Genomic DNA, 254,325 nt, shown 5'->3' with positions numbered 1-254,325 from the left:
AAAAGCTGGCTTCCTGCCGAGCAGGGAGCCCAGGGAGCCCAATGCGGGGCTCGATCCCAACACCCTGGGATCATGACCCGAGTGGAAGGCAGACACTTAACGACTGAGCCATCCAGACACCTCTCAAGAGAGGGATTTATCACTGTGGCTAAAGAGGTTAGGAATGTCTTTAGAGAGGATGGGATTTGAGCTTGAAGTTCATTCATTCATTCGTTCATTCAACAAATACTTATTGAGTTTCTACTAATTGCGTCTCTGACAATAAAATGATATGAAATCCAGAAACAGTCCCTCACGGAATCTGGGACACAGGCATTCCAAATAACCACGCAAATATAATTATGAACTGTGAGAAATAAAAGGGGAAAAAAAGTACTATGAGCCTAATCATGTATGAAAGGGGAATCTGATCTAAACTGGAAGTGAGAAAAATCATCTTTGAGGAAGTAAAGTTGAACTATTAGAGCAGGATTAAGATGGAGAATCTGAAGTGGCAACATCAGGAACAAGTTCTTAGCCATGGTACTTGGGGTGGTGGGAAAGACATGACCAGGAGAAGACTCATGTCTTTGATTGAATAAAAGTCATACATGAATCCTGTTTCAGGGAAAAGTAAGTGTCAGGTGTTGGAGACCAAGAGAAATCAGGATTTAAGCCCTACGCATTTGGAAGTACCTACATTGAGTCAGAAGTAGTTAAATGCCAAAAGTATTCCAGAATCAAACCCTATATGATTGGATTACAATTGGTTTAATCAATATATTTTTCTTCTATGAAAATTTATTTTTCTAAATGTCAATAAGAAATTGATCCCCCCTCCATAGAATCCACTTCCTGGAAGAATCCCTGTTCTAATTATTCAAATCATTCCTGAAGGTAAGCATGCGACATCATCAACAGATAAACTAGTGAACAAGCAGACACATGATGCAGAAAGTCAAAGAAACATGCCATTTCTACGAGCTTTGGGAATAAAATATTCAGGAATCTAGAATTTAATATTTTCTTATAGTTATTTTTTAAAACTTTTTAATATATATTTTTAAGTTTAAATTCTTATTCATTAATTTTTAAAAAATAGAATGCAATCTCGTAGCTTAGATGACACAAACATTAATAGTTTATCTGAAGGCTCCTGGCTGCCTCAGTGGGGAGAGCATATGATTCCTGATCTCAGTGAATTTGAGCCCCATGTTGGGCATAGAGATTACTAAAAAAAATAAATAAACTTAAAAAAATAGTTTATCTAGATATATTGTTAATTTAGCAGTGCTGTAGTGTTCCAGAAATGGAAATACAAAGCAGATGAGACAGAGGTAATTAATGTACCATACTGCACTCATGGCAGTGATTAGAGAAGATGGAACTATCAGAGAGTAAAACATACTGCATACTATCTTCTTAGCAGGCAAAATTTAGTATATGAACATAATTTAAATTTCTTTACAGGAATAGAATTAGGAAACATCCTCGGATGTATTGAAAATAGGGGAAGGTATTGGTACTCAGTTTGTCGACAACTAAATTGCTAATGTAATGCTAATAATATAATTTACACTTAAACTAATAATTTACAAAGTAAGATTTTGTGGAAGAGAATAGAGAATGCCAAGATCTTTAAAGCCATTGGGGCGCCTGGGTGGCTCAGTCGGTTAAGCGTCTGCCTTTGGCTCAGGTCATGATCCCAGAGTCCTGGGGTTGAGTCCCGTGCGTGCGTTGGGCTTCTTGCTCAGGCGGAAGCCTGCTTCCCTCTCTGCCTGTCGCTCCCCCTGCTTGTGCTTTCTCTCTCTCTGACAAATAAATAAATAAAATATTTTTTAAAAATAAAAATAATTTTTTTTAAAAAAGTCATTGCTGGGGACATCTGGGTGGCTCAGTTGGTTAAGTGTGCGACTCTTGATCTCAGCCCAGGTCCTGATTTCAGGGTTGTGAGTTCAAGCACACGTTGGGCTCCACATGGAGCCCACTTAAAAAAAAAAAAAAATCATTTCTGAAAAAATGCATTCTTTAAAATTTTACCTTCTCTCATTTCTTCAAATCAGAAGAGTTGCCAGTCATCCTGGAATGAATTTCAGATTTAAATAATTATTTTTTATCCAAATTCTTGATTTGGAAAACTGAATATAAACAAAACATATTCCTATGAACTTTTTTCTTTTTTAAGTTTTTATTTAAATTCCAGTTAGTTAACATGTAGTATTATATTAGTTTCAGTAGTAGAATTTTGTGATTCATCACTTACATACTACAATCAGTGCTCATCACAAGTATTCCTGTTAACTTTTATCATAACTGATATAATATAATCAAAAGAGAAAATTTATAAACGTTTTCCTCTTTTTGGCATGTCATAAATATTACTTAAAAAGATGGGACGCCTGGGTGGCTCGGTCATTAAGCGTCTGCCTTCAGCTCAGGTCATGATCCCGGGGTCCTGGGATCGAGTCCCACATCGGACTCCCTGCTCAGTGATGAGCCTGCTTCTCCCTCTCCCTCTACTGCTCCCCCTGCTTGTGCTCTCTCTCTCTCTGACAAATGAATGAATAAAAGTCTTTAAAAATATATATATTACTTAAAAAGAATATTGCAATTAAAGGAAGGAATTAGGATGGAATTAAAAATTTATATCAAAAAAAATGTTTTAAGATTTTATTTATTGTGGCACCTGGGTGGCTCAGTAGGTTAAGTGTCTGCCTTTGGCTCAGGCCATGATCTCAGAGTCCTGAGATCAAGCCCGACAAAAGCATTTGGTTCCCTGCTCAGTGGGGTCCCTGCTTCTCTCTCTCCCCTGCTCATGCTCTCTCTCGCTATCATTTTATTTATTTATTTGAGAGAGAAAAAGAGCAGGGCAGGGAGGAACAGAGGGAGAGGGAGAAGCCCCATATGGGTCTCCCTGCTCAGCTGGGAATCTGCTTCTCCTTCTCCCTCTGCCTCTCCCCCTTCTGGTGCGCGCGTTCTCTCTCTCTCTCTCTCTCACATGCTCTCCCTCTCTCTTGTGCTCACTCTGCCTCTCTCTCTCAGATAAATAAATAAAATCTTTAAAAAATTTTTATAATAAAACTTTATTAATAATTTTTAATGTAAATGGAATCAACCATTTTTTTAAAAGATTTTATTTATTTATTTGACAGAGAGAGACACAGCTAGAGAGGGAACACAAGCAGGGGGAGTGGGAGAGGGAGAAGCAGGCTTCCCGCTGAGCAGGGAGCCCGATGCGGGGCTCAACCCCAGAACCCTGGGATCATGACCTGAGCCGAAGGCAGATGCTTAACGACTGAGCCACCTAGGTGCCCCATGAATCAATTATTTTTTAATCTAGATTTGACTGTAAATAAATTTGTTTGATAATATCCAGTGTTGATGACTGTGTAGGAAAAAAAATTTTTCATACTCTGTTATTGGGAGTATAAAGTATTCATTCCATTAAGACACCAGTTTAAAAAAATTTTTTTTTAATTTTAAAAAGTAAGACACCAGGGTGCCGGGGTGGCTCAGTTGGTTGAGCGGCTGCCTTCGGCTCGGGTCATGATCCTGGAGTCCCGGGATCGAGTCCCGCATCAGGCTCCCTTCTGGGCAGGGAGTCTGCTTCTCCCTCTGACCCAACCCCCTCTCATGCTCTCTCTCTCTCTCTCTCGCTCTCATTCTTTCTCTCAAATAAATAAATAAAATCTTTAAAAAAAAAGTAAGACACCAGTTTAATATTATCTATTGAAATGTAAAACCTTTTGTTTTGTTCCATTTCTGGGAATTTTCCCTGAGATATATTTATACAGGAAACACAGGTATGTGGATAAAAAGAAACTTCTAAAATAGTAGGTAAAGTATAATTTCATTTGAGGAGCAACAAAGAATATAAGGGGAAAGTGTATATACATATATGTATATATCACACGTTTGTACGTGCATAAAAAGCGATTGCAAGGAGACATACCACCAATGTTAATCATAGTTACCTCGGAGGATAGAAATCAGAAAGCAAGTGGGAGTAGTGATTTTTATTTTAAATAATTTTTATATAATATTTTCCTCTTTGAACTTTTATGAGCATCAATTACTCCTATAACAAAAAAATTTAAGGTAGAAAAACACCTATTAAAACACATGTAGCACATTGGGAATACAAAAAAGAAAAGTGTCTGTATCAGTTTGATGAGTTACTGAGGTAACTGTTAGATCCATATCCAGTTTGCCTTTAAAGCTTCCAAAATACTTCGTATGATGTGTGCACATAAATAGCTATAAAACCATACAGCCCATAAACACTCTTCTTTTTTCTACTGGAATTCTCTTTCCCCTTATCTCTGAAAGTTTAAGTCCTACCCATGCTTCAAGGCCTGACTCAAATGCCAGCTCAGGTTCAGACATAATTACCATTTTTTGATTGCCAGCTCTGTATATATAGCATTACTCTATGTGCATGTTTTATTTCTTCTCTTCGTTGTTTAAAATCTTCATGATAATCCTGTGACATAGATATGAATCCTTCTCGTTTATGTATGAAACAATGGACCTTAGCGGTTATGAGGCTTAATCCATGTCATAGTAAGTGGTGGAGGTGCAAGGAAACCAGGTCTCTTGAGTTCGAATCCCAGATTCATTCTCCTGTACTCTTCTACAGACTTCGCACTGACTTCTCAAACAGAAAGTAGTATTTTGCTCCTCTCAAACCCTTCTAACATGTTGTCAGTGCATCTTAAGACACCCATCAATTTCTGCTTTATTTCAGTTTATTTCAGTTATTCATGTGCAGCCTTGTATCTCTATATGACAATGAGAACTAAATCTAATAGTTTCAATCCTTGAAGGGCATGAAAATCATCTGTGAACTTCTTTTTTCCAAATTTTTTTATTGTGGTAAAATACATATGACATAAAAAATGTATCATCTTGATTTTAAGTGTACAACTTAGTGATATTAAATACATTCATAATGTTATGCAAATCATTACCATCTATCTCCATAACTCTTTTCATCTTGTAAAACTGGAACTCTACCCATTAAAAAATAACTTTCCAGGGCGCCTGGGTGGCTCAGTTGGTTAAGCAACTGCCTTCGGCTCAGGTCATGATCCTGGAGTCCCTGGATCTAGTCCCACATTGGGCTCCCTGCTCGGCAGGGAGTCTGCTTATCCCTCTGACCCTAACCGCTCTCATGTGCTCTCTCTCATTCTCTCTCTCTCAAATAAATAAATAAATAAAGTCTTAAAAAAAAATAACTTTCCATTGTCCCCTCCTCCCAGCCCTTGGCAACCACCATTCTATTTTCTGTCTCTATGATTTTGACTACTCTAACTACCTCACATAAGTGGAATCATACCGTATTTGTCTTTTTGTGACTGGTTATTTCACGTGCATAATACTCTCAAGGTTTATTCATGTTGTAGAATATGTGAAATTTTTCTACCTTTTGAAGGCTGAATAATATTCCATTGTATTTATATTCCACATTTAGCTTATCAATAGACATTTGGGTTGCTTCCATGCTTTAGTAACTGTGAATAATGCTGCTGTGAACATGGTATACAAATATCTCTTCAAGAGCCCGTTTTCAATTTTGGGGGGTTATATACTCAAAAGTAGAATTGCTAGATCATGTGGTAATTTTATTTTTAATTTTTTTGAGGAATCACCATACTGTTATCCACAGGAATTATATTATTTTACATTCTCACCAGTAGTGCACAAGGGTTCCAATTTCTCTACATCCTCACCAACATTTGTTATCTTCTGTCTTTTTTTTTTTAATTATCTGGTTTTTAAAATTTTTTTTATTTTTAAAGATTTTATTTATTTATTTGAGAGAGACAGAAATAATGACAGAGAGAATGAGCTGGGAGGAGAGGGATAAGCAGGCTCCTCACTGAGCAGGGAGCCCAACATGGGGCTCAATCCCAGGACCCTGGGATCATGACCTGAGCTGAAGGCAGACACTTAACCAACTGAGCCACCCAGGCACCTTATTTTCTGTCATTTTGATAGTAGTCATTGTAATGGGTGTGAGTTGGTATCTCATTGTAGTTTTGGTTTTCATTTCCCTGAAGATTAGTAAGACTGAGCATCTTTTCATGTGCTTATTAGCCATTTATATACTTCTTTGGAAAAATATCTATTTAAGTCCTTTACCCATTTTTGAATCAGGTTGTTTGGTTTTTGTTACTGAGCTTTAGAAATTCTTTATGTATTATGGATATTACTCCTTTATCAGATACATGATTTGCAAATATTTTCTCCCATTCTTTAGGTTGCCTTTTACTGTTGAAATTGTCTTTCGATACAGAAAATGTTTAAATTTTTATGAAGCCCAATTTGCCGTTCTTCTTTTATTGCCTATGCCTATGTTGTCATATCCAAGAAATCATTTCTAAACCCAATGTCATGAAGATTTGTCCTTGGTTTTATTCTAGGAGTTCTATAAGTTTAGGTCTTACATGTAAGCCCTTGATTCATTTTGAGTTAATTTTTGCATATGGTATTGGCAAAGGGTTCAACTTCATTCTTTGCATGTGGGTATCCAGTTTTCCCAGCACCAGTCATTGCAAAGATTGTCCTTTTCCCATTGAATGGTCTTGGCACTCTTGTCAAAAATCATTTGACCAAATATGTGAGGGTTTATTTCTGGGCTGTTCTATTTCACTGGTTTATATGTCTGTCTTTATGCCAGTGCCACACAGTTTTGATTAGTGGAACTTTGTAGTAAATTTTGGAATCAGGAAATGTGAGTCCTTCAGCTTTGTTTCAGGATTATTTTAGTTATTCAGTGTCCTTTATGATTTCATATGGATTTTAGGATTTTTTTTATTTGAGAGAGAGAATGAGAGAAAGAGAAAGCACATGACGGGGGGAGGATCAGAGGGAGAAGCAGACTCCCCGCCGAGCGGGGAGCCCGATGCGGGACTCGATCCTGGAACTCCAGGATCATGACCTGAGCTGAAGGCAGTCGCCCAACAAACTGAGCCACCCAAGCACCCTCATATGGACTTTAGGATGAGTTTTTCTATATCTGGAAATTGGGATTTTAATAGGGATTGCACTGAATTTGTAGATCACTTTGGGTAGTATTGACATCTTTTTTTTTTTAAAGATTTCATTTATTCATTTGAGACACAGAGATACAGAGAGAGAGAGAGAGAGAGCATGAGTCGGGGGGGGGGAGACAGAGGGAGAGGGAGAAGTAGGTTCCCAGCTGAGCCAGGAGCCCGACATGGGCCTCGATCCCAGGACCCTGGAATCACGACCTGAGCCGAAGGCAGACTCTTAACCATCTGAGCCATGCAGGCACCCCAGTATTGACATCTTTTTTTAAGATTTATTTATTTAGGGGCGCTTGGGTGGTTCGGTCGTTAAGCATCTGCCTTCGGCTCAGGTCGTGATTCCAGAGTCCTGGGATCGAGCCCCACATCGGGCTCCCTGATCAGCGGGGAGCTTGCTTCTCCCTCTCCCACTCCCCCTGCTTGTGTTCCCTCTCTCGCTGTGTCTCTCTCTGTCAAATAAATAAATAAAAACTTTTTTTAAAGATTTTATTTATTTGAGAGAGAGAATGTGCACTTACAGGCACACACGTGTGCGCACACAGGCATGCACAAGTTGGGGGGTGTGGCAGAGGGATAGACTCTTCAAGCAACCTCCCTGCTGAGTGCCAGAGGTGGGGCTTGATCTCTCGGGGCATGAGATCATGACCTGAGCCCAAACCCAAGAGTCCGACACTCAACCTACTGAGCCACCAAGGTGTCCTGGGTAGTCTTGACATCTTAATGGTATTAAGTCTTCTAATCCATGAGCATGGGATGTATTTCCATTTATTTATATCTTCTTTAATTTCTTTCAGTAATGATTTACAGTTTTTATTATACAGGTTTTTCACTTCACTGATTAACTTAGTTCGTAAGTATTTTATTCTTTTTGATGCTATTGTAAACAGAATTATTTTCATAATTTCCTTTTCAGATTGTTTATTGTTAGTGTATAGAAATGCAACTGATTTTTGCAGGTTGACTTTGTATGCTGCTACTTTGCTGAGTTCATTTCTTAAATCTAACTAATAAATAGTTCTTTTTGTGGAATCTTTAGAGTTTTCTATATGTAAGATCATATCATCCAAGATGAGATTTAAGGCACACTACCCCAAATATGGCACTTTGGCATTTTGAATATTTCAAGCTAAAAGAGTTTGACAGAAAGGCAGAAGCAGGAAGGTCATTCTGGCCTTCTTCTCATCCTTCTTCCCGAAACAGGTCATAAAACTCTCATGTGAAAGATGCCCTTCCTTACCTAGAGGAAAGGAGCACCCTTATTTTCAAAGATAAAGAAATGCTAAGAAGAATCTGAACAAGCAGACCTTAACAAGTTTCCCTCAGTTTACTACACTTACCTCATATTCTTTGACCTACCATATATCTTCATGACTGTCCACACTTTATGGCATAAAAATACTCAGGTTTAACTGTTTATTTGACTCTTCTTATGAACACTCTCATGTTACATAACACAAGTAAATTTGTATGCTTTTCTCCCCTTAATCTTTGTCCTTTTAATTTTCAGATGCCACCAGGGACCCTTTTTCTCCCCTGTATCTGCAAATAGATGTAATTGTACTTCTTCCTTTCCAATTTGGATGCTTTTTATTTCTTTTTCTTGCCTACTTGTTCTGGCTAGAACCTCAAGGGCATCCTTGCCTTGTTCCTGATCTTAGAGGAAAAACTTTCAGTCTTTTACCATTGAGTATGATGTTCACTGTGGATTTCTCATATATGGCTTTTATTATGTTGAGGTAATTTCCTTCTATTCCTAGTTTGTTGAGTGTTTTTATCATAAAGAAGTATTGAATTTTATCAGATGCTTTTTGTGCATCAATTGAGATAATCATGTGTTTTGTTTTGTTTTTAAAAATGTTGAACTAGGGGGGTGCCTGGGTGGCTCAGAGGGTTAAGTGTCTGCCTTTGGGTCAGGTCATGACCCCGGGGTCCTGGGATGGAGCCCCTCATAGGGCTCCCTGCTCTGCAGGGAGCCGGCTTCTCCCTCACCCTCTACTGTTCCCCCAGCTTGTGCTCTCTTGCTCTCTCTGTCAAATAAATAAATAAATAAATCTTAAAAAAAAAAGTTGAACTAGGGGCACCTGGGTGGCTCAGCTGTTAAGCTCAGGTCATGATCCCAGGGTCCTGGGATCGAGCCCTGCATCGGGCTCCCTGCTCAGCAGGAAGCCTGCTTCTCCCTCTCCCCCTGCTTGTGCTCTCTCTATCTGGCTATCTCTTTCTGTCAAACAAATACATAAAATCTAAAAAAATAAAAATAAAAAAATTTTTAAAAATAAGAATGTTGAACTATCTTTGAATTCCAGGAATAACTCCTAGGTCATGGTGTGTAATACTTTTTAATATGCTGCTAAACTTGGTTTTCTAGAATTTTGTTGAGGATTTTTACATCAGTGTTCATAAGGGATGTCGGTCTGTAGTTTTCTTTACTTATAGTGTCTTTGTCTGACTTTTGGTATCAACATACTTGTGAACTTTTAAAAAATGTTCATACCACAAACCGATGGAATTAGAATTTCTGCAGTCGATGCCTGATTAACTGTATATTTAGAAAACTGCATAGGTCATTTTGGTTCACACCAAGGGTTGAGGACTGCTTAGCTCATCCACACCAAATTCATCTTTGAATGTTCATAGTGCCTTGTGTGAAAAACAGATGTCCAATAAATATTTGTCAAAGTACAAAAATCAGGGTGGCTCAGTCAGTTAAGCGTCTGCCTTCGGCTCAGGTCATGATCCCAGGGTCCTTGTTTCCAGCCTGCTTCTCCCTCTGCCTGCCACGTGTGCCTGCTGCCTGTGCTCTCTTTCTGACAAATAAATAAATAAAATCTTTAAAACAAAACAAAGTACAAATAATCATTAATGATTTTTGTAAATCCAAATGTAGAATCAGAGCTGCCTTTACAGGAAGAAAAATCCAAGAGGTTGGGTGATGGGGGGACACTGTAAGGATCAGCAGGGCACAAACTCAAGGGAAGTAGTGTGCTGAGCGGATAAGAAGTAAAACAATTCGGGCACAAAGGTGTGCTCAAACACACCTCGGATGTTAACAGAAAAACAGCCAGAAGGAGTGAGGACAAAAGACTTTTTAGGTCATTCCCTCAGGTTATATACTGCCCTTTATGATGGCTCTGCTCTTTCTTTTCCTTTGAAAGTCATCCTTATTTTATCCCATATCACACTTGAATAAAATGATTGTGCTATAGTGGAAAAATAAAAAGAGTTTGTCTTGGCTCCCCCCGAATTCCCTTGAATTTATAAGATAGCGAAAGAGGACTGGCTAGAGCTGGAAGTGCTTTGAAAAAAGATGCATTTATCTGGGATGGGGAAGAGGACTTAAGGGGACTACAGCAGGAATGTGGTTGAACAGGACTGACGACATGTGCCTCATAAAATATGGAGTTCCTTACCTGAGGAATTGCCTATTAAGGGAAACTATTTTTGTTACTATATTTGCCTGTTAGCCAGATACTTTTACAATAAAAACAACAACAAAAAAATCTATGTGTATTATATTAACTACTAGCATAAGAATTTAGAGATCTTGCAATTTGTCGTAATTAGATTTGACCAGAAATGGGCAGCTGTTATATCACAGGAATGATAGAACTGGCCCGTGATTAGTAAAGTATATGCCTGAGTTGTTTTTCATAATGTTCACAATAATAGTCATTCATAAATATCTTTATGTACATAATCTGCTATATGATAAGGATATGTCATAAAATACACTTCCTAGTCTTAATGGGCTTCCAGGCCCATGAGGGAGACATAAAAAGTAAATACCCAAACACTCAAAATAAAATGTAAATAAAACAAGCTCTGTATTAAATGAAATATACTCACCATTATTATTACTATATGAGTTGAGATGGTCTGTGTCCTTAAGTTAAGGAGTTTGTAAGGAAACAAGATAGGTAAATAGATAATTTCAGCATAACTTAATAAAGTATGTGCAAGGTACTAAGTGCACACAAAGCTGGAGTATTTAATCCCGTCTGGTGTTCAGAAAAGGCTTGGAGAAAATGTTGCTTAAGTGGATTTGGAAGGATGGATATGAGGTTGACAGGTGAGCAAACATGGGTAGGGCTTTGCACATTGCAGAAACAGCACAAGCAAGAGCCGATAAGTGGAAAAAAGCATGCCATGTTGAAGGAACATGCAGAATTATTACAGTGTCAAGTGCATGATTGGGATTTATGGGGAATAAGTCTGGTCAGGTTATGGAGGGCCTGTGAGCCATGTTAATAAAGAGTTTGGACTTAGGCTGTAGGCAACGGGAGCCATTAAAAGCATTTAAACAGGGGAGTTACATGATTAGATTTAATGTTTTCAAGTATCCAATTCTAGGTGTAGTGTAGAGGATGGATTAAAAGAAATAAGAGTGGAGGCAGGTTGATCACTTAAGATTATGATGCTATAGTTTAGGCAAAATATCAGTAAGGACCATAATTGAATAGCAATGAACAAAAGAGGACAGATTTGGGAGATTTCAAGGAGGGAAAACAACAAGTACTTGGTTATTGACTGAATGTATATGAAGGAGAGCACAAAGTCTAGAATAAGGCCCCTGTTTCTAATTTGGATGGTGGTCATAAGAACTGAGATTAAGAAAACTGGAAGGCGAACAGGTTTAGAGCAGAAGATAATCACGTCTGATTTGAGAAGGGGAAGGAGAAAGAGTAAAAGCTAGAGGGGGATGAAAGGTCAAGGAAGTTTTTTTGTTTATATGTTTTGTTTTGTTTTGTGTTGGTGTGTGAATAACTTGATCATGCTCCTAGGCTAAGACCCAAGGATGAGTGAATTGAAAGGAGGAAATTGGAGATAAAGAGAGAGCATGTCTGATAAAGTAAGGTCCTGGGGAAAACAACACAGAAGAGAAGCAGGAGCAAAGGTGGATGAATGAGTCTGGAACAGTAGAATGATATCTCATCCTCTAAGATTTGTGGGAAGGTTGTAGCCATGGTGGAAAAAAAGCCACATTTTTAGAAATGGGAGAGATCAGATATCTGTTACTTAATGACCTTGGTTTTTCTCAGTGAAATGGAAGCCAGTTTGTTTGAGTCACAGTCTTGTGCTTGAGTAGATTGAGAGGAATTGTGAGGGAACCATTGCTGAGTGGAGTGGGAGAGAGTGCTTGCAAAGGATTGTTGAGGGGGTTGAGGATACAGCTGAGATTGGACATCATAAATTTGCCATGGTGATGATCTGTAGTTGCCTAATTTTCCCTCCCTAGCAGGACTCAGGAGTTCTAGAGACAGTAAGTTACTGGGCTAGGGGGGGGAGAGAGAAGACATGGATACAAAGAAGTGGGGAGGATGTTGGAGAGAGTGGTTTAAACAATGAACCATGCTGGTTGAAGTTAAGGAAGTAGAAAAGATAGGCAATGTGATAGGCTGAATAATGGCCCTCAAAGGTATCTTAATCCACAGAATCTGTGAATATTCCCTTATAGGGCGAAAGGGACCTTGTAGATGAGATTATATTAAGGACTTTAAGAGAGTTTAGGCACCTGACTGGCTCAGTCAGTAGAGCATGTGGCCCTTGATCTTGGGGTCATGGTTTACTAAAAAAAAAAAAAAAAAAAGACAGATTATTCTGGTTATCTTGGTGGGCCCTCCATATCATTGAAAGTGTCCTTATAAGAGAGGGCAGAGGGAGATTTTACTATAGGAGAGAGAGGGCCATTTGACAACAACAGAAGCAGAGCATAGAGTGATGCACTTTGGAGATGGGAGAAGGGGCCACAAGCCAAGGAATACAGGTGGTCACTGGAAGCTGAAAAGGACAAGTTAATAGATTCCCTCTCAGCCTCCAGAAAGAATAAGCCTTCCTGACAACTTGACCCTAGCCCAGTGAAATGGATTTTTTACTTTTGACCTCCAGAATTGTAGGAGAATAAATTTGTGTTCTTTTAAGCCACTATGTTTGTGGTAATTTGTTACAGCAACAATCGGAAAGTAATATAAGGGGTGAAAGAAGACTTGTCAGAAAATCTGGACCTTGGAAGAATGGTAGGATATGTATAAGCAAAGATGAGGGGATGAGAAAACGGGCGATAAAAAATACAGATAGGGAGAAGATGACAATGTGCACAGCATACTCAGGAACCAGGAAACAAGCTTTTGGGAGCACAGGATAGTGTTGGGAAATGAGGCTGGATTGGTAGGGAGTGCCAAAATGCTGAGGGCCTAGATTGCCTCCTTAATGAGTTGGGCTGTGTCCTGCTGGCTCTGGGAAGTAGCCAAAGGAAGATGAAATTAAAAATGATTTATAAGATTTGGAACAGAGAAACACTTCAAATACGAAGACTAGTTAAGTTTCCAATGATCTTTGACTAAGGATAGTGGCACCGTGCATCTTTCAGGGTTCTTCTCCATAGAAACAGAAGCAATAGGCGATAGATAGATAGATAGATAGATGATAGATGAGGTAGAGATCTATCAATCAATCAATCTACCTATCACCTCTGTACCTACAGAGAAAGACAGAGACAGACAGAGATTTATTTTAGGGACCTGGCTCAGGTGCTTGTGGAGGCTGACAAGTCTGAAGTTGGTAGGGCAGGTTGGAGACTCAGAACTTAGGTAGAAATTGACCCTGCAGTCTTGAGGGAGAATTACTTCCTCTCTGGGAAACTTCCGTTTTTGCTCTAACAGTCTTTTGTGGGGATCCATTTGGAATCCCAGAGCTGGTATAAAGATGATCTTGAGCTGAAGATATTTGAGATTCAACAAATAGACAAAAAGGCTTTCTCAAGAGTTCCCCTTATCTGACTAACAACAACAACTTCTGGGAAATGAAGCTGCCATAAATTCCTCTTCAGGGCAGATCTATTCCCAGAAGGGAGAAAGTGAATAAAAACCTACCCCAAATCCCTTGTACAAGGGAGGTTTTTTACGGCCCTGAAGGAGACAGAGAGACTACTCATACCTGTGGAGACAAACATTATCACAAACTTTCTTATCTCCTGTTTCTTCTCCTGAAAACTCATTTATCTTTCCAAAAGTCTTTGGTTTCCCATAAATGCCTTTCTCCCCACCCCCTTCACTCATTACGATGGTATATAAGCCCCAAATTCTAATCACTCATCACTAAGGTCTCCTGCTATACACACAGTGTGTGGGTAAATAAACTCCATTTTTTCCCTCCTGTTAATCTGTCTTTTGTCAGTTTAATCTGCAGCTCCTGTATACTCAACCGAAGAGGGTAAGGAAAAATTTTTCCTCTCCTATACTTTAAACTGATTGGATGAAATCCACCCACATTATCAAAGATAATCTTCTTTACTTAAAGTCAACTGACTATAGATGTTAACCACATCTATGAAATAGCTTCACAGCAACACACACTTAGATTAGTGTTTGATTAAACAACTGGGTACTATAGCCTAGCCCAGGTCACACACAAAACTAAACATCACACCAGAGAAAGGAAGGCTGGATAATGTAAGAAAAAAAAATTAAGAAAATATTAGCTGGATTTGGTGGTTGGCTGGGGTATGGGGAAAAGAGAAAAGGAGGTCCAAAGTTTTAGGCTTGGAGTCAATGGTTTGCAACCATCCATCTCACATCTGTTCTACCCTTAAAAATGGCACACACATTTCCAACAACTGGTTGGGGTTGGGGATGCAGCGAGTGGTAATGTAACAGAGGTCCGCATAGCAATGATCAATGGCCTTGGCTGTATAGATATGATGATTTGGTAAAAGTAATCCCAATGGAAATATTAACCTGGCTGTTAGAGAAAAAGCAGTCTGTTACCTAAGAATTGAATAATCAGTCAGAAGGAAGAAGAAAAAGAAGAGCAAGAAATGACATGAAAAGATTTTCTGAAACATGAAAAAAATTGTCACTTTCCCCTGGGCATTGACATGCTGACTGGTAAATGCACTTGTTTCAATCCATTGAAATTTAAACAATTGGTGTAACCTTGAGCACAGGTTTAAGAGCTTTCTACATTTGACATAAGATTTATTTATCTGGGTTGGTGTTTTCCTGAGTTTCCTTTCTATTTTTAGGTTTGGGTTTCTTTCCCAGTGACACGTGGGTACTACTTGTAAATTATAAGCTTGGCGTTTTGGCAACCGTAATAACGAAAACCTGAAGTATGAAGATTAAAAATCCTGCCTGGCCAGGTTTTCAAGTGAGCTTGGATGCACTTCACTTACTCTGTTAGACTGGTAACTTGTTGCCAACAGAAACTTAAAGAAGCACTTTCTGCAATTAATATGTTAACTATCGTTAATGGCTTTGTTTTCTCCAGACAAGCTAACAGCACAGGCATTAGTCTTGATAAACTGGTTCTGAGAAATGAAAAGCATAGGAGTTCAGGAAAGAGAATATAACCAAGCAGTGAATCTAGTTGCAAAATGCTTTGCCTTCCAAAGTGAATTAAAACCTTGAACTTAGAAGCCAATATGTCAGACTTGATTTAATGTGTCGGAAATGATTGGTGACACAAGTTTCATAGCCTCCAGTCCAAATCCTTACTACACCAGCAGACGGCTTTCTATAGCCCCAAGGAGCCCCAAGGACAACTAAGCCCCCCCCCCCAAAACTCTTACACCCACTACTCCTCAGTTCTCCAGTTTGGGGCTTCATTCACTCTGGAGAAACCGTTTTCAACACCTCAATCAAGACTCCTCATACTTTCCTCGAGGTGAATAAATTGCACCTGCAGACCAATGGCTAAGCTAGGGGTCGAGGAGGGAGGGAATTAATGTTTGATATGGGCCCCTGCGATGGAAGGCACCATGTACCTTTTATCCCTTTTATCTGCTTTATCTCTTTACTTATCCCTGTGAGTTAAGCATTACTATTGTCATACCCATCTTATCAGCGAGCAAAATAAACTTGAGAGAAATGAAGTCGCACAGCTAATGAGTCATGGAAATGGGATTGTACCCTGGTCCTCTTGAATCCAAATATTGATCCTTTAATCGAGCTGCATTACGGACTGTCATTTTGCCTTAGTTTATCAGGATAATTTCCTGAGAAAGGGATGCCTCTTCTTGCTTTATCTGTCACTAAGTGTATGTGGAGGGAGTACTCCTACAGCTTACCTACCCAGTAGACATTTCCCAAAACATTCGTTTACTTAGTAAAAACAAGGAAGAATCAGCTTGGGCCTCTGAACTGTTTTTACCACTTCCAAAGGACACTGTCCCTCTTCTGTTTGAATCTTCTTAGTGTGATGGAAGAGGAGTGGGCTATTCAGCAAGCGGGGCACCTTCGGTAGGAGGTGCCGTCGCTGGCTCACAAGGTCCTGAGCTCTGAGATAATAGAATGAGCTGCCAGTTCCCTTCCAACACCACCAAGAATACATCACACAGCAAAGTGGCAGTACCATTTTCATTTTCATTTCCATTTTCTTCTTTTTTTTCTAAGATTTTATTTATTTATTTGAGAGAGAGAGAGAGATCACAAGCGGGGGGAAAGACAGAGGGAGAAGCAGACTCCCTGTTAAGTGGGGAGCCCCACGCAGGGCTCAGTCCCAGGACCCTGAGATCATAACCTGAGCTGAAGCCAGATGCTTAACCCGACTGAGCAACCCAGGGGCCATGGTAGTACCATTTTCAAGAGGATTTCATATCCATGATCTCATCCCAACTTCAAACACCATTCTCAGAAAATTAAGTTGCAGGAAACTTTTATTCTACCCTCCACTCTGTGTGCTGGAACAAGAAGAGGAATAATCTAAGCCTGTTCCTGGTTAATTGCAGTTAATAAATGCATGATTTCAGTCTGATTGTCCACAGGAACCAGGTTGTTTCTCAGTGTCATTTTGACTTGTGAGGACATGAACTGAATTGTGTGAAATGACAGTTGATCTATGGAAGATGCCCAAGTGATGAATTCAGGGCACTTGAAAGTGTCTTTCAGAGCTGAACTTTTTTTTTTTTAATATTTACTTAAGTAATCTCTACACCTAACATGGGGCTTGAACTCATGACCCCGAGATCAAAAGTTGCATGTGCTTCTTCCGACTGAGCCAGCCAGGCGCCCCCAGAGCTGAACTTTGTATCTGTGCTTCCTTGCCTCTCTCCCTCCCCATTCCTGTTCCTAGAGCTCAGGGCTGAGGAGTGTGGTCAGAACATCTGTGATTATCTCATCTTCTACATCAATCTCCAGGTCCATGAAACTACATATGTAAAGATCCAACTAGAGCTTTTCTTGAAACTTGGATGTAGACTACCCAAGATCTGCCATTTATTAACTATGAAACCTTGTGAATCACTTAACATATCCTGGTGCCAGTATCTTCATTTCTAAATGAAGATAACAAGGGGCACCTGGGTGGTGCCGTTGCTTGAGCATCTGACTCTTGGTGTCGGCTCAGGTCATGATCTGAGTCATGATCTCAAGGTCCTGAGATCAGCCCCACATCAGGTTCTGTGCTCAGCAGGGAGTCGGCTTGGGATTCTCTCTCCCTCTCTGTCTGCCCCTCCCGCTCATGCTCTCTCTCTCTCAAATAAATAAACAGATCCTTAAAAAAAAAAAATAAATGTAGATAACAAAACCTACCTTACAGAACTCTTAGGAAGATTAAATGAGGTAATATCTGTGAAATTAAGATGCATATTAAAGGTAACTTCTATACTTTATTACTATTTCTTACTAAATGATATTTTGGGGCAAGGATAATTTTACTAGGTTACTCCAGTCATGCCACTGAGGCAATCGCCTATGGAACAGAGTTGGTACATTGGGACAGAACATTTCTCATCAGTACAGTGGCTAAGAAAGATGGACATACTTTCCAAAGAGCTAAACTGTAAAATCAAAATGTGGTGGAATTAACACAAAGATATGCTGCCCCCTTTAAAGATCCTGCCTCACAGTTTAAATGAAGAAAATGAAAAACTTTAATGTAAGTGAAGCATTCTTAAGTCGATCTGAAGGAGTCAGTGAGGAGGGAAGGTTGTGGATCAGCAACAAAAGCAGAGTGAAGCTGGAGGCGATGTGGCCCAGCTTAGCCCCGTCCGGAGGAAAGTGTGTCCCCTGTGTCCTCTTCAGGCTCTCACATCATTATCCCCTTGCTCTGTTGGAATTATTCCCATTTGCAGTCATACACGTGGTAGTATCTCCCATCTTTAAATCGTGCCCTTCTCGACCTCACATTTCCTTTTGAGTTACTGTCCCATTGCTCTGCTCCCCATAGTAAATATAGATTTTTCTTTTAAGATTTTATTTATTTACCTGAGAGAGAGAAAGTGATGAGTGAGAGGGAGGGGAGCAGAGGGAGAAGCAGACTCCCTGCTGAGCAGGGAGCCTGACACAGGACTCGATCCGGGGACCCTGAGATCATGACCTGAGCTGAAGGCAGACACCCAACCGACTGAGCCACTCAGGTGCCCCATAAATATAGCTTCTGAAAGCCTTGTCTACCCATCCTGACTCCATTGCTCACCTCCCATTCACCCTTCAACCCATGCAGTCTAGCTGATGCCCTCAAGGCCCCACTGGGGAAACTCTTGATGAGGTCATCAATAGCCCTTCTGTCCACCAAGTCCAGTAAACATTTCCATCTTCATCCTACTGGACTCCCCAGCCACTGATACATGTGACCGGTGGCTCCTTCTAACACTCTCTCTTTGGAATCTGTGACATTGCACTCTTGTTTTTTCTGCCACTGCCTGGTGGTACCTTTTCAGTTTCCACTGTTAACATGTTGGCTTGTAACCAACAACTAAGTGTAAGGAGTTCCTCTGATCTCAGTCCCCTCGTCCCTTTCTTAGGCAGTCTCATCCATTCCTATTGTTTTTTTCAAGTGGTTCACAGATTTATACCACCAGCCCAGATCTTTCATGTAGCACAGGAGACTCACATATCCAACTGGTGTTTAATATCTCCACTTGGAAGTGCTACAGGCATCTTCCACCTAACATGTTAAAACCAAAATCACTCTTTGATCTTCCTTGCCCTTCTCCTTGCAACATCTTCTTCATTATTTCTCAGTTCAGATAATGGCAGTCCCAACTGCCAGAAGCTCAAGCCAGTAACCTGAAAGTTATTCTTGATGGCTCCCTCTCCATCACCGACCATACCCACACCAGGCCTGGCGCCATCAGCTCTACCTCCCATGTGTAGCTCACATCCAGACTTCTCTGCCACCACCTAGTCCAGGCTACCATCTTCTCTCCTCTGAACTACTGCAAATCACCTCCTAACTGGTCTCTCTTTTCTCTCTTGTCCTTACTCAATTCTTTTTCTTCTTAAGGTAATTTGGAACATGAATTAAAGTTCTTAAAAATAATAATAATAAAGTTCTTCTGTGGCTTTCTGTTGTGGAAAGTTCTATAGGGGCAGTTAGTATAGGATCTGGAATCCTTACATGGGGCTGTTGTCTATCTCTCTGGGCTCTTTTCAAGCCTCTCTCTTCTCTCCCTTACTATACTTCGCCACGCTTTGCCTTCATTTCTAGTCAAGCTCTTTCTAGCCGTAGGACCTTGGCATAACTATTTCCCTTGCATGGAATTCTCTTCCCTTCTATTGCCTTGCCTTGCCTTTCATTTCTCCCCCACACATTTGTTGCCTGGCTAATTTCTACTCACCTGCAAGTCTCAATACTCCCTCCTCAGAGAGAGGCCTTTCTTTTTTTTTTTTTAAGATTTTATTTATTTGACAGAGAGACACAGCGAGAGAGGGAACGCAAGCAGGGGGAGTGGGAGAGGGAGAAGCAGGCCTCCTGTGGAGCAGGGAGCCTGATGTGGGGCTCGATCCCAGGACCCTGGGATCAGGACCTGAGCCGAAGGCAGACGCTCAACGACTGAGCCACCCAGGCGCCCCGAGAGAGGCCTTTCCTTTTTTTTTTTTAAATTTTTTATTGTTATGTTAATCACCATATATTACATAATTTGTTTTGGTGTACTGTTCCATGATTCATTGTTTGTTCATAACACCCAGTGCTCCATGCAGAATGTGCCCTCCTCAATACCCATCACCAGGCTAACCCATCCCCCCACCCACCTCCCCTCCAGAAACCTCAGTTTGTTTTTCAGAGTCCATCATGAGAGAGGCCTTTCTAAATCTTCTGATCTAAAGCACATCTCTGGAGGCAACTGGCTGGCTCAGTCAGTAGAGCATGAGACTCTGGATCTCAGGGTTGTGAGTTTGAGCCCCAAATTGGGAATAGAGATTACTTAAAAATAAAATCTTAAAAAAAATAAAGTAGGGCTCTCATAACTTTCCTTCATAATACTTGCTATAATTCGTAATTACACATTTACTAGTATATTTATTTGTTGACTATCTTTTGCCCCATGGACTGAAAGCTCCATGGGAGCAGAAATCACAGGTCTTTTGTGTACCACTGTATTCTCATCCTTACCGGTGCACCTGAGACATAATAGGCCCTTAATAAATATTTGTTGAATGATGAATATATTAACATCCTCCTGATAGGCATATTACACTGTGAAAACAGACATCAGAGCCCGATACCAGTAAATATTTACATCATACAGCTTGTGTAGATCCCCCTTGCTGGGATTCTAGACTCGCCAACCAGTCTTTTGATAGTCCTTCTCATTTCTAATTCAAATATCTTCAGGTCCCATGGGGGCATAATGAAGTCCAGCTGAGCTTTAACACCAAAATTCCTGATTTGGTGGCTCCCCTGTAGAGACACACACCTCAGCGCCCCAGAGTGCTCTCCTCAAGATTCCCACAGTAAAACCCTCATCGGTCACCTTGATGCTCTTTCTCTTTTGTCTTCGCTCTGCTGCATGTATCTTCTAGGACTCTTTTCCTTCCAAGTCATAGAATGGAACTCAAACTAGTCCGAGCACAAAGGGGGCCTGATTATGAGCCTGGAAGAGCCAGGGCTGAGCAAGGGGGAGAGCTGGAAGCCGGAACCCCTAAGCTATCTGGCTCTGGCTCTCTGCCTCTCATCTCAACTCCGCTCCTGTTGGCTTCATTTTCTCTTCCTGCAGACAAATTCTCTTCATGGATTTAGTAGCTGCCGCGGGTGTAGGGTTCCGTGCCCAGGCCCCCCATCCCAGAGAGGGAAGGCTTTCCCCTATTAGCTCTCCTTAGAAAAATCTGAGGAGAGGGTATTAGTTGACCAGCTACATGCCCTGTTTGAGTGACATCTCAGTCTGGGTGTCCAGGGGTACGGAGTCCTGGATTTGGAGTGTGGGGGAATACTCTCCCATAGAAGGAAAAGAACAAGGAGCACTACCAGAAAAGGGGATAGAATTGTATGAGGTGACCTTAGAATGTCTACTACACTATGTTTTATGTGCAGCAGTGAGGCTGCCTGTTATGGGTTGAATTGAAAAAGATACGTTGACGTCCTCACCCCCCAGTACCTCAGAATGCAATCCTATTTGGGAATAAGGGCATTGTAGATGTAATTAATTAAGATGGTGAAACAGTGGAGTAATAGGAGCCATTAATCTAATATAACTGTTGTCTTTATAAGGAAATATTATTCGTGGGGTGTCTGGGAGGCTCAGTCGGTTAAATGTCTGCCTTTGGCTCAGGTCACGATCCCGGGGTCCTGGGATGAGTCCTGCATCCGGCTCCCTGCTCAGAGAGGAGTCTGCTTCTCCCTCTGACCCTCCCCTCTCTCATGTGCTCTCTCTCTCAAATAAATAAATAAAATCTTTTTTTTTATTTTTTAAAGATTTTATTTATTTATTTGAGAGAGAGAATGAGATAGAGAGAGAGCATGAGAGGGGGTAGGGTCCGAGGGAGAAGCAGACTCACCACTGAGCAGGGAGCCTGATGCAGGACTCGATCCCGGGACTCCGGGATCATGACCTGAGCCAAAGGCAGTTGCTTAACCAACTGAGCCACCCAGGCGCCCAATAAATAAAATCTTTAAAAAAAACCCAACAGTACGGCAGATTTCATTTAGGTTACTATCACAATAGCTGTAGAGACCACTGCAGTGGGATTTTGCGGGGAGAGAGATTAAGCTGGACCTCAAATACACAATAAGGGAAATAGTCAATGTATAGCCAGGGAGCAGGGTGGGAGTCAGTAGATGGAAAACTACTCAGAGGGAACATAAGAGGTAAGGAGGGATTTTTTTTTTTAAGATTTTATTTATTTATTTGAGAGAGAGAGAATGAGAAATAGAGAGCATGAGAGGGAAGAGGGTCAGAGGGAGAAGCAGACTCCCTGCTCAGCAGGGAGCCCGATGTGGGACTCCATCCCGGGACTCCAGGATCATGACCTGAGCCGAAGGCAGTCGCTTAACCAACTGAGCCACACAGGCGTCCTAAGGAGGGATTTTTTTGCCAGGCTAACCTAATGAGATTCTTGCCCAAGGCAGGCCAGAGTGAGCCGATGCCACCTGGGGGGTGGTGGAGGATGACGGACCCAATCAGATATGGAGGGGGGGGGAATTGTGGCTAAAACCGGGTGATGCACCGAAGGACGTGGGACTCGGAAAGTCGTGGCCTCGTTGAGAGGAGAGTTCAGAGCCTGACTGGAGTGTGGTCAGGGGAGGATCTTTACCAGGGAGAACGCCGCATGAAGGAGGCAGAGACTGATTAGAGTGACACATCTGTAAGCCAAGGGACACCAAGGGTTGCCAGTTGACACCAGCAGCGAGGAGAGGGGCACAGAACAGATTGTTCCTCTGTGCCCTGGGAAGGAACCCACCCTGCCAAGGCCTTGAGTTTGAACTTTTAGCCTCTAGAATCATGAAAGAATAAATTTGTTATGTTAAGCCACCCAGTTTGAGGTACTTTGTTACAGTAGCCCCAGGAAACTGACACAGGGCCCCTTCCCAAACTCAAAATGGCCTTTTGTCAGAATCACATAGTTTCTCCTAAAACCTCCCTGTACCTTTTGACCGGCTCCGGACCATACTTGACTCCCTGTGGGGGTTCAAAACCTAGTCCAGGAGTCCGGAAGGAGAAACAGACGCCAGTGCCGTTGCACCTGCCCCACTGTGCCGCCACCTCTCCTCTCTACCCCGCAGCCACGGTCCCCTCAGGCACATACCCCGTGTAGGCTTTGGCTTGCCCACGAATGCACTGCTCTGGGCTGCTTTACTGGCCAGGGGAGAGCTCTTTGATTAGGCTCACTCAGTACCCTTGAAGTGGGGCCTTTCTATTTTTCATGGGAAATGAATAATTTGGCATTCTGTTTTTTTACATTCCTGCCTTTGAGCTTTGTTAGTGAGTTAGTGTTTGGGTCCTGTTTGGGCCTGTTTAAGATTCTGAATCTGTAAAGGTGAGACCCAAACTTCCCGGCCCCCCTCTGACAGAAGGCCAGGTGACACTCCATGGCATCACATTGTTCCTTTCCACTGAAGTGTCCTCATGGGTAAAATGGACTCTGGTTATAGAACTCTTTCCTGCCCATGCGCCACGCCGCTCAGTCCTGAGGATTAGAGCTAAATGCGGTTGTTTTTCTACTTTATCCCTGAAAGCTGCCCTGATTTTATTTTATCTCTAATTTATTTTTATCCTATGGAAAATAAAATAATCCCGATAGATCAACTCTACTGTTACTCAGTGGTGGCTTCAAATCCCCAGGAAGACTTGTCCTCGGGCATACTGTTTTTATCACGAAGTAGTTCTGAGCGTCTGTGTGCGTGCGTGGATGTTTGGCTTCAAATGAGTTGCTTTTACAATGTGATAACCTTGTGCCATATGTTGGGCAAATATCTTGGCTGTAATTCACAGGCAACTGACACATTAATAGATCCTCTGCCGTTCTCATTGTGGACACTTTGTGTTAGTGGCCTTTGTCTACCACGGATCTGACAGAGGGGCAGGATTAGCTCGCTGACGCTGGGAACACAGTTGACAAGGGATTTCGTAAAAACAAAGCCAAACAAACGAGGCAGCTTCCATAGGCACCTGGCTGAATAAATTAAAACCTGATTGAATCCTCTGTTATAGCGATGACAGAAGAGGAGGTAAGATATGCCTTGCCTTGTGAGGTTCTTTCAAATCATTTACTATTTAAAGATTTTATTCATTGGACAGAAAGAGACACAGCGAGAGAGGGAACACAAGCAGGGGGAGTGGGAGAGGGAGAAGCAGGCCCCCCGCAGAGCAGGGAGCCCGATGCGGGGCTCGATCCCAGGACCCTGAGATCATGACCTGAGCCAAAGGCAGACGCTCAACGACTGAGCCACCCAGGTGCCCCTCGTTTACTATTTAAAACTTGCTATTCCTGGAGAGCAGAAACTTAGCAGGACACCTTCCACAGGGTCTCTCAGGCTGTTGGACTGGATCTGGGCCCACAGAGGTATTGTGCATCCTTCCTGAAGGTACAGTTACTGCAAGTCTTTGCTTCAACACCTGTGCTGCAAATGACCCCAAGGCTCTTCTCCCCTTGGCCTGCCCTGGCTTCTGACTGGCCACAGGGGAATGGGATCAACAGAGGAGAAATTACATGTGCCCAGAAGGGAAAAGACGGAATTGAAATAAGAGCCTAAAAAGGACTTCAAAAATAGAGACAAAATAAGTCTAGATGCTAGAAGAAAGAAGAAAAAAAAATAGCACCAAGGTTTACTAATAAGCTGGGTGTAAAATAAACACCGTACCGTTGAATTTCACATTATCTATGGGTCTTTCATTTGCTACAAGTTGGCATTACCGGCTAGCATGAGGCACCCAAATGCAGAAGTACAAAGGAAGAAACATTTTTCATTTTGTAAAAATGAACACATACATGATTACACAAGAATTCTGTGAAAAGGTGAAAGTCTGCATAGTGTGATTTTAATGGAGTCACACCCCATCAACCCGCCATTGTGCTCTTTTCCCACAGAGATGTCCACCAACAGAGACCCTCGACAAAACACAGCAAGGTAGGTTCCAGAAGAACAGTGTTGAAATATACTGAGACTAAAGTGAAACCGAGGAGTGGAAGGAGTCGCTGAGGTGAGCTTTTACCCTGTAGTGAATTGCAGTTGACCAGAGAGTTAGCCGTTCATCTTGGTAGACATGGGACTGATATTTGATTTCTGTGTGGGATTAGGGTGCACATCCCAAACAGGAAGTGACCAAGGGTCTTATAGGGTAGAATAAACAAAGCAAGAGAGGCACAGAGAGACAGCGTCTATGGCGAGACTTACTGAGCCTGCTTCAGAAAAGTGTTATTACTGCCACTTCCTAAGCTATATAATTTTTTAGCAAATTACCTAAATTTTATGGGCCTTGGTTTCCTCATCTGTAAAACGAGGGCCATAATACCGCTGTCATAGGACTGCGGAGGAAATTAAATAAGATATATGTAAAATGGAACACATGAGACACAGTCTGCACTTGAAAATATAAGCCTCACACCTGCTTCGCTACAGGCTAAGCTGCACGTGTGAAGGGGAACAGGTTAGGAAGGGCAACGGGGCACCTAAGGAAGGTTCTGAAGTATGGCCAGAGTTGGAGACTGCTGTGTGAACTGATTAATAAAAGTTTTTCTTGGGGCGCCTGGGTGGCTCCGTTGTTAAGCGTTTGCCTTCGGCTCAGGTCCTGATCCCAGGGTCCTGGGATTGAGCCCCACATCAGGCTCCCTGCTCCGCGGGAAGCCTGCTTCTCCCTCTCCCACTCCCCCTGCTTGTGTTCCCTCTCTCGCTGTGTCTCTCTTTCAAATAAATAAATAAAATCTTTAAAACAAACCAAAAAAAAGCTTTTCTTCATATAACTGTTATAATCACTGCTGGACCTCAACTGGGGCTTTTGGCAAGCTTTTTCTGTAAAGGATCAGATAGTAAAGATTTTAAGCTTTGCAGTTCATATCCTGTCGCAACTACTCATCCCAGAGAAGTGCAAAAGCATCCACGGACAGTGAATAAATGAGCTTGACAGTGTTCCAATAAAACTTTTTCTTTGGACACTTACATTTGAATTTCATACAGTTTTCATGTGTCATGAAATATTCTCCTGTGAAAAAAATTTTTTAAAGATTTTTATTTATTATTTTACAGAGAGAGAGAGACAGCTTGCACAGGAGTGGGGTGTAGGTGGGTGGGAGAAGCAGGGGGGCGGGTGGGAAAGAATCTCAAGCAGACTCTGGGGAGCTGAGCGCAGAGCCTGACTTGGGTGCAGTCTCTCCGCCCTGAGATCAAGACCTGAGCCAAAACCAAGAGTCCACTGCTTAACCGAGTGAGCCACCCAGGCGCCCCTCCTTTCAAATTTTTTTGAACTATTTAAAAATGTGAAAACATTTCTTAGCTGATGGATCACACAAAAATGGGTGGCAGGGGGAGGCCAGTAGGGGCAGGGGTGAAATACAGAGGATTAAGAGTACACGTACTGTGGTGAGCACTGAGTGATGAGCACTGAGTGATGTATAGAAGTACTGAATCGTTACATTGTACACCTGAAACTAATATAACACCGTATGTTAATTATACTTCAATTGAAAAATAATTAAAAAAACAAAAAACAGGTGGCAGGGCTGGATTTGGCCTGGGGCCAAATGAAGTTTGCTGACCCCTGTTCTGGACACCAGATTATTTTCTCTATATTCATCTCCTTTAATTCACATATTAACCTGATGAGATAATGTCAGGAAGGAAACTCATTTTACAGAAAATGAAACTGACCTTGGGCAAATTTCTTAACGTCTTTCCACCTCAGGTTTCTCATCTGCCTTGCAGGCTTGGTACAAGATTAAATTATTTCAGACACAGAAAACACTTAGAATGGTGCCTCACACACAGTAGGCACCTCATAAGTATTAACTATTCCTTCCCCAAGCACTGAAAACATTTCTATAACGTGGTTTTAATGAGTGCATACCATTCCATATGGATTATCATGATTTATTTAACAAAGTCTCTAAGGGTGGATATTTAATTTATCCTTTATTTTCTTTCCTCAAAAGGAACTCTTAATTATTTTGTGGAAAATTTTAAAGTGGAAATAAAAATCGCTCATAATACCATTACCCAGAGATGATAACTACTGGCCTCATTATGATACATATTTTTCCAGGTTTAATTTTATCCTTAAACCCAGCTGGGGTTATAGTGTACATACTGTTTTGTAACCTGAATTTTCACTTTATCACAGTAATGAAGGGCTTCTCAGCCTTTAAGATTCTGGCCTCAGAACTTGTGGTCTCTGTCTGTTATTCTCTTAGTTTAACTGGTGCTTCCTACCACCTCACAGCTATTCCCCTAAGGGAGACTCTACTGACCACCTGGGCTTGGCATTATATTTCTTACTGAAAAACTACAAATTGGCGGCTGGCTGGCACATTAGTCTTTTAGGAGTTTGGTTACTAGTAGCTCCCACTGTGAGCCTGAGTGATCACCCCCAAAATAGCAAAATAGGGATCTTGGGGATCTTCAAAGCTGAGAACCTTGGACATTACAGCCTCAAAATATCACGGTCCTGTCTGAACAACCAAACCCTGTCAGCCTCTTTCCCTAACATCTTTCTTCTTTCCCCTTCCTTCCTTCCTTCCTTCCTTCCTTCCTTCCCTTCCCTTCCTTCCTTCCTTCCTCTTTTTCTTTTTCTTAAAAATTTTTACCTAAGTAGGGGGTTGCCTGGGTGGCTCAGTCGTTAAGCATCTGCCTTCGGTTCAGGTCATGATCCCGGGGTCCTGGGATCGAGCCCCGCATCGGGCTCCCTGCTCGGCAGGAAGCCTGCTTCTCCCTCTCCCACTCCCCCTGCTTGTGTTCCCTCTCTCGCTGTGTCTCTCTCTGTCAAAAAATAAATAAAAAATCTTTAACAAAATTTTTTTTACCTAAGTAATCTCAAATTTATGACCCTGAGATCAAGAGTCACACATTCTTCTGACAGCCAGCCAGGCACCCCTGGATGCCCCTGTTTTTACTTTCTTTCTTTTTTTTTTTTTTTTAAAGATTTTATTTATTTAATTGACAGAGAGAGACAGAGAGAGAGGGAACACAGGCAGGGGGAGTGGGAGAGGGAGAAGCAGGCTTCCCGCCGAGCAGGGAGCCCGATGCGGGGCTCGATGCGGGGCTCGATGCGGGGCTCGATGCGGGGCTCGATGCGGGGCTCGATGCGGGGCTCGATCCCAGGACCCCAGGACCATGACCGGAGCTGAAGGCAGTTGCTTAACCAACTGAGCCACCCAGACGCCCCTCTGTTTTTACTTTCTTTAAGTCCCTTACCCATCATTATACTTGATGACTAGTATTTCTCATTTAAAATAGCAAACGACTCTGAGTGGCTCTGGTGGAGGGCAAGTTCAGATATCGTTGCTGGAAGAAACTGGTTGAATGTAGATGTCTCTTTGGAGTAGGATTTGAAGAGCTGACTTTAGTTATACAAAATGCCAGATTACCCCTCTCACTGTCAAACTACCTTTTTATACTTCTATTTGTCTTATCAAGGAGGATATATGTAGACTTCAGGATTCAAATTTTGATCTGTTCTTGACCTTGATTTACCAAACTTGGTAATTCTTTATCACTAAGAAAAAGTTGAAATGTTACAATAATGCAGTTTCTGTGGGTACAGAAACTTCTATTATTGGGGCGCCTTCTGTTATTACTGGCTCAGTCAGGGAAACATGTGACTCCTAATCTCAGGGCTGTGAGTTCGAGCTCCATTTTGGGTGTAGAGGTTACTTAAAAATAAAATCTTTAAAAGAAAAAAAAACCTATTGTTGACTTAAATATCGAAATATCTCAAAACAATGTGTTTGGCTCTTCTTCTGATAACACATTAAGTCAGGCACTAGGGCACACTACATCATAAACTGGATTGACTTGAAAAGAGCACCGAGGGGCGCCTGGGTGGCTCAAGTGGTTAGGCGTCTGCTTTCAGCTCAGGTGATGATCCCCGCATCATGCTCCCTGCTCAGCGGGGAGCCTGCTTCTCCCTTTGCCCCTCACCCCACTCGTGCCTGTGCTTTCTCTCTCTTTCTCAGATAAATAAATAAAACTTAAAAAGAAAAAGAAAAAGAAAAGAGCACTAAAATGCATGACTTGATACCTGCCCACTGTGTCTACTCTGGGCAATGGAAAGAAAGTTGGATACAACTGATTTTTGAAGACAAGTGTTTGTTGATCTGGAAACGGAGTGGTATTTGTGGGTCCTAAGACTCTGACCTGCGCTGATGGGGCGGCACGTCGGCCACCGCATTTGGTGGGCTCTCAGCGACGCGGGCGCTTTCCTCTCAGCCGTGACAGGGCGGGAACAGAGGCACAGAGACTGGAACACAAGCACGAAAAATACCTTACCACCTGGGAGTTGGCGGCAGGTCCAGGCACATCCCTTCCTCGGGCATTGGAGCAGCTGGTTTCCACAGCATGACTCCAGAACAGCAGAATTGAAAGAGTGAGATTAAAAACCAGTAAATCAGCAGTCCCCTAACATCACCCTCAACCTTCTCCTACTCCATCTCCCCAACAAAAAAACAAACAAAACTAATGCAGCATTTTCTCAACTAGATGTCAGGATTCTTTTGCTTTCCGTATTTCCGAGGAAAACTTACAAAGATGGTTGAGGTCTTTTTAAAACACACAAGAACAAATATTGAACACTGACTCCTACTTCTACTTGTGTGTGGTTTATTTAATTTAATCTCAGAATAGGGGGAAACAGCATATTAGCAGACCTGACTGGAGGATGAGGCCCAGGATGGCCAGGTGACACAACCAGGATCAAATATGGTAAATGGCAGATGTGCCACCCCCAAATCCATGTCCTTCTCATTGTCACACTACTACACGTCTAGAGCACAGCTGATGGGTATAACCTTCTTAGCAACAGTGAGCAGCTGAGCAGAAGGCAATCACAAAAGGAAGGCCGAGAGGAACTCTGCCCCTGAGCGCTGGAGCAGGGCCAACAGGGCAGAAGTATGCACCATAGATGCAATGTTATTAGGGGGCGCCTGGGTGGCTCAGTCGTTGGGCGTCTGCCTTCGGCTCAGGTCATGATCTCGGGGTCCTGGGATCGAGCCCCGCGTCGGGCTCCCTGCTCAGCGGGAAGCCTGCTTCTCCCTCTCCCACTCCCCCTGCTTGTGTTCCCCCTCTCACTGTGTCTCTCTCTCTGTCAAATAAATAAACCAAATCTTTAAAAAAAAAAAAAAAGATGCAGTGTTATTCGAAGCTTCTTTTTTTAAACTAGACAGAGGTGTGTTCCTAGCCCGGCATGCCTCTCAAACATTCATTCAGCCTGCTTGGACACAACAGACATGCTGGCAGACCGGCAGAGGGGATGGGGGGGTGGGGGTGGCAGGGGGACTGGGGGAGTTAGAGCTGGCACGGGGTAACAGAAGGCCATCGGGAGGCCAAGGGCACTGCTCTCTGTCTAACAAAGGGCAGGAGAGTGAACCAGAGCCCCGAGGACAGTGCTCTTATCAGCCCCAAGGGAGGTGCCACCGAGCACTCTGGGAACCCAGAGGTGGCCCCTTTCAGATCTCGGGTTAGGTCAGAGATAGCGAGTGGCCTGTGGGTTGAGACACCAGAAAATGAAAGCAGCAAGAAGTACTTGGGCGCTTTTTCTTTTTTGTTTTTCCCCCCAGGGGACTCACAACCGTGTCCTCCTGGAACAGTTCAGTTGGCTGCAAATAAAGGTGGAGGAGCCGGGCAGTTCAAAGGTAGAAGGCGGCTCTCCCTCCCACCTTTCATTCAGAAAACCCACAAAGGGTAGCCTCAGGGTGTGTGTGGAAGGAGCAAGCAGAGACTCCGCCCAGTCTCCTCCTGAGTAGAGGGCAGCCTGCCCGAAGTGTGAGTGTGCATGCTTCTTTTTGTGGGCGCGGGCACGTGCGTGTGCGTGTGCGTGCGCTTGTGGCGCAGGGAGGTGAGAACAGCTGGCCAAAGCCTCTTCCTTGGGTTGCAGTGGCCCGCTGGGGCCATCACTGTGGACACTGTGGCCGTGCAAAGCTGAGGCCAAAGCCGAGCAGGTATTCAGAGTCTTGAGAAGGAAAATGGTGACTTTCTTCTTCTCTTCCTCCTTTTCTTTATAGAGTCCCTAATCTAGGGGTAGAGATAGGGATAGATAAATAAATTAGTTAGTTAATACTAAGAGCTAAGCACTGGGGATGACAGGTGGAAATACCATTGGCTCTGCAACTCAGAAGGGCACAGCATTTGGTGTGGAGGAGGGGCAGGGGTCCAGAGGTGGTATTTGTTATCTATTTCTGAGTAACAAATTAACAAAAACGTAGCTGCTTAAAACAACAAACATTTATTATCTCACAGTTTCTTTGGGTCAGGAATCCAGGCGTGCCCTAACTGGCTGCCTCAGGGCTGAAGGTCTTGGAGGAGGAGGTCGCAGGTTAACGCTGACCGCTGGGGCTGCCAACTCATCTGAGGACTCAGCTGGGGGAGGACCCGATGCCAAGCTCACTCACGTGGTTGTCGACAGGATTCGGTTCCCCCACAGGCTCTTGGCTGGAGGCCTCCCTCTGTTCCTTGTCACGTGGCCCTCATCACAGGGCAGTTTGCAACACAGCAGCTTCTGCCACATTCTGTTCTTCAGAATCCCAAGGGCATGAACAGGAGGAGGCAGGGATCAGTGGGGCCAGCTTAGAGGCTGCCTGTCATACCGTCTGAGCTGAGACCTGTAAAGTGAACAGCCGACTGCTGTTCTAGGCAGGAGGGAAGGGAGAGAGTTGGGAATGGCAGGTGTGGTGGCAGGTGTGGTGGCCGGCAGCTGAAATTCAGTGCGGCCGAGCAGAGTGGCTCACGTGGGTGGAGGTGTGTGATGGAGAGGCCAACAGGGCCCAGAAGCTGTAAAACCCTTTAACCCAGGGCTGTGAAGGCCGACTCTGTCCTGGAGGGATGGAAAGCTTCAAGCTGGAGGCTGAAATTTAAGATTCAGCATTAGAAAGATTATACTGCTGTGGGGAGAATGGACTGGAGGGAGTAAGAGAAAGAGGGAGGCCATCAGGGTTTGAACTAAGGTGGTGACTGGACAGACGGAGTGGAGTCTAGAGATATTAGAAGTTGAAATCTGTTAGATTTGGGGACTAATAGTTTACTGTCTGTCTTCCCCTTCCAGAATACAAGTTTTCGGAGGACAGGGATTTTTGTAGTCTCTGGTATTCCTGGTGCCTAGGATAGTGGCTTTAAATGAAAGAATGGGGTTACCCCCACGTTTCTGGCTTGACTGACATAGTAGAGCCTTTCTCTGAGATACAAAACATAAAGAACAGGGGCGCCCGGCTGGCTCAGTAGGAAGAGCATGTGACTCGATATCGGGGCCGTGGGTTCGAGCCCCACACTGAGTGTAGAGGTTACCAAAAATAAAGAAAAGACAAACCCACAAAGAACAAACATGGCTAAGAATGTAGTATTTGAGATACACTGAGTCTGAGGTGCTTTGTGGGATACCTAAGGGTAAAATGCTGGGTAGGCAGTTGAAATGTGGGCATCTGGAGACTTCCTGGAGAAACAGTGAGTCCTGAAGATCTGAGACTCACAGCACCCAAGGCTAGTTGTGGGAGTGGACAGTATGGCCCCAGGGCTGATACCTCAAGTTTCCAGGGCCCTAAACAGCAGAAGGCTTTGAAAGACAGCATAGGAAGAAAGCCCAAAACATGCTGCCAAAGGGAGAAAGCAGGAATCTCGGGAAACCAGAGAGGACGCAGGGAGTGTTAGGTAAGGAAGGACTGAAGAGCTCAGGAAGCTCAAGCCCTGGGTGGGGGGCGGGGGGGGGGGGGAGGGAGCCTAAAGGAATGTTTTCCAGAAATGCAAAGCCTTATTTAACATTTTAGAAGTTAAGGGGCACCTGGGTGGCTCAGTCGTTAAGCGTCTGCCTTCAGCTCAGGTCATCATCCCAGGGTCCTGGGCTGGAGCCCCGCATCGAGCCCCGCATAGGGCTCTAGGCTCGGCGGGAAGCCTGCTTCTCCCTCTCCCACTCCTCCTGCTTGTGTTCCCTCTCTCGCTGTGTCTCTCTCTGTCAAATAAATAAAATCTTAAAAAAAAAAAAAAACATTTTAGAAGTTAAAACTGCCATTTCCAAATTTCATAATTTCATTAAAAGACAAAATAGATAGGCATTTGGACATCAGTCCCCTTTATAGCAGCAACTCAAGAATCACTGAGGCTTTTCAAAAATACTAGCTTTTCAGGTACCAGCCCTACAAAATTAGTCTCCCAAGAGGGAGGGAGGGAAAACTGTAATTTTTTAAAAGCCACCAAGTGATTTAAAGTGTGACAAGGGTTTGAAATCATTCATTGAAACCTCTAAGAACTCCTGGTTCATATTTGGCTTGAGCCCTTTTAGAAGAATTAAAGTGGCAGAAAAATGCACAGATTGCTAAGCTGTTAGAAGCTGATTGTTAAATTTAAGACTTTAATAGAAAAATAAAAAGGGGGGTGCCTGGGTGGCTCAGTTGGTTAAGCAACTGACTCTTGATTTCGGCTAAGGTCATGATCTCAGGGTCGTGAGTTCAAGCCCCTCATCGGATTCTGCACTGTGTGTGGAGCCTGCTTAAGATTCTCTCTCCCCTTCTGCCCTTCCCACTTCTCTCCCTCTCTAAAAACAAAACAAAACCAAAAAAACCCAAAAACTTTAATAGGAATTTTAAAGTAATCAAGAAAAACTGCCCCACAAAGTTAAAAAAACCAACAACCATAAAACATATCCCGTATGTTTATTAGCAGGAAAATACTGATGGCTGTCATTAGGACCATACATTTAGTGGAGAGTAAATGCGAGCTAGATTAGTAAATAAAACTGCCTGTAAACATTGGTAAATCAGTTATCCTCTTGGGTGTGGTTTGCAAAAGAACCTAGTGGCTATCTGAAGGGGTGGGGAGCAGCGCGTGGCTCTGACTGGGCGAGAAGTCCCCACGGTTTCATAGCCCCAAAAGCTTCCCGAACTACCATCACCCCACCTTCGGAAAATGCCAGTTACCTCCTCATTCCCAGAGCACAGCGTGAGCTGCACCTCGGCCTCGACTTCCTTACCGCTTTCCTTTATCCCTGGCAGTTTAAGTTTGATCCTCACAAGTCCATTAAAAGCCCCTTCCGGGTCCCCAGGGACCCCAGGCCTTGTAAATGCCGCAAAACACACAGCAGCCTTTCCAGGAGGAAGTCTCCAGAGCCCTGGGAGGCTTCTTGCTCCCTCCCTCCCAGCCAGGCTGGCAGCGGACCTTCAGGGACTTAGCTCCCCCCTCCTCCACACAGCCTCCAAACTTCACCACTCACTCCCCCCTTCCCATGATGTTGAAATCGTTTTTCCCATTTCTACTTTTTCTTGCTGTCCTTAAAGATAAGTATACAGATTTTTCATTTGTTGTATAACATTCACTCCTCCTCAGGAAATGAAAATAACCATAGGGAAGCAAGTAAGTCACGGCTCCCCCTCCCTTGGTCAGGGGAAGCCTCTGGAGCAAGGCTCAGATGTTTACATCTTCAGGTCAAATCATGCCAGACATTTGCCGCCCCTTGGTTTCACCTTGCTGGGCAGAGTGTGTGTGCCTGGTGTCAATGGTCTCCTTTCCCACACGGGATTTTTCCGGGCTCCTTAGAGTATGTCTTTAAAAAATCAGTCCAGGGGCGCCTGGGTGGCTCAGTCGTTGGGCGTCTGCCTTCGGCTCAGGTCATGGTCCCGGGGTGCTGGGATCGAGTCCCACATCGGGCTCCCTGCTCCGCGGGAAGCCTGCTTCTCCCGCTCCCACCCCCTGCTTGTGTTCCTGCTCTCGCCGTCTCTCTCTACGTCAAATAAATAAATAAAATCTTTAAAAAATAAAAAAATCAGCCCAATCTCCACCTAATTAGTCCACAAAGAGAGGCGAACAAAATGGGATATCATTTTCGTTCTATCAAGATGGCAAAAAAATAAGAAAGAAAAATGAAGCCTGATGATAACGAGTTTTGGCCCGCTTGCTGGTAAGGTGACTCACTCTGGCCCTGCTGGAGGGACTCCGAATCAAGAGACTTAACTATGCGCTTACTCTTCAACCCAGTAATCCCACTTCGAGGAAAATATCCTAAGGAAATAATCAAGAGATGCAGTCAAGGATTTATGCACAGAGGATATGCAGAGCCATAATTGAGAAAAACTGGCAAGGGCTTCCGCGCCTCCCAGGTGGGGCTGGGCTCCGCAAACCCTCCTACATCCCTATGATGCAACGGGGCTCATGCAGCTGAGCAGTCCTCCGCTCGGCAAATATTAGGTACCTACTCTGCATTAGGTAAACAAAACAGGTATGCTCGCAGCCCCCCCGCCCCCCCCCCCCGTAAGATGCACCCACGAAAATTCAGGATCTCGGAAAACAATTTGAAACTGTGGACGTTATGTTTTGGGGGGAAGCAGGTTCCACACTGTATCACCCCCACTCTCTCAACGCCGGCCACGAGCAGTTACCGAGTCCGAAGAACATTTCCTTCAGGGGCGCTCCCGGGCCGACCTCTCCTTTCCTTTTCAAAAAGCGGGTCCCGAGGCGCTGAGTAACCTGAGCACAGCGGAAAGAGCAGCGACGCGGAAGTCTTCCGATTGGTTTCCAGTTCCAGGAAGTTGCCGACTTCGGGCAAATCACGTCGCCTCTGGCACTGTTTCTAATCAGAAGAATGAAAGAAAGGGCTGCACCCAGCCTTCAGGCTCTTTGAGTCCACTCACTTTTGGGACAGAGCTCTTCGTCTGTGAGGGAGGCCGACCCCGTGTTAGAGGGCCGGGGGGTGGGGGGAGAGGGGAGGGTGTGTGCGTGTCTATTTGCGGGAGTTCCACAACACAAAAGAAGGCAAGGGACCACCCAGACCGTGAGCAGACAGCCGGGCGTGCGGGGCGTGCGGGGGTCGGGGGGCTCGGCTCCCCGCACCCCGCGCTCTTCCCCCGCCGCCGACTCCAGGCCAGCGCGCTGGCTCCCGCGCGACCTCCTCGCTCTGAGTTGCTCCTCAATACTCATGCATAACAGCTCCCAACGATGGGCGCTTCTAGGTGCAGCACATGGTGTAGGCGACTGAGTCACCTCACTTTCTCGCCCGCGAAGTAGCACGTCTGCGCGGCTCCTCGCGACGGCTTAGGACGGTTACAGCAGTTAGACGGAGTCACGTGGCTCGTCCCTGGGCCTGGGCTCGTCACCTTTTTACAGGACAGTCTTCGTCGCTTCCTGAAAGGGCAGTGGGACGGTCTCCCACCGTGTCCCTCGTTCCGATCGCAGAAGACAGGAACAGGGAGCATTATGGTGCTTAGGGTTTGTTGCTTACCCACTGGGGGACGGTGGCCGCAGTTTATAAATGACCTTAGAATCTACTGGAGCCCCCCTGCTTCCACTTAGAAACTCGCTTTCTCCCGGCCCTGGTCCCCACAGCGCCCCTCCCCCGCCAGGGTGAGGGGTCGGCTCTGAAATGCAGTCGGCGAGGAACAATAGGCGCCCTCGCTCGGAAAGGCGGAGAGCGATTTGCATCTCACTGGAGCTCCCATCGGGACTCCCGGTGTGGACTCTGACCCTCGCACTAAAGATCTGCTTTGGTGTGACCTGTTAAGGTTTGCTGCTCCGAAGCAGTAAAGAGTCTTTGACATTCATGTCCGCTTAATTCAGGGATCTAAAATGGCAGTTTAGTGGCCGGATTCTGTGAGCTCCGTCCTATTGTAAGGAGAAGCCTGTGTGTCTGCGCATAGGTGCATTTTTCTGGGGAGAGTGTTCATAAATTTCCTTGGTTTTTCAAAGGGGCTCCCAGATGCCCACAGGTTAAGAACTTCCAGTGACAAGTGAGCCACCCTGAAAGGGAACAATGGTGCAAATCCTGTGGGAGGAGGAGGGGGCCGAGGAAAGGGAAAGACTTCACTGAGGGGAGGTGGGGGCGGGAGGGAAGACGATCAGGTGAAACTTCTCTAAGAGAGGCAGGATTTGGGGGATGGGAGGGGGAGGGAACATTCCTTCTACTCTTTTATTTTTAAAGATTTTATTTATTCAGTTGACAGAGAGACACAGCGAGAGAGGGAACACAAGCGGGGGAGTGGGAGAGGGAGAAGCAGGCTTCCCGCGGAGCAGGGAGCCCGTTGCGGGGCTCGATCCCAAGACCCTGGGATCATGACCTGAGCCGAAGGCAGACGCTTAACGACTGAGCCACCCAGGCGCTCCCGTTCCTTCTACTCTTAGTGTGTGCCGGGCACTGTTCTAGACTAAAATTCATGAAGATTAATTAATTCTTATAACAATCCCATGAGGTAAATAAGATTGTTCTGACTTCATAGATTCATTCATTTAGTAAATATTTATTGAGCGTTTATTATGTATCAGGCACTGTCCCCAGAGCTGGGGATACAGCAGTTAGCAAAACAGCCGGAAATACCTCCTTTCAGGGAGCTTGCATCCCCCTGGGAGGCAGGATGAGGAACCTGGGTTCACAGAGAGTTACACAAGGATCCTCAGCTAGTAAGCAGTAGACATTTGAACCCAGTCAGTATAGCACCGGAAGCTGTTTTATTTATTTATTTTTATAATGATTCTAAACATATGAAAACTAAAAATTTCTGTGCAACAGCAACAACAACAAACCACCAAAAAGATAAAAGGAAAGTGAGAAAATATTTACATCAGATAGTGCAAAGAATAGCTTTAAGAAGTTTTCAAACTAGGGACGCCTGGGTGGCTCAGTCGTTAAGAGTCTGCCTTCGGCTCAGGTCATGATCCCAGGGTCCTGGGATCGAGCCCCGCATTGGGCTCTCTGCTCAGTGGGAAGTCTGCTTCTCCCTCTCCCACTCCGCCTGCTTGTGTTCCCTCTCTCGTTGTGTCTCTCTCTGTCAAGTAAATAAATAAAATCTTTTAAAAAAAAAGTTTTCAAACTACAAATCGAAACCAAAAGCAAACATTTAAAATGAAGAAATGGGCAAAGATTACTAAAACAATTTAGAAGAGAAAATATGAATGATCAATAATGTTGAATCCTGGCTTCCTGAATTATCATCAAGACAATCTGGTTATTGCTTGCACAGTGAGGAAAAGTACTAACTTGACTAGCCTGAGGAGCCTATCAGAGGGCAGAGGGGAAAGGGCAAAGTCTAGGTATTTATTGAACTTTTGAAGCCTGGTCTAAGGTGGATCTTTCGGGGGGGGGGTGGGGGATCATGATAAAATACATTAGGATTGAGGGACACAACCGGGCAAGAATTTAAGGGGAGGCATTTAAAGAGTCATAACAGCATGCTGTGTGGAAACCTAGAAGCTAAAATGCCAGCTGGCCTTCTTTGAAGGAGTGTGTGACTGCAGTCACATGTGTTTCCTTACACTAGGCACTTGTTGGATTCGTCCAGATTTACCTGACCTGCTTCCAGCCTTTGGCATAGAGTGTACCACATCTTAAGATGTCTGAAGTGCTGTGGATAACAAAGTGATGAACTTAAGAAGCCCATTGAATGAGGTAGAAGAGAATGATGGGTAAATCAAGTTATTGGGTTGCCCCTACTTTTTTTTTTCCATTTTAGTTTCAATGTATTCTCAACTTTTCGGTGTTTTTTTTTTTCTAATTTTTTATTTATTTGTTTGACAAGAGGGAACACAAGCAGAGGGAGTGTGAGAGGGAGAACCAGGCTTCCTACTGAGCAGGGAGCCCGATGCAGGTCTTGATCCCAGGACCCTGGAATCATGACCTGAGCCAAAGGTAGCTGCTTAACATGACCTGAGCCAAAGGTAGCTGCTTAACATGACCTGAGCCATAGATAGCTGCTTAACTGACTGAGCCACCCAGGCACCCCTTTTCTCAACTTTTCGATTAGATTTAAAAAGGCTTTATTGAGCTATCAATGACATTCAACAAATTTCACATACTGAAAGTGTGCAGTTTTGACACATGTATATACCTATGAAACTATCACCACAATCTGGATTATGAATATATCTGTCATCCCAAAGTTTCCTTGTGCCTCTTTATCATCCCATCCATTTAGCAGCCCCCGTGTCCAAGCAAACAACCCATTTGTCTTCTGTCACTGCAGATTATTTGCATTTTTGTTTGATTTTATACAAATGTAATCCTATAGTATGTATTCATTTTTTGCCTTTTTTTACTCAGAATAATTACTTTGAGATTCATCTGTGTTGTTGCATGTATCTGTAGTTTATTCCTTTTTATTGCTAGTAGTATTCCATTGTGTGGATATATCACCAATTGTTTATCCACTCACCTGTTGATACCAATTGGGTTAATACCAGTTTTTGGCTATTACAAATAAGACTATCATGAATATTCATGTATAAGTATTTGTATAGATATATGCTTTTACTTCTCTTTGGTAATTAATTACCTAGGAATAGAATGGCTTAGTCTTATGATAGGTATATGTCCATTTTTTTAAGAAACTGCTAAACTGTTTTCCAAAGTGGTTGTCCCATTTTACATTCCCATCTGCAGTATATGAGAATTCCAGTTGCTCTACATCCTCACCAACTTTTGGTATAATCAGTCCTTTCAATTTTAGCCATTCTCAGAGGTGTATAGTAGTATCTCATTTTAGTTTTAATTTGCATTTCTGAGATAACTAATGGTGATAAGCATCTTTTTGTGTGCTTTTTGATATCCCCATATCTTCCTTAAGTGTGCATTCAAATTATTTGCCCCTTCTTGTTGTTGTTGGGCTGTTTATCTTACTGCCTTTTTTTTTTAAGATTTTATTTATTTATTTTGCCAGAGAGAGAGAGAGAGAGAGCACAAGCAGGGGGAGGGGCAGGCTCCCTGCTGAGCAAGGAGTCCTACGCAGAACTCGATCCCAGGACCCTGGGACCATGACCTGAGCTGAAGGCAGACGCTTAACCAATTGAGCCACCCAGGCGTCCCTATCTTATTGCTTTTTGAGGGTTTTTTATATAAACTGCATACAAGTTCTTTATCAGATATGTGATTTGCTAATATTTTCTCCCAGTCTGTGGCTTATCTTTGCACTCTCCTAATAGTATCTTTCAAAGAGTATATTTTTTGGCAGAGACTACTTAGTCCCAGGCGTGGCCTTAGTCTCCTCTCCTTTTACACCCGAGGCCTTTGCCACAAATATGCTCCCCTAGGTCCTTGGTTAGGCCAAGAAAACATTCAAGCTTGATTTCTCTCTTCATATTTATGGGAGCTGGAGGTACTGGAGAAGCAGTGTATGTCTTGTGTCTGGCATTGTTCCATCCAAATATCTGTTGGGATGAAGAGAGTAACCCAGAACCCAGAGTAAAGTGTGTCCTAATGATCAATGCAAGTTCTACTCAGTGAATGTAGATTACAGCAAAGTGAAGAAAGAGGATTCAGACTTCTAACTGAAATGTTTGACTATAAAACTGCTTAGAATGAAGGTCTTCAGAAGTCATTTGTACAGTTTTCTGCTTAACCAAGAACTATTTCCCCTCTGAATGCTCAAAGTCGTGTTGATGTGCTATGTTGGAGTTTTACACTGATTAATAAATATCTCCAACTTGAAAAAAAGAAGAGCATACAGTCTTAATTTTTATGAAGTCCAGTTTATCACTTTTTTTCTTTTATGGACTATATCTTTTGTTGTCATATCTAAGAAATCTTTGCCTCACTCCAGGCCATTTACCTTTGTTTTCAAGTTTTACAATTTTAGGATTTACATTTATATCTATGATGCATTTCCCCACCCTGGGAAAAGGTTTATTTGATAATCCAATTTGCTTTAAAATTTTTTTAAAGTCACATTCAACATGGGACTAACAGAAACATGAACAGGCACATTATGAACCCTCCACCACCCTGCAAAAAGCATATGAAAAACAAGAACAAGGTTAGAGAAATTCAAAACTAAGTTGCCTAACTTATGACGACACAAAGTTGTCTAAATGAGCCTATCATGAAGACTCAAGGAGGTTTTGTGTATGGTAATCAATCAAGTCTGCCTGTACCACAGTTTGATCTGTTTAGTTGAATTGCTTCAGCAAGCAATGTTCTCAGCTTCTCCACACTGTCCACCAAGCGGTTCACCATCGGATAAGCAGTGAGTCTTTCCAGGGGAACAAAAACCTTTCCCATACTGTAAGGTTTGGGGGACTGCTCTGTGTGGGCTCCTTAAGCTTCTGTGAGGGTTGATCCATGCTGTTGGATGCAACTGCCTTCTGGAACCACTCTACCGCGCTTTTCTTCGGATCCAGGAGAAACCCGACTTTCATGAAGTCGACTGCTTTTAACACCTGGGCACTCAGAACAAGCAGGAGGTATTCTTTTTGCTGTAAACTTGGGTATGAGGTTGTAAAAACAGCTTTATGAACATGTTCCTGTGGCTCTGAAATGCACGATTCAGTTGCCTTTGCTATGTTTTTCTGGAAGAGCCCTATCTGGGTACAGTATCCAACATGTTCAGCTCCTGCTGGTGGAGCCTCCATACCAGTAAACTCGATGTAGTAATTGTAGAGATTTGCCACATCCAAAGCCCATGTCTGAAACTGCATTCTGTTTCACTCAAATTTGTGATCTGGATTTCTAAAGGTTGATGCTGGAAACAGGGGATTGAATTCAGAGTTTGGTGTGCTGATGACAACCATACCCAGAGAAAAGTACCCAAATATGACTTCAGGAAACTGGCCAGATCTTCAGAATCTAAGTATTCTATCAATTCAGTACATGTTATGAAGTCAAATCCAAGCAAACGAGTCTTTTTTTTTTTTTTTTAAGATTTTATTTATTCATGAGAGACAGAGAGAGAGGCAGAGGGAGAAGCAGGCTCCCAAGGAGCAGGGAGCCTGATGCAGGACTTGATCCCAGGACCCTGGGATCATGACCTGAGCCAAAGGCAGACGCTAAACCATCTGAGCCACCCAGGCACCCAAACGAGAGTCTTTCTGTACAGAAGAAGCACGATACAAGGTTATAGTCAAATCTAGGTCCCGAGGAGCTAGATAATCCCCCACTGTTGGAGTCAACTTAGTCCCTTCCCATTGTAAGGAATTCGCAGCAATAATATCTATTCTAACAAGATGTTCAGGGCAACTGTGGAATTTTAGCATCCATCTAAGTGTGGCATCACGGAAGCCCAAGTCTGCAACCTTCCTGGGTTGATGTTGATCTACTAAATTTTTAACAAAGTAGTATCTCTGTTTGTACAGTAGATGGTTGAACTCAGTTACCTCCTTGCTGGGAACTTCTTCAAAATTACCATTAACCATACTGTTGCATTGTTTGTTTTCTTCCATTTTGTTTCCAAATTTCAAGTTTTGTTGAAACAAAAAAGCCAATGTGTCCTTCAAGCTCCATGAATCAGCAATGACTCAGCTCTGAAGGAGCACACCAGCGGGAAAGCACAGTGCTGTGAACACTCTATGATGCATTTTGAGTTAATTTTTGTATATGGTATAAGGTGTGGATCGAACTTCGTTTCTTTTGCATATGAACATTCACTGAAAAGGCTATTCTTTTTGCCATTTAATTGCCCTTGCAACTTCATTGAAGCAATTGACCCTATATGTGTGGGTCTGTTACCAAACTTTCTATTCTGTTCAATTGATCTATTTGTCTACTGCAATTCCCCCCCAACTGAATTACTCTAGTTTTATTGTAAGTATTAAAATCAGTTAATATAGTCCTCCAAATTTGTCTCTTTTCTTCGAAGTAATTTAGGCTCTTCTGGGTTCTTTGCATTTTCATTATAAATTTTAGAATTAGTTTGTTAATTTCTACAAAAAAAGACTTAGGATTTTGGATGGGATTGCTTTGACTCTATAGATCAAATTGGGAAGAACTGACTTCTTAATAATATTGACTGTTCTAACCTACAAACACAAAAAATTATCTTTTTTTTTTTCCACACCATATCTTAACATATATTTAGGGCCTCTTTAATTTCCCTCAGTAGTTTTCAGTGAGTAGGTCTTGCACATTTTTTGGTCAGACTTATTCCCAAGTATTTCAGATTTGTAATGCTATTGCGTATAGAAGTACAACTGGCTTTTGTACATTAACTTTGTGTCCTGCAACCTTGCTGTACTCATTTAGTTTTAGTAACCTTTTAGTAAGTTCCATACAGGGGCAATCATGTCATCTGTAAATAGTTTTACTTCTTACTTTCCAATCTTGATGCTTTTTGTTTTTCTTATTGCACTGACTAGAAACTAGTACCGTGTTGAATAGAAGTGTTAAGACTGGATATCTTTGCCTTGTTTTTGAGCCTACGTGGAAAGTGCTCAGCCTCTCTCCATTAAAGTGTAATGTTTAGCTATAGGTGTTTTGTAGATGCCCATTAGCATTTTCTGACCCATGAAAATAGTAAATCTGAGGTGAAGAAATTTGCTGAGTTAATTTTTTTCCTAAACCATGAATAAATGCTAGAATTTGTCAAAAATTTTTTTTACATCTACTGAGATGAGCATATAACTTGCTTTTATTTTTTGGTCTGTAAATGTGGTGATTTATGTTGCTTGATTTTTAATTTTTGAATAACAAATACCTTGCTTTCCTTGATAAAGCCCAATTAGTCATGACATATTTTTATCACCAGATTTGAATTGATAACATTTTTTTTTAAAGATTTTATTTATTTATTTGAGAGAGAATGAGAGATAGAGAGCACGAGAGGGAAGAGGGTCAGAGGGAGAAGCAGACTCCCTGCTGAGCAGGGAGCCCGATGTGGGACTTGATCCCGGGACTCCAGGATCATGACCTGAGCCGAAGGCAGTCGCTTAACCAACTGAGCCACCCAGGTGCCCGAATTGATAACATTTTGTTAAGAATTTTTACATCTATGTTCATGAGAGTTTTTGGTCTGTATTTTTTTTTCTTGTAATTTCTTTGTTTGGTAATAGTATCAGGATAATGCTGGCTCACGGAATGAGTTGGGAAGTATTACCTTGTTATGGGCTGAATTGTGTCCTCTCAAATTTTATATATTGAAGCCCTGACACTACTAGTACCTAGGAATGTGACTATATTTGGAGATAAGGTCTTTAAAGAGGTAATTAAGTTAAAATGAGGTGATTAAGGTGGGCTGTAATCCAATGTAACTGGTGTCCTTATAAGAGGAAATTAGGACACAGACATGCACAGAGGAAAGACAATGTGAAGATACAGAGAGAAGATCACCTACAAGCCAAGGAGACAGGCCTCAGAAGAAACCCCTGCTAACGCTTTGATCTCAGACTTGTAGCCTCCAGAATTATGAGAAAATAAATGTCTGTTGTTTAAGCCACCTAGTCTGTGGTACTTTGTTGTAGAAGCTTTAGCAAATTAACACACACTTCGTCAATTTTCTGGAAGAGTTTGTGTAGTATTTTCATTACTTTTTTCTTAAATTTTTAATAGAATTCACCACTGCAGTCATCTAGGCCTGGGGTTTTCTTTGTGAGAAGTTAACTATTCAATTCAAATGGAATAAGAATTAAATTTCTTTAACAGACATAGGCTATTCAGGTTATCTATCTATTTCTTCTCAAATGAACTTTGGTAGTTGATGTCTTTTTTTTTTTTAAGATCTTATTTATTTATTTGACAGAGAGAGACACAGCAAGAGAGGGAACACAAGCAGGGGGAGTGAGAGAGGGAGAAGCAGGCTTCCCGCGGAGCAGGGAGCCCGATGTGGGGCTTGATCCCAGGACCTGGGATCATGACCTGAGCTGAAAGCAGACACTTAACGACTGAGCCACCCAGACGCCCCTGGTAGTTGATGTCTTTAAGAAACATCCTTTTCATATAAGTTGTAGAATTTATTGCCAAAATGTTGTTCATGTTATTCCCTTATGATTCTTTTAATATCTGTAGGATCTGTATTTATGTCAACTCTGTCATTCCTGATATTGGCAATTTGTGTCTTGTTTCTTCTTTGTCTAATCAGTCTGGCTACAGGATTATCAATTTTATTGATTTCTCAAAGAATGACCATCTGGTTTCACTGACTTTCTTTTTTCTTTTTCTGTTTTCTAATTCATTGATTTCTGCTCTAATCTTTTTAATTGTCTTTTTTGTTCGTTTTTTTTTTTAGTTTCTAAACAGTTTCTAATTAACATGTTAACATACATTACGTGGAACATAGTAACATCTGTTACATATGTATCATAGAAAAACTTTTTTTTTTTTTTGAGAGAGAGCAAGAGAGAGAAATGGAGAAGGGGTGGAGGGAGAGGAAGAGAATCTTAAGCAGGCTCCACGCCCAGCACAGAGCCCAACACAGGGCTTGATCTCACGACCCCGAGATCATGACCTGAGCTGAAATCAAGAGTTGGATGCTTAAACTACTGAGCCCCTGAAAACTTTTTCTAATGTAGGTGTTCAGTGCTATTAATCTCTCTTTAAGAGCTGCTTTAGATGCTCTTTTTGCTTTCACTTTTGATTCATTTTTTGACCCTCTTGGCCAGAGAACACACTTTACATGTCTTGAATCTTGTTACATTTATTGATACACGTTTTATGACCCCAAATATTGTCAGTTTTGGTAAGTGTTCTTTGTGTACTTGGAAAGAATTTATATCTTGTTGGTGGTGAAAATATTCTATGTCAATCTGGTCAAGTTGGTTGACGGTATTGTCCAAGTTCTCTATGTCTCTACTGATTTCCTGTCTATTTACTCTTTCAATTATTGAGAAAGGAGTACTTTTCCTACTATACTTGAGGCTTTGTCTCTTTCTCATTGATTCCATCAGTTTTTATTTCATGTATTTTGAAGCATAGGATGTTAATGTGAGAAACCCAGGAAAAGTTTTGGGGTAATTTAAGAAGACAAGTTATGGATAGGTAAATGATAAACCTCAGGATTGTTTTACTGGAGTTTAGGAAACATCTGGCCCTACAGGGTAGCTCTAACTAGAGTGATTTAATTTTAGATTTTGCAGCCCAGAGATTAATTGCTCCATCTAGGTTACAGTATCTATTTTAATCAAATTATAACACATCAGGATAAAGAACCAAAAGAAGTATCACAAATACTAGGTTGAATCATGTAAAGTTGTCTACATTTGCCTTTGACCCACAAAAATGGTAATTTCTCACAAAGCAAGGATCTTTGTTCATTATGGTATTATTCAGAATAGTGAAACATTAGGAAATATGTAGATGTTTTTCGTCATAGAATTTTTCAGAATAGTGAAAAAATGGGAGGTAAATCTAAATGTCACACAATAAATCATGCCATATCCCTATCATGGAATTAAAATGAATGTTTTGGGAGATTATTTAATAACTCAATCCCTTTATGTTCTTTATCCAGTTTTAGGAGGCTATGTTCTTTATCGAGTTTTAGGAGGTCATCTATATATGCTGGCAACTCCCAAATTTATATCTGAAGTCCAATTGCTCAAAAAATCCAGACTCAGACATTCAATTTCCTGTTCACCATTTCCACTTGGATATCTAATCAATATTTGAAATTTAATATGTCCAAACTTGAACTTCTGATCTGTCTCCAAAGCCTGTTCTCCCCCCATCCTTATTCATCTTGGTTAACAGAAATTCTGGCTTCATCCTTCTAGTTGTTCACGCCAAGATCCTTAGTCATTCCTGACTTTTCTTTTGTTCATCCCCCACATTCAATCCATCAGGAAGTTCTCTGCTTTAGTTTCAAAATATACCCAGTGCCCAACACTTTTCATCACCTTCATTGCTACCCCTGTGGTCTTCTTTCCCTTAGACTGCAAAAGCCTCCTAACCTTTTTAACTGCAGTTAATCAGTATTTTTTAAAGTTAATATTTTAAAGGGTAGTGATGAAAACTGTATAGATATATCTGGACCAAGTTCAAAGAGACATGGCAGACAATGCCTGCTCCAAAGCATTGCACCATAAAGTTTGGAGATACTTGCTCTATCGTCTCCGCTTTTCCTTCTGCATTTTCCTGCTCCCCTCCTTTGTTTCCTCTGTAACTGAGTATCAGGAACTGGGGCAGTTATCAGTTTATCACCTCTCAGCTCCAAATCTACCCTTTATTGCCTGTTCTGCAACGATGATGCTAGACCCTCTTGTAAACACTTTCCCTCTGCCAGCTGGCACCATGTTCACCTTTGTCAGGAGAATGCTCTGGAGAGGCAATGGAGGGAGCTTCCCTTCCTGGTTCTGCTGCGCTCCCTTCTGCAAGCTCCTACAGGACGCTCCTAGCTCTTGTGCTTGGCAGCTAACCTCGTATGGCATTCCCTTGGGTGGCTCTCCACTGAGTCTTACTGGTATAGCACCTCTCCATGGATGGCCTCCCAGCAAGTTCTGGGACATGGTACCTCCCCATGGATAGTTCCCTGGCACCTAAGGGTAGATTCACAAGTGCTACTGGTGTGGCATTTTAGTACTGATGGGCTATGGTTGTGCCCTAACAAAATTGGGCTCTCAGCCTGAGGGAGAGGGGGCACTTTAGGTTTGCCTGGCCTCGGGCCTAGGGTTAGTGGCTGCTCATATAGATGCTATTCTTGTGTTTTGTTTTGTGTTTTAATTCTTGTATTCTTCAGTTCTTTTTATTGCTTAGCAGCAAATCTCCCTTTGTTCTAATTTCTTGTTATAGTTTGTGATGGTTAAATGTTATGTATCAATCTGGCTCGGCCACGGTGGTCAGATATTTAATGAAACATTATTCTAAATGGTTCTGTGAAAATGTTTTTTGGATGAAATTACATTGGTGGCCTTCAAGTAAAGCAGATTACTCTTCATAATATGGGTGGGCCCCACCAAATCAGTTGAAGGCCTAAATAGAACACAGATTGACCTCCTCTGAACAAGAAAGAATTCTGCCAGCAGACTGCCTTTGGACTTGAACTACAATTCTTCCCTGGGTGTCCAGCCTGACAGCCTACCCTGTAGATTTTGGATTTACCAAGTCTCTACAATTGCATGAGCCAATTCCTTAAAATTTCTCTATGTACACACACACACACACACACACACCCTCTTGGTTCTGTTTCTAGAGAGAACTGTCATACATAGTTTTTTTACATTAAACCACCCCTTCTGGGGCACCTGGCTGCCTCAGCTGGTAGAAGATGCAACTCTTGATCTCAGGGTTCCTAGTTCAAACCCCACAGGGAGCACAGAGCTTACTTAAAAATAAATAAATAAATAAATAAATAAAATAAATCACCCCTCTTCAAATAGCTGTGTGGTTTCTGACTCTTGATTGGACGATGACAAATACACTACTGTTCTGCCCTGAATTCCTATCTGTATGTGCAAGTGTCTACTAAGCTTTTCTACTTGGATGTCTAACAGATATTACAAACTTAGGTCCAAAAGTAAGCTTTTTATTTTTTAACATTTATTTATTTATAGGGGTGCCTAGGTGGCTCATTTGGTTAAGCATCTGCCTTCAGCTCAGGTCATAATCCCAGGGTCCTGGGACTGAGCCTCGCATAGGGCTCCCTACTTGGCCTGAAGCCTGCTTCTCCCTCTCACACTCCCCCTGCTTGTGTTCCCTCTCTCACTGTGTCTCTGTCAAATAAATAAATGAAATCTTTTAATAAAAGATTCTATAGGGGCGTCTGGGTGGCTCAGTTGGTTAAGCAACTGCCTTCGGCTCAGGTCATGATCCTGGAGTCCCAGGATCGAGTCCCACATCGGGCTCCCTGCTCAGCAGGGAGTCTGCTTCTCTCTCTGACCCTCTTCCCTCTTGTGCTCTCTATCTCTCAATCTCTCTCTCTCAAATAAATAAATAAAATCTTTAAAAAAAAAAAAGATTCTATAATAACAAAGCAAAACAAAGTATCAACCCCACAGTTTTATTTGTAAAGAACAAATCATGAAAAGTCATATTTAAATGTACTTCAAAACCTGAAAAACCCATGTCAGTTTCTCTGATATGTATGTTAAAGTGCTTGATATCACAATACTCTTTAAATTTTATATTATGTTCAGATGAGGAAAAAAAATCCAGTTCTGATGCATTGTTAACAATACAAAGAAACACAATATAATTTAAATGCAGAAATGTTCATTGTTTAAAAAGATACACAGGGTACATTTATACATGGTTCAAGTGTAACACAGACGGTTTTTTTCTATGTTTAACACCCTCATTTGATTGACAACAGGAACTCCTTACCATACCTCTCTACTTTCAACAAGATTTGGTTTGGAATAGACTGGAGCCACACACAAATACATTCAGGAAACCAGATGAAGTGTGATTCTCTCCCACATAACCCAAGGATGCCCTGGGTTCCTTCAAATGAAGAGAAACTTTTTGATGTGTATTTTTTTCACTCTGGTGTCAACTGCTCAATGTGATACATTTCTGGAGCTAATCTCTATTCTGTCCTTGAGAGGATGATCAGCTCAAGGAAGATCTAGGAGGATGAGTTTCTTCTTGGACTGGATTCCTCTGATCACGTCATCAGCACCCTCTTCAAAAAAGCTTGGAAATCCAAGAGATTTAGAAATGTATTTTAATAGGAATAAGGGGCCTAGAAGTTTATTATTCATTTCTGTCTCCTTTTAAGCTAAATAAATAACAAATACTTATGTAAGGAACAAGGGCTTCCAAAGAAACTGATGACCTAGAAACAGCATTCACTTCATGAAAGTAGAGAGGAGTTCGAGACTCCATTCTCAATCAATGAAGGTGTGTTAATACTGAAATATAAATAGCTAAGGTTCAGACTGTCCTTTCAACATGGTGAAAAGGATAGTTTCTGTAAACCTCACAGAGAAAATACAAGTGAAAATCCACTGAAAAATCATAATTCTTAGCAGAAAGAAGATATTTCAATTAAGAGCTACACTCTCAATGCTGTCCAATAAATATTTCCCTCGGGATCTGAGGTCCTCGTCTGTTGCCTCATGTTTCAAAATATCTTAGAGGTGGGGCGCCTGGGTGGCTCAGTTGGTTAAGCGACTGCCTTCAGCTCAGGTCATGATCTCAGGGTCCTGGGATTGAGCCCCACATCGGGCTCCCTGCTCGGCGGGAAGCCTGCTTCTCCCTCTGACCCTCCCCCTGCTTGTGTTCCCTCTCTCACTGTCTCTGTCAATTAAATAAATAAATAAAATCTTAAAAAAAAATGCTTTGTTCTAAAAAAAAATCTTAGAGGTGTCAACATATACTACACATAGACCGTTAAGTATCGTCTCTACCTCTCTTTCACTTACATTTGCATACAATGGTGCTTTATTCCAAAAAAGGAAATACAAGCAATTCAGTTATTTCTCCTATATCATTCATGTAGTGGGACAGAAGTTCATGAAAATGATTTTTTAAAAAAAGACGTGTTAAAGTAAATACCACAGGGTTACAAAGGTTCAAAAATGTGGGAAACATTGAAAATAAATTTTAGAGGGAAATTGCAAACTTTTGCAGGTTTCAGGTTTCTTATATCAAATTCTTGCTCCCAGTGGGAAAGAGAAAGAGGAAGAACTTTTGTTCTCTGTAGGCCTATTTCACCCCAACTAGAATCCCACTTTATGCTACTCCACACCCCACATGGAGCCTCAGTCAGTTTTAAGGCACTAACGAGGCCCACCCAGGGCACTGCTTTTTGGGCTCACACATTGTCCCACCACTGTATCAGAAAGGATAAGATTCGGAGTTTCAGGACATCTGAAAAACACTTGGAAATCAGATGTTTCAAGAGGTAATATTTTTGGCAATTTCATTTTAAAACAATTCCCTCTCAAGCTATTATTATATGAAAATACTAATTGTGGTTCCGGGCATTACTTTTAATTTATTCTGAGGAAAAAAAGTCAATTACAAAATTGATTTTTACTTACTTTAACTCTGAGGTGTGATTATGAAGCAATATACTAATTAAAAAATTAATATAGCAAAAAGGATACCTCTAACTGGGTATGGTCCTTCCAAAAGTCAGCTATGGACACTTATTCTAAGGGGTCTGCCTCTGTCCTGCTCAAAATATTCTGGTATTGGCTTAGAGGCAGTTATAAGCCACATAAGAACTAGGTCTTATTTCTTTAGAATTGTTTGTGACCTCAAACTCTGCTTAAGCATCGTTTTTCATCAGCTTGGATCCTAAGGACTTTTTGTTTCCAAATATTAAATTTCTTCTAAAAGGCCAAGATTTACCATAACTGGCAACAGAAGAATGGGCTGTAGGCCATCTAAGCATCTTGCAAGGAGGTCCCCACAGGTTTGGAGCCCTGGCTGTTATCACTGGAATAACTATATGGGCTCCTCAGGTAACCAATTTAAAGGGTCCAGCATTCTAGAGGAGGTGTCAGTTCTGGTGTGATTATTTCTTTTGAAATCGGTCATTTCCACTGTAATGGTCATACTACACAAAGTGGGATAAAACTTTAGGTATAACTCTTTTTTGGGGGTACTTTTTAATGTAATAGCTTTATTCACAGGCCCCAAATCCAATTTTGCTCCTAGTTTTTGTAATGGATGTAATTCTTAACTACTTGAGAATAATTTGTTAAAATGAATGTTAATCCTTATAAATGATTTTTTTTAAAGATTTTATTTATTTATTTGAGAGAGAGAGAATGACAGATAGAGAGCATGAGAGGGAAGGGGTCAGAGGGAGAAGCAGACTCCCTGCTGAGCAGGGAGCCTGATGTGGGACTTGATCCCGGGACTCCAGGATCATGACCTGAGCCAAAGGCAGTCGCTTAACCAACTGAGCCACCCAGGCGCCCTCCTTATAAATGATTCTTATAAACGAATATTAACAGTGATTTCCTACCTGTTTAGGTATGGATAAAGATCCAGGGGTAGAAAGACTATGAACATGAATGCCTCCTCAGGGTGCCTGGGTGGCTCAGCGGTTAAGCGTCTGCCTTCGTTAAGTGTCTGCCTTCCATGTGGGTCATGATCCCAGGGTCCTGGGATTGAGCCCCACATTGGGCTCCCTGCTTGGCAGGAAGCCTGCTTCTCCCTCTCCCACTCCCCCCGCTTGTGTTCCCTCTCTCGCTGTGTCTCTCTGTCAAATAAATAAAATTTTTATAAAAAAAATATGAATGCCTCCTTGGAGCTCAGTCTCATGCAGCCTTGGTGTAATAAAAGACACGAGCTCTATACTCTGGTTACTGACCAGCCGTGGGGTAAGTATTTAGCCTCTCTGATCCTCAAGTGTTCCCATCTATAAAATGAGGACTTGATACTAGCATACTAATAACCTAAGTCATCTCTCAGCTGCCCAGAGTGTGCCAGAGCCATGGCCTTCTAAGAAAGGTACTAAGAATAATAAAACCCTGCACTGATCATTCTGTGCTGTCTGATCACTGCAACACAAGAACCTGTTAAATAGGGTCTGGATGCCTCCCATGATAGACTTTCCAGGTCCTTGGAAGAGCTACACCAATGCAGACAGCCCTTAGCCTCAGGCGAGCAAATCTCCAGGCTACCCAGGTCACCCAGAATCATCTTCTTAAAGCTCTTCCTTGGGCTTCTAAATGCTGCCTTCAACTCCCCCGGTGCTCCTGGATTAAGTCACTGGTTAAAAGGGGATGTGCCTTGGTGACCCCAGCTGAATATAGTGTTTGATAAAGGGAGTGAGGCACTTGTTTCATTAGTTTCTTCCTCCAGGAAATAAGTGGAACAATACTGTTGGCTAAGCCCAGGACCCTCAAGACTGTACAAGGGTCCTGAGAGGCCATGGCTTTGCTTCTCAGCCACAACTGGGAATAAACCCCGGGGCTCTGCTGAGGCAATTTCACCGCTAACAATGTGCAAATGCCTAATGAGTTACAGGACCTACCATAAACGAAGACTGAAGGTAACTGGCTAATCCCACATTTATTTAACTTCCTTATAAAATACCAAGCTGGAAAGCTACTCACAATGTTTGGTCTTTCAACACTGTTGCCTCCTGTACTGCTTCCATTTTTGTCAGTCTGTGCTGCCCTGGCTTTCACCTTCTCAGGGCCAGTTGTTTTATATTACCCTTTCTTAAAAAGGAACATAAAACTTGCCCTGAAACACCCAGAAAGGGTTCATTCTTGCTCTTTCCCTCTGTTATTTGCATTATCATGGTCAACAAATACTTTCACAAAAACATTCCAAGCTACACAGAGCCCTCCTCCTTCTTAGACATTCCTTCCATTTCCTGAGAGGGGGATGGGCACAGGAAGAGGGGAGGGGAGGGGTGAATGGAACCTAACAAAGACAGGGTTTGAGATTACCCTTGAGGTAAGGACTGCGGGGGGTCAGATGGCCAAATTATAAGTACAGAATCAAACTGCCATTTGCAGTTCTTATAACTATGAGACCAACACTCTGAAATTCACATCTCTTCAAAGTAGCTCACATAACAAGAATAAAAATGCCAAGAATGAAGTTAGTCTAGGCTAATCTTTCCAAAGTGTAAAGAAGTTATAATCCTACAATTTAACATACTTTTCAGGGCTTTGTGTGTTCTCTTTCCAGTTCAGCCAAGCTCCTGGGGTCCAGTATTTAAAATATTTGAATCATATCTTTATCTTGTGCCGACGGAAAAATTTTTCCAAAAGACTGGAAAAGTGACTCAATTCAAATGTATGAAACCATTTGTAACCTAAAAAAAAAATGTAAGTGAGGACTATCATGTACAGTAGGTAAAGCTGTTCACATTCACAATACAAAGGATCGGACACACCAGGATGGATGGCTATGATATAACAATGCATTCTGGGTTCCTTTGTGATACCTGGAGGGAAATAAAAGCCCCCAATGGGTTGCACTGTAATTACATGTTTACTGGCTTCTTCCTGGCTAGCACCACTCTTCCCCTCCCCAACTCCCAATGCGGTTAAGCTACTTATTTTAAGTCACAGGAATATTCAATCTAAGAAAAGTATCTTATTAGAGTAATATAATTTCTTAAAGAAGATAGCATATTTACACACATCTAACACATGAAAATACTCTATTTTATACTAAATTCCAGGTTCAAATGAACTACAATACAGCATTTTGCCTTGTCTGTAGTGTGAGGATTGTTCAAATTGGGGAATACGGTGTGTTGCCCCCGCACTGACTCACTCCCTTGTCAGACAAGTCCAAATCAGTCCCCATAGTTGGGGAAGGCTCAGGAACAAGGGGTCTGGACTGAGCGTTTCTAGCCACGTGGGTTACACATCCACTCCTTTGATGAGTGAGCCTTCCAAGACTATGGTGAAGTCCTGAATGGTCTGCAGAATGCGGATGAGAGAGTTGACAGTCATGCGGTCTCGCAGGAGGGCGCTCTCCTCGTACATTCGGGTAATGGCAGGACACTCGGCTAAGAGTGGGATCCACTGTGGGAGCAGGCGATCCCTACAGATTCAAAGAGAAAGAAGTCCTGAGCTCTGCTGACCTTGCTGCAGAACACCACACACGTGAGAGCTTTCAATGGGAAGGTGCGGGGCTGGACAGAGCAAAACCTAGTCAAGTTTGGAGGTCAGCAGAGAGGAGACCAAAGTCAAGAATTTGGCAATTGGCTGGTTAAAAAGATACATTAATGAGACAGTGTAAGCTAATGGGAAAACCCAAGAGATTGTAAAAGTAAGTCTGGACAAATTGGCCATAAGGACTTACCCACATTAAAGAGATTCTGTATTCTGATTTAACACTTTATTTTTTTAAAGATTTTATTTATTTGACAGAGAGAGCGAGAGAGCACAAGCAGGGGGAACAGGAGAGGGAGAGGGAGAAGTGGGGCTCGATCCTCATGACCTGAGCCGAAACCAGATGCTTAACCATCTGAGCCACCCAGGCGCCCCCGATTTGACACTTTAAAAAAAGAGGCAGAATGTCATTTTGTATCTCTTTTTTACAGGGGTATTACTCAGACATCTGTGGCAAGGCATGCCAAAGTATACTGACCCTTTGGGAAGAAAGACTACATTAAATAGTTGGGACTAACATTTTTAAAAGACTAACACAACATAACATCCATATCTTATATAAGGTAAGGAACAAAAAGCAGAAAAACATTAAGTAGATTTTATAAACCTACAGAGGGGGTGCAGTGGTCTAATTAATCAGAACAGTAAAGATATAAAAGAAGATAAGGATCACGTTCAAAAGGAATTTTATTTATTTATTTTTAAAAAGATTTTATTTATTTGACACGGAGAGAGAAAGCACAAGTAGGCCGAGCAGCAGGCAGAGAGAGAGGGAGAAGCAGGCTCTCCACTGAGCAGGGAGCTGGATGTGGGGCTCAATCCCAGGACCCCGGGATCATGACCTGAGCTGAAGGCAGCCGCTTAACCGACTGAGCCACCCAGGTGCCCCCAAAAGGAATTTTAGAAGCATAGCTGAAATTGGCCCCTCTTATTAAGAAATAAAGAACTTAGTTCTGTAAACCAGTTGTTTCAGGAGGACAACATCTCAACCTTCAGTGTGTCTTTTTTTTTTTTGAGAGAGAGAGAGAAAGCACAGGAGGGAGGGAGGGTCAGAGGGAGAAGGAGACTCCCCAGTGAGCAGAGAGCCTGATGGTAGGACTCGATCCTGGGACTCCAGGATCATGACCTGAGCCCAAGGCAGACGTTTAACTGACTGAGCCACCCAGGTGCCCAACCTTCAGTGTGTACTGATTAAACTCTGACATTAGTTATCTGTCATTAAGTACCTAAGATGTCCTTGCTGAGCATCCCTCTATATGCCTTTCTTTTTTTTTTTTTCGAAGTTTATTTTTTGTAGTAATCTCTACATCCAAAATGGGGCTCAAACCCTGAGATTAAGAGTCGCATGCTCTTCTGAGCCAGCCGGGCGCCCCACAATATGCCTTTCATGACAAGAGCAGCCATAACTAGGCCATCCTGAATCTTGTTGGGGAGCCAGGGCTGTAGAAAAAAACAAACACTGCACAGATAACTTAAAAAGAATCTTATTCTTGGGACGCCTGGGTGGCTCAGTCCACTGAGCGTCTGACTCTTGATTTTGGCTCAGGTCATGATCTCAGGGTTGGGAGATTGAGCCCTGCATTGGAATATACACTCAGCGGGGAGTCTGCTTGAGATTCTCTCTCTCCCTCGCCCTCTGCCCCTCCCCTGTACTTTCTCAAATAAATAAAGAAATCTTAAAAAAAAAAAATTATTCTAAAGGTCTACATGTTTCATTTCTTACAATTCTGATATGAGTTTTAAAATTAATGGATTGTACAGCTCCTATGTGTCATTTTCAAAAGATACAGGGGTAGGAAACTGTCTTAAAGAGAAGACTTTATATAGTTAAGAATTATTTATATAGAAAAAATTATATAGTATGAATTCTACAATGTTATTAAAGTACTGTGGTGGTATATTGTAAATATATGTATGTATATGTGCTGGTGTGTCAAATTCCCTAGCAAACTACCTACTACCTATCTGCCCACCTTTGGAGCCAGTGTGGTGTAATGGTTGAGAGCTGCGGCTCTCGAATGAGACTGGGTATGAATCTTGGCTCTGCCTCTTTCTAGATGTGTGGCCTTGGGAAAGCTGGTTAACTTAGCTATGCCTCAGCTCATTGTATAGATGGGAAAACAGCTGCTCCTTCATGTAGTGTAGCAGTGAAGTGACAGGAGCATTAAATGAAACAATGAATGTCATGTACTTAGCATAGTGCCAACACATAGCAAGTACCCAATAAACAGTAGTCTCCTAAGAAAACTAGGAATGAAAGAAGCCCAGGGCAGAGCTTTGGGAGGGGCATGATCTGGCATAACCCCTTCTGGACTCTTGTTCAACACGTAACAAATATAGGGAAAGTCAAGAGCTAGCTTTATACCGTGTTCCGAGGCAAACTAAAATCTGGAATTTGCCGTCCTTCCCAATGTTCCTGGGTGCAGTATTAATAGCATTTACATAGTGGCAGAAGGTTTTGCAGGATGATTTCTGAATAAGGACATCATCTTCATTGTCTAGAATCTGGTCAGTGGTTTCAAAATAAGCAACTGCTTTCTCTGGGGAAAGAAGTCAGAATCATATAACAATACACATTAATACTTCATGTACAGAAAGATTAATCACTTAGTTTATTCTGGAAACACTACTGATGCTTTGCATTATAGCCAGTTCAGAAACCAAAATCATTACTTTATCATTGGTTTCAAGATGAATTCCAGAGGTCCATGTTTCACAGTGGAACAGTATGCTTCCAGGAGTTTATTTTCTAATCTAGACTGCATTCCAGAAGGGTAAAAGTTTACTCTCTTTAGAATACCTTCAAGCAATGGAAATTGGCAAAAAAGAAAAAAATGGACTCCTCTGTCAAGACGAGAATCTTCTAGGAGTAACTAGCAAATATACAGTAGCCATTAGGATGGTGCCCTCTGTTCTGGTTACAGAATGGCTGGCTAACACTTTGTGACAAAATCTTGAAATAGAACTGATTCAGGAAATCTGAGGAAGGGATATGTATACTCATACCAGAAACAGGAGCAGTAAGATTCTAGGCATTCCAAAAGAAAAAAAAAATGCCTAGCTCTGTCAACCTTTTGTCTAAAAATTCTAAGTTGGATAAAATCAACTACTTCATCTAGACTATATTTCAAGACACAAAATGATTCAACACCCCTTTAAAAAAAACTGGGAATTCTAGAAGAACTGCATACCAAAATAAAGATTACAAAGCTTATTTAGCAAGCTGGAGCAGCATACTCCAACAGAACTTTCTGTGATGAATGAAATGTTCTATATCTGCAAGGTTCAATTTAGTAGCTCCTAGGTCAAGGCAGGTGTGACTAAGGAAGTGAATTTTAAATTTAATTTACATTAAATCAGTTTAAATTTAAATAGCCACATGTACCTAGTTGTTACCATACTGGACAGCATAAAGCTAGAGTAGTCCTTCTAAAACAGAAGTTACATTATGTCACTCACTCCTTGGCTCCAAGCCTTCCAAGGACTTCCTATTTCAATCATGATAAAGACCGAAGTTCTTCCAAAGGCCTAGATGGCCCTAAAGCACCTTGCTCTGGCAGTAAATAGCCCCCTTCCCCAATATCCTTAGTCTCTTGTCTCCCTCACTCTGCCCCAGTCACATTAGTCTTGCTATTCTACGAAAAGGCCAAGCACACTCCCAGCTTGGGGCCTCTCCCTGGCAGTTCTCTCAGCCCCCAGTGCTCTTCTCCCAGATTGTCACATGGCTTGACTCACTTCCTTAGAGTCTTTGCTCAAATGTCACCTTGTCCACAAAGTGTGTAACCGCCCCACTTAGAAGAGCACTCTCCACTCCATGTCCTGTCACACTGCTCTATTTTTTTCCACATCAAACATAGCTTTATAACATACTAGATGACATGCATACCTGTTATGTTTTTGTGTATTGTCTGGGTTCCTGTCCCCACCAGAATATAAGTTTGTCAACCACAGAAATTTTCATGTTTTACTTATCTCTTGATGTTTATCTTTCTTTTAGAGTAAGCTCTATGCCCAACGTGGGGCTTGAACTCATGACCCTGAGATCAAGAGTCCCATGCTCTGCCGACTGAGCCAGCCAGGTGTCCCTTGATGTATATCTTGAGTATCTAGAATAGTGTCTGGAATATTATGGACACTATAAATATTTGTTGAATGAATGAAAAGCAAAGATACTGCTAATTTGGTATTTATTTTAAAAAATGTACTCCCTTGTTACTAACCCTTATTTGCTTAAACTGCTGGGTCTTCGAGTTTTCTAAGAAACATTTCAGTGACCTTATAATAATATACACCCGCTTTAATTTACCTATGAAGTCCCAGATGAAGACATTCTTGTGAAAGATGCGGGCAGATTTGAACCCATGATGGAAGACTTGTTCAAGTGCCACAACCAGTCCATTTTCTCCACATAGCAACACTGTGAGGCTTCCTCTCTGTGGGGCAAAACACACAGTGCCAAAGGATGATCAGCCGCATCTATGTTTAACAAGATGCTAGAAGAAGAGGTGCTGAGGACGGCTATGAAGCATGTTTTTGTAGCTACTGAGAAAGCTTACCAATAAAAATTAACATACCCTCTACTGCCTTATATATCATGTATAAAAATGGCTTTAAAATCCTACAAAGTTTTATAGATCATCATACCTCTTTCTCAGGTTTGTGAAAATGTTTCACAATATTATTCACAGCTTCTCCAATTCCTTCTTGGATCTGTCCAGCATTGGGTTCTGAAAAAATAATGAACAGCAGCTGAATTCTCATGCAAGGTAATAAACTAAAGTACTATGGGGTATTACCTGTGTCCACCAGGCAGGGAACACTTCACCACAGCAGGCTGGCTTCTCAGGGGCCCTGTTGAAACTTGCCTCAGGCCAGTTCGGCCCAGTGGGAGGCATCTTGGCACAAAGGAAAAGAATCCAACAGACTCCTACATTCAAATTCCAACCTCACCACTTGCAATTTATAACTTTGGTTAGATGTCAAATTTCTTCTGAGTTTGAATTTCCTCAGCCTAAAATAGGGAAAATATACACCTCATGGGTCACTGGGAAAGGTGAATGAGATATTACAGGTGTAAATCACCTGGTATGGTACCTGTCACAAAGTGCTAGCAAGCCCCTGAATCTGAGGAGTGAGGTGGGAAAGACCCACAGCATCACTTGCAGGTACCCTCTTACCTACCTACCTCTGAGTCCCTTAGTGGGCACAGACCCAGGTTTGTGAAGCTCTAAATGGCTAACCTGAAATCTGTGTTTTTGCTATTGTGTTGAAAGAAAAGGGAAGATTCCTGGTACACTGCGGCACCCAAAGCCCAGAACTGCTTCCTTTTCTGGTACTCAGTCCATGTGGGCACTGCTTCATTTGCCACCCGCCCTCACCACCCCCCGCCCGCACATGCTTAGGCCCCGTTCTTGGGGGAGAGTGTGGTGGGCTGCCTGAATGGGATCTAAACTGCCTTTGCCTCCCAAACCCCAAGAACGGTTAAAAAAAAAAGATGGTAAACAGATTTTAGGGATAGAAGCGGGTAGGTAACGAGAAAAAATTAAATATTTGGTAATTTCTTGTGGTGATTAACTATTAAATTTAACTTACATGTCACACCATAAAGGACAAACTACACATTTTAGTGTTTAAGAATCTTTGAATTCATACTGCTGGACGATATCTTGCATAAAACATTCTTCAGGTAAAACTCAAGTTTTTCTATACCAATGCATAAAGATTGCTAAAATGGGAAACTCTAATGATTGAAGGACTGGTACTGTGGCCTCTTAGCTGCTAGTTACTTTTTCCTTGCTCTGAATATATTTTTTTGATTTTTATTTTTTAAAGTAATCTCTATGTACAACATGGGGCTCAAACTCATGACCCCAAGACCAAGAATCATATGCTCTACCGACTAAGCTGGCCAGGCACCCCTGAATATTTTCTTTTTTAAACACGAAGATCTTGGGGCACCTGGGTGGCTCAGTCAGTTAAGTGTCTGCCTTCAGCTCAGGTCGTAATCTCAGCATCCTGGGATCGAGCCCCATGAAGGGGTCCCGGCTCAGCAGAGCCTGTTTCTCCCTCTGCCTCTGCCTCTCTCCCTGCTCATGCTCTGTCTCAAACGAATAAATGAAATCTTTAAGGGTGCCTGGGTGGCTCAGTTGGTTGGGCGACTGCCTTTGGCTCGGGTCATGATCCTGGAGTCCCGGGATTGAGTCCCACATCGGGCTCCCTGTTCAGCGGGGAGTCTGCTTCTCCCTCTGACCCTCCCCCTCTCGTGCTCTCTCTCTCAAATAAATCTTAAAAAAAAAAAACAAACATGAAGATCTATTTTGAAAACTTTTATTCATTCTAAAATAGCATTGTACTAATGAGTTTGCTTTTTTTTTTTAAGATTTTATTTATTTATTTGACAGAGAGACACACAGTGAGAGAGGGAACACAAGCAGGGGGAGTGGGAGAGGGAGAAACAGGCTTCCTGCTGAGCAGGGAGCCCAATGCGGGGCTTGATCCCAGGCCCCCGGGATCATGACCTGAGCCGAAGGCAGACGCTTAACGACTGAGCCACCCAGGCGCCCCATTACTTTTAAAGATTTTATTTATTTATTTGACAGAGTGAGACACAGCGAGAGAGGGAACACAAGCAGGGGGAGTGGGAGAGGGAGAAGCAGGCTTCCTGCGGAGCAGGGAGCCCAATGTGGGGCTCGATGTGGGGCTCAATCCCAGGACCCTGACCCGAGTGGAAGGCAGATGCTTAACGACTGAGCCACCCAGGCGGCCATAAAGATTTTATTTTTTTAAGTAATCTCTACACCCAATGTGGGGCTTGAACTTACAACGCTGAGATCAAGATCTCATGCTGTACCAAGTGAGCCAGCCAGGAGCCTCTAATCAGAAGTATTTTAAAACTGATTTAAAACTTTTAGTTCTCTAAATATCACCTTGCACACACTGTGAGAAAATGCCAGTTACCCATCTCTGAATCTCAGGTTATTTAAAATTTTCTACTTATTGATTAAGAAAAGAAAATATGACCAAAAGTGGGGGGGTTAGGCCTCTTAAAACAGTAATATCCCACTAAACTGGGACTGTTTTAGAAGTTGTAATAATTTGGATGGATTGGACTGAAATCTTTTAAGTCAGTTTTTTTTTTTTAAGATTTTTACTTTTTTATTTGACAGACACAGAGAGAGTGAGAGGGAACACAAGCAGGGGGAGTGGCAGAGGGAGAAGCAGGCTTCCCGCGGAGCAGGGAGCCTGATGCAGGGCTTGATCCCAGGACCCTGGGATTATGACCTGAGCCGAAGGCAGATGCTTAACGACTGAGCCACCCAGGCGCCCCCTTAAGTCAGTCTTTTAAATCAATTTAGGATTACATACAATAAATTCACCAATTTTAAGTGTGCAATTTAAGGAGCTTTGACACATGTATCATGCAACCACCACAGTCATGATGTAGAAAATTTCTATCAACCCAAAAAGTTCCCCTGTGCTCCTTTTTCAGTCAATCCCCTTCCCTAGCTCTCAACTCCTGGCAACTGATGCTCTGATTTCTATCATTATTATACTGCCTTTTCTAGAATTCAGTATAAATGGAATCATACAGCACCTAGTCTTTTGTGTCTGTTCTCTTTTACTTAGCATTATGCTTCTGAGATTCACCCACATTGTTAGATACATCAATAGTTTGTTCATTTTTATATATTGCTGAGTAGTATGCCACTGAATAGATATAGCACGTTCTGCTTCTCCAATCACCAGCTGGTGGATATTGGATTATTTCCATTTTGACTATTATGAATAGAGGTCCTATGAACATGGGACTGCAAGTCTTCCTGTAGCTACATGTATTCATTTCTCATGAGTAAATACTGAGGAGTGGGATTCTGTGTCAAGTGTGTGCTAAACATGTGCATGTCTTTATAAGAAAGTTCCAAACTTTTTCCTTTGGCATTCCCACTAGCAATGTCTGAGCATTCCACTGCTCTCCATCCTCACCAATATTTGGTATTATCAGTCTTTATAATTTTCGTTTTTCTAGTGAGTGTGTGAAGTCTACCTCTGAAGGCAATAAAGAATTATGAATCAGGGGACTACTTTGAGAAAGAATAAGGGGAATTTTTAGACTATATCATTCTAATAGTTAATAGATCGCCATGTGCTAATAAATGGATAGGGACTGAAAATATCTAAGGAAACCTCTTTGTTGGTAAACTGAAAACCTCTCAGGTTCTGTTATATTCTACTTACGGCTTTATTGTCTATGGCTGAAATAAAACCACTTCACTGATAAACTTCTGTAATTTTTCACTAATCATACTGCCTCTTAGTTTTTCTGTGGCTCCTGTAATAGATTACCACAAACTTGGTGACTTAAGACAACAGCAATCTATTCAGTCATTGTTCTGGAGTGCCAGAAGTCAGAAATTATCACCGGGCAGAAATCAAGGCAGGGCCACCCTCCCTCTGGAGGCTCTGTGGGAGCACATGTTCCTCACCTCTTCAAGCTTCTGGTGGTTGCTAGCATTCTCTGGCTTGCGGCTCCATCACTCCAATTTCTGCCTCCCTCTTTTAAGAATATGTGTGACTGCATTCAGGACCCACCTAGATAATCCAGGATAATCTCCCCATCCCAAGATTCTCAATTTAATCACATTTACAAAGATCTTTTTTTCCAAATAAAGTAACATTTAATGATTTTGGGATTAGGATCTAATACCCTTGGGAGACATTATTCAGCCTACTAAAGCCCACATTAGCATAAATTGGAAGTTTATGGTAGTATTAAAGATAGTATAGCATCCTATCCACAGAAGTCACTCCTTTATAGTATTTTATTACTTACATAGGAACACAGGGGTAGGGAGAGAAATTTTTAGATTTTCTCTTAGAATAAGGGGCTCTGGATAGCTAGATGTAGCTCTCTGGGAGTATTGTAATATGAATTGTCCTTATTCCTCCTTTAAGGTTGTTGTTGTTTTTTTAAAGATTTTATTTATTTGACAGAGAGTGACACAGTGAGAGAGGGAACACAAGCAGGGGGAGTGGGAGAGGGAGAAGCAGGCCTCCGGCGGAGCAGAGAACTGGATGCGGGGCTCGATCCCAGGACCCTGGGAGTATGACCTGAGCCAAAGGCAGATGCTTAACGACTGAGCCACCCAGACGCCCCAGTTGTTTTTTTAAAGTACAATCCACCCTACAACATGGGGCTTGGACTCACAACCCCAAGATCAAGAGTCACATGCTCTACTGACTGAGCCAGCCAGGTGCCCTTCTTCCTTTAAGTTTCAGTCAAAATATTATTTACTCACATTTCCATAGCTTAATTAAAACAGAGCATGCAGTTTTTGTTTGATTTTAATATCTAAATTCTTTAGGCTTTTAATTATTTGTTAATTCTTGCCTTATTTTTTCTCTTTCCTCTCTCCTCCCTCCCTCCCTCTTTCAAATTCCATTGGCCCAAATTAATTTTCCTCAGCTTTCTTCTTTTTAATCTTGCCACAATTCATTAATGCAACAGTTTCCTGTGAAATGGCCACATGATGTCCGCAACATCTGAGGCACACTGCAAATTTAACTATCAATGGTGGTACTTACTGGTGGTTTTTCCTGTCAGTGAAGTGATGCTCAGTCTCCGAGCCGAGGTGGGGGATTTCTGTTGGGGTGGAGTCCGACACTGCTTTACCAGATCCTCATCTGCCACTGAGGTCATCAATTCCCCAATAAGGATTCTCTCCAGGCTTCCATCATCAATGCCTTTCCCCAACCACCGCCCGCATGGGAACCTTGTAGGTCAGAAAAACAACTTCTCCATCACCAGTACTTTACTAGTTTTAATCAGAATGTTTAAAATGGCACCATGGGTGAAGCCCATCATTTTAGTGCCTATGGCTTGTTTTTTAAATTTTAATTTTAAAATTTCAAAACATACAGAAAAGTAGAATCGTCTAACAGACACCCATATTCTTTAATGTTTTGCCATATGCTTTGTTTATTTTGCACTGAAGTATTTATTTTTTTAAAAGACTTTATTTATTTATTTGACAGAGAGACACAGTGAGAGAGGGAACAGAAGCAGGGGGAGTGGGAGAGGGAGAAGCAGGTTTCCTGCTGAGTCTGGAGACTGATGCGGGGCTCGATCCCAGGACCCTGGGATCATGACCTGAACCGAAGGCAGATGCTTAATGACTGAGCCACCCAGGCGCCCCTGTGTTGAAGTATTTTAAAGTACATTCCATGCATTAGGATGTTTTACCCCTAAAAACACTTCAGTATGAATCTCTGAAAAATAAGGACATCCTTTCTTATATAGCCAGAAATTGTTATCACATTCAACCAAATTACAATGATTCAGTATTTTCTCATACCTAGTCTATATTAAAATACTGTGGTTAGTTCTGACAAGAATATTTTCAAACTAGAAGTTAATGTGGGAGATGAATTATAGGAGAAAAGAGGACAATGTTTCCAAAGAGGAGTAGCAGCTATAACTAGTAGAGTCCAAAAGATCCTTTGCTTCTACTAAATTACTTCAAGCTGTTTTTTTTTTTTTTTTAAATCACAGTTATATCAATCTTTTCCAACACTTGTGGACTAAGTATTGAGAGCAAACACAATTTTTTAAAAGTTTTTTTGGTGGCAATTTTGTATTACATAAAAAGTAAAACTAAGGGACGCCTGGGTGGCTCAGGTCATGATCCCAGGTTCCTGGGATCAAGCCTCCCCCAACCCCGAAACTCCCTGCTCAGCAGCAGGCCTGCTTCTCCTTCTCCCTCTGCAGCTCCCCACTCCACTAGTGTTGTCTCTTGCTTACTCTGCTCTCACCCTCAGATAAGTAAAAAATTAAAAGTAAAACTAAACCCAAAACCCTTAATTAAAATTCAGAAGGTAGTGAGAAAGCTTAAGAAAACAGTTCTTTTTTTAAAGTTTATTTTTTTAGTAATCTCTACACCCAACATGGGGCTCAAACTCACCACCCTGAGATCAAGAGTCACACGCTCTTCAGGCTGAGCCAGCCATGTGCCCCAGAAGAAAACAATTCTTAAAACTTTTCTTGTCTAAAGAGCCTCAAAGAATTCTGAGCTCCCAAGGACATTTACTTACCTGTATGTATGTCCTGTGATCTCATTTCTGACCATGACACAATCCACTAGCCATTTGGCTAACAGTCCTGAGTTATCATGGCCAATCTGAACAGTGGTCAGCTTCCCCAAGTTCTGGCACTGGAGGGACAGGAGCACAGGTTATTCAGAGCCTGATCCCACGCCCACTACCACTTAGCTTTAGTGGTGGCACTTTGGTTCCATCTAATTTAACAACTGCTGAGGACCCATCCTGCATAATGTGCTTTGCTTTGTACTAGAAAAATATATTCACATCTACTATAGTACATCTATGAGATAGGACACATATGGACATTAACTATCAAGTGAGGGGTGCCTTTAGGATGAGAAGAATTTCAAGAAGTGGCAAAAGGATCCTATTTAGATTCGGTCACAGTGAGGTCAGGAAATAACCATAGATATAAAAAAAAAAATCACTGACACAGCTGTTTTTCTGTTTCTAATAAAATGCTAAGGCAGAACTGACCTCAACACTAGAAGTCTTTGAAACTATCATTAAAAAAGTACAGTTATCAATGTCCTTCCTGGCCTTTGTTGGACAAGTACAAAAGAAAGCAATGATAAAAGGAAGAGTAAAAATAAATCTCAATTAAATTCTGACTTTTAAATTCTGATAAAATATCACAGAACCCCCAACTGACTATGTATGGTTGGGAACATCAGAGCTGAGTTCTTAAAGCCCTTGACTTCTTCGTATCAAGTGAGAAGGCATCATAGCCATCCAGGTGAGGGAGGAAGGCATCCTGAATTAGCCGTGGCAGGAAAGATGGAAAGAACTAGGCAGAAATGAGAGAGAGTCTGGAAACAGTAATGACTGGATTTATAGTAGAGTTTATGTTCCATACTTGCTAGTCAAAGAAAAGCGAAGGGTTTTAATCTTTTATACATAATGAATCCATTAGAGAAAGAGGGCTAAAACGGGCTCTTGGGTGTGTTATGACTAAGTGGAAACTGCTATTCCCAGACCCCAAGGAACACAATAGGACATTCAGTTAGAACTACTTCCCTCCTGAAACAAGAGCATGAGTTTGTCTTCTTCCTGCATGCCAGGATCAGCCTGCAGGGGGCTCAAAGACAGGGGGAACATTTCACCAGCTGAGACCTGAAAACTGACTACAATATCGAAAGGTATTTTTATAGAATCACTCTACAAATGTCACCATGTGGTTTACAAGCCATAAGCATGGATGTCAGCTCTCCTGTCCGTTTGTCCAGATTCAGGAAGAGAACCACTGTGGGAAAAGCATTTACTAGAATGTTCCCTACTTGCCAAGTTCTGTGCTAGGTATCAGCAATCATGGAATAGGACCTAGCAAAGCCCCAAAGTATTCCATTGTAAGTAGAAAAATAGAGCTTAATAATTAAAATTATAGCAATAAAAAAACAAAACAAGTAACTGTGTTTAAGACAATTTTAGGTGTATACTCACAAAAATGATCCTGCATGCTTGAGTACTCCTTTTATTATTTGAGGAAAAATGAAAAAGTAAAACTGGAATCCTTGTGAAGAACTATGTATGACATTTTCTGCTAAGAAAGGTATTGGCTGAACCTACCTCAAAAGTCATTTCGAGGAGGTTTTTGGGAATCTGCATTACTCCCGTGTCTCCTAGCTCTCCCGATACACAGATCCAAGGGTTCGATGTGATGATCGCATTGCTCAGCTTTTTGATGGGGATGATCACTGACCTATATGGAATCACTGAAAGAACAATGCTAAAATTAAGTAAAAATTACAATAAAATTCTCCTGATAATAAAGCAAATATATATTAATGACTCTGCTGGCTTTCATAGGTAGTTTGCTCATTATGATCTATCAAGATATACTTAAACAAAGAGATGAGATTGCCTCTTCCAGTCTAGAAAGATGAGGTCCAGTTTATAAATCACAAGTCTCAACACTTTTGATGGTTTCCATGGCATGTGTATCACCAGGTATGCATGGCATGCAGAGTATCACCATGGTGATATATATAACTTCTACATTTATAAAAAACAATCCCAGGCATTAACACCAGAACTGACTGCTATACAGAATTTTCATTGCTTTAACATTTTAAATTTTGTTCTAAAATCAAGTATATAAATGAACATGGTTACTGATATGGTTTCGTATGTAAAAGGGTGTGAATGACTTGTTGGACACTATCCCCTTGTTGCTAATTTTCTCGGGCAATGTTTCAGAACGTTCCCATCCCAATTTTTTTTTCAATATTTTATTTATTTGATATAGAGAGAAAGATAGCGAGAGCAGGAACACAAGCAGGGGGAGTGGGAGAGGGAGAAGCAGGTCTCCCGCCGAGCAGGGAGCCCGACGTGGGGCTCAATCCCAGGACCCTGGGACCATAACCCGAGCTGAAGGCAGACACCCAACAACTGGACCACCCAGATGCCCCATCCCAATTTTACACCATGATAAGCAAAGCCAAGAGTAATAAACAATACCATTCTGGACATAAACCACATATAAACCACAATTGGAAAGTTACTGAGGCCACTCAGGAGGTACAAGAGGAGCCCTGGGGAAAGAATCAAAATGTAGAAAGAAATTTGTGCGCAGTCTTTTCCTTCTGAAGGCTCTTCAAAAGGCACACCACTAGATGTCACTGTCCTATCACCATCTTTTGCTCAAACAGAATGGCTCTCTATACATTGCACACTCCCTCCACTCTCTTTTAAAAATGGGGATGGCTCAAACACATTGGTGCATTTTCATCCCTCAGAGTCATGCTTGTTTTTGTTTTTTTTTTAAAAGCAGGGTAGAATCAATTTTTGTTGGTATCATTGGGATTTCTGCTCCTTTAGTCCTAAGAAGGTGTATTAGAAACCCTCCTTGAAAGATCTACACATAGGATGATACACATTTATTGGACAAGGTGCCCAGATACAGCCTCAGAAAATGAGATCGTGGTTCAATGTACTCTTAGATGAGGAAAGTGAATGGGATAAATGGTTCATTTCCTTAATTTTACATAAATGACTTTATGTTGGGTGAATAACCTCCCTTTCTGTCTTTTCATTTTGGCTGAAGGAAAGGAAAATGTCAGAGGAAAGGCCATACTTTCATGGTTTAGTAATCATCAGAATCAAATGGGTTTAGAAACTGAAAGCAGAAGAGGTTAGTGCAAGACTTTATTTTAGGTGCCAGAGGCTTCTTTCATTCCCTTTCATGGAGAGGATTAAAAAAGCTGCAAAAAAAAAAAAAAGGGTTTAGGGTCAGCAGTTCTGAGCCTGCAAAGGGACCACAGATGCACAACAGTGATTACATAGAATAAGGAGTAATATTATTAAACTATTTCTTTCATGAAGATCTCAATTCTTAGAAAAGTTACTTAAATGAAATCTATAGATATAGGTAGGATCTTAGAAATCCTAACTACCTCTGCTATTTCTTTTCTTTTAAAACTGCACATAACATCTTAGCTTTTTTTTAAAAAAAGGTGTATTTATTCAGAGGGAGAGAGGGAGAGAATCTCAAGCAGACTCCCCACTGAGTGGGGAGCCCCGACACAGGGCTTGATGTCACAACCCCGAGTTCAGGACCTGAGCTGAAATCAAGAGTTGGGCACTTAACTAAGCTGCCCAGGCCGCCCCTAACATCTTAGCTTCTTATACCAGCAGTAATGTACTAAACTGACTGATAGTTTAGATACTAATGGATAGTTGATAGGTATTACTGGTTGGCCCAATACCCAGTTCAGCTCCATTTTTCCTTGTCTGCTTCTATCAGAGACTAGAAAGCCAAAACCTACAAATTTTTGGCCAGTGAAATGTTATATTTATTGGGATTCCTTAGAAAATCCCGTTTTTCTAGCACAGGTTCTGCCCTTTCCTTCTTGGCACTCCTTCCTGCTAGAAGGTGGATTGAGAATAGCCATCTTGTGACCACGAGGTGATCAGCACACACTAAGGACTGTCTAGGAAGAGAGGGACAAAGACCCTGGGTCCATGAACGTACTATGGACTATCTTGAAACTTCTCATTATATAAGAAATATGAAACCACCTATTTTTTTTTAAAGATTTTTATTTATTTATGTGGCAGAGAGAGACACAGTGAGAGAGGGAACACAAGCAGGGGGAGTGGGAGAGGGAGAAGCAGGCTTCCCGTGCAGGGAGCTCGATGTGGGGCTCAATCCCAGGACCCCGGGAGCATGACCTGAGCCAAAGGCAGACGCTTAACGACTGAGCCACCCAGGCGCCTCGAAACCACCTATTTGTTTAAAGCACTGTTTTCCAAGTTTCTGATTCTTGCAGCAAAACATAATTCCTAACTGACAAAAGTAAAAATCCTCCAAAGTGGGGAGTGAAGAGGAGCCGCTGCACATAAGCATTAGTACTGGTGAATAGAATAAATGCTATAATTTGATTTTCTATCAAAAACACATATCCAGTCAGCATTTACTCCCTCTACAGACCTACATTATTCAGTAAGGTCTTGAAGTCTTTCTGAATCAACAAAGTTTAATGATGTTTTATACGTTTATTATGGTATGCTGGTTTTTAAAATTTTGTTTTTTTTTTTTTTTTAAAGATTTTACGTGACAGAGAGACACAGCGAGAGAGGAACACAAGCAGGGGGAGTGGCAGAGGGAGAAGCAGGCTTCCCGCTGAGCAGGGAGCCCAATGCGGGGCTTGATTGCAGGATTCTGGGATCATAATCTGAGCTGAAGGCAGATGCTTAATGACTGAGCCACCCAGGCGCCCCAAAACTTTTTGTGTTTTATGTAAGATACTGGACCATTTGTTTAATAAAACATTTTTTTTTTTTTTTAAGTAGGCTTTAGGCCCAACATGGGACTCAAACTCATGACCCTGAGATCAAGAGTTGCATGCTCCATGGACTGAGCCAGTTAGGCATCCCTAATCAAACATTCCTTTTTAACATCCAGCCCATTTCCTTCTGCAGACTGGGCTTCCTGGGAAGCAGATGAAGTCAGAAATCAGCATGGACGATGTTGCTCCTGGGATCACCACGTGGCTGAGAGAGAAGCTGAGCTGTGACGTAGTCACAGTGAAGTCCTCAGCTGATACCATAGTAAGTTCTGGAACAGCCCTATGATAGTCCTAGGATGCTGGCTGGCCCTGCTAGGAGGGATCATCTTGGAGGGTTGGGGGTGGGGGGAAGGCAGTTTGTTCTGGTGAGGCCCTCCCCACAGGGGCTGACAGCTGAGGGCTGCCTTCCCGCAGTCCTCCCAGCTGCCGGGGCACAACCTTCATTCCTAAATAGAGGTCTGGGGCCAGCCTCACTCACAATGTCTATCTCACTGTACTATCATGCATCTCACTTTTAAAAATATAAACTCTTATTCCATTAGTTGCCTGAGCAACTCTTCACTTAATAGCCAGTTCTCCAGACTTACTGATAGTGGTGAACACACTGGTGAAGCAGAAGTAGTCAACCGCATTGAGGGAAAGAAGATGGTAAAGAAACTGCTCTCTTTCTTCTTCACAGCGTAGAAAAGCATAACGCTTATAAAGCTTCCTAGGAATGGGTAAGACAAGCACAAAATAATAGTATATTTTTCATGCTTTTCATTATGTCTGGTACTAAAAATAAACACCTTCACTTAGTCAAAGCCAAATACATTAATTTTACTTTTAGGACTCAGTCCTAAGAATATAATATGAAGTACGGGCAAGGTTTATTCACAGATGTCCACTAAAATGTTATTTGTAGAAGGAAAAATATATCACGGTATATGCATACATTGGAATACTGTGTGAGCATTGAAAATAAAGTTTATGAAGTGTTTTAACAACAACAAAACTACTACTAAAAATAATAATTTTTATTAAGCACTTATATTTAAGCACTTTTCCAAATGTTTTATAGTTGTTGATACATTTAATCCTCATGATTACCCTGGATGAAGTAAGTCTACTAGCATTCTCATTTTATAAATTAGGGAAAACAGAGATACAAAAAAGTTAAGTATCTTGTCCAAAGTCATTCAAATAGTAGTAAAAGGCAGTATTTGAACATAGCGTTCAAAAGGCAGTATTTGAACATAGCCATTCAGTCTTCACAGCTTAAACTCTTACGATATAGTGAAATGTTTATAATACACTAAGCTAAAAAACAGATGATACTGGGGGACCTGGCTGGCTCAGTTGGAAAAGCATGCAACTCTTGATCTTGGGGTTGTGAGTTTGAGCCCCAAGTTGGGTGTAGAGATTACTTAAGAATAAAATCTTAAAAAAAAAAAGGATGATACTGAATTGTAAATACAGTATAATCTTAACTAAGAGAGCATGCATAGAAGAAAGTACAGAAGAAAACATGTGAAATACTTGGTATTTACCTTTATGTAGTGGGATTTTCTTCTTCAAGTAAGCTGTATACCCAACATGGGGCTTGAACTCATGACCCAAGATCAAGAGTTGCATGCTCTACCAACTGAGCCAGCCAGGTGTGCAACTGTATGTATGTATTTATAAGTAAACTCTGCACCACATGTGGGGCTTGACCTCATGACCCTGAGATCAAGAGTCAAATGTCTCTACTTACTAAGCCAGCCAGGTACCCCCAGGCACCCAACCTTTATGTAGCACTTTATGTAGTTTGGCCACAGTGGCCATGACTGATTTATAATGGGCAGGGATGGGTGAGGGGAGTAACCAGTTTCAGAGAACAAGATCAGGTTCACAGGTTATACCTCACTTTGCATTCTTTATCAACCCTACTCTTTGGACATTAAGACTCATCTTAAAATGCTCCAGGGGGTAAGTAGCCCAATTGATGATGTGTACAAATGCAAAACTACAAAAAGAATATTACCATGATGAGATTCCAACAGTCTTGAGATCTTTGAGATCTCTGTTGAATTTTTTGCATAGCTTTGCTCTAGAGACCTAAGTCCTCAGCCTTCAAATTAGGTCTAACATATATATTATATAGATGATGCATTTTATCTAAGAGGGTTTCTTGATGGAATAAAGGGAAACCTATTAAAACAGTTAACAATTAAGTAACATGCATTTGATTGCTTTCCTGGCTCTAAACAATTGAATGTAAGCATTGGCAAGACTCTCAAAAGAAACCTGTTAATGCGGACTTTTTTTTTGCTACTTCAGGTTTTGCTGTGATCTTAAATTCAACCTGTATTTTGGATGTTACGGTCAGCCTATGTGGACTAGTTAGCTTTTTTTCTGGTTGAGAACAGAGCAATCTGGCCTTTGGCTGTCAAGTTTGGTGTGTCCTCCCAGGTAAAATCAAATACTATGTCAAACCATGGAGTTTCCAATGCACATGCCTGTTAGAAAGGAAGAACACATGTGCACAGGAGTCAGCAATTCATGCTGAAGTCACCAGTCTGCCAGTTTATACAATTTGCTTTGCAGACACACAGGTCACAGAAGCAGAAATGTCTAAGAGGCTGTCTCTTACTTGGTGAGTGGCTGATTGGAGAGCAACTGCTTGAGATGCTGGGACAGGAGCTTCTTTTCTAGAGATAGTCTTATCCACGCCCGAGCTCGTCCAACGTCAGTCTTGATCTCACTCATGTTCTGAATATGCCTACAGAACAGTAGCAACAGCAAAGATGTAGATCCTAAGAATAACCTTGAGCTGGAAAAGAACTAAAGCATTACAGCACTTTGCTCAGAACATTTCTTTCATACTTAGCAGAAGTGTGAACGGGTAATAAACACTTTATGTTGATTAAACTGTTCAAAGGTTCCATCTGAATCATGAATTCAGTCCCACATCAGAATTACCATTACAACACATGCGCACAGGCAACACCCTCAGATAAAGCAGTTAACACTCGTTTATTCTTTCAGATTTTATGTTCTTGTTTCAGCCTCATGGTTACCTGTAACCTGGCAGTTGATGATTCCTGACCCTTAGGAAAATAAAAGTAATAAAACACGCTGAGTATTTAAGTTTTATTAAAAATACTTTGTCTAGTTTGACTATCTGTCATAACTTTAATCCACTGAATTATTTTTCAAGTAGTTTCTGGACAACATATGGAAAATATGAAATCTTACTTTCCATGGCACTTGAAGACTGCCCTTTTTTTTTTACTTATAAATTCAAAATTCCCATTTTTTTTTTTAAAGATTTTATTTATTTGAGAGACAGAGAGAGGTAACGAGAGCAGGAACACAAGAAGGGGGAGTGGGAAAGGGAGAAGCAGACTCCCCACTGAGCAGAGAGCCCGAGAGAGAGCCCAACATGGGGCTCAATCCCAGGACCTGGGAATCATGACCTGAGCTGACGGCAGACATTCACCAGCTGAGCCACCCAGGCACCCCTGAGCTTATCTTCCTAAATGATTTTCCTCCTAAAGGGGAAGAAGGATTGGGCAGAAAGGGCAAGCCTAAGGAGCAGGGTAATTGTAGAGCCACTACAGTGAGTCACTAAAAAGTCTTTGTGATTGTGACCCACCATCCCTTCCTCTGATTTTTTTTTTATGTCCAGAATGACTCATCCTAGCTGTAATAAGTATTACAACAAACCCTTTTCTCTACTGATTCTAAGAATTCAGAATAAGGAATATCCTCCCTGTAAAATATACACATATTCTCTCTCTCCCTTTTTAAAAAATATTTTATTTGTAAGCAATCTCTACACCCAACATAGGACTCAAACTCATAACCCTGAGATCAAGAGTCACATGCCTCACCAACCGAGCCAGCCAGACGCCCGTCTTTCTTTTATCCTTTTCTTTCTCCCTTTCTCCTTCCCTTCCTCTCTCTTAATCCCTGGATCTAAAGATTTAGGCCCTCATGCCTCAGTACTGATATGTGATCAAAGACTCTTCATAAACGAGATGCAAAGCATTATATCACATTACACAGACACACTGACGAGGTGGCTTAAAAACAAGTCAGAATGAGGAATTAAAAGAAAATTCTGTTGCCATTTTTGTAGGGCTTAGCCAACCTCACCTCATTTCTAAGAATTTTTTCAGAATTTATGACACACTGATTTTATCTTTAAAGGGCTCATTCCAGTATACATGGTCATGAACAGAGAAAGCTGTTGCGAGGCAAGCGGCCTCACAGACCCTGGTTCTTACTGATGGTGCTGGCAGTGGGGGGACACTTGACAACCCAATCTGGCACCTCCAGCATGAGCCTATGAAGCAGCACTGGCTCTTCCTCTACCCCGCTGACATGTCCCAAATGACACAGCTGACTCAAAGCAACAGAGGGAAAATGCTCAGGCATTTGCCACTTAGAGTTCAACAGTATTTATAAGGTACCCTGTGAGTGTAGTGCCAAGTAGGAGCTCACATAACAGGAATACCAAGCTGATTCAAAGTGTATTCACTGAAAATGAATCTACACTAGGTTTGATAAGCACTTACGCTGTATAATCTTGTCCTCAGTATTCTTTCTATTCTAAAACAGTAAAATCGGGGTATGTGGGCAGCTCAGCTGGTTGAGCATCTGAATCTTGATTTCGGCTCAGGTCGGCTCCGTGCTGGGTGTGGAGCCTGTTTAGGATTCTCTCTCTCCCGGGGCGCCTGGGTGGCTCAGTCGTTGAGCGTCTGCCTTCGGCTCAGGTCATGATCCCGGGGTCCTGGGATCGAGCCCCGCATTGGGCTCCCTGCTCAGCAGGAAGCCTGCCTCTCCCTCTCCCACTCCCCCTGCTTGTGTTCTTTCTCTCACTGTGTCTCTCTCTGTCAAATAAATAAATAAAATCTTAAAAAAAAAAGGATTCTCTCTCTCTCCCTCTGTCCCTCCCCCCCCCACCCCCTCCTCAAAAAGAAGATAAAAATAAAAAAAAAAATTAAAACCTACTGAAATAAATTTTATGTTGGCCTTAAGCAAGTTATCTGGAGACATGGTAGGTAAGAATGACAAAGTGAAAAATAATTATAATTTGAAAAAACAATCTATGTTTAAGGAAAATGAGAAGGACTGGGATACATAATGTGCAGTCTATTTTAGGTAGCAATCAGCATTCCCATCATAAAATTATTTACGCTGTTTTTTTTTTTTTTTTTTTTGGAAAGAGGCATGGAAGTTGGGAGATGAGGCCTCCAGACTCTTCTCCTCAAGCCCATCTTATTCACTGGCACCAGGGAAGTAACTGTTTAAAATACTGGCTCCTTAATATAATTCCGTTGTTCCAGAACCTTCAAAACTCATAGGATACAGTCTGAACTGTACCAGCTCACATTTAAGACTTACTACCCCTCAGCTCAACATATCTTCCTATTCAAAAAAATTCCATTCCATACAGCTGACTCATAAGACTCTGCATTCCATTACCTGAAGTACTTTCTTCTTGTTTCCCTATTTGATTCTATTCGTGTCTGAGACCTCAGCTTCTTCTAGATACCTTTCCATGACCTCTTCAATGCATGAAATCCTATAGTCTAATTTGAATTTGCCATGTACAGCTTATTACTTTTATCATTCTCTCTTGGTATACATTTTTCTCAGCTTGTAAAAGCTCCCTGGGGAAAGGAGCCCACTATTCCTTAGCAGCCCTGCAGACTTCTTTGTATCCTATAGGGCCTAGCACATAACAGGAGCTCAAAAACTCTTTTGCTTTGTAAATATCTATCTAACTTTATGCTTTAACTATTTTTATGCATTGTGTTATTAAACTATAATCCAAATCTTTTCTTTTTTAAAAGATTTTATTTATTTATTTGACAGAGAGAGACAGCGAGAGAGGGAACACAAGCAGGGGGAGTGGGAGAGGGAGGAGCAGGCTTCCCATTGGGCAGGGAGCCCGATACCAGGCTTGATCCCAGGACCCTGAGATCATGACTTGAGCCGAAGGCAGACGCTTAATGACTGAGCCACCCAGGTGCCCGTGTAATCCAAATCTATTAAAAAATTTGCTGTGCAGTTATACCATTTGAATTTTATTTTAACTGGAATAATTTATTATAGATAACTATAATGGAATTCAACATATTATACAAGTATTGCTTCCAAAATAGATCCTGTTAATTCACAGAAAAGCATATATGGCATGGATTAAATAATTTATTTACTTGATTTATTTCTAACACTGTAACTTTGTAATTTAGAAAAAAATTTTTTAAAGATTTTATTTATTTATTTGACAGAGACAGAGACAGCGAGAGAGGGAACACAAGCAGGGGGAGTGAGAGAGGGAGAAGCAGGCTTCCCGCTGAGCAGGGAGCCCAAAGTGGGGCTTGGTCCCAGAACCCTGAGATCATGACCTGAGCCAAACGCAAACGATTAACTGACTGGGCTACCCAGGCGCCCTTAGAAAAGTTTCTATGTACTTTGTCTCATTTGTTTATCACAAAAACGAGTGAGAAGGAGATCATCATTATTTTGCTTTAAGGATGAGAAAACAGAATAATTGAGTCTAAGTGATCCATTCAAGGTCACAGAGATAATAAATATTATTCTAGAGATGTCATCCATTTTCTACCAATTACTTTTTCCTCACACATTCTTGGAGAAGCTCCCCTTCCCCAGACCCAGAACACACAACTCTACTTACCGCCATGACCTATGGCCCCATGATCCTAATCCTTCAGCTAGAATAGACTGAATAAGAGGAACGTGCCTGATCTAAACTGAGCTCACTAGATTTTCTCTCAGAAACTAGGAAAAAAAAAAAAAGAAACTAGGAATTAGTATACTGGAAGAAAACCAAGTTCGTTTTTGTTGAATGCTAAAAATAAGAAACAATGTTAAAGCCAGGGCTTGGGCAAGCATGTGCACAATAAAACAGAAAGAAAGGGGAAGGGGGATAAGGGGAGGGGAAGAAGAGCAGATGTGAAGGGAGAAACAGCTATGATTTGCTTCCAGTGAGACAGTAAGAATAATCTGTGACAAGACTGTTAGCAGCCACAGTTTCTCTTCTTGCATTCTGGAAGACACCCTCATATATCTCCAATAAATCCATCCCTTTTTACTGAAGCAGGTCTGAATGGGCTTCTGTTCCCTAAAACCAAATGATTTCTAAGAGTGGCAGTACCTCTAAATTTGAATCCACATTTCCTGAATCCAAAATCAGTGCTTACTTCACAATATGTATCATTAACAAAACCCAGTATTGTTTGTTCGTTTGTTCATTCATTCACTCACTCACTTAAACCTGGTATTATTTGAGAAATTAAGGATTAGCTGATTTTAGTTTAAGTTCATATTCTGTACAGACATAAAAATTCCTCAAAATATTCCTTCCCAGGGTAACAAAATCAATCATAACTACTTAATTTTAGTGTAGAATAAAGCCAGATACTCATAAGCACATATGTACACATTATTAGTAAAAAGATAAATAGGAACTAGCTAATTTACCCTTAGGTAATTTATTCCCATCTTTACAAATAAAATTTTTCTAGGATTTACTTAGACATCCTGTTCATTTGTTTACATAGTCAGAATACCCAGACTTGGATTATAGTATTCACAGTCTCCTTGGTCATGTAATATTCTCTTGTACTCAACATCAATTACAATATTAAGAAAAAAAGTCTGTTTGAACAGTTAGATGACATGTACATGGCTACTCTGGAAAGAAACTGGTAATATTGGTAACACCATGATAATCTCTTTTAAATGTAGAATCTGTACAATTATTTACTGTCCCCAGCCTTTCTCTATGGAACAAAAAATCATTCTACAACGGACAGTCTGGTGATACCTGGCATCTACGAAGGTTTTGGGGAGTTGTCTAAGATACTAAGACAAAGGGGAAAGCCTTTAAATATATCTGTCCTGGACTCAAAGCTAAGCAATCTGGTGCCAAGACTCTTGACAACTATGAGGACTCAAAGTGCCAATGTCTTTTTGCCTCAAGAGATTAACCTGGAAAGACAGGAGGTACCAACAGAGACATATGCCCAAGAGAGAACAGGGACTCAAGAGAGGTATACTAATCTTGGAAAATTAGTTTTTTCTTTAATTGTCTAGACTGAAAGAAATCAAGGTTTATTTTTATTTTTTTTTTAAAGATTTTATTTGAGAGAGAGACAGACAGAAATAGCGACAGGGATAGTGAAAGGGATAGCGAAGAGAGAAGAGGGAGAAGCAGGCTCGCCACTGAGCAGGGAGCCTGACGTAGGGCTCGATCCCAGAACCCCAGGATCATGACTTGAGCTGAAGGAAGGGCCTTAGCCAACCGAACCACCAAGGCGCCCCTAGAAATCAAGGTTTAGAATATTACTTGGGTGTTTTTCTTTAAGGAAAAACATCTGTATCAGCTATCCAGGTAATGATGAGGGACTAAAATGAAGCACTTGTCAAGAACCTGAAAACAGGGAAATAATCCTGTCCACTAAGAGTAAAACTCTAAAGTAAATACATTTTGAATAAGAACAACAATGTATAAAATGCCATCTTAAAGGGGCAGAATGGAAGCAGAGAAAAGGGAGAGACAACCACCGGCAATGTTTTCTTCAGAACTTCCTGAGATGCTATCAGTCCCAAGAGCATGAGGATCACTAGTGTAGAGCTGGATGATAAGGCTTCCACATCTCTGCTTCTGAAGATAGCAAGCAGTCTTCTAATTTTTATCTAGCTTCCAGGCAGAGAATATCCGTATTGGTGAATGAGTATCAAGTCATCTGGTTAGGGAAATAATGTTTTGGTTTCACTGGCTTCCTGTGACTCTCTCCTTACGTGGTCTAGATGTGACCAGAGTTGACAGATGACTGAACTCCAGCCCATTATTTTTACATCTCTCTTAGGTATTTGAAGTAAATGTCTTGGTTAGTAGGATTCAGTATCTTAGAATTTGACTACATTTTGGTTTACTAATTATTTGGTTTCTGAGCTCATAAAGCTGAAGAGACTCTAGCATATGGACTATGAAGACCTCAAAAGAGTGCTGCTATGTATGCCAAAAGAAACTGGGAAGTCATACCCATCAGAATGGCTACCGTTAAAAAAAAAAAACCCAGAAGATACAAGTGCGGGTGAGGAGGTGGAGAAATTGGAATCCTTGTGCATCGCTGGTAGGAATATAAAATGGTATAGCCGCTGTGGAAAAGAGTATGGTTGTTCTACAAAATATTAAACATGGAATTACCATATGATCAAGTAATTCCACTTCTGGGTATTTGCCTAAAAGAACTAAAAGCAGGGACTTGAAAAGATACGTGTATACCCACATTCACAGTATTCACAATAGCCAAAAGGTGGAAACAACCCAAATGTCTACCAATTGATAAATGAATAAACAAAATGTATATATGTAAGATGGAATCTTTACCTAAAAGAGGAAGGAAATTGACACATGCTACAACACGGATAAACATTATAAACATCTGATAATGAAGATTTCAAAAAGTGTAAGACGAAGTGAAACAAACCAGATGCAAAAAGCATGGTTCCCCTTAAATGAGGATAGGCAAATTCACAGAGGCAGAAAATTAAAAAGTGGGTGCCAGGGGCTGGGGGAGAAGGGAGAATGGGGAATTATTTATTTATTGTTCAATGGGCAAAGAGTTTCAGTTTGGGATGACAAGAGTTCTGGAGATGGACAGCAGTGATGGTTCCACAACACTGTGAATACACTTAATGGTAGGTTTTATGTTTTATGTGTATATATATGTATGTATACACAGAAAACATATATAAAATTATTATATATGTATTTGTCACCCATTCTCTCACCGACCTCCCCTCTGGTAAGCATCTGTTTGTTCTCTATAGTTGTTTCTCTATAGTTGTTCTCTATAGTTTGTTCTCTATAGTTGAGTCTTTTTGGCTTGTCTTTTTCCTCTGTTCATTTGTTTTGTTTCTTAAATTCAACATGAATAAGTGAAATCCTATGGTATTTGTCTTCCTCTATTTCGCTTAGCAGTATACTCTAGCTCCATCCTTGTTGTTGCAAACGTCAAGGTTTAATTCTTTTTTATCATTACCACAATTTTTAAAAAAGGGGTGTGTGGGTGGCTGAGTCAGTTGAGCATCTGACTTTTGATTTCGGCTCGGATCATGATCTCGGGGTTCAGCCGGGAGTCTGCTTACCTTTGTCTCCCTCTGCTGCTTCCCCCCCCCGCTCACATGTGTGCTTGCTCTCTCTCAAATAAATAAATAAATCTTAAAAAAAAAAATAGAAAGATAGCAGAATCTATGTGGTGGGTTTAAGAATGTGTTCATTGTAAAATCTTTTGACTTTCTTGTACAGTTAAAATTTTTTATGATAAAATGTTAGGGGAAAAACCCTAAGAAGTCTTTTTTTGGCAATGCCTTTCTACCTTATGAAACACTTTTTGAAAGCAATCAACCAATCACATTTTTTCTTTTTAAAGTAAACTCTATGCCCAATGTGGGGCTTGAACTCGGGACCCAAGATCAAGAGTTGAATGCTCTACCGACTGAGCCAGCCAGGCACCCTGCCAACCAGTCAAATTTTATTAAAAGCATCTATCATTTGGTCAAAACGTTATTTTAGGATACTTGGCGGTCTTTCTTCATATTTTTTATAAGACAAAGACTGAAAATTGAAAGCCAAAGTAACCCTTATGTGTTAAGTCACAGGATATCGATTTTTCAGTTGAGTATCCTGAACAAATGGAGATTTAGTCAAGGTTATACAAAATTATATTTAAACTGATGTGCACCCTACACCACTGCCAACTTGTCTGTGTCTACTCATGATTGGTATTTTCCTGGCAATGTGGCAAAGGCTGAGAGCTTGCATCTAGTTAGAAAGAGACCTGACCTATGGTCAGGAAACCTTAGTTCTAGTTCCATTTCTGCTATTAATTGGCCATATGGTCAGGATGCTGGGGTGGCTCAGTTGGTTAAGCGTCTGCCTTCGGCTCAGGTCATGATCCCAGGGTCCTGGGATCGAGTCCCACATCGGGCTCCCTGCTCGGTGGGGAGCCTGCTTCTCCCTCTCCCTCTGCTCCTCCCCCTGCTTGTGAACATGCTCTCTCGCTCTCAAATAAATAAATCAAATCTTTTTTTTTTTTTTTTTAAATCCAAATCCCTTGCCCTGGTTGGCAGAGCTGACTTGATTTGACAGCATTATCTTCTGCCATTCTCCCCCATACCACTTCTTTGGTTCCTCAGCCTGCCTTCCTTGCTTCTTGCCCTGGAGCCTTTTTCTGCCTATTCCCTTCACCTGATAGCTTTCCTCTGATACCTCCAAAAGAACCTCCACAGGCTAGCCTCCTTCTTGTCATTGCATCTTAGTTCAAATGTTGCTTCCTCCAAGAAGCCAGCCCAGATCATCTGTGATAAAGCAGCTACCCACTCTCGTTCACACCCCTATTTTAACCCTCTCCATAGCAGTTATTTGTTCTTCTAACACTACTTTTAAACTTCATGAGAGAGGCAATCTATCTGACATTGAAAACTATTAAATTGCTAGCAAGTGTTAATGGAGTCCAACACATAATTGGTGCTCAATTAAGTTAAATGAAGGATTTGCCTATTTTAAACTCTATGAGTGTGCATGAGGGTGTGTGTGTGTGTGCTTATCTAACATTTTTGCTTTTATCTTTATATCTTTACCTGATTCAACTGGCCAAACTATTCAATTATTTTGGTTACAGTTTCGGAGTTTTATTTATTTATTTTTTAAAAGATTTTATTTATTTATTTGACAGAGAGAGACACAGTGAGAGAGGGAACACAAGCAGGGGGAGTGGGAGAGGGAGAAGCAGGGTTCCCGCTGAGCAGGGAGCCCGATGTGGGGCTTGATCCTAGGACCCTGGGACCATGACCTGAACTGAAGGCAGACGCTTAACGACTTAGCCACCCAGGCGCCCCCAGTTCCAGAGTTTTAAAAATGTGGTGATTGCTAAGATAACTTTTTACTAATCAATTTAATTTTAGAATATAGAATAGAAACTTAAGAAGTCATATTGCTTAGGTTTTTTTTTTTTTTAAAGATTTTATTTATTTGACAGAGAGAGACACAGCAAGAGAGGGAACAGAAGCAGCAGGAGTAGGAGAGGGAGAAGCAGGCTTCCCGCTGAGCAGGGAGCCCGATGTGGGGCTTGATCCTAGGACCCTGGGATCATGACCTGAGCCGAAGGCAGACACTTAACGACTGAGCCACCCAGGCGCCCCTGCTTAGCTTCTTTTTACAGATGTGGAAGCTCAGGCCCAGGCAGGTTATGTCTAGGACCATATCACCAATTTTATTTTTGAGATTTTTATTTATTTGACAGAGAGAGAGAGAGCACAAGCAGGGGGAGCAGCAGGCAAAGGGAGAAGCAGGCTCCCCACTGAGCAGGGAGCCCGATGTGGGGCTCAATCCCAGGACACTGGGATCATGACTTGAGCTAAAGGCAGACGCTTAACTGATTAAGCCACCCAGGCATCTCTCAAAGTTGTTTTCTAAAAAGACTTCTGGGACGCCTGGGTGGCTCAGTCAGTTAAGCATCTGCCTTTGGCTCAGGTCATAACCCCAGGGTCCTGGGATTGAGCCCCACGTTGGGCTCCCTGCTCAGTGGGGAGCCTGCTTCTCCCTCTCCCCTCTGCTCATGCTCTTTCTTGCTCTCCCAAATAAATAAATCAAATCTTAAAAAAATAAAAAAAGAATTGTCTGTGTGGTATATCTATACACACACACACACACGTAAATAAAGTTGGAAACAGAAATAAATATGTATGTATATACATTCATGAGTAAGTATACACACATTTGTTTCCAGGCCTATTTTGGGTTCTTTAGATTTATTACCTCCCTGAATCTTCTTATTTTATTTTACCTTTTTTAAGATTTATTTATTTTAGAGGGAGAGAGAGTGCGAGCGAGCGTGCGTGTGTGTGTGTGTGTGCGCGCGCACGCAAGTCAGGGGAGGAGCAGAGGGGGAAGATGGGGAGGGAGAGGGACAAGCAGACTCTGCACTGGGCCCTGACATGGGGCTCAATCTCATGACCCTGAGATCTTATTTTATAACATGATTTTTTTAAAGATTTTATTTATTTTTTGACAGAGACAGACACAGTGAGAGAGAGAACACAAACAGGGGCAGAGGGAGAAGCAGGCTTCCCGCCGAGCAGGGAGCCCGATGCGGGGCCCGATCCCAGGACCCTGGGACGATGACCTGAGCCGAAGACAGACACTTAACGACTGAGCCACCCAGGCACCTCTCATGACCCTGAGATCTTGACCTGAGCTGAAACCAAGAGTCAGACACTTAACCAACTGAGCCACCCAGGCACCCCTCACTGAATCTTTACAACAACATTTTGAGAGAAAGACTGTTACTATCCCATTTCAGAGGTGAGAAGACTGGGAGCATAAGTAATTGTCTGGGGCTATAGAGCTAGTGCATGGCAGAGCTGAAACAGCAACCTCTGTAGGCTGGTTCCAGTGCCTGAGGTCTTAACCAGGAAGCTATACTCTTACAAAGCAAAGGGAGTATATCTAAGCAGGACACCCCTCTCCCCAAAGAACAACATGAAGGAGATAAAAGTAAATAAGCAGGAAACTGGCAGGAGTAGGGTAGCCTTATGTGTTGTGACCATCTCCTAATTAGGTTTTAGAAGTTAGGTTCTACTATGAAATCACTATAGAACACATGTGGTTTTATTTTTCCATTAAGAGAGCTGAAGATCATTTTTTCTTCATAGTTACAACTATTCTTCTCATGCTGGCCATCAAAAGGAATCATAACTGGAGTGGTGGGGGGTGGGAGGGATGGGGTGCCTGGGTGATAGACATTGGGGAGGGTATGTGCTATGGTGAGTGCTGTGAATTGTGCAAGACTGTTGAATCACAGACCTGTACCTCTGAAACAAATAATACATCATATGTTAAAAAAAAAAAAAAAGATAGCAGGAAGGGAAAAATGAAGGGGGGGAATCGGAGGGGGAGATGAACCATGAGAGACTATGGACTCTGAGAAACAAACTGAGGGTTCTAGAGGGGAGGGGGTGGGGGGATGGGTCAGCCTGGTGATGGGTATTAAAGAGGGCACGTTCTGCATGGAGCACTGGGTGTTACACGCAAACAATGAATCATGGAACAGTACATCAAAAACTTATGATGTAATGTATGGTGATTAACATAATAAAACAAAAAAAAGGAATCATAATATTCTTTGAGAGAAACTATATTTTGTCTAGCAAGGAATAAAAGCATTGGAGATATAAATATATAAATTGATTCAGATAACAAAAACTAACATTTACTGAAACTTACTATGAGCCAAGTACTTCTTGAAACTTTTTATAGTAATGGACTAACTCATTTAATTCTCATAACAATCCTATAAGATAGAGAACGATTTTTATCTCTGTTTCAGAGGTGGAGAAATTGAGGCACAGAGAAGTTACAAAAATTGCCTAAAGTCACACAGTTCAAGCAGTAAAGCCAGGATGTGTAACCACTATAGTAAGCTGCCACTCTTAAGAGCTATGATTTTCGGGGCGCCTGGGTGGCTCAGTCAGTTAAGCGTCTGCCTTCGGCTCAGGTCATGATCCCAGGATCCTGGGATCGAGCCCTGCATTGGGCTCCTTGCTCCGCGGGAAGCCTGCTTCTCCCTCTCCTGCTCCCCCTGCTTGTGTTCCCTCTCTCGCTGCGTCTCTGTCAAATAAATAAATAAGATCTTAAAAAAAAAAAGCAATGCTTTTCAGTTGCAAGTATCTGACAAATCAAATAAACATCAATAATTAATATTAAGAAAGCAATAAACCATAAAAGGGAAGTGTTCTAATGTTATAACATCGACTATAAGACTACATATTTTAAGAGCTAAGTGTTGTGCCTAAAATGTTTAAAAGAAAAAAGCCTTTGTCTTCCTCATTCAATAAATCTATTTTAGATATCTCGATGCTTTCTAACAATTTCTAAGACCAGTAATTGCAACTGGTAATTCTCAGATTTGCATTTACTTCAAATTAAACCTACCTGACAGCAGTTTTTCTGCCAAGTAACTTGTCATTATTTGCAGATTTTTTTGGTCTGTGTCTGTGGGCAGCAGGTATATAAGGAGACTTTAAAAACTGAACAAAGAACTTATAAAATAATTAAGCTACTTTAAAACTCTTCCCAGTTGTATTTTCCCTTTGAATTTAATGCTAGGAAAAAAATAATAGTTTAAAAGTAAAATAAGCAAGATTATAAAAAATGTTTTCCTCAGAATACATAAGCAAAAAATACACATAGCCATAATTATTTGAGCAATATAAGTGAAAGCCATAAATATTTGACAGTTATCATCAAATGCTAGCATATATACCTCATGTCTTGGATAAGAGAGACCCTGAGTGTTGGCAACATAACTCCTGAGTCAGATTTTCTTCTTTCTGGTCCAAGGGCAACTATGTAAAAAAATATCAGCAAAGTATTAGAAAAATAATAGCAAGGACAAAAAAAAAAATCTACACGGTTCACATTCTATAAATAAATATTTTCAAAATTACTTTGATAAGAACTAAAGAAAACAGAAAAGCTCAATTTTCCCCCCTGAATGATGTCACTTTATTAATACAGTAAAACAGCTATTTTCTTTCTAATTAATGTGGGGCTGCATTTGGAAATTTAAAATGAATCATAAAAGCCCAGTTAGCAAATAATGCAATGTGTGCAAATTTTGGCCATGAGGACGAGTCATTTTCTAAACTTATTCATTCTAATAGCTCTGGATAACTACAAGAAAGCAATGTCTATAAATTAAGCTACTAAGTATGTGAATTATCTCTGGGTTCATAAATTACAATCACATAATTTCTTTATACTGTGAAAGAGTGTTTAAAATGGAAAATCTAAGAGTCTGGGTTCTCTAGTCTGGTAAGTTTCTACTTCAAAGTTCAGAATCCAAAGTACTGTATATCATGCAAAGTGAGTAATCTAAATGGACATTTAGAAGTATAATGTCTGTGAGTCATTCTCTTTGGAGCTTGAATGGTTAACATTTATAGAAGAAGGAAAGATTGTTCCCTTATATAGCAAGAGCTAAGCAATCAATTGTTGGCTAATGTATTGCAGTTGGGACTGCTCTATTTCACTTTAAATGGGATGCTGTGGAGTTCTGTGCCCTTTATCTCCATTTTTCTATCTGTAAATGAAAACTAAATTGTAACATTACACTTTGCAAATACTTGATAACATGAGAATTTATGTTTTTTTTGGGTTTTACTGTATATTAAACCTACATTTTCTCAGTTTTTAGATCCATTCTACTTTGGAGAGGTGCAGTGCAGAAACACACAGATACATGTGAAGCTGGCCCGAAACATTCTGTTGTCTTAGAGTCTGCATGTTTCGGCACCTGGTGAAAGCGGCTGGGCTGATACTTGTCAGGTATAAATGAGCACTGCCAGGACAAAGAGACTATGGCCAGGCCAACCAAAAGGTAGTTCTTTTGAGGGCCTTCCACACCAGGTGGGTGATAAATAGGCCATTTGTCATGGCTGTTTCAGATGGAGTTTTCAATGGGTCACTAAAAACACTGCTTTATCTTGATACCCAAGAGGTAACAGACACCAAGGAAACTGTTCCAGTGACTTGCAGGGAATGTGCTGTTAGTCTTCTTGTCTGAGACTCTCACCATTTAAGTATGTTGTTAATGAAAGCACACCTCTCTTTTTGGGGAGAAAGTAAAAAGTTCAGAGAACGCGTCTACACTCCAGATGATTAGATATCATGAAAGAGGGCCACACTAGTGGTAAGAAATAGGTTGAAAAGAGAAAAAGAAAAAGATCATGAGGTAAGAGAAAGCAACTGAAACCATAATCAGCAACTTGGCTAGAGGGAGACATGACAACAAAAAGGAATCATGCCTCTGGAAGCAGAGTGCAGGCAAGAGGCTTAATAAAGAGAAGCCTGACATTTAAAGAGCAGAGGCATCCACCAATAATAGCATTCACAGGCCTAAGCATTTTTTGGGCATTCTATTTTGGAACCCTACTTTCTCCACTCTTCCCTGATCAGTGTTTCTTAAACATATGATGTACTTTATAAAACATCTGTTTTTAAACATTTTAAAAAAGATTTTATTTATTTGACAGAGAGAGAAAGCACAAGCAGGGGGAGCAGCAGAGGGAGAAGCAGGCTTCCCGCGGAGCAGGGAGCCCAATGTGGGGCTCGATCCCAGGACCGTGGATCATGACCTGAGACGAAGGCAGGCGCTTAATGACTGAGCCACCCAGGTGCCCCCAAATGATGAAAAAAATCTTTGGATCACCCTTTAACACTTCTGTATCTTTCTCCTTGTTTACAGCCTATTTAGCATTTTAGATTGAGAGCACTCTAGCTTAATAGTTAAGAACATGGTTTTCTCAAACCCTACAGAGAACTTAACAGCTCACTGACTTTGGATGAGTAACTTAACCTCTCCATGGTCTGTTTTCTCATCTGCAAATTGGGGTCAGTAGCAATACCTACCTTATTCAAATAGATGTAAAGCACTTAGAATACTGCCTGGCTCAAAGTTAAGTTCTCAATAAATAAAATAAAATGAAACCTAGCTTTAATTTTGCCTCTTTGTGGAATCTTTCCTGAATATTCTCTCTTCCCAAGGTACACTGTTAGATGTCGTTCCCTCTAACAGGACCAGTGAAACTGAACACCTAATATAAACTTAGCATAATTTAACATTTCTATTACTGTTAAACTATATGCCTCTTGAGGCTCAGTCATATCCTTTTCTTAGAAAACCTACAGGGCCTGGTGGAGGTCCCATACCACATACATGCTCAACAAATACTCATGGAAGACGATGAGACTATTTAGGGCCAGATGGAGGAGCCTTAAATGACAAATTAGAAATCTGTACAACTCCTAGGATAGCAGGAAGGATTCTGAAAAGAATGTTATGCTCCTGAGTGCTTTTTAGTTAGTTAACTACAGTGACAGTACTACAGTTTAAGAGAAATAAGGGTGATGTGGTAGAAGTTATTTCACAGGCCAGCTTATGGATGAACTAAGACCATGGCAGCCAGGGAGAACAAAGAGGAGAAATATGCAGTGGAAAAAAACACAGAACTTAATGACTTGATGTAGAAAGTGAGCAAGACCCAAGAGTCAAGAACAATATTAAGTATGAATATAAAATGATTTAATAAAAATTATCTCATTGAATTATTACTTCCCTTTGGATTTGTTAATCTTAATGTTGCAAATGAAGAAACTGAGGCTCAAAGAGGTCAAGAAACTCGCCCAATTGTACATATTCATCAAAAGGGGCAGAGTGTTCTGATGTCATGCCCACTGGGCTTTCTGTTATATTCCAGATGACTTTCTAGCTTCTAAGCTTGATTGAGAAAAGAGTACTGTTGCCATTAAATAATGTGGAGAGAAGGGAGAAAGCCTAACTGGGACAGAGGGAGAGGTGCTGAGATAATCAGTTTGTTTTCAGATGTGCTGAGTTTGAGGTCCCACTGGGCCATCAAGGATGGATGTGTAGGAACCAGGGCTGGAGAAAGAGATTTGTGAATCATCTGTTAACCAGATAGTTGGAGGGCGACATGGGAGGTAGGCAATAGTAGTTATATTATGGTTTGAATTATGTCCCCCAAGAAGATGCAGAAGTTCCATCTCCCAGGACCTGTGAATGTGACCTTATTCAGAAATAGGGTCTTTGTAGATGACCAAGTTAAGATGAGGTCATTAGGGTGTGTCTTAATCCAATGTGACTGGTGGATGACATTATAAAAGGGAAATTTGGATACAAAGACAGACAGGAGTAGAGAAAAGATGAAGACACATGGAATATGCCATTTAAAGGTCAAGAAATTTCTGAGATGACCAGAAGCTAGGAGGGAAGAGTGGGACAGATTCTCCTTCACAAGCCACCCCTGCTGACACCTTGATTGTGGACTTCTAGCTTCCAGAACCGTGAGACAGTTGTTGTGTAAGCCACCCAGTTTGTGGTACTTCATTACAGCAGCCCCAGGAAACCAATATAGTAATTTATTAGTGACTTTTGGAGGGAACAGTTCAGAAGCCTGTGAGCAGAAAGCAGTTAATGAGTGAAGCCATACTTTTCACCTAGAGATCTAAACTCTAAGGTCTCCATGAAGTCTACTCCAGAAGAGAAATTTATACACGATTTAAATGTATACAAATATTCCTATTTCTTATTTTAACACACTCAAATGTTAACAGGCCACTTTCTCCTTCAACATAAACACTTGTGGATTTAATATTTAGCCACAGGAATTCTTTTTGTGTATCTGCTTGAATCAAAGCTGCTACATGGGCAGGAAGTCTGCAGAGCACAGAGACTGTATGCATTGTTTTTATAGAACCATCTACAGTCTGCAGGCAAGTAAGTAAAGAAAAACCTTTTTTAAAGTGAGTTCTATGCCTAATGTGGGGCTTGAACTCAGGACCCCAAGAGCAAGAGCTGCATGCTCTACTGATTGCTAGGCACCCCAATAGCAAAAAATTGTTTTAAGATTTTATTTGAGAGAGAGAAAGAGAGCACACAAGCGAGCACATGGGGGGGAGGAGCAGAGGGAGAAGCAGGCTCCCCGCGGAGCAGGGAGCCCGATGTGGGACTCGATCCCAGGACCCCAGGATCATGACCTGAGCTGAAGGCAGACGCTTAATTGACTGAGCCACCCAGGTGCCCCTCTAACAGAAAAATTTTGATGAAGATAATTGAAGAGTCTCTCAAAATTCTAAGGCTAGACCCAGAATAACCATTTAAAAGCAGTATTTCCACCCCCTCCTGCATCCTACTCCACTCCTTGCCGACCGATTTAAAAATCCATTTAAAGCTTAGTGGAACCTTGTCCAAAGATGCAAGGTTTAAGAACACCACCTATGTTTAAGCTGGCCAACATTTTTAAAGGCAGAAACTTTTGGGTAATATGTCAAGAACAGTCTTCTTTCTAGGGTCAATTGCATTGAGATCCTGTCTCTGCAATAGGACTTCGAACTAGCCTACTAGGTGCGGTGACTTGGTCAAAGTTAAGACAGTCTGAAAGACATGGAGGAAACTTAAATGCATATTACTAAGTGAAAGAAGCCAATCTGGAAAGGCTACATACTACACGACTCTCAGCTATATGACATTCTGGAAACGGCAAACTATGGATATAGTAAAAAGGCCAGGAGTCAGGCGCCTGGGTGGCCCAGTTGGTTAAGCGACTGCCTTCGGCTTAGGTCATGATCCTGGAGTCCCGGGATCGAGTCCCACATCGGGCTCCCTGCTCAGCGGGGAGTCTGCTTCTCCTTCTGACCCTAACCCCTCTCATGTGCTCTCTCTCATTCTCTCTCTAATAAATAAATAAAATCTTAAAAAAAAAAAAAAAAAGGCCAGTAGTTGCCAGCGATTAGGGGAAAGAGACGGATAAGTAAGTGGAGCACAGAGAATATTATTAGGGTGGTTAACACTATCTGATGCTATAATGGTCAATCCATGTCACTATACATTTGTTTAAACCCACAGAAGGTACAACCAAGAGTGAACCCTAATGTAAACTATGGACTCTGGGTAATGATGTGTCAACGTAGGTTCATCAACTATAAAAAATGTACCACTCTGGTAGGGGATGCTGATAATGAGGGAGACTATGCATATGTGGGGGTGGAGAGTATATGGGAAATCTCTGTATTGCTGCTCAATATTGCCATAAACCTAAAACTGCTCTAAAAAATAGAATCTATTTAAAAAAATTAAGATAATCTACCCTATGACCTTCTTGTTAAGACAGACTTTTTCCATTCTTCTACAACCTTTAAAATATCTCTGACTCCTGTTTTGTGTTGCTTTGGAAAGAATAGTAATGATCCATCATAGAGACTCATCCTGGCTCAATGCTAGTAACAGCAGTGTTCAAACATACTGTGAATTTCTAAGTACACAGAGGATCTCTCCTTGATATGAAAATGCAGACTGTTTACTGCCATTAATTAGGATGCTTAACAGTTGGTAAACAGAAGTATTTTTTTGGGAAAAAAAAAAAACCCACCCAGATTTAAAAGCAGAAAAGTCAATAAACTGCTAATTTCTATATAATTAGAACACACTGCTTCTCAATAATGAAATATTTTTAAGCTAATGTTTTTATATATATTTCACACTGTCATATTTTAAAATTGTGGGCTGAAGCATCAGAAGTGTTAGAGCATTATTTATAGTAAAATCCACCCTTCCTAACAGACAGTAAATTTGATTTCAAAAGCTACATGGCTTACATTAATCCTACTTAGGATCAGTAAAATATTTAGCCTATGTTCATACTTTGTGTGTGTGTTCACTGTATGAGGCTTTGACACATTTGATACTTCTTAGCCTTGACTTCTGAGTTTTGCTGGTCCCCCTGACTAATAAAGCAGCTGAGTCTCTGACTGCCACCTCAACTATCCAACACTTGACCAGATAGCTGGACATGCTTGCATGCCACATTTGGCAAAAGGGCCAAATATCCCCAATCTCCCTGCCTTACTTAATCGAGCTCGATTTTCCAACGTTTCATCCTACAAATGGCTATTTCTTCCTAGAAATTTATTTTTTCTAATTAGGGTAAACTATCTGGGTTATGGTCTTATGATCTGAACAGCTAAATTTTCTATGAACACAGCTAAGTGTTAGAGATAGTTTCAGGGCAAACACCAATGCATTTTTACTTTTTTCAACAGAAAAAGGAGCAAAGGAGATGGATACTAGAGAATGCTTTTAAACTTGATCTTAATCTTTACAAATATAGTTACATCTTGGGACATGAGAACCTTGACATTCTATTTAGTGGAGCTTTTGGTTAATGCACTATCAAATTCATATTCCTAGCTGTCTCAGTAAATACCTTTAAAAACTAGGTTTCCAAATCAAAAACTAATGATGTAATGTATGGTGATTAACATAACAATAGAAATTATTAAAAACAAACAAACAAACAAAAAACTAGGTTTCCAAGAATAAACACCACATTTAGGGTAGTACTGCAATGAGGGGAATGGAAGTAGGGTATGCTTCAATCATATTTGCAATGCTTCCTTAGCTGGTGGTTGGCTTATGAGTTTTTAAAAAAATTTCTGAATGTCTAAAATCCGTAATTTTAGAAAAGGTTCCCAAATTGCTGATTCAGTATAAAACATTTTATATCTACTAACTTTCTACCATTACTACTACTTTTTGTGAAATAGATGGTTATTTTACATAAAGAAAAATACATATAAGGCAAAACATCTAGGAACCCTACATAACTCTAATTAGCTAAAGTATAATAACACTTCTAACACGTGGTGTCTTGCTTTAAATTGAAAAATCTGACTCGTGAAGACTTTTGAGACATATATAGATTTTTTTTTCTGGGAGAGATTATTAATGATGGTTATAAAGCTTAAGGAAAAAAAAAACAGTATGCACTACACCCTAACACTGGCCAGAGTAAGGTATACTTGTATGATCCTTTATAATTCATTAGGGGTTTCCACATGTTATCTTACTTAATCAACATTATAGTTTTACATAGCTTAACATTATTTTCCCTGTCTTATGGATGAGGAAGCTGAAGATCAGAAAGGTCAAGTGACCAAGATCTTTTCCCAGATCTCACAGCTAGTAAGTAATTTTGCTTCTTCTACTTTATCCCACTACTGGCAAGGTGGGTAAGTTTCAGCCTGAGAGAGAGGTAAAGACAAAGCCATATGGCATTGATTCTTCACATAGTCTAATGCTGCCAGTTCTGCAGAAACAAACCAATGAACTCTCACCTGGCGATTCTGCAAGGTGCTCTTGCTTCTCTTCTCTGTCCTGAAACTGAATTAAATGTGACCACAAAGCTGACTTCCCCTGAAATTACAAGGTATAAAAAAGTTTTTCATTTTATAAGAAATAATCAAAAAATAATTTCTCATCAAAACCATTCACATCTAAATGGTCATTCTGAAGTTTGGAGATATCCATTCCAGCTGTGTGATATTCTGAGCAACTGACTCCATGTGAAATGACGGTCTTCCGTTGCCTCACCGAAAAGATTAGCAACAGCCCGGGGAAGGGCAGCTAATAAACAAAAGGCCAGAAGTACAGGTGTGGAGACTTCTCACTTCAGTTCAGGTGTTACTTCGTTGTATGTAATTAGGACTGTCTACACTGGCCACACTGGAAACCACAGAATTAAAAGGCTCTAGCAGCAAAGAATGTATTTGTGTACACTTACAGGCAAAATATGTTTGGATGTATGGGATGGCAGCTAGGGAAGACAACTGGAGCCAGAGGAGAAAGAGAAAAGGGGAGGAAGGAAGAATATGTCGACAAGAGGGAAAAAAAAATCAGAACAGGAGATAAGAGGGACAAAAGCAAAGAAACCATTTGATTTTTTCCACCCTGAATAACTACACGACATAAAATGGTAAAGAACTGTTAATTCTGGCTAAAAGATTTTCCTGGACAGTGACGAAAGCAGACACTTAATGGATTCAATGGGATATAACCTCTGCAGTAAATGTGATGTTTTATCCTTTCCTGTTTACCAGGAAAGAGCCCCAAACCACCTCTTAATCATGGGTTTTATTTTCTTTTTCTGGAATTAAAAAGCCGGTGGTGCATTTCTAGTCATCCTGTGACAAAGGAACATATCCTTTAATTTTTCATCTTTTTCTCCTTGTTCATTTTTTTATTCCTTTTTTTTTTTTAAAGATTTATTTATTTATTAGAGAGAGAGAGGAAGAGAGCATGGGAGAGAGGGACAAAAGAAGAGGGAGAGAGAAACTCAAGCTGACTCTGTACTGAGCCACGGAGCCTGACGTGGGGCTTGATCTCATGACACTAAGATCATGACCTGAGCCAAAATCAAGAGTTGGAAGCTCAACCGACTGAGCCACCCAAGTGCCCCTCGTTACATTTCTTGACAGGGTTCCTTACCAGCCACATCACCAGGACCTCCTGAGACTATTACCTGCTTGATCTGCAAGCCGTGGCTCCATATCCTTTCCAGTAGGTCACAGAGGCTGGCGATCAAGGTGTTCTCTTCCAAGCCGGTTATGTTTGCTTCTCCATGGCCCAGTTCCACTGCTTCATGTCCCATCTTCTCCACTAACATGCGCTTTGTCTGAAAGCATCATGTGTGGTCACAGGTGTTATCCCCGCAATGAAGCCAAAGACCAACAAGTCAACTACTAGATCAGAGACCTCGGTTCCCTTCATTATTATTATTATTTTTTAAAGATTTTATTTTTAAGTAATCTCTACACCTAACGCTCGAACCCTGTACAACCCCAAGATCAAATGTCACATACCATGAACTGAGCAAGCCAGGTGTCCCCTCTTCATTATACTTCTAATTGTAGACTTTTATTACTTTGGGAAAAGTGTCTTAATCTCTTTGGTCAACTAACTGCAGTAATATCACATATGCTTTTAAGTATTTTGTCAGATAAATAGGGGGTCACTGGAAGGAGATTATAATACTATTTTATCTCTCTCTCTCTCTCTATATATATTTATTTTGCCTCCACACAATACTATTTTATTTTATTATTATTTTTAAAGATTTTATTTATTTATTTGACAGAGAGAGGGAGAACACAAGCAGGGGGAGTGGCAGGGAGAGGGAGAGGAAGAAGCAGGCTCCCTGCAGCACAGGGGGAGCCCAATGTGGGACTCGATCCCAGTATCCTGGGATCATGACCTGAGCCGAAGGCAGTGGCTTAACCAACTGAGCCACCCAGGCACCCCCCCAAAATACTAAAGTATCCCCATGTAAATAGTTATGATTGACAATTTTCAGATTACTAACTTGAGTAACACTGGGGAATTGCACCAGACCCGGAAAACGTACTGTAAGAATCTGAAACCCACCCTGCCACCACAACTAACCCTCCACTGCCCCTGCATCTTGGCATACTGAAGATATCTGCAGTTAGTTTTGATTGCACTTAAGCAAAAAAACACAACACAAACAGGCAGCTCTAAATTTTTTCAGAACTCCCTAATTTGTGAGTGAACCGGGCCTCTTTTATCTTGTCTCTGCTCATGAGTATGCACCAGAAAATGGAAGGGAAATGGAAATCAGTTTCAAGTAAGTAATTTACAGCAGTCTTAGCTGCATTTATAAAATGTAAAGAGAGAGAGACTATAGTCCCTTTAGGTGGTGACCTTGTCTCTGATTCAACACTGTATGCTGATGCTGAAAATAGTGCATTTATTGAATACACACAGAAGGTACTCAAGAAATGACTGTCAAATAAAAGAATGAAATTACTGGCTAAAATGATGTCCTGAATTTTGTCAATGTGTATTACTACCTTTGATAAACATGGTATCTAAGAAGAGACTAGTGTGTAATATACATAAACCTACAACACAGCTAAGGTCTTCTTCCTTATGGGTATACATACATGTATGGGCATGGACAAGGTTCTATACAAAAAATGTGTTGCTTTTCATATAAAATGACCACATTCCTGCACACTTTTTTATTTTTTCAAGTAGGCTCCACATCCAACATGGGGCTTGAATTCATGACCCTGAGATTAAGAGTCACATGCTCCAGGTGCCTGGGTGGCTCAGTCAGTTAAGTGTCCAACTCTTGATTTCAGCTCAGGTCATGATCTCAGGGTCATGAAATCGAGCCCCGTGTTGGGCTCTGCGTTCAGTGAGAAGTCTGCTTGAAGATTCTTTCCCTCTGCCCCTCCCCTCACTCTCTCTAAAAAAAACCCAAACCAAACAAACAGAAAAAGCCCAAAGAGTCGCATGCTCTACCAACTCAGGCAGCCAGGTGCCCCACAACTTTTGACTGGCTTAATATCTGTTCATGTTTTAGAGGAAGACAGCAATGGCTGAAAAGGTGAGAAAAACTGTGCAGGGCTCCCACGTCACTGATTCTGTGGGCAACAGAGAACCCATGAAGGTTCATGAGCTCAGTAAAGAGCACATGAGGTTCATGCCCCAGTAAAAGTTGTCTTCTAGCAAAGCTACAGGCTCAAATGGGAATTGAGTGCACACTGTCTCACATCAGTGAGTAACACATACCTTCATTCTACATTCTTTCAATAAGCCTTCTACAAATTTGCAGTTGGTCTGTGCAATCACTGCAGGAGAGAGGTCTGACAGTTTGGGTTGCCTCAGGTTTTTTCCTAAACTTCGTGCCTCTTGCATATATTTCTAAAAATTAAAGAGTATTTTTAAATATATAAACATCAGATAGTCTTACGACTTTCTTAACATTACACAAACAAGTGAGGAAAAACAAGATGCAGAAAAGGCTGTAAATGTACTCATGCAGTAGCAATTCAAGTTTTAGCGCCACCAATAGGCAGAGAACACTCGTGTTCCCCCACCCCCCAGTCGTTAATGTCTGTGGAAATGAGGGAAACAGAAATCGTGTCAGGTTAAAACACATTCATAATGAGATGGAGCTCACCTAGTTTAATCTTTTTATTGGGAATACCCAGGGTTGTGATTAGTCAGGATCATGATAGGGATGAAAAAAGTTGGGGTTTCTGGATTATTAATCCAAGGTTCCGCAAGAACCACTGTTTCCTCCTCTCCCCACAGATCAAGAGACTTAACATACTGTTAGCCTCTTAGAGCTCTCCAAACCAACCCTTTGCTCTAATCAAATTATAACAGTAAAATCAGGAGCTCTAGAATCTGGCTGCAACTAATTTTATAAACTCAGGCCTATTTGCTTATTTGTAAAATGGGCAATAGACTGCAAACTCACTCTGAACATGTTTGCTACATTCCCCCCTTGCCTTGTTCCACAATCAAGAGAGAGTGGGGACATTATATTACTTTCAGAGATAGTGATGCCTCAGAGAGAAACCCAGAAACTCAGAAACCCAGTCCACTGCTCTTGAGCTTTAGTTAGTTAATGTCCAGGAAAAAAAAAAAAATCACTCTAGGTGATTACCACAGGACACCTGTTGTCTCTCTTCTTTCTGTGCCACCTGCAAAAGCTCATCCAGACAGTTTATGTTTGCGTCAGGACCACAGGGCAGAATCTCCAAAAAGTCCAAGTGTCTTAGGGCCATATTTAGAGAATAACTACTCTAAGTTATATAGTAAAACTAGCGCAGTTTGTTGAGGGGAGAGAGAGATTGTGAGCCAGCACATCCTCCCACAGGCACATATGTGAAATCTATCTTTACTATCTCAAGGGAAGAATTTGATGTTACAAGGGAAAATGTGTAAAATCCTTTACATTCTTTAAATAAAAGGGAGTTTGTACATTTAAAATATTTCCCCTTTGGAAGAAAAATAATCTGCTAAATCTTATACAAATTTCTAAAAATTCCCACTGATTAGAGATTCAACTGATCAGTTTACCTGCTACTACATAAACAAAATAATCTGTTTCCTTTCCAGTGCAATCATTTTAAGGACAGATTTTTAAAAAATGAACGCTGCAAGAATTTAGTGCCCATAGTATTTGCATATGCATCTTTCACTTCAAATCTCTTTTAGAGGGTCAAAGAAACAGGGAAAATTGAGAATGAAAGATAACTATCACCCCTGGGGAAATTAAGTGTAATAAGGTCTATCAAAACATCCTGAAAGTTAGTTTTCAAGTAAATAAAAAGCAGGGAAAGAAAAGCTTCAGAAAAACCAACCTGAGATATAAGGCAGAGATCCTATCTGGGAATTATAACACCTGCACTTCCTAACATTTCAGGTGGTACAGATATTATCTGGAATATTACAAATCAGGGACAAAAGGCTGGTAAAAACAAATGTTAGCTGTCAAATGTTGAAGGGATTGTTTCTCCCCAGCCTCAAGTTCCTCGACCTTTAGGATCTGTGCAAAGGCAGGACTCAGTTCTCAAGAAGAGGGAAGGATCCAATTTAGCTTAGGAAGAAACACACTGGCTAGAAGAAAGGTGAGAAACATGGGCAAGAGGCTACGAATAGGTCTTGGTATTTCTCTTTTTTTCTGAAATATATGAATAATTAGACTTTTAAGTCCATAACTAGATTAGGAATTTAAGCACTGTTAAAGTTTATGGTTCTATTTTATAAATGAAAACAAGCTAGAATGGAGCTATTCTTCAGTCATATTTACCAAGCACACAGCACATCACATATAGGGCAGTATAATTATTAGCCAAGAGTGAACTCCATAGGGCCAAGTCTCCTCCTGGGCAGCTCTGCTGAAGCCATGGAATGAGCAACATTCCTTGCACATACACATAAAGGATATGGGTGGGGGGGAATGAGGCCCTTCCTTACAGCAAGAAGTGATGTTGCCTCTGAATATTGCAAAAATAGAAGGCTTGCCTTTACAGTAAACAAGTGATGATAAAAATGTAATTTTCTTTGGGGTAGCAGGAGGAAAAGGTGTATTTTAAGGTAAAAAATGGAGAAGAAAGAGAAACCTTTCACAAGGAATGTTTTTGTAAGAAAGTCCATTTCACTACTAGAAGGAAGTGACCCCAGATTTCTTCTGAGATTTCTACCATGCTCTTTTTCATTTCTGTCAAAGCCAAAAACAACAAACCAGGAGTCCTAAGTTACTCTTGCCCTCAGGTGAGTAGCTGTTGTCTGCAACCTGGTATCCAGGGGGTAGTGGAAAGAGTACCAGTTTGGCTGGTACTATAGGCCCAGCTCTGCCTTTGTGTGTCCATTTAACTTTGGGCAAGTCTCTTGGACTTCATGTTATGTTAGACAAGGGGACCTCAAAGGTGCCTCTTAGAACTAAGATCCTATACTGATGACCTGATTTTCTGACCACGTAAAATACAGACCATGAATAAAGGAAATAAATTTCAAACTAAAAACAATAAAAAAACCCAAACCAAAACAACAACAACAAACCCCCAAAAAACAGATCAGGAAGGGCTCATTAAAACACTGTGGAGATAAAACCCAGCAAGAAAAGAAAAGAAAATCTGTTCAAAATGAATTATTTATCTCTGCAAAATGCTTAAATAAAAGGGACTTTGACCATTTAATACATTTCTCCCTTGGAAGAACAACAATGTGCTACGTCTCTGGCCCCGCTATAACTCCCCCTACCCCTCACCTGCCAAAATACCACTAATTAGGAATTCCAGTGATCAGTTTTACCTGCCAACAGTATAGAATTACCTGTGTTAGCACACACCACCAGGAAAAGTTAACAGACACAAGAGGAAGTGGAGAGCCAAGTGGAGAGGCTGACAATTCACGTCACAAGGTGATGTGGGGCATTCTAGAGCTACGTGCACACACGCATGTGGGTAATTCAAGGAACACCAGAGACAAGATTCAGGAACATCTGCAAAGCACTTTCAGGCAAAGAACATACCAGGCAGCACTCAGAGAAGGATTTTTTAGGAAGTCGTGCAGGAGGAGGTGGACCCTGATCCCACTCCCAGAATGCCATGGAGTTCTGACAGACCACAAGTTCCCCGGAAGGCTAAGAGGATGGAGAGTGCCAATGACAGAAAAGCAAAAAAGAAAAGGATAGGGAGAAAGAGACAAGCAAAACATGCATGCATATGATAAAGTCACAGGAGAAGGGGAGAGAAGAAAATATGGTAGCACAAAGAAAAGCACTAGACAGATTGTGCTTCGGTTTTTAAGAAAATGTTTAAAATCATAAATGTATGAACATTTTAACAGAAAAGCAATATGTATTTGGAATGATGTTTTCTGCTTTATTTCTACACATCTGAGTTTAGAAAATAGTTAACAGATCTTCTGACTGCATTCTTCTTTGATCACAATAGTCAAAACTTAACAATTATTCAAATGTATAATTATGGTTTATTTTCAAGTAGTACAACTAAAGCATAAGGATCTTAATTCAAAAATAATTTCTAAACACTTTATAAAATGGTGTCAGCAAGCCAAGGATAAAGCACAAGCAAATACATCTTTACTTACTAAGTTTATGCCTGAAACTTAAAAAGTCTGTTTCTTGTATATTTTTTTCTCTACAGGAGACATACTGACTAAAAATTTATACTAAACTTAGCCTTTACTTGTACACAGGGAGATTTGTTTTAGAGCCTGATTTTAGGTGTATTAAAATTACAAAAATGGGGGGAAAAAAGGTGTTTTCTGATGTAAGTCAGTACAAAGGGATTACTATTTTAAAATAAAACTGAGCCATTTTGTAAAAGAATGCTGAAGAACCTGCACAGCGACAACTGCTGGGTTGAGTAAGGCATCCTGGGAAGGCAGGCCACATACCTCCCGCAGGTCATTGTCCAATCCAATGTGCTCCGAGTGTTGGCGAAGGCGGTCTTTCCTGCGCTGCGCCGTGGCACTCCGACTTACCCAGCGACTGGAAAAGGAGCCATACCCAAGAAGGTGCGGGTTAAGACAAAAAACGAAACAAACAAAAAAATGTGATAACTTATTTTTAAAACAGAAAAAATGTATTCTTTAAGACAAAAGATTACTTATTTTTCAATCAATTCTTTAAATACAGAAAGCTTTATTGTAATATAATTAAATACCATACAATTCACCCATTTAAAGCATACAATTTAGTGGTTTTTATATTCAGACATGTAACCATCACTACAATCAATACTTTTTTAAAAACTGAGGTTAAAAAACACACAGTATCTCCTCATAATGATCCTCTCCCTCTCACTTTACTGTCCAGCAGAGCCCCAAACCCTAGATGAATTCCATCCCCTTACTTCTCTATTCTCCTATTTACGTGGGACTAGTTCTTGATTTCTGCCTGACTCCTCATGAATCACTTTACCTGCCCTTCATCAACTCTCTCCCATTCCCCTCAAAAACTGTTTCAAATCAAGTGCCTCCCCTCGACTGATGACCCATCCTTGACTCCTTCTTCCTGTCCTCTACTGAAATGATGTATATACAGATACCTCATCTTTCTTTTAATCCCAAAGTATAAAATATATTGGCCATGGCTCAAAATTAATTCTGCCACCTGGAAGAAACTCCCTGACCAATTCTCTCTTGACTTCTTCAACAGGCTGCACTAGTCATCTCTTTTTCTGTATCTCCAATTTTTCTCTCTCAACTAAGTATTTCCCTTCAGCTTACAAGCACGCTGGTCTCTTTCCTGACCCTCTACAGTTATAGTTAAGTTTCTTTCTTCACTCTCCTCCTGAAAGAATTCTTAAAAAGAAAACATGACATATAAGGCCTCCACTTGTTTACCTTTGGATCTGTAGTTTATCTCAAATCAGCTTCCCCGGCAATGCTCTTAAAAAAAAAAAAAATATATATATATATATATATATATATATATTTTTTTTTTTTTTTTGGAAGATTTTATTTTTGACAGAGAGAGAGAGAGTGTATAAGCAGGGGAAGCAGCAGGCGGAGGGAGAGAGAGAAGCAGACTTCCCGCTGAGCAGGAAGCCCGATGCGGGGCTCGATCCCAGGACCCTGGGATCATGACCTGAGCCTAAGGCAGACACTTAACCGTCTGATTTTAGGTGTATTAAATTAAAGGGCGCCCCCCCCCGCCCCAGTAATGCTCTTGATGCCATTTATATCCCTAACTGCCATATCCAGGGCTATCATTCAATTCTTAGCTTACCCAAACTCTCTGCTACACTTAGTACTACTTTACAACCAGCTAGTTTCAACTATGTCAGTATTTCCAGTGGGGTCAAGTTCTGTCACCTTTGTACCTTTGTCCATGACGTTTCCTCCTGACTTCTATTCTTCTTTCAGATAGCTACACTGAAAGTGTTCTTTGATTCCTCCAAACCTAAACTGTCTACCCCTCTTCCACTCCCCAATTTTATTACTCGTCACAGTCTATTATAAGCGCTTATCTCTATTTTCTACAAAATTCTCTCTACTCTAATAAACTCTTGAAGGGCTGGTATCATGTCTGTCAGCTGTTTGCTTTTTTAAGATTTATTTATTTATTTATTTGAGAGATAGAGAGATAGGGAGATAGGGAAAGAGCATGAGTGGGAGGGGAAGAGAGGGAGAGAGAGAGAATCTCAAGTAGACTCCGCGCTGAGCACAGAGTCCAGTGCGGGGCTTGATCACATGACTCTGAGATCAAGACTTGAGCTGAAAACAAGAGTCGGATGCTTAACTGACTGTACCACCCAGGTGCCCTGTTAGGCCTGCTAATTTTGTTTAGGCACAGGCCCCTGTGCGCCCTAATTTTGTTTAAAAAAAGTGTGGACATGCACACCAGGATCCATGTAATGGAAGAGTCTAACAGCAAATGTTAACATCTCATGGTGATGGCATTATGGGTGTTTAAAATTTACCCTATCACTTTCAAATATTCTAAATTTTCTAATAAGCATATATTATTTTATATCAAACTATTTAAAAAATTTTTTCAGATCTTGAGCGCCTGGGTGGCTCAGTTGTTAGGCGTCTGCCTTCAGCTCAGGTCATGATCCCAGGGTCCTGGGATCGAGCCCTGCATCAGGCTCCCTGCTCAGCGGGAAGCCTGCTTCTCCCTCTACCATCCCCCTGCTTGTGTTCCCTCTCTCGCTATGTCTCTGTCAAATAAATAAATAAAATCTTAAAAAAAATTTTTTCCCCCAGATCTTGACTTATTATCCACATGACTATGTATTCACCACACTTTTCTAAGAATATCTTCTCTTGAATATATCCTTGACAGCACAGAGCTATATACAATTTAAAAAATGATTTATGCTTTTGCCATTCAGGAAAAGTCATACTGTATTACTGCCAGTTAATTATTTTTAATTTTTTATTTAATAAAGCATGCAATTTACAAAAAGCTTAAAATGAGAATGTGGCTTCTTCTGTTGCTTTTTTAAAATAATTTATGCATGACTCTGGTTTCAAATTTCTGAATCATCTCATTTCAGTCTGCCATTTAGAGGAACACTGAATAATTATGATAAAAATGATAGCAAGGTAGTCCCTCTTAAATAGTTAAGAAAAATAGGCTTATATTGGGACAAAAAGTGCAAAATCCTAGTGATAGATCTTTGAAGTAGAATCCTTGGAACTTTCCCAATAGCAAAGGATCAAAGTAAGACTGTAAAAAGGATACAAAGAGAACTAGGGTGACTGAGAAAGAAGATCCAGAAAAAAGCATATTAAGACACTGACAAAGATTCTTTGCTTGATCAAACTTTAGTTAGGCTCCTGAACCTTCTCCTAGGTCCATCTGTGCACTTCCTTATAAAATCTAGTTTTAACAAGAACCTTGTTAAGTCAGTTCAGCTGGAACCTCCCTGCCCCACCATCCTCGGCACATGATCATTCTCCGTATCTGATCAGCTTCTACATCATCCATCACCCTCCAGATGTCTGATCACCCAGCCCTACCTTCAGCAAGATCTTATTAGGTTGGTTTAGTCAAAATCCTCCCCCCTACCTCTGATGTTTCCTCTTAGTAATTTTCTCTCCACTCTGCTACTTGATTATAAATTCCTATTTATCCACATTGTATATGGAATAGAGTTCAATCTTTCTCCCACTGCAATGGTCCCTACATGGCCCCCCTTGAATAAAGTCTGTCTTAACATCTTCAACAGTGTCATGGATATTGTTTTTCTTTAACGACTTTGAAGCAGAATATAAACACCAGCTGATAAATTTATATAATAAACAACAGGGAAATATAAGTAACAAACAAAATGTACAGGCCTTAGAAATAGCTCTGTAGCAAGAAAGGTGAGAGACAGTAAATTAGGGTTACTGGACAGGGTAGTTCAAATAAATAGTAAAGATAGGAAATAGACTAAAATACCAGCTAATGAACTTATTTTTTTTTTAAAGATTTTATTTATTTAACAGAGAAAGAGATAGCAAGAGCAGGAACACAAGCAGGGGGAGTGGGAGAGGGAGAAGCAGGCTCCCCACTGAGCAGGGAGCACAATGTGGGACTTGATCCCAGGACCCTGGGATCATGATCTGAGCTGAAGGCAGACCGATGCTTAACGACTGAGCCACCCAGGTGCCCTAATGAATTTATATAATGAATAAAGAAAAGGAGAATACAAACGGCAGAATAATTCCCTTCGCAGGCAAAGTGGAAAAGGCTTTAGGTAAAGAAAAGGATAAATTTTAACTTACATGATATACCTAGCATCTCACTATACATTGCTGTGAGACAAAATGCCCTATTTTATTTTCAAAACAGGGATATGATCATCTGCTTAAGAAAATTACTATGAAGTCTACACATTCCTGGTCTTGTTAAGGAATTACTTTCTTCTTTTTATTATTAAATCTCATTTACTAAGCATATTTTTTATCAAAGATGATCACATTTGCTAAAATCCTAATGACTGCTTATTTGCTTTTGCTTTGTAAGCAGCATATGAAATTCTAATAGTTGATCAGCCATTTGCAGAGGCATGGTTATGTATCTCCTTATCCTGCAATGAGTTCTTAGATCTTTCTTTCAGACTAAAATCTACCTGAAAATGTAATACTTGGGGCTCAGTCTGGAAATAAGAGACCTTGGGGTTATGTACGAGATTAAAAGCAAGAAAACAAGGCAGGAAAATTTATTTATTTATTTATATTTATTTATTTATTTGCCAGAGAGAGAGAGAGGGAGAGCACAAGCAGGGGGAGTGGCAGGCAGAGGGAGAAGCAGACTTCCTGCTGAGCAGGGAGCCCGATGCGGGACTCGATCCCAGGACCCTGAGATCATGACCTGAGCCGAAGGCAGACGCTTAACGATCTGAGCCACCCAGGCGCCCAAGGCAGGAAAATTTAAAGTTGAAATCTTCCCTCCTTAATGCTCCTTACTTCCCTTTTCTGCTTTATTTTTCTTCACAAATCTCATCACTGATAGGTTACTTATTTTACATATTAAGTTTCTTTGTTTCCTCCTCCTCCTCCTTTTGTTGTTTTGTTCATTGCTAAACTCCCAGTGAACAGGACACTGCCTCACATACAGTCAGGGTTCCATAAATATTTGCCAAATGAATGAATGAGTAAACTAATGCTATTAAAGAGGAAATAAAAACTACTTAGATTTATAGTCTACTAGGATGAAATAATTCAAACAATTAGGATACTTTAACAAACATAGGAAAAATAGGTAAATGATGACTAGTCTACTCTGATGGAAAATTCTCATTCATTTCTGAAAAACCAGAACATCTAGGACAATCATCTGGAAAGTTTGAACCCCCATAATGTTTAACATCTCTTCCAGAGTCTCATGCTCCACTGACATAATTCTTTTACTTTACTGCATAGCACTCCTTTTCCAACTATGTAAATGGTATTGGATGAAAATTTTCCAGACCTCCAGGCTTTATGAATGAGACATCATGAACATGGTACCTGGAGTAAGGGGAACTGAGTTCCACTCCTAACTCTGCCAGTAATTCAAGCTCAAGACTCCTACCAACACATAATAATGCCACTGTCTTCAGGGTTAGGCTATTTGACTTCAACCATTGCTTCATGTAGTTCTTCACTTGGGAAGATGGTGCCTACAAATCTATCTTGCTCCTCAGAGTATTATTCTATCTTCTTTGGGGCCAACCCTTTTAACAGAGTCCAGTTTAAGGTAGAAGTGAGGTATCTGAGGGCTCTTTCATTGTGGATGATCTTGTCACATTGGAGACACAAAACCGAAGTGGCACTGAGCCACCTGATTTTTCAGAAGGCAACTAGAGAATCAATGAAGGGAATAAAAAAAAAAAAAAAAAGAATTATGCCTTTTGACCTAAATGGCCCAAACTAAATAAGTTATATTAAGGTGGCTTAAAAGTATGATGTTTTCTTTCAGATGATTTGTGAAACTATGTATTACAAAATTTTTGGTACTTATCTCTTTCTCATAGTACACATTTATGTTCAATATTTTAGGCTATTCAAAATTTCCTGGGGGCTACCAAAGCACAGTTTCCAAATCCAAAATTTCTGAAGTAACTGAGCCAGATAGTATGTATATGTGGTTTAACAGTTAAGGGCTTGAGCCCCCGAATCAGCAGAGCTAGGTTTGAATCTTAGTTGCACCACTTCCTAGCTATGTGATCTTGGAGCAAGTTGTTGAATCTCTCTGAACCTCATTCATAAAATGGGTAAAACAATATAGGTTTTATATATAAGGATATGCTTGTAAGAAGGAGCTAAAATGTACTCAGTGCAGTCAGCAGAGAAGGCAGTGTAGAATCAGCTTAATATTAGCTATTATTATCAGCAGATCAACTCCATAACCACCCCCCCCTTGGCATGGAGAAGGCTCCACTGGCAGGAAAGGTATATTTGGAAGCAGAAAAAAGGAAAGAATAATTACTTTGATGCACTGATGAACATTCCTAAGTTTTCTGACTGAACTGTTAAGGGGTATATATTTATGATGATAAATACTAGACTCTGAAAGGAAAAGCAGCAGCAATGTAAATGGTACTGTAACTGTTTTCCTTAATCCTAATCCATACACACCACTTTTTCCCTTTTGATGTGTTTGCTACCACTACAGTTTTCTCACATTTGGAACTAAATGAATCAATTATTCTAACACATTTAAGAAACATTTAAAGGAACACCTTCATCTAGGAAAATGGTAAGGGGTTCATTCTTTTCAGGGTATTAAAAATAGGGAATTAGCAGTACAAACACAAGAATACACAGATATTACCACATATACATGCACCCCAAGAAATTCCAAATACCACAGTACCTAGCTGAGAACAGTGTTTACCAAATTAAACCAACATATTATATAATTTACTATGTTTCCCTTTTTCCTGACCAACAGAATCATGACAAACACCTTAGGAAATAAAGAGGCAAGTGCCAAAAATTTACAACATGTAAATTTAGCAGTTCATCTAAAAAATAGAAACATCATTTAAACCATCTTTTGAGAACCTTCCCATTATTTAGTTTGGGCCAGTTAGGTCAAAAGACATCATTCTACCTTTTTTATTCCCCTCACCGATTCTCTACTTACCTTTTGAAAATTCAGGTACCTCAATGCCACTTCCATATTGTGTACCCAGTCTTTACCTCAGTCTTCTATCCCATTTCTTTGCCACAGCCTGGTTTTTTCCTTTCCTCCTCTGGGACACTTTTATGAGGTGATACGTGTTGTAGAATGTTAAAAGAGTATTTTCCGGTGAGAAAGGGGCAAATGATTCCAACCTGTCCAAGGTTCCTGGTTAGCGGTTAAGAATGAACTAAATCCCAGAATTACTGATTTCCAATTCCAACTTTTCTTTGCAACTTACTATATTTCCCTTTAATACTTTCCTTTGTGTCCTTTCTTGTAAAACCCTCCTTTATTCCTCACTTGTTAATAAAACACTTGTATTCACTCAAAATCCCTTAAACCCAAAGAACTCTTTTCAATTCTAATCATAGTCAGATATTTTCTGAATGGAATCATCTGCCATAAAGAATGATAGGGTTTATCTTTATTTTTGATTGTTTTGTAATTTTTGAACTTGATACTTAAAAAGTACAAAGGTGGTGTTATGGGTTGAACTGTGTCCCCCCTCAGATCCCCATGATATGTTGAAGTCTTAAACTCAATTCCTATGAATGTGATCTTATTTGGTAATAGGGTCCTTGCAGATGTAATCAGGTTAAGATGAGGTCATTAGGGTGGGCCCTAATCCAGTAGGACTGGTGTCCTCATAAGAAGAGGGAAATTTGGACTCAGACATAGAGGGAAATGAAGACAGAGACAGAGACTGGAGTTAGCACTGTTAGAAGTCAAGGAATGCCTGAGGCCAGCAGAAGTTGAAGAAGCAAGAAGGCTCCTCCCTTAGAGGTCCTGGAGGGAGAATGGCCCTGCCAATAACTCGGTTTTAGACTTCCAGCTTCCAGAATTGTGAAAGAATGTATTTCTGTTGTTTTAAAAGCCACCAAATTTGTAGTACTTTGTATAGCAGTCCTAGGAAACTAATACAGACAGTGAAAGTATAATTTTTCTAATTCCATTAGACAGTATTAGCATTATATTTAAATAGTCAAAGTGAAAGTATTCCCAAGTGTCCATTACTTTAAAAAGGAAAAAAAAATCTGTTTGGATTTTTTACGTGATGGAATTAAAAGTCAAATACTCATAGAATGCCAATCCATATTCCAAATGGATTGATTTGGCCTTTGAAGGAAGTAATGAGATCGATAAGATATTTAATGATCACCATGCCCCATTAGAGCTGCACAGCACTGCACTCTTCACTTACCCCTTCAACCCACTGCTCAAGTGAAGAACGTGCTCGCTTACTTGTTATTAGCTGGTCCTGTTGCCAACACATCAGACTGTAACTTTGGAAAGAACCCTTGCTCATATTTGCCTTGACCAATTTTCATATCAAGCAGATGTGGGTGGATTGCCGTGTGATCCATTTTCATCAGTCGCTGCTCAATTGATTGGGCTATAAATTAAATTTATAACAAATTAGAGGCATTTCAATGGCTAAACCTTAAAACAATGCTTCCTCCACTCATGCACCAAGGAACTCAATCTGACACTCTAAAATAGATTTTTATAAAAGCTCTTGAGAAATCAGTGTAATGTAAGTATAAAAAGGTTAATTTTAAGTGAATACTAGATGACTAATTTTCATGGTATGTTCTGCCTCTGTCAAAAGCAGGGCAGCAGGGTTGAAAAATCTTTAGTACTGAAACAAGTTTCCCTTAAGTGGGATATTCAGCATTTTAATACTTCAATATTTCAATATTAAATATGTAAGAAAAATATTTTCTTAATGAAAATATGGTTCGAAGTACATTTAAGAAAAAGACGGCAAATAAAATATTGACCTTGAACTGCAAGACAGGGAAGGAAAAGCAAGCACAGTAGCCTTATATTACTTTATTTCTTTGTACAAAGATCCATTAAATATCCATAGTTCTCCAATTGTAAAAACAAGAAATGGTGTAAAGTTTATTACTTCACTTTTAGCAACAGTCACATTCTCATTAGTAGGAGTCATTCAGGAGTGTTTATTAGATCAAGAGGGGTAATGCAGAGAATAAAATAAGCAGGCATTTAGAAAATGTCCAGAGGATAAGAAACTGACCTTTTGACGAATAAAATAGCCAAAGTTAAAAGATAGGAATTGCTAACATTTCTATTTAAAACCACTTAAAGTTAGGAGGGTATCTCCAAGACCCAAGAAAGACTGAACTATTTCTCTGGTAGAAAAATCTGATCTTAAATGTTTTTATGAACTGAATTTTCAAGAGAAAATATATTATTTGTGAAGCAAGACTAGGTCTTTAATTCTTTGCCTACAGAATACTAAAAGGGGAGAACAAGCAGTAATTGTGGTGGTGTCATAAACAGAAAGCACTCTGGGAACTGTTAATCTTTGGATTTAAGAGAAGTAAAAAGGTATTTTTGTAAGTATTTCATGGAACCAGTTTATTTTGCCTACTTTAATATCAGCAGATTGAGTACTGCTGGTTATTCCCCATACATAGTCTTAAAAACTTTCTTTCTGAGTGGAGAGGGGTCTGTCCCGGACATATTCCACACCTGTCAAAAGAACGTGCTTACTACCATCTTGTGTGAGATAATGCTTCACCTAAGCCAGTTCCTTGTGCTTGATGACAGCATTAAGCGATGTTTTTACAGATGTCGCTATTACCCATGACTTAAACTTCACAATATTAGATACCTACTTCAAACTGCCCTAATTTTTCCTTTATAATTCATATGAACTTGCCCAAAACTTTTTTAAAGTTTTTTTTTTTTTAAGATTTTATTTATTTGACAGAGAGAGACACAGCGAGAGAGGGAATACAAGCAGCGGGAGTGGGAGAGGGAGAAGCAGGCTTCCCATTGAGCAAGGAGCCTGATGCGGGGCTTGATTCCAGGACCCTGGGATGATGACCTGAGCTGAAGGCAGACGCTTAATGACTGAGCCACCCAGGTGCCCCCTTACCCAAAACTTCTTGAATTTCACTTTATTTTTAATGTGTAACTTGTAACTTCTCTTAAAACATAGTCCATATGGTCTATGTTGGGTGAAAAGAATGCCATGTTTTAATGTGAAATGGTATTTAATTTTCAATGATACCCTCTGGCTCTCCACAACCCTATCTATATTCTCAATGCTTCCTAATATTTATAAAACACTTAATTAACAGATGGTTCAGGCAAAATAAAGCTTAGATTCATGGCATGGAATTCTCTGAAGTCCCTGCCAATTTTATGTTCCATGAAATACTACAAAATTCCATCTCTGCCAATGAATGCTTCTGTTCTCATGAAAGGAAAAAAAAAAGCAGCTTCAGTTTTTCCGCTGGATTTAAAACGACAGAGAAATCCATCTGATACTGAGTTATTCTCCTTTAGTCAGGAAGCTTATTAAAAACAAAAAGCTTGATTCACAATGAGTTACTCTGGGGTTTATACTGAAGATTGCCATAGGGAGCATAATGCAATGTTACTTTTCAGTAATTATACCACCAGTGAATACTGAACATTCAGAAATTATTAAATGCCTGCTTTGAGAGGTCATGGGCCCGTTAGATTTTCAAGGGTTTGTGCCAATACTCATTTTCTGTGATTGGTAAGAAAAAAAGAAAAACTCTGCATTACTATCAACTTGTCTTTCTGCACAGAAATCATGAGGTTCTGGTGCCACAATATCAACAGCAGATAGCCTCTGCCTAAAGAGTTCACCTGCAAATCAAAATTCTTTTTAGTTAGAGGCAAAACAAAAAAAACAAAACAAAACAAAACAACAAAGGACAAAAACCCAACACAATAAAAATCCATACAAAGCAAGAAAATGCCAATCTCTGTAGTTATTGTTGGGGGGGCTGGGAAGAGGATAATTTTACTTGATGAAAGAAATAACTGCACCATTTATGGGGGATAGACGCAGTCACAGCCAGCTGCCTCCTTTTACTTAAAAAAAAAAAAAGTCTTCGATAAATTAGGTTCCTTGGAGACTACTGCTTTAGCCCAATCTCATTTTCATATGTTAAAACTATAATGGTATATTTTCAAGAGAATTATGTAATTTCTGTGATGACAGTGGAATGTCAAACTTTTTGAGAGGCTGACAGAAAATCTATTTTAATTGAAAAGATTTTCTGGAAGCACACAAATAAAGGAATCACTGCTCCATTAAAAAAATTCTGTCAGGAAGGGAGGAATGAAATTTTCTCAACAAGGCATTATATTTTTCACATGGCTATTAAAGTACTGAAAGTCACACTGTTCTATGAATAGGCACAATTTCATTCATTCCACTCCCTCAATTTCCAGAAACATAGAGGTAACTGCCACTTCCTGAAGGGGCTCCAAGGATCTACTCTCATAAGTGGGAATACAACAGAATGATGTTTCAGTGACTTATCAAAGAGACCTTTTTTTTTTTTAAGATTTTATTTATTTATTTGAGAGAGTGAGAATGAGAGAGAGAGAGCACACATGAGAGGGGGGAGGGTCAGAGGGAGAAGCAGACTCCCCACTGAGCAGGGAGCCCGATGTGGGACTCGATCCTGGGACTCCAGGATCATGACCTGAGCTGAAGGCAGTTGCTTAACCAACTGAGCCACCCAGGTGCCCTCAAAGAGACCTCTTAAGACTATATAAAGACATCATTTACATATTTCTTTCCTTAAATATGCTACAACTATAGCATCACCACTTCTGTGACTTTGATCTATTTAAATAAAGTGAGAAAGGCAAGCATAGAAACAGAGCAAGAAACTCTTTCCTGCCTCTTTTTGCTCCAGAGGAAAACTTGCTCAAATAGCTTCTATATTAGAAGGGGGAAAAAAATGAAAAAAAGGGACACTCAAGTGATGGGTATCAGTTTATTTGGCAAAGAAAGTGTTAGGAACAAGGTATAAACGTATAAAATTGTGTGGATTGGTAACTGTAATAAAGTATTTATTTATTTGTCAGCGAGAGAGAGAGAGCACAAGCAGGGGGAGTGGCAGGCAGAGGGAGAGAAGCAGGCTCCCCGCTGAGCAGGGAGCCCGATGCGGGGCTCTATCCCAGGACCCTGGGATCATAATCTGAGCTGAAGGCAGACACTTAACCTACTGAGCCACCCACGCATCCCACTTCACATGTTTCTTTACTAAACAAACATCTAATGTGGTATTAAGGCTTCGGGTGCTAGAATTAGTCAAATCTGAATTCAAATCATGCTCCATCAATCACTAGCTATGCAATCATAAGCAAGCTACTTAACCGCTCAGCTTTCTCAACTGTAAAATGAGGACACTAATAAAACAAAAGTAAATGTGCTTACACTCCCTCATTGTTAAGATCAAAGGCAAAATGCATGTAAAACATGTGGTATGATGTTTAGCACATAGTAAGTACTCAGTAAATACTGGCTATTAATGATTATTTATTTAATGGACTATATTACTGCCAGACAAGAATGGCCAAGACTCTAAGGGAAAAACTGTGTCCGAGTTGGAAAACTCTAATTTGAATACAGGAATCCAGAGACTTAATTTCAATAAGTGAAACTATTAAAAATTAATGGCCCCACTAAAGAGTAAATATACTGTTACAGTTATATAAATTAAGCAGCATCTCAGATTTATTAAATCAATACTTACCTTTCCTTTAATGAAAAGAAGTGAGAAGTAAAAAGCAACATAAGCAGCAAGAAAAATTTACATTTTTTCAATTAAGGCAATAAAAGAGAATAAGACAAAATTCACAGCAACCTTATGGTTATATTACATTCAATTTGTTACTGTTTTTCTCCCTTCTTTTTTTTTTTTTTTTGGAGGGGGGAAGGGCAGAGGGAGAGGGAGAGAGAAAGAATTTTAAGCAGGCTCCACGCCCAGCACGGAGCTGGATGCGGGGCTCTATCTCAAGAACCTGACCATGACCTGAGCCGAAATCAAGAGTTGGATGCTTAAATAACCAAGCCATCCAGGCGCCCCTGTTTTTTCCTCTTCTAAGGGCAGAGGAATGTCAAATAGGAATGGAATGGACATTAACTCACAGAAACAGAAGGAAACAAAACTACAGAAAACACCTGATATAGTATAAAGGATTAACCATGAAGTCTAAAACTGAAAATTAATTTTCGGTTTATAAGGCCAACATTGTGTAAAAAGAAACGATCATGGATTTTAATTTTAAAAGGCATGACAAATGTACCTGCTTCTTTTAAAGTGCTGCATTTCTGATAAATAGATGTCCTCAAGGTGGGTGCCCTTACATTATACAGTCTCATCTTCTCAATCCGAGAGTCAAAGACCCGAAGCAAAGAATCCTTCTCTTCCCACTGAGACATAATTTTATTATCAATAAAGGTGGCAAACATCTGTGTTTCAATGAAGCGTGAAAGAAATGGCAGGTAAGGCTCAGGCTGGTCAGAGAGAAAGGAAGCCTGTAATGAGATAATTAGAAATTATTAGAGCAAGGAGACTATCTTAGTACTACGTGATAAATCTGAAAATTTGTTGGTGAGGTCATTTTTTAAAAATCGTGTAACATGCAGAACTGATGCTTGATATTTAAAAATCTCAAAAGATCACTTCTCCTTCTAAATTCACGGAATTTAGGTCACTTAGGCCTTTAGCACTGATCCCACCTTTCAAAATTGATTTACATTCTGGTACTCATAATCATTAGGTAGAAAAGACGGCATTACTAATGAAAGAGGGTGGATCAAGTTATCATCAATCATCCTCTTACCAATAATTTCTGACCCTTTCCCAGTGAACTGTGATTTTTTTCCTGCTCTCTATTCCTAGCCTATGCAGTATATCGCTGAGTCATAAGGCACTTACATGATCAATGAGTATGATTGAGATATATACATAAGTAATAACCTTAAAAAAACATGGAATTTGTGCTTATGGGTGAAATCTTGTTTGTCAAGTGGATGTTTTTCTAGGCCCCAACACTGTTTGAGACTGATGGATGAGTGCTAATTCAAGATCAAACTCCTTCCAGACCTGTGCTGATTAACGAGTCTGGGCCTTAACAACTAAAATAAGTATTGCCTGAAAAACCATCCAAAGCAAGCTGGGCCTTTAGAAAACATGTACAACCAGCTGCACGTTCCTGTTACCAGCTTGTCTGGTGCATGGAATGGTTCAGTAAATTGTGATCAGTTCCTAATTCAAAGTGTTTGTTTTTTTTCTGTGGTTCTTCAGGTCCATGTGTTTACAGGAATTCTAGTCACAGTTTGATACTAGCTGAAATTTGGAAGTGAATTATTATTTCAGCTCCTGGGTTGGTTTTGCTTTTCACTCTTTTGAGTAGGTGCAGCGTGGCAGAAGCGAGAAGGCGAAAGATGAAAGGGTAAGCTCTGACATAAGATTAGTCTCCTTAATACTCATTGGCTTCTTCCGAGCGTATTTATTTTTCATTCTAAAATTTAGGAAGCCTTTAAAAAAGTTCCTTATAGAAATGCACTTATTCAATTTAAGTGCTACCAGGGTTCAGATGTGTTTACATAAATCCAAATAGCCAGTGAAAGGTTCACAGTAGTCTCTGAAAACCAATTCACCTCTTCAAAAGATATTTTACAGATAAATACCAATTTTACTTTTTCTAGAGCAAACAGTTTTCCTTCTCCCTCTAAATGGGCCAAATATCTGGCTTTTGATATTCAGACCCTCATGGACTACAACACTTAAGTTAGCAAAGACTTGGCTTGGAGGACTAGGATGTGATAGTCCTGTACATTTTCCTAGTGAAAAATGAAATGATTACAAGCCTTCTGGAATCCAAATGAAATTTTCATTTCTCTAGTGGTTATATAAAAAGAATTCCATTTATAGTCTGAAACTACATAAAGATTAAGAAGGAAGAAAGTACCAGTGCTTGATTTAGATAAAAATTTGAATTGCCCCAAGGATAAATCATGAGTGTACACAGATTAGTTCCGAGTAGGATAGGAAAAAAACAGTTAAGCTTAATAAGAAAGGAACCTAAAAGTAGGAATACATTTGGAGAAGTGAAGGCTTTTTAATTTATTAAGGAAGTTTTCTCAAACATAAAATGCATCAGAACTTACTGCTGAATGTAGTTTATAACTTCAACTGAAAAAATGTCTGATGAAATCAGAAAATAATCTTTGATACTACCAACCTTTACAAAAAATGTTTATTAATATTTACTTGTCAGAGACTCCACAATTGTAGATTAGCCTCTTAGAATACATTAGCCCCTTTTAGAGGTCTTTCATGACACAATGCTACCATTTAGCAAAAAACCATAATGCATTCTAATAGCAAAATGATGCCTTGGCAGTCACAGAGGCAGGGGACTGAACTACACTCTAGTGACCCGAAAGAGTAAATGCACACCTCTAAGTGCTTTTGTCTGGAAAACAAAAACAAGCTAAAAGACTGGTGGATATGTCCAGAAAATCTGCCAGAAGAATACTCTATAGTAAACCTTAGAAAGAAGCTTCAACTTCAGCAGGACAACTGAAAGCCAGTGTCATTTTCTATCTTCCTTTCCCACAAACTTTGGAACAGAACCTTAGACTTACAGTCATAAAACCTAATTCATTCACTTTTTCTCTCTTTTGATCCTAAGATGAGGTAAAACTTTGTCTTCTGAAACTAAAGTGCTATCTTTACATGGACAAGTTGAGATGTCATCATAGGATGAAGACAAAATGTAAGAATAAGTTCTTAATGGGAAGGGAGAGAGGAAAAATCTGTAGTTAAAAAAGTTAGCAAAATCAGTAATGACAGCCCACTAAGAGCCATAAAAAAAGGGAAACGAAGTGTTTTTTTTTTTTACTTTGTCAAAGTTCTGCATCTGTTCTCGGTTGGTCAGCCAGGATTCCATGTCCTGGGCAGTCTGAATCACAAACGCTTCATAATCTGCAAACATCTGTGTAAAGCGGTTAGCAAAGACCTCACGGAGCTGCACGTTGAGCTGGTAGTCCCTTAGTTCTGCCTCTTCACACTGAAGTTTTAAATCCTTTTCTTTTTCATTCAGTGTGGCAGAGAGATCCATTTTTTCCACGGTCACACCGGTCCGCTTGGCCAAAGCTTGGAGGCGGGCTATGGTTTCATTGCCCTTCAGTAACTCGTACATGCTGATGTTGTTAGTGGAGACGTTGCCATTCTTTTTGTCATTAACCAAGTCCTTCAGAACCAGATTCTTCAGTTTTGTGGCACTCTCACTGCAATGGAGGCTGCCCTCAGGAGGGATCCCAAATTGAAGAAGCACTTCAGAGAGTTCCTGGATAAAATCCACCTTATTGGGGAATTGTGGAAATTCTTCAGGCAGTTCAATAAAATGGTTGTCAATATCCACAAAACACAAATTAGCCTGAAATAAAAATACAAAGGTTTTAAAATAACATTTTTATATTCTAAAATATTCTTGCCAACTATTATAAACAAACTCATAGATTACACACTGCCTCTTTCTAAATTGAGATATATCTGACACATAACATTTTGTTTCAGGTGTGTGATTCAATAAAAATTATGAAATGATCACCACAGTAAGTCTAGTTAACATCCATCACCACACATAATTACAATTATTTTCGTGGAACAAGAACTTTTAAGACCTTACAATACCTTTTATGTTAACTTTCTGAAGGTTAAGAATTTTTATTCTTTAAAAATAAATTTCTTGGGTGCCTGGGTGGCTCAGTCGGTTAAGCATCTGCCTTCAGCTCAGGTCATGATCCCCGGGTGCTGGGATCAAGTCCCACATCAGGCTCCCTGCTCGGCAGGACTCTGCTTCTCTTTCTACCCCTCCCCACTGCTTGTGCTCTCTCTCATGATCTCTCTCTCTCTCAAATAAAATCTTAAAAAAAAATAATAAAAATAAAAATAAATTTCTTTTTCCAGCATTTTTTCCCTAGTATTCTATACCATATTTAATAAAAATGGATAATTTTCTCTGGGTCTTAGCCATTTCTTATCATCTGGACACGATTCTGTAATATATGGCATCTCTTCGGCATTCCTAAATGAGTAAAGGTGCACAGAGTTGTAGTACCTTACAAACAGAAGGCACTGGGTAAAATGAGCACGGATGAATCCAGTCGGAACTTTCTATGCCATTCCACTTCTATGACACCATTTGTAATTTCGAATTAACAATAACTGCTATATTTTAGCAGCTATAGTCCCCACAAATGGGATGAAATTGGCAAAGAACAATCCAATTCACAGAATAGCCACAAATTTTCACTTTATCCAAAATTAGTTTCAACCTCTTAGCAAAACCATTTCAGAAGTTATTAGACAAACAGCAGGAGGCAGAGAGTGGTAGAGGCAAGCGCTTAGACAATTACAAATGATTACCCCTTGAATAATTAAGAGTTGATTCAGGAGATTTTTTTCTTTTTAAAGATTTTATTTATTTGACAGAGAGAAGACACACAGAGAGAGGGAACACAGCAGGGGGAGTGGGAGAGGGAGAAGCAGGCTTCCCCGCGGAGCAGGGAGCCCAATGTGGGGCTCAATCCCGGGACCCTGGGATCATGACCTGAGCCGAAGGCAGACGCTTAACGACTGAGCCACCCAGGCGCCCCGATTCAGGAGACATTTTTGAGTTGGAAAAAAAAAAGAGGAAATAGAAATCAGAGGAAAAATTTTTTTGAGTTTGCTTATACTATAGATTTTGAATTTATATTGAATAAAAAGACTTTTAAATATTTTCCAAATAGTTATGAACAATTCAAGGGGCCAAGTACATGCATGAAATTCTCATTATCCCTTAGGTACATGATTATAGTAGACTCCAAAACAACATTTTACTTTTCCTGTTCATACCCTCTTAATCAGAACGAGGTTGTCAGTGTAAAGGAAGATTGTGCTCATGGACTGTGGAAGGGTGGGAGGCCAAAGGTATAGCCGATCCCATAAAACTGAATCTGACTGTATTAGTGGCTGGACACAGGGCAGAGGGTGGAACTCAACCAACAGAAGAAGTTTCACTTCGAGTTTCCCCATCTCTCCCACAGCCCTGCCACCTAGGTCAGCAAGGAGACAATTCACACTACCCTTTGATCCTGTGTGGCAACGTAAGGTGAAAACAGGAGAGCAAAGAGTTGGGTTTTTATTTTTCTCTTTGGATCCCTGCTCTTTATGTCAGGTGCTAAAGCACATAAAGTACAAATTTCTATATTTAGCTCAATCAAAACTCAAGATTTCCCCCATTTGAAAACAGAGAATCAACAATGGTTCCTCTCAAGCCTGAAGTGACCTCTGAATCCAACTCTTTAATTTTGCAGATGAAGAAAATTGAGGCCCAAGAAGTTAGGCGACTTCCTGACACTTGTTCCCGATAAGCATCATCAAACAGCCTGGTGGCTTAAAAGATTTTTTCCCTCCCATTTTCCTCATCTCCAACATCAGTAGTTTCCTTTAAATAAAACAAGAGATGAAGTCAAATCTTGCTGAAGACACGTATTGCTGCCTACAGCTTTCTTTAAATCCACATCGTTATATACGTATCTACAGTCTCTAGGAAAGCAGGATGTGTTGAAAGGCTTAGGGGGAGAAAGTAGGTCACTATAATTCAAATGGATGATTCAGTATCTTTAAAAATGGAAGAAAAAAATTCACTAACTTGCTAATCTAAATGTTAGCCAACCAACCTCCCACCACTTACATTTTGTACTGTCTTCTTCATTAATGCCTTCCTGCTATCCTTTTCTATCCTTCTTCTATAAAAGAGAAAATGCTACATCTGGGAAATTTTAAAGCTTGCTATGCTCATACAATCACTGATGATCTGAAAGGGTACGGCAAGGTGCACGTTCCAGCACCACACTACTGGCCTGTCTTCATGTTCCCATGAGTCTCTCATACCCTCCCTATGACTGCTTAGATGGGCCCAAGTTGGGGCTTTGATTATCACAAAATGAAAACAGGATTAACTTGTGTTATGAAGACTTAAGAAAAACCAAAAAGCCTTTTTTCTAAAACAAAGAAGAACTCCATACAATAGGGCATACGGATAAGTCACTTTTTAAATATTAATACCATTAAACTAAAAAATTATCAGAAGAGCTCAAGAAATTTTATATACACAATAAAAAATACACTCGATTCTCAGTTTTACATTGTTTTAGGACTATATATTTCTATATCTTAATTGCTCAATGCTGCTCACACATTATGGTAAGTTATCACTTCTAGTTAAAAATGAAAAACATGGGGGCGCCTGGGTGGCTCAGTCATTAAGCGCCTGCCTTCAGCTCAGGTCATGATCCCAGGGTCCTGGGATTGAGCCCTGCATCAGGCACCCTGCTCAGCGGGAAACCTGCTTCTCCCTCTCCCACTGCCCCTGCTTGTGTTCCCTCTCTCGCTGTCTCTCTGTCAAATAAATAAATAAAATCTTAAAAAAAAAAAAAGAAAAGAAAAACATTCCCTCAAAAGAAATGCAACAAAGACTTGAAGTTCATTTCTTCTGCCATGAAGCTTTCCTATGTCCCTACCCTAAAGGCATTCTGATTTCCTCTGCATATATACTTAGTTCATTCATTCCTCTTACTTATTTTTTTAATCTGTTATTTATATTTGTAAATGACTTATTTTGGAAATCAGAAATTATATCTTATTTATCTTAATGTCTCCTACACTGGTAGTGTATGAGACAACTGGTGAATGAACGAATAAGGCTCAAGGAGATGGTCATTTTGTGGCACCCAAAACATGTACAGAGGAGAAGGAGGTGTCCAGGAATGTGAGGCCAGGGCAGCTCTCTCCATGCTTAGTAAGGGATACAGTTTCTCAATGGCTGAAGTTAAACTGGCAAAGGGTAAGCCAGAGGAGAACATTTAAAATATTCCCACAGAGGGGCGCCTGGGTGGCTCAGTCGTTAAGTGTCTGCCTTCGGCTCAGGTCATGATCCCGGGGTCCTGGGATCGAGTCCCACATCGGGCTCCCTGCTCAGTAGGCAGCCTGCTTCTCCCTCTCCCACTCCCCCTGCTTGTGTTCCCGCTGTCACTGTCTCTCTCTCTGTCAAATAAAATCTTAAAAAAAAAAAAACCCCTTAGAAAAAATAAAATAAAATATTCCTATAGAATCTCAGGTAAGATACAACAAAAAGAAAGTGGAAAAGCAATTCTAATTTAGTGTTTTGATTTTTTTGCCCACCATTTACTGTAAAGATAAGCAAGAATGGGAGAAAGTGAGGTACCATTCTCTGAAATTCATTCTCAGTACTATATCCTTCTACCATCACTCTCCCCACCCCAACCCCCCAAAAAAGAATATAACAAAATGGCTACCTGTGCCTATCATTTTAGAACTATGGGGAAAGTAAGTGGGTGGTTAATTATAAGTCTATGTACTTACATTAGTTAGGTAACAACTAAAATCATACCTTCTTAAAATAATCATTTGTAAACTTACCATTTTCATAACTATTCTAAGTAACCCTGTCACTATTTTTCTTTCTTTTTTTCACTATTTTTAGCTATTATTTTATTTTATTTTATTTTTTTAAAGATTTTATTTATTTATTTGAGAGAAAGAATGAGAGAGAGAGAGCACATGAGAGGGGGGAGGGTCAGAGGGAGAAGCAGACTCCCTGCCGAGCAGGGAGCCCGATGCAGGACTCGATCCTGGGACTCCAGGATCATGACCTGAGCCGAAGGCAGTGGCTTAACCAACTGAGCCACCCAGGTGCCCGCTATTATTTTATTTTACAGTTTTCAGGGAAAGGAGGGAGGAGGTGAATATTATGAGTCGGTATATTTAAATCACTTTTTAAAATGGCTTTTTTTTTTTTTTTTTAAGATTTTATTTGACAGAGAGAGAGACAGCGAGAGAAGGAACACAAGCAAGGGAAGTGTGAGAGAGGAAGCAGGCTTCCCGCTGAGCAGGGAGATGCAGGGCTTGATCTCAGGACCCTGGGATCATGACCTGAGCCAAAGGCAGACGCTTAACGACTGAGCCACCCAGGTGCCCCCAAAATGGCTATTTTTATACTTACTTTTCCAAAATTATGTGAAGTTGATTATTTCATCTCACTGTAAAATGTTACGAGCACAAAGTGACCTGTGTGCGTTCTAAAGATAAACAAACTTAAAAATTCTGAACGCTCTTGCAGCAATGTCTGTGATTTTCTAATTTCCTACTCATTACATCAACACTCTTTAATAAATGTACATGCTCATCTAGTCAGAGAGTAGAATAACAGGAAATAACCTGGGTCAGCTGTGAAAATAGTGCTTCTGTATAGAAAATATATGTTAGTATATCATTATTTTAGAAGAAAATTCTAACAGCTGACCCAGGTTATTTCCTGTTTATTCTACTCTCTGACTAGATGAGCATGTACATTTATTAAAGAGTGTTGATGTAATGAGTAGGAAATTAGAAAATCACAGACATTGCTGCAAGAGCGTTCAGAATTTTTAAGTTTGTTTATCTTTAGAGCCAGAGAATACATGCTGATATGTAGAGAAAACGATTTCTCCACTACAAAAATATCTAGGTGGCATTTAAAAACTCTCAACAATTATAACTCATGTAAAAATGGAAATATAGTATTTATACACCTAAACATACCGTCTTATAAAATATCATCTGATTAATATATAAACAGACCAGATACTCAACAGGAAACTAAAACATGTCACTATTTAAGTCCTTAAACTTAAATTGCATTTAAAATAGATTTGGTTATTCTATTTCTTTTTCATTGGAAATTTAAAGGATTACTTCTTTGAACCAACAAGATACTTAGATTAATCTAGATTAATCTAATAAAAGAGAAAACAAGAGAGTTCAGGTAATAGAGAAAAGAGATATACTGGGGAGGCAAAAGTAGACACGCATAAGCTCAAAAAGAGCAAGACAGCTTAAGTATGTATTTTATATGATCTGAATCAAGCTATTTTCCCCTGAACAAAAATGTTAATTTTGGTAGGGAAGCATTCATTGGGATAAAGTAAGCAATGGATGATTACAGGAATCATTACTGGGTACACAATGGCTGTGGCTTAGTGTGTTATTTTAAATTCACTTATTAAAATGAGAACCTCTTTGGGAAATAAGAACAAATAAAAGCAAAGCACAGCATTGAAGATTTTATTAAGAAAGGTGCTAATTAAATAGCTAATAATATAAAGTCGTTAACTACTTAATGTTTTGCAATAGGCCATGGCACTCTCATCAATATTTCATTTCAAAGGTTTTACATTCCAATTCTGAGTACCATTAATGACAGCCAAAAACTAGATTCAAAATGCTTCCAAGAATTCCTATTTTCTTCTTAAACTACATCTGAAAATACAACACACAGAAAGCATAATAATCTTAAGTGGTCTAAAAGCTAGGGGTTAGAATTTTTATCTCAAAAAAAAAAATTTTTTTTTTTAAATCTCAATCATCTAGTCAAGCTAACATTTAGAAAAAGTTGGTAACCAGCTGTAAGTCTGAAAGCAAAGAATATTAAAGTATTTGTTACTTCCATTACCCATAGCTTGCTGAGAGATGTTACTTTTCATTTGATGGAAGTCAAGAATCAAATTCATCTCAATTAATACAATGACTTTAAAGAGTTTAATGATGTGAAAACCTGGGTTATACTGTTTAAAAGCAGAATTTATAACATGAATGGAGGAAAAAGAAATTAAATGTTATTAGAATAATAAAGCAACTAGACCATGCTACTGTTGTTCCATCTTCACAAATTTAAAGCTGTGAAAATTTGTCACTGTCCTGTTTGAACCATGCTGAATTAATGACTAGTCATGGTAACCCTCAGAAGTCAGGATCTGTACTCTATGGCTCAGGCTCTACCCTAGCCCTACTTGGGAGATTCAGGACAGTCAGAGACACAGTTTGGACAAAGACAATGCTGTCTAACAATAAAGTGGCCTTGACCTAAATCAACAAACAGCAAATGCTTTATCACTCATTATAAGTTTTACCTCTTGAGGAAGTTCTAGCTTAGAACGGTCAGTTCCTTCTTTTGACTGAAGGCCCATCAGATAAGGGACAGGAGCATCAAGAAAATGTAGCAGAGAAGCAGGGAGGATGGGCACATAAACATGCTGCCATTGAAATGGGAACAAAAGTGTGGTGATGCCTTCCGCCACAGTCATCAAGCGTTGATAATCTGTACAGAACAAGGAAAAAAGGAGGGGAAGATTCCAAATAAAAACATAATCACTGCATTAAGCTTGAAAATACTAATTTCCAGGAAAAAAATCTTTTTGTAATAAATAAAATGTTTCTTTATGATCATGCAGAAAATAGGTCAATTCTATCCCAGCATAATTAAAGAGTTCAATGGTTTCACTTGAATGGCACTAAGGGGTATGAGTAGGTGGGAAACATCTCGTTCTTGCTTCTCAAATAACCAGTATGTAAGTTTACACTCCCTTAAAATGTGGAGGAAACAAGAACTGATAGAATTGCTCTTGGCATGTAGACCATCGAAAAGGTACCAGGATATTGCTACTGATTACATTTTGTATACATGCATATCAATGTAATTCCCAATTCAGAGGCTCTTTTTTTCTTGTATATATGATCATGGTTATCGGGATTGTATTTATTTTAGCCTTCATTTTGTGGGTCTAAGAAATCAAACAGATAAATGCATTCATAATCATACTTCCTATATTTAACCCCCAACTACATAACTATCAAATCTGGAAACAAAGTGAAAGTTACCTGAAAATTAAAGTTTGATTCTTGTTTGTGTTTTCTTCACATGAATTAATCAAAACTACAAACTGCTAACAATATATTAAAGTGCCCTCCCCATTTTATTGCAATATAATTGACATATAACACTGTATTAGTTTTAGGTATATGACATAATTATTTGATATATGTATATATTGCAAAATGATTACCACAGTAAGTTTTGTTAACATCTATTATCTCACATACTTTCAAAGTGCCCTCTTAAACCACTCTGCCATAGAGGTGCTTTATACATTATTGTCTGTAAACCTCATTTAAACCTTTGGAGGCAGATGTGTTTAGAATTCATTTATTTTTTATAAAGATAATATTGTGGGGTGCCTGGGTGGCTCAGTCGGTTAAGCAAGCATCTGCCTTCAACTCAGGTCATGATCCTGGAGTCCTGGGATCAAGCCCTGAGACCCGAGTAGGGTTCCCTGCTCAGCAGGGAGTCTGCTTCTCCCTCTCCTTCTACTCCTCCCCCAGCTCGTGCTCTCTTTCTCACTCATTCTCTTGCTCTCTCAAATAAATAAATAAAAATCTAAAAAAAAAAAAAGGTAATATTGTGCATATACCATATACATGAAATATCTAGGGCAGCACCCTGTAATAAAACACATTAATATTTCTGCAGCAAACTTTATGAGTATCCTAATAAGACAGATAAAGAATTTAAATAGGGTCACTTTGGTTCAGGTCTGCTTTTTCAATAAATGAATTATAAAAAGAATCTTTTATTTTCTGAAATTTTTTGGATTTGAAAATTGAAGAGAAAGGATTATGGCCTTGTAATTTTCCTCTCACAGAATTCACCGGGCACAAAAACAGTAAAATCTGGGGGAGTAAGATTTTGGGGAAGTCTTTTAAAAAAGGTTAAGAAAATGATCAGATGCTATTTGGTTCACAGCAACCCAAAGAACACCTGACCAAACATAAACAGGATGTTTTCTGCTTAAAAATCTTTCTTGTGTTGTTTTATAATTTGTATACAACTACCTTTAATAGTCTACAGTGGGATTCTGGTAATGAATCATCAGCTATCCATAGCCAAGTATACTTAGAGGTTTCCTTATGTGATTCACTATTAAGACTTAAATTTTATGGGGTGCCTGGCCGGCTTAGTTGGTAGAGCATGTGACTCTTGATCTTGGGGTTGTAGACTTGCGTCCCACGTTGGGTGTAGAGATTACTTAAAAAAAATTCTTAAAAGAAAAAAAAAGACTTAAATTTTAGGTGAAAACCTGTTTATAGGAATACTTTAAAAACACAAATACCAGGGGGCCTGTGGGGTATGGGTCAGACATAGGAACATGAATAGCTGACCAAATTACCTCAGGTGGGGACATGGACACACCTGAACATGAACACGCACGCGCACACATACACACACCAGCTAGGACACACATGAACATGAACACACACACACACCAGCTGAGGCCCAGAGAAGCTGGGCTGAGACAGCTGGTACTCTGTGGAGATGGGGTGGTCAAAGGAGATCAAATAATCAGCTACCTACCACTTTGCTGGTCAACAGGCAGATGTCTGAGCTATAGGAGATGGGGTGTTTCATCACACGGGTAGGGGTGGGCAGCTGACCTGAAACCCTGAAATCTGTTGAATGGACATTCAACTGTAGCTCTGAACTACGACAGGACTCCATAATGGCCTTGCCCTGTGGGCTTTTTTCTCCACTGTGGGCTCAGTAAGGACAGGGTGGTACCCATTTGCCCATAAAGCACAGGGCCTAATTTATTAGCAGTGCTGATCAAAATTTACTGACCACCCCCACCAAAATTTTCTTTTTGAGAGAGAGACCATGCACAAGCACATGTGCAGGGGAAGGAGCAGAGGGAGACAGAGTGAATCTCAAGCAGACTCCACGCTCAGCATAGAGCCTGATGTGGGGCTTGATCTCATGACCCTGAGATCATGACCTAAGCTGAAATCAAGAGTTGGATGCTTAACCAACTGAGCCACCCAAGCGCCCCTACTGACCAAATTTAATGATGCTACCCAATGTTATAATTTTCTCCTCTTATTGTAAAAGTCCTAACAAAACACAAAAAAATAAGGGGTAGGAAGGCATGCAGATAAACTAGGAAAAGGCCAAATTCAGGGAAATGTCTAAGATGGCTACCCATTTCAACCAAGGATTGGAGTCTTTTTTATTTTTGTAACTGGCACCTTATCCCAGTATCTGACATACAACAGATGTTCAAATTAAAAAAAAAAATTAAAGATTTTATTCATTTGAGGGGGGGGGAGAGGACGAGCAGGGGGAGGGGCAAAGGGAGAAGGGAAGCAGGCTCCTCGCTGAATGTGAAGCCAGAGCCTGACATGGGGCTGGATCCCAGGACCCCGAGATCATGACCTGAGCTAAAGGCAGATGCTTACTGACTGAGCCACTCAGGAGACCCTCTAAAAATATTTTTTAACAAATAAATGAATTAGTGGGATAAGACTACATAATTTTGCTGGATATCCACAACTTAAATAGACAATTGGTTAGATTTTGTCCACAAGAGACTAAAGAACTAATTTTTCAGTAAGAGAAAATGGTAACTACTCAGATGAGAAACTGCATTCAAAAATCACATTTCTTGGATATTCATACATTGAGTTAATTATCTGCATGCCCACTTATAAAGAAAATTCAAATATCCATTTACTAAGCCATGGATACTGTTCATTACACAAAGAATTTTTTACCGGGATGCCTGAGTGGCTCAGTTGGTTAATCAACTGCCTTCAGCTCAGGTCATGACCCTGGAGTCCTGGGATCGAGTCTCGCATCAGGTCCCTGCTCAGCAGGGAGTCTGCTTCTCCCTCTGACCCTCCCCCCTCTCATGCTCTATCTCATTCTCTCAAATAAATAAAATTTTTTTTACCAAGTAACTCATTCTATGTTTAAGTAAACCATGTAGGGATCAGAACTACTGTTTAGGAATAATTATCAGATCTAAACATCTTTTTCCTCCTTTATATTAAAAATGTAAAGATTTTAATAGTGAAATATGATGCAGGTTTTCCAAGGCCCTTCAGAGTAGAAAAAGGACTCTCAGGAAGCCCCCAAAACTTTTTGGAAGTGACTAGAGAATTAAAGCACATTGTTGCTCTACCAGGAAGATGTATTCCACATGTCACTCCTGAGGTTTGAGGAAAACAGAGCTCATTGAAAAATTAAGAGAAAGGAAAAAAAAAAATTGAGAAAGAAAAAATTAACTTCAGAGCCACCTTATTTATATATTTTACAATTCGACTGTATTCAAAATGTACAGTATGTACTATGTAGATGGGCTGTTAGAAAAATAACTTGATTGTTCTGGTATTTATGTGCTAACTTTTAAAAATTGCTAATAGTCAGGGTCCCTGGCTGGCTTAGTCAGAAGGGCATGCAACTCTTCACTTTGGGATGGTGAATTTGTGACCCACGTTGGGTATAGAGATTACTTAATAAAAATGTAAAAAAATAAAATAAATAAAAATTGCTTTAGTTTTACTGTGGGTTTCTACAGTTTTATTGTCATAAAAAGTTATAAACTATTATTGGGGTTTTTTGGTACTGCTGAAGATTAGTTTTCTAAGACAATCACTTCCTTAAAATTAAAGTCAATGATTCTCATTTAATTAGTTTCTTTAGGGGAAAAAAAAGCAGTAACACTAAAATCTAGGTTTTAAAAAAGAATTAGTTTTTACACAACATTAAATGGGAAAAAAAACTACTTAAAACTACTTAAGTAATTTAATGTAGGGGGATATTCTTCCTTCAATCCCTTACCCATTTCTAATTTATGAATACCTTACTTAAGAATAATGTTTGTTTGAAGATTTTACCTACTTGAGAGAGAGAGAGAGAGCGAGCGTGTACCCGCACACACAAGTGGGGGTAAGGGTGGAGGGGCAGAGGGAGAGGGAGAAGCAGGCTCCCCACTGAGCAGGGAGCCTGGGGTGGGGGGTGGGGGTACTGAGATCATGACCTGAGCCAAAGGCAGCCGCTTAACCAATGGAGCCACCCAGGTGCCCCTAAGAATAATTTTTTTTTTTTTAAGATTTTATTTATTTATTTGAGAGAGAGAGAACGAGTCGGGGGCAGAGGCAGAGGGAGGGGGAGAAGCTGACTCCTTGCTGAACAGGGAGCCCGATGCGGGACTCGATACCAGGATCCAATCCCAGGACCCTGGGATCATGACCTAAGCTGAAGGCAGATGTTTAACTGACTGAGCCACCCAGGAGCCCCAAGAATAATGTTTTTAAGGGGTGCCTGGGTGGCTCCATCTGTTAAGCGTCCAATTCTTGGTTTGATCTCGTGGGTTGTGGACTCCTCGCTCAACAGGGAGTCTGCTTGAAAGAATCTCTCCCTTTGCCTGTCGTCCTGACCTTCCCTTCCTGCTTGCACGTGTGTGTACAAGAATGCATTCTCTCTAAAAATAAACAAATCTTTTTTTTTTTAAAAAAAGAATAACGTTTTTAAGGAAAAGGAGGAATGAGAAGATTCATTTGGTTAAGAAATAGTAATCATTTATTCTATCAATGCTCTTCAGTCAAAAACCCCAGGAACACACCTATATTTGAACAAGTTGGGTTTACTACTCCTTATGGAGAAGGAGCACACACACCTTGGGGATCTGTGGCATGTCTTCCTAAGAGGGTTTAGAGATAAGGATTAGGAATCTGGGCTGGGTTTGGATAAATTTAGGGAGAGTATAAAGAAGTAGAGACTTGCTTTGGATTAGATACTGTCACAAATCAAGGCAATTCTATGACAGGGTATCTCAAAAATCTGATCTATAGGGAAGGCAGATTAAGGTGGGGTTAGAATGTATTTGGTACGGAAGTGAGGCAGCAGTTACTAATTCAGCGAGAGAAGAGGATGTTTGGTATTTTGTGAGGTACACAGTGATCTTGCTTGAAGCAGAAGTTCCTGTTAGACTATTTATATTGTATAGAACAACATGGCTCAGTCATGAGCATCAGATCAGTATGCAGTAACAGTGAGGTCTAGTTTGAGAACTAGATCAGTTCCTGGATGTCAGGAGCTACTTTAACACTTCTTTCTCAATTGTAAGCCAGATATAGGTGAAAGGCTCAAGACTGTAAGCAGTCTGATCCTGTGCCACTTACGTATTTATTGCCTCTCAGCTCCAAACTCACTCAGCACATGGTCTACGATAATGGACTAAACTAAGCATTCTCTTTTACAGTGAGCACAATGTTAAACTTTGCCAGTAGAAGGCAATGCAGAGACACTGCAGGAGGAAGGAGCTTCTCTTCTTGGTTCCAGTGTACAACTGCAACGTTTTGTTTGTTCTTGCTCCTGTTGCATGGTTGAGCAGTGGTGTGGTTATATGAAGACATCTGGTGGGTACTTCCCAAGCCATATGCCAAAAGGAAGCAGCCTCAGTGACTGGGCCAGTGGTCACCTTCCCATGGCCCCTCTAACATGGATATTATACACTCAGATCTCACACCCACAATGGTGTCCTGACAATTTCTGTGTGCCCACTCACCAGCCGCAGCTCACTTGTACCTCAGAGGTTTGTTTCCCTTTGCCCAGCGACTCTGGACCAGGCAACCCACTGACTCTCCCCCATCCAATGGGCCTCAACTGGACTGTCTTCAACGAGGTATGAACCTCAGCCTTGGGAAATGGGCCACCCTTCCAAGTCTGTCCTTCCTTGGGTACCTGTTAAGAGTTTTATTCATGTCTTTATACTTACTTTCTATTATAGCTTAATAATTCTTATTACATTCCTCTGAATTACAGATATGGTTTAATCTGTTTCCTGACTGGACCTAGGCTGAAAGGTCTAGGGTTTGAAGCAGTCAAACCAAATCTCTAGCAGCTTGGCTATTTTTTTTTAAAGATTTTATTTATTTATTTGATAGAGAGAGAGCACAAACACAAGCAGGCAGAGCGGCAGGCAGAGGGAGAGAGAGAAGCAGGCTCCCCACTGAGCAGAGAGCCGGACATGGGGCTTGATCCCACAACCCTGGGATCAGGGCCCGAGCCGTAAAAAGACACTTAACCGACTGAACCACCCAGGCAACCCAGCTTGGCTACTTTTCTTTTAACTGTTGGTGGGAAAAATATTCAGTCTCAGAGAAAACAAATTCTTCAAGTAATGGCAAGTAGCACCTTGGGCTGTTTTCTTGCTTTGATTATGGAAAACTTGCACATGGAGAGTGAAAATAAATTATCCACTTTCCCCTCTTCTACTAGACATTGAAAGACTGATACACATGGTTTGTATTTCCTTCAGCACAACTCTCCCACTTGCTTGGGTATTCTACGTCTATTTTTTTTTTTTTTTTAATCACAGGTTTTTTTTTTTTTTAAAGACTTTATTTATTTGAAAAAGAGAGAATGAGAGAGAGAGCGCACATGAGAGGGGGGAGGGTCAGAAGGAGAAGCAGACTCCCCGCTGAGCAGGGAGCCCGATGCGGGACTCGATCCGGGGACTCCAGGATCATGACCTGAGCCAAAGGCAGCCACTCAACCAACTGAGCCACCCAGGCGCCCCTTAGGTCTATTCCTTCCAGTTCTGTGTTCTCTACAAGACTAGTTGAAACGCCACATCCTTTTTTATAATGCAATTACTTAGCAGAAACAAGACAATTCTTTTTAACTGAATCAAGAAATAAAAGAGCTTTCTTCTTTAAGTATGTTTTGAAAAATTTAGTGTTAGGAAAATTATTTTTGTTTGATACTCAAAGTGATGAATGAGTAAAAGACATTATTTTCATATTTAAGACATGCCTCAGCACAGCATATGAGGCTCTTCCTGACTTGGTCCTTTCTTGCCTCATTTCTTACCACCACCCCATACACAGTCAAATCATTTGCCTCTGATTCACTCACTGAATCTAACAGGTTTTCACAGGTTTCTATGCCTTTGTATACACTTTTTCTCTGTCTAGAAGGTCTCTTCCTCTTTTAGTGCTTGGCTGAGTTCCACTTTTTCCTTACTGTACCATCATCTGCCAGACAGCAATGACTATATTTTTAATCTCAGAATTTCCAGTACCTGGATTAGAGCTCACACATAGTGGGTGGTCAATAAATGTGCGTTAAAAAATGAATATGTTAATATCTAAGGTATGTAAAATAAAACGATTTAGACAATAAACAGATTATGCTTTACCACATTATACAGAATATACTGTCAAAAATTTGCTAGCAGCGGCTTATATGCAGATCCTGTGAGGGCCCTGCCTCTACCATCTCAGCCCCTGTCTAGCCAGCATCATTGTGGAGAACAAGGTCAGCCCCACCAGGACAGCTGAAGGGCCTGCAGCTACACCTGAGGTAGGGGGCACAGGACCAGTAGTGGCACAAGGCAACTCCAGTGTTGGCTGGTGGCTCAGTATCCGAGGAGGAGGCCATGTCTAATGGGATTTGCATACCGCAAAGCGCTGCCAATGGAGGCATGAGGCTGGTAGTGGCCAGCACACCTTTGATGAACAGCATGATATGGCTAGAAGATTACACACCTACAGTCCTGGGGGCCGTGACTGGTTACCACCTGATGCTGGCTTTGAAGCCCCCAGTGCATGCATAATTCGGCTCATCTCACTGGCTCCAGAAATTCATCTTAGATATTGCCAACAATGCCCTACAGTACTTCAAAATGACGGACACAGCTTCTGGAAGCTCCCAAAGCAAGAGCTAGGATTACAAGTTTTCTAACGATAGAGAACTTGACCCTTGACCTCAGCAAGTATGTGAAGAAGCTGCACTACATTTCATTTGAGCCAATTAAATGTACTTGTTTGTCCCCCTGTCCCCACACTGACCTGTTTTCATAATAAACTAGTGTAACAGCAACAAAAATTGCTTAAAGCTCACAAAGATATCACAAAAGACAGAATACAAATCCAAATCAACATAAAAAAATTCAACCTCCAAAATTCAATGGGTGAAAAATGAGCCACGTTTTGCTTATCATGTTCACAAAGATTTAAAAAGAAAATCACAGCAAAGGTGTGGAGGAGAAAGTATTTTCCTAAGTTGCTAGAGCTTTCTATTTGGCAATATTTATCAAAAAGCTTAAAAATACACAGATCATTTGACCCGGCAATTTTAATTCTAGGAATTAATCATCTAAGTATATAAAAACATAAGTACATGATGTTTTACATATAAAGTGTCATTTATAACAGTAAACCATTTGTAATACCCTAAATACCTAACAAGAGGGATGTGATTGTAACAGTTATGGCTAGTTACATAATTGGATATACTGAAGCAATTAAAAGCACATCTATATTATTAACATAGAAAACCAAATCGTCTTTGGCAGCAACTATGTATTAAAAACTTGCTGAAATTCCACTTCTGGGTATATGTCCAAAAGAACTGAAAGAAGAGACTTGAAAAGATATTTGCACATCAATGTTTTTAGTACCATTACTCACAGTAACTAAGAGGTGAAAGCAACTCAAGTGTCCATCAATAAATGAATGGATAAACAAAATGTGGTATACACACACAATGGAATATTATTCAACCTTAAAAAGGAAGAAAATTCTGACACATGCTACAACATGGATGAACTATGTTGGTTCGCTGAGGTGAGTTCACCTATGTTGAGTGAAATAATAAGCCAGTCACAAAAAGACAAACAATGGGTGATTCTACTTAGATAAGGCATTTAAAGTAGTCAATCATAGAAATAGAAATTATAATGGTAGTTGCTAGGGCCTGGAAGGAGGGGGACATGGAGAAGTGTCCAACATGTATAGAGTTTCAGTGTTACAAGATGGAAAATTCTAGAGACTGACTGCATAACAACGTGAATATACTTAATCCTACTGAACTGTTCACTAAGAAGTAATTAAGATGGTGAATGGTATGTATTTCTTTTTTTAAAGATTTATTTATCTGTTTTAAAAAATTTTTTATTTACTTATTTGAAAGAGAGAGACACAGCAAGAGAGGGAACACAAGCAGGGGGAGTGGGAGAAGGAGAAGCAGGCTTCCTGCTGAGCAGGGAGCCTGATACGGGGCTTGATCCCAGGACCCTGGGATCATGACCTGAGCCGAAGGCAGACGTTTAACGCCTGAGCCACCCAGGTGCCCCTTATTTATTTTAGAGAAAGAACTTGGGGGGGGGGGTCGGGGCAGAAGGAGAGGGAGGGAGAGACTCTCAAGCAGACTCCCCGCTGACTGCAGAGCCCAACTTGGGGCTTGATCTCACGACCCTGAGATCATGACCAGAGCCGAAATTAAAAGTTGGATGCTCAACCAACTGAGCCACCCAGGTGCCCTGGTATGTACTTCTTTAAACACAATTTTTAAAAAAACTACTAAATCAGGGGTGCCTGGGTGGCTCAGTCGGTTAAGCATTCTGACTCGATTTCAGCTCAGGTCATGATCTCAGGGTCCTGTGATCAAGCCCCATGTGGGATTCCACACTCAGCGGGGAGTCTGCTTGAGATTCTCTCCCCCTCTGCCCCTCCCCCCATGCATGCTTTCTCTCTCAAATAAACAAACAAATAAATAAATAAATCTTTAACAACTTGTTAAAAGCTATATGAAAATAACCTGTGGGCAAAAGAATCCCAAAAAATGGATAATTTATGAGAATAATTTGAATTTAACTTAAAAAGGATGTTTTATTTGATGTTAGATGACTTTTAAAAAAGCATACACATGTTTCAAAGTCAAACAGGGTTTGCAAAATAGGTAATGAACCAAGTATTCATTGAGAATTGCTTTTTATTAAAAATTCTTTTTTTAAAAGATTTTATTTATTTGAGAGAGAGAGACAGAGAGACAGAGAGTATGAGCAGTGAGGAGGGTAGAGCAGACTCCCCACTGAGCAGGGAGCTCAATGCAGGGCTTGATCCCAGGACCCTGAGATCATGACCTGAGCCTAAGGCAGACGCTTAACTGACTGACCCACTCAGGCACACCTAAAAATTCTTATTTAATTCACAATTTCAAGTGTAAAAAGTACGTTAATCACAAGTTAGCCATGACATTCTGTAGAGCCTCCAAAAATCACTGGCAATGATTGACATCAGGCATTTTTAAAGCAAATTATTTAAAATGAAAATATGCTTCTCTATATCTATTCATTCATAAGAATATAATTTTCTAATACCCATGACTACTTGTGAAAAGTGGTATCTCTTACTGTTTCAACAGATGTTAAGAGAAAAAATAAAGTATCTATGTATATAACTATGTACTTAAATTGTTTAAAGTAGATTAAATATAATGGGTAAGTGTTGGCAAAAGAGAAAACAGACTTGGATTATTTTCCTATTTTATATTATTAATAGTTAAATTATGCCTAGCAGTTGTTATATTCTGTAACAGTTGACACAATCTGTTCATTTTAATTTTTGTTCGGTGATCTTTTTCAAATACTTCTACTAATGGCAGTATGATGGACTAGAGCTCCTAATCTAAACTAAAAATGCTAAATAAAATAATTTTAAAACACCAATTCATGAATATATGGATTTGCAAAAAGTAAGGGATGACGTCATTAGAGGCCAGGAAAAAAATGGGAACAGGAGTCCAGTGTGGTAAAGCTGAAGTGTCTAGCTCTCTTTGAGGCATCTACTAATCCAAGGTGGTTAGAGCTTCAGTTTTATTTCTGTGCATATTGGGGAACAAAGTCCAATAAGGGCTGGGATTCAGACCGTAGATCCTCTTGCATAAAGCAGGACCTAAAACAGGAGAAACCTCAGGGAAAAGGGATCGGGAAAGGAAAAACAAAACAATAATAATAAAAGAAACACTGTACTGCCAGGAAAGTTGTCTGTCCTGGCCCTAGCTCTGGGAGGGAGGGGGAAAAAGCCCTTTGAGAATTTCTATCTACTGGCCAGTTTTTGGGTAAGTTTAGGGCCAAAACTCATGCTATCTGTATGGCCCAAAGAAACACAAAGGTGAGAATTTTGCTGGAGGGGATGGGGGAGGAGGGATGGGGTAACTGGGTGATGTAATTGAGTACTGGGTGTTACATAAGACTGATGAATCACTGAACTCTACCTCTGAAACTAATAATACACTATATGTTAATTAATTGAATTTAAATTAAAAAAAATGAAGTAGATCTGGTGTGGAGCCTACCTAAAAAAATAAATAAAGTAGACCTGTGTTGCCAGTGAACTCAAATGCTTGGTGAAAGAAAATATAAAATCATTCCTGGAGGAAGAAACCCTCAATCTTTAACCCATCAGATACTGAATTTATCTGATAAATAATATAAAATATGTATGTTTAATGTTTAAAACTGTTTTAGGGCCACCTAAGTAAAATGTCAAAGGAAGGATTAACTACAGATTAAACACAGGTAAAAAGAGAATAAGCTGGGGAAACAGATACAGAGAAATCACCCAGAATGCAGCAAAGAGACACAAAGAGAGATTGAGAGATATGGAAGATGGAGTGAAACAGATTAACAGGTTTAATTAAAGTGTCAGGAGGAAAAATAGAAAAAAGATGGATGGAAGTAATAAGAAAGATGGTTGAAAATTTTCCAAAAACTACTGAAACACACTAACCCTATATTTCACAACGAATCGCAAGCAGAACAAATAAAGAAACTCTCATCTAGATAAATTACTGTGAAAATATAGGTCATCAAAGCCAAAAAGAAAATCTCATATACAGCCAGAGTGAAAAGACAGATTTCCGGCCAACGGATGACAATTAGGGTGACTGATAGATTACAAAATCTTTCTCAACAGCTACTGTGGAAACCACAAGATGGTAGAATCTTATTTTCAAAAAGTGCTAACAGAAGGAAAAAAACCACTTTTAACCTAGCGTTTAATATCTAGTAAAATCATCTTTCAAAAACACAGGCAAAAAGAAAACAGTTTCAGATGAACAAAATCTCATTGAAAATGCCACCTCATTTGGGGAATGTCTAAGGATATACTTTAGGAAGGAGACTGATCCCAGAAGAACTATTTAAGATACAAAATGGAATGTGAATTTTTAAGAAACAGCAATTGTGGTATTTAAAAGAAAACCACATGGGCGCCTGGGTGGCTCAGTCAGTTAACTATCTGCCCAAAGTCTTGGGATCGAGTCCCCACACTGGGCTTCCTGCTCAGCAGGGAGTATGCTTCTCTCTCTCCCTCTGTCCCTTCCCCCACCCACCCTGCTGGCACTCTCTTCCTCTCTCTAGCAAAAATAAATAAAATCTTTAAAAAAAGTTAAAAAAAAAAAAAAAGGGAAAGAAAAAGAAAACCACAGATCTAAAATGGCGTTATTTACTTATACTAGGCCATGTCACCAATCCTGGGGCTTAGTACCTAATCTAATGACAGTTTCAACCTCCCCCAGAAATGCAGTCTTAACTGGTCAGTCTGGAATTTCCTGGTCAGTACTGGTGAGGTAATCCACCTAATAAGACCCTTTTGTCCCCATAGGAAAGTGACCTCACCCAAAATGATCCTTTTTTCTGTTTATGACTTCTTTGTCCTGCCTTTAAAAACCTTTCCCTTTCTATTGACCTTTGGAGCACCCCTGTACTTGTTAGGTGGGATACTGCCCAATTCATGAATTAATAAAGCCAATTACATCTTTATAATTTACTTGGTTGAATTTCTGTCATTTAACAGTGGGTAAAGTTAAACAAAACCAAGTGTATAAAGTAAAATGTCTTATATCAACTGTAGCAAGTAAGCTATGATGGGGGTGACTGGAATTAAAGTATCTTACATATTAATATTTTAAACTTTCTGATTGACATATGACTAAGTGTTCATGTTAAAATTCCAAAATTTACCATTAAGAAAGGGAAACAGCTTCCTACATTAATTAAATGGAAAAAACTGCAATGAGAAGAGAGAAGGCACAAATAAACAGTATTCGGAATAAAAAGGGAGACAAAACTACAGATAGAGCAGAGATTACGAAGAAAAGGGAATATTAAGACCTTTGGCAAATAAGTAGAAAGCTTTAGAATTTGTTCCTAGAGAAAATATAAATGAACAAAAATTGATTCAAGAAAAAAAAATTAAATAAATTAATTCAAGAAGAGAGGAGCTTCTGGGTTGGCAGACAGTGACACTGAGGTGTTGTGCCTGAAGAGCAGCATGGAAGCTCTGTGCCCACCCCATTCCCCCAATACATTTCTTACAAATCTTCCATTTGCCTGTTCCTGAGTCGTAGGTTTTATAATAAACTGGTGACTGTAAGGAAAATGCTTTCCAGAGTTCCAATTCGTTCTAAGTGAGTTACTGAGTCTGAGTGGTGGCTTGTGTAAACTCCTGAATTTAGAGTTGGCTAGACAGAAATGAGGGTTGCCTGGACACCCCATTTGTAGCTAGTGTCTGAAGTGAAGACAGTCTTGTGGGACCAAATCCCTAAACCTGTGGAGTCTGGTGTTAACTCCAGGTAGTTAGTATCAGAATTGAATTGAAATGTTGCACACTCAGTTGGTGTGGAAACTTACTGGGACTTACTGGAAAGAAGCTCTTATTCAGTGTCAGGAAACACCTATCATTTGGTATCAGAAAATGTGGGATTCACTAGAAAGGCCCAGATTCACAGAAATATGTGGTTTGGGAAGAGAAAGGATAGAGGTATGGGGCGATGAGGAAATTTTGATTCCTGAGTGGCTACATGGTCACTAAGGGTGTGGAACAGCAGCTGAGGTAAGTTACTGAAGGTGAAAGTTATCAATGGAATTTATAGATGAATCCAACTCTTGGGGAACTGGTTCATGAGATGCCTGAGGAAATGCAAACCAAAAAGAAAAAAAATGAAATACACAATCCCTTCGTTATTGTTATCTATAATAACAAAAATAAAATTAAGAATGAGTGCTGGTCACACTTGATGCTACACAAAGTTGAACTTCTGCCAAGTAGCCTTAAGGCTGTCCCAAAAGGGAAAAATTATGTGAGGACAACAAAGAGCACTTCTCAGACCTCTGGTCACTCAAGTTTGTATGTAGGGCAGGGCAAAACCAAGAAGCTACTGAAACCAGGGGGCATAGTGTGAAGGAGCTATCTCATTTTGTAGATCAGTATCAACTTCTTGAAGAACCCCTTCTAAAATGGATTGAGGGTGCCTGGGTGGCTCAGTTGTTAGGCGACTGCCTTCGGCTCGGGTCATGATCCTGGAGTCCCGGGATCGAGTCCCACATTGGGCTCCCTGCTCAGCAGGGAGTCTGCTTCTCCCTCTGGCCCTCTCCCCTCTCATGCTCTCTATCTCATTCTCTCTAATAAATAAATAAAAAATCTTTAGAAAAAAAAATAAAATGGATTGAGAGAGTAATTCAGGAATGGTATCTGTTTTGAAATGCTGCAGGGTAGAAGAGCATGTTTGGGTTGATGCAAGACCCACAGCTAACTATGAGAGGATCACAAGAGGCTATCCATGATCCACACACATAGCAGGTTATTCCTGAAGGAACAGACAGTCTGGTGGACTGGATAAAAGTCACTGTAAAGTCTGTTTATACTGAGGAATGGGGACTGCCTGATTCCCTCTATAAATACCAAGTGGAACACCCCAGATGAAGCAGTTAATAGGCTTCACATGCAAGCCATGTAGGATTAGCTTTATAATAACTGGGATACTCACCCACTGAATATGCCCATTACCAGGTCATGGTAAATGCTGGGGGCCCCTTCTGCATAGGTACCTCATATAACCTTATTGCCACAAAATCAGTCAGAGAAGCCTTATCAAATTTGCGATCCCAGCTGCTCCTCATGAATCTTAACAGATGCTAATAAAAATATTAAGTTAACAAGAATATGTGGAGAGGCAGATGGGGAGACTCAAGGGACTTTTCCCAGCAAGGTGGAAATCTTTTAAGTTATTAAGAAATAGGGATATTTCTTAAAGCAAATATTGATAGAAGTGAAACAAAGAGGAAAAGGAAAAACGAGTTTCAAGTGACTCATTCCAGCAGGGTGTAAATCTTTAGATGGTTATTGAAAAATGGGACGAATAAAACAGACACTGATGGGGCTGAAACAAGGTCTTAGTAACGGCACTCTCTAAGGCTAGATAGACCAAAGGAACCCCTTGTTGGTACTCCTACATTAAAAGACACCAAACAAGTTGTGTCTATTTACTCCTGTTTGGAAAAATTTAAAATGTGGGAAAGGCAAAGATTATAATGAGAAACCAGACCTGGAATCGTATAGGGCAACAGTTGGGCAGAATAATCAAGACAAAGGCCAACAAGGGCACCTGGGTGGCTCAGTCAGCTGAGCGGCTGACTCTCGGTTGTGGCTCGGGTCATGATCTCGGGGGGTCCTGGGATCAAGCCCCATGGGGCTCCGTGCGCAGCTGGGTAGTCCACCCCTCCCCCTACTCTCACTCAAGTGCTCACTCTCTATTGCTAAAATAAATAAAAATAAACAAATCTTAAAAAAAAAAACGAAAGATTGACAAAAGGGCCAAGGTCTCTTGGCTCACCCCCTTGGGGAGACCCAAAACCTAATGCACAAGAGTGGGGAAAGTGGTTAGTGGGTGAAGAGAAGTTTCTGAGACTCCTTCACACAGGAGCCTCATGTACTGTGGTACCAAGACCCTTTAGTGAAGTCTTAATGTGGGCTACAATTAGACCGATAGAACATAAAGAGTTTTGAGGTTGAAAGCATTAAAGTGGAAGTTTGGGTAAAAATTACAATGTTTAAATAGGCTTTACTTCAAACTACATATTTAATGCAATCCCTATCAAAACACTGCCAGCATTTTTCACAGAGCTAGAACGAACAATCCTAAAATTTTTATGGAACCACAAAAGACTCCAAATAGCCAAAGGAATTCTGAAAAACAAAACTGGAGGCACCATGAGTCCAGATTTCAAGCTATATTACAAAGTTATAGTCATCAAGACAGTATGGCACTGGCATGAAAACAAATGGATCAATGGAACAGAACAGAAAACCCAGAAATGAGCCCACAAACTATATGGCCAACTAATCTTCGATAAAGCAGGAAAGAATATCCAATGGAAAAAAGACAGTCTCTTCAACCAATGGTGTTGGGAAAACCAGACAGTAACATGCAGAAGAATGAAACTGACCACTTTCTTACACCACATACAAAAATAAATTCAAAATGGATTAAACACCTAAATGTGAGATGGGAAATCATCAAAATCCTAGAGGAGAATAAAGGCAGCAACCTCTGTGACCTTGGCCACAGCCACTTCTTGCCAAGCACATCACTGGAGGCAAGAGAAACAAGCAAAAATGAACTATCGGGACTTCATCAAGATAGAAAGCTTCTGCACAGCAAAGGAAACAGGTAGCCCATGGAATGGGAGAAGATATTTGCAAATGACATATCTGATGAAGGGTTAGTATCCAAAATCTATAAAGAACTTATCAAACTCAACAACCAAAAAACAAATAATCCAGTTAAGAAATGGGCAGAAGAAAATAAAATCTTTTAAAAATAAATAAATAAATAAAGGGGCGCCTGGGTGGCTCAGTTAAGTGTCTGCCTTTGGCTCAAGTCATGATCCCACGATCCTGGGATCAAGCCCCATGTCGGGCTCTCAGCTCAGTGAGGAGCCTGCTTCTCCTTCTCCCTCCTACCTGCCACTCTGCCTGCTTGTGATCCCTCCCTCTCTCTCCATCAAGTAAATAAATAAAATCTTTAAATAAATAAATAAAAGAAGTAAGACATGACTAGACACTTTTCCAAGGAAGACATCTAGACAGCTAACAGACACATGAAAAGATGCTCAACACATCACTCATCATCAGAGAAATACAAACTGAAACCACGATGAGACACCACCTCACACCAGTCAGAATGGCTAAAATTAACAACACAAGAAACCAATAGGTGTTGGTGAGGATGCGGAGAAAGGGGAACCCTCTTGCACTGCTGGCGGGAACGCAAATTGGTACAACCACTGTGGAAAACAGTGTGGAGGTTCCTCAAAAAGTTAAAGATAAAACTACCCTACAACCCACCAATTGCACTACTAGGTATTTACCCAAAGGATACAAAAATACAGATTTGAAGGGGTACACACACCATGATATTTACAGTAGCATTATCGACAACAGCTAAACTATGGAGAGAGCCCAAATGTCCATCAACTTATGAATGGATAAAGAAGATGTGGTGATATGGTGTACACACACACACACACACACACACACACAACAGAATATTACTCAGCCATCAAAAAATTGAAATTTGCCATTTGCAACAACGTGGATGGAGCTAAAGTGTATTATGTTAAGTGAAATAAGTCAGAGAAAGACAAATACATGATCTCACTCATATGTGGAATTTAAGAAAGAAAACAGATGAGTATCCGGGAAGGGGGGAAATAAAGGCGAGAGGGTAACAAACCATAAGAAACTCTTAACAGAGAACACACTGAAGGTTGATGGAGGGAGGTGGGTGGGGGATGGGCTAGATAGGTGATGGGTATTAAAGATGGCACTTGTTGTGTGAGCACTGAATGTTGTATGTAAGTGATGAATCACTGAATTCTACTCCAGAATATGTTAACTAAATTGTAAACAAAAAATAAGTAAATAAATAGGCTTCACCTGAATGTTTTATGCGAATGGATATTTCGTATGACTGCAGAATACTTCCCCCAGAAGTAAAACAGAAAGCACATAAATTGCCCTTCAAGCAGTATTAACTGGACATGCTACATGGGGATAAGACTGCCTGAGCCTGCACAGTATAGAAAAGCAGCAGGAGTCCTGGTATGGACAAATTCCACACCACAGCCCTATGTGCCCAGCACAGACAGACTATGGCAAAAATCTGTGAGCACCTCCCAGTAATGAGTACTGGGATGTTGGATTAGAGAACTTCCATGAGAGGCAATTACTAGCTTACTTACTGGACATTAAACTGTTCCTATGAATGAAAGACATAAAATAATCTTGAACTCTGAAATACTCATGATGTCTTAGGTAATGCTGGAAAAACATTCTAATGGAGAAGGCAATGTTTAGATGAATTCCAAAATCAAATGGAAACTTTATACAGGATCTTGTTACAAGGAGAATGAAAGGAGGAGATAAAGAACCAGGAGCCTCTTTTCCCATAGGACTCACTCTGGAATGTGTAAGGAGTGCCAGATTCTGTTGTCACTTGTAGAATCCTGAAATCTATCTGTACTGGAGCTGAACCTAAGCTGGAACCTAAGCTGTGCCCTTCCAAAGGTAGAAGCATCTGGGTTTAAATAAAAAGGAGGAGGAACAGTAGCTGCGGGTAAAGGAAAGAATAAATGAGTTATATAGTAAGGGAAATCCCATATACATTAACACCTCAAAGGGGCTTAAAGCAAGAGATAATATTGTCTCTTAGCTCAATTATACCAGATGCCTTGAAAGATGAAACCATGTATTGCTTAGACCACTACTGCTTTTGGAACCTGACAAGGGCAAATGAAAGTCTGCAAACCTGAGTGACCTCAACCTGGGAGACATTTTCATACAATAAGGATGATGGACTGAACTAACTGTTAATGACTGAATGGGACTAGTAAGGACTAGTAATGTGCCAGCATCTTTTAACTATCAGGATTCTTTTGCTATATGGGATCCATGGTCAAATACCGGGCGGGGGGGGGGGGTAGCCTGTGGTACAATAAGACATATTTGGTCTTTGTTTATAGGTGATGGTAATGGTGAAGAAGAAGGAGGAAGAGGAGGAGGAAAGAAGGTAGAAGGAGGGGGGCAGGAAGGGAAGGAGAACCTAAATAAATTATTAGAGACTAATCTGGTACCTTACATCTTCCCAACAAGACCAAACAGTTTACAGACAAATTCTCTCAAACTTAGTCATGGAACAAATAACTACACCCTTAAATAAAGTTATCTCTAGCTTCCAGAAAAAAAAGAGAACATTTTCCAACTCAGTGTATAAAGCTAGAATAGCCTTAATTCCAAAGCCAGACAAGACAGTACAAGAAGTGAACATTGTAAGTCAAATCATTAAAAAACACAGATGAAAAAATTCTAATAAAAAAAATTAGCCAACTAAATCAAGCCATATTTAAAAATTAATAATACATTGTAACCAAGTAAGGTTTATCTCAGGAATACAGGGATGGATTTTTCACCTTCTTTAGTGATCAAAAGGAGAAAAACATGGTCATATTACTTGATGCAGAAAGAGCATCCAATAAAATACAACATGAATTCATGATTTTTGAAAACTTGAACAAACTACGAATAAAGGGAACTTCCTTAACCTAGTACAAGGTAGTCACCAAGAACACTACAGCAAATGTTATACTTTATAGTGAAACACTAAGTGTTCTTTTTAGGGGCACCTGGGTGGCTCGGCTGGTTAAGTGTCCAACTCTTGGTTTCAGCTCAGGTCATAATCTCAGGGTTGTGAGATCAAGGCCCCCTACCTCGTGCTCCATGCTGGGCGTGGAGCCTGCTTGAGATTCTTTCTCCCTCTTCCTCTGCCCTGTCCCCCGCCCTCACCCACCCAGCAGTCTCTCTCTCTCAATAAATAAAATCTAAATAAATAAAGAGATAGATAAATGTGCTCTTTTTAAAAGCAGGAAAAAGACAAGGATGCTGCTACTATCAATTCTATTCTATACTGTACTGGGGAGTCTAGTGTAGTAAGGCAAGAAAAAGAAATAAAGTGAGAAATATTGGAACAGAAGAGAAAAAACTGTCATTGTTTGTAATTATCTACTATTGTAAAACCTTACTGAGAGACATTAAACAAGACCCTTAGAAATAGAGATACATTTCATGGAAGGGAAAACTCAGTATTTTAAATACGTCATTGTCCTCAAATTAGATTCAATGCAATTCCTTTTTTTTTAAATTTTTTTAAAAGATTTATTTATTTATTTGAGAGAGAGAGAATGAGAGAGATAGAGAGCACGAGAGGGAAGAGGGTCAGAGGGAGAAGCAGACTCCCTGCCGAGCAGGGAGCCCGATGTGGGACTCGATCCCGGGACTCCAGGATCATGACCTGAGCCGAAGGCAGTCGCTTAACCAACTGAGCCACCCAGTCGCCCAGATTCAATGCAATTCCAAACAAAGAAGGTAGATTTATCTGTAACACAGCATTATCTATGTTACAAAGTTCTAATGATGATACTATAGATTCAAAGGATTAATGATTTTGAATGCTCTCTTTCAGCTAAGTGCTAAAATGATGTCATTATTTTGTATTGTAGTGTACATATAGACACATGTGAAAAATGTATATTGAATAAATTAGTCTGTTTCTTGGGTAAAAAATAAGGTAATGAGGGAACCGTCCTACCAGATGCCAAGACTTACTTTAAAGCTATAGTTATTTAGTATAGGAACAAAGACTGGCAGAATAAACTGAAATACACCAGAAATATACTCTCACATACAGGAACTTCTATATGACAGAAGTGGCACTCCTGCTCAGAGGAAGGAAGAATGGGTCTATTCAGTAACTACAATAACTATAGATATTTCTAAAATATTAAATTTGATTTCTTCCTTACAACAAGCAAAAATCAATTTAAAAAAAATCAGTTTCTTATACAGTAAGGCCTTAAATGCTAAATATAACTTAAAACATTTAGAAAAAAATGCAGTCTATTTTTATGGTCTCAGAATAGAGAATTTCTGAAACAGAAAGTTATAAGTTAAAAGACCGATAAGTTCAAATTCATGAATATGAAGAGCATCTTAATTCAAAGACCCCTAAAAGAAAATTAAGAGCCACAAATTAGATGAAGATATGGACTACACATGTAATTGACAAAGGATTAATTTCTTGACTATAAAACAAAACATCAACAAGAGAGTCTTTATATTAAAATTCTACTTATCACAAAATAAAGCTAATATAAAGACAATGGCCAAAGTTAGTCAAACTCTACTGCTTTTAGGATATCGGTCATGGGAACCCACTTTCTGCCATCAAAATACCAAGTTTGCTGTTATGAAACCCTATAACCAATAAGCTATGGTGTTCAGTTGAGCACAACTAGCAATTTGTGATTAGGAGGCCTCCCACTTTTTCAAGAAAACCGTTAAGTGGCTTCTACTTTCTGACAAGGTTAATTCATGCACAACTTAGAAGAGGGAGGGGAAGAATAGAGGGGAGAGGGGCATTGTGAAGGCCTACAGGCTGGCGTGTCAGTCCAGTGTGAGCTATGGGTAACTGCTTATCTCCACTGTGGAGAACCAAAGAAGGTAAGCAACGCCCCAAAACTGTTCCTGAGACTAATTACTGGTATCAAAAATTAGACACTCATGTTTAAGTTCACCCATCTTTTATTTCACCACTGTTCCTTTGAAAAGAGGATCGTATCCAAACTTCCCCTGTCCTGTTGCAGGTATTTCCAGGGTACAAAAGAAAGTGATCTTTTCTGATTTGGGGTCCTGGAAAAGAGCCTCTAACTCCTGGGTGCATTCTCTACTTAAAATTTCTAGCTAGTTACCACCACAAAGTGAGTGTGATATACACACTCTCTAAATAGCAGACTGAATCTGTTTAAATGGGCTATGGACCAGAATTTCAAATCAGTCTAGAAGGACAATTTTCATCACTAAAATCCATCTACTTTGATTCACTTTGGGTTTTCACAGTAATTGTTTAGCACTTACAATGTTTTAAATCTATGGCATGGCTTTCTTAGTAAGAATTGGAGTATTATATGTTATTAAAACCCCCTTAACACGGGAAGAATGAAAGCGGGCACCAGAGTACAAATCAACATAACTCTTATTTCATTCATTTAAATGAAATCTCTTTCTCTAATGGGAGAGACATTGTCAAAATTAAAATCTTCATTTACACAGAGCTTTCATTTCATACTCTACGGTTACTTAGCATGATCCCTTTATAACAGATTGGCAGGGTGAGTTAATAATTTAAAAATAAATATTGAGACAGATAAGGAAAGGTTAAGTGCAGTGCTCAATACAGTTAACATGGTGGTTAAATGCTCTGGAGAAAGAAAGATCCAAGCCCCATTCTTAGCTCTACACCATTACCTAATAGCTGTGTGATCTCAGGAAGGTTACTAAGCTTCCCTGAGCCTCAACTTCCCTTTCATAAAACATGGATAAGAGCAGTAATTCACTATTGAAGAGAGAAGAATCCCCAAAACAACATACACGGCATTTTTATAGTACAATTCCTAACATAGAGTGATTTCAGTGAATGCTTATAAATTTACCATATGAGACTTTCTTTGGTAGGGACACTTAAAATGTGTGTGGGTTGGGGAGAGGGAGAGAAAGACAGACACCTATAATCTCAGGATTCATCTATTGTTCCCTGTATAAAACCAAATTTCAAAAAAAACCCCACAAAACCAATAAAAAACACCTCATTTAGTACAAAAACATGCTCATAAATACTCATGCTTCTTCATTTGAAACTGAATTAAATTGGCGGATATTAATCAACTATAACTTTTCAACAGCTTCCATGAACCAGGGGGGATAAGCTAATCAAACAGCAGAAAGATGAGAGCTCGGGACAGACCACACGCAGTGAGACATACAGTGCTTTTTTTAAAAGAGAAAGTGTGATAATGAAAGGGTTTTTTTGCTAAGAAAAAAAAAAAGCCCTAACATTCAGTATAAGAGAACATTTATTAGGCCCTCAACCCTGAAAACAAATGCCTTGACTATTTAATTTAACAAAGCTATACTTTAAATGCAGTAATATGTTGGACCCATGCAACTTAAAATATACATAATTTATAGAGGATTGTATAGGACTAATAAAACTAATAATAATTACAATAATATCGGCTATCATTTAGTGCCAATTATGGCCCAAGTGTCCTGTACAGGTTTTCTTAGTTAACCTTCACAATACATCAGTGAGAGAGAGGGAAAAAACCCTGTTATCTCCATAAAGATGAATTAACTGACACTGAGGAAGATTATATAACTTGTCTATGCTTACAGTTAGTACGGGACAGAGCAGATATTTGAACCTAGGATTGTTATGACTTCAAAAACCAATATTCTTTCTGGTCCAAACTGCTTCTCTATGCAGAACCAAAACTGAACTAAACGACCTTGAAGATCCCTTGTAAATCTAGGACTGAAATTATTTTTTCTCATAGGTTAATATACCTGAGGGTATCTAGTTCCAAGCCCTGTCCCCTTCCAGCAACTCTAACCCCTACCCTGGCTTCAGGGAGAAAAGCAAGAAAGGAGGAAATAGAAAGGAAGAGAGAATTACTTAAAGCTACATGTTTTAGATACAAACAAGTGATCTGCAGGTAATGCTAAGACCTAAGAAAGTGAGAGCAAGAGGAAAGGAAAGAATTTCAGTTGGTCATTAGAGAACTTCCTGACAATAAAAACAGAGGCATCAGAACACATTATCAAAGAACATTATGTAGGATAAACTGAAGAAAATACAACCTCGTGAAGGGCTGTCAACACACAAATAGTGTCAACATACACACAAGATGGGGAAGTACAAATATAGCCTACTTGGCTCAGCCTCACTTATAATTTAAAATAGAAAAGAAAAAAAGGAAAGTGGTAAAATAAGCTTGACGGCAGCAGTCAGGAGATTGCACTACAATTCTGCTAGCCTAAATACAAGTTAGCAAAAAGCTAACCCAAATATTTGTGCCACATTTTTCAAAGAACCAATCAATATGCAGCAACCATTTTTTTTTAAAGATTTTATTTATTTATTTGAGAGAGAGAGAATGAGAGATAGAGAGCGCGAGAGGGAAGAGGGTCAGAGGGAGAAGCAGACTCCCCGCCGAGCAGGGAGCCCGATGCGGGACTCGATCCCGGGACTACCAGGATCACGACCTGGGCCGAAAGCAGTCGCTTAACCAACTGAGCCACCCAGGCTCCCTGCAGCAACCATTTTATGTTTTCTTTCAACTCGCTATCCATTAAGACAGAGCATCTCTATTTCCTCTACAAAATCATGTTCAGATCGGAACCAGTACCCTAAGTTTAAGCTCAAAATTAGCCATCATAAATGCACTCCTAAAATAAAACTCAAATTTTGTTAAGTTTCTTAAGTATGTGCTGGGAGAACGCCGAATAAAAACATCATAAAGGTAACTTCCTTTTGGGAATAAAAGCAAAATAAAACAAGAACACTCCACATAACTCCAGTAGAGCTGTTAGACCCAAGAGAGTCACATCTAGTGAAATCTCCCACAGGCAAAGATCCAAAGTTGATTGCCTTAGGAAGCTTCAGAGTCAACAGTTTCATTTATGCCTTTCCAATGTCAACTGAGTTTTGATGTGAACCTTCCTCATCTGTAAAGAATGAGACAGCTACATGTTCTTGGTACTAACATCATTCTCTCACTTCCATTATGAAAAGAAATGTGTTTCTTTTTTTTAAAATATTTTATTTATTTAGTTGAGAGAGAAGGAGGAGAGACAGTGAGAGAGCAGAAGCAGGGGGAGTGGGAGAGGGAGAAGCGGGCTCCCCGCAGAGCAAGGAGCCCGATGTGGGGCTCGATCCCAGGACCCTGGGATCATGACCTGAGCCGAAGGCAGACGCTTAACAAATGAGCCACCCAGGCGCCCCGAAATGTGTTTTTTTTTATGATGATCAGGTACTATCTGGAAAAAAGGGCCATTTCCATTAAAAAATAAATACACTCAAGTCAGCCAGATTAAGGCTTTTGTACGCTTTCCTGTTTTTCTCCACAGCCACCGACACCTCAAAGAGAAGTAATATCTTAGCCTCTGGTCCCACCTTAAACAGGTGCTCCTTTTACACAAAACAGAAGACTTCTGACCATTAATTATTTGGTTCTGGTAATATTCCCCATGGAAATGTAGTCGTTGGGATTCCTAAGAACTTTTTTGAGGGAGACTTAAAATCCAGGGAAGACCTACCTTGTGAGTAGAGAAGGATCTGCATCTCTAAAAGAACACAGGTAAACACCTGCACCAGGTTCTCCAATCCCAGAAGCTCGAAGGCCTCTCGAAGAGGGTAATCGGAGAGGGGGAGTTCACTGGGCCCAGGTCTCTGGCAGATGACGGGTTCATAAACACCATAAAATTTCAGTGACCTCCCTGGAGGTGGAAGGGGTACCTCGTAGAGAATGTTATGGATGTAGCTCTCAAGCGGCAAGGGCGGCGGCTGCTGTGAGGTAACTGCCTTGTAAAGCTGGATAAGGAATTTCTTGCAGGCCTGCATGAAAGGCAGCGGTGTGATCAAACATATACTTTTTGAAACATACAGCGTGTCTCTGCTGATGTCATAGGAGTTGTATCGCTGGAGTTTCAAAAGGGAAGTTGTATCTCCCTCGTCAACACTGCTTGCCAGTGAATCCATGCTGCAGGAAGACGAAGCATACACGCCGCTGTAGTGCTCGGCGTTGTGCATCTGGTAGAGCGTCTGCATGGCTGTGCAGATCTGCTTACTTGTAACTTCTTCATAAAAAGTGAGAACAAAACCATAGGTACGAGAACCATCTTCCCGGGTAATTATAAATGAGTGGAACTGAGGGTCTTTATTGTCAGTTTGAGTTCTGAAAGATAGTCCTTTAGGCATGCACAGCTGTGGAGCAAGGGGGAAAAAGTATCAGAATGCAGTACACAAGTAACTTCAAACCAGAGAGAATGTCTGTTGTTGTTAACACAACAGGACTCCAAAGGACACAGGTTTTAAGCATATTTAATATTATTAGCAGCAGCCTTAAGTTAGAAATACACTGTAAGTTCCTCACTGACACACAGATAAAATTATTTTTAAAATATATATAGACAAGGAGAACCATCTTTACTGTGTATCACATGCAGAAGGGTTGACTAAGACTAAGAATGGAAAGATCTTTGACTTGTTCCCAGCAAACCTCTTATCCAAGCCTCTGACCTTCACCGCTGCATGTGACTTCTCTGAGCCTCATTTTCTTTATCTACATTTGCTAATCAATGACTTGAAGGCAAAACAGTCAAAGACACTTTACAAATACTTAAGTACCATTTTTGGAGCAATGATGGTAATGTTTCAGAGGAATAGGGAAGTAGGTGAAGGCCCATTTGATAAATTGAAAAAACAAAACAAAACAATAGTATCATTTTCACTATTCTGAACAATATGATACTTGATCTTAGAAAGAGAAACTTTAAAATGGAATGATTTTTTGATTTACTGAAGCAGAAGAGTAGAAACAAAGACATTTTAGATTCACTCCAGTAGATATTATGCTTTAGGTCTTGGTAACTACCCAGGATTGAGTCAGACTTGGGAACAAAATTACCTGAGGAGTTGAAGATACTATCTTTAAGATTCTCAAGATGCAATTTGAATTCATTCTTTAAAACATTTTAAGAAAACAAATTACAGAAAATTTGAAATATACTAAGGAAAAAAACTTGTAATTTAACTATCCTAACATAATGATCATTATTAATTTTTATGTATTACTATTTTTGTACTGCAATATGCTTTCTGCATAGAAATAATTTTACCACAGTTATTACATTTTTCTTTTTCAGACTTAACAATCAATCTGATGTGAAATTTAGAAGTTCTCCCCACGTTACTAAGAAAATGCAATTCACCTTGAAAGTTACATGGCCTTCATTCAAACTGTCAACATTTTATTAAGTATCTTTATGAGCCAGGCCCTATGATGGTGATACAGGTGAGAAAGACAGACAGACATGTTCCTGTTCCTATGGAGCTTCCAGTCCAGTAAGGACGGCAGATGACTAAAAAATCATAAACTATAAATAAAGTATGGGAAGTGCTATGAAAGGGTAAATACAGACTGCCATGGAAAAAACACAGCAGGAGGACATAAATTAGAAAAGAAGCAGCTACCGGAAAAAAATAAAGTCTAAGTGGAAACCTGAAGATGAGTATAGCTGTTAGTGAGATGAAGAGAAGGCAGAGAGGATACATGTGCAAAAGCCCACAAGACAGAACATGAGGGTCTGAGGAAGTGACACATGTTTTCTGTGGGTGGGGAACAGAATGCAAGATGGGGGGAGGTTATCCTACACTGTTGGTGGGGATGAAAGCTGGTGCAGCCACTCTGGAAAACAGTATGGAGACTCCTCAGAAAGTTGAAAATAGAGCTACCCTACGACCCAGCAATTGTACTACTGGGTATTTACCCCAAAGATACAAATGTAGTGATCCGAAGGGGCGCCTGCACCCCAATGTTTATAGCAGCAATGTCCACAATAGCCACGATCTCATCAACACCATGGATGGCTCACTGAGAGTGCCTACAGCAAGGACCTGAAAACTTGGTTCTGTAAAAAAGCCAGATAATAAATATTTTAGGCTCTGCAGGCCTTAAAATCTTAGTCACAGCTACTCAGCACTACCATTGTAGTGTAAAAGCAGCCACTGACAACACATAAAGGAACAGGCATGACTTTGTTCCAATAGAACTTTATTTATAAATAGGTAGCCAGTTGGATTTGGCCTAAGGGCTGGTTTGCCCACTCCTGGCCTAGTCAAGTAAAATGTAATGAAGGTAACAAGTAACATTTTCGGGCTAAAAATGCAGTACAACTTCCATCTCTCTCTCTGGTCACATACACTGGGAGCTCTGAGCCAACATATAAGAAATGTGACTAACCTGAAGCTACCATGCTAGAGACCATATGGAGAGATCATACAGAGATAGAGGATTCCCTGGCGATGTTCCTAGCCCTGGAGATATATCTGTGACTGAACCTTCAGAAGACTCCAGTCTTTAGCCTCTGAATCACTCTAACTGACACCCAGTAGAGCAGAGCGTGCTTGCTAAACCCTACCCAAATTGCAGATTTGTAAGCAAAGTAACAGTTTTGTTGTTTTAAATCAAGCGTCAACAAACTTTAGTCCTTAGGTCAAATCCAATCAGCCACCTGTTTCGGTAAATAAAATTTTATTGGAACACAATAGTGCTCATCCATTTAAGCATTGTCTGTGTCTACTTTTGCACTACAACAGCAGAGATGAGTAACTGACAGAAACTGTATGGCCTACAATGCCTCAACTATTTACTATCTGGCCTTTTATGAAAAAAAAATTGCTAACCCATAACCCATGTTTTAAGCCACTTAAATAGTACTGGGGTGGTTTGTTATACAGCAATGAATAATGGAAACACTCCCTTACTTTCTTTAAGTTTCCACATAAATACTATCTTAAAGAACCTTCCTTTATCATTCCATAAAAAATACTGTTTTCATCCTATAAACGCCATTAAAATGTCACTTTTTCTCTAGAAAGTCTTTAGTATATGGGGAAGAAATTAAAGTCTTGGACTGCTGTATACAAATGTACATTGTATACTGACACACACTACTAGTTTCTCTATTTTGTTTGGATCTCTAGACTGTAAATGACTCAAGGACTGGTGCTATATTTCTATGACTATAAACGTGTAAGAGTACCACACACAGAACAATATACTATTTGAGGCCATAAAAGGTGACTGATAATAAATATAAAAAGCAAAAAGCAAAAACCATGCAGTTTAGTATTATTAGGTCAGTGAAAATGTCTTTATATTTCATATCACTGAATATGAGACCTAGAAATTACGAAGGTAGCTTTACATAATTATTTTTATATATGTTGAAAAGAATTAAATTACTACGTATATTTGGGTAGAAGAAGATACAGAGTTAGGTAAACACACATAAATACCTGACTTTGTTAGAGGAAAATTTGTTTATTACTCATCTTGGGAATAGTTGTGTAAGGAAAGGCCATGGCAGGACCTTTTCATAGTTATGTCTTCACATTAAAACTGCTTTCTTTAACAACAAGAGGAGATCCTCTGCTGATTTATGAATAAAAACTCATCTGACACATCTACTACAATTAATAAAGATTGTAGGAAGGAAGATTTGAATCCCTCTTACTCCAGGCTATGCTCAAATTTATTTGGGATAGTGCATACCATATATGTATTTGTTGAATGAATAAACAAACAAATGAACAAGAAAACAAAACAACAGCTAGGGGTACAGGACCAGATTAGCTCCTCTCCTGATTAAGTCTACAGTTCTCTTTTTACATGTAGTAGGTAATACAGAAACGTAGTGACCTCCAAAGTCAAAATAAAGATTTAATTTAATTGATAGGCTTTCCTGACATCATAAACCACAAGATTACAGCTCCAACTGTTTTTGCACAGCTGCCAAATATTCCCTTAAGGTTTTGTAGCTTTCTTGAGCATGCATTCAAACATTTACAGGAAAAGCTTGCCAAAAGTTGTGCTCAAAGTAAAGAATGACTTTCTATGCTACAGATAACAGATGTTAAGAATTCTTAAATTCTCTTCTTACGAATCAAAAAAAGTAAGAATTACATTTCTAATCTGGGAACCATGACTTGGAAAATGCTACTGCCTTTTCATTTTTAAAAGTGAGAGTTCTTGTATGATGAATTGTCAGGTTTATTTTTCAGAAAACCTGAGACATAAAACAAGATTTGTTCATTAGGGCATTCAACAATCTCTTGTTATCCCTAATACTGCCTTTTACTGACAACAGCCCCTCTCCAACCCACTCTCCCACAATAAAACAACTAAACATTTAGGGCTGTCACTGTTTACCAGATTGCTACTGGTAATCAGATTACTTTAGCCAAAGTAAGCTCACAGTCCTGTGTACCCCCCTCCTTGAGCAACTACATGTCCTTATTATCCCTCTGGACTATTTCAGGTGGTTTGGCTAGAATTTTAACAATTCCTTTTTCCATCTTCTATAGTTCAGTGACTTCCATGCCTTCTCTTATTATACAAATAAAAGATAAATTATTCAGAGTTGGTCTATTTGCCCCTCCTTTCTCCTACCTTCATTCCCTCTCTCCCTCCTTTTTCCTTTAATCAATATTTACTTTATGTCATATATTACATTAGATCTTGGTAATTCGAAAGACAAATACAAAAATAATCTCTTCAGGGAGTTCACAGTCTGGTAAAAAAGACAAACTAATGGCTATAAAATAATGCGATCAGTGCTGCTGCGGAGTATGTTCAAGACATTATAGAAATAGAGAAGAGAGAGCACCTAACTACTTCTGCTTAAGATGACTTTGCAGGGGAGGTAATACCTGACTAGACAAAGACAGGAAAGGGAAGTATTGTAAGTAAGCAAACATTCCTTTATTTATTCAATGACTTCAGCCTCTACTGTGCGTAAAACTAGGGATACAGCAATGAATAAGCGAGAGTTGTACCTGTCTTCACGGTGCTTACATTACAGCAGGAGACACAGAGCTGATAACTAGCTACATAATCATTTAATTCCAACTGTGATAGGTGCTACAAAAAGGTACAAGGTGCTAAAAGGTCCTAAGAGAACCTGATGGGACCTGACTGAATGTTGGAAGGGTGGTCAGAGATGGCTTCTCTGAAAAAATTGTGTTTAAAATGAAACCTGAAGGGTAAGAATTCACCAGGGGAAGGAGAAGTGGAAGAATCCTCCCAAGAGAAGTGGCCGCAGAAGCAGAAGCTTTAGTGTGAAGAATGGAAAGGAGCAGAAGTCCAGGTAAGAGAGTTTGGGGGTTTGGACTAAGGTTTGGGTGTATAGAAACAGAGAGAAGTAGATAGATAACTGACTGCACATGGAGAGGGTAAGAAAGTGAGAACTTTCAAGGATAATGCCAGATTTTCGGCTTAGGCAACTACATGGATGGCTGTACCATTCACTGACCAAGGCTAGTGGGAAGACTGTGAATTCAGTTTTGGGCATGTTAAGTTTGAGATGCCCATGAAATATTCTAGCTCCAAAGTTAAGAAAACCAGTGGGCTTCCCTGGTAATGGCTGGATTAGAGCCCCATTCCTATGGTTTTACTGTGAGATGAGAACTTAAACTTGGATGAAAATGAGGTCTTACTTTCATTCTAATGTCAAACCTATTAATCTAACTAAGGGTTATCCATCTCAAATTCAAGAACTTGCTGAGTCCGTAAAAAGTATATATAGCTCTTTTTCCTTCAAATCGTACAAGATGGGCATCTGAATAGGTTTTCTTCAGTCAACCCTTTACCTTTGCTCTTTGCTCATCATTCCACCCTACCCTTTTTTGTGACCAAAGTAAATAGTAAATTGTAAACTTAGAGCTTTATAGATTATAAAAAGCTTTATAACAGTTATGACTTTTTTTTTTTAAGATTTTATTTATTTATCAGAGAGAGAGAGACAGAGGCAGGCAGAGGGAGAAGCAGGCTCCTTGCTGAGCAAGGAGCCTGATGTGGAACTCGATCCCAGGACCCTGGGATCATGACCTGAGCCGAAGGCAGACGCTTAATGACTGATCCACCCAGGCGTCCCACAGTTATATGACTTTTAGTTACTTAAAATTTAATCATATATCAGATGTTTCATTTAGAATAGATATACAATACAGAATCTTTATATTTCATATAAGCTGCTTAAAAAGGTATTGATCATATTTTCTTCCTAACAATCCCTAGGTTCACTACATTCTTAAAGATAAGATCTGCTGACCAGAACCTTATATAAATAGTCATGGATGCCAAAATGCAGATTACCTCAAAGAGATCTGAAATGGGGGAGGAGGAGGCAGGGGACCTTTGGCTCCATTTGCAATGCTTTGCTTCATTTAAGAGAAAAAGCACCGACCTGAAGCAAATTCGTCAATGTTGAAATGTGTCAGTTCTGGGTATATGACTGTTGTATTGTTTTCTTTTATGATACTTTCTCCTACCCCTTTTTTTCCATGAAGATCTCTCAATCAGTAACCAAAAGAGACATAAAAAGCAATTAATTCAGAAACAATTTCACCTGTCATTATTTATTTTCTATTACATTTGCATGGCACTCATGGAATTTTTTTTTTTTTTATTTAACAAAGTTCATTGCTTTGGAGTATTTAATTTCTGTATGAGATTAATGACCCTTCTTCAAAGCACCACTGTTGCTTGTTAAAAAATGACTGATATTATAGAAGGTGATGACTCGCTGGGAGTGGGATTTTGCTAAAGGCAAGAAGAAAGCTTTATACCTCTAGGTGGGAATAAATTATAGCTTCATACACATGTACTTACTAATAAATCAGAGGGAAATAAGGGCAGTAAATCTATACCCAAATGCAGACTAGTTTAATGGGATGCTTTTCAGAGATTTTCAAGGAAAGCCAGCAATTCCTTTTAGATTTGCAGCAATAACCAAAATGCTATGTGGTGCTTAACCATCAAACACAAGCCTATGTGTTTATTCTTCATAGGAGACTTTGGTTGCTTACATAACATAATCCCAGAGGCAAGAGGAAAGAAAGTAACAAAGATTAAGGAAGCTGATCCCTGCTTTAAAGATGAATGCTTTACAGACCAAGGCTAAAGCTATCATAGATGTCTCACTATTAATGCATTCAAATGATTAACAGAAAGAAAACACACCAAGTGTGGCATTTTGTTCCAAATGACTATGGATTCATACTGTAGTAAAAACCATTCTAGTTTCTCACAGCTGAATTTATACTTTGAAATACCTTACTAATTTAAGAAGTCAAGTGTTGTAATCTATTTACATTCTTATCTAGGTTTCCATTGCTTCATTTAGACACTCTTTTCTTTAATACTTTTCTATTAATTTGCTGGCACAGCAGCTGATAAATTATTTTTTGTCATTGCTGTTTGTTGACAATTTTAGTCAGAAGCTTGCCTGTGTTCCTCCAAGTGTCATAAATATAACAAACAGTTGTGTTCTACTTAATATCTATGGTGCTGTCTTCACCAAAGACGAGGCCCCACAGTATTAATGTCCAGCAAAATGGAATCTCCAATTAGAGAAATAACTACACTGTGTTCTGTGAGGAATCAAAGTCAGAGAGCCAAGTGCCTTGGGTATCTGTACTTAGAAAAAGTACCACTACTCCCTCTTTGTAGAAAACTCAGACTGGAATGAATTTACTGTGATACAGAAATACCACAAAAGATCCAATGTGACCCACGTCATTTTGGTGCAGGTCAAAACTAAGTTATATCATTTTTCTTTGGGGGAGGGAGGCAGCATGTAGTTGGGGAAAAAGTGAGCTAGAGAGTAAAAATGATCTGGATTTAACCTCTGAGACTCCCTGCATAACTCTGGGTTAGTAATCTCTGTAAAATATAAGAACTCTCACTGGGCACATGTCAGCATATGTGAAAGTAACATACATGAGATATCTGGCAGGTATCTATTGTATATTAATTTCCTTACCTTATTACAGTATCATTTCATAATGGGATCTTTTAAGCTCTACTACCTTTAAAATTCTAAAAAAGAACTACATCTATCAGTGTCTCAGTCCACTGTTAATTATTTCTGTGCCTATTATGCCTGATATCTGATTTGCTCACTTAGGTGTACCCTGATTCTTATAATCACAGAATTCCATTCATGGAATCCCAAAGTATTACCCAGGCTTCTTACTGGGACCCTCCTTAAATAATCTGAAAACTATGACTATTTCTAAGAATCTCTTAAGGGACTTATAACCACCATTGGTAACTCACTGCATTAATTCAAATTCCTTATACACAAATTCCTACTAATGTCTAAATGATGAATTCAAGTTCCTTTTCCTCTTTACTTTGTGAGTATAATAAATTACAGGCCCATCATACAACATTCCTTGAAATATGAAAACTGTAATCGTGTTCCTTCTATCAGGATCCTCTCTAAGCAAAGAAATATTACTCTTTATCAAAGCTTCTATGTATTAATTAATACAAACCCAAACACAGCTTAACAGTAGGAAAAGAAAATGGGCTTTGAGGAACACATGCACCCGGATGTTCAAAGCCGCACTATCTACAATAGCCAGATAATGGAAACAGCCCATGTGTTCATCAAGTGACAAATGGATAAAGAAGAGGAGGTATATACACACAATGGACTATTACTCAGCCATAAAAAAGAATGAGATCTTGCCATCTGCAACAACATGGATGGAGCTAGATAGTATTATGCTAAGTGAAATCAGTCAGTCAGAGAAAGACAAATACCATATGATTTCACTCATATGTGGAATTTAAGAAATAAACGAGCATAGGGGATAAAAAGAGAGAGACAAACCAAGAAACAGACTCTTAACTACAGAGAGCCAACTGATGGTTACCAGAGGGGAGGTGGGTGAAATAGGTGATGGGGATTAAGGAGGGCAGTGCACTTGTGATGAGCACCGGGTGATGTCTGTAAGTACTGAATCACTATACTGTACACTTGAAACTACTATTACACTGTATGTTAACTAACTGGAATTTAAATAAAAACATAAAAAACAAAGAAAATTGGCTTTGAGGGTCTGTTATATACATTTATCTGCCCTGGGGACTGTAGGAAAAGTAACTTAACTTCTCTGAGCTTCATTTCCACGTCTATGAGGACAATATTATCTACCTTAAAGAATTATTTAAAACATCAAATGAAATAACGTAGACACTGTCATCTTAACGAAATAAAAAGAAGGCTAAAGAGTAAAAAAACTACATACCATGTTCACTGCATCTTGATCAAAAGGGTTCCATTCTATATTCTCAGGATAGTGGGCCAACACTTTGGATTTGAATGTTCTTCTCAAAGGACTCTGGTCAAAGTTTTCACCTATAACAAATAATTAATAATTAGTTGATATTTAGAATTGTTTCAAAAGCATGTAGTTTTATTTTTTAGATATACTGACAGATAATGTTGAAATCTGATTCAATTTCTACCTCTAACAGTCTGAGTTGTAAAATTCTCAATGGAACTGTTAATGAAAGGTTACTGAAAAGAAACTGTTAATAAAAAATATGCATTTAAAACTTCAGAATCTGAATTTCAACATCTTGGGCAGACAACTATACTAAAAATCAAGATCTACTCAAATAATCTTTGCTGTAACCTAATTATTGTCCTCATTTCAATATGTGGTGATAAAAAAATCTACCTGGAAACATCTAATTTATTAACAAAACATCCCGAATTTAGCATCCTGAATCATACTTCTGATCCTAAGATTTTGTACATGGACAGACACAACGCTGCTGCACTCAAAGGAGGCAATTTTGCTTGAGCTGCCACAGAAATTTGACAAGTGTGACTGCATCCAGGCTTTTACAAGTAACAGAATTAACAGAATTAGAAACATCATTACTGAGTGTCTAGTAGACACACTAAACCTATGAAAAGAAACAAGCTATTCCAAGCCAAACTCATCACCTGTCAAAATTCAGGAAAAATAAAGGCAGGCTATACTTCGATTATTATATATAAATAAACTTCAGTTATAGCTGTCAGCTCAGTTCTTTATCTTCTTGACCAAATTAATTCCCATGAGACCTGTTTCCCCCAAATGCCTCAGTTCCATAAAATATGTTAATGTGGATGGCTCTTAAATTCTCAATGTCAAAAAGTTGAGACTGAAGAATAGTTTGTATAAAACACAAACTATTATATCAAAAGATAAATGCTACTTACCAGTATTTGTACAAGTAAAAATACCAAGTAATTTATAAATCATAATTGGGCATCTAGTTAAGACTCAATTTCCATTTTTGGTAAAAATATGAAAAGATGGATACTAAAACACCTTTTAGTGCAAAACTTAACAGATCACAAAAGGAGGGAAAAGTTACACTCTAAAATCTTGTTGGAAACCGCAATATAAAATACACAGAAGCTTTTCTGAATAAAGGCACATAGTTTATTAAATAGATTTGCTGCAGAAACTGTATTGTTTCTAACAAGCTCTGGTTAATGATTGTTTTCCTCTGGATTCCTCTTACTTACCTAGGCAAATGTTTCATCTCTAGTTTTCTACTCCATATATTTATCTTCTAAGAGACAGAATAGAGAGCTTTCACTTCTAGAAGAAAAAGTGTCAAAAGCATCCCTGAGGATGGTTTATGAATTTCTGCAACATGCCTATAGAGTATGCTTACAAAGTCAATGGAAAAATGTGGAACTGTCCATGAGTCAGTGTGCCTGAAGAAGAGTCAGGATTCAGAATACCTGACTTCAGGAAGGGCAAATGACATTCTTTAAGCTGACACTAGATTCTCATGCAAACACTAAGAATTTTTAGATTATTCACTTCTTCATTAAAAAAAAAAGACGATGACTAGGGGAATTTGGGTGGCTCAGTTGGTTAAGCATCTGCCTTTAGCTCGGGTCATGATCTCAGGGTCCTGGGATAGAGCCCTGCATTCGGCTCTCTGCTCAGCGGTGGACAAGTCTGCTTTTCCCTCTCCCTCGCCCTCTGTGATCTCTCTTGCTCTCACTCTCTCTCAAATGAATAAAATCTTAAAAAATAAAAAAGACTACTTTTCACTTCACTTTAAGTCACAGAAAACACAAAACAAAAATTCCCTCTTGGTTCTAAAGGTCTATGCTGCTGACTCTGCTACTGACACAGGAACAGGATATCCTCAGATAATATACAGCAACCAAGAATGCCTCTCCTTCACCCACCAACATATACCAGAAATGTTTATTTTTATCATAAGTGTAAATAAAATGTGAAACACTGTGGGGGCAGAAGAAACAGCACATAATGCAAGATATAACTCCTTGCAACACTTACCTTTTAATGAATTCCTGCCTGAGTCTGGTTAAAATAGTAACATTATCTTCATTCATATATCAAGTTATTAATGGGACAGAGGATAAATCAGAAAAGCCATGACAGTGCCATTTTCAATATAATTGTTCTGTTAACTAAGGAACAACACCACACCCTCCTGAAGCACAATGGAATCACCCAGAAGATAGAGAAGGAAAACCACCTTTTTCAGAGAGAAAAAATTTCACAAAAACAAAAAAATGAAAACACTCAATGAAACAGAAACACATATCTAAGAAAAGAAAAACAGAACCACCACCACCACCACAAGCTACTAGACTGCCAAAAGGGGGGGGCAATAGGAAAGGTCATTGCTGTATATATATAGCTGTCTTGGCAAATACCATTTTGAAGTAAATTAAGGGAACAACCAACCATGTAGAAATTCTGATAACTGTTAAGGCTTTAGACATGAGTGGATGCAGTTATCACTACTATTACCAGCCAAAGAAGAGAATCCTGAAGACGACTTTTGGAGATGGGCAGTGGGGGGAACAACCTAGTCTTCTCATTTTGAACCCATGTTATAAATGAACTTCTAACTTAGAATTTACTGCGAGGACTTAGCAGGAGAAATGAATCAGTCTAAGAATTTGGGTTCCCAGGCAAATGAAATGATACATAAGCATTCTTTACTTAAAATCCACCTTTTAAACACTATACTGAAATGAACAAGGATTATAAATTTGTGCAAATATTAATATTCCCCACTACAAATGCATATAAACTTAATTCCAAGTAATACTGCCAAGTAAACTGCTACTAAATTTAAGCTGCAATTCAGCCCTTCCTTCTAAGAAAATAGCATGTATCTGCCAAGAGAGCTTAAGACCAGTGAATAATTTTTTCAAGGCTTGAAGCAAATGAGTTCTTTACAAAAATTAAGATGCAGATGAAAGAACAGAAATACAATATAATACCTATTTTTGCCCAAGCAAAACTGAAAAAAAAAAGTTATGATGGGCTTGGGGTGAATTAAAATAATGATTTCTAACACCTTAATTTTTATTTTTACTTTTATTTTTATTTTTACCTGAAGTCGTATTTGCAGTATCTTGGCTCTTGCCATGACGATCTGCTTCTAGCCATTGGTACAAAACTACATAATGTAACAGAAACAAAAAACTTTATAAACAAAGAAACACAAACACAAAAGCAAAATGACTTTGAAGAATGGAAAATGAGAATAACAAATTAAACAAAAGCAATAAACATGAGACATTAACATCAATGGAATGTAGCTTAACACCTATAGTATACAGCTTATAAGCTATTAGTAATAAGAAAGCACAGAGAATAGGTAATTGTATTTTAATGTAAGAAGTGAAATACTATTTAAACATTTGTAACAGTTATTCATATGGGAAAAAAGCACATATATTCTTCTCAATGCTGATTTGAAGAGAAGTATCAGGAGAAAGCTAATGTTTCCATAGTCAGACAAAATATAAGACAAAATGACCAACTTTAAAAATTACACCCCAACTTCTGCACACCTATCAGAATGGCTGAAGTCCAAAAAACGGACTATACCAAATGCTGACAAGTACAGGAAGTAACAGTAACTCTCATTCACTGTTGGTGGGAATCCAAATTGGTACAGCCACTTTGGAAGACAGCTTGGCAATTTTTTTTTTTAAGATTTTATTTATTTATTTGACAGAGAGAGAGACACACAGCAAGAGAGGGAACACAAGGAGGGGAGTGGAAGAGGGAGAAGCAGGCCCCCCGCAGAGCAGGGAGCCTGATGCGGGGCTCAATCCCAGGAACATCACGACCTGAGCTGAAGGCAGATGCTTAACAACTGAGCCACCCAGGTGCCCCCAGTTTGGCAATTTCTTGCTAAGCACAGTCTTACCATAGGATCCCATAGCTCTGCTCTAAACTGGACAAAAATATCAGACAAATCCCAAGAGAAGCAATCTATAATATACCTGATGAATATTTGCCCAACTACCAAGGACATCAAAAATAAGGGAAGTCTGAGAAGCACTCACAGCCAAGAGGAGCCTAAGGAGACATGATAACTGAATATAATGTGGCATATTGGATGAGATCCACCAAGAGAAAAAAGGACTTTAAGTAAACACTAAGGAAATCTGAATAGGATATATATAGACTTTAGTTAACAATTATGTATCAATTGATTTGTTAACTGTAACAAATATACTACTGTAAGATGTTAATGACAGGAAAAACTGTGTGCATGGGGGGGGATATGAGGTATATGGGAACTCTTATCTTCTCAATTTTTCTAAAATCTAAAACTCCTCTAAAAATCAAGTCTGTTTTAAAAAGCATTCCAATATGTAAGATAAGGACAAAATCATATTATATCCAATCTTGTAAGTAACCTACCTTTTAAGAAATCATTCTATGCAAACAGGAGCTGAAGTATGCTCTGTACTAAGATTCCATTTAATCAACTATCCCTTTATGTGCTATTAACTAGGAAGTGTCAACTCTTGGAGGAAGTTTTACGACCGTTAAGGACACAGGCTGTTAGGAAATTCACACTAAACCTCTCTAACTGCAGCTTTGAAGAGTATAAAAAAGTTCTGAATAGGTTACCCAGATGTCTACAACTTTTAGACATTCAGTCTTCTCTTTAAAGAGTTAAATAATGATAATGTAGGGTCCTAATTGCCAGGGAATCTTCCTGTCTATACCTCGAAGGTCTGAATGATCTCAGGACAAAGGCAAAACTTCTACTCTGAGGGGGCTATTGGCCCACAGATACTGTGAAAGTTCTGTATCCTAGTCAAGGTTTGCAGAAACTTTGGACACTCTCCCTTCACAAAACAACAAGAGAAAAACCAAAGAGCTGGGGAAGGTAGCCTATGGAACTCCTGGACCAAAGGAAAAAAGGAACTAACTGATCCATTATAAATCCTGAAATCACCAAGGAGGTTATCTGGATCTTTCCAGACAGCCAGGTGGTATACTGACATTTATCATCAGGGATAGATGGCCCAAAGCAGACCTTTGAATAGCCCCCACACATACACCCATGCAGTGTGCAAGGTCACTGGCTGAGGGTGCCCCAGTGGGCACACAAGTCAGTATACTCCCCTCCAGGATACTGCACACTTCTGGAAGGCAAATGATTGTTATGATTGGGACTAGCAAGGAAGAATTCGAGAAGCAGACCTCACTCATTTTTTGCCTTTCTAGTTTACAGGAATAACTACTCATTAGAATACAGAAGTAGCAGATTAGAGAAGTATTAGGCCATGACACAAAAATCTCCCCATTTGGAAAAAAGCAAGTATGGACTTTACAACTGACAATGAATATCACTCTCACAAAAATGAGATACAAAGTAGAGGAAACTAATCCATTACCTGGTCTAACAATTCTGCCTAACTTTCATCTAAAGGCTATTTTGCCCTGATTAAGGTAGAAACTCTTGGGTGCATTTAGGGTTTCACTAGGAATATTTACCAATAGTTTAATTACTTAATATAGCTCCTGTTTCTGGTTTTACCAGAGAAAAAGAAAAAAAAGGAAAAAATATGAAAGCTATTCCAAGTCAACTTACACAGAGAATTATACATAAGCAAAAATCTTTTCAGTAAATTTAGATATTCAATTATTTTATCCTTGCCTCCAGATTACCCATGGTCTAAATATTTCAGAAAATTTCCAGTGAAGTAAGTGCATCTGCTTCATGCAAAGCTATAATGTGAATGACCATTAGATCAAATTTGGATTTCAAAGCCCACTTTATAGCACATATATTTAAAAATATAATGTATAACTAAAAAAAGAAATGTGACAGATATTTTTACCTAATATACCAGAGTGCAAAGGGGTACTTCTAGAAAGACTGAGCCCCCAAAATTTAACTCCCATAAAGCACTTGAAATACGTTAAAATACAAAGTCTGCTACTATGTTTGTAGTCCCTGACTATATTGTGCATTATATTCCTTGGTAACTTTCTAGATTGCTTTTTACTGTGCTCCTATACATAATAAATGCAGTTCTTTAAATATGGGACAGAATTTGCCCATTTTTTATGGATGCTCTCTATTCTTCATAGAAGAAGCCATATATCCACTACTAGCTACTAATTAAGGCTATAGGTTTTAACCCATGATGGGCCTGTTAGACTTTCTAAAAACACAACTTCTATATCCAGTCAGCAATCTTGCTGGTCATAAAGGGAATCAAGCAAAAGAAGCTGGGATCTCTGAAAATTCATAGACCCTACTGAGGAATAATCATCAATAAAAAAAAACCATGAACCCTGGTAATCTTAAAAGTTTGTTTCAAGATTTTTTTTTTAAAGATTTTATTTATTTATTTGAGAGAGAGAGAATGAGAGATAGAGAGCACGAGAGGGAAGAGGGTCAGAGGGAGAAGCAGACTCCCCGCCGAGCAGGGAGCCCGACGCGGGACTCGATCCTGGGACTCGATCCGGGACTCCAGGATCATGACCTGAGCCAAAGGCAGTCGCTTAAGCAACTGATCCACTCAGGCGCCCTCAAGATATTAATAAAAGTACATCAATATCAATCTAGTAAACTTTGAATTTCTAAGAAATTCACAGTATATTTCATTCTTGATCACATCAAAATTAAAGAGTCATACTATATTTAGCTAACACTAAAATACACTTTAATTACTGAAGTTTATTCACTGGAAACCAAGAGTATACAGCAGTTATTCTGTTTCAACCCAGTACCTCCATTTAGTTGTCACTAATCACCTGGAGTTGGCACAGACGTCACTTGTTAAAAGGCATGGACCCCAATAGGACTGCCCTGACTTCAGAGGTCCCCACCCCACCAGCCCTTCTGACATACTGGCTATACATTTGGGAGTTTCCATAATTCTCAGGTTTGATAATGCACTAGAAAACTCATGGAACTCAGGAAAGCACTATTACTTGTGATTGCAGTTTTATTACAAGAGCTACAAATAAGGGCGCTTGGGTGGCTCAGTCCTTAAGCGTCTGCCTTCAGCTCAGGTCATAGGGATGGAGCCCCACATCAGGCTCCCTGCTCGGCGGGAAGCCTGCTTCTCCCTCTCCCGCTCCCCCTGCTTGTATTCCCTCTCTCGCTGTGTCTCTGTCAAATAAATAAAATCTTAAAAACAAAAACAAAACAAGAGCTACAAATCTGAAGGACCAGACAAATGAATACACAAATGGGTGAGGTCTGGGAGGGAATGCAGTGCTTTCATGCTCTGTCCTGTGGAATCAGGGTATGTTACTTGCCACCACCACACACACACAATGTGTTTATCAACCAAGAAGCTCCACTAACCTTCAGTATCTGGAGGGTTTTTTTTTGTTTTTTGTTTTAGATTTACAGATTTATTTATTTATTTTGGAGGGGGAGGGGAGAGGGAGAGAAAGAGTCCCAAGCAGTCAGTGCAGAGCCCAACTCAGGGCTCCATCTCCCGACCTGAGATCATGACCTGAGCCAAAACTGAAAGTGGGAGGCTTAACTGACTGCACCACCCAGGCGCCCTTGGTATCTAGAGTTTTTAATGGGCTTCACTGCGTACACAGGACTGATTTGATGATTAGCCATATCACTGAACTCAAATCTCTAACCTCCTCCCTTTCCGAGAGGCCCGGTTGGCTCAAGCCCTCTGGTAACCAGCCCCTATCCTGAAGCTATATAGGGGCTCATCTTTCCTTCATTAGGATAACACTCCTATTACTTAAGAAATTACCAGGGATCTAGAAGTTCTGTGCCAGGACTGGGACAGAGACCAGACAAATTCTTATTAGGCACAGGGCGCCTGGGTGGCTCAGTCGTTAAGCACCTGCCTTCAGTTCAGGTCATGACCCCAAGCTCTGCATCGGGATCCCTGCTCGGTGGGAAGCCTGCTTCTCCCTCTCCCACTCCCCCTGCTTGTGTTCCCTCTCTTGCTGTGTCTCTGTCAAATAAATAAATAAAATCTTAAAAAAAAATTATTAGGCACTGTGCATTCTACCACCAAGCACAGAATACAGTAGCAGATTATTTACTTGCAAAAATAACCTTAGCAATGGATTCAAGATCTACAGTCCTCTGATAATGAGGAATAAACAAAGCACTCTGCTTCTAAGCCATGCTTTACATCCTATCCCTTTTCTGATAAAATATGAAAGAAGAAAAAACTTTAAAAAGTCATTGAAGTATTGTAACTGATATTATAAAACCCTCTAAGAGGAAAAGGTCCATAATATTTAGGTAAATAATAAGTACCATGTGTTAATCAGTGCTTAGTAAATTATTTTTATTATTCTGAAAAATGTAACAGTGATTTTCAAATAATAAGCATAACCAAGAAAACAAGGTTCTAATTCTAGTTGAATATTCTGGGTTCTAGTAGCTTAGGGCTACTAACTACACTTTCTTTCTTTTTTTTTTTTTTTTAAAGATTTTATTTATTTATTTGAGAGAGAGAGAGAATGAGAGATAGAGAGCACGAGAGGGAAGAGGGTCAGAGGGAGAAGCAGACTCCCTGCTGAGCAGGGATCCCGATGTGGGACTCGATCCCGGGACTCCAGGATCATGACCTGAGCCGAAGGCAGTCGCTTAACCAACTGAGCCACCCAGGCGCCCCTAACTACACTTTCTTTGAGCAAAGGTTTCCTCATACATAAAATACATATTATATAATAACACATTAGTATTATTAGAGATCTATCTTGTATGAGGATCATTTATGCAATGTATTTCTGGGAAAGCATATCAATGTCAGTATTTGATGCTGCATGTTATAAAGTATAAAATGAATCTTCCTTATTGCTAAAGGAATATTCTCTGCTAAAATGACATCAAGAGAGCTACCCTTTGCCTTCAGGAACAAAAGAAAGGCACCTGCCATTAAAATATTTATAGCTGACAAGTAACACTATAGGGTTAGATTTCTAAGATGATTCAAACTGAAACAGTTCTGCTGTATGACTCAAAGAAGCAGTTATTTGCTCAGAGTTAACACAGACTTTTCCCTTCATTTCCGTTCATTACTTTTTGCTGCCAATAATCTCACCAAAAAATAAATAAATAAATAAATTTAAAGAGTCAGAAACAAGTAACTCAGTTTAGTTTACACAGGGATACCAACGAACATATACAAGAATACCACTTTCTTCCTCTTACTCTCTTCAACAAAATAAAACAAAAAACCTCTATAAGAAATCAACAAAGTTCTCTAAAGAAAAGATATAAATTACAAGGTAGGAAAAAGGATACATGTGTTTTACTAATGCTCCACTGCCTCTGGTCTATGAAATTATTATAATATGAGCAAAATAGGGCAAAAAATGTTAATAAGATTTACCGAGAAAATCTTCCTATAAGAATCAAACAGAAGCATTATTATTCCAACAATCACCTGAACTTTTTGCAGCTGATGTAACTGCTGCTAAGCAAAAGTGGCCTGAGTCTCTTCATCAGTATGCACTTTTATCCAAAGGCCCTAAAGGCCCTTCCCTAATATGCTGAGTGTTAGCTAGAAATTCAGGCTTTAAAATGAACTGCATGGACTTCAGTTCTTAAAATGGTATTGGGGGAAAGCACACACCTATAAAATCATGGCCCACGTATCCTAGGAGGAAGACGTGACCTGTTAGATGACAAGGAACTTCCCAGTTCTACAAGAGGCTGTGATTCCCAGAGCTACTGTCTAGCATATTTTATAAAGTTAAGAAAAAAGTCAAGTCACCTTGGTAGGGGGGAAAAACATTTTAACCACTTTCCGAAGTTTTCAAAATTAACAAAACAAAAAACCAAGGATAAAAATGGGATGGCAGAGAATTTTTCTCTTCCTTATAGGAAAAACAAAGTCTTCCTTCCTCTTTCCATCAGACATAGAAGAAAACTCTCAACATGATCTCAAGCCCTGGGTTGGTTTGTTTGCTTGTTTTTTTAAAGAAGGGTTAACACTAAAAGTAATCCTATCAAAAGGGATTCATACTTACTGTTTTCACTCTAGCGCTCAGAGTATTATCTGGTACTTAGCCAGGATATTTGACTGACTGATTAGGAGTCATGCTAGATTTCTAGGTTTTAGATTCTAGATTTCTCCCTTTCCCTCACCTGAATCTATCTCCTTTCCTTCCATATTCAAATAGTCACTAAATTTTGCACTTTATACCTCCTTAATATCCCTCCAAATCAGCCTTTCCTTTCTCTTTTCACTGCTACACTGTTAACTGAGCCTCAAGCCAGACTCAGAATATTGCTACAGCTTCCTAACTTGTTTCCCTGCCATACACTGTACATTAAACTCCCCTTCTAGGGGCGCCTGGGTGGCTCAGTCATTGAGCATCTGCCTTCAGCTCAGGTCATGATGCCAGGGTCCTAGGATCGAGCCCCGCATCGGGCTCCCTGCTCTGCTAGAAGCCTGCTTCTCCCTCTCCCACTCCCCCTGCTTGTGTTCCTTCTCTTGCTCTCTGTCAAATAAATAAAATCTTTAAAAAAATTAAAAAATAAATTCCCTTTCTAATTCATATCTCATTGTCCCTTTTCTCTCTGCCCCTTTTTCTTTCACTCAAGTATTTTTGAAGCTCTATGAGCCAAGGCACTATTCTAGGTTCTTGAGATGTAATAGCAGATTGCATTCTTCAAAAATAGCCACAACAATATCTCCTGTCCTACATGAGCTTTTGAAACTCCATCAGAAAGTAGAGTCCCTGTCCCCGATCCTTAAACCTGGAAGGGCCTTGTGACTGCCTCAAATGAAAGAATATAGCAGAAGTGAGGCTACGGCTTCCATGGCTCAGTCATAAAAAGTGCCATGCATTTCCACCTTGCTCTCTTGGAACACAGCCCTTACAGCATAGCTACAGTGCTGTCAAAAAGCCCACACAGCCTGTGGAGAAGCCCATAAGGACAGAAACTGAGGGTTCTAGCCCACAGGCTGGACTGACATCCCAGCCTATAGTAAGCAATATAGCCTGCCAGCCAGGGGGTGAGCCACCTGAAAGCTGGTCCTCTGGACCCCTGTCAAACCACTCATCTGATGTCAACGAAGCAGAGACAAATTAGTCTCACCACACTCTGCCCAAATTGCAGAACTGTGAGCTAAATAAATGACTGTGTTTTAACCTGATAATTTTGAGGTAGTTTGCTATGCAACAATAAATAACTGGAACAGTGGAACAAAAAGGCAAAAAATCCTTGCCTTCATGGAGTTTACCTTGGAGGAGACAAATAATAAATATAAATTATATAATATGTTGGAAGATAAAAAGTGCAATGAAAAGTTAAAAAATAAGGAGAGAGGAAGGCCAGCAGTCCAGGGCATAGGTTGCAGTATTACATAGGGAGGTCAGAGCGGGTGTCTCATTGAGAACGCGATGTCTGAGCAAAAATCTCAAAGAGATAAGGGAATTAATCTCATCTCCTCAGGAAATCAAAGTGAACTAAGGTACCAATCTTATAAATTTAGTCCCCCCTCACCTCGAGTCCAGATTCATTAAACAACACTTGAGGACCACACTATGACCTAGCCCTGCATTTCCAGCTCCAATTTCTGAGGCTCCCCCGCTCCCTACACCTTCTGTACTTGCGCCATGCCAGACGACTTGCAGTTCCCTTTTAAGTACCGTGCTCTATGGGGCTTTGCAAGGCTTCCTCTATCTGGAATGTCTTCCTCCCTAAATAAAAATAATAGTTTTTTCTTTTTTAAAGATTTATTTATTTGAGAGGGACACGGAGAGAGAGCACGTGTGTGAGCACACAAGTGGGAGGGGTAGGAGGGAGAGGGAGAGAGAATCCCAAGCTGAGCGTGAAGCTGACATGAGGTTTGATCTCATGACCCCGAGATCATGACCTGACCCGAAACCAAGAGTCGATGTTCAACCAAATGCACCACACAGATGCTCCCCGCCCCCAACTTTTTTAAAAAAGAAATAAATAGTTTTCTACTATTCCCTTAATAAATTGTGACAAACTTGGCAACTTTAAAACAACACCCACATTTATTATCTCATAGTTTCTGTGGGTCAGAAGTCTGGGCATAGAGTGGCTCTGCTGGTTCCTTTGTTCCAGGTCTCACGGTACTGAAATCATCCTGTTGTTAGGGCTTCTGTCCTTTCTGGAGGCTGTGGGGAAGAATCCCTTCCAAGTTCACGTGGGTTGTTGGCAGAATTCAGTTCCCTGCAGTTACAGGGCTAAGGTCCCTATTCCCTTGCTAGCTGTCAGCAGGGCTGCCCTTTGCACCTAAGGCCTCTCTCTCTGGTCCCTCCATGGGGCCCTTACATCTCAGAATCAGCAATGGTACAATGAACCCTCCTCATCCTTGGAATCCTGAGTGCCTTTCTGCCAAATCTGAGTTTCTTTTTTAGGGGTTCATGTGATTACACTGGGGAAACTGGATAATCCAAGCTACTCTATTTCATGGTCAGCTAATTAGTAACTTTAATTACATCTGTGAATCTCCTTCACAACAGTACCTAGACTGGTTTGACTAAATAAACAGGAGACAGGAATCTTGGGGGGACATTTTTAGAATTCTGCCTACTATACAACTCCCTCCTTGTCTGCCTGCTAGGCTCCTACAGGTCTTTAAGATTCTTCTTAGAAGAAACTTCATTTGGGAAACCTTTCTTGACATGTACAGGAAAAGTGAGGAGGTTTCTTCCATAACACAACTTAAAATCTACAAATTAGAAAAGATAATTTTTATGGCCTGACATCTTAAAATTCCATGAGCTTAATTTTTAAATGAACCACTGTCATAAAAACATTGTATTAAATATTAGCTGTGTTAAAATAAAAATATTCCTTGATGGTAAAGTTTAGGACAAAGCACTTCTTTTCTTGTCAGCACACACATGTGTGTGAATATAATGCTCTCCCCTCTGCATTTTTAAAAAAGGAAATAATATTGTCAAGGTTTTGGAACTGTGTTCTCATAATTACTATACATATTGCTATCACTTACCTTATTATATTAAAACTGTTAAATTTTATCTCCTCCTTTAAATTTTAAGCTCTTCAACATATTCTTCATTCTTACATTCTTACACATGTTCAATAAAATTTGTTAAATAAATGGACAAATGAATGGAAATTGTACTCTTTGGTCTGAATTATTTATTCCAGAGTTTGTAAGACTTACTTAAAGTATTGATACCTGTGAAAATGATTTATTTTAAAATTTTATATTACTACACTTTATAAACTATAAAAACTGAAACGTAATTTAAGAAACAAAATTAGCCTGGGGCACCTGGGTGGCTCAGTCATTAAGCGTCTGCCTTCGGCTGGGGTCATGACCCCAGGGTCTTGGGATCGAACCCAGCATTGGGCTCTCTGCTTGGCGGGAAGTCTGTTTCTCCCTCTCCCACTCCCCCTGCTGGTGTTCCCTCTCTCGCTGTGTCTCTCTCTGTTAAATAAATAAATAAAATCTTAAAAAAAAAAAACAAAACACAAAATTAGCCCAATTTCTTTAGAACATTTTATTTCTTTTCAATTCATGTTACTTGTAAATTAAAATCTGATACCTACCTTATTTCAAAGAAAAGAATTATTATTATATGTCTGTCTACTGTGGTATCACTTGATCAGAATTTTATAATTCTTTGCTTTGACTCTTAGATTTCATGACTAACTTTTTTTAAAGTAAACTTTAGTTTTTAGAATGTTTTTAAGACCTACAAAAAAAATTGGGAAGATAGTACAGAGTGTTTCTATAACCCCACCAAGCAGTTTTTCCTATTAGTAACATATCTCATTAGAACAGTACATTTGTGGAGTGCCTGGGTGGCTCAGTTGGTTAAGTGTCTGACTCTTGACTCAGCTTAGATCTTGATCTCAGAGTCACGAGTTCAAGCCCCAAGCTGAGCCTACTTAAAACAAAACAACAGTACATCTGTTACAATTAATGAAACAGTATTTATACATTATTATTAACTAAAGTATATACTTTAGTCAGATTTCCTTAGTTTTTACCTCAGGTCCTTTTTTCGTTCCAGAATCCCATCCAAAATACATTACATTTAGCCATGATGTCTCCCTAAGCTCTTCTTGGCTGTGACAGTTTCTCTGACTTTCCTTGTTTTAGATGACACTGACAGTTTTTGGTTTTGTTTTCTGATGTCTGACCTTATTTATTTCTTACTCTTAGAAAATCTCATTTTTGACTGGACTCACTTAGAGGTAGACGCTCTCAGAGAGGACAGCCTCCATCTCTTGGCCATCTGTTCCTGGCACTTTTCTTAGGCCTCCTTCATTCTCTTGGCCAAAAGTTTAGCATATTCTGCAGCCTCTTCCTTATTTTTCTTAGTACACTGTTTCTTCAGAGTGATATGCTGACGTTTGTGTTGGAGGACATGTGAAGTAACAAGACACTCAATCTTGGGTGCTTTGGTTCTAGGTTTCTTTCCTTCTTTGTTTAGGTACTTTCTCACAACATACTGGTAGACATCATCTTCTTTAGAAAAGTCTGCAGATTCTGCTAGCTCTTTTGGGTGCCAGGTGACAAGGTACAGTAGTATCAGTGAGTCCAGAAGTATCCTTCTCTCCTCTTTTTTTTTTTTACAATGACCAAGTTGAGAACACTGAGACTGGCATCCACAGTACAACCCTGAACAGATTTGTGCCTTTCTCTATCCTCTTTGGTCTGTAGCAGGAATGACCCTTACTCAGCAGCAGTGGACATGGCCATGGGTCAAGACATCCTGTTTCATGGGGAAGCCTTGTTTGTCATCGCCACCAGTAACGTGGACCACATAACCCTTCCAATTCTTCACCCAGAGCATCAGCAGCAACTTCTGTGGCCATATGCTTCTCATAAAAGGTATGAAGTTGCATTCAATGTCCACTTCAATAAGTTTCTGGCAACCAGTAGCTTCATCCTAAAGCAGCCTACCACCTCTGAGGTGCCACAAAAAAGAGGACATTGACAGTTTTAAAGAGTACTGGTCAGGTATTTTATAGAAAGTCCCTTAAATGAGATTTGTCTGATTTTTTCTAAGGATTAGGCTGGGGTTTTGGGCTTGGGGGAAGATCACAGAGGTAAAGTGCCATTTTATCACATCATATCAAGCTACGTGCTATCAACATGACTTTTCACTGTTGATGTTCACCTTGATCACCTGGCTGAGCTAGTGTCTGTCATGTTTCTCCACTGTACAGTTCCTCTTTTTCTCCCCTTTTCCATATTATAATTTTTAAAAGGAAATCACTACACCCAACCCACATTTAAAAAAGTAGAGCTGGGGTAGAGTATCTACATAAATTATTTGGAATTCTTCTGCAAGGAAGATTTGCTTCTCTTCCCCCATTTACCATGTTATTTAACAATTTATTTACATCATTATGAACTTATGGATATTTTATATTTTGGGTCATAATCCAATAATACTTTTATTTTGTTGCTCAAATCATTCCACTTTTTTTTTTGACTATTATAAAAGTTTATTTAACAAAAAAGTTCAATATGAAAATGCACACGACCTGATTTTTATATTGTAGTAAAACAGGTACTATGGAGGGGACATGTGGAAGCAGTTGATTTCTTCTAATGAACACACCCATTGTTTATACTCGCTCCAAGGCTTCTAACATGATGATACTATTTCCTCGTATTACCACCATTCCAATATTGTTCTGTTGCCCACTAGTTGCCATCTCCACACATTCATCTATCACAAGATTCATAAATGGATCGAACCCCTGCAATATTCCTTGGACATGTCTGCCACCATTTAATTTCAATGACAATTTCTTGTCCATAAATTTTTTCAACTAGGGAGGGTGAGCTTTGCTCATGGTGTCTACTGCGCGAGCTCAAAGATGCCTCCAAATGGAATTCGTGGCGTCCCACACACTCCCCCGGTAAGCCCCCATTCCACTTTTAATACCTGGGAACTCTTTCATTTGGCTCTTGTGCCCCTTTGACATACCCTATCTATGTATTGTTTTTGTATTTAGCACTTCCGTATTTTCCAGCACTATAAGATGCTCTAGGTTCATCTTACATATTTCCTGCCCCATTTCTAGAATCAACCATTTCTCCAAGGATCCTTCAATCCTTTAACTGGAGAATGGTTTTAGAAATGAAGATGAGTGCCAGGTGTGCTCATTTCTACTGGGGTGTCATTGTTTCTAGGGGCCCTCAGAGGTTAGCCTATTTTTACTTTCTATCTAAACATTCAGAAATAAAGTAAGGTTGCTAATATTAGTTTATAAATACATTTTTAAACCTCTTCATAACAATCTTTTGTGAAGTACTTGTTCCTTCTAAAAAAATATTTTCAGTAGTTGCCTCATATTATGACTTTGCCTTTCCCCTCCACTCTACCAGCCTACCTCTACATAATTCCTCAATTCTCAACCTAGAAGGGCAATGGGAGATATAGTTTTCAGGATTTTTGTTGAGATCTTTGGAGAATAGATGCCAAGTATATTTTTAGATATTTAGTATCTGATGATTTTGTAAGGTCTGTGTACAAATGTAGTTGCAAAATAGGTTCAACTGTCAAACACAAAAAACTTTACCCTACACTGCCCACATGTGGAAAGACTGCATGTATCTCATCCATCCCAGAAGGAGGAGACAAGAACTAAGTACATATTTCTGCGAAATTCTTGTATTTCTCACAATTTTTTTATTTTGGATGGTTTGAACTCTTTCAAATACTAAAAATTTGTATGTTTTATTAATAGGAGATTAGTTTAAAGAAAAAAATATTTCCTATCCCTAGGAAGTCTCTTTTCACTGTTTTTCCAGAACACTCAAAGTAAATATTACTTGGGCAGTTATTCACTTTACCTCATTTTCTTGCCTACACTACCTCCATTATGCAATTTCTCACAAACTCTACGACTCAAGTCGTCTTAACTAAAGAGCTTTATAGAAGGCCTTAGAATAGTTTCCACTCCCATAAAGTTTTTTTTTTAAGATTTTATTTATTTATTTGACAGAGAGAGCAAACAGAAGCAGGAAGAGAGGCAGGCAGAGGGAGGGAGAAGCAGGCTCCCCACCGAGCAGAGAGCCAGATGTGGGGCTCAATCCCAGGACTCTTGTTATCATGTCCTGAGCTGAAGGCAGATGCTTAACCAACTAAGCCACACAGGTGCCCCTCGCATATCTTTTTTTAAAAAAAGCTTTCCCGTTACATTCCAAATATCTTTACAAAGAGATTTATCAACTTGACAAATTTCATGTTACCTTACTTTGCTTTTGGCTAAATTCACAATTTTCACAGAGCACTCTATGCAATCCCTCTTTTCACAATTAGTAACTCTATGCATTTTACATTGTCACTTTGAGAATATAAAATGTATTATGTAACTGTTTATAGAGCGAATTGTCATGTTTGTTTATTTAGATGTAAACTATAAATTTCTTAAGTGGGAATTCAAAATTAAATAAAAAGCTAATAAAATTAAAGTATTATTTAAAAATTGGGGGGTTTGAGAATTGTTTCAGGGTAATGTAAGAACAATGAGGCTTTACTTTTTAGAGATATATACTGAAATATTTTGAATAAAATCATATGACATCTGGGATTTGTTTAAAAAATAATATGGGGGTAGGGAGTAGAACAATGAATTGGTAATTTTTGAAGCTGGATAATGGGTATATGAAGATTCACTGTACTACTCTATCTACTTCTGTATGTGTTCAAAATTCTCCATATAAAAAGTTTTAAAGCCACTAGTGCCAAAAGAGGTTATTAATGATAAGTTTAGTAAGGGTAAGCATAGCTTCAGAGGACAGAAAGTGAATGTTTCAATGTGTCTCTCTAAAAGATAATTATAAGACAACCACAATACCATCATGATACCTAAAAAATAATTTCCTAAAATCAAAGATTCAACCATTATTCAACTTTCCAATTTATCTCATGTCATTATTTTAACAGTTTGTATGAGGACCCAACTAAAATCCATATATTGTGATTTGTTGATATATCTTTAATATCTCTTTCAATCTTAGGACTTCCCCTCCATGTCTCTTTTTCCCCACCTTGGGGTTTCTTTGTTGAAGAACTTGATAGAGTTTCCCAAGTTTGGATTTTACTGATTGCAACCCCATACTATGTATGGTTTAACATGCTCTGTCTTTTAACTGGTAATACAGACTTGCACTGTTCAATAAAGTGGTCACTAAAATGTCTATTTAAATTTAAATTTTAATTACTTAAAAAGAAATAAAATTTAAAATTCAGTTCTGAGCTGCATACCACACACTTCTAGTAAATATCATATTGGACAGGGGAGTACAGACATTTTCATGATTATAGAAAGTTCTGTTGGATAGCACTGATCTAGAGACTTGAGCAAATTCAGGTTTAATTTTGTTTGCCAAGACTACTTTATGGGTGTGGCTGTATACTTCCATCAGAAAGCATATAATGTCTAGCATTCTATTTCATTACCCAGGAGTTCATTTGTATAGGAAGACCAGATAAATGTTTCTTTTCCTATATGTCCATGACTTTCAAGTTTAAATCTTTTTAATTTATTTATTTAAAAGATTTTATTTATTTTGACAGAGACAGCGAGAGAGGAAACACAAGCAGGGGGAGTGGGAGAGGGAGAAGCAGGCTTCCCGCCGAGCAGGGAGCCCGATGTGGGGCTCGATCCCAGGACTCTGGGATCATGACCTGAGCCAAAGGCAAACGCTTAACGACTGAGCCACCCAGGTGCCCAAGTTTAAATCTTTTTAAAAAAATTCTTTATATGATTTTATATATTTGAAAGAGAGAGAAAGAGCACAAGCGGAGGGGCAGAGGGAGAGGGAGAAGCAGACTCCCCACTGAGCAGGGAGCCCGACCTGGGGCTTGATCCCAGAACCCTAGGATCATGACCTGAGCCGAAGGCAGATGCTTAGCCAACTGAGGTGCCCCAACTTTCAAATTTAAGAATCTAAACACCATTTTCAGCTCTCACTCTACTTGGGCTTTCTATAGCATGTGACACTTGACTCTCCTTGCTCCTGTGTTCTGTGACACCAATCTTAAGTTCTTTCATTTCAATCAATATTGTAAGAGTCTTTCTGGACAAATATATTCTGAGATGGTTACTGTGTAGGTCCACAAACTAAGGTCATACCCTTGTAAGTAAAGGGTATTGTCTCACTTGAAGGAGGTGGACACTGCCATTATTAATCAGCTTGGGAGAAAACACCTCATGATGTGATAAGAAACCATGAAAGATCAAACTTAGACTGATATGAAGAAGAAACTCTTCTCTCTCATTCCCTTGAGCCTAGACTACAAGCAGTCCAGATGTGCCTAAGGACTCTCCTCACTGTTGGGGAAAAAAGAAATTTCTGTCGTGTGGAAGCAGATCTTTACCTCAGCAAGGAGGCAACCCCCTACCTGGGAAAGGACATAACTCTGTAAAGGGCCCTAAAGGATAAACTGATTCTATGAGCAATGAGAGCAGTCACACAGATATTTTCCTAAACTGGTTATGTCACTTTCCATTTATGATTTTCTTCTATCATCTTTACTAAGTATTTTGTGAAGTCTTACAGTTTTCAGCGGTAAGAAATGAGAGACCAGTGCAGGAAAGAGAAAGCTGTACTCCACAAGACCAGCACAGTAGCAGCAGCAATGACTGCTGAGATCCCAAAAAAGATTTGGGGTTGGAAAGTTCAGTTGCTCATATCCAAGTTGGTATTCTCTCTTCTCTACCAATTCCTATGGACTGGGCAGTTATTAAGGGAACTTACTATCAGTTACCTCCATGGGTTTCTCTCCTGCTGCTCCCCATATTTTATGTTCCACTGGGTTCTATCTTTGCTCATTTTTTCTTCCTCTCCATACTATTCTCCACAGCTCATATTATCACCTATATTAATGACTTCCAAATATGTATCTCTAATCTAATCATCCAGGACAACATTTTCAAGTGTCTTTGGGAAATCTTTACCACAAGCTGTTAAAACTCAATGTATTCCTAACTTGAACTCCTTATATGTCTCCCAGACTCTCTTCTTCCTCTATTCCTCCTGTCAATTAATGATACCAAGACTTGGGGCACCTGAGTGGCTCAGTCAGTTGGGCGTGTGACTTCAGCTTGGGTCATGATCTCGGGGTCCTGGGATCAAGCCCTGCATCGGGCTCCCTGCTCATCGGGGAGTCTACGTCTCCCTCTCCCTCTACCCACCTCCCAATTCATGCACGTGCTCTCTTTCTCAAATAAATAAAATCTTTAAAAAAAATGATACCAAGACTCACCAAAGTCAAAACCTGGGATTGACTCTTCCTTCTCTCTAAAAAAGGCTGCAGAAAATAAAATGGAATGAAAGAAATTCCTTTCAGCATACAAAGTGTCTTCTGTAATAAAGAGGGTTCAATATCCTCATAACATGGAGAATCTTAGCTGTTCTGTTTTTGGAGCATAAATATAGAATCTAAATATTTAGTTTATAAAATATAAACTAAGCAATATGTGACCTTCAGTTAACTAGTTAGTCTGTTTTCTGGAAAGGAAAATGGCAATAATGAGTGAAGTTATATTATAAAAACAGTAACTAACATAAAGGTCCTTTTATTTTTTCTTAAGATTTTATTTATTTATTTGAGAGGGAGAGAGGCAGAGGGAGAGGGAGAAGCAGACTCCCTGCTGAGCAGGGAGCCCGATGCGGGGCTCCAACCCAGGACCCTGGGACCATGACCTGTGCTGAAGGCAGACGCTTAACGACTGAGCCACCCAGGCGCCCCTCCTTTTCTTTTTTAAATAAGAAAATAATTTTGAGCATACTTGACAATGTTATATTGGTTTCAGGTGTACAACATATTGATAGGACAACTCCATATGCTATCTTATGCTCAGCACAAGTGTAACTACCATCTGTCACCATACAACGCTATTATAATATCACTGACTGTATTCCCTATGTGCCTTTTATTCCTGTGATTTATTCATTCCATAATTGGAAGGCTGTATCTCGCACTACCCTTCATCCCCCCACCCCCTCACTCTGGCTACCGTAATTTTGTTCTCTATATTTATAGGTCTGATTCTGCCTTTTGTTTGTTTATTCATTCATTTTTCAGATTCCATATGAGTAAAATAATATGGTATTTGTCTTTCTCTGTCTGACTTATTTCATTTAACATAATACCCTCTGGGTCATTCATATTGTTGCAGATGGCATAATCTCATTCTTTTTTATGGTTGTGTAATATTCCATCATATATACACACCACATCTTCCTTATCCATTTATCTACTGACAGACATCTAGGTTGCTTCCATTATCTTGACTACTTTAAGTAAATGCTGCAATAAACATAGGCATACATATATCTTTTCTGAAGTAGTGTTTTTGTTTTCTTTAGGTAAATACCCAGTAGTGGAATTATTAGATCAAATGGTATTTCTAGGGCACCTGGGTGGCTCAGTCGGTTAAGTGTCTGCCTTCGGCTCAGGTCATGATCCTGGAGTCCTGGGATCGAGTCCCGCATCAGTCTCCCTGCTCAGCGGGGAATCTGCTTCTCCCTCTGCACCCCCATGCCCACACTCTCTCTCTCACAAAAATAAATAAAATCTTAAAAAAAAAATAACCCAAACAAATGGCATTTCTATTTTTGAGGTACCTCCATACTGTTTTTTTCACAGTGGCTGTACCAATCATCAAGGCTATTTTCAAAATCCTCCTTCAAATGTTAGGAAAAGCAAGCATGATGGCAGCATGCCTAACAGCATTCTAGACTTGCAGAGTTAGTTCTCCATTTGCTTGAATCAATTTTTCATTAAAAACAAACCCACCCAAGCCGTTCAGTAAAATGAATCTATTATTAAGTACCGATTTGTAGATGGAAGAAATGCTCTATAGTTACTAATGTAAAATGATATAAGCAGCATTTCCAACAAGTATTGTAAAAGCCAAGAAAACATTTTATGTGTGTGTGTCTGAATAAAAGGTAACTCTGAATAAAAGAAGATCCACACATCATACCCAAAGTCCACAATTTATACTAGGGTTCACTCTTGGTGATATATATTCTCAGGGTTTTAACCAATTTGCAATGTCATGTATCTATCATTTATAGTATGGTACAGAAGAGTTTCTCTGTCCTAAAAATCCTCTGTGCTCTGTCTATTCATCCCTTTCTCCCCCCAGCCCCAGGCAACCACTTACCTTTTGCTGTCTCCATCCTTCTGCCTTTTCCATAAAGTCATATAGTTGGAATCATATAATATATATTATAGCCTTTCCAGATTGATTTCTTTCACTTAGTAATATGCATTTAAGGTTACTCTATGTCCTTTCATGTCTTGGTAGGTCGTTTCTCTTTGCACTGACTAGTATTCCACTGTATGGATGTACCATAGTCATTTATCCATTCATCTACTAAAGCGTATCTTGGAAACAACCCATACAGCTGCTATAAACATGAGGTTTTTATGTAGTATAGGTTTTCAACTCCTTTGGGTAAATACCAAGGAGCAGGATTTCTGTATCATATGGTAAAGTGTGTTTACTTTTGTAAGAAACTGTCAAACTGTCTTCCAAAGTGGCTGTAACTGGCAATAAGTTAGTTGTTTTCTTTTAACATGTATTCATTTAGTTAGATATTATATTTATGTTGTCATCCTTGACAACAATGGCTCTGTCATCATGATAGCTACTTTGTGAGTCATTTAACACAAGACTATATTGACTATAAAGGGTTATAGATAATGAAATTACATATGTAACTAGACAAAATTATACACTGCCTACAGAAAACAGGATTCTTTCTAACAAATAAACCAATGAACTCTAATGATGAATCTTTTTTTTTACGATTTTATTTACTTATTTGACAGGGAGAGACACAGCAAGAGAGAGAACACAAGCAGGGGGAGTGGGAGAGGGAGAAGCAGGCTTCCCGCTGAGCAGGGAGCCCGACGCGGGGCTCGATCCCAGGACCCCGGGACCATGACCCGAGCCGGAGGCAGACGCTTCATGAATGAGCCACCCAGGCACCCCTCTAATGATGAATCTTCACTATTATTTTGATGTCTCTGAGTAGCCAGGGATATGGACATCTTGGGAATGACATGTTTACTTTCTTCCCACTTGGAAGTAAATGGCAGTAAAAATGATCTAATTCTTGGACTCACAAGAGTTCTTACAGACCAAAGTGGGAATCCCTTCCAAAGCCGTACCAGTAACCCCGCCAGCTCAGTGAGTAACCATCAGTGACCGTGTGGCCCCACCCAGACAGCGGACTGGCCATCCTTCACTCCTCTTCTCTCTCATTCCCCGCAGCTAATCAAATACTTCATCCCACTGATTTAACCTATTTTTCTTAAATCTATCTAACTCTCCCCACCCCCTTGCCACTGCTGTAGTCTGGTCCAATTTCACCTCTCATCTGAATTATTACATGTCATCACTGTTCTAACTGCCCCCAAACTTACTTCCCACCAACTCTTACTCCATAATGCTGCCAAGAAATCTTTCTAAATACAGAAGTGATGTTGCTCTCCTTCAAAATTTTTCAACAGTGTTTCAACATCCTAAGGCTGAATCTCAAATTCCTTAACACAGCTTCAAAATTTTTCACAACCTGACTGCTTATGTCTTAACCCTTCCCGCAGCATCTTCTCTATCCTTTGTATTCTGTACTCCAGCCAGGCAGAAAGTACTAGCTGCTCACTGTATGTACAGTATCCTCTCAAATTAGCCAACTTTTACTTATGCTGTTCTGCCACAAATACTTCCTCCAGTATTGCTCCCACCAACCCATCCCTGCATCCTACCAATTCTTGGCCACCCTTCAGTTCTCAGTTTATAGGCATTTCTCCTGGAAAAGCCTTTAGCTCTATAAGGATAAGAGCTGTATCCTGTTCACTACTGAATCCCCAGGGCCTACACAGTGCCTAGTAGGACACCAATTCAAGGACTATTTGCTAAGTAAATGAATAATTAAGAATATGGGCTAGCTGAATGAACATGGGATTGCTTTTGACTTTGTGTGAAGATTTTTATCTTGTTTGCACAAATTCTAGAATAATAGTTTTATGGTTGTATAAAGGTCATTTAGTAAGAATTTAAGATTTGTCATTATAATTGTACTGAAATTACAAATTAAAATTATCATTACTGGAAGATGGTGGAGCAAGACGACCCTAAGCTCACCTCATCCCACAGATACACCTAGACAACACTCATATCAGCGTAAATAACCCAGAAAATGACCTGAAGACTGCGTGACAGACTCCGTAACTAAAGGCAGAGAAGAGGCCCCACTGAAGAAAGTAAGTAGGGTGGAAACACAGTCAGTTGGGAGCTAAAGGGACCCGCAGGGCTATTCGTGGTAGGGAGGGAGCTGAGGGCACGGAGAGGGGAGAAAGACCCTCAAATAGGGGATCCTGTATGGGGAAAATAAATCCCATAGGGATTTGAAAACCAGAGGGGCTGAATTTTGAGTTCTTATAACCAGTGGGACTTAAAATCTGGAATTTTAAAAATTAGCACCTTCAGCTCTGGGAGAGCCTGGAGGGTGAAAGGATACTGAGACCCTGCCTCAAAGACACAGCACAACAAACAGCCCCTGGGGATACAGCATAGAAACAGCAGTTTGAAAAATCTCTGAGGCATACAGGAGGAAGAGTAGTTTACTCATCTCAGAGGTGTCCTGGAGGGGTAGAGTTCCTTGGAAGACTCCTCCAGGAACAGAGGAGCTGGAAGGTGCAAGTTCCTGCCCCGACTGCCTAGTATAAACATATGGCCACCTGCAGGAACCAGCTCAGTGCCACTTACTACCTAACTTGCTTACACCAAGCACCACTACCTTCCCCTACTGCATCCTGTGGATCCTCCCCCTCTCTCCTAATATGCTCTTGGATGGAGCCCATACAGGGCAGTACCACAGGCCTGGCAGTGTGCAAGCAGGCCAGAGAGGAGCCAGCTACACTCCAAAGCAACTCCTGCCCCAGTGAGAGAAAAAGATAACCACAGCAGTCAGACTACAGCTTCAGCAGTGGACTGGGGGCAGATATCTGGTCTGACTGCAGGCCCCACCCACCAACACAAGTTTCTCAGGGGACAAGACAGGGAAAGTGTCCTGCAGTTGGTGTGCTATTGCCACCTCTGGCAAATGCCTGGTCTGACTCCACTCAAGCCCACGGCAGCTGCAGACTTGCCCACTAACAGCACAGGGACCAAACACTGCCTACAACAGGCTGAGAGCCACTGCAGACAACTGGACTGAAAGAAAAAGTGGCTCAGCCACAATACCAGCACTCACACAACACACACAAGAGACACTCCTTAAGCACCAGGTTCTGGTAAACAGGGGATACTGCAATGCAGGGCTACAGGACCTCTTCTTCATAAAGCCATTACTTTCAAGAGCAGAGGACACAGCTGACTTTCCCAACACACAGAAAGAGACACAAAGAGGTAGAAAAAATGAAAACACAGAGGAATATATCCCAAATGAAAGAACACGAAAAAATCACAGCAAGAGACCTAAGCAAACAGAAATACATAATATGACTGATAAGAGAATTTAAAGTAATGATCATAAAGATACTCCCTGGACTTGAGAAAAGAGTAGAGGACATAGTGAGACCCTTAAAAAAGAGATAAAGAAGAACCAAGCAGAAATGAAGAAAATAATAAATGAAATTAAAAATACACTAGATGGAATAAATAGTAGGCTAGAAGAAACAGAAGAATGGATCAGTGACCTGGAGGACAGAGTAATGGAAAGTAATCAAGCTGAGCAGGTGAGAGAGAGAAAAAAATTATGTAAAGTAAGAACAGACTTAGGCAACTAAGTGACTCTATCAAGCATAACTACATTCACATTACAGGGATCTTAGAAGAAGAGACAGAAAAAGGGGCAGAAAATTTATGTAAAGAAATAATAGCTGAAAACTTACTGAATCTGGGGAAGAAGACAGAAATCCTGATCCAGATGGTACAGAGATCCCCCAACAAAATCAACTCTAGCAGGTCCACACCAAGACACATAGAAATTAAAATGGCAAAAAGTAGTGATAGAGAATTTTTAAAGCAACAAGAGAAAAGAAAGCAATTACATACAAGGGAAACCCCATAAGGCTATCAGCTGGTTTTTCAGCAGAAACTTTGCAGGCCAGAAGATTGTGGCATGATATAGTCAGTGCTATAAGGGAAAAATCTGTAGCCAAGAATACTCTATCCAGGAAGGCTATCATTCAAAATAGAAGGAGAGATAAATGAGTTTCCCAGACAAACAAAAGTTAAAGAATTCATGACCAATAAACCAGCCCTTTAAGAAATGTTAAATAAGGGGGGCTCTTTGAGTGGAAAGGGAAGACCAAAAGTAAGAGTAAACAAGTAGAAAGCAAAAAGCAGTAAAAATAAGTACATCTATAAAAATCAGTCAAGGGACTCACAAAATAAAGGATGTAAAATATACCTATATACCTAAAATGTGGGAAAAAAGAGTAAAGAATAGGTTCGAACTTAACCGGCTATCAACTTACGATGGATTGCTATATGCAGAAGATGTCATATGCAAACCTAATGCGAAACATAAATCAAAGACCACCTCTAGATATGCAAAAAATAAAGAGAAAGGAATCCAAGTATATCACTGAAGAAAGCCAACTAATCATGACAGAAGAGAGTAAGGAAAGAAAGGAACAGGGAAGAATTACAAAAACAACCATAAAACAAGTAACAAAATGGCAATAAATATATAACTATCAATAACTACTTTGAACACAATTGACTAAATGCTCCAACCAAAGACACAGAGTGACAGAGTGGATAAAAAAAACAAGAGTGATCTATAGGCTGCCTACAAGAAACTCACTTCAGCCCTAAAGACACATGGAGATTGAAAGTGAATGGATGGAGAAACATTTATCATGCAAATGGAAGTGAAAAGAAAGCTGGGTAGCAATACCTGCTTTGGACAAAATAGACTTTAAAACAAAAACTGCAGCAAAGAAGGACACTATACAATCATAAATAGAACAATCCAACAAGATACAATAATTGTAAATATTTATGCCCTAACATGGGAACACCCAAATACATAAAGCAGTTAATAACAAACATAAAGGAAGTAATAGAGAGTAATATAATAATAGTAGGGGACTTTAACATCCTACTTACATCAATGGACAGATCATCCAAACAGAAAATCAACAAGGAAATCATGGCTTTGAAGGACACACTGGACCAGATGGATTTAATATATATATTCAGAACATTCCATCCTAAAACAGTGGAATACACATTCTTTTCTAGTACACATGGAGCATTCTCCACAAGAGATCACATATTAGGAGACAAAACAAATCTCAATAAATTCAAAAAGACTGAAGTCATACCATGCATCTTTTCTGACTACAATGCTATGAAACCAGAAATCAACCACAAGAACAACTCTGGACAGAGCACAAATACATGGAGGTTAAATAACATGCTACTAAACAATAAACGAGTTAACTAGGAAGTCAAAGGAGAAATCAAAAATTACATAGAGATAAATGAAAATGAAAACACAACAGTCCAAAATATTTGGGATGCAGCAAAAGCTGTTCTAAGAGAGACGTTTACAGCAATATAGGCTTACCTCAAGAAGAAAGAAAAATCTTAAATAAACAATGTAACCTTACATCTAAAGGAGTTAGGTAAAAGAACAACAACAAAACGCAAAACCAGTAGACGGAAGGAAATAAATAGAGTAGAAAAAAAAATGAAATAGAAACTTAAAAAACAATAGAACAGATCAATGAAACCAGGAGCTGGTTGTTTAAAAAGATCAACAAAATTGATAAACCTTTAGCCAGACCCATCAAAAAAGAGGGGGTGGGGTGGGGTGGGGAGGATGGGTTAGCCTGGTGATGGGTATTAAAGAGGGCACGTTCTGCATGGAGCACTGGGTGTTATGCACAAACAATGAATCATGGAACACTACATCAAAAACTAATGATGTAATGTATGGTGATTAACATAACAATAAAAATTTAAAGAAAAAAGAGAGAAAAAGAGAGGGCTAAAAGTCAAGAATGAAAGAGGGGTAGTAACAACAAACACCACAGAAATACAAATAATTATAAAAGAATATTATGAAAAACTACATGCCAACAAATTGGACAACTTAGACGAAATGGGTAAATTCTTAGAAACATATAACCGACCAAAACTGAAGCAGGAAGAAATAGAAAATTTGAACAGACCCATTACGAGCAATGAAATTGAATCAGTAATCAAAAAAGTCCCAACAAAAATGTCCAGGACCAAATGGCTTTACAGGCAAATTCCACCAAACATTTAAAGAATGTTCTTCTCAAACTTTTCAAACTATTCCAAAAAAACAAAAGAGGAAGGAAAACTTCCAAATTCAATCTATGAGGCCAGCATTATCCCAATACCAAAATTAGATAGACACTACAAAAAAAGAGAACTACAGGCCAGTATCTCTGATGAACACAGATGCAAAAATCCTCAATAGAGTATTAGCAAACTGAATCCAACATACATTTAAAAAAATGATTCACCACGATCAAGTGGAATTTATTCTCAAGATGCAAGAGTGGTTCAGTATGCACAAATCAATCAATGTGATACATGGCATCAATAAGAGAAAGATAAAACCGTATGTTCATTTCAATAGATGCAGAAAAAGCATATGACAAAGTACAACATCCACTCATGATAAAAACCCTCAACAAGGTAGGTTTAGGAGGAATATACCTCCACAAAATAAAGCCCATATATGAAAAACCCACAGCTACCATCATATTCAATGGTGAAAACTGAGAGCTTTCCCCCTAAGGTCAGGAACAAGACAAGGATGTCCACTTTCACCACTTTTATTCAAGTCTTAGCTATAGCAATCAGACAAGAAAAAGGAATAAAAGGCATCCAAATTGTTAAGGAAGAAGTAAAACTTTCACTGTTTGCAGATGATATGATACTATATACAGAAAACTCAAAAGACTCCACCAAAAAACCACTAGAACTGATAAATGAATTTAGTAAGGTTGCAGGATACAAAACCAATGTACAGAAATCCACTGCATTTCTATATGCTAATAATGAAGCAGCAGAAAGAGAAATTAAGAAAACAATCCCACTTATAATTGCACCAAAAATAATACCTAGGAATAAACTTAACCGAGGAGGTGAAAGACCTGTAATCTGAAAAGTACAAAACTTTGATGAAAGAAAGAGAAGACACAAACAAATAGAAAGATATGCTCATGGATTGGAAGAACAAATATTGTTAAAATGTCCTTATTAATCAAAGCAATCTACTGATTTAATGTAATCCCTATCAAAATACCAACAGCATTTCTCAGAGAACTAGAACAAATAATCCTGATATTTGTATGGAACCACAAAAGGCCCCAGGCAGCCAAGGCCATCTTGAAAAATAAAGGTGGAGATATCACAATTCCAGATTTAAAGTTATACTACAAAGCTGTAGTAATTAAAACGGTATGGACCCAGCATAAAAATAGACACATAGACTAACAGAACAGGACAGAAAGCCCCCAAACAAAGCCATGATTATATGGTCAACTAATCTTTGACAAAGGAGGCAAAAACATGCAATGGGAAAAGAAGATTGTCTTTTCAACAAATGGTGTAGGGAAAACTGGACAGCTACATGCAAAAGAATGAAACTGGACCACTTTCTTACACCAAACATAAAAATTAACTCAGAATGGATGAAGGACCTAAATGTGAGGCCTGAAAGCATAAAAATCCTAGAACAGAGCACAGGCAGTAATTTCTCTGACATCATCCGTAACAACAGTTTTCTAGAAATGTCTCCTGAGGTAAGGGAAACAAAAGCAAAAATAAACTATTGGGATTAGAGCAAAATAAAAAGTTTCTGCACATCAAAAGAAATAATCAACAAAACTAGAAGACAACCTACTGAATGGGAGAAGATATTTGCAAATGATGTATCTGCTGAGGGGGTAGTATCCAAAATATATAAAGAACTTATAGGGCAACCCTCTTGGGTCCCCTCCCTCTTCGGGAGCTTTGTATTTTCGCTCAATATACTTTGCTTTAATGCCCACCAAAAAAATAAAGAGATAAAAAATAAAGAACTCATACAACTCAGCACCAACAAGTAATCCTATTAAAAAAGGATACAAGACATGAACAGACATTTCTCCAAAGACAACATATAGATGTCCAACAAATGGAAAGATGCTCAGTATCACTCATCATCAGGGAAATGCAAATCAAAACTATGATGAGATATCAACCTACACCTGACAAAATGGCTAAAATCAAAAACAAAAGAAACAACAAGTGTTGGCACGGATGTGGAGAAAAAGGAACCCTTATGCACTATTGGTAGGAATGCAAAATGGTGCAGCCACTGTGGAAAACAATATGGAGGTTCCTCAAAATATTAAAAATAGAACTACCCTATGATGTAGTAAATACCACTACTGGGTATTTACTCAAAGAATACAAAAACACTAATTCAAAAGGATACATGCACTCCTATGTTTACTGCAGCATTCTTTACAACAGCTAAATTATGGAAGCAGCCCAAGTGTCCATCAATAGATGGATAAAGAAAATGTAGAACACATATACAATAGAATATTATTCAACCATAAAAAAGAATGAAATCTTGCCATTTGTTAACAACATCGATGGAGCTACAGACTATAGTGCTAAGTGAAATGCTTCAAAGAAGACAAATACCATATGATTTCACTCATATGTGGAATTTAATAAAGAAAACAAACAATGGGGGAAAAAAAGACAAACCAAAAAAACACACTCTTAAATATACAACAAAGTAGAGAACAAAGTGATGGTTATCAGAGAAGGGGGGGGTGGGTGAAAGAAGTGAAGGGGACTAAGAGTACACTTACCGTGATGAGCACTGAGTAATATAGAAAACTACTGAGTCACTATACCATACACCTAAAACTAATATAACACTATTATGTTAACTATACTTTTACTATTATTGTAAAAACAGGCGTTTTTTAACAATATGATGTAGAAATAGCTGAGAAATGACAGGAAAGCTGCATTATGGATTTTGTGCCTCTGCAAGACCATTCCAGATACTTACAATTTTGCAAATATACTTACATGGTAGATAAGTGTTACTGCCATAAGTTTGTTAAATTATACTTCTGTGAGAGAATATAGTAAGTTAAATTCTTTTAGGATGAGTTTTAAATGCCTTTCCATTTTGTATGAATGAATGAACAAGAACCCAACAAACTCGAACTTCACTTACATATAAATAATTAATAGGCTGTGGTTTAGAAAAACTGTGTTATATAGAAATATTTTGCAGTAAGATTAAGTTTATTCACTAGGAACACAATTTTACTGGTGGTGAATAGACTGTTCAAAATTCTATACTGCCAATCAACAAATATATTCAGTTTTTGCTTAAGGTTAATCAAGCATTCTAGGAATACAAAAAACTATTAATAATGGTTCTTCCCTCAGCGCTTATAAAAAGAAATCCCTGGGTTCTGCGTGGAGCACTGGGTGTTATGCACAAACAATGAATCATGGAACACTACATCAAGAACTAATGATGTAATGTATGGTGATTAACATAACAATAAAAAATTTAAAAAAAACAACAAAAAAGAAATCCCTGGGAAGGCAATAATTCAAGCTGGTGAACACAACTGTATCAAAAGAGAGACTATAACATATATTTTATTAGAACTTAAATACATGCATTAAAGCCACTCTTTCAGAAAAGTGCTTACATTTCTTTTTTCAGGTATATACAGGGATGTGAAAACTAGGTGTACAGATTACCTTATTTCTCGTGCAGTATTCCTGAACTTGCTCCTTTTGGTGATAATGACTAAAATAAGTCATTTATTCACTTTAAATTCTTCTAGTGATGCACAACCTGCTTTCTGTATTAGTATATCTCACAGTGAAAGAGGCTAGGCCCAAGCCATGAGGAAGTTTTGTCCTGTTACTTATTTTTTACACTTCTCCATTAATTTGTTCTTTCACTATGTATGATCTTAGTCACTTTTCAGTTCTTTGGTTGTGTAAAAATATACTATTTTTGGTTCCTTCAAGCCCCTGATAAAATAAGTGACTGTCATTACCATTTGTCAACTTAAGAGCTGGCTATAAATTCTCTCCTTTTTCTCTTGTGCCACTCAGCTTTAAGGTTCTTTTCCGTGTTTGTAATTAAAAAAATATTTCAGGGGCGTCTGGGTGGCTCAGTCAGTTAAGAGTCTGCCTTTGGCTCAGGTCCTGATCCCAGGGCTCTGGGATTGAGCCCCGCATCAGGCTCCCTGCTTGGCGGGGAGCTTGCTTCTCCCTCTGCCCCTCCCATTGCCATGAGCTCTCTCTCTCTCAAATAAATACAATCTTAAAAAAAATATTTCAATCATATAGAAAAGTAGAAGGGAAATAATGAATACCTGCATGTAAGTATCTTCCACCCAAATTCAACTTATGTTAACATACATGCTGTATTTGCTTCACAATTTTTTAAGCGAGAAAACTTTAGAGATATAATAAAAATTCTCTTTGTGCCTTTCAACGAACCCTTTAGGCTTGGAGCTCAGAACACCAGCCTGTCCTCACCCTGTCCGTCCTATATTTCAGACCTCAGCTTAAATTCTACTTGTATAAACTATCCCACCATAGCCACAGTGATTCCTCTTTTCTCTAAACCTCAACCACTTTATATCTAATACAGGCAGGTCTTTATTTTTTCTGTGATAGGCCTGTGAGTAGTTAACACCCTGACTACACTGCTCTGTGTCCTGATTCGGTACTGTTGTTGTTGCCTTGGTGTTGAGACATAAGGTAAAACCATCTCAGCCGAGGTGAAGAGCAGTGAAAAGTACAGCATCATGCTGAATGAGACGTGCACAGTGGGAAAAAAAAGAAGGATCCCTCTCTAACTACACAAACTGCAGTTTAATAGCCTTAGTTTCACTGATGGCTGTATTCAGAGGTTGGTGTGTGAGAGAATTAATTCCCCATAGGAACATCGTTATAAGCTGGCTAAAGTGATTAAGTCTATCTCCCTAGCCCTAAAATAGGGGTGCTTTTAATGACCCAGGACAGGGATCTGGGAGGGAGAGCAGGACAGAGATAAGAGTCTGGAAGTTCTTGATTCCACAGCTGTGGAAGGGCTGGGAGGTGAAGCACAGAGTCCTGGGAGTCTGATGAGACTGCAGAGCATCATCACATGGAGTTCATCCTTCACAGCGCCTGTCTCACTCTTTTCTCCTCTGTATTTGCCTTTTCTTTGCCTTTCCCCTTCCTATACCTCTCCTTCTTTAACCTCCGCTATTTGCTCTGCCTTGGCAGGCTCCAAGGGGGCTCTTCTTTCCTCAACTCAGCCTTGCACTGGAGGGACAAGAAGCCTGGGTTCCCAGTGGGCAGACTCTGCAATGAGAGCAGTGCAGAGAGATGAAAGGTCAGGGAGAGAGAGGCTGGTAAACTGAAGCTTGAAAGTTAGAAACTTCTTGGGTTTGGTCTCTCTCATTACATGGTTCATCTTACCTCCCCATCTAGACTGGAAGTCCCTCTACCAAAGATGGTTCTATAAACACATACATGCGAATTAAAATATTTTAGAAAATAATACTGCATAAATGAATAATTCATAACATGCTAGACTTGAATAATCTGTAAGAGATTATGCAGTCCATCTACCCATTTAGAGCAAGCAAATCTTTCAAGCAGCTTTTAATAAAACTCTTAGTGCTGTATACTACCTTCTCTTCTCAAACATGTTTAAAATCATCTGATTCCATACTCACTCCATCATATTTAACTAACATAGCTAGTTTTTTTTTTTAATCCCTTTGCTTCATGCTGTGCTAATTTAACCTCATCTTGATAAACAAGAAAATGGTCTGCGTTTGACAGGCTCTAGCCGCAACAACTGCAGCTGGCCTGTGCACAAACCAATTTTGTTCATTCTTTATCCTGGCAGGGAGCCTTGCCCTAGAATTGTTTGGGGACTAATCAGCATTAAACCTGTGTTAGAAAGGTTACTGAAAGCAGCCCTAGAGCAAGGCGGCAGTAACAAGACTGTCCAGGAAAGGGATGAGGACAAATGCAGCAGCTGTGTAAAAATCGATGTGAAGAATTTGCTCATGACAGTAAAACTGGGACCCAGTTTCCTTTCCACGCTTTGGCACTTCTGTGGAAATGACTTGGAAGGAGGATACGGGGAGAAGAGAGATCTACCAAATTTGCTTTCTTTCTTTCTTTCTGGGATGATGGGTGCTTGGTGGCTAGCCAGGAAATGTTCCTTACTTCAGATGGTAGCAAAAGGAAAAGAAAGAAATGAATCTTCTGCCACTCTATAGTTGAAAACACTGCACTGCTTTTCTTTGGATATCTAGTGAGTTAAACGGTATGCTTTTCTAAAGGATAAACCTGAGGTACAAGAAACAGGAGACATGCCTAGTAAGATCCAGAGTAGATACAAACAAATCTAAATCTGACTAAAAAATCTGTTAAGGAATAAATATATCAACATCAAATGATCAAATATTGGAATATTTTTTCTACTCACTTGCGGGATTCAATCTACACCTTTCAGAGAACCAGATTCATTTTGTACTAGAACTTAAATGAGATTGAAGTGTACTCAGTCAGCCTTTCAATCCCATTATCTACACATATATTTTTTTAATAGGCCACTGGGCTTTCCTAAAGATTTACCACCAGCTGTGTGGGGCTGGTCAGGGAGAGAGAGGCTGGTAAACTGAAGACCATTTTTATCTGACCACAGTATTTCTTGAACATATGGTTGCTTTTTGTCTGCTCATATAATTCTCATTAAATGGCTGGTAAGTCAGTAACTTCAAGAGATTTTTTTGTAATAGCTTTACTGAGATATATTTCATATACCCTAACATTCACCCTCTTAAAGTACACAATTCAGCTTTTCTGCCCATGGACGCCACCAAGTAAGCATCGTTAAAGTCTCCCCTCCCACCACTGGCATGTCTAAGTCAAAGTCTCCCAAAGAGTTTGAACAGCAACGGAAGCTCTTCATTGAAGGTTTGAGCTTTGAAACCTGATGAGAGTCTGAAGAGCCATTCTGAGCAATGGGGAATGCTCATGGACTGTGTGGTAATGAGAAATCCAAACACCAAGTGCCAGAGGCTTTAGGTTTGTCACATATCCCACTGTGGAGAAGGGGGATGCAGCCATGAATGCCAGGCCACACAGGGTGGATGGAAGAGTTATGGAACCAACTCTCAGTAGAAGACTCTCAAAGACCTGGTGCTCACATAACTGTGAAAAAGTTCTTTTGTTGCTGGCATCAAAGAAGATACTGAAGAACATTATCTAAGAGATTATTTTGAACATTAAGGGAAAATTAAAGTGATTGAAACCATGACTGATCCAGGCAGTGGCAAGAAGAGATGCCTAGCTTTTGTAACATCTGATGACCATGACTACACATATACGACTGTCATTCAAAAATACCATTCTGTGAAGTAAGAGCCCCACTGAAGCAAGGGCTAAGGGCTTCATCCAGCCAAAGAAGTCAAAGTGGTTCTGGAAACTTTGGTGGTGGTCGTGGAGGTGGTTTTGGTGGGAATGATGACTTTGGTCATGGAGGAAACTTCAGTGGGCAAGTGGCTTTTGGTGGCAGTTGAGGTGGTGGTAGCTATGGTAGCAGTGAGGATGGTTATAATGGATTTGGTAATGATGGAAGCAATTTTGGAGGCGGCGGAAGCTATGATGGTTCTGGCAATTACAACAATCAGTCTTCAAATTTTGGATCCATGAAAGGAGGAAATTTTGGAGGCAGAGCTCTGGCCCCTTGGTGGGAGAGGCCAAAATTTGCCAAACCACAAAACCAAGGTGGCTATGGCAGTTCCAGCAACAGCAGTAGCTACAGCAGTGGCAGGAGGTTTTCATGACTGCCAGGAAACAAAGCTCAGCAGGAGAGGAGAGCCAGAGAAGTGACAGGGAAGCTACAGGTTACAACAGATTTGTAAACGCAGCCAAGCACACTGGAGGCTGGGCCTAGCTGCTACAAAGAAGACATGTTTTAGATAATACTCACGTGCATGGGCAAAAAACTCGAGGACTGCATTTGTGACTAATGTTAACAGGTTATTTTAGTCTCTTTTCCGTGGAAAGTGTAAAACATTCCAATAAGGGGTTTTAATGTAGATTTTTTTGCACTTATGCTCTTGATTGCTAAATGTAATAGTATGATCATGACACTGAAAAAATGTGTCTTTTTTTTAAATGTGCTGTTTAAAGTTAGTCTACTCTGAAGCCATCTCAGTGAACTACCCCAACAGTGTGAAGTTAGAATTCCTTCAGGGGGGATGTATGGTTCCAGTCGAAATTTATTTGCAACCTGCTTGGGCAGAGAAGTCTTGATGTAGATGAACTGACAGTTAATGTGCTGTGACCTAAAGTTCACCATTAAAAGGGTCACCCAAGCAAAATTAGGGAGTTTATTTGGTTATTAATATGACTGTTGGCACGTTATGTAATATATTTAAACTGAATTATGGTATCACATAAAATTACAGATGGTATTAAAGCTTGTGTATCATCCATTATCATGTGTAAAATAAACGATTTACTATGCTCTTGAAAAAAAAAGATACACAACTCAGTGGTTTATAGTAGTCAGAGTTGTGTATCATCACTACCACCCCTAATTTTAGACATTTCATCACCCCAAAAAGAAACCCTATGCCCATTAGTAGACAGTTTTTGATAAGGCAGCCATCCCTAATTGCTAGTAGTGTTTGTTACCTGTACAGGCATTTCTTGACCTTTGTCAACTGGAACATGGCAAAACAAAACAAAACAAAACAAAACCTTTAAGAGTATTTAGATAACACATTAAAAGTCTCAAAAAATGGTTTTCACATAAACGTTTTCTCTAGTCCAGTTTATCCATGCACCAACTTAGGAACTGTCTTTGAAAAAACAATTCATTTGTAGGAAGAATGAATAAACATGATCAAACTTACGGATTTCAAAATGCATTGTGACCTCACCTGCAAAAGCCAGTTTCCTAAGATACTCTGTATTGAGGCTCTTAATAATAAAATTAGCTATAAGGTCCTACAGAACTTTCAACCTTGTTTCCCAAATATATGAAAACAATTTTGCATTAATCACTGTTTCCAGACACCTATTATGAATTAAAATGAAGCACTTTCTAATCAAACAACATAAAATTTAAGCAGGTAATTGAACTGAAATGCATTTAGTCAGCAATGAAAAAAAGAAATATAATGTGAGCCATATATATAATTTAAAATTTTTTACTAGCCACATTTTTAGAATAGTAAAAAGAAATAGGAGAAAATAACAGTAATGATAAGAACCCAATGTATCCAAAATACTGCTTCAACTTGTAATCAATATGCAAAAATTTTAGTGGGATACTAAGTCTTTAAAATCTGGTATTTTGCTTTTACAGCACATCTCATTTTGGAGTAGTGAAGTTTCAAGAGCTCAATAACCACATGTGGCTAAGTGGCTCCCATACTGGGCAGCATAGCCTTAGATTATTGAAAATATTTTGTTTTAATTCATTGAAAGGGATTGCCTTAGCTTAAGTACTCATCATCTCTTGCCCAGATTATTCCAGTAGTCTCCTAATAGCTCTCCTTGTCAATCTAGCCTCTATCCTGCTGCCAAAAAATGATCTTCTTAATATGTTAATATAATAGTCTATCATTACAATCCCCTGCATAAAATCCAAAAATCCAAATTACTTAGCTTGTAATATAAAACTTCTATTTGGCCCTGACTACCTCTCCAGTTCTACTTACTACTCTTCCTCTTCTCTTCCTCTTCTTTCCCATGTTGGCTATAGTAAATTTCATGCTGTCACAGTCTCCTTCCTGCCTTTAAATGTTTTCTCTATATTTAAGACATCCTCCCCTCAATCCTTGCACATTTAACAAACATCTGCTCCTAGTTCAGTGTTACCTTCTCAGTGAAACTCTCCCCATTTCCCACCAGGGAAAGTTAGAGATGCACTGCTCTAAACTCCCTCTTATAGCATCTGTCACAATGTGCACTGGAGTCAGATTTTATGAGGGCCTGGCTCTAACAGGATCCTGGAAAGCTAAAATCAGAGTCAAATTACCTTTAGAAATTTCTTAGGAAAGCATGGCCATAGTGGAAATTGAAATTTGCTGTACTGTGCAGTCCTAAATGCACCTTCCTCTGGGAATTAGGGAGCTCTCCACTTCACAGAGGAGGGAAATATCAAAGAGATTATGGCTGGTATGACATTTCAAATAGTAAGGTTGCTAACATTATCCTTAGTGTGCCCATAATCATCAGCACTGCTCTTCCAACAACTTGTTTTTAAAAAAAATCACTGGGATACTACTATCTAAAGAGGTTATTTTTCGGTTTCATCTTCTTGTTTTCATTCTATCCCATTCTAATCATTAAGATGGATGTTGGAATGATCATTTTTCCGGGTAGAGTATTCTTTTTTTCCCACAGATGTCTCCCTCCCTCCTCTTATTCCTCCATTCCTTTTTAGGTCAAGAAAGATGGTATTTAATTCTTGAGACTGCTGTAAGTACGTGAGGAAGACTACAGCAAAATTTTTAAAAACATCTTCCAATCTTTCATAACTTCTTACCTGATCCCAGTAAAGCATCAATGACAAAAATAACTAAATATTTTTCCATTTGTAGGGGGGAGGGAGCAGAGCTTGTAGGCACCCTGCAACTTCCACTTTACTGAGGGTGGCCTTGGCCCTCAGGACAAGTTGTGTGTCAGTCACTCTGCAGGAGAAGTTAAGGAATGCCCAAATTCCCTACTCCCAGGGAAAGAGCTGTTCCCAGGTCTGGAATGTGTCTGTGAAACTCCCAAAGCCTTAGGGTACACAGGTGACTAATTGGGTGGATTCCCTGAGCATGCTTATCATCCCTAGAAGAACGGGGAAGTTAAGATAAAATTGATATATTCTTGCAATTTGGGAGGATTTAGAAGGCTGGCACCAGCGAGAAGATGATTGATTGCTTAGGCCATCCTGGTTCCTGACCAGACACTGGCACTTAAGTGGGATGTGGTGGCCCCAGTGTAAGGTGGCGTATCTCTTACACCATTCCACCAAAGAAAAATTATTTCTGACTTAATGTTTGAACATCTTATTAGTCCGTAGTGGCACAATTCTACTTTTTTTTTATTTACCTAAAAATAAAATCCTTTATTTTTAAAATTTTATTATTATAAATTTGAGAGAGAAAGAAAGAGAATGCACAGATGAGAAGGAAAGGAGGAGAGGGAGAAGAACCGGACTCCCAGCTATGTGGGGCTTGATTCCACGACCCATGAGATCACGACCTGAGCTGAAAACATCCCGTCAGACGCCCAAATGACTGAACCACCCATGCACCCCTTATTTTATTTTTTTTTTAAGTAGGCTCCACACCCAATGTGGAGCTTGAACTCACCAGCCTGAGATCAAGAGTCACATGCTCTACCAACTGAGCCAGTCAGGTGCCCCTAAACTCTTCCTTTAAAAAGTATATGAAGAGTCATACAACATTGTAAATGCACTAAATGCCACTAAATTATGCACTTTAAAATGGTCAATGGTTAACTTTGTTATACAAGTTTTTACATCAATTTTTAAAAATGAAAAAGCGTATGATGAAAAAAATACTGCAGGATTACCAGAGCTATCATAAATTCCTTCAGTATGTATACATGACACACTTGGTTCTATAATGTTGTCCAGGAATAGATCTTGAATCCTGAGACTGCTGTGATGTGCTCTGAGAGAAGAGATTATAATGTCAGAATACTTAGCTCTTAGGATGTGATTAAGCTCATTTTGTTCATCAGTGAAGTGGAATCATAACATTCTTTCTAGCATATTAAAGGAAATGAATCCTAATTAACATCTGTAATAGCTCAATGAGCCTCCTTGCTGTCTTTTAAGTAAAAACTACTGAGCCTTTTTAAAAAATTATTTTATTTTGAAGATTTTATTTATTTGACAGAGAGAGAGAGAGAGAGCACAAGTAAGCAGAGCGGCAGGCAGAGGGAAAGGGAGAAGCAGGCTCTCCGCTGAGCAGGGAGCCCGACGTGGGGCTTGATCCCAGGACCCTGGGATCATGACCTGAGCCGAAGGCAGACGCTTAAGCAACTGATCCACTCAGGCGCCCCAGAGCCTTTTTTTTAAAATTGTGAAAAATTCTGAATCATGTCTTAGAAACATTGGTGGAAGAATGTATATGGTGAGGGATAAACAAATGCATGGAATAAAAAAAAAAGAGTTGGAAGGACATTTAGCAACAAGCATAGGAATAACATAGATTATCATATTTTAAATGAAATTATCTTTCATTAGTAAATTTTAAGCATCTATTCCCTGTGGTAAAATGTCACCAAAAAATGGCAAAGAAAAATGCGAGCCCTTGAGAGATTTCCCACAAGAATTAAAAAAATTTCTTTCATTAAAATTTTTAAATAAAATAAAAATGGTAAAACCACTTTAGAAAATTGTTGGGCAATTTATCTTATAAAATTAAATATATGCCCCATCCATTCACACCTACTGTTCTACTAGGAAAACATATACCCACAAAACGCTGTGTACAAAATAGCAGCTTTACTCATAATGCAAAAAAAAACTGGACACTGAAACTCAAATGCCCACCAACAAGCAAACAGATATACAAACTGTAGTATATTCATTCAATGTAACACAACTCAGTAATAAAAAAGGATAAATTAGTAGTGCATGCAATAATGTGGATGAATCTTAGTGACATTTTGTTGAGTGAAAGAAGCCAAACAGAAGATTCCCTATGAAGTTCAAGAACTAACATATGGTCCTATCAGCTGGAAGCCCCATCCTCTAGTAATTCATCAAAATGATCAACACAAAGGGAAACAGGAAAGGTACCTGCTGTATGTCCTCTAGCCCTTTTAGAAAACACAGAATTGTTCTTTTGGCTACATACACATGAGTCTACAAGAATGGTAATATTGTAGATATGAAGGGAATGGGCACTGTTCAAAAAGGAATGCCCCACAAATGTTAACATGGCCAAACTGGAAAAGCTCATCTCAAGAAAGCAGAGAAAGCACATGAGCAAGTAAGTTTTTTAGCAGTTGGGCAAAGAGGAAAATTATTTTTATAGTTATATATCATAAAAGTTTGGAGTAGGGGGCGCCTGGATGGCTCAGTCAGTTAAGCAACCAACTCTTGATTTCAGCTAAAATCATGATCTCCTAGGGTCCTGAGATCCAGCCCCATGGCACTGGGTGTGGAACCTGCTTAAGATTCTCTCTCTCCCTCTCCCTGTGCCCCTCCCTCCCCACCCTGCATGCATGCAAACTCTCTCTCAAAAAAAAGTTTGGGGTAAATGAGTAAGACATCATTAATTAAGCTTTGTTCATATAACAACAGTAAATTAACAAGGTAACTTAATAACCTTGATATTTGGACCCAAACACTTGGTTTATCAACTTTTTGTATAACAAAAAATAATCCCTCGTAAGCTTGACTGGTTTTTTTAAAAGACTCAAGAGGGCACGCGCCTGGGTGGCTCAGTTGTTAAGCCTCTGCCTTCAGCTCGGGTCATGATCCCAATCAAGCCCCACATCGGGCTCCCTGCTCGGCGGGAAGCCTGTTTCTCCCTCTCCCACTCCCCCTGCTTCTGTTCCCTCTCTCGCTGTCTCTCTCCCTCTGTCAAAAAATAAATAAAATCTCAAAAAAAGACTCAGATTTTTCAGCCTTTGAAGCTATTCAATAGCCTATATGAATAAGACACTCTGCAAAGTGCTATGATATGAGGTAGCAAAGGTATAAAGATCCAGGATTCTAGAGTACTATCTCCTAGTAATACCTCATAGAACTTATTCATTATAATATTCAGAGTCATTATATATCATATACAGGAAAATAATGACTACTACACTCAGCAAATTCAACAAATGTTAGTGTACTATCAGCAATCTGATGTCATTTAATTTACACAACCATCTGTACAACTAATGAATGAAGAAGACTATTGGGATTTTTCAAAATCTGATTTATCAAATGCCAATTCATCAAGATTTCTGGACCATAAGAATGCCATTAAAGGGGTACCTGGGTGGCTCAGTCATTAAGCATCTGCCTTCAGCTCAGGTCATGATCCCAGGGTCCTGGGATCGAGTCCTACACTGGGCTCCCTGCTTGGCGGGGAAGCCTTTTCTCCCTCTCCCACTCCCCGTGCTTGTGGTCTCTCTCTCTCACTGTCTTTCTGTCAAATAAATAAAATCTTAAAAAAAAAAGCCATTAAAAACTATTTTGTTCTGTAATAATATACAACATCTGCTTTCCACCAAAGAAAAATTAAATGGATGGGATGCCTGGGTGGCTCAGTCGGTTGAACATCTGCCTTCGGTTCAGGTCATGAACCCAGGGTCCTGGGATCGAGTCCCACGTCAGGCTCCTTGCTCAGCGGGGAGCCTGCTTCTCCCTCTGCCTGCCACTCCCCCTGCTTGTGCGTGCTCTCCCTCTGACAAATGAGTAAATAAAATCTTTAAAAAAATTTTATATTAAAAGAAAAGTTAAATGGAGCGATAAGGAATCATTTCTCCTTAATGCCATAAGACCTATATAACTTATGTGACAAATATAATATTCTGATAAAGAATATTAACATAACACAAGATTAAAGCAAGAGACTACTGTTCACAGGGCCTAGAGTAAGATGAATTTAGAGTTTATCTAGACCAATCTGACATCTCATATAAAAATTTATTTTTTTACATCCGACATAAGTCATAAACTTCTGTTCAAGTGAACTCATAAAGTAATATATTCTATTTTTAAAAACAGTCTTAATAAATTAGAAAAAAAATTTAAGATACAATCTGCTGTGCTATAACTTTCCTATAATTCCCTAGTCCCAGTTTGGCTCTCCAGACCTACTGAGGTCCACATTTTCTTCTGTATGACCAGGCCTCAAATTTTCAAAACTGAATGATATATTCACTAATTTCCTCTTCTAAGGAAGCACTCCCTATATTCATTACCATTTCTGAACAAATAGTAAAGAACCTCCACCATCCTATTATCTATTCCCTGTGGATTCAGTAATTTTTTTTTTTAATGCACTGAGCACATACTGTCTGCCAGGTATCAATATTCCATACTGTAGGTACCAGAGATATGGCAGTGACTAATACATAGTCCCTATGTCATAAAATTAACATTTTAGGGGATATGCTCAAGTTAATAATGTGTATCTTAAAATGTACCATCCCAGTTTAGCACAACATGAATATAATGGAATTATTCTAAACATTACATATAATAATGCAACTGAGGAATCACATTAAACCTATTTTTTGACAACCTAGCCATTTTGTTGTTATACTGAGCCTGTAGTCAATTCATTTTAAAATGAATATATAGGGGCACCTGGTGGCTCAGTAGGTTAAGCGTCTGCCTTCGGCTCAGATCATGATCCCAGGATCCTGGGACCGAGCTCTGCGTCAGGCTCCCTGGTCAGGAGGGAGTCTGCTTCTCCCTCTGCCCTTCCCCCTGCTTGTGCACACGCGCACTCTCTCTCAAATAAATAAAATCTTTTTTTAAAAATGAGTATGTAATTATATGCCAAGTATATACTAGGAAATATGAATAAAAAACAAGAGTATACTCCTGCCCTCAAAGAATACGATATCCCATAAGGAAGACAGACAGACAGACAGCTACAGAGCAGTAAGGTAAGTATTATAAGGAGTATCTACAGAGTACTAGGAGAACACAGTGGAAGAGTATGTAACGTGGAATATACAGTGGAAGCTTTCCTAACTAATAACATGGAATATATAGTAGAAACTTTCCTAACTAATAACCTGCATTGAACTGGTTGTGTCCTCAGTAGACCAAAAATGCTCATGGCCCATAACACTTGTGCTTCCTCTACTTGAATTTGCTTACCACACCCATTTCCAACCTCTTTATGTAAGTATAACATGATAGTGAATTCAAAATTTGATTATTAAGCAAACCTATGAAATAAGATTCTGAAAAGAATTATAATTTCTATGAAAATAAAGCTGAATATACATTTAGCCAAGTAGCTAAATACAAAACTGCTGTCTAATTAGATTAGGAAGACTAAAGATTAGGGCGGAAAATCGTTAAAACTCTAGAAGGATTTTGCATTCAGATTTCTTTGATATGGCTTTAAATTCTCACTCCACTTTAAAGAAACTAAAAATCATCCATGATTCATTATATGTTTATATAAGAAACATCACCAAAAAATTATAGTCAGCAGATCCTTCTTCAAAGGAAAAGCCTAAACAGACTGATGAAACATACACATGCAGGTTTTAAGAGAAAAGATTTAAAATATGCATGCACTTTTTTTATAGTTTATCAGACTTTTTGATTAATCAGTACCAATTACAGTAAGAAAAAAGGACTTGAGCTGCAACAGTCCCAAAAAAAGAAACAAGGATGCCAAAAGGGACTTCAGGATGCTGCTGTGTAAAGGGTGATTAAAGATTAAGACCTGAGGGCGCCTGGGTGGCTCAGTTGGTTAAGCGACTGCCTTCGGCTCGGGTCATGATCCTGGAGTCCCGGGATCGAGTCCCACATCAGGCTCCCTGCTCAGCAGGGAGTCCGCTTCTCCCTCTGACCCTCTACCCTCTCGTGCTCTCTCTCTCTCCTTCTCTCTCTCAAATAAATAAATAAAATCTTAAAAAAAAAAAAAAGATTAAAACCTGAGTTTGAAAAGGTGAAAGCTGAAAGGAGCTGGGACCCGAGTTAACAAAATCAGCAACAGCATGAACAAAGCAGACCTGGATTTGTTTACCAAACCCTGATATGCTGGGATAAAGGCAGCCCTAAAAAAAGAGTTTTTTATTGGTACAAAATCATTCCCACGAGAAAATAAGCTCCATGAAAACCAAGGATCTTGTCTATTTTCACTCACTGATTTACCCCTTCTCCCTTAGGGGGCTTAGAACACCTGAAATGAAGTAGGCCCTCAATAATTCTTTATTTAGGGTTGAATGAATCAATAGAATGAACTACTACAACACTTTCTGACATTTACAAAATAAAGAATATCCTTGAAATTTGAGCAATGTAAACTTAAGATAAGCAGAGGACAGTGTGACTTGACCCGTCAAAAAATAAACTTAGAGCGATGCCTGGGTGGCTCAGTTGATTAAGTGCTGCCTTCGGCTCAGGTCATGATCTCAGGGTCCTAGGATCAAGCCCCACATCAGGCTCCCTGCTCAGTGGGAAGTCTGCTTCTCCCTCTGCTGCTACCCCTGCTTGTGCTCCGTCTCTCTCTCTCTCTCTCACACAAATAAATAAAATCTTTAAATAAAAATAAATAAAAGCAATTACACTGATGATAAGAATAGAAATTTGTTAAGTTCAGGGGTGCCTGGGTGGCTCAGTCGTTAAGCGTCTGCCTTTCTGCTCAGGTCATGATCCCAGGGGTCCTGGGATCGAGCCCCGCATTGGGCTCCCTGCTCTGCGGGTGGCCTGCTTCTCCCTCTCCCACTCCCCCTGCTTGTGTTCCCTCTCTCACTGTGTCTCTCTCTGTCGAATAAATAAATAAAATCTTAAAAAAAAAAAGAAAGAAATTTGTCAAGTTCAAGCTACACTCAGACATGATGAAAATTCTCTGAGAACATGCTCCAAAGAATTTCCTTAAAAGAACAAGTTTTATACTTCTGAAAGCTTTAAACCTTAGAGGAACACAAACCTAGGCCCTTAAATTCAAGCTGCTGCTGTCAATTACCAATGAGGTTATTAACTGGTTTCTCATGCTTCTAATAATGTCACCATCCATCTCCTATTTTACTCCAGGCATCTGGAAAAAAAGGCTATTAGAGAAATGGACAAAACTGAGAAATGTCCTCAGTTAAATGGGTAAAACGTGAAAGGGAAGGAGAAGGCAGAAACAAGTTTAATAGGGCGCCTGGGTGGCTCAGTTGGTTAAGCGACTGCCTTCGGCTCAGGTCATGATCCTGGAGTCCCTGGATCGAGTCCCGCATCGGGCTCCCTGCTCAGCAGGGAGTCTGCTTCTCCCTCTGACCCTCCCCCCATCTCATGTGCTTTCTCTCTCATTCTCTCTGTCTCTCAAATAAATAAATAAAATCTTTAAAAAAAAAAAAAGAAACAAGTTTAATAGTTACTTTCAACTTGGTTCAGTTTATTCAGTGTTCAAAGAAATTCACTTTCCTGCATCAAAAAGCTCCTGATACATTTAACATTAGACATAAAAGTTGACAAAGTCTCCTCAGTTCTATATACAATACCAGACATGTATATTCTTATTATGTGGTAAGAACTGTTCTTAGCACTTTATTTGTATTAGCTCACTTAATCCACATTTGTGTATATAAAATGTATTTGTTTTGTCCTTAAGGCCAATGGCAAACTGATTTTTGCTGAGTCTTAAATTCCCTGGACTGATAAGAATTACCAGTACAAAAAAATCCCAATTATCCCTGCAGGTTCACTTTGGGGTTTGATTCAGAAGTATGATTTTCTTAACAAAAGTCTCTGAAGTCCTGAATCCTGGCATCAGAGCTGTCACAGGTCTGGACTAACGGCCCTATTGTGGCTGTTCAACCTGGGATTACATTTTTTTCAGGACACATATAAGAATCTTATTCAGTTCAAAAGTCACTCAAATGTCAGATGGACCCTGCAATTGCCTTGATCTCTCCAGCAGAAAAGACTTCTTATAACCATTCTACTCACCATAATAGACAACCTGTACCTAGCCTAAAAATAAATCAAAGTAGAAAGATATTTCTAGACTTCCCACTTGGGGACCACGAAGGTCTTCACCGAGACTTGCCAGATAATTATTCACTTGTGTAATGTTTACAAAGAATGAATTATAAGTGTGTATTTTATAATGTTCAATGAAAAAATATGGTAAAAGGATATATACGGTAGGAGAAAAACCACATAAGATCACATTAGAAAATGAAAGGAAATACAGTAAAACATGAACAATGGTTGTAGCTGGGGTTTACATTTCTAAAACATTTTTTTCCTTATTTTCTAGTTCTCTTTAATAACCTGCATTAATTCATGCTTTTTAAATATTGCTTTCAAATTATAATCTATATATATGACCTATATAATAACTAATCTAGATAAGCTAGCTTTATATTAAATATTTGTTTATCTCATATCAAAATGTTATTTCCTAAACAGGTGTCATTCTATATAACCATTTTGTGATCACTTCCCCAAATTTTTACTAAAAAGCTCAACTTACATTCTTTCTCCATTTTATTTTTCAACTCCTCCCTGAAAAATACCTATTTAGTAGCAATCAAGATTTTATTTATTTTTTAAATTTTATTTATTTGACAGAGAGAAAGACAGCAAGACAGCGAACACAAGCAGGGGTAGTGGGAGAGGGAGAAGCAGGCTTCCCATGGAGCAGGCAGCCCGATGTGGGGCTCGATCCCATGGGATCATGACCCAAGCCGAAGGCAGACGCTTAATGACTGAGCCACCCAGGCGCCCCAGCAATCAAGATTTTATTGCAGTGTAAAGTTACTCTGGATTTAAAAGCAACATTATAACCCTACATCTAAGAGACCCTTGGAATAGTAGAAAATTTTTGCTTAATGTGCACTTCCTATACCCTATTTTAAGTACCTTCGTCCCATAAAAATATGGTAATATTTGATTGATACATTCAACAGCAGCAACCAAAATCTATGTTGAGTTTACAGTTTTCAAAGTGAATTTCCAAAAATATCACCCTAACACATTCAAATTTAGTTGGCATAGACACATTTGCAATGTTTAACAGAAACAAACAGCCTAAGACTCGCACATGGAGAACAGCAGCTCTGAGTTTCTCTGTTTGCAGCAAATGTGCTTCATTAGCCATTATGCTTTTTTCCTTCAAAGAGTTTCTCTTGGGTCACTGCCATGTTGCTTCCTATTAGACAAGTTAGTACTGGATGCCTGAAGCTACACATACACATAAGTGTGTGTGTAATATACATGTATATACGTGTAAATGTATATACATATACATACCTCAGTCTATAATCCTAGTAGATTCACATTTATGTTTGCATTTTACTTTTTCCTTTTTTTAATACATTTTCAAACATACCTAAGGACAGAGAATAAGGAAAAGTATAATAAAACCCCATGTACTCGTCACCCAGCTTCAACAATATTAGTATTTTGTTATTTTTGTTTTATCTATTCCTTTCCCAACTTTTTAAGGGGAGGAAGTGAGTGCTGAAGTATTTTAAAACAAATCTTAGACATGGTCAGAAAAAAATTCTCCCTAGCAAACTTAAAAGTTGTAAAAACGCTTGTCTTCTTTCACTTAAACCTTACCATATTAAAAATATCTAAAAGGTTAAGACACTAAACTTAATGTCTATAATAGCTTAAGTTAGAATCAGACTTCTAGAACTAGAAGGAAACACAGAAGTCATATAATTTCTTACTATTCAAACTGTGATACTCAAGCCAGCAGCACCCAGAAGCTTCTTAGAAATGCAGAACCTCAGGCCCGGCCCAGACCTTCTGAACCAGATTCTGCATTTTAACAAGATCTTTAGGTGACTAGCATGCTCATTAAACTTTTTGAAGGGCAGCTGAATCTACTCCACTCAGTTGAGAAAACAGAGGCCTAGAGAGGTTAAGTGACTCTCCCAACAAGAGTAAAACCCAGAATATCTGATTCTGACACCAGGTGTTATTTTTTTTTTTTTCCTGACATGACATATTGCCTCTGAACAAACCTGATTCCCACCACATCCTTCTGGAAATGAATTCAATTAACAAGTGAATTTCCCATATATTTTTTTAAATTCATGAGAACCTGACATTTCCCCAAATACTGTATTATATACTGGAGCAGATGCTGTAAATTAATCAAACTTCTTCCTTCTTTGGATAAAAGGACAGATCTTTTCAGCAAGAGTGCCTTCAAGAAGACCAACTTAATTAATTAATGGCTATGTATTTTTTCAAAGGTCAGTACTATAGTCTCCTTATGCAGAGAATATAATTATTGAGTGCAGCTGAAAACTTGGGCCTTTTAGCACAGGATCAATAAACACAATACTGAAAGCCAGGCTCATTTTCTAAATGTGGCTTCAGTAGGAAAGTTCAGAAATGTGTTAAAACGTACCACCCACCCCCACAGCAATGATAACCAAGTCTTCTTGTTACACTAAAAAGGCATTTCCTTTTTTCCTTAATTCTAAGAAGTTATGATTTTATTAACGAAAACTGTAATAAAGCCTCAGATTAAAATTATTTTAAAAGCATATATTATGGTATCTATGTATTATTTTAAAAATTATTTTTTGGGGCGCCTGGGTGGCTCAGTCGTTAAGCGGCTGCCTTCGGCTCAGGTCATGATCCCAGAGTCCTGGGATCGAGCCCCACATCGGGCTCCCTGCTCGGCGGGAAGCCTGCCTCTCCCTCTCCCACTCCTCCTGCTTGTGTTCCTGCTCTCGCTGTCTCTGTCAAATAAATAAATAAAATCTTAAAAAAAAAAATTATTTTTTGGCCATACAGGCTTTCATTAAGAGGCTGTTCTTAATTTTCAGAAGAGAATTTTATGACACTTAGGAATTCTAGAGGCTTCCGTAGAATATTAAAAAAAACTATTGTTTACAGAATAAAGAGCTCCTGAATCTTCCAGTGGGATGTGTTTTCTTAACAAAATACAAAGTGGAGGGTAAAAAAATGTCAAAACCAGTACTATTCCTTCAAAAATACTCGTAAAAGAGTCAATTGTTACAGCCTTTACAGAGGGCAGTTTGGTAATTTGCATTAAAAAAATAAATTATGCATGCCGCTTGACCCAGTAGTTTCCCTCAGAAATGTGACCTATAGAAATAATTAAAAATGTGTGCAAAGATCTTCCTACTAGAAGTTCTGTGCAATACCGTTTATAATAAAAAAAAAATGTGAGGGGCGACTGGGGAGCTCAGTTGGTTAAGCATCTCCCTTCAGCTCAGGTCACGATCCTGGGAGTCCTGGGATCTCCCCACATTGGGCTCCCTGTTCAGCAGGGAGTCTGCTGCTCCCTCTGCCCCTCCCCCTGCTTGTGCTTACACTCTCTCTCTCAGATAAATAAAATCTTTAAAAAAAAATGTGAAACAACCTAAGAACCTATAGGAGGGTAATATGTAAATAAAAGCGCATTATAAAGTATATGGTGTTTTACCATTAAAAGGACAATGTAATCTGAAATGGAACCCTCTCCCCACATCTGGGTGGCTCAGTCAGTTAAGTGTCCAACACTTGATTTGGGCTCAGTTCATGATCTCAGGATCCTGAGATCCAGCCCCATGTCAGGCTCCATGCTTGGCAGGGAGTCTGCTGGAGACTCTCCCTTTCCTTCTGCCCACCTCCCCCCCACAGGCCCCCCCAACACACTCTCTTTAAATTAATAAGTCTTTAAAAATAAAAGTAAAATAAAATGGAATCATCTTCGAAACACATTACTGAGTTTTAAAAGGTTAAGATAGTGTTTGTATACTGTGAAATTATATAATTATTAAATATTAAAATATATTAAATAAAAACACTTTATATATACTTTATATTAAATAAATGTAAATAAATGTATATTCATGTATAGAGTAGGTAGAACTATGATGGCCACTAAAATGTATCAGTAGTTATCTCTCCACAGTTGGGTTGCTATTCATTTTTACTTTCCATTTAACATCATGTATAGCTTGAATTTTCTACAAAATCGTGTATGATATATTTACAATCAGTTTTAAAATTAAAAGTATATTCTTAAAAAAAAAGAAAGTAGATGTACAAATTCAAGGCTTGGAGTGAATAAGGAAGTTTAGCAAGGGAAAAAAACAAAAGCCAAAACCTTACCCACCTGACTACTAACACTTCAGGTTTTTTGCAGAGTAGTGAAAAGGCAGAAATAAGAAAAAGATGAAAGGGTGGGAACAATCTGCAACCTGTTAAAACCAAAGATGCTCACCACTTTTGCCACATCAAAAATAGTGCAAGGAAAAGCTGCTCTTAAGTCTATCAACCCCTGAACAAAACCAACCACACACTCTAGTTTTAGGAGCTCACTATCATGATCATTTAGCTCTAACTACACTCAGTGAGCCCTGGGTAAAGTAACATGGAAGTATATCACACACCACAAAGTTTTACTGTTCTTTTCAGTAATTCCTGAGCAATTCTAAATTTCCTTCTTTGTGATGTACCAATATGGATCAGAGCTTTACTGCCCCTCCTTTTTCTCTTTTACTGGGGCTTGGAGCAAAAGGCAATTGCACTGGTGACACTTCACACTGACTTCTCAGTTCCCATTAAAGATTATTCCAGTGAAACCAAAGAATGGCAAAATAAGAAAAGTGAAGCACAGTTCTTTGATCTATGGAAACTTGTAGACCTCCTGGGTCTAACTTAAAGTTTTTCTTATAACTCCTAAAATTTAGATGCAAGATCCAAATAACTCGACTCCTACTCTTTTAGTACCCAGGGGTCACAAACTTATTTACATGGCTTATTCTGACCTTGTAAATAAAACTGGGTATTGTATTAACAATTCTCTGAACCCATGAACCTCATGAACAAAACAAGAAATATACCCAAACTGATGGATAAAAACACATTTTGCACAATGCTCTAAATCAACTCCCATTTACTTTCCTCTTATAAAGGATTGGCTTAAATACAGAGTAAAACCCAGACACAAATCAATCTAATGAATAAGAACTGACATGTGTCCATTTAGCAACTGAAAGTTTATTTTAGTACTTGAAACTCCATGGTTCTTCAAACTAGAAACCTCATGAATACAGTCTGATATTGATTTTTATTAACAAATGCAACTAACACCATTTAATCCCTCATTAGGACTGATTGAAAACACTTTTGACTGCCACTTATTCAGCATCGTTGAAGCATTATCTATATGGAGAAAAAAAAGTATACTTGTCCCTTCAAATATCAATCACCAAACACACTTTAATTCAATGGTAAATACATCATTTGGAACAAACATTTTAAACACAGGCGAAAAACAAAAAGCAAACTTTCTACCAACCTAGTTTTTTTTTTAAGATTTTATTTATTTGACAGAGAGAGACACAGCAGGAGAGGGAACACAAACAGGGGGAGTGGGAGAGGGAGAAGCAGGCTTCCTGCTGAGCAGGGAGCCCGATATGGGGCTCAATCCCAGGACTCTGGGATCATGACCTGAGCCGAAGGCAGACGCTTAACAACTGAGCCACTGAGCCACCCAGGTGCCCCTCTACCAACCTAGTATTAACAGATAATCCTTATTACCAAGGAAAGGGAAAATAATCAGTTTCCGACCTACTTTACTTGAACCCTTCCATTAGTAGAGGAAATGGCAAATCAAGCTACTCTCCGTTAAGATACTTTTCCTCAACAACTCAAATTGAAAGACAAGCTTAAGAACAGGGAACACAGTTGCTGGGTCATACAGTTACCTCAAAGATACAAATGTAGTGATCCGAAGGGGTACGTGTACCCCAATGTTTATAGCAGCAATGTCCACAAGAGCCAAACTATGTAAAGAGCCAAGATGTCCATCAACAGATGAATGGATAAAGAAGATGTGGTATATATATACAATGGAATATTATGCAGCCATCAAAACAAAAACAAAACAAAACATGAAATCTTGCCATTTGCAATGAAGTGGATGGAACTAGAGAGTATTATGCTAAGCGAAATAAGTCAATCAGAGAAAGACATGTATCATATGATCTCACTGATATGAGGAATTCTTAATCTCAGGAAACAAACTGAGAGTTGTTGGAGTGGTGGGGGGTGGGAGGGATGGGGTGGCTGGGTGATAGACATTGGGGAGGGTATGTGCTATGGTGAGCACTGTGAATTGTGTAAGACTGTTGAATCACAGATCTGTACCTCTGAAACAAATAATACATTATATGTTAAAAAAAAAAAAGCTAGTAGGAAGGGAAAAATGAAGGGGGGAAATCGGAGGGGAGACGAACCATGAGAGACTATGGACTCTGAGAAACAAACTGGGGGTTCTAGAGGGGAGGGGGGTTGGGGGGATGGGTTAGCCTGGTGATGGATATTAAAGAGGGCACATATATTGAATGGAGCACTGGGTGTTATACACAAACAATGAATCATGGAACACTACATCAAAACCTAATGATGTAATGTATGATGATTAACATAACAAAATTAAAAAAAAAAGAACAGGAACAGAGAATGGAATAAGAGAGAGGGAGGACACGTTCTCCTAAGCAATATTATAGTTCAGAATCTGCTCCATTAATCTAATTGAAAGTATTGGCAAGAATTTTCCATCAGCTAGATCGGCTACCTTCTATCATTCATTATGATGTACTGCTTTAAGTACATAAAGTTGCCAAAACACAAATATTTTGGAATTATCTCAGGCAAGAAGTAAAAACATAAGACAAGAAATTTTAAACCTACTATGTCCAATAGCTGGTCATTTTCAGAATTTATAGATGAATATATTATTAGCAGTAAGGATACTCTGCCTGTATTTTGTTTCATTGTCCAGCTTAATGAAAGTGTAATGGAACTATAAGAATCTGACAGCATTTATTAATATCTGCTTAGCAATTAAATACTTGAAGTTTAATTTAAAAATTTAAGAATATCAAAAGAAGTGAAAGGAATAAAATCAAACGATGTTAATCTACCAGAAAAAGAGTTGGCTGTGTGTTTACTGTGACCTTGAACTTACTACTAAATAAAAAAAAATTTAAGAATTTTATAAGAGGGGGAAGAAAAATAGAGATACTCCAAAGGCTGTTGCCATCTTCTTTACTATTCTATCCATTAAAAAATACTCTCAATTTTGTACCTAAAATGTTTTAAGTGTGCTTATTGATACAGTCTTAATGTTAGATTGTCCAAGAACTATCTTTGGCCCTTTTCCTCTTATCTACAGCGTCTCCCTCGGTGATCTTATCTAGTCTCAAGGACTTAAATACATGCATAATTTAGAATTCCAGCTCAGTCTTTTCTAAGCCAAACTTATACATCTTACTGCATACTTGACCAAGATATCTAACAGACATCTCAAACTCGGCATGTTTAAACTGAATCCCTAATTTGCACCACCCCTTCCTTCTCTAACCCGTGCAACCCACAGTCTTCCCATTTAAGTTGATGGCAACTCCATTCTTCAAGTTGCTCAAGTCAAAATCTTTGGAGGCGCCCCTGATTGCTCACACCCCACCACTTGGTAATGAAATCCTATTGCTTCTATCTTCCAAATATATCCAGAAACTGATCATATCCCACCATCTGTTCTGAGCTGCCATTATATCTCATCTAGATTACTTCAAGCTTCCTAACACATCTCCCTGTACCCCTAAATTTAGTCTTTATACAACTGTCAGATTTATCTTTTTAAAACTTAAGTCAGGGGTCTCTACTGTGTTCAAATGCTGTAGTGGCTCCAGATTTCCCTTAGAGACTTGGCTAACTCCCTTACTTCCCTCAAGTATTTGTTCAAAGATCACTTCTCAGTGAGGCTTACCCTGTCCGTGCTATTGAAATTGCAACCAGTCCCCTCCCAACCAAAAAAAAGTATGTGTGTTGGGAGGGTACTTAGCCTTGGTGAACTCATCTCACCCAGCAAAGACAACAGAAAAAAATACTGGAATTACAAAAGTATTTGCATGAGAAAATGGAATAAGAGATTAGCTGGAGCCTTTTGTCAAAACTCCACTCAGGTTTAGGGATTTGAAAAGATAACTCCATACACAAAGGATGAAGAAAAAAGGTCAGCTACCAAAAAGAATCTATATATATTAGAGGCTCTGAGTCATAAACATATAGCTGCTACACACTAATATAAGAGCGTCATGGGGAAAAAACAAAACACAATTTAAAGCACAGCAAAGCATCTCCTTACCCACACATGGGATAGAGAAACAGCAAGAAAATATACTCCAATTCCAGGCATATGTAAATAAATAATAATTTCTGCTCCATATAACCATAACAGTTTGTCCCTAAAGAGGCTTACTTGAGACTTGATGCTTAGTTTAAAAAAAAAAAAAAAGAATCTCATCCTTTAAATCTTATTAGCCAACATCTGATTCTTGAATTCATAGTTTCGGTTTCTTTTTTTTTTTTTTAAGATTTTATTTATTTATTTGAGAGAGAGAGAGCATGAGAGGGGGGGAGGGTCAGAGGGAGAAGCAGGCTCCCCGCCGAGCAGGAAGCCCGATGTGGGGCTCGATCCCAGGACCCTGGGATCATGACCTGAGCCAAAGGCAGACGCTTAACCATCTGAGCCACCCAGGCGCCCTATTTTATTTTTAAAGATTTTATTTATTTACTTGAGAAAGATGAGAGCACAAGCAGGGGTAGCGGGAGATCCTCACCAAGCGGAGAGCCTGACATGGGGCTTGATCCCAGGACCCTGAGATCATGACCTGAGCTGAAGTCAGACGCTTAACCGACTGAGCCACCCAGGCGCCCCAGAACAAATTTAATTTTAAATAAATAAATGGCTTGTAGTTGTATATGATCTGGGAAATGACAGTCTTAAAGAAAAATAAAATGAATTAAATAATACGTGATAAGAGCAACTAATTTTCAGTTTCTTTCTACTCTAAAACTGCTGCATAATAGCTTCAATTTCTTTAGTGATAATTCTAATTCTGGGGCGCCTGGATGGCTCAGTTGGTTAAGCGATTGCCTTCGGCTCAGGTCAGTGATCCCAGGGTCCTGGGATGGGGTCCCACATCGGGCTCCCTGCTCAGCTGGGAGCCTGCTTCTCCCTCTCCCTCTGCTGCTCCCCCTGCTTGTGCTCTCACGTCTGTCCGTCAAATAAATAAGTAAAATCTTTAAAAAATAAAAATAAATTAAAAAAAACAATTCTAATTCTGTCCAATTTGCCTCTTTCTAAACATGGGGACAAAATCAGGTAACTTGTTATATAGCACAAAACTAAATACACTTTAAGTATTTACCTAGAAACTGTTTTTTACAAATTCTAAATACTTATGTAGAAAAGGCTTCCTTCTGCCAAGTAAAACTTCTTTTTGCACACTGGCTGCACAAAGCTTCCCAAGACAGATGGGCAGCCTGCAAGGCCTTCGGATCCTTTGTTAAAAAGGTGGCAAATGGGTCCTATTGACCATTAAAGTCAGCCAGGTTTCTGGGAAGCAATGACCCCAATAAAGACATTATGTTTCTTCATCTTGCAAAGCCAGAGCAGACAAAAGAGCCAAAGCTAAAAGAAGAAAAACCAAAGTAAGATTAGACTTAAACATTAGAATCCATATCATACAAATTTGATACAAACAGCCCCTATTTTTCAACACTGCTGTCACAATGTTAACCTATAAAAATGAAAAGACTGACCCCACTGTTTTTAAAATCTTAGTCAACTAGGTAAAATCTCAGCAGTTGGTATAAACACAAACTGCTAACCTCCTTTAAACAAAAACAAAAACAACAAAAAAAAGAGGGCTCTCTTCTCATGTAAAACAGGGAGCTAATGGCAGAAAATCATATTTGAACATCGAAGACATTCCTAAATAGTGGCAAAGTTTCTTCTTAAAAAAAAGAAGTAAAAATAACCAGGTGAATCTCAAGTTACTACTGAGTAAAAAAGTTACTCCCATGAGCTTTGAGAGGAATTTATAAGACCAATTTTCAGAACTTTTTTTTGAATGCTAAATAATAATCTTATTATCAATGATCTGAAGTAAAATAAGTTAATCTTAAAATATAAAAGGATTACTTATGATCTCCTGTGATCCACATACTAAATGATTTCAAGAGATCTCCAGGATGTTAATAAGAAACATGCAAATGTCTTTTATAAATAAAAAATTTTAAGTTTACTAATCACATGCTCTCTAAATCAAAATAAAATTTAATAAAAATGAAGGGTACTGCTTAATCAGAAGAGATTCATAATTCATAGATGTTTAAAGTAAGATACTTTAAAGCATAATTAACTGTAGCGATTATTTTAGCCAGTCTGTTCTCAAATCCTTCATTTCATTTGTCCCACAGCTTATTTTGTAAGAGATCTGAGTATATATAAACTTTTCTTGAGTGTCTATTCTTTATTGATTACATTCACAGCAACAAGGAAACAAAACAAGGGCAACTCACTGCAACTCCAGATTGGCTACCGGAAGATGAGAATATGTGAGGATCTAAAGGAAACAAGGCAGGGACTGTTGGAGACCATGAATATTTCAGAAGAATAATGAAAAAGTGTGCCAGATGGGTTTGCTTGCAGCTGGCTAACAACTAAATTTCTGACCAAAGCCAAATGCTTCCTTACATAATTTATCAAGCACTTTTCAGTTCCCCTCCACTACAACCCTTTTCATTCTTTTTTTTTTTTCATTTTCCTTTTCTGTTTTTAAAAAGCAATACCACCATCACTTCCCTTTCAAATTAGGACTATTATATAAAATTTTAAAAAGAGGAAAGAAAAGAACACCTGTGTGCCCTGTACTGCTGCATCTGAAGCATAAATGCAGGTGTTACCACCCAAGCAAAAACGGACAGAGAAGTGCTACAAAAGCTAACCACTCTTTTAAACAAAGTAGTTTAAAATAAATACTAATTGCCAAGGGTTAGCAACAGCACAAATACAAATCAACTCTGCATAGCCATCAGAGGTGAAGGCTCATCCTTCCCAGAGCACACTGTCCCTGCCCATCTCTCCAGACTCAACTTTCAACATTCTACTGGATATTCCAGATATAGAAGCAGCTGAGTTCACTTGTATTCTCAAGTTCTTTTAACAATAAAAATAATAATATCTGAACACCTCCTATGTGCCTGGCACTGTTCTAAGCATATGACCAGCATATCCCAAGAGGCGTTAAGAGTACTATTATTACTAGGTAAAGAGAATTTAAGTAACTTGTTCAAAGCAGGCCAGCTTCCAAGCCCATCCATGCTCAAACTCTGCAACATTGCTTCTCAAAATAGATTTGTATTATTTCTTTAAAATACAGATTGCTTTAAAATCCTGCACACTACTACACCTTTGGTATACTCTATTTAAAATTGTTCCTGAAGTCTGTAAGTCCTAAATCAAAGGTTTAAAAGCTTCAATATTGCTCAAATCAGTGTGGTAGCTAGCCTCCAAGATGGTTCTCAATGACCCTGCCTCCAGTACTCACAGCCTAATGGAATTCCCTCTCACAGTGTACCAGGCAGGGTTGGTCTGTGTGACCAATAGCATAGGGCAAAAATGATGGTATGTCACTTCTGAGAGTAGGCTGTAAAAATTTTTGACTTCTATCATGGGTCTCTCTCTCTCCCTTTCTCTCTGATCACTTGCTCTGAGGGAAACCAGCAGCCACATCATTAGGACACACAAGCAGCCTACAGAGAGGCCCAACTGGTGAGGAACAGAGAGGCCTGCTAACAACCACACAAATGAGTTTAGAAGTGGATTCTTCAGGCAGAGTTGGGCCAGGCCCTGAGATGACTACAGCTCCTGCCAACAGCTTGAGTGCAACCTTTAAGAGACACTTTAAGCCAGAAGCACCCAGCTAAGCTGCTCCTGGATTCCCGACCTTCACAAAGTATGCAAGATAATAAACATCTGTTTTGAGCACTGTATTTTAGGATAATCTTGACCCTCAACAATAGTTAACTAATATAATGAAACAACCCTATTGAGAAGCTTATTTATAACAAAGGTGCTAAAAGAGCCTTTTTAAGATTCCTAAATTTGAGCTAGAATAACTTTTAATAATTACTTTCTCAACACCTTTGCCAATATTACTTTAAAAATGTTAAAAGCACACATAAAATTTACTTCTTGATTTAATTATTGCATTTGGTTAATGAGACTAAGGCATTTCATAGTATTTATTCAACACATAAATTGTAACTAAGATCTGAAGATTAAATAGAAAATCAAAATTCATTTTATTAAAGTGGACATAGAAGAGTCCTTATTTTTAGAGACACATTCTAAAATATTACAGATGAAAGGACATAAAATCTGGGATTTGTTACAAAATAATACTGTAGCGACTCGTAGGCATAAGGAGGTAGGAGGATGAAGATGAGATAATATTGGCAATCAGGTGATAATTAGTTGACAGGTACTATCTTTTTAGGTATAAGTGCATTGCTCTCCATCAAATTAGGCAGGTGGGCTCTTTGACACAAGAGAAAGGCTAAGTTCCTCTGTAATGAAAGAAGCCTGGATTTGGACTCAGAAGAACCTTCCTTCTGGTTCTAATTCTGCCACTAGTAATGTAAACCTAGGCAATTCATTTAACATCTCTGAACATGAATGCCAACTGCAAACTAGGGACTGTATCTGATGTGATCTAAACAATAAAAAATATAATTTGAGCAATACCTTTATCATTGTTACCAAATAAAGTGAGGTAAAAAGGCAAAAACATGGGTAAAAGAGAAATATATCAAAGTTCAAAGGTAAGAGTATAATCTAAGATTAATTAAAACACATGTCATGGAATGCAGAGAATACCTCTAGAAGCATACACAAGAAAGTGGTAACTATGATTATGTCTGGGGAAAGGAACTGAAAGGCTAGGGGAAAGGATGAGATACATTTTTTTAACACAATTTTCTTCTATCTTCTGAAAATGATACCAAATGAATGTATTATCTATTTTTTTAACGGATAAAATTATCCCTTAGGAAAAAAAGGACACAACCCCAGGGATTGTCTTGGAATTGAAGGAGAGTTTCATCAACAACTTAAATCTCATCAAAGTGTCTGAGGCTATCTCCAATCAATTATGTTAATGAGAATAATAGCTAATGTCAACCGAGCAATTACATCCTGCCAGGCTCTAGAGTAAGCACCACAGATGCATTATCAGCAACTGGTACACATAGTTCTAGAGTAGTACCAGATGACCTGAACATTTTAGGTGGGAATGCCTAGAACCCACTGCAAACACCTGCAGACATTCAAACTGGTTAGACAGTTTTTTGCTGTACAAACTCCAAAATGTCAAAGGGCATATGGTTCACTGCCTCGTAGCTGAAGAATACAGATGAATTCTAAATGCACTACTAAAGCCTGTCACAAAAACAACTGTGCATTTTAGCTACAAACTTAAGCACTGCAGAAAATAGGTAAATTATTTACTAATTAATGCCCAGCAAACTATCCTAATTCAAAACTAAGTCTCAGCTTGTATCTGGCTAGTTCTATATTTTCCTTAATTATAGAATTTTTATACTTTGTGTTTAAAAACACAGATTCAAATTAATATGCACCCATTCTTGGTTCCTCAATCAAAGGAGGGAAGGAAGGGAGGGAGGGAAGGAAGGAAGGAGGGAGGGGGGTGGGAAGGAAAGAATTCATGAGTTATGCCTACAGAGGTAAGTGTGACATTATGGAAAGAAAATAGAACTCTGGGTCTGAAGTCTTGAATTCAAGTACTAGCTCCACCACTTATTTGTATACACACCCCTTAACATAAACACTTCTATCATAATAAGATTTGAAGAAGAGACTTTTAATCCTCCTGCTGTAAAGGAAAATAAAGTTATACCAGCATTATTACTACCACAAATTCAAAATTGACCTAAACATCCCCTATTTCCTTATTTCCTCCGGTGTTCCTTCCTTCTATGAATGACACTACCATATCCCTGTTGCCTGGGCCCAAAATCTCAGTCCTATATGCCTCATCTCCCCTTTAACCTCACATAAAATAGTTTTCAAATCAATTCATCCAATGTCTGTCCTACTCTCATACCCATCCTCTGTTCTCTACTCCCAGTGCCACTCTCCTAATTCAAGCCCTTCCCTCTGGTTTAACAGTTTTCTACATTTGACAAAATTCCACATCTGTTTATGATAGAAAACTAAACAAAGTGCATTCAGAGGGAACATACCTCAACACAATAAAGCCTACCATAAATGGGAGAACTCACAGCCAACATCACACTCAATGGTGAAAAACAAAAGACCTTTTCCTCTAAGATCAGAAACAGGACAAGGATGCCGACTCTCACCACTTTTATTTAGCACAATACTGAAAGTCCTAGCCACAGCAATCAGACAAGAAAAAGAAATAAAAGGCACCCAAATCAGTAAGGAAGAAGTTAAACTGTCAATATTCGCAGATGACATATTATACATAGAAAACACTAGAGTCCAACAAAAAACTATTAGACTACATTCAGTAAAGTTGCAGAATAGCGATTTCCTAATTGGTTTTGCCACTTTTAGTTTCTTCCCAGTTTAATTCCATTCTACACCCCTCATCTAGAGTAATACTCTTAAAGCATAGCTTTGAGCATGACATTCTCTTGTTCAAAACTTTTCAGGGGCTCTTTTCTGTCTCTCAAAGGGCCTTCTTGGGGCGCCTGGGTGGCTCAGTCGTTAAGCGTCTGCCTTCGGCTCAGGTCATGATCCCAGGGTCCTGGGATCAAGCCCCGCATCGGGTTCCCTGCTCGGTGGGAAGCCTGCTTTTCCCTCTCCCACTCCCCCTGCTTGTGTTCCCTCTCTCGCTGTGTCTCTGTCAAATAAATAAAATCTTTAACCAAAAAAAAAAAAAAAAAAAAAAAGGAGCCTTCTTCATAGTCTGGCATTCAGTTAGGTTGCTTCCCAACAGCCACTTCCTTTCCCCTTCCATTGTGAAGCAGCCCTAGTTTTCATCTCATACTGTCTCTAATCAGTTTATTTTTTTTTTTTTTAAGATTTTATTTCGGGGCGCCTGGGTGGCTCAGTTGGTTAAGTGTCTACCTTTGGCTTGGATCATGATCTCAGGGTCCTGGGATCGAGCCCCATGTCGGGCTCCCTGCTCAGTGGGGAGCCTGCTTCTCCCTCTCCCACTCCCCCGGCTCGTGCGCTCACTCTCTGTCAAATAAATAAATAAATCTTTAAAAAATATATTTTATTTATTCATTTATTTTAGAGAGAGAGCACACGAGCAGGGGGGAGGAGCAGAGGGAGAGGGAAAAGCAGACTATGCACTGGACATGGAGCCTCATGCAGGGCTCAATCACACAACCCCGAGATCAAGACCTAAGCCAAAATCAAGAGTCAGACACTCAACCAACGAAGCCACCCAGGTGCTCTGGTCTCTAGTTTATTTATTTTATTTTTTTAAGATTTTATTTATTTGAAAGAGAGAGAATGAGAGATAGAGAGCATGAGAGGGAAGAGGGTCAGAGGGAGAAGCAGACTCCCTGCTGAGCAGGGAGCCCAATGTGGGACTCGATCCCGGGACTCCAGGATCATGACCTGAGCCGAAGGCAGTCGCTTAACCAACTGAGCCACCCAGGCGCACTGGTCCCTAGTTTAATCCCATCTTTCTTGCCAGACTGATAAATTAAGGATGGGCCACTGGGAAGCGTGACGTAAAGTGGTCTGATCACAAAGACCAAGATTTGTGTTTCATGATGTGAGTGGGGAGTGAAAGAGGAAAGTTAAATCTCTTCTAGGGAAGGTGTGATATGCAAATGTGCAGCCTGAACTACTGCCACCATTTTATTACCTTGAAGGAAGGAAGTCAAGTCAACACTGAGGATAGACAGAGCATAAAGAACTGCAATGAAAAGGAGCTAGAGCTCTGCTCAAATTATACCTAAACATCCCACCCCTAAAAAAACTTATGTGAACCAGTCAAATTCCTTTATTTCTTAGGTCCTCTCTGACCTATAACCACAGCATTGTGACAGAAAAATCATCCAAAAGCCAGATTAAATCTCTCTTCCCAATTCATCTCCCACTCCATGAAATACTTAAAGCAAGCTAGCCTACATATCTTTTAAGTGTGTACTATGTACATTTAGTTCTAGAAACAAAATGTGGGAACACAGATGTGGGAAAAAATAAGCCCCCTTTTCCCAAAGTTTGCCCCTTTACTTTCTTTATTGCATTATATGCTCCAAAAATTTTTTTAAGAACCAATGCCAGTCACAGTACTTTAGCAACTAAAATTCACCTGAATTCAGCCTATCCTAAAAAATAACAGAAATAAAAATGCAAATATCCCTCCAGATAAAAACTAACTAGGGTTCTCTCTCTCTCTCTCCCTCTTTTGTGCTTTGTATATTTTTCTTTTTTGGAAGGTTTGTTTCATTTACTCAAAAAATTTTTAGAAAGCACTGTCCTTACTAACAAAAGTCCTATTCATGCCAGTAAATTGATAGATTTAAAGAGAAGGAGATAAGCACATCTGCCCTTGTATAAGTTTTTCTAGTTACTATGATAAATGTCCCTTCTTTGCTTTCTTAAGGTCTTCATTTGGTTTACACATGAAACTCATGATAAGTATGTTTTAGGAGTAAAGTCATTTACAGAAGGTATCTAAAAGCACCAACAGCCAAAACACTGCAAGACAATAAAAGACTGTCCTTGTTCTTATTACTCCACTACATGAGAAGAAAACCTGCAGACCTTCTCTGTGTTCTTTGCAGTTAGTGCCCGCACTGACCATGAAATGTTTACCCAGCCCCTACAATGGGAGACAGGAAAGGAGCTGTGAGGGACAAGTGTCAAATCAGCCTTCCTAAAATATTATTCTCTTCCAGCAACCTGAAGACAGACAATCAGATTCTCCATCAGAGGTATCTTATACCATCTAAATAAATTTCCACTCTGCTATGTGACTAAATCAGATTCCTACTAAGACAGAGATCAAGAGTTTACCTTAATTGTCACTGAACTGCCTCTTTGGCTTACTAGCTTCTTTTCTCCGTCTTCCCATCTCATTTGTCACCAGTGCTTTCCCCTTTCTTTCCCATAATGGGAAAAAACATTTTGTGATAGATTATTTTAGCATTAAACTCCTCAGTTTCAAAGCTATTCTTTCTTCTCCCATTTCACCTTAATTACTGGTAGTATAAAGGATTTTGGTTTAAAAAAAAAGTTGTTGCAAGTACTAAGAATTTAATTTTTATCCCTCGAACACCTGAGATGGACAACTCCATTTCATTTATTTATTCGTCTTTCAATCAATAATTATTTACAGAGATCTTTAAAGATGTCATATACTAAATCAGTGGCAATGACTTCGACATAAAAAAATGCTATTGTGTTTCTCAGATTATTGCTCAGCTCATTTAACCACACAACTTCAGTAAAATGGTCACTCTGTCTTCTAATTAGTGACTAGAAATCAGAACTTCTATTTTTATTTTAAATTCTACCCCTCTAGAATAACAGGTGATCACTGTTTTCTTTAATGCAATCCTGTATTCTCCAGTTTTCAAAATGAGCATACATTACTTTTATAATTTAAAAGCCACAATTTTTTAAAAAACACTTACTACCTTTTATTATTTCAAACCAATTATTTTATTTACCTCACTCCTGGTGGAATATTTCAGTGTGTAAAACAGACATTTCTCAGAAAGTCCTACTAAAATGTCTGGGAGAAAAAACCCCCCACAAACAACCTCTTATATGCACTACCAACAGGTAGCAAAACCAAATGGGCTCATCTCCTTTGTTTGTCCCTGATTCTCTTCCTACTCTATTTTAAGCACCTAATAAAGTGTCTAAAAGGCATTTATTATAAAACAAGCAGGTTAATGCCTTGATTTTCTCTGAAAATATTCAATTTTGCTTGAATTGAATTGCTCCTGCATGATACCCTCTAAATCCAAATTTTAACTTTTCATACCTAATAGACAACAATGGGGAGTAAACAGTTGGGTCTCTCTTGGGTTCCCTTATCCTAGAAAGCTCTAATTCTTAGTCTCTTCCAAAATAATAACATTACAAAGTTTTACTTGAAAAGAAAAAACACATTTAGTCATACAAATAACCACAAAACTTTAAAGTTCCTATTAGAAAATATGCAGATACTCTGGAAAGTGTGAAGAAAAAAACAGACTTTTAAATATTTACAAAATGCATGTCCACATTTAAATCTGAATGTTCTCCTCAATTCTGAGAATATCTTTTAAGGAAGCATAAAGTTTTATGTTGCTGTGTAAGGAAACCTTGGGTACACTGGGGAAAGCTCAAAGGCCCATAATCTCATCACAAAGCAGCAGGGTCAAAAGGCAGAGGTCAGGGAACAGGGGAAGAGGGAATAAAACAGTTCCCACACTTGAGAGGAGACTATATCTCATTTCAGAAGACATTCAAAAACTATTCAGTTGTATTTACTAAAATAATAAAACCATTTACACTCTCCTTTAAGTCCCAAAGCAAATCTGAATTTTACAGGAGAATTTCTTATTTTTAAAAGCAAGAAATTTAAGAAGTTACTTCTCTTACATTAAAAAAAAAAACACACCAATCTCTCTCACACACAGACACCAGTGCTTCAGCTGTCCCTCAAAGACTGACTTTCAGATAGATAAAAGCTGTCACCTGATCTATTCAACAGAGTTCAATGGGGCACAGAAATAAATACTAAATGTGCATACATGTCAACAGACATTTCACATCAAGGCCTCTGCCCCCTAATGATTCAACAAAGTAGGTCTACTTCTTGGCCACATTCAGAAAAAGCTAAATTTTTCTCCTGCTTTCTTCTTCTTTATTCCAGGGAAGAGTGAATGTAAATCTTTGTTAAACTTTAGTAGGTGCAACATTTGTGTAAGCGATTTTATAATGACTCCTCCAGCAGGGAATTAAACCTGTGGGAGCTCCAGGGCCTAGGACACTTGTTTGGATATCTCTGTACAAATTCTCACACTCTAACCATAAAATCTGTGTTCCAAGTAGAAGAGAGGGTGACAGAAAGATTAGTAAGATCAGGAAAAGAGGATTTTTGGAGTAAGAGGTGTGATTTTTCTACTGTCTTCCACCCTCCGTACACCCATATTTTACACTCTCCCCACTGGCTCCTTCCACCAGGGACAAGACAGGTTACAAGTAGTTCATAGTAAATGAGGCCTGTCCATCCTTCACTGAGGAGTACACAAAATTTTACATTTAAGCACAACACAGCTTTCACGTATTTATTTAAAATCAAATGGTAGCTAGGGGTGCCAATGGAAAAATAAGCACTGCCAGACAGGAGTGAGAACAACTAAACAAAATAACCTATTTTGGCATAATCACCTCAGCGGTACCAATGCTTGTGTTTTAATAAACTGTGAAATCACAGTCATTGTTCTTGTGAACAATGGCACAAAGCAAATGAAGTCAAGCTGGAAAGCTCATTTCCCTGGAGCTGAGCCAGAATATTTTGAAATCCAGACAAAAGTTTATTTATTAAGAAAAAGAATACACTTGAGACAAGAGATGGGAAACATTCTTAAACAATCTGTTATCTTGTTACCTCAGCCATTTAAATTTCCTTAAAGGTTAGGGTTAAAGTTGAAGTGAAGAGAAATTAACCTAGAAAATAGAACAAAGCACTGTGGTCCTGGAAGTGAATCATCCATAATCTTTAAACCTATAACCAACCCTAAATTTCTGCCGCTCAAGCTATTCCTATGCAAGTCTGTAGCTGATTCTCATGGAATTCCATTTGATACGCTGATGCCGAGTCTTATAATCAGGGACTCATACAAGAGGCTGAGATGGTCACTCCCCTTCACAATTCCTGTCTCATCTACCTAGAGGAAAACAATCCTTCCTTGCTATTTTAGTCCCAATCTACAGCAAAAAGAAAAGAAAAAAAAGAGTAATATAAATTTATTACATAGAAAGAATATTGTTGATCTAGCAGACTGTCCCTGTTTTCTCAAAGACCATGAGAAAAGAAAAAGAAACTGAAGGCATACTAGAAACATAAAGTATTAAACCTGAAAAGCCATGGACAATAAGAAACTCTACCCAGTTTCTGCTGGGGATGAAGGTAACTGGAGGAGTTAGACATTAAAAACTCTTCACTATTGATGACACTGGAAATTTTTATCAAAAGAGTATTTCTTCTTCTTTACAGAAAAGAGACAACTAAAAACCAATAGGAAGTGGCTTCATGAGGACTAACGTGAAAGTAAGGGTGATCTTTGAAAAAAGGATTAAGGGGGAAAAATGTACAAAAAGCCTGGTCTGAGCAAATTTGTGCCAAACTGTACAGAAGAATTAAGACTGTCAAAAACTGGGCGCCTGGGTGGCTCAGTTGGTTAAGCCCGCATCAGGGCTCCCTGCTCGGCGGGGAGCCTGCTTCTCCCTCTCCCTCTGCCCTTCCCCCCTGCACACATATGCACACGAATGAGCGTGCACTCTCTCTGTCAAATAAATACAATCTTAAAAAAAAAAGACTGTTAAAAACTTAATTTATGTATCACTTCTACACTGTTTCCTCAAACTGTAGAGTAAGTCCCTGTGTTAAATAAATGACCATAAGAACATGCTATACTGGAAAAGAAGAGGCAAGGGCAAGAAAACATGGTCTTCAAAGCAGAAACCCGGATCCTCCAGGCTTCGGCAGGAGAAAATTACGTAAAACAGGTGGATTTACATCCCAAGGCATTTGGGATCTAGAAAACAGACTACTTAAAAATATCTTTAAACTGGGTTTCACAGTTTAGAATCTATATCTAAGCATTCAACATTCTGGTCCTCGCAGCAGGGTTGAACTTAAAAGATTCTCCAACTCTAAAATTATAATTTCACCTATTTTTATTGCACTCTATACTTCAAAGCTCTTTCCAAGACACTGTCACATTTTATAATTGAGAAAAGTATCTAGAAAAGTATCTAGTTGTTTAGACCAGCATAAGTGTTGAAAAACATGTGTGTCCTCAGATTATGAACAATTAAAAAAAAAAACTACAGGGAAGAGAAGCAAATGGACTACTTTTGCAGTGGTATTCCCAAGAGAGTATGAATATGTGAAAACTATTCACAGCTCATCTGTAACAGTCGCTTAGCAGTAGCATTAACTAGGTATTTTTCCCATTTTGTATTGGCTATTCACAATTACCGCAGTGGTGCATATAATGCCGTATCTTTCTCTTCCATCCAATAAAAGCACATGAGAATGGAACTGAGTGAGAACAGCATCGTTTGGAGAGAAGACCTTGATTCCATTCCACTTATTTTAAAACTTGTATCATTTACAACCTCAATATTTCAACTACTGTTAATAATTACTGTGACTCAGCTCAGAAACGGCAGGCCCACTAATGTGTCACCACCCACGAGTTGAGGACAGCTGGTCTACAGGATCTGGAGGGGCAGCAAGGCGCAATGGAGCCAGAAAGCCTGGGAGGTAATCCCAGCTTTTAGTAACTCTGAGTTTGGGGAACACCTCACATAAAATGAGGAAAATAACACCAAGTTATTGTGAAGACTTAAAGTAATGTTTATAAATTACCAACCACAATTCATGGCTCCATAAATGTTAGCTATTTTCACAGCTTCATTGTATAAAGGTGACTTCCTAGAGCTACTTCTGACTTAATAGTGCTAGTACTTACCTTTGAAAGTCATCTAAAAAAGCATTAATTCAAAAATACCTTTGTACCAGTGATGTATACAAGTTTATAAAAGAAAAATGAAAGGTATTAATTCAAAAAGTTCATGTTAATTAAAAGTTATAATATTTAATTTAGAATCAAATTAGTAAAAGTCACAGACTCTTAGACAAGGTGCAGGGATGCCTGAGAAAGCGGCTTATCGTCATGATGTGCCATCTCAGCAACATATAAAATATCTCCACTTTTTTTCCTAGAATTCTCACTGCTTAGCTTCTTACACTTGTTTTGTTTGAAAAGTAATGTGAAAGGGGCGCCTGGGTGGCTCAGTCAGTTAACTGTCTGCCTTCGGCTCAGGTCATGATCCCAGGGTCCTGGGATTGAGTCCCGGCATCGGGCTCCTTGCTCAGCAGGGAGCCTGCTTCTCCCTCTGCCTGCCGCTCCCCCTGCTTGTGCTTGCTTGCTTGCTTTCTCTCTCTCTCTCTGACAAATAAAATAAATAAAATTTTTTTAAAAAGTAATGTGAAAAAGTTTCATATTAAAAATTTTTGGAATCTCTGGCTAAAGGTCATCAGATGGTGTTTTACTTTATTATTTTTTGAGAGAGAGTAGGAGGAAGCGGGTGGGGGGAGAGAGGGAGAGAGACAGAATCTTAAGCAGACTCCATGCCTAGCACAAAGCCTGATGTAGGGCTCAATCTCACAACCCTGATATCATGACCTGAGCAGAAATCAAGAGTCGGATGCTTAACCAACTGAGCCACCCAGGCACCCCTACATGTGCCATTTTAACAAGTCAAGCCTTAGGCAGAACAGAACACTATACAAGGTAAATTAAGAAAAAATATGCATGGGGAAAAAATATTTAGAGGATTAAACTTCATAGAAACAAAGGAACTGTCCTGGCTGACCAAGTCCAAAACTGATGTGGGATGTCCATGAAGAAGGAAACTATGAATGCAATTTCCTAAGACATTCCTCTAAAATCACAACTGAAGCTACAAGTAATCTTTAGCACATTTTCTGAAATTTCATAAACACTACCCATCATTTATGTGCCATCACCTGGCATTACTTTATAAATATGTTACATGCTTAAAAAACAAAAACAAAAAAAAACCTTGCTGTTACCTGCATACTTACTTGCATAAAGTTGTTTTTTAAAAAAAGATTATTAATTTGTCATAGTTGATTTTGAGAGAATAGGCTAGTAACAAATTACTGTAGCTCACCAGAAAGCTGATATGTACCTTTAAAAAAAATTAATCATTCATCTACTCTCTTGCTTTTTCATCAATCTCAAGTTTCTCATTTTTTAAAAAACTCTAGTTTCCATTTTAGAAGTTAAAAAACCCACACATAAATCATATATACTGATTTTTATTGCCAGTAATAAAAGGAAAAGGAAAAATATTTTTGTCCATCTCAAATTGTCTCAAAATTATCTCATTCACTTATTCAAACAATCTATTTGAGTCAATATTTTGGTCACTGTATATACAATAATAAAAAAAAAGGACAAAGGTCTTGCCCTCTAGGAGCCAACAATCTAATAGAGAAGACTGACATTAAAAAGTAAAAGTAAACAAATGCATTTATATAGTATATTGTCAGGTGCCATTAAGTGCTATAAGGAAAATAAAGTAGGGTTCCTGGCAAGAGTGGGGCAGGCAAGGGGAGGAAGAACACCATTTTATACAGGATGGTCTGGGAAGGCCAATCTGAGGAGGTAACACTTGTGTAGAGACCTAAATGATGAGAAGCCAATCTTTGCAAAGATGTGGGGCTGCACTATCCAAGAGGGCAGCCACTAGTCACATGTGGCTATTAAATATCTCATTAATAATTTTCATGTTGATTATATGCTGAAATAATCTTAGATACATACATAAAATATATCATTAAAATTAATATCACCTATTTCTTTTACCTTTTTGAATGTGGCTACTAGAAAATTTAAAACTATGTGTGTCTCGTATTATATTTATAATGGACAATGCTGGTCTAGAAAGAGGATTCCAGGGAGAGAAGGAAGAGAAGATGAACACGCCATGAGACAAGAAACAGCTTACTGTTTTTAAGGACCTTCAAGAAAATCAACATAGCAGGAAATAGTGATCCAACCAGAAAATGTTGGAAAAGTAGACAAAGAACAGATCATGAAAAGCTTTGCAAACCAGGGGGCTATAAACTAAATATGTGTCCCTCCCAAAATTCATATGTTGAAATTTAATCTCCAATGTGATGGTATTTGGAGGTGGGCCCTTGGGAAGTGTAGAGCCCTCATGAATGGGATTCATGCCCTTCCTTATAAAAGAGATCCCACAGAACTCCCTCACCCCATCCACATAAGAGGGCCATCCATGAACCAGGAAGAGGGCCCTCCCTAGACATGGGATTTGCCAGCACCTTGAACTTGACTCCCAGCCTCCAGAACTGTGAGAAATAAATTTCTGTTATTTATAAGCCACCCAGTCTATGGTATTCTATTATAACAGCCTGAACAAACTAAGATACAGGGTAAAGAGTTTGAATCCTAATCCAAATACAAAGGGAGCTACTGAAAAATTTTACATGGAAAAAATTATTCTAAGTTCCCGCTGCCTATCCCATTTGTGGATAGTTGGCAGTATCATTCATACTGCTAGTATAAACTTCAAGAGATTCTCTAATACAGTGATTTCAAATGGGTCCCTGGCTCTCTAAGGGCCAATGTAGATAATAATTGAGAGTCCATGAATTGATACTAATATTTCAAAAAGCTTATTAAAAACTGCACCTTTCCTGTATGAGAACGCAAAGACTAACTGATTTTTTTTTCCTTTCCTTGTGGCTGAAATTGTAATTACTCAATTGGTCCTCATGTGGCCATTAATTTTTTTTTAAACAGATACATTTAGTTTTTCCACTCAAAAACAAGTTCAGGCTCATGGAAGAGAGGAGTAGTATGTTCAGAAATCAGTCACTTCACTTAACCCCTTCGAAATAGATGAAAACACTGAGCCCACAGATGTCCTAAGTCACAGGCCAGGATCGGACTCCTGGCTTCTGACTGTGCATCCAGCTCTAATTATAGTTTCACAAGCAATCATACATTCCTTTTAAAAAACTATAAACTCATCTAAGGACAAATAAGAATTTACGCTAAGAAAAGACAGATGATAAAACCCAGTAAAAAGAGCAAAGAGATTTTTAAAAAGATGGAAGATTTATTTATGTAGTAAATGCCTTATATTTATATGGTAAAATCTTATCTTTATATATATTCATTAATAAATACAAAAGTAACATATATATACTCTTCTAATTTTTTGATGAATGAATAAAGGAATTCATTCATGCAAGAGACATTACCCGTGCTGACCATAAAGAGAGACATAGTCAGGTCTGAAAGTCATAAAGACCAAGTAGTCTCCTTCTTAATATCTTTCCTGTAAGAAGTTAAAAGATAATCTCATTTAGTTATAAGGTTATCCATGTGGTCCCTACACTGGTAGATTTTACAATCTGTATGATATAGTGCATGTTATTAAGGAGGTGGCAAATGTAGTGGTTATGGACATGAATGAATCACGCTAGAGAGACTTTTCAATCCAGGGCTCAGGCTTCTGTTCATTTGTTAATACAGGACACACCAGCACAGGGAGCTCAGAATATAAGAAGACACTTATGTCCATCCCTCCTCCCATATACATACTATATGAACCTGGGTGAAGCACTTAAAACTCCCTAGTCTCCGTTTCCTCACCTGCAAAACAGAGAAGATAATGCCACTTCCTACGGTGGTTGCCAGGATTAAATGAAGCAATAACTATGAAGCATTTACCACAGTGCTTGCCATGCGGAAAGCAGTATTAATTATTGCTATTTCATTGTAGATTCTTTACAGAATGGTGACTGTCACTATATACTCTACAACCTGACACACTGTAAACAATTAACATTAAACAATTAATCCAAAGTGTACTGGCTAGTTATGGCTTTCCTAAAAACAAAATTTAGGTTGTTATCAATCAGAAATGTTAAGGGTTTGGATATAATGGCACTTGTTTCCTAAAGTATCTTATGTAAGAAAACTGTCTCTACCCTCCAATGAATTTCAGAAGAGGAAAATGTTTTCTTCTCTATGAAGCCTCATGAAAATTATGACTGATAATGTACTGTATTCTAGACACTTTTATTACTCCAAGGATATCTGTGACCAGCAGTGGAATTAGTACAAGCAAAAGGATATACTCAGGAATTTCAGAAGTCTGTCTCAATACCTCAGCAGATGTTACTTGTACTCCTCCAGCCTCTTCTGTCTCGCCCCATCCCCTTTTTCTTTCCCTTCTCTTACTATTATCTTCTTCTCCAAAGACACTTATGTCCTTCTCTCGTCCCCTTTCCCTTTCTGTCTCACCGTCTCATATTCTGAGCTCCCTATGCTGGTATGTCCTGCATTAACCAATGGAACAGAAGCCTGAGCCCTGGGGTTATTACTCAGAGTTTAGCTGCACGCACTATTGGGCCAATTTCACTATAAAGAGTTTTATTCCCAGTGGATTTTTAAAATCAAGTTAGCACTGTATCATAGTAACTAGACCTTGAATCTTCTTTGGCCTCATTAGAATGGAGGCTGATCCTTTTATTTCTCTTCCCCAGCCTTTCAGTTAACAGGCCAAACCTTTTAAACTCCCAAACATAATCCATTGTGGGCCAGACGGTGTGAAATGTATAAAAGGAAACCTCACTAAACTGGAGGCCAAAGGCCAGAAGGGGGAGCTCTCATACCGCATCACAAGACTTCATTAGCAGAACCCAGAAAAAGGGACCTTGCAAATCCAAACTACTACCTCAGCCCCAGAAGGGAAGGTTTTCTCCTTGCCTGGCAACGGCCCGGCCAGTAAGAGACTGTCACAACTCAGTGACACTGAATTTTGAACTCCCGGTTTACCCCAATGGACTTTTTGTTTATAAGAGCCTCTCCTGACTCTCTTTCCTCTATAAAAGAGGGGTACTCTACTTTCTTCTCCAGACTTGCCCATGGTTTTGCTGTAGCTTGCTTGCATGTCCTGAATCGCAATTCTCCACTATTCTTGAATAAACCCACTTTTCCTGGTAAAATAACTTGGCAGTTTTATTTTTAAGATTAACAATGACAAGATAACTAACAAGTAAGATACTACCAATGGTGGTCAGATCAGGGCAGCTCTAACCCATAAAGCCTGTACAGCAGGCCAGTTTTTAAAAGGCATAGTTTAGCAATCTTAACTAGGACATGCAGTCTGGAATAAAGACAAGCCTGAGATGCTTGTTAAACTCAAGTCAAGCTCATTTCTTTTCTAACCTTAAATAAAATAACTATGGAGCACAGTATACTGGATCAACTAGGCTCTAGTCTGCTGTCTGCTGCTAGTCAAATGTGTTCTCTGAGAGGGTCCTTAATCTCTCAGCCTTGGTTTCTTCACTGTAAATGATGTCTAAGGTCCCTTTCAGAACTATTGTGGTATGATACGGTCAGTATCAACCAAATTTTGTACAGCTGACCTTTGAACACAGGTTTGAACTACGCAGGTCCACTTACAGGCAGATTTTAAAAACTAAATACAGTACAATACTGTAAATGTATTTTCTCTTCCTTATGATTTTCTTAATAATGTTTTCTTTTCGGGGTGCCTGGGTGGCTCAGTTGGTTAAGCCTCTGAGGCTTCATTTCTGCTCAGGTCATGATTTCACAGTGGTGAGATCATGAGGCTCCCTGCTCAGTGGGGAGTCTGCTTGAGAGTGTCTCCCTCTGCCCCACACACGTGTGCTCACTCGCTCTCTCCAAAATAGATAAATAAATCTTTAAAAAAATTTTTTTTCTCGGGCTTCTGGGTGGCTCAGTCAGTTAAGTGTCAGACTCTTCATTTTGGCTCAGGTCATGATCTCGGGGTCCTGGGACTGAGCCCCACGTCTGGCTCCCTGCTTAGCAGGGAGTCTTGCTTGTCTCCTTTCTGCCCCTCCCCCTGACTTGTCCAAGTGCTCTAATAAATAAATCTTCAAATAAAGTAGTTCTGTAGCTTATTTTTTCTTTAGCTTATTTCATTGTAAGAATACAGTATGTAATTATGTAATATACACAACATGCATTATTTGACTGTTTATGTTATCAGTAAGGCTTCCAGTCAACAGTAGGCTATTAGTAGTTAAGTTTTGGGGGAGTCAGAAGTTATATGCAGATTTTCAACTGTATTGGAGGGGTCAGCGCTCCTAACCCCCACCTTTTGTTCAAGGGTTAACTATATTTGAATTTAGACCATGGTCTTCACTGCCCCAAAGCTCTTCTGGAAACCACACCCAAGAAAATCAAAGCTAAAAATAAATACAGGCACCAAGGAAGAGATTTAAACAAGGGCCTGTGGCAGGGATTGCACCCATCATACTTCAATACTCCTCTGCAGAACTAAACCCAAACCACCACTGGAATGCTTTAAGAATATTCTGGCCACCACACAATTCGTGGACTCATATGTAAACTTTATACTCATTCATTTATTAAACACTACGTATAAGGTACTATGAAAGAGAGAGGCAAAGACCATAAGCTCCCTCTTGGGGGCTTGCATATTTACGTTACTTAAATAAAGGTCCTTAATTTCTCTGTTGCCTAAAAGATTTGCTGCTATAAATCAAGCCATGTAAATTCCTACAGCTAGGTCTTAGAGGAAATGAGAGGCATAAAAGAAAATTTCAAAATGATGTCTGCCTTCCTACATGTCAACTAATTCCAACAACTTCTATTTACACCTCCTTTCTTCTTTATGCAATAATCAATTTGAAACCTTTTTCATATATTTAACACTTAAAGAAAATGTAAATATTTCTACTTTAATATCTAAAGGGACATATTTGTTTATGGATAAAATTAATTTTAAAAATATACAGTGAGTAGGAGAAACACAACAGCTAAGATGAACTAAAGGACAATAGGAAATACCAGTATACAGGGAGTATGTGTGTGTATGTCTATGAAATATATACATACCAAAGACGTCTTTTCCACTGCTGGTAAAGCTGGCTTCACTAGGATGACTGTCTAAAAAACAATCTACAGGGGCACCTGGGTGGCTCAGTTGTTTGAGTGACTGCCTTCAGCTCAGGTCATGATCCTGGGGTCCTGGGATTGAGCCCCGCATCGGGCTCTCTGCTCAGGGGGAAGCCTGCTTCTCCCTCTCCCACTCGCCCTGCTTGTGTTCCCTCTCTCGCTGTCTCTCTGTCAAATAAATAAATAAAATCCTTAAAAAAAAATAAATAAAAATAAAAAACAATCTACAGCCCTGATAACTTTATCATAAGGTATTGGTCTATTTAACTGTTAACTTCATCATATGGCTTGTGTCCTTAATTTTATTTCAACCACCAATTGAAATAAATTTATTTCAACCAATAAATTTCAAAATTTATTCCACCACCTGCAGAATGTGAATTCTCGGAACATGCATATGTTAAGAAAAAGTCTATAAAGCAATCAGTAGAATTTATATTTAATAGAAGTCAACTTAGACCTTCTACAGGCAGAGTGACAACTTGCTAAGAAACAGTGTGATAAAAATAGATCAGTTCCATAAAAGTAAAATAGAAACTTAACTATATTTAACTTTGAAATTAATGCAGCAAAACAGAAACAACCTCCTGACTAATTTGCCTAACCCACTGGCCTTGTGTCCTCCTCCCCAAATGAAGCTCTGTGGAAACAGTCAAGAAGATGGTTAGCTAGTAACAGCTACATTCTCTTGCTTTCCTCTCACCTTACTGGCCATACTTCCTAATCTCTTCAGTTGTTTCCTCTTCATCCTCCTCACCTCTGAATGTTGGGAGTGTCTCTAGGATTCAACCCTTGAGCTTCTCTTTTCTTACCTACACTCACTGCCTGGGTAATGTCATCCAATTTCATGGCTTTCAATTTATGTCTATATAAAAATTTTGACCCCTGAGAGATGCCTTGCCTACTTGACATCTCCATTTGAATGTCTAATGGATATCTCAAACTTAAGATGTCCAAAATTGAACTAATCTTTTCCCAACTGCTTCTCTATCAGTTTTCTTACTTTTTGTAAATAGAGGTGCTTATAATTGTTTAGGCCAAAAATGTTAGAGTTATCTTTGATCACCTTCTTTGAATATGAATACCATATCCAATTCATCAGCAAGTCCTGCTGGCTCTACCTCCAAAATAATCCAGCTTCTCACCACTTCACTGCTACTGCCTTGGTCTAAGCCAACCAACACCTCCCACCTCACATACCAAAAAAGAGCCTCCCAGCTGGTCTGCTTCTAACCTTACCCCTAACATAGTCTACTCTACAAGGCAGCCCAGCAATCCTTTCAGAGAGTACATCAAGTCTCATCATTGTACTGCTCAAAACTTCCCAGTAGCTTCCCATCTCAGAGTAAAAGCTCAACAATTGTCCATTAGGCCCTGCACAATCTCCCCTCCCCTTTCTTTATGATCACATCTACTACCTTCCTCCTCCCTCAGCTCCAACTACCTTGGCCTCCTTACTGTTACCTGTACAAACTAGGCACTCTCCCACCTCGTCTCTGCATGCACTGCTTCCTCTGCCGGCAGTGCTATTCCCCAAGACAATCCACATGGCTTGCTTCCTCACCTCCACCAAGGCTCTACTCTAAGGTCACCTTTTCTGGGAGGCCTTCCCTAGCCGTCTCATTTAAAATCTGCAATCCCACCGTCCCACCATTCTTCTGGCACTACCCTAGTCTCATTTCCTTGCTTTATTTTCCCTCATAGCACTTACTGACATTTAGCAAACTATATATTTTCGTTATTTGTTTACACTAAAATGTAAGCACTGTTACGGCAGGGAGTTTTGACTGCTTTGTTCACAGCTGTCCACAGGGCCTGGACACAATCTACACCTTAAGCCTTTCAAAACTCTTTGTTGAATGAATCACTGATACTGAAATTATCATCAGACAAAAGGATCACTTCAAAACACCAAATATTATGAGCAGAAATCTCAAACAAGCATCCACACTCATGCATAGTATTCCAAAAGAAGCCAGTTAATGTCTAAAAAATGAATCAGAAATTAATTTTTTACTGCTTAATTTTGTTAAAGCCATCTGCACTGTGCCTGAAGAGTCCCAGGCCACACCTACAGGTGTTGTTTTAGCTTTACTAGGCATATAAACTTCAAATAGAAAAGAAAAAAATACAGGCTTTTTCCTTTCATCAGTCACTACTGACAAAAGGCCTCCAAGTGACCCCTTACTACAAATGATTAGGATGTTTAGGGGAGAAAGGACTCTAGAAAAATAAAATAATCCCTTCAATCCCTAAAGAGGAATCTCTCCAAATCTCTCTGCAGACATGTTTTCTAACTTCATATCCCTTAACAAAGCCATTCTTAATATGTACATGAAATCTTAATTGAAGAAACAACATGATTATATAACTACATATACAGAAAAACCTGGTACTCATCCCTCCTTTCTAAAAATCTTTAACTAAAATTAGCCTTACAGTTTTTGTTGAAAATGTTTTGCTGTGAGCCTGGCTTAAAAAGATATTTGCTTAGCTAAGACACGGGTTGATCAGTACTGTATCTTACAGCTGAACACATTTGTTTACTATTGTTTATTATTTACTACATCCTTCCCAGTCCCCTCTATTACCCCCCCCAAAAAGTAAAAGAGAAAACAAAAATACACATTGGTGCAAGCAATAAGGCATGCTATGTCCAAAGCAAGCTGTTCTGGAAAGCTATGACCTAAGTGTTTAACACTGACACAGATAAAGTTCAGGCGATAGATGTCACTTGTCTCATCCATTAACAACAACAAAAAAAATCAAGACTCAGATCCCAAGAAGGCAAGCAGAAAGAAAGAGGCGTGAAAAAATGAAATGGGTCGTTTCTCTCTGGCCTCTTCCCGGCACTGCGCACTCATTACCCGCCCCCCCCCATCTTCCTTTAACGGCCCCTTTTCCCAGCATCGGTTCCCAGCTCAGCCCTGCACTGCGCCATCAAATGGGTAAAGAGCAGGGACCGGTGTCCCTCCAGGAAAAGCCCGGCAGTAACACACGGTGCACCCAAGTGAGGGACGAAGGTCCAACTACTAAACTCAGGGACAGTGTAGGTGGTGTCAACAAAGCGTCGTGCCGAGTCCCAAGCGATCAAAGGTCCTCCCCAGCTCCCGTGACACTGCCAAATAGACAGCATTCCAAAAGGTGACTCCACCGTCATCGCCGAACGCGAGGCGGGAAGGGGCGCAGACAGGGAACAGTCAAGGATGAAGTCCAACCAGCCTCCCGCCTGCACTCGCCCTGCAGGCCATCACCGCCTCGGTGGACGCGACCCCCGCCGCCCAGCGGTCTGTGTCGCCGCCTCCCCCGGGAGGGGGGGGCCTGAGCGCCGCGTCACGTGCCAGGGCTGAAACTTCGCAGTCTGGCGGAGAGGGTGGGGGGTGGGATGCACGGGATCGCGGCAAGGCCGGGGAGTTAGCGCGCCCGGTGACTCACCGGACGCCTCCGCGTGCAGCTGCGGGCGAGGGGGGGAGCGTGCCGGGCGGGGGCCGTGCTCTCGAGGCCGCCGCCGCCCCCGCCCCCGTTATTAATAACCCCGCGCCTTGGAGGCAAAGCCTGAGGCGGGCGCCCTCAGCGGCGCGACGCCCGCAGGCTCAGCAGCGCACCCTGCACGCGGAATAAATAACAATGTCATTAAATCGCCGCCCGGGCGCCGGTTCGGATGGAAAGCGGGCGCCGCCGGGAGCCGACTTTGTCTATGACCCGCCTCCCGCGCGTCCCCGCAGCGTCCCTCGCGTCCCTGAGGGGACCGCCGCGCCGCCGTAGCCCGGCCTTACCCGCCAGCTCGTCGGGCTCCAGCCCGCTGTCTGCGTCGATCCCGCACAGCACGAAGTAGTGCGCGAAGCGGCAGGCGGTCGGGGAGGAGCCCGAGCTCGGGCCAGGCGCCGCGCCGCTCCCGCTCATCCCGGCCGCGCTGCTCCTGCCGCCGCCGCCGCCGCCTCTCGGGAAGGCTCGCCGCTCCGGATGCCGTCTCCGCGCGCCTGTCCTAGGGCGACACCGGCGCGCCCATGGCCGCGCAGCCGCCGCTCGTCACCGCAGCCTCGCTCCTCGCCCGGCGCCGGAGAAGCCGCCTCGAGCTCGCGCCCAGTCGGTCCCGATCCCGGTCCCGGGTGGGGGAGGGGCGCGCAGGGGGAGTGTCGGCGTGAGAGGCTCGCGCCGCCGCAGCTGTGCTCGCGAACTGGAAGCCGCGGCGTCTGGCGCCCGCCGGTCAGCTGAGCGGCGCTCGGGCTGTGGGAGCGCTGGAAGGGCGGGGGCGCGGAGGACCAGCGCGTGGGGTGGGAGGGGGCGGAGAGGAGGGCGCGCTCGCGAGGGACGGGAGCGCGCTCTCAGGTCCTGTGTGCGCGCGCGCCCCGCGGGCTGCGAGGGAGCGCCTGGCGCGGGCAGGATTCGTGCCGGCTAGCCGGGGCCGCGGCGCAGGGGGCGACCGCACACACGCGTGCTGGCCTCCGCCAGCCGAGAGGGTTAGCCGCAGCGCGGGGTTGTGTCTTCCAAAGGAGATGCTACCTATCCTAATAAAAAATTTTTTAAAAAGCAGCTTTAGGGAAGGTTAACAGCCAGTCTGAGATCATTTCAGATGATCTCAGATTTCAGATGATGGCCTGGACCGTCAGCCTCTTTTAAACTGTTACATGTGGAAATGCCTGTCTCGTTTTAAGAGCTTAGTCCTTGAATCTTTCCCTCAGCCCTCACCCCCATCTACAAGCCATCCTTACTCAGTGAATTCGTGACAACTCAATATCCACAAAGCGTTGAGACTTCTAAAAGGACAGTTGCCTACCCCCTGCCCCCGTTCTGTAATTTATCCTGACATTTTCCAGGTCAGTGTAAAGTAGCCAAGGCACTCCTGTTCCCCAGCTCTGTACTCAGTTGATATTATCAGCTCTCCCTGCAGGTATAATTGGAAGCTGATAAGGCAACAGGAATTAGACCCTGAACTCTGCTCCTCACAAGGCTATGGCTTTCTTACCCTGCTCTTCTCTCTGAGATTCCATTATACAGTTCGCCAACCAGGTTTTATTCCTTTGAAAGGTGAAAAACCGAATCGATCCATTTCCACATTGTCACGCCTTCTGTACCACTCCCGGCTCTTCTTTAAGGATTTGGGTATAAGGTGGGGGGGGGGGGGGGTATCACTAATACCACTGGTAGGCACGCAAACCTTCCAGGCAGGTGGACTGAGAAACGAACAATTATTTGACTGAATAATGTTCTTCCTGGAAGATAGGTATGCGTGCATACCATCATTTACTGTAGCTTCTATCCTCACTTTCTTCAATTTTGAAATGTAGGAAGAATCAAGAAGTCAGGGTGAACGACAGCCTGGGTAATTGACCTTTTGCTCCTGTTGCACCCTGCCCTCTTTCTTCAAAGCACTTGTAATGACTTTTTCTGTTTGTCTTAGCGAGATTGTAAGCTCCACAGAGCAGAAGTCGTGCTCTGTGTTTCATCATATTTCTAGTATCCAGCAGAACCCTGGTCCCACTGAGCCCTTCAGTTTATTTTTTTTAAGATTTTATTTTATTTATTTGACAGAGAGAGAGAGCGTGAGAGGGAACACAAGCAGGGGCAGAGGGAGAGGGAGAAGCAGGCTTCCCGCGGAGCAGGGAGCCCGATGCGGGGCTCGATCCCATGACCCTGGGATCATGACCTGACCTGAAGGCAGGCACTTAAGGACTGAGCCACCCAGGAGTACCCCCTTCAATTTATTTTTATTGAATGAATGAAAGAAAGGTTATCCAGGTAGTAAAAAGTTGTTGATGCTACTAGGAAATATACAAACTTTACTATCTGTAACATTTATGAACATATGCTAACTTTGTGTTATACAATGATTGCTTTTCCTCCTATAGAGAGTACTGAAATACATAAAACAATTTCACTAATAAGGAGAGGGAGTGTATGTGTTTCTCCTATTTTTGGTGATCACTTCTTACAGAATGTTTGTTAGATTCTAGATTAATCAAACGAAGCGCAATAGAAAATGAATTTACCGTCTGCACTAACCACAAGACATGTCATTTTTTGTTCACTTGAAAAGCAATTGATTTATGAGTTTGTAAGCCCTACATTAATGTTGTTAAGATGAAAAAATTGAAAGAAGCCCAAACAAAATGCATTCAATTATGAGATATAAATCTCATCAAAATAGACAAAATCTTCAAAATCTTTCCTAAAGCTTCCACGAGAATAGTCACACATTATAAAATTAAACTTTAATTTGAAAATACCTGGGTACATTCCTAATTGTCACTTCAGAATGACACTTGTAGGTATATTCGGGATTAAACTGCAATGAAATAAAAGGATAATCAAGAATTAACTGTATAGGGCGCCCGGGTGGCTCAGATGGTTAAGCATCTGCCTTCACCTCAGGTCATGATCCCAGAGTCCTGGGATCGAGTCCCACATCGGGCTCTCTGCTCTTTGGGAGCCTGCTTCTCCCTCTGCCTCTCTCTCTGTGTGTCTCATGAATAAATAAATAAAAAAAATAAAAAAAAAGAATTAACTATATATCATCACATGTTTTTCTCTAAAATAATGACATAGAAATACTTAGCTAAGCAAATAAAAAATGACTTGAAATTGTCCAAAATATTTAAATTGTATTGAGGAGGAGAGAGATCATGTGCCTCTTCCCATGCTGGGGCACCCCTTGTCAATACCATTCTTCATCTCCACCAGGCCATCCACACATATGCAAAACCAAGACAGAAGGAATTGCTAAAGTAACTACAGAGCCCCAGACATTCATTGGACAATGCTTTACTAACAGAAGCTCTATATGCCACCAGGTTGGCAGTGCTCAGTCAAGGAGTCACTCTTCAGCTTCCCTCAGACAGCAGACCCTAGCTCAGCTACTCCAAGCATAAATCATGCCCTCCATTTGAGGATTACCAGAGTCCTTCAGAGGTAGCAAGTCATTGCTCAGATACTTAGAGCATTGCCTTCCATTCTGCTGTTGTTCCTTGTATGTTTGCTGCCTGAATTGAGAACCTGCAGAGGAGGTACTAATCCCAACTTTAACCTCTAAATAGTAGTACAAAACATGCCAAATAATCACAATTCCATTTGAGTGGGATGCCTGGGTGGCTCAGTTGGTTAAGCGTCTGCCTTCGGCTCGGGTCATGATCCCAGGGTCCTGGGATCGAGTCCCACATCAGGCTCCTTGCTGAGCAAAGAGCCTCCTTCTCCCTCTGCCTGCCTCTGTCTCTCTCTCTCTGATAAATAAATAAACTCTAAAAAAAAAAAAAAAAGGGAATCCTGAGTGACATTTTCTTCTGCCAGGGTTTTAGCTTTCTGGGAAAATCTTATCACAACAAAAGTTTATTTGGAAAATGGATTATCATATTCTCTCATCATAGTTTCAGAAAAAGGGTTAGTTTATGCCAATAAGAGTTTGGTGGCAAAATAACTGACTCACAGTTTTGTCTAAACCTGTTTCTACCTTTTACAGTGAATTGAATACTATTAAGAATCTTTTTATGTAAGTTATTGTGCTAATGCTTTGAGACTATGAAATTTAAAAAGACATGATCCCTCCTCTTCAGGAGTTTATAGTCTAGTCGAAAGGAAAATATTTTTCAAAGGTAATTAAAAGACCAAAAAGAGATAATAAAAAGTAAAATCTGGTATATTCCACATGACAAATTCAAAAAGCAATATAGGATTTAGTGAGCAGAGATGTCAAATCTTCTTAAGGAATTCAGTAAGATATTATGAAAGTGAAAACTTTTGAGATGGGCCTTACAAGAGCAACATGATTTCATGAGTTAGAGATGGGAGGGGAGACATTCCAGGCACAGATGAAATGACTGGGGTGAAAAGTGTGCAGAGGGAGAAAAAAAAGTGCATAGAGGACAGTAGTTCAGTTGCAGCCAGAGAATAAAGAATCTTGAATGCCAGGCGAGTAGGGTTGACTCACTTTTTTATACTCTTTTCTTACCTGAGGGATTTGATACCTGAATGCTGGCTTTGAGTCAGTTTGACACAAAATATTTGAGATCAGCTAAACCAGTCTTCTCATTTTACAAATAAAAATATCTAAGTCTCACAGAATTTTGGTGATTTACCCAAACACACATTGTTAGTGGCAGAACCAGGAGCAAAGTTTAAAAGATTGCATTGTAACATTGTAGGATTTTAAAGGCATTTTCATTTCTAATATCTCTAAATTTATGAAATTTCTTTATCTGAGTTGACTAATCTTTCTCCTGTATGCTGCTTACTTCTTTTTAGTAATCCACTTTGGAATTTGATTATTTTTTCGTTTTATAATGGAAAATTATCAAATATAAAAACTAGAATAATGAACCTCTATATACCCATCACCTAGTTTTAATATTAGCATTGTGCCATTTTTGTTTCATCTATTTGTTTTTTACCAAAGCAGTCAAAAGGAAGTGAGTCATATTATTTGTTGACATTTTGATTATGTTTTTTTACCTGAAGTTTCACATGAATGTTTCTTTACTTTCTCAATGAAATCCCCAGACCTCCTTTTCTCCCTTTACCTCACATAAAATGTCCAACATTAGTTCCTATTCATCATCTAGTTCTCATACTCTTTTTTTCCCAATAATACTATCGTAGATTCAATTCTTTTCTCAGGACTGCCTCCTTCTGAGAACCCCTTTCCTTCATTCCATCTAAATTGTTCTCTCGGGAGCTGCAATGATATGATACAATTTCACACACCCATTTCTCCCTCCTCTCTCTACAGTTGACTGATCTAGAAGAAGGCTTGTGGCCCAAGTGAGTCCTTTCCCATTGGTCCTGGACTTAGGGCCCAGAGAGTTGAGATGGTCGCTCTGCAGGTAGCCAACATTGTAAGCTGAAAAGTTCAGGAGGTATCAGTAGTCACACTTCTATTATACGAAGAAAGATAGTGAGAGGGAAGAATGAAGCTGACAATCAGAATAGAGAAGACAAACAGAGCAAGCATCCTGTACTGTGATCATGAATTTAACCTTTTTGCAATCTCAATATTACAATGTTTGTAGTGCATTTATCTGACAAAGAACTTCTATCCAGAATGTTTAAAGAACTCTTACAACTCAAAAGTAAGACAAGGCAATTCTTTAACTGGCAAAACATTTGAACAAACATTTCACAACAGAAAATATGCAAATGACCCATAAGCGCAGGAAAAAAAGGCCCAACATCACTCTTTCAACACGTAGAGATAAAAAGGATGACTAAATTACATCAGGAATGACAAAACCACAAAAAGATACTAAATATTTTAACATATGATATCTCATTATTTGACTGTTAACAGAAGTTATGGCATCAGAAAACTAGTGCTTGGATATTATTGTAAATATTTGAAATTCTCTTTCTTTCTTTCTTTCTTTCTTTCTTTCTTTCTTTCTTTCTTTCTTTCTTCCTTCCTTCCTTCCTTCCTTCCTTCCTTCCTTCCTTCCTTCCTTCCTTCCTTCCTTCCTTCCTTCCTTTCTTTCTTTCTTTCTTTCTTTCTTTCTTTCTTTCTTTCTCTTTTCTTTTAAAGAGGGGAAGGTGGGTGAGAGAGAGGCAGAGGGAGAGAAAGAAAGAGAATCCCAGGCAGGCTCCACACCCCCAGCATGAGCCCAACACAGGGCTCCATCTCACAACCCTGACCTGAGATCATGATGGGAACCAAAATTGAGAGTCAGACACCGAACCAACTGAACCACCCAGGTGCCCATAAATATTCGAAATTCCTTTTTTAAAAGATTTATGTATGTATGTATGTATGTATGTATTTGAGAGAGAGAGAAAGAGCACCTAGAGGGAGAGGGAGAAGCAGTCTCTTAATGAAAATTCTAAGCGATCCAGTGCTTCTTAGGTAGCATCACAGAATATAGCAGGACATGACCAATTATAATCATGTGCAGCCAGTGGGGACATCAGACCATAGCCCTGGCCCCACTCAATGATGCACGATAAACAATGGAGGGTGATGGCGTTGGGAAGACCCTGAATCTGTGCTCAGATAATGGTATAGGTGGAGTTTGGCTGTCAGACTTGGCATCCAAGGTGGGCCACATCTTTAGATGGTGTCTAGACAGTAAACGAAAGGAGTCATAAGATTTAGTTGTTGAAAAGGGGGCAGAAGGGAGACTCCAATGCAGGTAGCATTCAGAAGTCTGGGCAAGCAGTGAGCCTCAGGAGGTCACAGGAGTCACAGTCTCTGCAGTTGGACTAGAAAGTGAAGAGTGTATATGGGTTGAATTGTGTCTTCTCCAAAGATATGTCCAAATCCTGATCCCTGTTACCTGTGAATGTAACCTTATTTGGAGATAGGGTCATTGCTGATACAATTAAGTTAGAGATCTCAAGATGAGGGCTCTGGATTTAGGGCCCTAAATCTAATTCTGATGTCCTTATAAGAGAATGGGAGATTTGGGACACATAGACACATAGAAGGGAAGACCATGTGAAGACAGAGGCAGAGATTGGAGTGATGTTGCCACCAGCCAAGGAATGCTGAGATTTGCCTGGAGACCCTGAAGCTAGGAGAGAGCCCTGGAATGGATTGTCCCTCACAGCCTCCAGAAGGATCCAACACTGCCAATGCCTTAACTTTAACCTTCTGGCCCCCAGAACTGAGGACATCTATTTCTGTTCTTTTAGGCCCCCAAGTTTGTGATAATTTGTTGCCGCAGCCCTAGGAAAATAACACAGAGGGGAACTGGCAAAGACCCGTCTGAGAAAGGAAATGGGGACTTAGGTTACCAAAGTTGGACCCAAGATACATCAGACTGGGGGCTCATCAAGGGAGAGTGAATTTGCATATAAGATAGGAGCCTAATCTCAATAACATAAGCAGAATAACAAATTCTAAATAGAAAATGCAGGGACCAGGGGCGCCTGGGTGGCTCAGTCAGTTGGCATCTACCTTCGGCTTAGGGCACGATCCCAGAGTCCTGGGATCAAGCCCTGCATTGGGCTCCCTGCTCCGCGTGGAGTCTGCTTCTCCCTCTCCCTGCCATTCTCCCTGCTTTTGCTCTCTCTCTCTCTCTGTCAAATAAATAAATAAAATCTTTTAAAAAAAGAAAATGCAGGGACCAGATTGGATAGAAGGTCTAGATTTGAAGCAGAAAATGGGGCAAGGATAGGCCTGGAAAATCATATTCAAGTGTTTCCATCTGTGGGAAGGAAAAGCCCTCAAAACACCAGAACCTGAAACAGTGCAGTATTGGGTTTTAAAAGGTCAATAAGCAACTTCATCTTTGTGGCCCAAGATCAGAACCAGTTGAGAAGACACAGGACACCAAGAGGTGGAGAACAAAATACAGACTCTATTACCAATAATGCTGATTAGAAGAGAGAAATTTAGATCTGTGGACAAAAAGACTTGCTATAGGGGCACCTGGGTGGCTCAGTCGGTTGGGCTTCTGCCTTTGGCTCAGGTCATGATCCCAGGGTCCTGGGATGGACTCCCCACTCAGCGTGGATTCTGCTTCTTCCTCTCCCTCTGCTCCTTCCCTCCCCCTGCTCATGCTCTCTCTCTCTCTCTCTCTCTCAAATAATAAATAAAATCTTAAAGAAAAAATAAAAGACTTGCTGTATTACTCCCTGTCCCTCCAACCTCCTCTTCCCTTAGGCCAGACCCTGGCGCAGCACACAGTAGGGGATATTTGAGCCTGCAGAACACCTACATTTATCCTAGTATTGCTGTCCCATTTAAACTCCAGGCAGAAAGAAAATAGCTAAATCTCCAGTGCTTGCAACCTTTAATTAGATTAGCTCTATCCAGTGGAGAAATGAGCATGAATGTCAGAATTTGGTGTCCACCAGTCAGGGGAGGAAGAAGTAAGGGGTTACTTCTTTAGAAGTCCCTCTCTATGGAAACATGAGGCCAGAGGAAAGGAAGTTTCCTCTCTAAGAGGTGGTTGTTCAATCAGAATCTATTCCCCATCTCCCTCACTGTGTAGCATTCTCATTGTTTGGGTGGGATTGGCCTTATTCCTAGCTCTAGGCTGAGGCTTTGTGAACTTATGTCCCTTGTAAGAGTAATTGATTCAGATGTGGACAGTTATCCTAAGTTGGTCTAATTAGTATGAGGTTCCGGACTTCTATTTGGTAGCTGGAGGAAGGAACACCCTCTTTTCGCCTTGGATATAAATAAGGAAGTATTTAGTCCCTAGAATTGCCGGTAGCCCTGTAAGGAAAGCCGGGCCAAGGATGAAGCCAACATACAAAACAGGGCAGAGCCAAGAGAAACTCTAGAAAATAGAGTATATGGGGCGTCTGGGTGGCTCAGTCGTTAAGCGTCTGCCTTCGACTCAGGTCACGATCTCAGGGTCCTGGGATCGAGCCCCGCATCGGGCTCCCTGCTCAGTGGGAGTCTGCTTCTCCTTCTGCCTCTCCCCCTTGCGCATGCTCTCTCTCTCTCAGATAAATAAATAAAATCATAAATAAACAAATAAATAGAATATATCATGAACTCTGGATCAAATCACACAGGAAACCTGCCCAATATCTGTCATTTTTCAGTTAATATAAGCCAATACATTCATCCTACTGTTTCAGCCAGTAGGACTTGGTTCTTTGACTTGCAAATAAAAGTATGCCGCCCCCCTCCAAATAAGGGGGTTGATTTCTAGGTTCCCTTTCATTTAAAAAAATTATATCCTGGGGCGCCTGGGTGGCTCAGTCATTAAGCGTCTGCCTTCGGCTCAGGTCATGATCCCAGGGTCCTGGGATCGAGCCCCGCAATGGGCCCCCTGCTCAGCGGGAAGCCTGCTTCTCCCTCTCCCACTCCCCCTGCTTGTGTTCCCTTTCTCTCTGTGTCTCTCTCTGTCAAATAAATAAAATCTTTTAAAAAATAGAGAATTAAAAAATTATATCCTAAATTTAATAGGAAAGAAATATATAATTCCATATTCTGGAAAAAAGGACAATGTTAATGACAATGTTATGCCACGAGAGCCTCAGGCAGCTAAGGCAGGCTGTCCTCTAGAATCAAGACCCATAGGATGAGTAAGATATTTTAGCAGTCTTCTATAGAAAACATTTCCTTGGTTGGCTAGGTCCCTTCTTGCCAAACCAAGGTTGAGAATACAAGAATAGCAATTAAAATGTGTACTTTCTATCAAACTTTAGAACACTCATACCCTTTGATTCATCAATTCTGCTTCTCAGAATCTCTCCTCTAAAAACACATTAGCAAAGGATATATGTGCAGTGATGTTCCCTGAAACATTGTTCATGATATTAAAAAGGGGGAGATGATCTTATTTCCACCAGGAGGAAATGGTTGTATAAATTCTGGTATATCTATACAATACAATGCTAAGAATGAGGTTGTATTGATAGGAAACAATTATCTAACATATAATTGAATGGAAAAATCAAGAAATAAAAATATATTGTATGATCTTATTGTGTTCAAAATAAACTGGATACATGTTTGTGCTTAAACATGAAGGGCTTCTACCTTTTATTTTTCACATTTTTATATTGTTAAAAATTTTTACAGCAGGCTTCTGTAATTCAAAATCTTTCTTTTTTAAGCGTGTATCTGTATCTTTCTGTGAGAAAAGATTATCAACATTGTGAATCATGGTTATGATTATGTAAATAAACTATTTTATTGACTTACTGAGACTAATTCAAATGACTATACATATATTCATATATACATATATACACATGTATGCATGGTCATTAATTATTCAACAATTCTTATTGTGTGCTTACCATAAATCTGGCAGGGTTCTAGGGATATGTCAATGAGTAAAAGTTCTACATGTATATTTTACCGCACATATACAGATCCAAAATAGTCTCAAGAATGTAAGTAAAATGTTTTTGAGAGAGAGAGTGTGAGAGTCTGCAGGAACAGGTTGCGAGGGGCCGGCAGAGGGAGAGAGAGAGACAATCTTAAGCAGGTTCCAGGCCCAATTTGGAGCCCAGTGTGGGGCTCCATCTCACAACCCTGAGATCATAACCTGAGCCAAAATCAAGAGTCAGATGCTAAGAATGTAAGTGAATATTGAAATGAAGCAAAATATATGTTTATTTATGTATAATTTTTAAGCATCAAAAACATTTAATTTGGTTAATCAGTGATGAACTTGACTTCATGTTATCAATTGGTAACCTTAACCAATTTCATCTATAAACTTCATAGTTGAAAGCACTGAACTGGATAGCCGAATAAGTATATTTTGGAAGCAACATCTTTAGACCCTTACCACATGCCAGAATTTCAACCTGAGTTCTCAGTTCCAGACTTGACATACAATTTCTTTTTCTTTTTTTTTTTAAGTAGGCTCCATGCCCAGCATGGAGCCCAACTTGGGGCTTGAGCTCACAATCCTGAGATCGAGACCTGAGCTGAGATCAAGAGTCAGACGCTTAACTGACTGAGCCACCCAGGTGCCCTGAGTATTGCAATATTAATTAATTCAGATATATAAATCTTTTCTTTTCAACTTGTGTAGATGAGAGCTTCTGGAGGTCAGGAACTGTTTTCTCTTTCCTCACAATCACACATCACAGTTTATTCTTTCAGAAATTTGATTGACTAAATGCATCCCTCAGCTTCCTCAACAAAGAATGTACATTTAAACTAAAAATAGAAGGCAGATTCTCTGTGCATTTCAGTCATAATCAATATGACTATTCCTAAGGTAATTATTTTAAGCTTAGCAATTTAGATATAATCCCATCATTGAATTAGGCTTCAGATCATAGAGAGAAATTTCAGGATGTTTATTCACCTTAGCTCACTTCTAAGCAACTGTTATCCTTCAAACTTATAGCCCCCCGCCTCCCCTGATAGGCATCATTTCTAGAGAGCAATTTTAGCTTACATAATACTTTTTTGGAATATACTGTGGAAAGTACCTATCCTGTTTTAGGAAAACTATGGACTCTCTTTCCCTCTCTCTCTCTTTTTAAAAGAATTCTTCTCCTATGACGATTTCATTGAACTACAGACTCAAACAATAATTAAAGGTATCAAGAAAGATGCCGGGAGAAAAGCCAATTTAATTGTACTAGCCTGAATAATTGTTTCTGACTTCCAGCTTGCCCATTGTGATTTTTTTTTGGAAGAAAAAAAATTAATATCAGACTCTAGCAATCTTCAAACAAGTAAAAATTATAATCTGGTGGGTGTCTATTTAAAGTAACAGAATCCAAGGCAACACAAGAGGCTTAATTTTAGACATGTATGTTATTAACTAAGAGTAGGAAAGAGCATTATCTAGTAGTGGAGAGCCCGGAGCTTGAAACAACCTTTTAAAATTTATACTCTCGTTTCTTCAAGGATTGACTTGGATTAAATAACTTCAACTCCTGGTATTTAGCTGCTCTACCCCTAAATGTGGTTAAGTTTGCTTACCCCTTTATCACTACACAAAATTGTTGACTATGAAGATTATCAGAACACAAAGTCTTTGTCTTAGTTCAGGCTGTTATGACAAATTAACACAGACTGGGTGGCTTACACAATAAAAATTTATTTCTCACAGTTCTGAAGTCTGGGAAGCCTAAGATTAAGGTGCCAGCAGATTGGGTGTCTGGAAAGAGCACTCTTCCTGGCTTGCAGGCAGCCATCTTTGTACTATGTCCTCAAAAGTGAGTGGAGAAGCAATGAAAAGGGTTCAGAATATCTTATTTAGTGATTGATATAGGCATATATTAGTTTATAGCTAGAAATGTTAAAATATCATGGAGTGACCTTTCCAGCATTGTTGGGTAAAAAGTGAGTTTTGGAGACTCCTCTAAGGCAAAAATATGGTTGGATTATAATAAAGAACTAAGTAAATGACAAATGAGAAATTCTAACCTAAAACAAAAAATTACTGAAAAATGGAAAGAGTGCTAAGTTAACATCTGAATTTAGAGACTAAAATGTCTGTCTTGTCTAGTGATGTATTTTAAAATGTTATCACTGGCTACAGGCAGGCAGTAGCTACTCAAAAGTAGCAATTAATGTGACAGCAGTTGAATGTTAAGACTAAATTAGGGGGAATTATTTACTCTCATTGCTATAATTGGAAGTGTATAGGAGGTACCTAGAAGCTACTCTAAAAGAGGTTATGGATAAATACACACTACTTTTTATGTTCGTCTTGAAATGTACAACTGCACAAAATCCGTTCAAGAAAAAAACCTAAAGTGAATAAAATATAGAACAATTCACAGTCTTGGATCCTGTGTGTTCTTATTTGAATAGCAGCCACAGTCTCCAAACATTGGATAAATATTGAACTCTTTTCCTAAACTTTTTGTTATGGAAATTTCCAAACATACACAGAGTAGAAAGAATACAATAATGAGTCCTCATGTTACCTGCATTCAACATTTACCAACATATGACCGGTCTTGTTATATGGTCAAACCTGCTGTCCCCTGACCCACACCACACTAGATTATTTAAAATCAACTGTCAGACCTGGAGGTAATGTAACATTGTGTGCCAACTGTATTTCAATTAAAAAAAAAAAAAAACCCCTCTGGGGGTGAGGGGATGGGGTAACTGGGTGACACGGGTATTAAAGAGGGCACATGTGTAATGAGCACTGTGTGTTACATAAGACTGATGGATCACGGACTCTACCTCTGAAACCAATAATACACTATATGTTAATTAATTGAATTTAAATAAAAAATAAATTTAAAAAAACCCTCAACAATAAAATGAAATAAACTGTCAGATATCATATTATTTCACCAGAAGATACTGTAGTATATATAAGAGATTAAGACTTTTTAAAAGCATAATCATAATGCCATTTTCAAACTTAAAAAAATGAACACCTTCATATAAATCATATACAGTCAGTAATATTAAAAGTCTTGCTTACAGCCATCTAATTTAGATAATATTTAGTAGTAATACAACATTTTTTCAGATTGAACTTTACAGGAATCTGAATTTTTGAGTTTAAGTATTTCCATGCAATACTTGCACTGTTTTGTTGTGTTGAAATTACATTAAAATGAATATATCTTAGAAATCACATTCCCATATTTGATAGGTTGGTTGGTTGATTTATTTTATCCAAGGACTCGAAATGGAGCAAGTTGATTATTATTTTTTTTAAAGATTTTATTTATTTATTTGACAGACAGAGACAAAGCACAAGCAGGGAGAGCAGCTGAGGGAGAAGCAGGCTTCCCGCGGAGCAGGGAGCCTGATGTGGGCCTCGATCCCAGGACCTTGGGATTATGACCTGAGCCGAAGGCAGATGCTTAACCAACTGAGCCACCCAGACATCCTCTTTCATGCCATGGCTGACTTTCAGCTTGTTTACACTGCTAAATTGCACTCAGTCTTATAATACTAAAATTCTTCTGAAAAAGTGGGTACCACTACCCACTTTCACCCTCCTTCTTTCTCCCATTCAACCCCTGGCTTCTCCCGCTCAGAGCTAGAGCAGGCCTGGGTTCTGGTGAGCAACTCCAGCTGGCCATCTTTGGTGCCCATTGGGTCCCCTCCACCCTGGTTTGCCAGCTTTCCATCTCACAGATAAACCTTCTGTTTCAGCCTTCAGGGTGTCAAACTGGTTATTACATATCTGAAGTATCACTTTTATCTAACTCCCTTCATTATTTTCTCTTGTTTGGGAGTTTTGATGAATTTAATTAGGGCAACTGAAATGGGTGTGGATTTCAGAGTCAGACCTGGTTCAGCTCGGACTCCATCACTTGTGTTCTAGGCAAACTCTGAGTCACAGTGTTTGTATCTATAAAATGGAGATAATATCTAACTCATCAGGGTGGTGGTAGGATTAAGTAAGATCATCCTTCAATATCCAGACATCTAAATCTCCAGTACACAATTTTCTCTACCAAACCTCCTCCTCATACAGTTTGTCCCATTTTAGCCCATGGCACCACCATCCGCATTTGCTTAGGCCCCAGACCAGAAGTCGTTTTCCATTCTTTTTTTTCCGCTCACCACTAATATCCTCCCAGTAATGGGGTCTACCTTCAAATACATCTTAAATCCGGCCACTTTGTATGACCTACATTGCTATCATCCTAGCTTTAGTAATCCTCAAATTTTCTGTCTCAGAATCCCTTTCCACTCTTGGAAAGTATTGTGGACTCCAAAAACCTTTGTTTATGTGGGTTATATTAATACTTGTCATCATATTAGAACTCAGGGCTTCAACAAATGTAAAATATGTATTCATTTAAAAATATCAAGTCCATACAATATTAATATAAAATATGTATAAATATACGTGTGTGTGTGTATATATATATATAATTAAAGTATCCACACTTTCTTTTTAAAGAGTTTATTTATTTATTTATTTATTTGAAAGAGAGAGAAAGAGAGGGAGCATTAGAGGGGGTAGGGTCAGAGGGAGAAGCAGACTTCCCACTGAGCAGGGAGCCCCATGTGGGACTCGATCCCGGGACTCCAGAATCATGACCTGAGCCGAAGGCAGTCGCTTAAGCAACTGAGCCACCCAGGTGCCCAAAGTATCCATACTTTCCAAAAAAAAATTTAGTGAGAAGAATGGCATTGCTTTAGGTTTTTTGCCAATCTCTTTAATGTCTGGCTTAAAAAAAAAAGTGTGGATTTTCATATCTACTTCTGCATTCAATAACTTCTGCTTCAATGTATCACCTGTCAGGTAGCCTCTGGAAAACTCTACATTCATGAAAGAATGAGAATAGGAAAGGCAAATAATGTCTTAGTGTTATTATGAAAATAGTTTTGACTTGCAGACCCACTAGTATGTCTTAGGGATTCCTAGAGGTCCTCAGGCCACACTTCTTAATGTTCTTTTTAACTTGAGATAGAAGTTACCTACCATAAACTTCACCCTCATAAGCTATACAGTTTAATGGTTTTCAGGATATTCACAAAGTTGTGCAACAATCACTATTAGCTAATTCCAGAACATTTTCATCATCCATTTGCAGGCATTACCCACCCCCCCATACCAGTCCCTGGCATCACCTGGTAACCACTAATCTTCTTTCTTTTTCTATGAATCTGCTAATTCTAGACACTTTGTAAAAGTTGACTCCATACAATATGTGATCTTTTCTTTCTGGCTTCTTTTACTTAGCATAATATTTTCAAAGCTCGTTCATGTTGTAGCATGTATCATACTTCATTTCTTTTTGAGGCTGAATAATATTCCATTCCACGGATATATCACATTTTAATTATTCATCTGTTGATGGACATTTGGTTTGCTTCTGCTTTTTGGCTATCATCAGTAATGTTGGCGACGAATATTATGTACAATTGTTTGCGTGGACAGGTTTTCAATTCTCTTGGGTACGTACCTAGGAGCAGAGCTGCTAGGTCATATGGCGACTCGACACGGAACTTTCTGAGGAACTCCCAGAATGAAGAGAGCACGTTTTGAGAACCACTTCCCTAGTCTAAGCCACTCACTTACTGTCTGGACTACTGCAAGACTTGCCTAACTGATTTCCCTGGCCCCACCCTGGTACCCTTGACGTTTTTATTCCACACGACTGACACTGCTATTTTTCTAAGAATTCACATTAGAGCACATCACCATACTGTGTAAAAGCCTCTGACGGCCTTCCATCACACATAGAATAAAATCCGAACTCCACTAGGGTTCGAACATGATCTCCTCCCTCCTTACCTCTTTGACTACATCTCCTTACCACTCCACCCTCACTCACTGTGGGTTAGCCCGGGGACTTCTGCTTTTCAAACATGCCAAGCCCCTCCCAACTCAGTGCCTTTTAATTTATCCCCTTCATCAGGAACTTGCTTCCTACTACTCTTTGTGCCCTAGGTCCTTCTAATTTACATTTAGATCTCTACTTGAAAGTAACGTCGCCTGGGTGGCTCAGTCGTTAAGCATCTGCCTTTGGCTCAGGTCATGATCCCAGGATCCTGGGATTGAGCCCCGCATCGAGCCCCGCATCGAGCCCCACATCGGGCTCCTTGCTCAGCAGGAAGCCTGCTTCTCCCTCTCCCACTCCCCCTGCTTGTGTTCCCTCTCTCGCTGTGTCTCTCTCTGTCAAATAAATAAATAATCTTAAAAAAAAAAAAAAAGACTTAAGCCTGAAACTAGCACAGCATCCCTTCTGCCATAGTCTGTTGGTTAATAGAGTCAACAAAGCCAGCCCAGATTCAAGGAACTACACAGGGACATGAACACCAGGAGTGTTTCATGGGGATGGTTAGGCAGGGGGCGTAGCCAATGAAATCAGCAAGCACCACGCCATGCAAAGGCTTGGTATATTTTACTCATTGTTATTAAAACTATCTGGTAGTTGGAGAAGGAAATTCCTTAAAGAGTTGGCTGTATTGCACATGAGAGCCTCTTTCCTAATGCAAAGCTGTATGAACAAGAATAAGAGAAAGCTTATTAATTATTTTGAGTATAGGAGTCTGCTGCAACTTGATCAGAAAGCATACGCCTGCAGATGGACATGTTTTATTATAGACTCTCTGCAGCTATATTTGTTAAAATGGAATTCTAATGGAAATCTTACCCAGGCAGCACAGTGTAATAGTTAAAATACAGGACTCTGGAGGCTGACAGCCCTGGTTTGAGTCCTGGCTAGATAGCTTAATAGCTGGTGATCTTGCATGAGTTGCTTAACCTCTTCATACTTCAGTCTCCTCATCTGTAAAATGAAAAGGGCAATAATGGTAACTACATTACAGGTTATTGAGAATTAAGTTGGTTAGTATCTGTAAAGTACAGGATAATGCCACGCAGTGACTGGTATGTATGTAAACATTTGTTAAATGAAACACAAATTTCAGGAAAAAATACTGAAATGTTAATTCTAACAACATCAGTAGTTACATTTATCAAACAGCAGATAACCCTTTTTTTTTATTTTAAACTTGCCAAAAGTCAATTGAACTAAATAAAAATAATTTACCAGGAGGTAATCTAAACCCTTCTCTCCTCCAAATTTTCTCCAATCATTAACTATATAAACACAACTAGTGGTCATGCCAACTAATCAGATAGGGATTTTTAAAATTTGTTTTTTGCAATTATTTAATCCGACTTTAAGACTTTGACCCTTACTGCATTTTCTTTCACGTTCCCTAATAACTCCCTTTAAAAGCCTTCAAAAAAAGACACAATATTGACTGGCAAGTTAAAGTAATATTAGAAAGCAATACTTGTTCAAAGGTCGGGTTTGATTGTGCAGGGCTGGAGGTCACTCACAGCTCTGAGTGTCACAGTCCCCGGAGGGCTGGTCCCTGGGCTCTGAGACCCAGGTTAATTCATGGCCACT

At 39.7% G+C, this 254,325-nt stretch overlaps 3 protein-coding genes, 3 long non-coding RNA genes and 1 pseudogene across 13 annotated transcripts in view; 1 reads left to right on the top strand and 6 right to left on the bottom strand.

Annotated features, from left to right (window-relative positions):
• Window positions 1–31,098: 31,098 nt before the first annotated feature.
• LOC113923033 lies at window positions 31,099–35,783 on the bottom strand. Of its 5 annotated transcripts, XR_003520149.1 has the most exons (4): window positions 35,697–35,783; window positions 35,246–35,436; window positions 31,616–31,731; window positions 31,099–31,489 (listed from the first exon to the last, which is right to left on the bottom strand). XR_003520149.1 is itself a non-coding variant. In XM_027595524.1 (3 exons), the coding sequence occupies exons 1-3, from the start codon at window positions 35,781–35,783 to the stop codon at window positions 31,671–31,673; spliced, it is 339 nt and encodes a 112-aa protein (XP_027451325.1). In that variant the 3' UTR covers window positions 31,099–31,670. The 5 variants fall into 5 exon arrangements, 3 of the variants coding, with proteins under 3 accessions (XP_027451325.1, XP_027451326.1, XP_027451327.1); XM_027595524.1 differs by having other exon boundaries at window positions 31,099–31,731; XM_027595525.1 differs by lacking the exon at window positions 31,616–31,731.
• Window positions 35,784–35,928: 145 nt separating this feature from the next.
• On the top strand, window positions 35,929–40,217 carry LOC113923036. The gene is made up of 3 exons (XR_003520152.1): window positions 35,929–36,062; window positions 38,114–38,241; window positions 39,938–40,217. It is a non-coding gene; the product is annotated as an uncharacterized LOC113923036 (long non-coding RNA).
• Window positions 40,218–40,664: 447 nt separating this feature from the next.
• On the bottom strand, window positions 40,665–42,002 carry LOC113922307 (annotated as a pseudogene).
• Window positions 42,003–48,465: 6,463 nt separating this feature from the next.
• On the bottom strand, window positions 48,466–237,311 carry DENND5B (DENN domain containing 5B). Of its 4 annotated transcripts, XR_003520148.2 has the most exons (23): window positions 236,892–237,018; window positions 160,872–160,937; window positions 157,730–157,839; window positions 148,165–148,831; window positions 122,622–122,809; window positions 115,505–116,041; window positions 112,898–113,129; window positions 108,029–108,179; window positions 100,075–100,168; window positions 95,929–96,060; window positions 93,854–94,006; window positions 92,670–92,748; window positions 85,243–85,324; window positions 72,525–72,653; window positions 70,498–70,619; window positions 66,690–66,835; window positions 65,115–65,233; window positions 63,609–63,796; window positions 58,671–58,753; window positions 58,333–58,459; window positions 56,392–56,566; window positions 53,059–53,955; window positions 48,466–49,119 (listed from the first exon to the last, which is right to left on the bottom strand). XR_003520148.2 is itself a non-coding variant. In XM_027595521.2 (22 exons), the coding sequence occupies exons 1-22, from the start codon at window positions 237,016–237,018 to the stop codon at window positions 53,772–53,774; spliced, it is 3,891 nt and encodes a 1,296-aa protein (XP_027451322.2). In that variant the 5' UTR covers window positions 237,019–237,311; the 3' UTR covers window positions 48,466–53,771. The 4 variants fall into 4 exon arrangements, 3 of the variants coding, with proteins under 3 accessions (XP_027451322.2, XP_027451324.2, XP_027451323.2); XM_027595521.2 differs by having other exon boundaries at window positions 48,466–53,955; window positions 236,892–237,311; XM_027595523.2 differs by lacking the exon at window positions 236,892–237,018 and adding an exon at window positions 159,007–159,082 and having other exon boundaries at window positions 48,466–53,955; window positions 160,872–160,894.
• On the bottom strand, window positions 173,148–173,632 carry LOC113923035 (small nuclear ribonucleoprotein G-like). Its single transcript, XM_035721937.1, has one exon. It carries the CDS (start codon window positions 173,526–173,528, stop codon window positions 173,334–173,336), a length of 195 nt encoding a protein of 64 aa, XP_035577830.1. The 5' UTR covers window positions 173,529–173,632; the 3' UTR covers window positions 173,148–173,333.
• On the bottom strand, window positions 235,755–236,544 carry LOC113923034. The gene has a single exon (XR_003520151.2). It is a non-coding gene; the product is annotated as an uncharacterized LOC113923034 (long non-coding RNA).
• A 15,984-nt stretch (window positions 237,312–253,295) lies between the features above and the next one.
• LOC113921261 overlaps window positions 253,296–254,325 on the bottom strand; it is a 2,554-nt gene continuing 1,524 nt past the window's right edge. Inside the window, exons 2-3 of the long non-coding RNA XR_003519616.1 lie at window positions 253,561–253,695; window positions 253,296–253,404 (exon numbers count right to left, since the gene is read on the bottom strand). This is a non-coding gene — a long non-coding RNA (uncharacterized LOC113921261). The remainder of the gene's footprint in view (window positions 253,405–253,560; window positions 253,696–254,325) is intronic.

This window comes from Zalophus californianus, chromosome 9, assembly GCF_009762305.2.
Source record: "Zalophus californianus isolate mZalCal1 chromosome 9, mZalCal1.pri.v2, whole genome shotgun sequence".
Taxonomy (NCBI): Eukaryota; Metazoa; Chordata; class Mammalia; order Carnivora; family Otariidae; genus Zalophus; species Zalophus californianus.
Note: the sequence above shows the minus strand (reverse complement) of the source record. Positions and strands in the feature narration are given on the sequence as shown.

Bases quoted from the DNA above. Each gene is read 5' to 3' on its own strand.
- LOC113923033 (XM_027595524.1), bottom strand. From the start codon at position 35,783: ATGAGTATTGAGGAGCAACTCAGAGCGAGGAGGTCGCGCGGGAGCCAG. The intron at 35,437-35,696 runs GTGCGGGGAGCC...TCTTCTGATTAG, and splicing joins CGGCGGGGGAAGAGCGCGGG to AAACAGTGCCAGAGGCGACG. The intron at 31,732-35,245 runs GTAACTGCTCGT...CTTAAATTTCAG, and splicing joins GGAAATGTTCTTCGGACTCG to CCTCCAGCTTGAAGCTTTCC.
- LOC113923035 (XM_035721937.1), bottom strand. From the start codon at position 173,528: ATGGACAAGAAATTGTCATTGAAATTAAATGGTGGCAGACATGTCCAA.
- DENND5B (XM_027595521.2), bottom strand. From the start codon at position 237,018: ATGAGCGGGAGCGGCGCGGCGCCTGGCCCGAGCTCGGGCTCCTCCCCG. The intron at 160,938-236,891 runs GTAAGGCCGGGC...TACATTATGTAG, and splicing joins GGAGCCCGACGAGCTGGCGG to TTTTGTACCAATGGCTAGAA. The intron at 70,620-72,524 runs GTAAGAGACAGC...ACCCATTCCTAG, and splicing joins TCCAATCAGCCACTCACCAA to GAAGCTTTATAAGCGTTATG.